This window comes from Schistocerca gregaria, chromosome 7 (assembly GCF_023897955.1).
Source record: "Schistocerca gregaria isolate iqSchGreg1 chromosome 7, iqSchGreg1.2, whole genome shotgun sequence".
Classification (NCBI taxonomy): Eukaryota; Metazoa; Arthropoda; class Insecta; order Orthoptera; family Acrididae; genus Schistocerca; species Schistocerca gregaria.
The window spans coordinates 85,853,241-86,141,598 of record NC_064926.1 but is presented as its reverse complement, the minus strand read 5'-3'; the positions used below and the strand labels follow the sequence as shown (position 1 = coordinate 86,141,598).

Genomic DNA, 288,358 nt, shown 5'->3' with positions numbered 1-288,358 from the left:
ATGCAATGGCTAGGGCACCACAGATATGCTTCGTCAATTGGTGTTTTTTTCGTTGCGGTGATATCTTTTAACGATATTTCAATCGTTCATATATACAGGGAGCGACAACTATAATAATAAGAACAGATATGTTACCGAATTTATAAAGTGATATGTAGTATATTGTTGTTGTTGTTGTTGTTGTTGTTGTCTTCAGTCCTGAGACTGGTTTGATGCAACTCTCCATGCTACTCTATCCTGTGCAAGCTGCTTCATCTCCCAGTACCTACTGCAACCTACATCCTTCTGAATCTGCTTAGTGTACTCATCTCTCGGTCTCCCTCTACGATTTTTACCCTCCACGCTGTCCTCCAATACCAAATTGGTGAAACCCTCGATGTCCTAGAACATGTCCCACCAACCGATCCGTTCTTCTAGTCGTGCCACAAGCTCCTCTTCTCTCCAATTCTATTCAATACCTCACATTATTTATTTGATCTACCCATCTAATCTTCAGCATTCTTCTGTAGTACGACATTACGAAAGCTTGTATTCTCTTCTTGTCTAAATTATTTATCGTCCACGTTTCACTTCCATATATGGCTGCACTCCATACAAATACTTGCAGAAACGACTTCCTGATACATAAATCTATATTCGATGTTAACAAATTTCTCTTCTTCAGAAACGCTTTCCTTGCCATTGCCAGTCTACATTTTATATCCTCTCTACTTCGACCATCATCAGTTATTTTACTTCCTAAATAGCAAAACTCCTTTACTACTTTAAGTGTCTCATTTCCTAATCTAATTCCCTCAGCATCACCCGATTTAATTTGACTACATTCCATTATCCTCGTTTTGCTTTTGTTGATGTTCATCTTATATCCTCCTTTCAAGACACTGTCCATTCCGTTCAACTGCTCTTCCAAGTCCTTTGCCGTCTCTGACAGAAATACAATGTCATCGGCGAACCTCAAAGTTTTTACTTCTTCTCCATGAATTTTAATACCTACTCCAAATTTTTCTTTTGTTTCCTTTACAGCTTGCTCAATATACAGATTGAATAACATCGGGGAGAGGCTACAACCCTGTCTCACTCCTTTCCCAACCACTGCTTCCCTTTCATGTCCCTCGACTCTTATGACTGCCATCTGGTTTCTGTACAAATTGTAAATAGTCTTTCGCTCCCTGTATTTTACCCCTGCCACCTTTAGAATCTGAAAAAGAGTATTCCAGTCAACATTGTCAAAAGCTTTCTCTAAGTCTACAAATGCTAGAAACGTAGGTTTGCCTTTTCTTCTTTCTTCTAAGATAAGTCGTAAGGTCAGTATTGCCTCACGTGTTCCAACATTTCTACGAAATCCAAACTGATCCTCCCCAAGGTCCGCATCAACCAGTTTTTCCATTCGTCTGTAAAGAATTCGCGTTACTATTTTGCAGCTGTGACTTATTAAACTGATAGTTCGGTAATTTTCACATCTGTGAGCACCTGCTTTCTTTGGGATTGGAATTATTATATTCTTCTTGAAGTCTGAGGGTATTTCGCCTGTCTCATACATCTTGCTCACCAGATGGTAGAGTTTTGTCATGACTGGCTCTCCCAAGGCCGTCAGTAGTTCTAATGCAATGTTGTCTACTCCAGGGGCCTTGGTACGACTCAGGTCTTTCAGTGATCTGTCAAACTCTTCACGCAGTATCGTATCTCCCATTTCGTCTTCATCTACATCCTCTTCCATTTCCATAATATTGTCCTCAAGTACATCGCCCTTGTATAAACCTTCTATATACTCCTTCCACTTTTCTGCCTTCCCTTCTTTGCTTAGAACTGGGTTGCCATCTGAGCTCTTGATATTCATACACGTGGTTCTCTTCTCTCCAAAGGTCTCTTTAATTTTCCTGTAGGCAGTATCTATCTTACCCTTAGTGAGATAAGCTTCTACATCCTTACATTTGTTCTCTACCCATCCCTGTTTAGCCATTTTGCACTTCCTGTCGATCTCATTTTTGAGACGTTTGTATTCCTTTTTGCCTGCTTCATTTACTGCATTTTTATATTTTCTCCTTTCATCAATTAAATTCAATATTTCTTCTGTTACCCAAGGATTTCTAGCAGCCCTCGTCTTTTTACCTACTTGATCCTCTGCTGCCTTCACTACTTCATCCCTCAGAGCTACCCATTCTTCTTCTACTGTATTTCTTTCCCCCATTCCTGTCAATTGTTCCCTTATGCTCTCCCTGAAACTCTGTACAAGCACTGGTTCTTTCTGTTTATCCAGGTCCCATCTCCTTAATTTCCCACATTTTTGCAGTTTCTTTGTTTTAATCTACAGGTCATAACCAATAGATTGTGGTCAGAGTCCACATCTGCCCCTGGAAATGTCTTACAACTTAAAACCTGGTTCCTAAATCTCTGTCTTACCATTATATAATCTACCTGATACCTTTTAGTATCTCTAGGGTTCTTCCATGTATACAACCTTCTTTCATGATTCTTAAACCAAGTGTTAGCTATGATTAAGTTGTACTCTGTGCAAAATTCTACTAGGCGGCTTCCTATTTCATTTCATATTTAGTATAAAATTTACATTTAAAACTTCTCTGTACTGTTACCTTAAGAGACTTTGTACGTGGCGAGACATTTGGTTACCTTAAGAGCGAGTTCGAAAGTGCGGGACGTCCTGTGACAGTGGTAGATCTTAGCACTCCGTCATGTGCCAAAAACAAGTTTAATATTCCAGTCCTGTGATGCATGACGTGACAGGTAAGGAAAGATATTTTTCTACTTGATGAAAGAATACTTAGAGGGAATATAGTCTATCCCACGGTCCTGTACAGGATTTTACAAGCAACGACACTTAAGCGACGTGAAAACGAGTGTGTTGTCGATTTCTCTTTTATCTTCGAAAATAACTCGTATAAACGGGGGGAATGTACATCGCAGTGCAATTCGGGGTGTATGGTCAACAGTGTCGTTGCCTCGGATTGGATAAAACTGGTGGGTCGATATGGGGGTGGGATTGTTGAGAACTATTGTATACTTCCAAGCTGCAGCTTTTTGTTTTGCAGTACACCACAGCTGCCTGCAAGGGCAGTCACGAGCAGTCGTCGGCTGAAAGTAATGGATTAACTCAGCCTTTGATGTGTATAAAGAATGCACCTGCCTCATCTTGCCTGTGTTAGTAAGGGCTGGTGAAGTGACCAGCGTGCTGGGTGAGCGACTTAGCGACAGTCCCAGACATTGCAAAAGTCCCCCCCATTCAGCCCCCTCCACATCTATCCATATGCTAAACCCCGCTCATCGTATGCTGCATCTTCTGACATCAAAGATGCTAATATCACAAATATGCCAGTCATATAAACAAAGGAGAAAATCAGTAATTAGTACGAAATGCATTTTTTCTGGTACCATTGTGAAAACAGCGTATTATTAAAGTAATACAAATATGTATATTGAATATGCGACTTAAAAAATCATCAATAAGAAACAAAAATAAAATTGGTATCCATACTGCCTTTTTTATTTCACAGGCTTTCGTCTGCAGTATACAAAAAAGTCTGATATTTGTTAACGACAATGAGCGCCAATTTCCATCAACTCACTTACTATCAGAAATTCTGTTGGGAAATATTTATTGGTAGTAACGACAAGGATACAGTCTATTATCTCGATTGTCTAAAGTCAAAGTTCTGCATAAACAAGCCAAAACCGATGTCTTGATTTGTTTTTGATTACCTCATCAAAATTAAAGAGTATTAGAGTGAGACAATGTTGAATTGAGTAATGCAAGCAGTCAGACATTTAAATATGTATTTGCAAGTGAATTTTTACTTGTGAACTCTTGTGACCGCTTTGTTATTGCAGACACGAGATTACTTTGAGTACTTCTTTAGTGTTTGAGAGATTTAGAGCTGTCTGTTGTTAAACATTTGTATATAATTTCGTCATTGTCATTCCAACCCATCTGTGTGAGCAAGCAAATGTAGCAGGTTGACAAAGATACAGGACGACGGCCAAAGATCATATCGATGCGCTACATGGGACGACGAGCAAAGATCATATCATGCGCTACATGGCCTGTTGATGTGGAGGGGGTAAATGGGTGGGGCATGTGCAATGTCCAGGGCTGTCGCTAACATTCCCTCATGAGCACGGCAGAAGCAGATGTGTGTGTGTGATGTGAGAGAAGGTTCGAAATGATGAACGTTTGCGCTGGAGGTATTGATAACATCCGAATTCCTATCACACTGTGGCCAGGCACAGTGTATCCTTGCATACACGCATGTCCACTACTGTGGCTACGGCGGAAATTTTCACATGTCTCTTCACGTCATTGCTGGCAGTGTAAATGGGGAGAGGTGCGTTGCGTGTGGACCTCGGAATAGGAGCATGCAGTATGAATGAATTTTTTCAGCTCTCTCTGACATCTAACCATTACAGTTTTTTTTCTATGGGCTGGATCGTAGTTTAAGAGTGTCATGTTTAGTGCTTCTCAATACATCGCACCACTGTCATGTATTGAGAAGCACTAAACATGACAGTGGTTTTTGCTGTTATCTCTATTCTATAATGCAGTGGAACCTCGATTCTGTACTTCTGAATGTAGCGGAGGGAACCAATTTAGGAATCCTATAGTACTTTTCAAAACTATCATGTTTCCAATCATTGTATTGTGCTCACACATGTGTGCGGTTATGGGTCTCTCTCTCAGCCGGTGCGGATGGGGGCTATGCTGTAGACAGTGAACGGTGTGCGCCTTGCGATCGCTAATTTGAGTAATCGGTAAGATCTTTTTCTGTTTACTGTATATATTTTGTGGAACATTGTGGTGGAGGTGTGTGTGTGTGACGTCAAACGTTGGCGCACATAAGACTTTTGATATCTTAAGTGCTACGATCTACTTGTGGTTGAAATTACGCTACTTGATTTGCATAATGTTTGTGTGTGATACTCAAATATTGAAAATATGTTTTATTCTGAAGAAAGATCATCCTAAGGTGGAGGTGAGCGTTTTAAGTGATCTATTTGACTGTTGTAAATTGATAAACAATTAATTTGAAGGGTGGTGTAAATGGCTTATTTAACTCTATTTTTGATATAAATTGTGTCAGCTCTCCTTCTGTCTCCAGCATTATCCAATAGGATTTTTGTATTTTGAGAAGAGACGCAAACCTCAGTCTCCATGTGTCGTGACAGAGGTTCATGCAGACAATCAGGGAGTGGCCTCTGGAGAACGACAGAGATGGAAAGCTAGTCTTGAAATTCCCGATCAACAGCATGCCGCCACTTGGTGGTCGGTCGTATTTAGTATTGTGCTCTGTAATTAGGACATTAGGCGGTTTTGACCTTCGTTGCGCTCCATTGCCGATAGAGACACGTATGGGAAACCCCAAACAGTGGCTACTATAATGCACTTCATTCCATTCATGACTGTAGACCACTTTTGCAGAGTTTAACTGTCAGTGCAAATATGACCGCTATATGTTTCTCGGTCTGTACAAAATAGTTTGCTGCTGATATTCTAGTAATTTTCCCGTCTGTGGAGAGTGACTATGGGTTTCGAAATACGTCACTAACTTCTAGATATGTAATTGTTCTGATTTTCCCGTCTGTGCTTAGACACCAATGTGCTTCGAAAAGTGAGGAAAATAAGAGCATTAACATACCTGTCTCCAGCAGCAGACATAAACTAAACGTTTCCAAGAGTGATCAAAATAAAAAAGCGCCACAATTGTTTAAATGTTCCATGCTGTGATCGTTTTCCTGACAAATTCGTTAAATAAACTATATTCCATACACCATCCTGTATCCAGTTAATTGTTTAGATAAATGGTATTTCATAGAGTGCAGTCAATTTCCTGACAAATTCTTTAACTAAATAAATAAACTAATTCCAAAGGTAGCCTTGAATCAAGTAAATTGTTTAAATAAACAATATTCCACCCTCTGTCTAAATTGTTTAAACAATATTCCATACACTGCAATCGACTTCCTGATAAATTCTTTAATTAAATAAATAAGCTACATTCCATACATTGGCATAAAAATAGACAGTATTCCACACATTAAATTGTTTAAACAATATTCCATAAACTACAATCGAATCCTTTCCAAATGACCTATCAACTGAGTATTTTTCCTGCCAAATCCCAGAAGGGGGAGGAGATGGGAGGGCTAGTGGGTTTTCCAGCCTGTGGATTTTAGTAATTGACCGATTTATTTAATTAGTGAATCAATTTAATATCAAAAGTGTGCTTGTATCGGTGATTTCCCTGAGACATTGGGGAGGAGCAGGTGGAGAGGGAGGAGGGGGAATTGGTAGGGGAACAATAGGTTAGGGACCTTTCAGTCAAAATGGTGGATTATCACCGGAGGTCATAACCTTTCAATCAAAGGCTTGGATTATCCCCAGGGGTCTTAATCCTTCTAGCAGAACAAGAGGTTAGGTACCTATCACCCAAAAGAGAACAATAGGTTTGCCTCTGAGTGCATACTTGCCTCTGATGTAGGCAATCATCAATGTGCTCTAATGTTCTTGTTGCCCTACTACTCATCCGTACTTCGAATTCGTGATATATCTAAGGTGCTTCTGTTGGCCACAATGCGACATCTCCGTATGTGGCCTCCAACAAATTTCGTCTTTCCAGTTTTTCAGCGTTACACCTTGGAAATAATTTATGAAAGTAACTAGAAATAATAGCATTTCATACTTTCAACATATGACTCTGTAAAGCTGCCGACACTGTAACATATTGTTTCCATACTGTTCATCATCAACAGTGTTTTTTTCTTTTTCACTTTTCATTCCTTACTTCAAGAAGCAGATTGGACAGTTTGAGATGTGACTCATTACAGACTTGTGGTTCTTTTAAGGCAAATGTCCCAGCAGGCTGAGAGTGGGAAGATGCAGCCTCAATTGGGAATATTTAGGACATGTTTCCAATTCTGGTGTTTGTCGGATAACCATGGGAAACCTCCCCAAAACTTAGGTCGGAACTGAGGGATTGCGTTTAGGTATTTTAATTTATTTCTGGGACAATGTTATCAACTTTCCTACACAAAAATTAGTATATATGTAATATGAAAACAGTTGTTCTTGCAATATTTCCTTTACTTTTGGTGGATTTCCTACCTGGAACTTGAACTTACACATTTCAGCCACATACCTTACATTACTGACTCAGTTACTTTTGACACACCAAATTTTTTCACATGTGCTCCAGTTTCACAATAGAATTTTGCTTTACCCATTTCAGCTGTGACGGCATCTTTGTCAGTTTTAAATTCCTTGTGAATGGCATCCTGAAACTTACCTGATTTCTTTCACATTTCGAGCACATGCTCCATCTCATTTTCAAATGCATGTAGCTTAGTTCTTCTTCAATTTACACATTAATTCTCGTCTTGCAACCTTCATATACTTTCTGAAAATCATCCTGTACTTTTTTGTCTTGCAGCTTTCATCTCTCAAATAATTTTTATCTCGCACTTCATGCTATTCTCTAAATTTGGTGTCAGACGTTTTCATAACCTGCTCCTCTTTGTGCTCTACACATTGTAATTATTCCCCCTAAATCACTGTATTTGTATGGAGTGTAGCCATGTATGGAAGTCAAACATGGACGATAAATAGTTGAGACAAGAAGAGAATAGAAGCATTCGAAATGTGGTGCTACAGAAAACGCTGAAGATTAGATGGGTACATCACATAACTAATGAGGAGGTATTGAATAGAATTGGGGAGAAGAGGGGTTTGTGGCACAACTTGACCAGAAGAAGGGATCAGTTGGTAGGACATGTTCTGAGGCATCAAGGGATCACCAATTTAGTACTGGAGGACAACGTGGAGGGTAAAAATCATAGAGGGAGACCAAGAGATGAATACAGTAAGCAGATTCAGAAGGATGTATGCTGCAGTAGGTACTGGTAGATGAAGAAGAGTGCTCAGGATAGAGTAGCATGGCGAACTGCATCAAAACAGTCTCAGGACTGAAGACCACAACAACAACAAATCACTGTGTGTATACTGTTATTAATTAGGAGACACCTCACTGATTTGTATTGTAAGTTAGGTGATGGACTTAGAGACTATATCCACTAACAACTGAAAAACCTTATAACTGACAGCCTGGTAGTTTTTCAGTTTCAAGCCCAAAATAGTTAATTCATTCAACATAATACTGCGCATTGTTGGTTGTTTTCCAATGTCCATATGCACAATATGTGTTAACTGAAATTACTATCTGATGCTTCAACTAGTAAATAATGAGCAGAAATTTTCCATCCTACAAAAAAAATGTTAAGGATCCCAAATACATTCAATTCTCATGTACTTCGACTTATAGCTCAAATAACTATTGATCATACATCAATATAAGTATATATTCTAACTTCTGTTCTTCTTGGGGTTGGCTCGATTGTAATAATACTCAGAGAATGAAATAGCAGCATTGAGTATACAATCAAATGTTATTTGTTCATTGCTACAATTAGCCTAGTATTAAATTATGTATCTGCAAACTGAGTAATCTCTGGGCATGTTAATTTCTTTTTTACCTACCAAGAAGGTTCAAATATCATCCTTGGTACTTACTAAGAGCCAGCTTTACAAACTCTGGTAAATAGTAAGTTAAGCTCTATTCTGGAAACAGCACAGGAAAGATGTAAAAACTCGGAATAACACATAATCAGAGTATAAACTCAAGGTTGCATTAGCGAGCTTATCTGTAATAAGTTATTACAATGGTATGAATAGTTACACAATCAGATAGTGACGAGAGGTTATGGACTAATTGTTTGTCAGAATGGAAAAGGAGGAGAAGGTAATACATCACATAATCATTTTAAAGAATACAATGGTTTCAAATTTGCTTTTAAATTTCGTCTATTGAAGAAATCCATACCTTCTCTTCAAGATCCTAGAAATGATAAACTGGAGCATATCACTGACAGGTGAGACTACTTATGTATTTTCTAACATTTACTGTTTATTTGTAGTAATGCAATTAATACTTTGAAATTTTGAAGGTAGTAGGAGTAAAATACAGGGAGTGAAAGACTATTTTCAACTTGTACAGAAACCAAATGGCAGTTATAAGAGTCAAGGGGTATGAAAGGGAGGCAGTGGTTGAAAAGGGAGCAAGAAAAGGTTGTAGCCTACACCAGACATTATTCAATATGCATATTGAACAAGCAGTAAAGGAAACCAAAGAAAATTTTGGAGTAGGAATTAAAGTTCAACGAGAAGAAATAAAAACTTTGAATTTTTACAGATGATGTGGTGCTTCTGTCAAGGATTGCAAAGTACTTGGAAGAGTAGTTGAATGGAATGAACAGTGTATAAAAAGGAGGATAGAAGATAAAATTCCACAAAAGCAAAACAAAGATAATGGAATATAGTCGAATTAAATCAGATGTCGCTAAGGGAATCAGATTAGGAAACGAAACACTTAAAGTAGCAGATGAGTTTTGCTCTTTGGGTGGCTAAAAAACTTGTGATGTGTAGTGACCAGCGAGCGGATCAGGATGGGAGACAACGCTATCTGCAGTTCTGAAGTGGTTCATCCAACTTGCAGATCTGGTACCTGAGAAAACAAGCTGGAATATTTTCAGATAAGTTAGACCAGTGGGAAAAAGAGCGAGGAACTCTGAATAATAATTGAGACTGAACAACAAAGTAGGACTGGAAACTACTGTCGAATCCTGTGAGGCACTGACACATTGACAATGTTGTGGAATCCTGCATATACTCTCTGCAGCTAAGTGCAACGAAAAACTAAGTCTTTTCCCAGGGTGAGAGTGACGCAGGTTCAGCGTCTGAGACAGACTGAGATCGGAATTGGAATCTGAATCTCCAGGAGCTCTGGCAGTGTCGCTTATATAGACTTACATGAGGATCCTCCCAGGCTATCACACGCTGTCCTCTTGAACTTAGCTCTTTCCAGAAGCTTCTATGTTGCTGGTCACATAGCCCACACTATCATGACCACAAAAATGCAGTTCATGCTGCTTCCTAGCGTCCCTGCTGATGTTAGGTAATTCCTTTACTGACATACCTTGTGCAACATCTTACCCTTATCTGTAAACTCACAATACTTAATTGCTACTCATTCACGACATGTACAGGTTTATGGTCAAGGTAGAGAGGATGTAAAATATAGACTGTCAATGGCAAGAAAAGCGTTTCTGGAGAACAGAAATTTGGTAACATCGAATATAGATTTAAGTATTAGGAAGCCTTTTCTCAAGGTATTTTTCTGTATTGTAGCCATGTATAGAAGTGAAACATTGGCGATAAACAGTTTAGAGAAAAAGAAAATATAAGGTTTCGAAATGTGGTGCTGGAGAAGAATGCTGAAGAGTAGATGGGGCGACCACATAATTAATGAAGAAGTATTGAACAGAACTGGGGAGAAAAGGAATTTGCTGCACAACTGGACCAAAAGAAAGGATCAGTTGATAGGACTTCATGTGAGACATCAAAGGAACACTAGTTTAGTGTCGGAGGGAAGTGGGGGGGGGGGGAGGGGGTGATAATCGTAGATGGAGACTGAGAGATGGATACAGTAAGCAGATTCAGAAAGATGTGTGTTGCAGAGTTATTCAGAGACGAAGATGCTTGCACAGGATAGAGTAGCATGCAGAGCTGTATCAAACCAGCCTTTGGATTAAAAACCACAACAACAGTAGCATGCAACTAATATCAGTACTTCGTACATGATTTAATACTGTGTTATTTATATATGCTAGGGGCCTAAAAATGACCATTCGTGCCAAAATAGTCTCGTTTATTTGGCATCTGTTATAAGAGGGTGGTTAGGAAAAGTTCTCGGAATCAGTATGAGAAGTCAGCTCTAGCGCAACGATTTGTTCACGTGATATTGATTGGACTGTTGCCAGTAAACACGTACCACATTAGTATTCATGGAAAAGAGCTGTGGCGGTGACGTAGCTCTGTTGTTGTTCACGAGTAGTGATTTGCGAAGAAAAATCAAGATTCAAGCAGTGATTAAGTAGTTCGTAAAGAAATGTATGAAAGCAAAGGACATTCATGCCGATTTCCTGAATACACTGTGGGACACTGCTCCTTGATATTCAACTGTTGCCAAGTGGACAAACGAATTTATATGTGGTCGGGAGAGCTTAGATCATGATCCGCGCAGTGGCCGGCCGAAATGTGTCACTACTCGACGAATTATTGTAAAAGTGTACAAAAGGGCCATGGAGGATCGCTGATTGAAAGTGTGTGAAATTTCTCACGCTTGCCAGATGTCATCTGAAAAGGTATATCACATTTTAACTGAAGAATTAGAATGAAACAATTATATGCAAGATGGATGCCGCGAGTCTTGACAGGGTCAAAAATGCTGGAAATGGATGTATCGGAACAACGTTTGGCCCGTTTTAGGAGAAATTAACAACATTTTTTGCGCTTGTTTGTGACCACAGATGAAACTTGGGTGCACTACTATACCCCAGAGACAAAACAGCAATCACAGCAGTGGAAACATGCTGATTCTCCGCCACCAAATAAAGAACAGACAATTCCTTCGGCGGGAAAGGTCATGACATCAGCGTTCTGGAACGTGAAGGGGATTCTGTTTGTAGGTTATCTCCCCTCTAGGCAAACAATTACTGAAGAATGGTATGGTAACCTCCAGGACAAACTGCAACAAAAGATTCGCGAAAAAAGGCCAGGTTTAGCAAGGAAGAAAGTTATCTTCTATCAAGAAAATGTGTGCTTGCACACATGTGCTGTCGCCATTGCATAATTACATGAACTAAGGTAAGAATTGTTGCCATACCCGCTTTATTCACCTGATATGGCTCCGTCAGACTGCCATCTGTTCTCAAAACTGAAAATTTTCCGTGATGGACGAAGATTCGCTTCAAACGAACAATTGATAGCTGGAGTTGACAACTATTTTTCAGACCTGGAGGAAACACATTTTCGAGATGGGATCAATGCACTAGAACATCGTTGGACTAAGTGCATTAATTTAAAAGGAGACTACATTGAAAAATAAGAAAGTACTTTTTTTCTATTCCATTCTGAGAACTTTTCAAACCACCCTTGTAATTGCTGTAGTACTAGAAATGTAAAAGGACTAATTTATAAACGATACTTGGTGCCATCAGAGGAGATCCATGTCGAGCCATTGCCAGGTAGGTCGGAGCTAGCGAAGGGACTATGAGGTCAGTAGCTTTGCATCACATTTGTGATGACAGACCACTCTTGCTGCAGGCACAAGCTACAGCCTGCACGAGTATTGCAAGCCAGTTATGACAGCCAGGGGTCACCGACACATTCCACGCGATTCGGCGCAGCACACTAGCTGATGTGAACGGTAAAAATAAGCATAGAGATGCAAGCCAGTCCATCATCGGCAAACAGCCGGGCAGTAATGTGATGTCGAGTCTATGCTAGTCTGACCTGTGCTGGTGAGGCTTTTGCCTCAGCTAGGACACAAATAGCTGCCTGTCTACCAAAACAGGAAAGGGAGAATTTGGGGAAACAGGAAAGAAGAGAAGGTTTAGGCAACAAAAGAGAGGCAGTTCTATAGTTAGCCCAATTTAAGCCACATGTAGGAATAATAAGGTAAATACAGAATGGCAAGGTAATTGTATATGCAATGTGTTTATGAATTACATGTGTTTTCTTACTAATTATTTGGTTTGGACTCTTGCTGTCCATCATCCTCTTCTGAGCTGCTCTCATTTTGTTCATCAGGCCTCTACATTACATTACATTGCATTGATACTTGTTCCATGGGTCATGAATAGAACATTTCGTAATGATGTGGAAGTGTCAGTCTAAGGTAAGTTTTCTTTGCAAAATATTATTAATTTTTTTAACAGTTACTAATTCATCTCTAAAAATTCATCTATTCAGTAGAAGGAGTTTTCATTCAGAAATTCTCTTAATTTGTTTTTAAATGTTGGTCTGTTATCTGTCAGACTTTTAATACTACTTGGCAAATGAATAAAGATTTCTGTGGCAGCATTGTTCACCCCTTTCTGTACTGAAGTCAGATTTCACACAGGATAGTGAAGATCATCCTTTCTTCTAGTGTTGCAACTATGGACATCATTATTGTTTTTTACTTAGGATGGGTTATTAATAACAAATTTCATAAGTGAATATATGTGCTGTGACGGTGCTGTGAACATTCCGAGTTCCTTAAATAAGGTGTAAGGTGATCTTGAGTGGATTCCAGATATTACTTTGATTACGCGCTTTTGTGCAATGAAAACTTTTTCCCTTAATGATGAATTACTCCAAAATATGGTGCTGTATGAAAACAGTGAATCATAATAAGCACAGTAGGCTAATTTACTAATATGTTTATCACCAAAATTTGCAAATACCCTAATAGCATAAATAACTGAATCTAACCATATGAGCAGACCATCAATTTTTTTCCAGTTCAATTTCTCTCCAATGCACACACCCAGAAATTTTAAATATGTTGCCTTAGCAAAAGGACTTCTCTTAATTCTAATGAGAGTCCATTTGCAGAGAACCACTTAATAATTTTTTGAAGGACATTATCTACAATTCCCTCAGCTGAATCTTCTTTGCCAGTGTGATTAAAATACTTGTATCATCAGCAGAAAGAACAAGCTCTGCATCTTCATAGATATAGAGTGACAAGTCATACATATATATACTCGATATATATATATATATATATATATATATATATATATATATATATATATATATATATATATATAATGAACAATGAGGGACTCAAGACTGAACCCTGTGGGACACCATTCCTAATACCTCCCCAGTTAGAGGACTCTGCTGATTTTTTGAGACTATCTGCACTGTTAATTTCAATCTCCTGCATTCTTCCAGTTAAATATGAATTAAACAATTCTGCACTGTCCCACTGGTACCACAATACTTAAGCTTTTCTAGAAGAATTTCATGATTCACACAGCCAAAGGCCTTAGAGATATCATAAACTATCCCAATAGATGATGTTCAGTTGTTCAGAGTATTTAATGTTTGATCAGTGAAAGCATATATAGCATTTTCTGTTGAAAAGCCTTTCTGGAAACGAAATTGACGTTTTGCCAGTACTTCATTCTTACAAATTGTGATGATATTCTCGAACACATTGCTTTTTCGTGAATTTTGGAGAAAGCTGTTGGAAGTTGTAACCTCCCAACACATAAAAAAATAATTATGTACAGCATTCATATTCAGTGTAACTTCCCAACAGAAAAAATATGTATAACATTCAGTAACCTCGCAATAATAACGTGACTAATCTCTCAATAAAAATTTGGCTCACATATACCCTATCAATAATTGACTGTGAATTTAAACTGGTAAATTTTGGACATCAGCACTGCTGCGTCATGGCCCTGAAAGATCATACTTACCTCAATAAGGTCGCCGGATAACGCCTATATATCTGCTCCTGTAAGAAATTTTTCTGGCGCAGCCCAGTGCAATGCTTGCCAATAGATTTGCCATGTATAAAAGAAACAACTGATTTTTCTTTACAATAATTGGGATGACCACGGATTGAAGAAATTAGTAAATTCTTTAAATTGAGATGAATGATTGTCAAAAGTTAATTTTTATAAGAAAGATTATTATTAAGAATTTCTAAAAGCATATACATGGGACTTGATATAACAATAGCACATATGCGCCAGGCTGCTTTTACCTTATACTACTCGCTCAGGCACCGACATCGCTCCCCACGACTGGCCCAGCCAACTCGACACACCAGATTGCTAGCTGCTACTTACTCCTACTGCCACACAGTTCCTACTGCAGCCAACACTGCTCTCTGGTCTGAGATTCTCTTATAGCTTACATATCGCAGGTAGTGTGTGAGCAATCCATCGAAATTACATCTGCTGGAGTCTGCTAGCAATAAATTCCTTAGTAATGAACCTCTTACAAAGTGAGATTGGGTGGTAGTTGTTAGCATCAGACGTATTTCCTATTTTATACAATGGTTTAACAATAGTATATTTCAGTCTATATGAAAAAATGTCCTATTTCAGTGAGCTACTACATATGTGGCTAAGAATCTTACTTATCTGCCAGAAAAAAGTTTTTTGTGCTCTGTTGGAAAAGCCATCAATTCCATGTTAGCTTTTACTTTTGGATGAATTTATTATTTTCCTAATTTCAGTAAGAGAAGTGGATTGAATTTCAATTTTATGAAGTTCTGTAGGTATTGCCCCTTCCATATACTGCCTTGGATTTTCTAATGAATAGGTGGATCCTATTTTCACTACAACACTTAAAAACATTATTAAATATGTTTTGTACTTCTGACTTTTTGTTAACAAACTTTTCATTGAGTTTCATAGAAATACTTTCTTCCTGTGGTCTTGGTTGCCCTGTTGCGCTTTTAGCAATATTCCAAATTGTTTTAATTTTATTATCAGATGTGCTGATGTCATGCATAATATACTTACTTCTGGAGTTTCTAATAACTTTTCTTAGTACAGTCCAGTAGTTTTTATAATGTTTCACGGTTTCTGGATCACTACTATTTCTAGCTATAAGAAACTTTTCCCTTTGCTGTTTACAAGATATTTTTGTCGCTTTAGTAAGCCGTGGATTCTTCGATGGTTTCTTACTATTACACTTTTCTGTTTTCATAGGGAAACTATTTTTGCATATACTCGCAAAGGAATCATGAAATACGTTTTATTTTCCCTGTACACCTCTACCCAGTCTAACTGTTGCAAGCTTCCCCTAAAAATTTCAGTGTTAAGTCATTAATTGAATGCACTATTCTGGAAGTGTGCTTTGCATTTCTGTATGGAGCTATGTCATATAACGTAACTAGTTGTGCATCATGACCAGACAGATCACTGATAGCAAAAAAGTTTTTATTTGATTACATTTATTTTGATTTATAAAAACATTTTTATCAGAGTGCTGCTTGCCTGTACCACCATGTAGGAAAATCAATAACTGAGGTCAAATTGAAAGAACTGAGTAATACTTCAAGGTCCAGCTTTCTATCAGGCTCTTTCAGCAAATCTACATTGTAATCCCCACAAGCAATACCTTGCTTCCCTCTATCTGACAGATAGAACAACAAAGTATCCAAGTTTTTCCAAAAAAGCTGAAAATTTCCCAATGGGGATATATACATGGTTGCAGTTATAGAAGTACTATTATTCAGTTTAAGTTCACACACACATGCTTCTGTATGTTGCTCTCCACGAAACTTTTTAGTTCCTAAATTTTTCACACTGTAACAGATTTTAACATGTATGGCAATTCCTTCTCTCTTCACATTGTCTCTATTTACATGTGTTGAAAGCTTATATCCACCTATATTTACCTTCTCCATATATATGATTACAAAAAGTTCACACAGGCATAGTTCATCTATTCCATCCTCAGATTCCAAATCTTCTAAACAAACAAGAAGTTCACCTCCTTTGTTTTTTGAATCCTCTGATATTCTGATGCAATATCCTAACCTTATTTTTCACTGTCATTTTGTGAGACTCTTGTGACATACTAACATTATTTTTCAGTGCACTTTTATGATTATCTTGTCATATTTTCACATCTCTAGCCTCTGGGCTTTTCATTACGCTTAATTTCATTTAATTGCGAATCATTGGCCTAAAACGTTCTCGTAAGTTTGCATGCCCCCCATAAATATTTTGCTGTCATCCCAGCCATTTCTTGTGAAGTCCCACCTACCAATACCATCAACATGAACCAGCTGATCTAGCTCCATATTGACCGTACTGACAGAGCTGTTCAAATGGGGCCGATCATACTGCATGAAAGCAGGAACCAAGTCAACATTGTATGGTTAATTGCAAATGCTACTTGTACCAGTTCACACTCAAAATTGTAGCCCTGATCCCTATCAATACTGCTTGCCACTTCTCCCACTACCACAACATGATCCTCCTTTGTAAAAAAAAAACCTTTGCCCAATGATCCTACATCCTCTATCACTTGGCTAAGACATGCACTGGTCTTGTACAAAATTGTGACCTGTAACAGTCAACTAATTTTGTCTTCCAAGAGCTGGCCCAATCCTCTTCCATGGCTACTACCTAACAACGAAACTTTCCTCCTACTTTGTGCTTTTTTTGAAGCAGTTTCCTGGTGAAAGTCCGTTGAGTTCTGACTATGCTTACATCTACCTGAGCCTCTTCCTTTGTTAATGGAGGTAGCAAGGCAAATCTGTTGTTTGTGACAATGATGGAACTGTCAAATAGCGTTCTCTTCCTGTGGCCCCTGTTCGTTGCTACTATTTCCCACATGTCTTCAACCTTCTCCCCCATTAACCTCATCAATTTGCCCCTAGCACTCTCCAGTTCAGCCTTAAGCATACTATTCTTCCCTTACTGTTCAGTTATTTTTCAATCCCTTGAACATAGTTTGCAATACCATGGAACAGACCCATTTACTCCCTCAATAGTTTGCAATACCATGGAACAGACCCATTTACTTCCTCAATTACCATGCCACTAAATTACCAGCCAATATAACCATTTATCAGAAAAGCTGCATAGATCCACAGAACTAACTTTTCTATGGCAGCTCAAACACTTCTCACTAATGGTTGTTTACAATACTTTTACAAAATTTCTAACAGTAATATTCTACTATCTACAGATCTCAAGAGTCACTAAAGCTGTGTGGAACACTAATATACATATACATTATTAACATAGTAACATAATGCACTTAAATTAACGTTTAAACTCAAAACCGGTATACCTGAAAAATTAGGGCTACGATCAATTGTGTGCAATACGGACTTTATAGATTTTGAAAGGAAATAAAAGATAGAAGTTAAAGCTTTAATTCCCCATGTAGATATAGAATTACTAAATATAAGTGTAATGAAAACAACATAAATTCTTTACTTACATACTACATAAACGTCTTAAATTTGAATATATACTTATGTCCAATGTACGCGGAAATCGGCCCTTACATTAAGCTTTATTTGTTCGATAAATACTTTGAAAGGAGTAAAACCTTCAGTAGATAATATGAAGTAGACCATAATTAACATCCTTACAGTGTAATATTAACTTAATTGACAGTTATTATAGACTTGACTACTTATCTTCTCGAGTCCAATAGTCAAGCATGTACAGTCTGCACCATGGCTGCCGATTTCATTGAGATCATATTTTGAGCAACATTATGTTTAAATGCATAACACTGCATTATATCCTTCTTGCCTATTTGTTTTGGACGGCCTCCTGTCTGTATTATAGCAAAGCAGTAGCTATATCTAAGTCCACAAAGCGGCATCTTATTTTTCTTGCCCATTTTTTCTCATCCACTGGGGGTGTTGCAGCCCGGACAACTTAATCAGCATGGTCTTCTTCTTCAGATCCTTCTGCATCAGAGGTATTTGGATCTGTCACCCTCAAGAGCTCCAAAATCTCATATTCAGACAGGCCTGCATGCAATTAGAGTGTGAATATAATCTCAGTTATGGGCTTCACCATTGTATGAAAAGAGATTCTTTTAAAATTATAATGTCAAAGGCATGATCTTTAGGCTTAAGTAGTTCATAATGTGCTTATAAATCGATATGACCAACAAACATAACTGAGTCATAGAGTCCCGAGAAATCGTGGGTGATACCATGTAGAAAACTGTTTGTTAGTAATAGTAATATCACTTTCGAGCAGTGGATTTTGTCTCTTTTTGTTCGAAAACATTTTAAAAACAAGATACAAAAGCATTCAAGGTAATAGCAGTTGATAAAGCTATTTAATTTACCTTTGTTGTAACACATGTCGTTGCAGTCGAAAATCCGCTACTACTCAACAAGTCTGACACCTCCTTGGATCGTTGAGAATGTGAAACAAGTGACAGATGGTAAATGCATGACCTAAAGCATATGATAACAGTGGCCCAACTCGCAAGCAACAATGCTCAACGAAACGATAAAATAAGAATCTGCAGTATTCTGTGTGGTACCAAAGGACACAGGAGCTAATGTTTTATTTGTGGTTCTTATGTGAGATGTAGTTAGTGGAGTAGAACTGTTCTGTATTCAATAGCTGGTACTCAAAGTTTCCTCAAACGTGTTTCACAAGAAGAACGTTATCTTCCCTCCAAGGATACCCATTTGAGTTCACAGAGCTCTTCCATAACACCTGCATGTTGACTGAACCTGCCAGTAACAAATCTAGACGTATGCTTCTGAACAGTTCCAGTGGTTTCCTTTAACTTGACATCTGAACAACTTCCCAGCCTACTTTATTCAACACTTACATGGTTCCACAAACTATGCATAACTGTGAAAGTACTATTCATTTTTCTGAAGTTACCATTACTTTTATCTGTTCCTCAATAAACCACCATTTCAAGACATATTTAAGATATATATTATGACATGTCCAGCAGAACAGACACCACATATGTAAATATACATGAACAAGGATGGCTCTAGGTGTTGAAAGGTTCGTTTAAACGTTATTTTCGTTTGATCCTGAACTCATTCTGGCTTGATTGGTTTGTTCTAATTTTGCTGGTGTTGAAGTTTGGATGACTTTGTACATTTTCAAATGCAAGAGAAAACAAGTGTATCTGACTCCACGAATACAACACGAATTTGGCCCTGTTTCATAATATTTCTAAAAATGTGCAAAATGATTAAATTCTGACTTTTACTATTAATTTCTTTAATTAAACAAAGTGGTCACTGTGCCTATTAATGCTCTTAACGAAATGGTCCCTACGTATTGATAATTTTCGTAGCAAACTGATCCTGAAATGAAAATATCTTAACTTATAATGTAATTGGCTGGAAGCACATTCACTGCTGCTCTCTGTGCGCCAGCTGCAAATTTCTAACTACATTTGCTGAGAGATTAGTGCAATACTCCAGACAATAAGTAAACTATTTTACACACTCTTTAAATAAAAATGACTTGGATTGAGGATGAGTGCAATGCTCTTAGGTGAAATATTTATTTAAAGAACTGTTTTTAAATTATCTGATATATTACTACTTGTACGAAATTCAGGTCACAACACTATCACTGACAAAGGGCAACTGACACTCTCACAAAGGTTAGACAAATAATTAATAAACATGAAAATCCCTTACAGTTAAAATTATTCAATCTTTGATGAAAAATCTATAGTTCGTCGATGTGGATGTCTCCTTCAACAATGATTCCAAACAATGCATGACTACAATGCAACTAAATAAATAATATTACCTTCCCTCCACTTCATATGCTTTTCTAATCTCATTTCAACATAAATCATTAATCAAATCTTTCTCGTCTGCTTAACAATATTCAGACACAGATCATTTTTTAAAACATAGATGCACTGAACTTTACTTCTATATTGCTGTGAATTCTCTGCTCGACATCTGTCTCACTACTCTCCAATGATAGGACTGCTGTGCTCCTTGCTGCCAAGATGCGATGACAAAACAAGCACCCTTTCTATTGAAACAGTTGGATAATTTCTGGTGTTCAAGTCCACTCTTTGGCTTTGTTCAATGACGTCATACTTAAGGCAAAAACGCTACATAAATGTAATCTATAAGTGCAACAAATCGTACTCCTAAACATATGTATATTACAATAACATTTCTCGCAGTTATTTACTTAGTTATTAATGCTATCGAAACGAATTGATGATAACGAAAATAATTAAGACAAGAATTTTGAAAAAAATTCACATCTGGCAAGAATTAGTCTCGTAATATGAGAGTAGAAAAGCACAAAGAATCTGTAAATTGCGTTAAAGTAAAGCACATGGTGAAGTCATACTATTGTAAAGTAGGGTTAATTTTACTATTAATTATTGAATCTGATGTGAGAAGAGTCCGAAAGTAGGGGTTTTGAACGGGGAGGGACTAAAAAGTAACAGAAAAATGGAAAAATGAAATGAATGACAACAAATACGAAACATTAGCATGAAATGTGGAGAAACCGACACACTAAATTCTAAAAGAAAAGCCAGTAAATATCTAAAATCCACAAGAAAGTAATGAATATTGGAATCGATAACCAGTTTAACCTATATAGGTAAATTCCAGTCACCGATTCTAACCTTTCCATGATTCATATGTAAATTATTTCTGCAAGAGTAGTGTAAACTGAAGCGTAATAGCATAGCGTAATAGCATTTCTACGTTTGTAATTCCTCTCCAGAACTACTGCAGTGAAATAACTTTTTGCTGTAGTTTAGTGAGCACTTAGAAGTTCAAAAATCCTATGAGCCTACATTTTAGTGCACACATCTGCTGTAAAAACGATCTAATTAATGAACCATCGACTGGTTAGAATCGGTAACTAGAACTAAACACTATAAGAGGTCAATTCTAGTTACCAATTCCTGCTATTCTATCTGTCATAATTTTGGATATTCTGTGAACTATGGTTTTTGTAGGATTTCTAGATTTCTTATTAATCTAAGTACTAGCACATGAAAGTAACAAATTTTCTCTGTACAGTTTCCAAATTTTTATCTTTTTCATAGTAGTGAAGAAAGTAATACCAAATGTAGAAATCCTGTAACTCTTTAGCACACACATTTGTTGTTAAAACAGTCTAAATAACGAACAGTGGAATGATTGGAATCGGTAACTAGAATTAACCTATGTAGGTTCCAATATTAGTCTTTTTCCACAGAACTTTAGAGAGCAAATACAAATCCAGAAATCCTATGAAATTTCAGTGCACATATCTGCTCAAAAACCGAGCTAAATTATGTACCATGGAATGGTTGGAATCGGTAACTAGAATTGATCTATTTAGCTTAGTTATGGATTCTGATATTTATTAGACCCTACTACTTGTGATTTTTCGTTATTTGTGTACAACTCCCATTACATTTAATAACTATTAATAAAAATTAAACTGATTTCACCGTTTTACGACTTCGTCATGCCCTATACTGTAATGGATTTGAAGTTTCTCTGCATTTTTCTTACTCGTGTATGTCAGAATAATAATTTATTTCAGACATGTATAATTTTATTTTTCTGTTATTATTAAATTTTCATTACCTTCAGTTCTTTTGATGTAATTTGTGGCTAAGTAATTAATAATGTGAACTGTAGTTGTAATTTTATCTTATGCTAAATACATTTGTTAATGAATATGATCAGCTGCTTTGAAAGATTGTGTAGTGTCTCTGCCTTAGTGTGACATCATTGTTGAAAGTCGATGAATGGAATCAGACACTAGAGTTCACCCCAACAGTTACTTTGACCAAAGACTGTGCACGAATAATAAGCAATTCAAAATTATCACTAAGCGTTTCTGATATCTAAAACATGTACAGATTCCAGAAATGCAAATAACAAATTACCAATAGACCTGTTTCACTATCCCATGACCTCTCGGGCCAGAATTTTGCATGTTGAATTTTGCGTGTCGAAAAAATAACATAGAAAAATTGCACGAAAGTGGTAGTAAGCTAGGAAATAGTACAATATATCAGAGAGAAACATAAAATGATTACAGAATATACAAAACATAGCATATGTGCTATGTAAAGAAGATATGAAAAACTTTTTTTGTTTCACAAGTTGTGGTGCTTAGTCATATATAAATTAATCTTTCGAAACACTTTGCACATTGCATTCTCAGGTGCACTCCAATTGAAATTACGAATGTTGCTTACACTGGCACTTAGGAGCACTTAGAATATGTTACATTTCGTTTGAAAGTTGAAGAACGCTGTCCTTTAGATTATTGTGAACGAATTTTAAAGTAATCAATTGTGGATAAAAATGAAACTCATAGCGTTATTAGTTTTGCAGCTATTCTGCACAAACGCTTGTGAAATTGAATGTGATTATATTATCTTTGAGTCTTATCAAACTTGTATTAAAGCAATGTGATTTCGTGATTGTTGTGCATGAAGCTGTTGATATGAGTGTGCATAGTACATAACCTAGCACATGTTGCATTGTATTTTAGTGCTTATAATGTTGTAATAACTCATCAAATGAAAGGATTGTATCATGGTTGTTTTTGAGGTAGCTATGAGCAGAGTCTATGGATGCAGTACTTGTCCATAACAAATCCAGTGAGAACTCAGAGCCAGACGACTCACAAACGGTACACTAAAATCGTGACACTCGATGGGACATGTTGTGGGGTAAAGGAAATCTTCATAATATGTCGAACTTTCTCACAGTGCAGAGAGTAACTCTAAGTGAACCTATGAATGTGTTGCTTTTACAAAGTATGTATACTGTGCTACAATACAGTGAAAGAAAATAAAGCTAAATGCTTATAAGGATACAGGGTAAAAAGGAAGAAAAGGAAGGAATGACCACAATGTTTTGCTGCTGTAAAAAAAAATTATTACATTTGTCTGTCGTCTGTCAGACGAAAAATATTAAGGGAATCAATATATATAGGAATACAGACCAGGGGAAGATCCAGGATCTGGGTCAGGGGGGAAGGCGCAAATTTTTTTGTATCTGGCTTCCAAAAAATTAATTGCAAATAAAAGCATTAATATATATACATGCGCACACACACACACACACACACACACACACACACACACATATATATATATATATATATATATATTCTGCTTTTAGTTTAATTGTGTATTGCTATGTGTTAAGTGTGTTTAATGAAATAACTTACTGTATTACCTAAAAAATATTCTTCAAATACGGCATGTGCACTTGAAAAACTCCGTGTTTGTCTGCTAATGTAAAATAATCTATAAAAATGCTAATGGTCGTTCCCATTCTTAAATCTTCGAAATTAGTTCACCAACTGCTTTCATATGACAGAATGTTGCCATCGAATTCGCGCATGTGTTTACACACAGCAATGACGATACGACTGCAAAAAGTTATTATAGGGTATTTGACTGTGTTCAGGAAATCATCTTATATTGTTAATTACTACAGTATGTGTTTGAATCTGCTGACCGTAACATTTATATTCTTACTGTATGAGAGAATGGATTGTGAATGAATCCACAGCCGTTATTTTCGTGTACATTTTTACATTTCGCTAATTAATGTTTGTTTACATTCTCCATCAAAGTGAGAAGAAAGCCAAAATGGGGGAGAAGCGTTCATCCAGATCGAAAACGTGCAATTGCAGAATAAAAGGGACTGTCGTAAGGTTCTCACTATTTGCAATTAATGAGAGTATTTTCAAGTATTCCTTCGGTGTTCATCGCTTAATTATCAACACCATCTCTTTGCAAATTGCCACTAGAAACAAAATCTTACATATGCACTGCAGGGAAAGTGTTAAAAAAGGGACACAGATCGCTCATGCCTCAGCAAATATTATCATTTATTTCAATCTGGAACTGCGCGACCGCTACAGCGCAGGTTCGAATCCTGCCTCTGGCATGTACTCGTATGTGTGTGACGTCCTTAGGTTAGTTGGGTATAAGTAGTTCTAAGTTCTATGGAACTGATGACATCAGATGTTAAGTCCCATAGTGCTCAGAGCCATTTTTTTACTAGAGAGAGTTTATAAAAAATCAAAAAACTCTACAAATAACTGAAAGTTTTTCTTTCATTTATCTGCTTCTTACGGCGCATTCGTAATTAACGTCTTTGCTAATGCTTACATTCGATCGGTGTTTCATTTTTTGCTTTTTTTAAATAAATCTTAATTTTACGATATCCTGAGGTCTTTTATCATGTACATACACAACTGCCGCCACACTTCATGTCGACACGGTATGGAGATGAACAGCGTTTTTTTATTTGTTTGTTTGTTTTTACATTTGCCGATATGGGTGGTTGATGCCCTTTACTGTCAGCTTCTTTTTTGTTTAATGGAATGGCTATGTCAGCTTGGCCTATGTATGTTAAATTTGTACAAGAAATTAAAAGATTATATACATAGTATGATTTGAATTTGGCACACTAAAAATAATGTTCAGTTTGCTTCATTCTCGCTGCCAGGTTTCGCGATAGCACACTGGCCGATTTGGTGGCTAAGAACTAGATACTAATGGTCAACATGCTAGATGCTACCGTCGCAAGTGCGTGTACTTGCTTTCTTAGTGTTGATTTCACACTGAGTGTCACGCTTTCACTTGAGTGTCACATATGGAAGAATTGCCGTGGCATTTGTCTTCATTCTGGGTGCAGTGTTCAAAATTCGAAGCTGTAGCAGAAGATCTCCATTATTACTGCCCGTCATTATTACCCATCGTACTCGCATTTTCAGTGGAGAGAACACTGACAACAACATCAGTCGATGAGGTAATTACTGGCTCGAACAACTATAGTTCACTTGTCAATGTGTAAAGCATTGTGGGATACGATACTCAGACGTTATTTCATTGCACACATATGCATGTTCATGTTACCACACTTGTCTGTCCATTTGTTGAAAGACACATATAGCCATCCAAAATATTGTAGAAGTTGCATATCCTTAAAGTTCATTTTTCTTTATATGGAGTTTGGTTTCCAACGAAAATTCATACAAGTACTGAGTTACAAAAACATACTTAACATGATAGCTTATACCTAAGGCTGACATTCCTGCCACTGCTTATACTATGAAAATAAATTACTTAAGTTTTAAAATGCATAAAATTTTTATTAACTGGGTTCTGTTACTACTGTTTGTTTGTTAGTTTCAACTTCTCTTCGTTCACATCACATGTACAAATTAATTACATGCACATTATTATGATGCAACACAATCATATGATAGATTTATGTTTCATTTTATAGATAGGCTTTTATCACTTATGGGGGCTCATGTCTTCCTTAGGTAGAAGAGGGAGAATAACATTGGCAATAGGACTCAGGAATCACATAGTGCTGGCCTAACTACACTCGCCGCTATTCCTTGTTTGGGAAGGAGAAAGGAAATATTCATCTATGGCTTCAAGGATTTGTGTGGAAATGTTACTTGTACAATGATAAACTAGTGGCCATGGAACTTTTGTTTCATTGAAACAATGGGTACTGACTAATCAAGTAGTATCATGTTGTTTCTTCATGTGTTAGTGCTGTTTACTTCAATTCACATGTAGCTTAGTGTGAAACATGATGTTTTAACCATCATAGACTTATTTTCTCAAATACCTGAAAATATCATTATTCAAGCTTTCATGTGACGCGATAACATTAATTGGTTTTTGTAAAATCTCAAACTTGAGTGTTTGTGCGTACTCTGCAGTGAATAGATACTGATAACTGTCACGAAGATACACTGCAATAATGCATATTTCATTTTTCATTTGCCCTATAACCTTTGTATAATTACCCTTATAACTATATTGTTTGCCATGTGGGATTAGCCGAGCGGTCTAAGGCGCTGCAGTCATGGACTCTGCGGCTGTTTTTGATGGAGGTTCGAGTCCTCCCTCGGGCATGGTTGTGTGTGTTTGTCCTTAGGATAATTTAGGTTAAGTAGTGTGTAAACGTAGGGACTGATGACCTTAGCAGTTAAGTCCCATAAGATTTCACACAGATTTTAACATTTTTTGAACTAAATTGTTTACTCGATGAGCAGTTCATTTCTTCATTTGGTACCTGCTACTCTTGGCATAATTCTCTTCTTCTGCGCCATGACGATGCATAGGTCGTTGAAAGAAAAAAACTTAAAACTAACTTAAACTAATTGCATTTTGTAGCTTGGTGGCCACTGATCAGATTAGAATAGATTAGAATAGTTTTTCATTCCACAGATCCATGCTGGGGAGATACTCATGGATGTGGAACATGTCAATGTTTTTTTAAGCTGAAATAACAATACTAATAGTATGAGTATATACAATACATCATTTTTTAAGTTGAAATAACAATACTAATAGTATGAGTATATACAATACATAATTTGTTTCTATTTAAGAAAATCGTCAATAGAGTAGAAGGAGTTGGCCATTAGTGAGTATATCGGGCTCCTTTTAAACTGATCTTTATTTGTAACTATATTTTTATGTTTGCTGGCAAATTATTGAAGATGAGTGTTTCTGAGTAGTGGACTCGTTTTCGAACTAAAGTAAGTACTTTTAAGTCCTTGTGCAGATCATTTGTGTTCCTGGGATTGTATGTATGAACTGAGCTGTTTGTTGGAAAAAGAGATATGTTATTTAGGACAAATTTCATTAAGGAGTAGATATACTGCGAGGCAGTAGTTAGTACACCCAGTTCTTTGAAGAGTTTTCTACAGGACGTTTGTGAATTTACTCCACAAATAATATATACTACACACTTTTGGACTCTGAAAACTTTTGTTTGACTTGAAGAGTTACCGAAAATATTATACCATATGACATTATGGAATGAAAGTAGGCAAAGTATGCAAGCTTTTTCATTTTTATGTCGCCTATGTCTGCTAACACTCGAACTGCAAATACAGATTTGTTAACGCGTTTCTGCAGTTCTGTGGTGTGCTCCTCCCAACTGAATTTATTATCAAGTTGTAATCCCAGGAATTTAAGACTGTCAACCTCTTCTATCTGCTCTTCTTCGTACTTTATGCATATGCTGGGTGGAAACCTCTTACAGGTTCTGAATTGCATATAGTGAGTCTTTTCGAAGTTTAATGTCAGTGAGTTGGCTTTAAACCATTTATTAATATCCATGATAATATCATTAGCAGATTTTTTAGAACTGCACTCGACATACTATTTATTGCAATACTTATGTCATCTGCAAACTAAACGAACTCTGCTTCTGGCAGTGTAACTGATGAGAGATCATTAATGTGCACATGAAAAAGCAATGGCCCTAAGATGGATCCTTGTGGGACACCACATGTAATTTCTTCCCATTCTGATGATGACTGATGACTTAATTCACTAATACCCTGCACTGACACCCTTTGTTTCCTGTTAGTGATGTAAGACTTGAACCATTTTGCAGCACTGTCCATGACGCCATAGAATTCTAATTTATTTAAAACGATGTTGTGGTTCACACAATCAAATGCCTTTGACAAATCACAGAAATTACCTGCTGCTTGTAATTTGCTATTTAATGAATTAAGTACATTTCCACTGCAGGTGAAATAGCCTTCTCGATATCAGAACCCTTTAGAAACCCAAACTGTGTTCTTGATAATATGTTATTCGTGGTCATATGGTTGAGAAGCTGCCTGTAGATTACTTTTTCTAAAATTATTGAGAATGTCGGAAAAAGCTAAATCGGTCTGTAGTTTGATGGTATCTCTTTACCCGCTTTCTGGAACAGAGGCTTAACATCTGAATATTTTTGCCAGTCAGGAAATGTCCCAGTTATAATTGACTGGTTACGCAGGTAATTTAGAATTGTACTAAACTCACAAGATCATCCCTTAATTAACTTTGTTGATATTTCATTGTAACCACTAGAATGCTTTGTTTTTAAAGATTTTATTATGGAAGTTATTTCATTTGGTGAAGTGAGTGACATATTCATGTACCTGAAGCTATTTGTAAAGGCTAGTTTTAGATATTCAAGGGCATTATTTACTGATCCTGACAATCCCATTCTATCAGTAACGGATATAAAGTACTTGTTAAACAGATTTGCCACACTATGCCCATCGGTTAATAATGTGTCATCTACCCTTAGTGCTATTTGCTCCTGTTCCTTACTGGTTCTACCAGTCTCCTCTCTCACTATATCTCATATTGTTTTTATTTTGTTCCCTGACATTGCTATCTTCTTCTCGTAGTGCATTTGTTTAGATGTCTGAATTACTTTTTTTAATATTTTACAACATTCTTGTATTTAGGTAAACCATCAGCATTGGAGCTATTCTTGGTCGAGAGATACATTTTCCTTTTTGTCTTACAGGAAATCTTTATTCCTTGTGTAATCCTTGGTTTTATTATAGACTTTTGTTTAATTTGGGTAACTTTTAGAGAAAAACAGTTTTCAAACATGGTACTGACATTGTTCATGAATGTGTTATATTTTTCATTCATGTCATGAGCACTATAAACATCATTGTAATTCATATCTTTGAGCAGTTTTCTAAAACACGCGATTTTTGGTTGATTTAATACTCTCCTGTATTCAGATTTAGCAGTCTTTATAATCTGCTTAGAATTTACATCTAAAACAAGGAGCTGCATGTCATGATCTGATAGTTCATTTATTACAAATTTTATGAAATGATTTTGTTCCATTGATTTGTATATAAAAATGTTACCAATTGCTGTCCTTGAGGATTTAGCGACCCTATTTGGAATGTTTACAGTGTGAGTTAGATTGAAAGACAACATTACTAACTGCAGTAAATGTTTACTGGAAGATTGCATTAGAAAATCAGTATTAAAGTCACTAGCAATAAAAATTTCTTTGTTTCTTCCTGTTAAATAACCCAAAAGAGCTTCAGATGGTTTATGAATAGATTATAATTTCCTGCAGGTGCTTGGTAAATAGTTATTAGTATATAGGATCGGTTATGGAACTAAATTCTGGTGCACATGCTTCTAGATGCAGCTCTAATTTATTAATGTCAATGTTCTTTAATTTATAGCAGTTTTTAATAAATGTGGCAACTCCTCCTCCATCCATATATACTCTGCAGAAGTAGGAAGCTAGCTTAAATCCTGAAATGTCTAACAGATCTATACCAGTGGTCACTTGATGTTCAGAGAGGCAGATTATGTCAATTTGGTTAGATGAATTGATTTCATCAATACAAATGAGTAGCTTATCAACTTTATTTCTGAATCCCGGAATGTTCTGGTGTAATAAAGATAATTGATACTGCATACTAATGGGATTATAACTGCTTTGGCAAATATGAACTGGCTGTTTCTGATTACTTTCTGTTAAACATTGTTTCTATGGCGGCTGTATGTTAAAATCTGACTCCTGTTCATCTTTTTTCTCAAATGGCTCTGAGCACTATGCGACCTAACGTCTGAGGTCATCAGTCGCCTAGAACCAATTAAACCTAACTAACCTAAGGACATCACACACATCCATGCCCGAGGCAGGATTCGAACCTGCGACCGTAGCAGTCGCTCGGTTCCAGACTGCAACGCCTGGAACCGTCTGTTTTCTCAAACTGAGTGTGTCTGCCAATCTCTCTTAAAACTCGTTTTCTTTCCCCCTTCCCTATCCTAAAAAAGTCATCTCTCTGACACCTGTGACCACTGGTATTTTACCACTTGTGACAGTGTCCCCCTTTAAGTTTTCTGCAATCAACCCAGACAGTTTTTCGTTCCCTTTCCTATTGAGGTGGAGGCCATGTCTAGTGTAGTCCCTATCGATAGCATCCAGAGGAATCAAACCAATATGGGACCCTATATCCGTCTTAAGCAGCCACTCCAACTCCAAGTTCACCCTCCCAACAGAAGAGTTCAAATGAGGCCGATCACGGCGTCTCAACACAGACACAAATCCCACACTCGTATGCTTCGTTGCTGATGGTATCATCGCCAGGTCACTCTCTATGGAATGTTTAGAATCTATGTCTATGCTATTTCCCGGACCACCCACTACAAACACGGCATCCTCCTTTGTATAACCCTTGCATAAAAAAACCTATTCCTCTGTTACCTGACCCAGATCTTCACTAGGCTTGAAAACGTTTGTGACCTGGTACTCTGGATCTAGATTTTCCTGCAGTAGTTGGCCAACACCCCTACCATGGGAACTATCTAACAACAGAACTTTCTTTCTCTTCACAAATTTCCCTACCTTTTACAACTCCTTGAATGCTTGTTGTGCCCTTTCTACAGCTACAGCTACATGAGGCTCATACGATTCTGACTGAGGCAACAGGTCAAATCTATTTTCAAGATTTATGACAAAGCTGTCTGATGCTCTATTTTGCCTGTTCCCCCTATTATCTGTTGCCACTTCCCACCTCTGTTCACCCTTCTCCATCTTTAACCTGTCCTGATCCTCCCTTGCCTTGTCTAAGTCAGATTGAAGAGCTGCAGTTTTCCCTTCCTGTTCCAGTATTTTCCTATCTCTACTGTAGATCCTACAATACCACTAGTGAGCCTCATTTATGTCCCCATTTCCCACGCCACTACATTCGCCCCCAATGAAAGAAACTACAGCACCCATCACACCACACCCCGGAACTAACGATCCTACGGCATGTCACACACTGCTCACTCATGGTAAAAGAGAAATCGTATAAACTGATTTCAGTACTGACTAAAACATAAACAAAGAACGCTAGAAACTGTTCAGGCAGATATAAAGAAATTGAAAGAGTACTGAATAAAAAGACTGATACATTTGGTCATTGCATACGTCGACAGATATTTCCATACCTTGTGTAAATACATAGACATTCATCTATTCTGTTACCCATGATGATCATTTACTCTGCAAAGAAAATGATTTGACATTTCTCACGGCTTAAATGTCTCGTATAGTTCTTCATAATGCTTCATTATTGTTGTAAATATGTTGTATATAACTTAGTATTTAAATAAATATCTGCCCATATATCAATATGTTCCTTAGTTCTTAAATAACAGATGTAATTACGTAGAGTTTGCATTTACCTAAGTACTTGCATATATGAAGGGCTTATTTCAATAATGGTGTAAGTCCATTACCTCCAGTATTCTCCTATAATGCTTCTGAAATTAATGATCCAAAGAAACAGAAAGAAAGGTTCATCTCCAGCAAGAAGCTATATGCTTGAAAATTTCTGTTACCTCAACGGCAGATGTTTCAGCTCTCATTTAACTTTAGGGCTCGGTACCTCAAAATGAACAAAAATGGACTTATACCACTATTGAAATGTGCCCTTCATATTGCATTCCTATTTGGTTGCACCTTCTGTCATCATGTTGTACATGAGGACAGGTCAATGCCTCCTCTCCTAGTACTGATGTCAGCATGTATTGTTGAGCGTGGACAGCTGAGCCATAAGCTAATTTCGTTTATACTTCTGCTTCACATGAATCAGTGTGTTGCTTCTCATTGCTATTAATTTTATGCCTATGTGTACAAATCAGAAGAATTACTTATGTCTATACATGTTACTTTATCTTAAAATACTCTCTAGAAGACTTAGAGTTATGTACACTATGTACAGATATCTTATGGAAGAAGGAAAAAATGACACCTAGCTTCATCATTCTATAAAAGCTTTTATGTCTTTGTCAGACTGGAGGACCTTGTCTCTTCCTGTTTTCTCATAAAATAACTTGAATGTCCCAGGGTGTGGTATTTTGGAAATTACATATGGTCCTGAAAAGAGTAATTGCCACGTCTTATTCAGTTTGCCAATTTTTGTCGATTTAGGATGCATCCGTAAAAGTTGATCTTCAAAAAATTGTCTAACACGTTTCAGTTTCTTATCATAAATTTTCTTTCTATACTCGACCGTGTTTTCTAGTGTAACCATGGTTTGTTTGATTTTGTTTTATAGTGTCATTTCTGTAGTGGTTACCTTTGGTATGGGAAACTCCCAGTCATTCTTTTGTTTTGTCCGCAACATCAATTCATTATGTGTGAATTCTGTTGAAGAATGTGGAAAGTTATTGACAACTTGCATGATGGGAGTTACATACTCTACCCATTTGGTGTGTTTGTGAGGGGTGTACGCCTGCCTTTACAAAAAAGTGACATTTACTATTACCTATGTCAGTCTGTGTTTTGTATGTTCTAAATGTGTTAATGTCAATTAAACAATTAACTTTACGAAAGTTCCACTTCACTGTAAAATGTTAAATTTGTATTGGAAAAAATGACTGATGCTTAACCAATTTAGTCTTACTGCCTGTAGCAGTTTGCACGTTCACAATTTTGTACAGGAAATGTTGTGAATTTGCCTCTCTTTTTCAATTCACCAAAAAAAATGCATTTGACATTAGGTTGGTAGTTGAACCTGTAACTAAAATTAACTGTGTGTCAATATCAAATATTTTCATCTTAATGATTGCTTGTATTTTTTCATCCTGGATTTTATCTACTATTTCTAATTCATGCTGATCAAATCATCCTTGTTGTCACCTTGTTTGTCAATCCTTATGAAACATGTTTGTAGTTTTACTTTGCCTCGACTCCCTGAGAAGTCAATAGCCTGGGTCTTAACAACGACCGGTTAGTGTTTTCCGACTGCATAGTGTGGCTTAGTTCACTACTTGGAGTAATTTCAATGAGTTGCACTGTGTGTTTACCTTGGAAATTTGTGTCATTAGCTGCTGAACAGTTATTCTGCTGTCCAAAGGTCGGCTGTGGTACAGCGTAAGGCATGGAATTGTTGAGAAGCATCGGCCACTGCTGTGGCTAATTGTTTCTGTTCATGTTCAGTATAGGGCTTGGTAATCGTGGATTGTAATTCGCTTGTGCATTGAAATCACTCCTGTTGTTTTGCAAATTTCTTTTACACCGTTTCTTTTTTCCTTCCCATTACTGTACTCGTTACCTCTGAGTATGTAACTTTCCTGTTGCATGTACCATCCTTGCTGTGTGTTTCGATCACCTTTTACTGTCTGATTTACATAAATATGTCCTTGTTGTGCCTGATTTTCTGTTGCTCTATTGGGTACAGGTTTTTCCATATAGATCACGTCGATAGAATCAAGCTCTGACAGAAGATATTCAGTGTCATTCTCTGGCATTGTGACTAATTTTTCTCTAATGTACAATGGTAAACAACTTTTCAAAATTTTTAACACGTTTACCTGTGATATTGGGTTCGTCCAGTAACGTATCTTGTTCAGGTATTTTTCAAAATATCCATGTAGGCTACTGTATTTGCTATTGAACGGTGTGGGATTGAAAACCTTGCGTCTGAGTCTTTCTTGCACCATCTCAGACGAGTATTTGTCGAGGATAGCTCGTTAAAATTGGATACAAGTACTGCAACGTTCGACCACTTCAGTTCCCCATAAGTGCACATCACCTTGCCTATATCCCAAGACAAATCTGATTTCCGTGTTTCCTTCCAGTTGAGTGGAAATACACGACGAAAAGCACTCATAAATACAATGGATTACCGTCGACAGTGAATATAGGAAACTATCGATGTCTCAGCAAACCTTGATCTGCAAAAATAGTTAATAGTAACATGGCATTTTCGGTCGTATTTGTGTGGTTATTGTAGTTACCTGTAATTCCGGTAGGTAATTACTCAGGAAATGGAGTTGTGGGTATGTTTACATTTTCACTCTACAACTTTCACTGGTACCTGCTGTGGGACTCGTGACAATTTGTGGATGAATACCAACAGGTTGCGGTCGGTTCACTGTAGCCTGTGTATTATTTACATGCATATTTCGAGATCCGGTAACATTTTCTTCTAAAAGATTCCAGATCCTATTTTCCACAGCTTGCAGATTACTGTTTACCTTGTTCACTAGTTCATCTTCTTTTTTTCTGAATAGCCTTTTCTACCATATCTGTGTATAACTTGCAGTCGGTTACTAACTTCTCTGCAATGGCATTACCCTTATCTAACATACCTGCTTCAGCTAGACTAATAATATCACTCACATTTTCATTGATCTTCTCTCTCTCCTTCTTGGCACATGCTGAGTCAACTTCAAATGTTGCTACACTTAAAGTAAGATCTTCTACAGTTAGGTATACACCTTCATGGTCTCTATTTAGTTTGTTAACAATAGAGGTTACCTTTTTTCTATCAAAACCAACTGGCTTTGTGTGGCTACAATGATTGTGTTTGCATCTGTGATTTGCCTTCCCTGTTGCTTTACTCGATAATGATGGTCGTTAAAAGAATCTACCTTCTGTTTAACTCCATGATGTTAATGTTAACATCAGAAAGTATTAAATGTTTTACCCGATTTATCATATCATTCAATTTTTAACGATTTCAATGTGAAAATTTTTGGCTAAGTCTTTGAATTTCTGTGAGACCTTGTCTTGCAAATCTTTGAATACTTATTTGTGTTCTTATTTCACTATATTTAGATCTTGTGTGATGGTGTTCAGATTGTCTGTCAAATTATCAACTTTGGTATTCATATCTTGTTTCATATCACTGAAATTGGTGTTCATATTGTTTTTCATATCATTGAGATAGGTGTTCATATTATCAAATTTCATGTTTTTGTTAGACAGCAATTGCCATAGTTGTGCTTCAGTTGTACTACTATGATTGTCATCAACTGTACTTTCGAAGTTAGTATTTGTGTTGTGAATGAGTGGTATTTGTAACGTGTTGTCAAAATTCATACTGCATCACTCTCCAGTGTTTCATCCATGAGTGGTATATTGCTCTGGGAGATGTGTGACATAGTCTCATCAATTGTAAACTTTGTGTCCTACAAAGAAGGGAGATTGGAGTGGACTGTCAGTTAGTGGTTTTCCAAAATACAGCAGTCCCTAGCAACAAGATTATATCTCTGCTTGGTTAAAACTTGGTTGACAAATAAAATTACTTATGCTTCAACTTGGAAATTCAATATTGCATTGAACAAAACTCAAAAAGCACTGTTAAGTACAATAGCGTAATATTATACACTAAAGGCAGGACAAGGTGAATAATGTAGATGATTAATGTGTAAAATATGTCATATTAAGTATAAAAAATCAGCATATGTAATAAGCATGAGTGTACTTCCTGTAAGGTGAGAATATGCAAACATGCATAGGAAAACTACGGTTATATGGTATTATAGGCCATGAAATGAATACTACCAGAGTATGAAAAGTGTATCCAACATACATAAAAACATGCATCTGAATGGAGAATGTGGCTTAAATAATAATTATAACCTAAGTGATTTTGGTTGCAAGTACTCTGTAAAAATGTTGATTTTTTTACATTTTTTTGCAGTTGTCTATCTCTCATAAATTTTAACTTCTATTTCTGCAACCCAAATAAGTAAACGAGAAAATCAACCGTTAACTTTTGGAGAAAACTACAAGAGGAAAAACGATTTCACAACATATACCTTATAATCTTCCACCTTACTGAGAGAACTGTTTCAGTACGATATCAAGGTAGGTAGAGACCTAAAGAAACAAACTGAAAGAGAAAACCGTCCACACAACCTCTCTTGAAGTGTATTACAGAAGATCAGAACTGCTACCAGGAATAGATGAAATCATTAAAAACTGGAGAAGAAATCATCAGGAGAATTTCAATAAGATACCCAAATTGGAAGTTTACTTTGAGAATAAAGTATCACAAATCGAACTTTTAGCAGAGTATACAACACGTTGTGAGAAATGTTGGTATGAAAGTAATTCTTCTGCCCTGTTAATTCTGTGTTGGTTTTTGATAATTGTGATAAGGACTTCTATCCAGACATACGAAATCTTTTGTGTGTACTTGCATCTCTACTAGTATCAACACACAAAGCTGAGAGGCCATTTCCACAACGAAGTGAGTGAAGCCTTGTTTCAGAACACAGTGGATAATGAAAGATCGACCAGACTAGCCTTAATGTTAGAACACTAATCTCTTCCATTTGTGGCAGAAAATGTCTTAAATGTCATGACAAGAGAAGGAGACTAAAACTTTTACTGTGGTTATCAAATCAAATTATGTGGTAGTTATACATGCATAGAAACAAATTTAATGTTATTTCAGAAAATTTGCTACAAATTTCAGCTAGAGCATCAATATTTTTAAGCAATTGAATGTGTACAAAGTACACATTTTATGTAAAATAAATGATTTTTTAGTTGACAGACGTATCTAATCTCTGATTAATACTCTGATTTTAGATAACATGTGTGGTGCACGGAAATGATATTTTCCTTTCGTTGTACAACATTAAAATACACTCCAAGCCAAAAGAAAAGATGAACCATGAAGAAATTGTCTGAATGGGTCGGAAATCGGTAGATGTGATGTACATGTAGAGAAAAAAAATGATTACAATTTCGGAAAAATTGGATAATTTATTCAAGAGAAAGAGCTCCACAAATTGAGCAGGGCAATAATGCATTGTTCCTCTTCTGGCACTTAAACAAGTAGTTATTCAGCATTGATGGATAGAGCTGTTGGATACCTTCTTGAGAGACATGATGCCAAATTCTACCCAACTGCCACATTAGATCGACAAAATCCTAAGATGGTTAGTGTGCCCTAGCCACAACGTTCCAATTGCTCTCAATTGTGGAGAAATCTAGCGACCTTGCTGGCTAAGACAGAGTTCAGCAAGCATGGAGACAAGCAATAGAAATCTCACAGTGTGCAGGTGAGCACTATCTTCTTGAAATATTGTGCCAAGCGGGCCTACAATTAAGGACAGCAAAGCAGAATGTAGAATAGTATCCACGTGCTGCTGTGCCATTACAGGTGTCACAGATGGCAACCAAATTGGAAATGATAACACTTCTAGATGTCTGGCCATATGGTGGGTCACTGTCAGGTTGGTATCCCGGAGGTGTCTCTAGACATGTCTTTGGCCTGGAATCTTGTTTACAGGAGTAAAATTCATCATTGAATTGTGCAGTGATGACAGCAAAGATACGTCTGGAGATGTCTCAGTCAGCGGTGGGATACTAACCTGACTGTCACCCAGAATACAAACCGACAACCAAGGGTAATGGTCAGGGATGCCATTTCTTTTCATAGGAAGACTCCTTTGGTTGTCAACTGTGCATCTTTACATTATAGCGGTACCTCGACGACATTCTTCACCCACATTGTGAGCTTAGATATCACCAAGATAATTCCCACCTGCATGCAGAGAGGGTTTCTACTGCTTGTATTTGTGCTTACCAAACCTTTTCTTGGGCAGCAAGGTGGCAGGATCTCTCCCCAACTGAAAATATCCGGAGTGTTACGGGCAGTGCTTGCCAACCAGCACAGGATTTTGACGATCTAATGCGCCAATTGGACCTGTTGGACCCGTGTGGGGTTTGCTAGTCCTCCACTGGTCGCGTCCGGGCATGGGGTGGGGATATAGAGGGTACCAGTTAAATAAAATATCTGGGGTGGATCCCGGGTATTTTAGCATGGGCAGGAGACGCTCACTGAACTGCAGTGAAGGCAACCCTCCTAGGGTAGAGAACCCCAAAATCAAGACTCCTGGTCCTCCAGGGTGGGGGTTGGTGCATGGAGCTAACAACCCTGCTACTTCAAAACAGTATATTGTTCAGCAAACAATTCACAGAGAGAACCGGACTGTCTCAACCTTACGATTTTAGTATATTGGAACATGAAATTTAAGAAGTATCTTCCAGTTGAGAGTGAGCAGGAAGCTCGAGGAGGAATTACTCAGGCACTGAATTGAAGTTGTAGCATTACAAGAGATAAGCTGGAAACAGACAGAGGTGGTCGATCTTCAGCATTATGCCTTCATCAATAGTGGGGAAGAATAAAATAGATTAGGAGCAGATTTTATGGTAAAGAAGTCCATCAGTCACGCAATGGTGGAATATGAAACAATAAAACCCAGAACGTCGACTGGGCTGAAGGAAAATATTTCTAACTTGCCACTGATTAGCGTGCGTGTACTAACAGATGATGCAGCTGAAGAAGAGAAAGAAGAATTTTATGAAAAATTGGCGCAAGTATATGATAAGCTGCAAAGATACACTGTCAAAATTATCCTGGGGATTGTAATGCTAAAGTAAGTAAAGAGAAAGAGAACCAACTGGTGGCAGGACTTCATAGTAAATACCTGGATTAAAATAACAATGGCTGGAAACTGATTGATTTTGCTTTTAGCAAAGGACTGGTGTTTAAAAATACGTGCTTCCCACACAAGACATTCATCAGATCCATATGGGCTGACAAGAAATCAAATAGATCATGTACTGACAGATGGACGGCATGCCTCAGATATTTTGGATGTGATCAGCCGCCGAGGAGCGGATATTGACTCAGACAATGGATTGGTAAGAACAAAAACCTTAGATAGGATTGCAGTAAAAAATGTTCAAATGTGTGTGAAATCTTATGGGACTTGACTGCTAAGGTCATCAGTCCATAAGCTTACACACTATTTAACCTAAATTATCCTAAGGACAAACACACACACCCATGCCCGAGGGAGGACTCGAACCTCTGCTGGGACCAGCTGCACAGTCCATGACTGCAGCGCCTTAGACCGCTTATCTAATCCTGTGCGGCGATTGCAGTAAAAGCCAGAAGGGCTGGGTTGGAGAGAAATAAGGCGTACAACATGGAGGTGCTTGAAGACCAGAAGAAAGAGGAAGAGTATCGGAACAAAAGGCAAGAGAAGTGGCAAAAGATCAGCAAGATGGAGGGAAAGAATATCAATGTACTGTGGGAGGAAACTAAGTTAGCATTAAATACAGCAGCTCAATAGGCACTTGGAGGAAAATGATACAGGAAAGAACTGGATGATTTGATAAGGAGATGTCAAAGGCGCTGGATGATAGAAATCAAGCTCAACACAAATGTCACAGAAACACACATAAAATATTTTGGTTACGTTTAAAGAGAAACGACGATAAGGATAGCTAAGAATTTAGTGCAGAATAAAAATAGAGTAGAGGAATGGGAAAGGATGGATGAAATACAGAAGAACTTTGAAAATAAGCAGGGGCAGAAATTCTTTGATGGAGAGGTACAAACAAAGAGAGGATATCAGCCAAGGGTGGACATGCTGAGAGATGAGACAAACAGTTTGGTAGTTGGAAAGGAGAAAATATTAGAAACATGGGCACAACATTTTGGAGTGTCACTGTCAAACAGACATATCATAACTGAAGACAGAAATGGAGGGGCTACAGAAGAAACTGAAGAAGAACAAGATGTGGATGGAGATGCTGATGTAGCAGACACAGAACCACCCTTGATAGAAGAGTTAAGAGAAATTATAAAGCAGTTTAGGAATAACAAAGCTCCTGGATATGACCTCATAATGGTGGAAATCGCAAAACACGGAGGTGAAATATTAATATGGAGGATACATACACTCCTGGAAATGGAAAAAAGAACACATTGACACCGGTGTGTCAGACCCACCATACATGCTCCGGACACTGCGAGAGGGCTGTACAGGCAATGATCACACGCACAGCACAGCGGACACACCAGGAACCGCGGTGTTGGCCGTCGAAATCTACTCTGTAGGAATCAGCATGGGTTTCGAAAAAGACGATCGTGTGAAACCCAGCTCGCGCTATTCGTCCACGAGACTCAGAGGGCCTTAGACATGGGTTCACAGGTGGATGCCGTGTTTCTTGACTTCCGCAAGGCGTTTGACACAGTTCCCCACAGTCGTTTAATGAACAAAGTAAGAGCATACGGACTATCAGATCAATTGTGTGATTGGATTGAGGAGTTCCTAGATAACAGAACGCAGCACGTCATTCTCAATGGAGAGAAGTCTTCCGAAGTAAGAGTGATTTCAGGTGTGCCGCAGGGGAGTGTCATAGGACCGTTGCTGTTCACAACATACATAAATGACCTGGTGGATGACATCGGAAGTTCACTGAGGCTTTTTGCAGATGATGCTGTGGTGTATCGAGAGGTTGCAACAATGGAAAATTGTACTGAAATGCAGGAGGATCTGCAGCGAATTGACGCATGGTGCACGGAATGGCAATTGAATCTCAATGTAGCGAAGTGTAATGTGATGCGAATACATAGAAAGATAGGTCCCTTATCATTTAGCTACAAAATAGCAGGTCAGCAACTGGAAGCAGTTAATTCCATAAATTATCTGGGAGTACGCATTAGGAGTGATTTAAAATGGAATGATCATATAAATTTGATCGTCGGTAAAGCAGATGCCAGACTGAGATTCATTGGAAGAATCCTAAGGAAATGCAATCCAACAACAAAGGAAGTAGGTTACAGTACACTTGTTCGCCCAATGCTTGAATACTGCTCAGCAGTGTGGGATCCGCACCAGGTAGGGTTGATAGAAGAGATAGAGAAGATCCAAAGGAGAGCAGCGCGCTTCGTTACAGGATCATTTAGTAATTGCGAAAGCGTTACGGAGATGATAGATAAACTCCAGTGGAAGACCCTGCAGGAGAGACGCTCAGTAGCTCGGTACGGGCTTTTGTTAAAGTTTCGAGAACATACCTTCACCGAAGAGTCAAGCAGTATATTGCTCCCTCCTACGTATATCTCGCGAAGAGACCATGAGGATAAAATCAGAGAGATTAGAGCCCACACAGAAGCATACCGACAATCCTTCTTTCCACGTACAATACGAGACTGGAATAGAAGGGAGAACCGATAGAGGTACTCAGGGTACCCTCCGCCACACACTGTCAGGTGGCTTGCGGAGTACGGATGTAGATGTAGATGTAGATGTAGATGTAGAATGGCGCTAGCTGCGCAGCATTTGTGCACCGCCGCCGTCAGTGTCAGCCAGTTTGCCGTGGCATACGGAGCTCCATCGCAGTCTTTAACACTGGTAGCATGCCGCGACAGCGTGGACGTGAACCGTATGTGCAGTTGACGGACTTTGAGCGAGGGCGTATAGTGGGCATGCGGGAGGCCGGGTGGACGTACCGCCGAATTGCTCAACACGTGGGGCGTGAGGTCTCCACAGTACATCGATGTTGTCGCCAGTGGTCGACGAAAGGTGCACGTGCCCATCGACCTGGGACCGGACCGCAGCGACGCACGGATGCACGCCAAGACCATAGGATCCTATGCAGTGCCGTAGGGGACCGCACCGCCACTTCCCAGCAAATTAGGGACACTGTTGCTCCTGGGGTATCGGCGAGGACCATTCGCAACCGTCTCCATGAAGCTGGGTTACGGTCCCGCTCACCGTTAGGCCGTCTTCCGCTCACGCCCCAACATCGTGCAGCCCGCCTCCAGTGGTGTCGCGACAGGCGTGAATGGAGGGACGAATGGAGACGTGTCGTCTTCAGCGATGAGAGTCGCTTCTGCCTTGGTGCCAATGATGGTCGTATGCGTGTTTGGCGCCGTGCAGGTGAGCGCCACAAACAGGACTGCATACGACCGAGGCACACAGGGCCAACACTGGCATCATGGTGTGGGGAGCGATCTCCTACACTGGCCATACACCTCTCGTGATCGTCGAGGGGACACTGAATAGTTCACGGTACGTCCAAACCGTATTCGAACCCATCGTTCTACCATTCCTAGACCGGCAAGGGAACTCGCTGTTCCAACAGGACAATGCACGTCCGCATGTATCCCGTGCCACCAAACGTGCTCTAGAAGGTGTGAGTCAACTACCCTGGCCAGCAAGATCTCCGGATCTGTCTCCCATTGAGCATGTTTGGGACTGGATGAAGCGTCGTCTCACGCGGTCTGCACGTCCAGCACGAACGCTGGTCCAACTGAGGCGCCAGGTGGAAATGGCATGGAAAGCCGTTCCACAGGACTGCATCCAGCATCTCTACGATCGTCTCCATGGGAGAATAGCAGCCTGCATTGCAGCGAAAGGTGGATATACACTGTACTAGTGCCAACATTGTGCATGCTCTGTTGCCTGTGTCTATGTGCCTGTGGTTCCGTCAGTGTGATCATGTGATGTATCTGACCCCAGGAATGTGTCAATAAAGTTTCCCCTTCCTGGGACAATGAATTCACGGTGTTCTTATTTCAATTTCCAGGAGTGTATAATAATTACAATGGGCTGGGAAACAGAGAAAATGCCAGAGGACTGGACGTTAGCAACCATCTGCCCTATACATAAGAAAGGATCATTGTTGCAGTGTAAGAACAACCGAGGAATATCTCTGCTGAGCATCGTCTACAAAATCCTTTCCACCACTATAACAAAGAGAGTAAGTCGAAGAGCAGAAAGGATTCTAGACGAGTACCAGGCAGGCTTCAGATCTGGGAGATCTATAGCTGACCATATCTTTACAGAATGTATGATGATGAAGAGGACCTACGAATATATTGTACAATTAGAACATCTCTTTATAGATTTTAAACAAGCCTATGACAGAGTTCAAAGATCAGCACTGTAAGAAACAATACAGACACTCAAATTTCCTGAGAAGTTAATAAAATTAACTAAGATGACCCTGTAAACAGCAGAAGCCAGGTTAAATGTCTGTCGAGATCGTTTCCAATGGAAGAAGGCCTTAGACAGGGAGCCCCATTATCCCCAGTACTATTCAACCTGGTATTACAGAATGCAGTAAGATCAATAACCACAAACACAGGAGGCAATATTTACTACAGACATCTTCAATTTTTAGCCTATGCAGACGATGTGGTAATAAGTGCTAGAAGTACAGAAGTGCTTACACCAGTTTTCAAAGAGATTGAAGTCGCTGCCAAGAACCTTGGTTTAGAAATTAGTGAGACAAAATCTGAGTACATGGTAACTGAGAGAGTTTGAAGAAACCTAGATGATCTCCAGTTACAAGGGTACAGCTTCGAAAGAGTAGACAGTTTTATATACCTTTGCTCAGTAATAGCTTCAGAAAACAAAGTGGAGCCAGATATAGCAAACCGAATTAAGCCTGCCAACAGATCATATAGAGCACTTTACTCCCTGCTCAAAAGTAAGAACCTAAGTAGGAAATTAAAGCTGACTCTTACAAAACAATGATCAAACCAGTTTTGTGTATGGGAGTGAGGTCATGGGTATCAACGGAGGCTTTGGAGAAGAAGATAAATATCTGGGAAAGGAAAGCGCTGAGGAAGATTTTTGGTCCTGTAAAAGAAGGAGAGGTATGGAGAATTAGGACTAATGGCAAAATAAGGTCTCTGTACAAAGAACCTGATTTGTTAACCTCAGTTAAAATGGGAAGGCTAAAATGGTTAGGATGTGTCCAGCAGATGACAGAAGAAAGGCTCCCAAAGAAGATGATGATGGGACATTCTGGTGGTAGAGAAAGGAAAGGATGACCACATGTGAGATGGCTGGAAGATGTGGAAGCTGGCCTGAGGGCAGTGGGAATGAGGAGGTTGAGTGGGCATGCTGATGTCCGAGACGACTGGAAGTCTGTGATAGAGGAGGCCAACGACCTCAGAGGACTGTAGTGCCATGGGGTAAGTAAGTAAGTAATGCACCAATTGGACAGAATTTGGCAAGATATTCGTCAGAAGGACACCCAACACCTCTATCAATCAATGCCAACCCTAATAACTGCTTGTTAATGGTCTTAGGTGGATTAACACCTAATTGACTTTCTCAGTTGTGAAGCTCATTCTATTGAATAAATCACACAATTTTTTCTGAAATTGTAATCATTTGTTTTTCTGTACATGTACATCACATCTATTGTTTTCCATCACATTCACATAATTCCTTCATGATGTGTCTTTTTTGTCTTAGAGTGTATTTTTAGCTAAATTGGTTGACTCCATTTATAGTTTTCCTGTTACTGTCATGTAAAGATAATTGATATAAATGACATTCACATAACGATGTGTGTGACTGGCTCTACATTAAATATTTCTCCAATCTATTGAAAAATGTTCAAAATCATAATTTTTACTCATAGTCTTTGGTTTAGTAGTTTTTTTAATATTTTTCAGATGTTATGTTATGTTCAAACTGTAATGGTTTTCATTTGTAGAAACTATGATATAAACATTATTTTTTATTTTTGTAGCAGTGCATACCTTGATTTGGGTAATCAGGCAGACTTTGTTTTATATTAATGTTGCATTATATAAGATTTCGACGAAATACATAGTTCAGGGATGTTTATTGTGGAAGGTTGCAACTAATAGTCATTTTGTACTATATACCTGTGCATAAATATGGCTCACTTGTGGAATGGCAATGTATCATGTCTTCAAGATTTACTATGGTAAAACGTCTAATTCATAATATCCTAGGAACAATGAGTCGAACTGTCAAAATTCTGTTGTACTTGTAAATAAACGTCATAGAAATGGCGACATACATTATAAATCTCAGAAGAGTTTTTTAGCATCGAAGACTTTACTTGAAATTCGTTTGGGAATAGAGTGAAGTTGGCGGATAAATATTTAACTGGGGATTTGGCTATTTATCATGTATATTTAGAAATTATCAAATTTGTTTTCAGAATAAATGAAGAAAATGATCCTTTTTAAGGTCCTCTTTTACAAATCGGACCCCCCTTTGGCAAAATCCTGGCTAGGTCCTTATGGAACACCATAAAAATTAGTATAACTTACCAAGTATTGACTAACATTCTTATCGTTTTCGATCAGCTTCTTTGTTTTTGTAATTATGTTACCAATATCCAACATGTATTGAATTATGGTTCCAAAATCATAGTATATATAAACTGAATTTACTATCGCTATGGTACTATGCGCAAACATTGTACTAAACCAAAATTTACAGGACTGATAAATAAATACAAACAAAATTAATATAGCTACTAATTTACTTTGCTAGGCACAGACCGAACTCAACAACTGATGCAATTATGCAATTATTTGCATATGGATGTAGAGGCATATGAACATCTACTAACATTTGTAACTTTATACATAATACAACAAAGTATTACTGTGAGAAAAGAATTTTTAAACTTTAACAGCTGATGGCAACATTGTATTTCCTGGCAATGGGGAGGAGTTACAGAGGATTAGAAGTTTCGACTGCAGTGTCCTAACACTGAGCGAAATAATAGCTGCCATACGAGCCTGACACAGTATTCTGGAGAACAATTGCGTGAAGGCAGGAGAAAGTACCTCAGTTATTAAATATATCTGTTTCGACAAGTTACATAAAATAGTACATGCATCTGGCACTCCATGCATTCTAATACATTATAGGAGCTGCCACTGAGGTGTCTTTCACCTCTTTTTGACCGTATCGAAATTCTTTGCCTGAACTCTAGCAGGAAACTGTTACAAAAATTTTTAAACTTATAAGCATCTCCCATCTTTACCCTATTGCTGTATTCCTCTCTGCTGATTTTGCACAAATTTATATGGCCACTATGTGTTATGATGGTGCATAACACATACACATAACAGACACTTTAGTCAGCAATAATATTTTCTCCTTGACTGTTTACAACAGTCGGCGAATGTGTGGGTAACTTTTGATTTCGCAGCTGTAGAAATCACATGATTTACAGGTGAAGAGCTCATTGAGTCATGTTTGGACCATATTTTCATCCGGAAAGTATGTTCCTTGTAGATTGTTCGATAGAGAGGGGAAAAGGTGAAAATCTGTGGGCCCAACATCAAATAAATAAGGTGGATGTGTGATGACTTCTCAGCACAGCTACTGTATAGAGTTTGTTGTCAGTTTAGAAATAGTTGGGCAGGTGTTATAGTGGAGTAGCATCACTTCACATGATAGATATTTCAGGTCGTTGTTCCTGGACTGCATCTGCGAGATGGCTCAATTGACGACAATAAATGTCAGCAGTGATGGTTACACCTGGGGGAAGCAATTCGTAATACACCACACAGTCGCTGTCCTACCAAATGCATGACATTATCTCTTGTGGATGTGTACAGGTCTTTGTATGGGGGATGTTGCTTTGTTTGGGCTCAACCATTCCTTTCTTTTTCTTATGTTAGCATTAAAAACACACCATCTCTCGTCACCAGTAGCGATAAGGGACAGCAATGGTCGATGTTGTTCATGAACCAATTGATGGCGAGCAAGCAGAGATGCATATATGTACACCAACTGGTTTTTATGATTTTGGATTAGAGCATGCAGTAACTATATACTTCCCTAATGCTTGCAAATGTTGCATGATCACAGTTGCCAGTTCTCAAGTTCACTTACGCTGATCTTTGTGTATTAATGAGTTTAAACGATCGTCATCAAACTCCGAAGGTCTTCCTGAACATGCAGAGTGACTAATGTCAAAACAATTCTCCTCAAAACAAGAAAATCATTTTCTAGGCATGCTCCGTGCAGTGACATTATCCCCATAGACAACACGAATGTTTCTGCCTGTTTTATCTGTTGTCACCCCTCTGTTGAACTCAAACAGAAGAATATGTAGGAAATGTTGCGTATTCTCCACTGCGCACTCCATTTTCTAGTGTCCACAGCTCCACTCACTACCTTCAAATGACAAACAACAATATGTGAATTCAAATAGCAACACTGAACCACAAAAAAAATGGAAATCGATTAATAAACCCATAGCGGCCAGAATACGAACATGCAAACAAAGAAGCTACGATCGTGTGCTCCGAAACTCCGTCCAAATAGGCCTTGAAGGCCTTATGGTACTGACCGAGCGGCTTATCATCTTCAGCCCACATGCGTCATTGGTTGCAGATATGAAGAAGCATGTGGCCAGCATACCACTCCCTCGGCCGTTGTCAGCTTTCGTGACCAGAGCCGCTACTTATCAATCAAGAAGCTCTTTAGTTGACCTCACAATGCCTGAGTGCACCTCACTTGCCAAGAGCACTCGACAGGATGGTCACCCATACAAGTGTTCGCCAAGGCTGACAGTCCTTAGCGTCGGTGTTCTGATAGGAAGCGGTGTTACTACTGCTGCGATGCCGTTGGAACGAGGTTATGCGCCAACCGAATATATCAACAAATTCAGCAACGAGTCCTCTAGAACAGTGATGCATGTCAGTACTTTTAAATCTCATTGTCTACGAAAAAACGAGGAACACTAGACTCGGTAAACAGCTGCCTCGAACTGCTTTTCGCGTTCGATGTTTGTGACTTATTTGCAGTCCTCAAATGTCACAATTATGTATGCAGAGATGTTTTGCACGACTAATTTTAACATTGTTGCTCAGACCAACAACGCCATCTTCCAGGTTGCTCACATCTTATATCCGTGCAAGTTTCTGGTTGATGAAACGATTTATATGCAAAAATTTGGTGTGTATATTGAGGAAATGTGTGGGCGGGACCCTTGATCCAAATTTGTAATTCGTGTGACAATCCTTGAAAAACAAATGGCGCCAATGAGATGGATGTGTCGTCTTTGATGATCGTCAAACAGAAACTTTGATATAGCGAGTAGCTGTACTTCCGGAGCAGCCATAGTGCTTTCTTTCTAATCGGTTCGTGGCGAGGAGGGAGTTAATGTCGTTGCCATGAAGGTATTTCTTTATGAAGTTATCCTTAATGACCTAAAATATTGTTATACAGCGGAAAATATGTGGTATCTAATATAGAAATTTGATTTATATTTAAAATTTAATTGACGATGATTTACGATGTTGTGGATTATACCCGCAAATCGTGTGTTTGGTACATGTGCTGTAGCTGATGGAAGTATCAATAATTGTTTTCTTTTGCAGCTTAACGTGTCTTACCCTGGCACTGGGTGCCAGAAATTGTTCGAAGTTACCGATGAACACAAGCTTAGAATTTTTTATGAAAAGCGAATGGGAGCAGAAGTTGAAGCAGATGCACTTGGAGATGAGTGGAAAGGTTATATAGTACGTATTTCTGGTGGAAATGACAAGCAAGGTTTCCCAATGAAACAAGGAATCTTAACAAATGGTAATTATCAGTTCATGTTCTGTGTTGTATTTGATTGAATTTGCTGTATATCGTTGTCGACATGCGAGTACACGAAGTGTGAGATGTTTTTTAGAACTATAGAGAATTGTTAGTGATCCGGTACAGCTTAGAGCGGTGGCGCATTATGTTTACAACAGCGTTATGTTTATTTCGTGTGCAGGGGTTTTTAAGAGAAATGTGGTGTATGTAATGTTTACGTGTGGAGAGTAAAACTAGTTTTCTGTGTAACTGTCATTCGTATCGTTCTATCCTTGTGTAATGGGTTACGCAAATTATCGGATGATTATTACTTTGGTGTTCTTAACTCCACATTCAGTTCCAAAATTAGGACATACGTAGACATATGTTAATATAGCTAGTTCCGAAATGCGGTCAATGAAATGCCTATAAATTAAGAGCTCGGATTGATCGCATATAGGAAGTCCTGCAATTAAAATCTCTAAAATACCTTTTTAAATTGGCACCATACAAAGAACATAGAGTATGAGATGGTAGAAAATTGAAACTGCTTTGCTAGCTAGCTGAGCAATTAAGGTAGTTCTCAAATGGAGGTTAACGTAAAATGTGTGGAATGGTTTCAGAAAGGAAATTGTGTAACTGGGTTTAAAGTTACCTAAGCTTTAAATTGTTTTGCTTATGGTAAAAAATGGCTCATCGGGTCTATGAAGAAAGTGCACATTAAATGATTTATCATTGTGATGAAAGGTGCTTAAGGCACCACAGTTTGAACTGCACTATAGTCTAAATTATACAGATTTAAGAATTAGATATTTCAAGGGTCCTGTAAAACATTGTTTATTAACTTCTCCCTTTTCCAAATCAAACACTGAAGATTCCAGTCAGGAATGTCAACAATGTAGGGAAATATGTTCTTGTTGTAAAGACACAGTATATTGTAGACCGGCACAATTCAGGTATTTACATAAGCTGTTGTATTTTATAGTTTATTCTGAGTTTTGGGGAAATAGGTGGTATTATAAGGTTTGGCAGTTTGTGTGTATGGATATGCTTTTGCTAATAATTTTTGTTAGGAAGAACTCTGCTTATAGCTGGAATTTTTTAATTAAAACATCAGTTTTATGGCGTAAACCTGAATCAGGTGAACCTACATGGTAAAAGCAAAGTACAGTGTCATCCCATCATGTGGATATTAAAATTAGTAAAGGAATGTCTAAAATATACTTAATATTAAAAGATGAAAGCCACACCCATTGCTCCTAGTCATAGTTAATTATTCAGAGAATCATAATCAATACTGTGATGCACGAAAGCTAAAATTTGTGTGCATGTAAAAAGAAAATATTTTATAATGAGCAGACACTAAAATGTTAAATTTGACAGCAGGGCAAGGCAAAAGCAGTGCGCATGTCAGACTAGCTGTAAGCTGATGTCATTAGACTAGGAATGCTGGGTTGCTGCCTTCACAAGTGATAGTAGTACAGAATTTTGGTACATAGTAGCACTGAATCTTGTAACCAAGCAAACAATAACACAGAAGCTGTTTGTTATACTTCAAAGTATAGATGTGAACTACTTTTGTGACATTGCTGAAAAAGTTTTCATCGAATATTTGCATTATTTACTGGTTTTGGTTACAATGATTTCATTAAGTTGTTATATTCTGAAAAAAGTACTTACATTGTAATGACTTGGCATGTTACACATCTGACACACTTTCTAAATTCCTGGGTGATGCAGTTAACTTAATTGAGAAATATCAGAAATTGATTTTGGCTAGTTTTCTTTTGTGCTGTTTGACCTATCACTGCTCTCTCCCTGGTGTAATTATTTGTCTTCCACTGAGCGATGTGGCGCAGTGGTTAACACATTGGATTCACATTCGGGAGGACGGCGGTCAAAACCTGTGTCCAGCCATCCTGATTTAGGTTTTCTGTCGTTTCCCTAAATCATTTCAGGCAAATGCCCAGGGTGGTTCCTATGAAAGGATATGGCTGACTTACTTCCCCATCCTTTCCTAATCTGACGGGACTGATGACCTCACTGTTGTCCCCCACCCCAGCTAGTCTTAAACTCCATAATTTAGGCTCCGACTCTGACAACTGCAGTGTTGTTTTAGTTTCCTTCCAGGTCTCACTTCACTGACACCTTCCACAATATCTGCTTTGAGAGATAGTGAATAGTCTGCAGCGTTCTAATTTATTTGTATGCACACCTTCAATGGTGTTAGTGACCGTGATGAAGCTGAACTGTTTCATGCCTATTGCCTGCCTTTCAGCAATCTCTTCAGTGGTGTGTGAGGAAAATTGTTTTCTTGGCACCATAATTCCATGCAATTCAGATTTCTTCAAATTGTCTTAAAGATAATGTTTTTGTGGTTCATGGTGGTGGGTTCCTGTTATGTCCTAGTTCATGAACCACAGCCAATGTATGATTGGTCAAGTAAGTGGTCCTGACAGTCAGGATACCAGTTGCTTTGGAATAAGACTGGGCATCTCGGGCATATTCAGTCGTGGTCACCTTTGTGCTTGGACGGCAAAGACTACCAAATCCACTGGTTAGTCCCTCAACTGTTAGGGGTAAAATCCAATGGGACCCAGGGCAAGTGAGGCTAACAACCTGCTTCCCTGGTGCTTTAAATTTGATGCTGGCAACAGAGCAAAATGCCTCGGACCTTTGGAGGTGACAGAGCCCCACCTCCAATTGACAAACCTGGGACTCCCAAGATAAGACTCGGCAAACAAATGGTAACAAGATGGGAGCTATTACTATCAGTGGGGGCTACTCTGGGAACAAGGTAGAGCCGGCAGTGGCTACAAGTAAGATGAGGTTGGATGTTTTAGCTGTTGGTGACATTCAGGTAAGGGATGAGAAAGTGGGAGAGTACAGGGTCTACCTGTCAGGAGTCGAAGCAGGAATAGCACAATGGGGTGTAGGGCTTTACATCAGGAAAGAAATGGAACCTAGCGTAGTTGCAATAAGGTATGTAAACGAACGACTGATGTGGATAGGTTTGACAGTGCCTAGCAGGAAAATGATTCAGTATATTCGCATTGTGAAGGGACAGATCAAGATAAGATGGATAGTTTTTATGATGCACTCAGTGATGTAGTTGTTAGATTAAAGGACAAGGACAGTGTTCTGCTCATGGGTGAGTTTAATGCCAGGATTGGAAATCGAAAGAAGGGTATGAAAAGGTTATGGGTAAATTTGGAGAGGCTATGGAGGCCAACAGGAATGGGAAACAACTCTGGGGTTTCTGTGCCAGTATGGGCTTAATAATCACAAGCTCCTTTTTTAAACATAAGAACATTCACCAGTATACTTGGGGACTCGGGGAACTAGGTATGTCATTGACTATATAACAGTTCAGGAAGGCTGTGAGGGACACACATGTATTCAGGGGATTCTTTGATGACACTGATTACTATTTAATCTGCAGTGAAATTGGTATTGTGAGGCCGAATGTGCAGGAGGTCAGGTCCATATGTAGGAGGATAAGAGTGGAGAAACTTCAGGGTAAGGAAATAAGGCACTAGTACTTAAGTGATCTCAGAAAGGTACCAGTCAGTTGAATGTAGTCAATTAGTCATTGGAAAAGGAATGGACAAGGTACAGGGACACAGTACTAGAAGTGGCTAAAGAATGTTTTGGAACAGTAGTGTGTAAAGGTAGGATGAAGCAAACAGTTTGGTGGAATGACACAGTCAAGGCAGCCTGTAAAAGGAAAAGGGTGTATCAAAAATGGCTACATACTGGAATTCAGGTAGACAGAAAAAGTTATGTTGGGAAAAAACAGATAATTGCAGCATCCAAGAAGAAATTTTGAAGACTTTGGAAACAGGTTGGAGACTGCTGGGAAGCCATTCTGGAGTGTAATCAGCAATCTTCGAAAGGGATGTAAGAAGGAAATGACAAGTATTTTGGACAGGTCAGGAAAACTGCTGGTGAATCCTGTTGATGCCTTGGACAGATGGGATTATTTTGAAGAGTTGCTCAATGTAGGTGAAAATACAATCAGTAATGTTTCAGATTTTGGTGTGCAATGGGATAGGAATGGTGATGGAAATAGGATCAAATTTGAGGAAGTGGAGAAAATGGCCAATAGACTGCAGTGCAATAAAGTGGTTGTGGTGGATGAAATTGTCTGAACTCGTCAAATACAGTGGAATGTCAGGTCTTAAATGTCTACACAGGATAATTGAAATGGTGTGGGAGTCAGGACAGGTTCCATCAGTAATCACACCAATCTTTAAACATGGAAACAGTAAAGATTGTAACTACAGAGGTATCTCTTTAGTCAGCATTGTGGGTAAAATCTTCTCAGGTATTGTTGAAAAGTGTGAATATTAGTTGAGGACAAATTGGATGAAAATCAGTGTGGGTTTAGGCCTCTTAGAGGTTGTCAGGACCAGATCTTTAGTTTATGACAAATAATGAAGTGTTAAGAGTGGAATAGGGAATTGTATCCATGCTTTATATATCTAGAAAAAGCAAATGACCAGGTTCCAGGAGGAAGTTATTGCGTGTTCTAAGGGATTATGGAATAGGAGGCAAACTTTTGCAAGCAATTAAAGGTCTTTACACAGTCAGGCAGCAGTTAGTTGACAGTAAATTGAGTTCATGATTCAGAGTAGTTTCAGGGGTAAGTAGGCTGCAACCTGTCTCCACTGTTTGTATTATTTATGGATAATTTGTTGAAAACAATAGACTGGCTGGGTGAGATTAAGATATGTGAACACAAAATAAGCGGTCTCGCATATGCGGATAACTTAGTTGTGATGGCAGATTCGATTGAAAGTTTGCAAAGTAATATTTGAGCTAGATCAGAAATAAAAGGACTATGGTATAGCATCTCCAAAATGAAAGTAATGTCAGTGGGAAACAGATATAAATGGATTGAGTGCCAAATAGGAGGAACAAAGTTAGAACAGGTGGGCAGTTTCAGGTACTTAGGATGCATATTCTCACAGGATGGCAACATAGTGAAAGAACTGGAAGTGAGGTGTAGCAAAGCTATTGCAGTTAGTGCTCAGCTACGATCTGCTCTCTTCTGCAAGAAGGAAGTCAGTACCAAGACTGTTACCTGTGCACTGTTCAATCTTTCGACCAACTTTGTTGTATGCGAGTGAATGCTGGGTGGATTCAGGATACCTTGTTAATAAGGTTGAGGTTACTGATATGAAAGTAGCTAGGATGATTGCAGGTACTAGTAGATGGGAACAATTGCAGGAGGATGTCCACAATGAAGAAATCGAAGAAAAACTGGGAATGAACTCTATAGACGTAGCAGTCAGGGCAAACAGGCTTAGATGGTGGGGTTATGTTACATGCATGGGAGAAGCAAGGTTACCCAGGAGACTCTTGGGTTCAGTAGTAGAGGGTAGGAGGAGTCGGGGTAAACCAAGGAGAAGATATCTGGATTTGGTTAAGAATGATTTTGAAGTAATAGGCTTAACATCAGAATTGAGGCACCAATGTTAGCACTGAATTAGGGGATCATGGAGGAATTTAAGTGGGACTATGCTCCAGACTGTATGCTGAAAGGCATAATCAGTCTGTGGTGGTGGTCATCATGATGTTTTTTCAACCACTGAATAATATATTTTCTTTTTGCCAGTGTTACGCCTCCAAATGATTTGGGGCATTATCTAAAATTGCTCATAGTCTTGTTAGATTTTTCATAAGTTTGAAACCACATCTGGGAACTACACAGCTCATAATGATAAATCACTAAATTTATTCCTGTAAAACATAACTAGGCAATTTGACACTATTTGATATACCTGCATGCTAGACTAATTCAGCCTTTCATGACAACCTTTGTGCCTTAGCATTCAGTTGCTCTACATAGTGAGTGGCTAACATGAACACTCGTATTGCCTAGACACACTAAACTTCTGAATTTCACACCTGTGATACTGTGTGGGGAATCTGCACCTCCAGGTGACTACAAATGATATTTCCATTACTTTTTACAAGCATTAGACAATGAGTAACTGAAGCCTTTTTTTTTGTAGCATCTGGTTTTGGCCAAATTAGCATATATTTTTCAAGCAATAATTAGTGAGATAAAATCTGATTACATCCTTGGCAACTGTTTCATTTAATGCTACAGTTTTTGGTACGAAAGATAACTGGTGTTGGCAGAAAAAAAATACTTCCACATTTAAGAACTTCTTAATGCAGTGACATGGTGCACTATCTACAAAAAATGTGATTGTAAGTTTCTGCTCCTTTCTTTGTTATTCAGCCAAGAATGAAAAATATCACATCAATTTCTATTTGCATGTTAAGAGACACCAAAGGAGGAAATGTCATTGTTTTTGAAACCTGTGGATGATTTGCTGTTTGTATTATTAGTGGTTCATTTTCACAGCAGATGTTAACACTTTCTGATCATTAATCTTTGTTTCACCATTTTGTCCTGTGTGTGCTTATCACCCTCCAGTTTAGTTAACATTGTTCTGTTCTGTAACATACCTGGGCAATTTGCAATTGTATTCTGTATTTGACTATTTCCACAATTACTCACACTAACTGATGCTGAGATTTTCCTTTTTCAGTCTGATATTAGCTGTTCTAGTGAAAGAACAATTTTAAGTTTGAAGCAGCCCTGATTGTTCACTATGGAAGAGACATTGTAAGCCACAAACAATAGTAAACGTAGTTGACGAGATCACTTACACTAATACAGTATTGGGATTTCCTCTTCTGTGATTGTTTGTAGTCATTTTAAAGGGAGGACATTGTCATTGCTCAGGAAAAGGGGTGTTCATCTTAAAGGGGATAATGATGCATTGGTGTTACAGAAGTGTCTTTACATTCCTTGAAAATATTTTTGTTTAGGTGGGGGTCTGCTTAAAGAGGCAGTCTTCTTGAGATGTTTCTGAATATGCAGAAAATAGTTATCTTGAAATGCTGCAGATGAATAGTTTATAAATTTTGCATCAAAGTAGCATTTATTAGGCAGTTTTGCATCTTGAGCAAGAATTCCCATCTAAATTTGCATTCTGTCACAAATTCAAATTTTTTGAACATCATGCACAGTGAAGATTTGCTGCTTTCGAAATAAGTCTTTCTGGAATAAGTCATTTCAGTAGTGTAGGATGCTTGCTTTTCTTAAGTGTTGCATATGTATGATTAGCATCTTACTGAAAATTGTCCAAGGTGGTTTTTTCTTTGGGCACTTTTCTATTTACTGAGCAGCAGGAAATGCTTAACTTTTTTCCTTGTCAAAGTATTCCCTCACCAAATGCACTTGCAGATGTGATTGTGCAGCACACTTTTCTTCCCCCAATTACATTCAACATGTAGGGCTTGTGCACTTGTCACTGGGTTTGGTTTGAAGTAGTATATAATGAATTGATACTAAAAACACAAAGTATACTAAGAACTACACTGCATAGTTGGTATGCACCAATCAGTTTTGCAGTGTGGTGTGTGCTACCTATTAAAGTGTAGTCTGTAATTGTTTGACTTCCTGTGCCTGTCAGTGCTAAAGATTTGTCTCCCAGATTTAGTGATCAGTTTTTTAATGGTCATTACATTGGTTTCCTTCATGCCTTTTCTTTTTGGTAACTACTCTAAACTGATGTGACAAATTTAAAAATAATAAAGTGCATTGAGCATGTTTCCAGGTGTTGGGTTGTTTCCATTTTATTCACAGTACTTTGATGACTGGCCCAGCATTCTTTGTGCTGTGGGTTGCTATAATGTGCACCTCAGCCCAAGCAGCAAGTGCACATAACACAATCAAGTGCCTGAAGAAGGCTGTCCATTGTTGAAATATTGTGCATAAAATGGAAATGGCTTGAATGAACAACCACAATAGCACCATTAATCAGTCATGCTGAGAACCAAGAGTCAGATATTTGATGGAATATCAGGTAAAAAACCCTTAATATAATTGTTCCATTTACCAACCATGACCCAAAAAATATTTTTTATTGATGGAAAAGTTCTTGAATGACAGTACGTATCAGATGTTTCTGATGTTACAAACTTTCAGCAATTATGAATGAATGATGAGGGATGAGGGACACTGGTCCAGAAATGAGTTGAAAGTTAGGTGTGGAAATATTCCTGGGCACTTTTACTGCTAGCTCTTTGCTTTGAATAATTTGGGAGGAAGTAGTATGGGCCAAAACAAAAGTGTCTAGTAAACATGGGTTTAAGCATATCTTCAGAGCTATGAGCACTTCAGCAGAAGAGGTTTCAAAGTGCAAATATGGAAAAAGTGATCATAGTTTGTAAATATTCACTCTAAAGCCCATGTTTACTAATTGTTTGCTCCATACTATCTCCTCCCAAAATATGGAAAATAGAGCTTGCAGTGGTGGTGGTTTGTGATCAGAGGTATCAAAGATTGACATTTACCCATCTTCGTCCTTCTGTATCATCACAGAATTGTCCTGTATCAACATAAGTGGCTTTTAAAACTCAAAATGAGTTAAAACTTCTTGAAGGTGTTAGTTGATAAATTTGAATTATACTTGTGCACTGGTAATTAAGTATCCTGGAACCTTACTTCTTACTTTTAGGTGTGAAGCCAGCATATCCCACGTAGTTAATGGAAATCTTCGAGGAGCTGGTTGGAGCACAATAGATAAAGTTCACATACTGCTGGCAAGTGTTTAGACATCTTTCAAACTGGTGTCAGTAGTCTCCAATGTAGTAGTATCACATTCTTCTTCAATTTTGAGCCACTAAACTGTCAGACCCAGGATTACTAAAGTAATCCATTTTGATAGTGATGCCTAAGCGAAGCAGGTCAGACTGAAACCTGTAGGCTACACAATAAATTTATCTAGAACAGCAACCAGTTGAACAAAGCCTGACAGTCTGGCTACAAATGCAGGGCTTGATGCTATCTAGAAGCCAAATGACTGTGCTGAAGCAGATTGAGAGATTTTTTTCAGTGGTCTGCTCTAAAGTTGCAAGATTGTACCCAGGTTTAAAGTTTGTCAAAATAGTAACTTGGCACTTTGTGGCTTAATGAGTGCATTTGGTGAAAATGTTACTTAGTGTGAAATATTTGAGATTTGAACATCTTTGTGCATGTTGTTTAAGTTTGTTGAATAGGTCTTCACTAAAGCTTTGAAAAATTACAGGTAGAGTGCGCCTCTTGTTGTCAAAGGGTCATTCATGTTACCGCCCAAGGCGGGATGGTGAAAGAAAACGTAAATCGGTTCGTGGGTGCATTGTTGATGCAAACCTAAGTGTGTTGGCATTAGTCATCACCCGCAAAGGAGAACAGGTAAGTTGGCCATGTGTTGTTTCTATCAGACACTGAATATTCATGGTGAAGCAGGTCATTTGTAATTCTTAATAAGTAGATTTATTTAGATAACATGGTGGTCTATTTTGTTAGATATGTAATGGTGCACACTGCATTAAACACTACTAGCTCTTTGTGTTAAGTCTGTTACGAAGGAATTAGTAGATTCATAGATTCAAATTTTTCTCTAATCATGTCACCTTAATGGAATGAATGTGAATGGCTTATATCCACAGCACCAGCACTGTACTAAGTGGCCTTTGCTGGTACAGTTCTAGAATCTGTGGTAAAGTAATGCAGGTACTTACCACACTGCTCTGCAACCATTGGTGCAGTGGAATTTATCTGGCAACAATGAGGTTTAAGTTATGCATAAAAGTTTTTACAGAAAAACTGTTTAATAGACATCTCCAGGTTTGTTAAATAAGGGCTGAGCACAAGTGTACATAACTAAAATATGAATAAATTTGGTGTACAGCCTTTTATAGTTGCTTCAGGCCTAACAGTTTACAGGATCTGTGTACAGCATCTGAATGACTGGTGTAGTGAGGCAAAATGTACAGAAATTTTGAGATGTTGCTGTCAGTGGGTTTTGTGTATATCAGTTAAAAATTTAAGCTCACAATTGAACAAAGGCTGTATTTGTCTTAAATTTTATTGTGTGCTTTGAGGGACAGGCATGTTTTTTGTGTGCAGTATACTCATTAAATTGGCGAGATAGAAATGGACTCTGTAGGGATCTCGGGTATGGTGGCTGTTGAAGACTAGATGCCGTACATAAAGATTAAAACTTTAAATGGCAAAAACCCTGCAGAACTTCACAGTTCAGTGGACGGTAGTACAGTTTCACATTGGCTTAATCATTTTTGTGATGGTTGTGTGAGCATAGACAATTCGGGCTCAGAAGGCCAAAAAGTCAACAGATAAATGAATTCTAAAACTTGGGGCAGATGTTCTTGAAGATCACAGGAACACTCTAAAAGTCATGGGATCCTCCTTCTCCCCCCCCCCCCCCCCTTCAAAATTACTGTTCCGTATTCTGACAAGTGATTTGAAGAAGAAACATTTCTAAGATGTCATACACTGACTGCTGAAAAGCTGAAATGTCTGCACATTGAAACCTTGTTCAAATTTGATGATTTGACCATGAAAGATGAGTTCTTTGATTAAATGTGGATTACAGAGATGTTGAACCAGAGCTGATATCAGCCCAGGTGAAGTGCTTCAGATTCTCAGTCCAAAAAAATTGACATGCTCAGTCAAAGCTCAACTATATAATTTTGGCATACAATCACCAAGAATCATCATGACAGATAATCCTGTATGGAATAAGTGTCACAGCAGTGTACTATTGTAACTTCATGCAGAACTTGGGCAGAAAATGCACAAAATCCGACCTCAGTTGCTTGAAGCTGGGCCACGAATTCTCCATGGTAATGCTTGCACGCATGTTGCAAGTGTTGTAGCCAGAAACTGTGAATATGGGCGGAGAGAGTTGCTGCATCCTCCCCATATCCCAGATTTGAGTCAACCTGGCTTCGACTTGTTCCTGAAGCACCTGGCTTCGACTTGTTACTGAAATCAAAAAAAACATACATGCGGGTGTGTTACCTTAGCCATTTGAAAGATGAGCAGAAGTGATGTTGTGGATGAAGTAATAGGGCTTCTGAGTTTGGGATTGTCATAGAGAAGGGAGAGCATATTGAAGGACTGTAAAGAGGTATTGAAAAAATAAATGTGTAAGGAAAAGTGTGCTTTTAAGAAATGTCTAATACATGCACTAATTTGGGTGATGACCTTTAGTATTCATAAGTGTCCTATTGGCTATTCATTTTTGCAGACATCCCCACTGTGTTACTAGACAGTTGGCACAGTTGCACACATACAGCAAAAGCCTTCTCCAATGTTGTTATAGTTTTGCTTGTAGAAGCATATGACAAAGAACTCATGTGTAGTGTGAAATTTGTAGAGTGAGTGCTAATGATGGAACCAACAAAAAGGAAATACAAAGCAAGATTATTGTTCAGTCATAAAAAGGCAAAAGAATCTAACAGTTCTGCTTTAGCAAGGGCTTTCGATGTAATGGAAGATAAGTAATTGGTGAAAGAATCAAGATGCTGCTTAAAAAGTGTATTCTCGGAGGAGTGGCTTGCGGCCAGATTTAGAGAATATTGTTGCAGAACTGGTAAGAGAGGAGGCAGAATTGTTACTGCGAGACATAAGATTAGGGCTTGTGCATTGAAATGGGCACCAGATAACAGCGAAGAATTTAAAGCAACAGTAGATTGTTGCAGTTTTTTCATGAACAGAAAATGATAAAATGGCAGAGAACAAAAACTGAGCAGAAATTTCTGAAAGATTTTGACCGTACAGTTAGAGCTTTCACAAGTTTTATTTGCTTGAGGCAAAAATTAGTTTCTGGGGTCTCATATTGGAAATATGAATGTAACAACGAACTGCAATATGATTAATACTGTGGGAACAAAAGGTGTAAAAACTTAGTCAAATACAGGCCATGAAAAAGCCAGGTTTACAGGAATATTAACATGCATGGTAGATGGCACAAATTAAAAACCTACAATTGTTTTCAAGCAGAAAACCTAGCTTAAAATTTCGACCAGGAATTTTTGTACATTATCATCAAAAGGAATGGAAGAGAAAGGTGTAAAATTGTGGATGGAAAATATGTGGCAGAAGTCAGTAGGTCTACAAAGTTTGTTAATTTGGGATCTTTTGCAGTCATACTGAACTGAAGACCAAAAATCACATAGCACAAAGCAACACTGATTGTTACACTGGGTGGTTAGACTTAGATGCTGCAAGCTTTAGATACCTCTTAATGAACCAGCCAAATCACATCCATGAACAAGGGAATGGTTGGATGGTGAGTGGCAAAAACTCATGTACAAGAGGTGGAGTTACGTAGACTGCAGCACATTTTGTGTGATTTCATGATCAAATCGTGGAAAAGAGAGAAAGTGAAAATAGTGATAAAATCCTTCAAGAAGTGTGGCATTGCCAGTGCTATGAGTGGCACAGAGAATGATTTGTTACTGATGACTTAAGTGGATATTGACGAGATGCCAAATGGACCCATATGATGATCTTTTTAACAACAAAATTGAGGGTGTTCTTCAAGAGCTCCTTTTTTAGATAATTGTATTTTGCATTGTTTTAAAATAATTGAGTGATAATATAAAGGTTTTAATTATTACAAAATATAAATCTGATCTTTTATATCGTATAAGGCAATACTTTTTCATTCTTCAACTATCATGTTATTTGCTTAAATGTATCGTAATTACCAGTCATAACATAATTCTGATGTTTCCACAGCACCAGCGCTGTACAGGCATGTGCTTCTACAGTTCTAGAATCTGTGGTAAATTAATGCAGGTACTTACCACACTGCTCTCAAACTATTGATGCAGTGATATTTATCCAGCAACAAAGACTCTGCAGAAGTATTTGGGGCATCTGATACCTTGAATTTACACGTCAGGATGTTTTTTTTTCTTGTTAGTGCAATGCATATAGCACACTTTTAGTCTTAGTATAGGATACTTGGAGCAGAAGCTTGTGTTGTGAAAAATCTTGTAGCACATTTGCTGCTGAGGCAAGCCCCAGTGCCTCTTCCCAGAACAGTCAGTTTATAGCTCTTAAAAGAAGCTGACATGTAATGGTTTAATGTCACAGAAGTGAAAGGAATGTTGGCGAGTTGTTAGATGAACCAGGTTTAGCCACTTTGCCCAATTTTGTAGATGTTAACAATTACTATGCTCAACTCTGCACACAAATCAGCTCTATAATCACAATGGCACTACAGTTGAAACACTGAGTCTGGCATAAAGTGTAATTATTTTGTAGCTGCATGAAGTCAGCACTTTCACTAATCAGGAGGCACCAAGATAGTGTGCGACCAATATAGTATTTGTGTGCTTGTCATACTTTCTAGATAGGATCTAGATTGGGTGAATAATTTTTACTGCAAGTTCATGTTGGGGCATGTTGAGTGGTAGATTTTAAAGTGCAGTGAAATGTCACAAGTCACGGTTTTTGTGGCCATCTCAGTAAGTCAGACAAGTAAGATTCTAAATTACTGTCTAGTCACATTGTGACCACCACCTGTTGTTAATTTCAAAGTGTAATAACCACTCGCAGGTGGCAGCAGTGGCAGTGGAGGGCATGTGAAGCTTGTTGGGTATGTGAGGAACAGTACAGTCATTCTTGTAATGTGGAAACGGAGTTATGTATCTGACTTGGCTTTTGGGCAAAGAGTGGAAGCATTTCCAAAGCAGCTAAGTTTTAAACTGTTCCTGTGCTGTCATGTTTAACAGTTAAAAGACTAGCCACTTTGAGGAATATTGAGTCTAGAAGGTTGGCCATATATGCCATTATTTAAAGCAATTTCACGTGTTTAATACATATATTTTCAGAGCTAATGCACACTAAAAAAAAGGTCCAAGCCTAAAGATTATTCAATTTACTATAGTTTGCTAGATAACAAATTTTAAAATAAAGGTTGTGTGTAGTTGTCCATCAAAACTGTTCCAAATGAGTTATTGAGCAATGTCCTCATTAGCTTCCAAAATTTCTAACTAATCAGATGTGACCTATTTGTGAAAGTCACTGGAAGTTGTGAAACCTAAAGTGTACATGCATGAAATTCAGTGTTATCACAAACTGGTTCAGCCATTTGTGATGGCAGCTGGTAAATTCACTGTTTCTTTCAAATAATACAGAAATTAGCAAGGGGGCAGCACCTCTGAATGGACAACTTGCAAGGGTCTGTACATCATGTGAAATGAGACCAGTTTTAGTGGTGCCTCACATATTGAGAAAATTGTGGCCAGAGCTATACTGGGGCATGGTCTTTTAAACAGTGATGTTGCTCAAGCTATGCTAGGACTCATTCCCCAGAGTGGTGAAGTAGAGTGTGCATAGCAAAATGTTGCTGCCCAAAACTGGCAACTAGACAACTGTGGTGTGCCTTGGGCCGTTGTCAGTGGGATAAATGACAGCTGCACAGTTGTTTACTGTAGAACAGATGAGTAACTGATGGCTGAGATGAACCAAGGAGCATTGCTACATATGGGTGTCGACAGCATATGCCTGGTACATGCTCCCACATTGACTGCTGTTCATAGGTGATGAAGGCTGGAATTTACAATGGCAATGCAACTAGACATCCACTGTTGACAGGTGGGCATTTCAGGTGAATCTCATTTTGTGCTCTATCAGATGGTAGTTGGCGTGTGCAGTGTGAAATTCTGAAACCAAATGCTCTGCAACACTCATCTGAAGTGTCCAGGCTAGAGGAAGGGATGCTGTGGTGTGTGAAAGTTTTTGTGGCATTCCCTGGGTGATTGTGTCATTCCGAAAGGCACAGTGTATCAACCAGAGTATGGATCTCTTTTGGAGCCCATGCCCACACCCATACATGCAGTTTGAGGTCAGCTGATGGCATCTAACAGCAGGATAGTGCAGTGTCACAGTTTAGATTTGTGTGTGCATGGTCCGAAGTGCACCAGGATGAGTTTACTATACGCCTGGCCATCAAACAGTGAATTTAAACAAAGTTGAGAATCTGGGACCACCTCAATTAGGCTGTTCATACCATGGACCCTCAACTGAGGAACCTATAGCAGCTGGCCATGGCATTGGAGTCAGAATGACTTCGTATCCCTTTTGGAACCTTCCAGAACTGCACTGACACAGTTGCTGCATTTCTGTGCCACAGTCACCCTGGGGGTTTGCAGCTCTTTTGTGAGGTCATGGGTGTCACACAGGCTACCAAGCTGTTACGGCCCATTCTTCCTTCCCGGGCTGCATTTATGTCCTGTCCTCACTTGTCCCTCTCTCTTGGTGTTCTTAATTGTCGACCTGACTGTCCAACTGTTTTCTTATTTTCCTTCGGGTTTTCACATATCTTTTTCAATTTTACTTTTTGGTGTTTTGATTCCCTTTTGGGGGTTTGGCATTCACTTGTAAATTTTCTTTGTAATGTGAGCCATTTGATAAACTCTCAGTAGAGCACCTACAGTGTGGATTCCACTCCACCTCCTTCCTCACTGTTGCCCTGCTAGGTCACCAGCATATGTAGCCATCCTTGGGAGGTGTAGCTGAGCCCCTGACAACACAGGGACCACACTTCTTATAAGTGAACAGTTATCTTCTGGTGCATGCCTAGGAGTGATTGCTTATTGTGGAACATCAGAACTCCCAGCAACACCCTTGCTAGGTGGCCCTGGGTGGTGCTCGTGGGAAGAGCCCGTGTTTCGAGAAGGTGGTATCAGGGCTTTGTGTATGAAATGTAATAAGCTCAAAAAGCTGGCCATTCTTCTATATCTGTCTTTTTGGTTGGTAATGAATCATGCAGTGCTGCTTCATATAATGCTGTGGCCTTCCCTTCCCTGGCTACACACTGGAAGGCCAGGCTTGCCAGCTTGGGATCACTGTTTCCCTTTCTACCTGATCTGCACTAGGACTGGGCAGGTGACTTTCACTGGTGCCAAACATCTCTGATCAATCATCTGCTTAAATTGTAACCTCAGTTTGGCAGGGCTTTTCTCAGTGGTGCCATGTTGTTTTGTTCGATCTCCGTAAGACCTAAGATACAGCTTGGTGCCATTGCATCCTACTTAAGCTTTGAGTGAGGTCTTTGGGGCCTCTCCCAATTTTTGTCAGTACCTACCAAATGTGCCTTTTGTATTTGTTGGTATTGTTTTCAGCTCTCTAGAATGGTGTTCTACAGGGCTCCATGTTAAGTATATTTTTTCTCATTGCTATTAATGGACTGTTGGTTGCCCTTGCTCCGTATGTGGATGATTTCTGTATGTGGACTAGCTCCCACTCAGTGGCGTCTGGAGTGACAGCTCCAGGGTGCCATCCAGTGCACTTCTGCATGGATGCTCTCACGCAGTTTTAAATTCTTAAGTTTGGGTGTGGTGCATTTATTGCCATACTGCAGGTGATTTGCCATACTGCAGGCAGTTGATTGGGAGAGCCACCTAGATGCCCAACACCAGACTATAATCCCCCATTTCCATTTCTTGTCTTCCCTTTGACAACCAGTTTACTTGGTTGCCTTGTATCTGCCTTTTGAAGGTTGGCTTTTTCCATAAACTCAATGTCCTTTGCTTCCTTGCCCACACATGTTCGGGTGCAGATTGTTCAACTCGTCTCTGCCTTTGTCAGACATTAGTTCTGTCTTGTATGGACTGTGGTTAAGTTTATGAATCAGCTGCCCCTCCATGGTGCTTCTTTTGGATCCTGTTCACCTTTGTGGTAACCCTGTAGCCACTGGAACCATTTGCACTAGCCATGGTGTTAGTATTTTGGTTGATGTTGGGATCCCTCCCCTTTTAATTTCGTGATTCCAGCACCTGGTTTCCTATGCCATCACTATCCCCATTTTTTTCTGCTCATATGTCATATTCTTTCTATGGTGTCAGTATGTTGCTTGTCTGCTGCTAATGCTTTGATGAGTTTACCAGTTGGTCATTGCCTTGCTTCTCTCCAGACCACCCCCCACCCTCCCCTGGTTAGTTTCTTGGCCCCAGATTTGGATGGAGCTCTTGGGGTCTGAAAGTCATCACTCCAATGTTGTCCTGTCTGCTTGTAAGCAATCTTTGGTATGCTATTATTTTTCACAACAATGGCTCTAAATCAGTCATGCTTGGGATATGCTTTCACATCTTGTGTTGGCAGGGAACACAATCTCTTGCTTTATTAAATAGACATCCCTCATCTGAGTTTTGTTATCGATGGAGCCAGTGAGTGGCCTTCTGGTTCTTGGTCATTTTTTCCCCCACCACTTAGTTTCTTTGTTCAAAGATTTTCTCACCAGGCTTGGCACTGCTGCTAGTTACGTTGATTTCCTCTGGTTCCCAGCCATGAGTGTCATGAGTAATAAACTTGCCAATCATTTTGCTTGGGGGGGGCGTTATGATAGAGGATAGCCGCCAACCCCCCCCCCCCCCCCCCCTTTTCTGTGACCCCTGGTGGCAGATTTGCAGCTTTGTGTCAAATCTTGCTGTGTTAAATTGTGGGCTGACTCTCGGGTGGTTATCTCCCTGTCTAACAAACTTAATGCAGTAAAGCAGACTCCCACCACATGGAACTCTTCCCTCTGCCTCTACCAGTAGTGATCTATCAGCCTTTGCCATAACTGTATTGGCTATACTAGGTTGACCCTTAGTTATTTTACTCTGTGGTTTCCACCTCCTCCTTTGGTTATTTTACTCTGTAATGTGGTTTCCCCCTCCTCCCTGTTTGTAGTTGTGGGATCCCCTCACAGTGATCCGTATTTTGTGGAACTGTCACTGTCTCTTTCGCCCTTCACACTAAATACACCTGCTCACCTTCCTTGTGCCAGGTATTTGTGGGTGACCCTCACGTTTCCCTTTTGTTTTCTTTTCAGAAGTGATTGTCCACTGAGATTTAAGTACATGAATGTAACTTCAGGGTTTGCATTGATCATGGAGGCCTTGGCCTTCCCTTTACATTGCCCATGGCTTTGTGGTGCCTCTGCTCTCGCTGTGTCTCCACACCCCTTCTTGTTTTTCGATCTTCCTGCTGCTCCAATGTTCCTTTTATCTTTTTGTCAGTCCATTTTCCCTTTCCTTTGACTAGTGTGGGGTTAGTGTAGTTCCTCTTCCAGTTTCTGCAACATCAAATCATGGGATTGATGACTTCTGTTTGGTGACCTCCCCCAATAAACCAACCATCCATAGCCAACCTACACACATTTAGTTTGTTTCCCAACTAAATGGGCAATATAGCAACATGTTGCCAGAGGAGCAGCTAAAATGTGACTTTAGAATAAATTGCCTCACATGTCAGTAATATTACAGTAGTTGGTAATGACTCTGAATGGATTTTATATCAACAGCACCAGTACTGTACTAGTGGCCTTTGCTTTCCAGTTCTAGAGCCTGTGGTAAATTAATGGTAGGTACTTACCATACTGCTTTTTAACCACTGATGCAGTGGAATTTTTTTGGGTGACTGTGACAGTGACTGAATTTGGGCATTTATACCAGGTTGTTCAGTTAAAATTGTATTTAGCATTGACTAGTTTAAAACTTAAGCTCATATTGCAGTTGAAATTTGAATTTGATGCTGAGGCTGTTAATACCATCCAGAAATCAATGGGAGAGATCTTAGATTAAAATTGTGTAGCTAATATTGTATACTAGTTATATTGTTTACATATGTGACCAATATTTCTCACTGATGTTTTGTAAGTTAAGTTTGTGGTTGGGCACATATTTTCAAAAGTTGGATTTTCTGTAGGGGTAGTATTTTAGATGAAAGCTCAAACTTCAGTTTGATAATAGTATATAATAAATGTTACTAGTTGAGAAAACAATCAAATTTGAACTATATGTTAATATTTTAGTAAATTGCATGTGTACAATACTGTTTTTGAAATCTATCATTAGAAAACTGCGTTAGTGAAAAATTTGAGTCTTTACAGAAATGCTGGATCCCTGCATTGGCAGGGCCGAGACAGCATCTGGGGAGGGAGAGAACTTAGTCTATAAATTATCAATTTGCATCTGTGACCGACCTGTTTTAAAAGTAGGTATGAAGATACTCAAAGGCTTGGCCAGACAGAACATGGACTGGCAGTGTGGCTCATGCCACAGCAGATGGCGGAGGCATTCAGCAGCAAGAAACGTCATCAAAGTGAGAGTGGCTGGCTGTAGTGACTGCTGTTGGTGTCAGTCACACTATGGTGGTGGCTGAAACTTTGGTAGAAGCTTGCTTGTGTAGTGCAGTTGATGATACCTTCAGCTGTCAGTGTGAGAACACAGCAGTTAAAGCTGCCAACAGGTGCTGCCAATTATTGCAGTGAATTGTATTTTCTGAGACAACATGGTACTGGTCGGTGTAGCAGGCTAGTTACTGCATTGGTGCTACACTTTGTGTGGACTGCATGATAAAATAACAAGCATTTCAATGATGGTTCTGTGGCTGTAGGTCTCTGTCCTTACTGCCAGGCCACATTCTATCTGGCTAAGCCTTAAGTCTTGAGTGTCATCAGCATGAAAATTTCATAATTCATCTGAATAAGGAAACAGTAAGTTTGAGATATTGGTAAATTACATACCTGCCAAGTTTTATGGTTTACCTGGAAGATTTCTTGATTTCGGGGTAATATCCTGGTTCTCCAGATTTTCAACTCCCAGGCTTGTTCCTGCCCTCTGCATTCATATCGCATTTCAATTTTGACTAGTAACAGCTGCTATTTTGAGATGAGTGTTTGAAACTGGATTGAAAGTCTGCCGATAATATCAATAATACCTTCCTGCACAATATCGCTGCGCTTTTGTCATTCTCTGGTTTGAAACGCTGCTGGAGAAAGTTGATCGAACGTTCTATTGATAATCAAAACTCAGATTATTGCTGCATACTCCTTGTGCTTTGACTCCATGTTAGGGGGAAGGCTTTGTTTATGCTTGGTTTTATGCTGTTTGCTGTAGTTCTGGTATTCGTGCAATTCTGTAACGAATTTTTGTGCAATTTAGTGTTTTTAGTTCTACTAAGAAGCAATATCAGGCTTTCAGGGATGCATAGTCTGCCGAATTTCCATGCATTATGTGAATCATGGAAAGTTGAAACATTTGTGTTCTGTTCTGTGTGTTCATGTGATATAAACATTGCTTATGGAGGAAGAGCTGAATTACTAAATCATGTCAAATCTGTTAAACATGTCTCGAATAAATAAAGGAGGATAGCAGTAGGAAAATTGTTTCTTACAACTCCTTGAGCTGACTGTGATGTGATAAGAGCAGAATGTTTGTTCACTTCATTTTTAATTGAACATAATTCCGTTAGCTGCTGGTGGTCATGCTGGTGCCCTTTTTAAGAAAATGTTCTCTGGTTTGTAAATCGCAAAAGATACTGTTTTGGTCATATGAAGACTTAACATATTTTGAAAGAAATGGCTACAGATTCAAGAAATGAACTCTTCAGTTACTTGCAGTGTGAACTATTTACTTTGGCTACTGATGGGAGAAATGGCAGTGGTGCTAAGTTTCATCCCTTAATTGTTTTGAGGAAAAGATAGTTACTTTGGTGCTGTCTGTCCCAGCCTTGGTGGGTGATTCAGTGGTACATAATGTTGGAAATTGTTTTTCACAGTTGGCGTATTATAAAAAACCAATGGAAAATTGTGTAGTGTTCATTCACAGTGCTCTGGTCATGATTGGAAAGAAAAATGGGAGTTGATGTTTTAAAGGAAGCACAGCCATGTCTTTGTGCTGGGTTACTCATGTCATTTGCTGAACTTGGCTGCTGAGAAATGTGAAAGTGGTTTGCCTGTTAAGATTTAGAAAAGAGTTGCAAGAGGAAGGAAAGTCTTGAAGTTCCAAGAGCTTCATGACAGGGAAACTAAGAAAATATTAAAAGATAACTGCACAAGATGGCTGTCTTTAGGAAAGTGTCTGAAGAGACTGTTGGAGCAGTGGGATCCTTTAGTTGGGTTCTTTAAAGATAATGTGCATATTAGTGCTCGGTGTGCATCAAGTAGCTTAACATTGTTTACAATTTCAAAAGCTGAGCTTGGTAGTTCTAAAGACCATAGAAAGAGGAAGGCTGTCACCAGAATTGGTTGCCCCAAAGAGATTTGCATCTGACACACAATCTTACACCTGTCCTGAAGAACCTTGTGAAGAAAAACTTTCTCTTAATGCTTAAACAAGCCATACTGTGCTTTCCTACTTTCATTCCTGTATCGCAGAATCTGTTCTGCACTTGAGTGTTTCCCATTTAAATTCATAAACAGTTAAAACTAATGATAAACCTCTTACAACAGCTTCTTTCCGGTTTGTTAAACATAAAGTTATACTTTCCCTTTTATAGACAGTTCAGTACCATCTTGTTGAGAATCAGAGACAATGATCTAGTAATTAATGTTCAATGAATTTGATGAAGAAACTTAATGATAAAGATAAATCAACATTCTTTTTGTCTATCATGGCTTGCTTCAGCTCCACATGTGATATCATGAACAAGTATCCCCTCAGTGATGAAGTACTGAAGCATGCAAAGGTTGCAGAAGTTTCTAAAATTGATGATGCAAAGTTTTCTTCTGTAGAATTTTTTGTAGAAAGGTTTCCAGCATTGCTGCTGAGGAAGGGAAGCTAGTCAGCGGAGGATGCAATGAACATGCTTCAGAGCCAATTTGTGGCTTTGCAGGTTGATGATTCTGCTATTGTTGAGTGTGAGAACTTGATAGATGATACCTAAGGGCTTGCCTGATAAGCATTCATGGAGCTGATAGTGTTCCTAAGTAAGAGTTATCCAAGCTAATGCTTTGTTTTGATGGGACCGCACAGCTTTGGTGTGTGTGTGTGTGTGTGTGTGTGTGTGTGTGTGTGTGTGTGTGTGTGTGTGTGTGTGTGTGTGTGCGTGTGTGTTTCAGTTTGGTGAAGAAGAATTGCAATCAGTTTAGGTCCTCCATGTTGAATGAAACTTTAGGATCCAGTTCTGTTTTGAAAACAAGAAGCAGTGATCCATGTTACATGGATAGTTTTCCTTCAGAATTTATGAAGAAATCTAAGAAAGCTACTCACCTTCATGTCTCTTCTGGAACCTGTGATGGGATATAGCCAGTGTTCTATGAACTTGAGAAAATTTTATAAATAAGTGTAAATGTTCAGTTTAGTAATTTTGGCAGTGTTGTCCATACTGCGTCTTGCAAGATAAAGTGCAGAAAAGCTCATTTTCGTGCAGTGTTAACTGTTCCCAATGTTAAGTGACAACAAATGAACTCGCCATGAAGTAACTTGTGTGAGTACATAACTTCAGAGTTCGAAAATAGTGATCTTAAAATGTAGCCTACATTATATGCTTCAACACTTTGAGACGCATGCGTGCATTAAATTTTTGTGATTTGGGATCTTCTGGATTTGTTTTTGGAAGTTGGCTGGTATGAAATTGTCATTTTGGTCACATATTCCAAATTTTAAGTAGGATTTCAAAATTATCAGAGAATGTTTAAGGAAGTATTAGTTTCTTCCATTTTATCAGTGTAATGCCTGCCATTCATGGTCTAGTGGTGAGTTCACTGCCTCTTAGATCGTGGGGTCACAGGTTGATTCCTGGTGAGATTTTCTTTAGTTGTGGGCTGAATATTTTAGTCATCTTAATAATTTCCTCTCAAGACACAAGTCTCCAAAATGGCATCCGGTATATGTGCACTGTGTGGTTTCTCCGCCAGTGGTGCCATACAATAATTAGTCAATATAGTTATAAGTACAGGGGGAGGGTGCTTCACAGATTTGATGTGTTTGTGATAGTTCAATAAGAATGGCAATCGTTGAGCATTTTGTGGTGGACAGCTATAGATTCATAATTGCAAATATGTTGTAGGAAATCCCTGGTCTTACTGACAATACAATTCCACGTCGGTTGGGACCAAAGCGTGCTTCAAAGATTCGGAAGCTCTTTAATTTATCAAAGGAAGATGATGTGCGACAGTACATTGTGAAGAGACCGTTGCCATTGAAAGAAGGTAAAACTAAGCAACGTTTCAAGGCACCAAAAATTCAACGGCTTATCACTCCAGTTACATTACAGGTAAGGGTTCCTGTTTAACATTACTGTGGGATGTTTCTAAAATCCTGTTGTGCAGTCTAGATACTTGTCTAAAACTGTCTGGTGTGCTGGCTGATGTTCTTAATGCCTGATTTTTTATTTTGAATGCTAAAAAAGTTAGTATTTTGGTCTTTGGGTATGACTGCAATACTTTTTCTAATTATTTTAGAGATAAATGAATCACTCCAATTGTGCATCTCTATGTATAGTTAGTGTTATATACTCTAAATACATACACTACTGTCATACACCAGTATAATGCCCACACTCAGGCAGCTGCCAGTGGATTTAACTGTGTGGCGTTCATATGTGTGGAAAAGTAAAAGTCTCTCCATGATTTAAGGGTGCTTCAGAATGTGGTACCCTTAGTGTACAAGTGAGACATTAATAAAAGAGAAGTAATGTATGATATGTGTTCAAAAAGTATTGGTAATTTTCATTTTTTGATCTAATTTTATCTACATAAGTATTCTTCTGGGAGTCCCCATTAGATATTATAAATTTATGCCAGTACTTCTTTCAATCCCCTAAACACTTCTGAAACTAGAGCTTTGGGTAGCATTTAAATCTTTTAGTGATGGCTTTTTAATCTCTCCTAAGCTTGTAAAGCAATTATCCTTTAAGGTTTTCTTCAATTTTGGAAACAGTCACAAGTACCTTCTCTGGCAAATATGGAGACTGGGTCATCATTAATGTTGTTTACAGAAATCCACAAACAAGCAATAAAGTGTGAGCAGGGGCATTATCATGATGCATAAGCTGTGAATTGTTTTCCCACAAATACTGGTCTTTCAGGCTGCTTCCTGAAAATGGCTTTGCACTTCTAGTACTTCTTTGGTCATTCAACATTTTGGCAAGAATCCATGGTGTGCTATGCTTTTACAGTTGAACAGTGAGCAGAACTTACACATTCAACTGCAGTTGCCGAGATTTTGTAGGTCTTGGCAAACCAGAATACATCCACTGGAACAGCTGAGCCTCAGTTTTGGATTTCATACCTGTACACATTTTGTCACCTTGTCAAACATTTCAGTAGTTCTGCATCTTTGCTGTCTTCATTTAGTGACTCAAGAGTAACTTTGACTTGCCACTGTTTCTGCTTTAAATTGACAATGTTTGGCAAAAGTTTTGCTGTTTCATACTCAAAACATCCTAAAAGATTTCATGGCTTGAGCCAGTTCGTATGACATCAGCAACATAAACCTTCTTAACTGGCAACAGGCTAAAAATCTGATACAGTATACACATGTTTGGCATGTTTGCCAACACAATTAAAATTGTGCAAATTGGATTAATGCATGATGTGATGTTCCAAAATTCCCAATACTTCTGGAACACACCACATAATTAGGCATCTAAGCCAGGAATCCAGTAGATCATGTGAACTCTTCCTTACGTAGCAAGAGGAGGCATTATGTGTAAGATAGGTGAGATTAGTTGAGGGGGGGGGAATGTAGTTAGCAGTAAAATATAAGGTTTCTTTGAATATTGTGATAACAAGCTCTCTGAGCATCTTGATGTATTTCTAGTAAAGTTCTAAAATTCCCTCATCAAAATGTTGGGTTGTTGGAAAAAGTGATCAGGGAAAAGTGTATGCACAGTTGATCAGGGAAAGTTGCACCAGTAATGTAGCAGATGGGTAGTAGTAGTAGTAGTAGTAGTAGTAGTAGTAGTAGTAGTAGTAGTAGTAGTCAGCTGCAATACTTACAGGTTATAAAACAACAAATTAAAATTCTGTGGAAAGTATTTGAAGTTAAATGAGCTGGTCAAAGCATTTAAATGACTTTTGGAGGGCAAATAGTAATTAACTCACTGTGGATGCAGTCAAATTTTTTAAATGGTAAATGTGTAATCGTTTGTGACTAGTCATTTATCTCATACTTCCATTGCAATTTTCTACCACAGCGCAAGCGGCATCGCCTGGCATTGAAGAAGCGCCGTGCATTGCGTCGTAAGGAACAAGCTGCAGACTATGCTAAACTTTTGGCTCAAAGACAAAAGGAGGCTAAAGTAAGGCGCCAAGAAGAAATAAAACGAAGACGGTCAGCGTCACTGAGAGATTCAAAGTCATCTAGCCAAGGAGCACCACATAAATGAAGTTAATGATGATGTACTTGTTTGCAAAATAAATTCTGGAAGTGACTCGGCTCTTTGTTTGTGCATCCTAATAAAAGGTTTCAACCATTTGCTAAAAAATTCCTGTCCTAAAGTTTTATCCAAAATCAGATACTTTAGTAGAAAAGCAGAGATGAGTTTTTGATTCATTGTCAAAAAGACCATTAAGAGATTAATTTATTCAGCTATTAATGAGAAACATGATTATTTTTAATTTGCATCTTGTAAATGCATTATTAATTGCAATCAAGTATTGCAATTTGTAATAGAGTAGTGGACAAATCTTAGTTTTCTTGACGTTTAACAAAGTTAGGTTGGAATCTGTAATTTGAGGAGACTATGCCACTGACAAACAGGAGGCAGACATGTGGATCATTGGGCATGAATTTTCCTTCCAAATACATTAAAAATCAGCATATGAATTTGACTACATGAGCTCAGAAGTGTAAGAATCTAAAATGTAACTATACATTTCTTTATTGTATAATATATTAAACTTTAATTTGTGTACTTCTCATAAAGTAATAGAGCATTTCCACTCTGCATTGCACACACCTTATGGGTAGACACTAAACTTCATTCAGATATCTAGGTGAACTGAATACATTCTACACTTAATTTGTGTGAAGGTAGAACAGAGGAATGGAATGTTAGGCATATGAAGTGTACCAAATGTGCATGACCAAATTAGGTAACTGCCAGTCCATCTCAAATAATTGTTGTCCAGTGAACCGTGCAAGATTACTGTACAAGGAGCACTAACTGGTCTGTGCATTTTCCTCCTGCAGTTGTTGACCCTCACAAATCCAGTGTAAGTATACCCTTAGATGCCACACGGCAGTGATACTTGTGTGGTTATCATGGAACAGTTTTTTACATTTTGGTGGATGCATAATTGCAGCCCGGATATTTTCATGGGGGTATTGGTGAACTTAAGAGAGAGAGAGGTTCTAGTTTCTGTAGTTGCCCACTGCCTTATTTCTTCCGGATGTGCTTTGCATCAGATTATCCATGCCTCCAATAATTCAGCCTTGCTTTATGTACTGTAATTGGGCCAACATTTTCTGGTTTGTCAAGATTAGTTTATTATGTCCTCTATTTTTGCTTTCAAATATGCAAAAATAAATAAATATCTGGTAAAATGGACTGTGTTCAGAGTAAATTTTGACATGGTGCATAGTCAATCGTTTGCGAAAAAGTTTTCCTAAATAGTCTAATGCCCCCATTGGTCAACTTTACCCCATTTTTTGTTTTATAGCAGTTGGTCACTGTTGTACACAAGTTATGAAGAAATAATGCAAGTTATGTAACTAATTAAAATGGAACACACATTCATGGGTCTAATACAGAGGAGTATTAGGTTAAGTGTAGAATTCTGTGTACAGATCTTTAAGCTGTGATTTGAGAAACATAGGCTGTAGTCTTTTTCAAGACCTTACTGCAATTGCAAAGTACTCCTGCGGTAGTTGTATCGGTAAATGGCTTTAATTGCTATATTTTTTGGTTGACCTTCCCAGACATGTAAGTTGATGTGGAAGAAAGCTTGAGTAGGAAATGACATACAACTAAACCTAGATTTGGTATTCAGGCACATACGAAGGGGGACCCAAAAGTAACTGGAATCTTAATGCTGCACATTGTGTACTTGTAGTAGCAGGTTGTGCCGCCAGAGGGTTGTAGTAGCAGCTCTGCTGAGTCATTCTGCTATGCGGCATCACCCAACAGGTGAGAAGTATGGTTTCTTTGGCAGTTCTTTGAGTGTACGTACAGTGCAGACGTAACAAGAGGAAATGGCTAGTCTTACGAACAACGTGCGGCAGTGAAGTTTTGTTTCTTGCTTTGCGAGAATGCAGCAGAAACTGTTGTGATGATTAAGACAGCCTACAAATACCTTGCTCTTAGTAAAACACAAGTGTAAGAATGGTTTTCCTGGTTTAAAAAGGGAGAAATGGTGGTTGAAGATTAGCTCCGTTCCAGTCGACCTTAAACTGCTCGAAGTGAAGACATTGACAAAATCCGTGATCTCATCAGTGAATATAAACGCAGGACAACCAACCAACTTGTCCGGGTTGGCCTGGAGCTCAATTCGGCGCATCTCGATCGTTGATTTGGGGATGCGAAGAGCGGCAGCAAAATTTGTGCCGAAACTTCTTACCGGAGATCAAAGGGATCGGTGTTAAAGCCCGTCTCGAAATTGACACGTTCAAAGATCCACATTTTTCAACAATCATTATAGGTGATGAGTCATGGTGCTATGGGTATGATCCAGAAACTAGTCATCACAATGGAAGTCACCTGGCTTACCTCCACCAAAAAGCTTGACAAGTGAAATCGAATGTGAAAAGATGTTGATCTGTTTTTTGACATCAAAGGGATTGAATTTGTCCTTAAAAACCAGACAGTAAACCAACAAATCTATTTGGAGGTTATGAAGTGGCTTCACAGCAGTTTTTCACGAAAATGTGCGGCATTGTGTGATTCTGGCGTGTGGTTCCTGCATCATGACAACGTCCCCGCGCACATGGCTCTCAGCATTCGCCAGGTTTTGGCCTCAACGAAGACGAATACCTTGACCTACATGCCCTATTCTCCGGATTTAGCACCTTCGGACTTCTTTCTATTCCCGAGGATGAAATGAGACTTAAGAGGGAAGTGTTTTGGGGATGTGGAAGACAAAACGTCATGAGTGCTAGCAGGTATCAAAGAGGACAAATTTAAAAGGTGCTCCGAACACCGGGGTGAACGTTTGGACAAATGTATTAGTGCTAATGGAGAGTACTTCGAAGGAGAGCAAGGTTGTATTTGAAAAACAATAAAGTATGTGCTTTTTAAAAAGAATTTGCAGTTATTTTTGGGTCCCCCTTGTAATCCACTTTTGTTTTGTTGTAGGAAAGTTCTTTTTGCATGTAAATAATTCAGGATTAAAGGTGAACATTCACTAGAAAGATCTGCCGATGAGAATTCTCTCTCTCTCTCTCTCTCTCTCTCTCTCTCTCTCTCTCTCTCTCTCTCTCTCTCTCTCTCTCTCTCTCCCCCCCCCTCCCCCCCCTCCCAAAACATCTACTCTAGCTCGACAATGGATGACTTGGAAAGCTAGCAAGTATGTGCCTGTTGACAAATCAAAGCTTCTGGTTTTCGGTAAGTGGTCTCCTTTAATTGTAAAGTATTATTTACACTGAAATATTTGATCTTCCTCTGAATTGGTGTAAGATTTGTCTTTGTGGTAAACTTCAAAATTGGTACTGTTATGTAAGTGACTTATTCTGTGTTCTTTGTCATATGTTTATTACTTACACCACAAAAATACATAACTTCACAGGCCAAAGTCCATTCCGATAGTGTCCCAGTAGTCTGACCAGGTGTGACAGTGAAACAAGATGCACCGACTGTGTGCTCGTGTAAGGTTATCCATGTTTGTCTCTGCCTGAGCGTGATGGTGGCTATGGTCGCAATGGTTTGCCCTCTGTCAGCCATATTGCCCAGCTGTTTGGTCTTGGCATGCTGTGGCTAGTGTTGTAAATTTTTAAGCTTTACACATAGCACATCCATAACAGTAGTCCAAACATGAAAAATAATCTGAGACAATACTGATTTGAGTGTTTATTTGGGGGGGAGGACGGAGGAGATAATTTGGTTGAAATCCGACTTTAGATTCTTTTTCTAAATAAAGATCATAATATAGTGAGGGCACAGATGTGTGTGACAATGGGATTAGATGTTTCTCACTTCTGTGCTATAGTAGTTGAATTGACAAACTATATGGTTCAGTTCATTCAGTCCATTGTGTTACTGAGTTATGATAGTGCTCCTTAGCAGTTGCAGTAATTAATCTTGCAACCACTGTCAACTTGCCTTCATGCCAGAAAGATTTGTGTCCAGAGGCATAACTGACATGCTTATGAACATCAGCCTGCAACACTGCTCTTTATATTTTTATTTTATAAATCAACTTGCAATAAGCCAATTTTGGCATATTGCTCTTGCATGTAATATTGTGGCTGTCATGTCCTGTCTCTTGGAATTACTAGTTACTCATTACAAGGTAAATTCCTGATTGCACCCCTCAGATTTAGTGCAGTGTGTACTGGACTGCAAAAAAATAGCAAAATAGAAACAGTGAACAGTTCACTGTAGCAAAATAGAAACAGTGAACAGTTCACTGTTTCTATTTTGCCTTTTTTCAGTCCAGGACATGTTCTTCCTGTTTTCAAGTTACATCTGTGTTCAGTTTTTTCCACACAGCCATCTTACCTCTAAATCTGAGAGGGGTGCAATGGGGATTTTCCCTTGTTAGCTGTGCCTTAGACATATATATTTCAGGCTTAAGTGATTGTGCTGTTGACACATTTCCATTTATGATTCTGCTTAGTGGCCCATCAATTAAGAGTCTGAGTGTGTACTCAGAGCATTGTGCAATCATGACATAAAGAGCCTGTTTAGTCTGTCTCGGGAGGCATATTTCAAGAGAAGTGCATAAAGTTCATGTGACACTCATTTTACATTCAGGTGTGGGGGTAAGAATAGGCCAGAGATATTCCTGCCTGTTACAAGAGGCCGCTAAAGGAGTTTCACAAGTTTCGGCCTCTATGTGATGGTCCCATCTAGGTTTGACCTTTTTTCAAAATTTTCTCGAAGAGTGAGACAATTGGGGAAGGGCGTCTTGCATTGTGTCCATGGTGCATGGAGATCTTTAGCCCATGTTCTTGTCGTACCATTGCAGTCCTGCCCATTCTCCATCTCCTGGGCGAGGTCACCATGGGTGGATTATAGTGTGTCGCTTTGTGTCGACGATGAACATGGTCTTTGCACCTGATATCCAGCACAGTAACCAGACTGTTGTGGTGTGGCTGCTATGTACATTGTTGGTTGTATCCCGCTGACCACACAGGGATCACACTGCTGATGCCTGCACCATTTTTAACACCCCATGTATGTAGATGCCCTCCCTCCCTGGGGCATCGGGACTCTCGGCAATTTGCTGTGGCTGGGTGGCAACCGTGGGGAGGGCCCCTGGTCAGAGTGGGTGGCATCAGTGTGGATGACATGCAATGAAACAGTCCATAATCTCTGCTGGTGGTTAAACACCAGCAGTCTGTAAGCGTTCACAAGCTCAATTCAATGCACAGAAGTATGACCCGAAATTGTTCCCCTCCCTGGCTACACCACGGGAGGAATGTCAGTCTAAGGTGGCAGTGGATCTTATTTGCCCGGTACATTGTATGTTAGAGAGCTGATGAGGATTCTTTCATGACGATGAAGCCTCAGTTTTTTGTTGAGCATTTAGAGGACAAGTTTGGGGAGGTCGAGGGCTTGTCCAAAATGAGATCTGGGTCAGTCTTCATCAAAATGGCATCTTCTGCCCAGTCAAGGGCATTACTAGCTTGTGACAAGCTGGGGATATTTCTGCTTCTATAATGCCCCATAAGAGCTTAAATATGGTGCAGGGTATCCTATTTCACAGGGACCTTCTTTTGCAGTCTGACGATGAGCTGCGTGCTAATTTAGAGCAATGAGGTGTACATTTCATCTGGCGTGTCCACCGGGGTCTGAGGAATAATCAGGTTGCCACGGGTGCCTTCATCTTGTTCTAGGGTGGTACATTGCCTGAGAACGTCAAGGTGGTGATCTACTACTCTCCCAGTGCGGTGCATAAAGTGCTGGAAGTTCAGCCATATGTCTTTCCATTGTACTCCCTACCCCATCTGTCGAGATTGTGGATGTCCATAACATCCCAATACTTCATGTGCCCAACCTCCTATCTATGTCAACTGCGGAGAGCATGGTTCGCCTTGCTCGCCAGACTGCAGGGTTCTCCAGAAAGAAAGGAAAATCATGGAGTACAAGACTCTGGACTGACTGACCTAAACTGAGGCTAAGAGAATTTGAACACCTGCATTTTATGCTGCTGCTACAACAGTTCTGGCACCATCAGCTCTCGCAAATCGTCACCTCGGAGCTGGAAGACTATACATGCCCCTTGATGTTGAGCGGCATTTCCCTCCCTGAGCCAGTGATGTCCTCTCAGCCAGGGAAACCCAATGAGCAGCAAGAGAAATCCAAAAAGAAATCCCTTAAGGCCAAGGAAATTGCAGTGGCACCCACACCACTGCTACCTATAAGCTCTACGTCTGAGAATGGGGTGGGGATTTTGGCGTCTGCTGAGGACCTAGATCTTGTCAGACCCTCGGACACGATGGATATAGACTGCTCACACAATAAGTTGGTGGCAGCAGGTGACTGTGGTGTAAACTACTCATTGAACATTCCATGCCTTCCCACTCTCACGATGATGTCACTCCAGTGGAATTGCGGGCGGTATTTTCTACTGCCTGACTGAGCTATGACAGCTGTTAAGCTTTACACCTACTATCTGCATTGCCCTCCAGGAAACCTGGTTCCCAGCAATGTGGACCCCTGTCCTCCACAGCTATAAGGGATACTACAGGAACTGTAATGACTTTAATCGAGTATGGTGTGGAGTTTGTGTTTAAATCCTAAACTCAGTCTGTCGTGAACCTGTGCCACTTTAAACCCCTCTTGAAGCTGTGGCTGTCAGAATATGGGTGACACAGGAAATAACTGTCTGCAATGTATATCTTCCTCCAGATGGTGCAGAACCACTGAATGTATTAACTGCACTTTCCTACTTTTGGGAGATTTTAATGCCCATAACCCCTTGTGGCACGGCATTGTGCTTGCTGACTCAGTTTGACCTCTGCCCCCTAAATACTGGGGCTGCCACACATTTCAGTGTGGCTCATGGTAGTTACTCGGCAATTGATTTATCAATTTGCAGCCCAGCACTTCTCCTATCTATTCACTGGAGAGCACACGATGACCTGTGTGGTAGTGACTGCCACCCCATCTTCCTGTCACTACCCTGGTGTCAGGCCCACAGACGCCTGCCAAGATGGGCTTTAAACAAGGGGAACTTTCATCTCTACTGTCCCCGTTGAATCTCCCCCACATGGTAACATCGCTGTGATAGTTGAGCAGGTGAGTACAACAATTGTTTCTGTGGCAGAAAATGCGATCCCTCGCTCTTTAGGGTGCCCGAGTTGTAAGGCAGTCCTTCGGTTGTCGCTGAAGCAATTAAGGAGCTTCGGTGAGTTCTACAGCGGCACCCTTCCCTGGTGCACCTCATAGCCTTTAAACAACTCCGTGCCTGCATTTGCCAACTTAACAAACAACTGAAGCAGGAGTGTTGGGAGAGATACGTGTCGACCATTGGGTGCCATATGTCAACTTCCTAAGTCTGGGCAAAGATCAAATGTCTTTACGGTTATCAGACCCCAACAGGTGTTCCTATAAATGGTGTGTTATCTACCAATGCAAACCCCAGCCTTTAGCACTGTCCAACTGCGGCTGGAAGGGAACATCTCATCCACTACATGCCACAGTAAATCCTGTAATGTCCCATTTACAGAGTGGGAGCTGCTCAGTGCCCTTGCACATTGCCGCGACACAGCTCCTGGGCCCGATCGGATCCACAGGCAGATGATTAAACCTCTCTCGTCTGACAACAAGCAACATATCATCTTCAACCGGATCTGGTGCGGTGGCGTCTTTCCATCGCAGTGGTGGGAGAGCACTATCATTCTGGTGCTCAAACCTGTAAAAACTTGTTTGATGTGGATAACTATCGGCCCATCAGCTTCAACAACGTTCTTTGTAAGCTGCTGGAACGTATGGTATGTAGGCAGTTGGGTTGGGTCCTGGAGTCACATGGCTTGCTGGCTCCATGTCAGGGCAGCTTCCGCCAGGGTCGCTCTACCACTGATAACCTTGTGTCCCTCAAGTCTGCCTTCTGAAAAGCCTTTTCCAGACAACACATGGTTACCATTTTTTTTTTTACTTTCATAAAGCATACGACAGGACCTGGGCGACAACATATCCTTGCTACATTGTGTGAGTGGGGTCTCTGAGGCCTGCTCCCGATTTTTATACGAAACTTCGCTCCATACTTTCCGTGTCAAAGTTCGTGCCTCCATAGTCAGAATAATGGAGTCCTGCAGGGCTCTGTATTGAGTGTGTCTCTATTTTTAGTGGCCATTAAAGGTCTAACAGCAGCTGTTGGGTCCTCTGTCTCACCTTCTCTGTATGCAGACAACTTCTGCATTTCGTACTGCTGCTCCAGGCTGTCTGTGTCGCACCGTTCGTCTGGACCCATAACTTTACCTTCATGATGATCCACTCACTGTAGTAGACACACATTGATTCTTAGGGTTGGTTTTTGACACTCTAATTTGACTTTGCTTCCTCATCTTAGTAAGCTTAAGCAGAAGTGCTGGCAGCACCTCAATGCTCTCTACTGCCTCAGTAACACCAACTGGGGGTGCAGATCGCTCTACTCTGCTTAAGCTCTATAAAGCCCTTGTTCAGTCCCACCTTGATTATGGGAGTGTGGTTAGGATACGTGGCTCTCACCCAGGATGCTCGGGTTCGATTCCCGGTAACAAGTGAGCAAATGGAATACCACAGACTAACACAAGAATGCCTAAATGCATGTCGTACCTTCCCACTATGAGACCGACACAGTTTCGAGGGGAGAAACGAGAACGGAAGCCGAGAGCAGAACCATGTTAAGCTAGAAGGCCATATGATAAGGGACGGACTGGACACCCAGGGCGGCAGCCTACCTCTAAGACTACCACCCGCAAGTTTTGGTGTGAGCCTTTTCGCGTGTCTGTTACATTAGGACCATCCTCCAGCCCATGTTAAAAGATAGAGCCCTCCAGAAGAACAGTATAGATCTTACGATAATGCTAAAAGGACCACACCAGCTGCAGGTTTTAGCGTGAGACTTTTTAGCGTCTCTGTTACGTTGCAAACTTTAAAAAACATTGCCCCACCATGAAAAGTATAACGTTTCTCATTGGATAGACACAATTTTTGTAGGCGGAGCTTAAGGTTAACATTGAGACCCTGATTGGTCAGATGAAAACACAGCCAGATAGTTTTTTTAAAACAACTTCAATACATTTTAGTAAGGAGAAGTTAGGGCAGAGTTGCTTTCGAGATGGTGAGCGGAGCTGTGCTGCCCACCGCTGCCCTGACGCTGCCTAAACACCGACAAGGTAATGAACGCATGGGATGCAGCGTTTTTGAGCCCATAAGGCTTCACTCAGAACTGCAGAAGTCTCATCCGTTACAACCCCCTTTTTGCGTAATACTAGTGTCGATCGTAAATTAAAGCTCATGGTGTTCACATTTGCCACTTGAAGAACAGATCTGAAATGCGGTGATTTTTCTTTTATATAGTTATTGAGAAGCCACATCAGCCACTGTAATTTACGACAAGTTAGATAAGTAATTAGATAATTGAGGGTCACTGTAGGCCATTTTGATAGTTTTCTCTTTTGTGAAACTTAAATTAAACCTAGATTATAGATGTGATAAGGCATAGGTCATCCTTCGATTGATTGTAGAACTTGGAAACCCATTCAGGGAATATTCGTTCACATTTTTGTTGAATGGCAGTTGGTTTTTACCATCCTGTATTAAAACATTTCCTTTTATCAATAGTGCAATTTATAAACGATGTTTTGCGAGTGGAATAAAATTTACAATGGTAAACTTAACTGCTTTTCGACGTTATTTTACCAGCTAACTAAAAATAGGAAAGCCTTGAACACTTTCCACTAAATTTTGTTAGTATTAAGATTCTTTTACAGGGAGTGCAGTGGAGCTGATGCCGAGATCATTAAGTATCTGGTTATATCATCGCTAGTCTCACTGAACTCTTCTGAATTCTACATGTCATGTGTGGTCTGGCGTCTCCTTACCGGCAACAGGTCCCAGGTTCAAACTAGTTAATTCCCTAAAAAACACGCTCAGAGCGTTGTTGCGCGAAAGTGGTAGGGAGACACGATATAGTACAGACACCACCCACAGTGTTGCATTTACTCGACCTTATGTACCACTGCGAGGTTTGACTAGCAACAGGAGCTTTTAAGACGAGTCCGGTGACCAGTGTACCGGTGGAGGTTGGGGTTCCTCCATTGCAAAACAGACATGCACAACTGCTCGCTAGTTACGTAGCACACATTCATAGACTCCTGAGCATCCGAATTTCCGTCTCCTTTTCCCGCCCACAGCAGTCCATCTCCCGCATCGGCAGCCCATGTAGGGACTAACGATTGCGGTTTGCGTGCAGTCCCTTCTGTCCGAACTAGAGTCCTTCCCTTCCCCACCTCTACTTGCGTTCACGTACGCCTCCATGGTGTACGCCTCTGCCACAGCTTCGTCTGGACCTTTCACATGGCCCTAAGGACTCCGTTAACCCTGCAGCTCTCTGCTGTAGCGTCCTCTCGATTCTTGACGTGTCCCGGGGCTCTGAAGTGGTTTACCCTGATGGCTCGATGGCTGATGGTTGTGTTGGCTTTGCCTACATTCACAGCGGCCATATTGAACAGTATTCCTTACCCGATGGATTCAGTGTATTCTCTGCAGAGCTGGTGGCTATTTTTCATGCACTTCAGTATCTCAGTTCATGCCCTGGGGAGTATTTTCTTTAATGTACTGGCTCCTTGAGCAGCCTGAAAACTATCGACCAGTGCTAGACTAGTCATCCTTCGGTAGTGTCCATCCAGGAGTCCATCTATATCCTGGACTGGTCCAGTCGTTCAGTGGTGTTCGTCTGGACCACTGGTCATGTTGGAATCCCAGGAAATGAAGTTGCTGAACAGGCTTTCCAAACTGGCTACACAGAAACCACTTCTGGAGATGGGCATCCTTGCAACTGACCTGCGTTCGTTATTACACCCCCAAGGTTTTTCGGCTTTGGGAGATGGAATGGCAGAATCTCAGTATGCACAACATACTGCGAGCCATTAAGGGGACCACGAATGTGTGGAAGTCTTCGATGAGGGCCTCGGTGGTTCTCTGCTGGCTCCGCGTTGGCCATGCCTGGGCAACCCTCGGCTACCTCCTGCACTCTGAAGGCTCGCCTGACTGTCGGTGTGGGCCTGGTTGACAGTGACCCATATTATTCTGCTCTGTCCTCCTTTGGCTGTCCTGCAACTTCTTTGATTGCCGGACTCATTATCATTGATTTTAGCAGACAATGCCTCATCAGCTGATTTGGTTTTATGTTTCATCCGTGAGGGTGGTTTTATCATTTGATCTGAGTTTTAGCACATGTCCTTTGTCCCTCAGTGTCCTCCACCCTAGCGCTTTTAGAGTGGAGTTTTTAATGTGTTGCAGGGTGGCTGGCTTTTCCTTTCTATTTTCGTGGTCGGCTAGCCATTCTAATCTGCTTTCTTGTTTTACTCTTTTCTGTTTCTTGTGTGTCTCTGTTGTTTTCTTGTCCCTTTTAGTGATCATTGCCTTTCCTTCTGTTTTGTGTTATATGTCTTGTCTGTTTTATTGTCACACTTGTGGCATTGTTTGTTTAGGAACAAGGGACTGATGACCCATTAGTTTGGTCCCTCCCCCCCTCCCCCCCAGACACACACACACATTTTTAAAGCAACCACCCATTTTACATTGCTCTAGTGGTTAAGGCAAGATTCCTATTTTCTGAGACACAATGTTCCTCTAAATTAAATGCAGTCAATAAGATGCAATACTGAAAAACACGCAGCTTCAGAATCCAGTTCCACCCAATTCAGACCAGCCAATAAATGTAGCTTGTCAAATGCTGCATACAACTGTGTATTGTATATCACTAAACACCAGTAACTTTGTTTTTTGACAGTTTGACACGTGAAGATAAGATTTTCATCACATGCTGTAGTATTTCCTTTTCTATGGTAGATGAGAATATTTAAAAATAGACTAAGCAGTTGAACAGAGGCCTTTGGATGTAGAGAAATACATTGCCATCATCTGCAGACAGTAGGTCTCAATTCAGTGAGCAACTATCTCAGGTGAAGTCAACAGTGGGGGGGGGGGGGGGGGGGGTTGGTTGGTTGGTTGGTTCAGAAGTAGTGGGCGAGGAGGTATAGTGGTGTGTCGGGGAAGATGCTTTAGTGGTGCCTGTGGGAGTATGCAGGCATTTGGTAGGGGCAGGATGGTGGGCCACTGGGTGTAGCATCGCAAGGCCATGCGATGGAGGGGTGTGTAAGCAGGTAAAGGGATAGAGAGACAAGTGGGGACAAGGACTAACATGAATTTTGAGGCCAACAAGGTCGCTTGGTCGAAGGATATGTTGTACGTAGTTCCCACACGCACAATTGACAAAAGCTGGCATTGTGAGGCAGCACCCAGATGGCACAGACTGAAGCAGTCATCAAGCACAAAAGGTTGGGCAGCATGCTCAGAACTGGATGGGACAGTCATGTCTTGGCCTCATGTTGGTGGTGGGCAGACAGACAGTTTCTTAGTGAAAATGCGCATGTAGAATTCTGGTTGGTGCAGCTAAGTTGGTATGACTACGTAGCATCTTTCACAAGTGGTCATGCTCCACTCTTCTCAGCACTGTATACATTTTGATGGTGTGCACAAAAAATTGCAGAACGTCAAACAAAATTTCCTGTACACCGACATCAACTCAACCAAGAAATACAAATTAATGCATAGTACAGCGTTATATAATGTGCTAAACATAGTGGAGGGTGTTGCCACTGGTGAACACATGCCATCATTCATGAATCTCTGCTGTGTCCGCATTTGGGCCTAATAGCAATCAACATGTTGTTATGAGGAGGACTTTCCTCTGTGTCCAGTCAGTGGATATGTGGGGAATGGTAAGTGTCTGGGCAGACATGATGGAAAGAGTAATTTCAGTCTGTGAAGGTCTCATTTTCCCTTCTGCGTCTCTCCTCTCCACTTTTCCCCCAGCACTGCTTCTCGTGCATTTAGCATCACCTTCGTGTCCTTTCACATCTCCACAGGCAGCACTCCAGCATCTCCCCCCTTCCATACCCTGCTATCTGTATCCCTTCCACCCCACTATGCATGGCAACTGAGATTGTTGCTCACTGCAGGGGATAAGACTGACACTTACTGACACTTCAAGTATGTAATTACATCTTTTTTCAACTGAGCCAAAGGTTTGCAGTAGTGAGGAAAATTGATAATTTTTTTGTTGTCATTCAGGGCAGCTGTAAAAACACAGGCTACCTTACCAATGACAGTACTTGTTGCCCACAGTTTGATTTTCTGTATAGAAGCTATTCATGCCTTTTGGCACAATATTGCATGACGAGTTACAGTTAAAAACAATATGTGTGGTTTCAGAATGGCCATGCCAGCCCAAGACCGATAATCGCTGTAGCAAAAATTGTATACTCCTGCAACAGAGATGAATAAAATAAAACTTATCCAATTTCAATACAGTGCAGCTGCAGACCTTCCATCCCACAGCAGCACACCTCAAACCCACAAGACATGCAGTAGTCTCATTTAAGTTGTGTGTAGCATTTGTATCTCCTTGTGAGTCAAAACAGTTGCTTAGTAATCATGTGCAGAGATGTTCATAATTCATAACAGACAACTGCTGAGGCACTGAATGAATTTAGTCAAATATGCAAAGATCTGTTTATTCACTTAGTCGTATACACAAGTGTTTCAGAAATTTACAAAAAGCACTCACAATGAACAAGATGAAACAGAAAAATGATTCTGGCTGCTGGTACTGCAAAGAAAGCAATGACATGCCTTTTTCACTGCTGCAATTCCCATAACGCATATCTGGTAGCATCTTCTAGTAATTTGCTATGATGCCTGCAACTGACTGTAAAGTATATCACACACTATATTCTCACAAAAACATTTTTCCAAATGCATATCTAAAGCTCCTAGGCAAGCTGTCCATATATGAAAGAAGCCCTTAGAAGAAACTTCATTTGTAGCTGTAATAAAGAATTACAAATATAGATAGCCATAGGAACAGTATGTCACAACTACATGCTATAAATATTTCTCAACACAATTAAGTGAGATATAATCAGATGAAACTGTCCCAGGGTGTTCCAATATTGGAACAGTATTAGTGCCCCATATACAAACATATCAACTAAGGAAGTTAATGTACAGTATCTATACCTGCCATTACAGAACTGTGATGTATAATGTGAAGTGGGTTGCTCTGAACAATAAATATTCGTTTTGCAATGTTTCTTCATTGTCTACCTTTCCGATTGGCATTATCAAAATATAAATGAAAATTTTACGTACCATCCAAGCATTCTCATTAATGTATATGTTCAAGTATACATCCTTATAAGTAGCTACATTGTTTCATATTAAGAGCACTGATATTATGTAAGCAGTTAGTAATTTAGATTTTTTTACATTTAATTTCACTGCAGGTCATCAATTTCTCTGTAACAAAGAAAGCTAAACTATTTGAGAGGCTCCACAAATTCTTTGGCCGTCATTTAGTATCTCCGCAACTGTCATTCAAACTGCTGAAAAGCAACTGCAGAGGAAAGAGTATGGTGCTTAACACATCAGTTGTATCATCCAGTTTCAGCACCGGCAGTAGCTGCAGCAGTGGCAGCTGATAAAGTACCAAGTCCTTTCTTTTCAATGGCAACAGCCACTGCTGCATCCAGGAAATCACCATGTTCAGCTACCACAGGCTCTGTGGGGGCTGAACACACAGGAACTGTCTGGCGGTGACGCTGCTGCTGAGTCAATGTGGAAGGCCGCTGCAGACCATGACTGTGTATTGCCATCAGTACAGCTTCATCTTCTAGCTCAGTATGTCCACCTCCTCTGCTGTCGACTGAACTTTGCTCTGTGCCATCCTCAAGAAGCGGTGGAGGAGGAACATTTCCAGGAGGCAGTGGTACCAAGCCCATGTCTTCAAGAACACGATTTATAGTGTTGTCCACAAAACAGCGTGCCACTTGCCTTGCTTGCCATCTGAAAGGATAGAAGTAAAGATTCAAATGTATTTGTGATTCATCATGAGACATCCAGAAATGAAAATGATAAATTTACACTGAGAAATAAATAAAAAAAAAAAAAAAAAAAAAAACTAAAGGCGTACTTCCATGAAGGGCATGAGCAGGCAAAATGTAGAACAAAGATGATCTGGGAGAAGGCAAAGGACCAGAAATAAAAATGGGATGATGCTATGGGAAATTCTGCCAATTGAAAAATCACAATATATAGGCAGTCTTTCCAAGCTTGCCATTGGCTAGGATTATAATATTTCTGACATCCATTACATCTACTTCAGACTATTCACTCAATCATTATTCATCAATATCCATAATATTGTGGCAATACTTTTGCTGGAGTTACAGGGATTCTATGTAAAAGAGAATTCTTCCATCTTTTGGCAATTTTAAGGACTGTTCAGCTTGCTCAGGTGTTGTCATTGAATACACTGAGCCAGATTCTAAACCTATGTCATTGATTTTATTGTGGTAAATCTGTCTCCTAACCATAATAAATTCATTTTGATATGGATGTACCATGTGCAGATTCATAATCTGAACACTGGATATTGATTGGTAGACAAAATAACCTGGTGATCCTCAAACTTTATCTCATCTAAGGAGCTCTCCCACTTGTGTATGATGTCCCACTTGTGCCCACAAACCATACACTCTTCATGATGTGCTGTGTGAGAGACTTACTATGTGATGTATTACTCCATAAAGTTACGAAGAAACCATTTCTAGCATCCCGAGGTTAATCCTCTGTACTGCTACACAATTAAACCTGTCTAAATACGGGCTTCAATTGTCACTACTCATACACCACTAATAAAACACCCTGCATCAATTCAACTACTTTAAGAACGATTCTGCAATCTGACCTTTAGACTAGAAAATATACACTATTAACAGTTCAAATACTAACTCCAGCTGACTCCCTTCAACTTCTAATGATTAATCGACAGGAATACAGCTGGAAGTAAATTGTGAGAAGGACACAAGAAATACCACACTTCAAGTTTCCACTAAATCAAATGGAATTTATTGGTTTCAATTAGACCTTGCCAAGCCCTCATCCATTACACATACCTTAGAGTAGCTAATGTCTCCACAATTAATCTGAACCCTCTGGCAAATGAGCATGAGCACGCACTCTGAAAATTGGAAATTACTCTATCAGAATTCCATATCCATGTATGAGAACACACTTCCAAATTCTTGTAGGCTTTCAGTACTTGAAAAATTAACTTGCTCAGTCACTGACTACCAACTTCACAAACACACTTCAAAATTTCACCTCTGCCCCAAGCAGTCCAAAAATTGCTGATACATCTACGAGGGCTGCTGGCTGACTATTCCATTTTGCAAGCTGCAAACCACTCCACAAAAATATTTCAGCATTCAGGCAGTCAGCCTTACGGAGCAATATCTCGGCACTCTCACAGGTCATTTCCTGCTTTCACTAACACCATTACTCTGCACAATTCTGCTTCCCACCAGGGCTTTCAAAAGTTTACTTCCAACATGTGGTGGAAAACACATGTCTTCAAAGGAGACAGTCTTGTCCTTGAGCTTCTATTGTTGGTTCCAACCATAACTGCTGATTCCAACTGCAACTCGTTTATAAGTATTACAGAAAGACTGAGCCGCAGCTGGCTGAAAGCCTTCTGGAAACTGGTCCTGGTGTATAGCTGAAAGGACATGCCAGCTGGCATGGGTACTCTACATAGTCTGGGGGTGGTTCTGATCAGGGATCTGCGTGATTCACTTTAGTGGTTTTGGTCTGAAAGAGATATCCATGTCTGTCCCACAAGCAGCTAGATAAACACATGCAGACTCAGGCAGAGTTATCCATCTATGAGATCTTCCATCTCCAATGACACACTACATTCTGTCACCACTTCACACAATGCTAAAGAGTGTATTGTACAAAGTTGTTGGGTACAAGGACTGATGGCTTTTGCTGGTCTTCATCTTTTGAACCTTGGGTTCACTGAGCTCATTCCGAGTCTAAACTGACAAAGTTCTCTGAGTGCTCACCATTTGGTGGTATTCTAGTGCATTAATGAATGCAATGGGCTTAGCAAGTTTGTAGGTTAGACAGTGTGGTATGCCTGGAGTCAAATTTTATCAAAATGGAGACTTTAATGTAAGGTTTACAGAAAAACAGAACACAAAAGAGTACTTACACTAGCTTTCAACCGCTTGCTCTTTTTCCAGCAAAAGTACACACCACACACACACACACACACACACACACACACACACAAAAAGAGCGGTTACCTGGGCAGATGGAGGCAGGGAGTGTGTAAGGAAGAATGAACGAAGCATTTGGTTGACTGATAAGTGGGGGTTAGGAGACTAAATAGGGAGGTCATCAGTCCCCTTGATTCAAATGTTACTTGCAGAAGATAGAGGGTCCACTGAAGTGGGCAGGTTCAGTCACAGGTGTCACACTACAAAGTGAAGAAGTTAAAACACACACAGGGGAAGACATAAAAGGGCACATCAAATCTACTGACAGATAAAAGAGTGGTCTTTGCATGGGGGAGCAGACATGGGTCCCAGACCTAGAAAACCGGAAGGGAGGTCCTAACCACAAACAAGCTGCCCCTGCTCCAGGTTCAGAGCAAAACCTTATAACTGAAAATAAAAACCACTTTCACATAGGAAACTGAGAGCAAGTTCAACCAACTGTGAATTGTCTGCTAATATTAAAGACAAGGAATCTGGTAGGCTATACTTAGTACAAAGGACTAACATAAGAGGTTTTTCCACCAGTATATGGGAGACCGTTAGTCTGGCTCCACAGCCACAGTGTGGGTGAACCTAGTATGACCAATACTTAGATGGCATAAGACAGTGGACTCCTTCTGAGAGAAGCAGCAGAAGGACAGGTGCCAAACTGCATTAGTCTCCTTGATGGTGCGGAGCTTATTACTGGGAGTGGTAGTGCACCAGGTACCATTCCACTTTCAGGCAAAGAGGGATTTGATGTGTATCTGCATATCTGCACCTGGAATCATCAAAGGAAATGGGGGAGAAGTATCTACCTCTCTAGCCAAACAATCAGCCAGTTCATTCTCTGGAATGCTCACATGACTTCAGACCCAGAGGAAGACAATGGAGCACGTGCCACAGCCAAGAGCAGAGAGGAGGTCATGAATAGCAAAGAACAAAGAGTGACATGAGTAGCAAGTCACTAACCTGCAAGCTACTCATTGAGTTGGTACTTATCAAAAAAAACTGTGGAGAGAGGTCTGAGAAACTCAATGGAGGGCCCTGTTAATGGCCAGCTGCTCTGCTGTGAACACACTACATGATCCCAGCAGTAAATGGTGTGCCATGCCAGTAGGAGATGTAAAAGCGTATTTCGCCATCTATTGTTTTATAATCATCAATGCAGAAGATTGCGCGCCACATCTCACAATGATGAAAATGGTCACAAAGTTTCAGAGTGGAAGGAGCCACTGAGCCGTATACCTGACAACCATAATCTGGTCTGGACAAAACCAGAGTGCAGTAAAGACGGAGAAGAGCACAGGATCTGCACCACAAGATGTATGGATAAGGTGGCAGAGAGCATTAAGCTTCTGCATGCAGGTAGTCTTCAAGTTTTTATCAAAAATAAGGCCCAATAAATGGGTCTGTGGTACAACATCTGTGTGCTGGTTGCATAATAAAGTACTGCATCAGGTGTACTATGGGTCGACAGCAAAAATACATAGCCCGCATTGTGGAGGGAGAGAGATGAAAGCCATGGGAGGGTGCCCATGCAGAGGCCTATCGGTAGAGGTCTGCGCGGATAAGGAAAGTGCAGTCCCCATCCGCAAGGTCCCAATCCGCAACTGCATCCGCAGCAATTAATCCGCATCTGCAAGTTCCTTATCCGCATCCACATATATATTTAAGTTTTGAATGAGTAATTAATACTAACAGACAATAGTACTTAGAATTAAGGTATGTAATGACATAGTTATTGTTAGGGTGCCATTTCTGCGACAACTTAACTACTTTTGACTTCTTAAATCACAGGAAATGCTCTATACCTACTCTAAAGCAGACCATTCCAAACAGGAAAGCATTGGCGCTCCGGAGCACACACAGTAGTGGCTCAGATCTCGTGAGATTGAAAACGCTATTTAAAAAAATAAAATCCAATGTAATAGCATTAAATGATGAAAACAGTTGTATAGAAACTATTATATTTCACTGCTCTTGTGCCAAGGCAACTGAAAATGACAATGGTTTTAAACTGTTACTAGCACGTTGCATCATTTACCGACAGTTTTTTTTTTTTTGTACTCACTGCTTGGATGTGTCAAATTTTGAAGCCATTCATGTCAGCTGATGATTATATTATAGCTTGCGTGTTCAGTCCTCGTCATTTCCAGGTGAAAATGTTTACAGTATTAGGCCTACACTGCAAAGCGCTGGCGCACCTGTGAAAAAGTTAAACTGCCAGCAATAATTGACGTTGTCTGGAAGAAATAACTCGTCTTCCGAAGAGTGACAACAAAACCAGTGGTTATAGAAATTGCGAGTGGTTGGATGAGGTAGCAGTTCCTTAGCACTCACTGCACCGTACTTGGCCCCCACATCAATAAGAAACTGTGGCGTCTCGAGAAACCCAGATCACACGCAACTTCGAATGGTAAAATGTCTTTGCTGAAAAGATTGATAAGTTTGTCTGTCGCAGCTGTCTTCAAATTTGGTGGAACTTCAGGAACTTTCACGTCTCTCTTGGTATTTAAATAAGTAATTATGCTACTTTGCCGAGCCTCACACTAATGTTTTAGCAAATTTGAAGTTCCACTTTTGTGTCCAGTGTAGCAATATACTTTTTTACATGCAAAACAAGCCACTATATCTTTTATCTTTTCGTTTCCATCAAATACGTATGCAAATTTTTTCCAAATCGGCGATTTCCATTTGTGTTCCGTCACTAATGTAAAATCACCTTTTTTCACCTTACACGAAATTGTATCCATCGAAATGGTGTTCATTTGAAGAATGAACTCTTACTGATATTTGCTATGATGCACGTTGTCACTCGGTCACTACAAAGCGCTAACTGAAGTCAGCGGAAAATTGCAATGGGCACCTGTCTGGTAGACAGTGGGCAGGTTTGCCACGCAGAGAGCACTTCACAGGCCACACAAAAGACACAGTCGCGGAAACGGATTAGGCGCAGGTCTCTTGGGTACAGCTACGTTGGTCGTAGCCAGGGGCTGAGGACAACAGACATCCGTTCTACCCGGGCCCTGCAAGATTCCAAGAATGTCAACAGACTTGAAGTTTTCAACTAACATCGCAACATATGTACTGGGCAGATGCCTTGCTCATTATCTGCAGATGACCTGCGGATATCCGCGCCAGTCACGATTTTATCCACCAAGTAACAAATACCACAGATATCCGTGGATATCCACATCCGCGCAGACTTCTACCCATTGAATAGCGCCTTAATGCTGGTGTTCAGCAGATGCTACCAAGTGGGAGATGCACTAGTTGCAAAAATCGTCGACTTGCAAAGCTGGAGTTACCAGAGGCCCAACAGAGGTAACAAATCCCATTGATGGTGATGAGGAAGAATGTGACACTTAACACATAACCCTGCGGGATACCATTCTCTTGGACCTGCAGGGTGTTGAGTGAAGTGACAACCTGAACCCAAAAGAGTTGGAGGGATAAAAACACGCAGATAAAACTCTGAAAGGGGCTGGGAAAGCCCTAGTCATGGACAGTAACTAAAATGTGACAAAGTCAAGCCGTGTTGTCGTTTTATGTAGATCAAAGAACACTGCGAAATCTGCCAGTGGTTTGTAAAAGCCTGTCACGTTGCTCTTTCCAATCTGAGTGAATGGTCAGTTGGAGATCATTCTTCCCAGAAGCCACACTGATACGGAGACGAAAGGCTCCAACATTCAAGCACCCAATGTAATTGGAAGCTAATCATTCTCTTGAGCAATTTACAAAGTACATTCATCAGGCTAACTGGGCAGTAGCTGTCAAGAGATGTTGGGTTCTTCCCGGGCTTAGGAATGGGGATAACTACATTGTCTCGCCATTGCAAGGGGAAGGAACCTGTGAGTCAAATGCAGTTAAGACCCTGAGGAGATGTTGCCTCTAGGTAACATCCAAGTGTTAGATCATCTGTTTGTGGATGGAATCCGGTCTGTGGCTGTATCCTGTGAAGAAATAAGAAGCTGCAAGAATTCTCATTCAGTGATGGGTTAATTACAGGATTTGGCTGTTTGTTCAACTTGGTGTTTGTGCCGGAGAAAGGCAGCAGTATAGGAAGAGGATACTGATGATGTCGCAAAGTGTGTCATGAGGTGTTCTGCAGGGACCAATGTACCAGTACACAGAGCACCCTGTAAGATGAGACCCTTGACAATTGACTGTTACTGGTGGTCCAGAAGGCAATGGAGCTTGGACCAAACCTGTGATGAAAAGATACACCCCCAGGGAGGAAAACAGTGCTCACAGCATTCCATTTTACTCTGCTTAACAAGGTAGCGAGCCTTAGCACAGAGATTATTAAAAGCGATAAGGTTGGTCTATGAAGGGTGTCATTTAAATTGTTGCAGCTCCTGTCAGCAGTCCTGGATAGTAGCTGCTACTCCTTGGTCAACCACGGTACCAGTTAAGGACTAGGGGAACCTGTGGATAGGGGGACAAGCAGTACCAGTGGCAGGAAGAACAGTAGCAGAGACGTCTTGCATGAGCGTAGCAATGTGATCCGAGAGAGAGGTGTCGCACTTCATAGCATATATAAAGGCTCTGCAGAATGGCCAACATGTGGGCCTGTTGGCAGCAAATGATGGAATTACAGGAAAGTGCTTATTGTCACAAAGATCATCATGGGGTGACCAATACAGGGAAGCCACGAGAGCAGGGGAGGAGACAGAGATGGGTAGCAGAAAAGGTACCATGGGCGGTAATGGAGTAGGTAGAGGAACTATCACTGATGAGAGGCAAATCAAAGTCTGTAATAAATTGGTCAATTAGAAGACCCCAACCCATTGGAGTGCATTGAAGTCCCTGAGGAGGAAGTATAGAGGTGGGAGACGCTGTATTGAAGTAGGCAATTCAACATAAGGAAGTGGCCTACATGGAGGGGGCTAGACACTGCAAATAGTGGTTGTTGGGGTCATTTGCACTTTTACTGCTATTGCTTCCTGGTTGGTACGAAGGGGGATCAAGTTACTAATGATATCGGTGTGAACCAAAGTGCACACCCTTCCAGATGCTATCCCAGGGCCATCAAGGTTCTGACAGAGCACCTGATAATCATGAAATGTTGGATAGTTATCACAGGAGTGCATTTCTTGAAGGGCAAGACAAAATGCAGAATACGAGGAAAGAAGTTGTGGAATTTCTGCTAGTTGGCAGTAATACCCATTACAATTCCACTGGATTATCATGTGGCAAGAGCCCAGGTGTGACAAAAAAAAAAAAAAAAAAAAAAAAAAAAAAAAAAAAAAAAAAAAAAAAAAAAAAAAAAAAGAGAGAGAGAGAGAGAGAGAGAGAGAGAGAGAGAGAGAGAGAGAGAGAGAGAGAGAGAGAGAGAGAGAGAGAGAAACAGCCGAGGGGAGGTCATGTCACTGAGTCAGTGGTCATCGGTGATGAGGATGGGCTGACATCTATAAAAACTGTGTCTGATACAGGATGAGGCGGAGGTGGCAAAGCCCCATGGGAAGCCCTATCCTCGACTTCTCTGGCTGAGGAGGAGGCGGCGGGGCAGTTCCTTGAGGGGAAGGGACGGAAGGCGCCAGGGGGGCAAGGAGAGAGGGGAGGTAGGACGGGGTTAAGGAGGAGGGGAGAAGATGAGAAGATGTAACTGTCGCAAAGGTAGAGGGGAGTCGGATTGGAGGATAAGGTCCCTATAGAAAATTAAACACTTTGTGATACTGAGCGAGGAGTGATATTCTCTGGGACATCTCCTAAATGATCACAGGCACAGCGGAAGGCTGACTGAGTGGCAGACTTTGTCTTTATAAGGGGGGAGCCAGATCTCATCTTGCTCAAGGACTCAAACTTCCCTGAATTTATCCTCAATGTGTTAGGAACCATGGAAAGGGTTTCGCCTCAAGCTGGGGGACTTGGCCCTCCTTCGTGGGTGTAGCCAAGAAGGGCAAGGCCAGGAAGGCAGAAACAGGAACTGAGACAAAACTATTCCTAGGAAGAGACGCAGCCACAGATGAGTGGCCAGAGAGCTTAACACATTTCATGTGCCAAACATCCACCCTGGTACCACCCACTCCGTACAGGGGCTCACTTCATTGATGTCAGCCAGCCGCAGCAACAGTTACCTGTCAGGACGGTTGTTGTTGTTGTTGTTGGGAGTTCTGGTGCCCCAAAAAGATGGGGAATCAATCCTAGACTTGCACAGCGTGTTCACGGTGCAGGAACCAGCAGCAGGATCCCTGTGGTGTCATGGGGCTCAGCCAGATGGGTACATAACAGCCCCACCACCAAGCTGTTGACCTACCAAGAAAGCAAAAGGGCTTTGGTGGTTAGGGAGAGGAAGCAGAAAATGAGAGAGGAGAGGATGAGGAGGAAGGGGAGAGGAATCCTGTGAAAGACACTACGGAGGAGCTCTTCCCCATCTGGCTCACAGCATATTTCAGCTTTGTAGATGAAGTTCAAACCCTGTGAGGGGGACCAGAAAAAGAGAGCCAAAAAAGAGGAGGAAAAGCAAACAAACCAAAACCGCAAGACAATGTGAGGTCTGGAGGCTTGCTCGGCCGACATAAATAAGAACACCAACAGAGGGAAAGGAAGGGGCTAAGTGAAATATTAAGGACAGGGAAGGAGAAGGAAGGGGAAAGTAAAGCAGTCCAGTAAAGAAGAAAGACTGCAATAACTTGGAGATCTGAGCATGCCACACACTTATCCAGAAAAGAGCTGTGGGCCCCCTGGGAGGAATGCACAAGGCGAGGGGGGGGGGGGGGGGGGGTAGTTGGATAGTGAGAGCTATATCTTTACACAGATCACTCTGCAGCTGCCCAAGATGAGTTTAGAGAGGAGAGTGTATAAGAGACAGAAAAAGGGAGTGGTTAGGGGGAGGCAGGGGAGGAAATGAGAGGACGGTGAGGATGAATGGGGACTGAAGAGACAGAGGAAGAGGGATGGGAATGGGAGAAGGGAGGAAAGAAAGAAAGGAGGTGGGGTGGAAAACAGGAGGAAGAGGGGTTAGGAAGAGTGGTAGGAGAGGACAGTACACAAACTGGACAGCGAAGAAGATGTGGACAGAAAAAAGAATGAAAAAGGTAAGCTGAGGCAGTGGGAAACAGGTTAGTGGAAGTTTAGGTCAAAAGAACTGGTAGAGATTAAGATATGCTGGAAACAGATTCCTACCTAGTGCTGGATGATGATGAGGATAATTTGGGTTGAGGGGGTGTTCAACATCATGGTCATCAGTGCCCTGACAAGAAGTCAGCACGCAAATCTCACAAGTGAGAACGAAGGCTGTCCCCACATGTGGAGCAGTTTAAAAGTCTTCTGCTCTTTCCCACCAATTTAGGGATGAGGCATGATAGTTCACAAAATTTCACCACCCTTGTAACACTGGAATCGTTACCTGCGAGGATGGTAGGCAGGTCTCCAGCAAGACTAAGGGCTGCCCTAATATCAGTATGTAGGACACGCGTAGCCACAATATGCTGAACTGAAAGCAGCATGCCAAAGACCTCGCAGAGTGGTGGTTCCTCCCACCGGAGGAGGAAGCCACGTGTTAAAGGACTATACCCGATGCACAGTCTGGCATGTAGAACCTCCTTCCAGCGGGGAGGCTGACATTAAGTCTGCCATGCCTTTTTGGTCGATTTGAGTGACCGAAGTTTGTTGTCTGTCACCTGCAACCGTTCAGTCTCCCACCGATGCATCTGTCAGAAAATGAGATGATGGTGTGCAACGGGATGGGACATTTATGGACAGCATTATCCCAATGTGCTTCCTTGGCAGCTTTGTCGGCTATGTCATTGCCCTGTATCCCAATGTGGCCAGGTACCCAGCAATCACCACCTTGCCACGGCGTTGGAGCTGCTGTAAGGAGTCATGGATGAGGTTAATCAGCAGGTCCACTGGATACACTTGGTGAAGTGCTTGCAGTGCACTAAGAGAGTCTGAAAGGACAAGAAACCTGTACGGTAATGTCTGAACAATCTCCAGTGATATAATAATGCCATATAATTCTGCATCATAATTCGTAAATTGTTCTGAAGGATGCGCTTCAAAAACCCGATCAGGGAAAACAGCAGAACAACCAAGAGCATTCTCTTGCTGGGATCCCTTTGTTTAAACAATGATAAAACTGTGGTATGTACTTAAAATGGACGAAAACAAAGTTGTAAAAACAAAATCTGGAGTACAGGTTTTCTTATACTGTGTCAAGCTTAAAATCATTTTGGTCCCCTGAAGACGCCAAGGCGGCAATGCGTTCCATCCCTGGCTGTGTATTTTGATGCCTGAGAGAGCCAGATCACAGAGTGTCTGTAGCATGTATACCAAATGGCTTGGTCACATGGGACCGATTCCTGAACAGTCGTTCAAAGGTGGGTTGGATCACTGAACTAAATGTCCATGACTGAGGTCAAGCTGAGATTTTCAGCATCCGTCAAGACATTACCGAATCCAGAGTGGTAGTTCTCCAGCCTCTGCACATAGACGCATAACTGGGCTGGTCCGAAGGCTCCAGTCAATATCCGAATACCTTCATGGCAGACAACATCTAACATACTGAGGTAGGAAGGATAGGCCAATCCACAGACCATGCTGCCATAATCTAAGTGTCGTGGAACAAATGCCCTATAAAACTGCTGGAGGAGGGACCTGTCAGCTCCCCATGTTTTTCTGCTACTGCATTTCAAAATATTCAATGACTGGAAGCCCCTCATTCATAGGTCTTTCAGGTGTGGAAGCCAAATTAATTTAGAGTCAAATAATAAACTCCAATGAGCATGGTTAAAATTGACACATGTAGTCCTCTCAGGTGAGAATCTAGAACCAGTTGTCTGGGTCCAGGTTTCCAGCCTCCTAATGGTCAGATGTAGCTGCCTCATCAGTGAAAGAGCAGAAGATTGCAAAGTCATCCACAAAAAAAGAGCATTTGACAGGTCTCCTGACTGTGGAAAAAATGCCATTGACAGTGATGGCAAACTATGTGACACCGAGGCCACCGTCTTGGGGCACCCCACTCTCCTGAACATAGCAGTCAGACACGGCATTGCCAGTGTGATAACGAAAATGCTGGTCCTCGAGAAAGGATTGGATCAGAAGTGGCAGGTGTTCACATAGTTCCCATTCATGAAAGTTGGCAAAGGATGTTGTATCCCCATGAAGTGTCATACGCTTTATTGAGGTCGAAACCTAGTCTGGAAGAGAGTATCCAAATGGCTCACATAGTGAAGTAGCTGCAAAAGTCATTTGTGTTACTGTGCATTGCAAGTTCGGCAACTGGATGGTCATGTTTGTGGTTTGCCACAGTTTGGCTGTGGCCATTCATGTGAGTAGGGAGTTGGTTGCTTGTCATGCCCATACAGAATGTTCCACAGAAATCGAGCATAGCTGATACACAACACGGCCGATTTCACATGTGGCCCTGTCTTTTGTAGGGTTGGAAACGCCTGTGACTGGACTGTGGTAGCAGATGAGGGAAAGTGTATGGGACAGATCTTGCAACTGATTTGCTCATAAGGAAATGACCCATAGGTTGCAGGATTGGAATAGGGATGGACAAGGATAGTCTGTAAGTTGGATGGGTGGCGAAACACTACTTTGGGCTATGTGGGTAGGATTTTGGATACGATATCTGTCATCTCAGGGCATGACAAAAGGTAGCCAAAGCCCTGGTGGAGGATGTGGTTGAGCTTTTCAAGGCCAGGGTCTTATGGGGTGATTGAAGGAGTGCTGGCTAGTGGCTGGCATGGGAGATCTGTTTATGGGTGAGATGTATAGGATACATTTTGAAGTTTTTCACCTCAGCTGTTTTTGAGAAGTATTCATTTAATTATATTTTGCACAATTGGCCAATTTTTAACATACAGGCTATTTTAAAGTGCAGCAAGTGTTGCTGTGTTGTACAGTTCGTAGTGGTACATGTTGTTATAAAAGATAGCAACACATCTCACTTTGCTTTGCTAGACTGATGAAAAATGTTACTTTAATTAGCAGAAGAGTAAAGAGCATCTACTGTGCCCCTGTTTGTGGAATTTGTGTGTAGACAGGAGAACGAAAAATGGAGGCACAGCACAGAAAGCGACAGTGGATGCATAATTTGTACTTGCCTATGATGGGTTACTTGCACTTTGCAGTCTTGCTTTGGGGAGTGCTGTGAACTCCAAGGAAGAAAGAGGTCTGTTGACAATGGTCAAGCACTAACGAAAAATGAAGGTTGCCATACAGAGAGTATCCCAGGCTATCTTGAGTTAAGTACAAACTTATGGTTTTGGCGAAGCATTGAAGCATCATCTATGAACATGTCTGAAAAGCTTTGTTAATTATCAGTTGTTGTGAGTTAATAACTTATTTATATATAGAAGAATGATGGAAACAGTGTTTTGTGAGTCAATAGTGAGGTACTTAAGTATAGAATCTCCCTTATAGTCCCTGCCCCTCTGCAAATCGGAAATAAAGTCAATGGTTAAATACGCGGCACTGCATAGCAGAACCACAACATCAAGAAAAAGCAAAAGGGAAATCAGGAAATTTGGAAAAGATGGTAACTGTTATTACATGGGAATGTATAAAAACTTGGCATCTCACAATATATTGATCACTTAAAGTCAACCCACAACAAGAAAAACACCCCATGTGGCATCCAAAGTGAATGATACAGATGAGAGAAAATAAAACAAAAGAGCTATAACAAGAAATTAAAACTAAAATTTTATGAAAAATGGGACAATGTACGTCTTTGCCCACGGCAACATAAGTAAACACGCCAACAAGAACTACAACACAAGCACATACACAGTGACAGTACAAATGATAGCAATAATGTTCAAACTAAAGGTGTTGGGACTTTAATTAAACCCAAATAATTTTGAATGTCACAATCTTTAACAAAAGGAATACCACTTTGTCGTAGCACCCCAGTCAACAATAAATATTATTTATGTGTTGGAGTACATTCTTGGCACACAAATCTTGATCAGCTGACTACAGAGATTTTAACAAGCAGTTTCAATGGTGATGGGTGTTGTGATGGCTTCCGATAGCAACACTCCATCATTTTGCAGCTAGTGGCACTGCAGTTGTTTACATCAGCGGCAAAACAGCGACTGTCAGAGACTGCGCTATACACACAATGGCATCAGAAGGGCGCTACAGCAACTGGTGTGGCAAATTAGGTGACCTGCACAGTGTACTGCCTCCAGAATTGTGTGTGTAGTTATTTTATCTGCAGCAACTGATTGACGTCGTTAACATTGGTGTGGTGTAAATAAATTGATAAACAATAAAGTTTTTTAGTACAATAAACACTTTACACTGTGCATTACTTTACTAGTTGTTTTGTAAAAATAAATGCTTTTTTCTCAAAACCAATTTGTCTCTCTAATTATTGAATGACCCTCATATTATCACTATTTCATAAGACTTAACACTGCACCTATGACAGGAAAATTGATACATACTATCATATATGCTTTGATATTGCATCAAAATGCCTTATTTGAGTTGTAAGCAGTTCCCACAGTGGACCAGAAATTGCTTCATTATTCACTTGACAATACATAGTCCACCTAATTGGTAGCACAGCACAAAAGTAACTATGTCATGGTTACTAAATTGCTGTAGAGCTTACACAGTGTTGTTGTCATTGTCGTTGTTGTTGTTGGTGGTAGTAGTAGTAGTAGTAGTAGTAGTAGTAGTAGTAGTAGTAGTCATAGTAGTCAGACACAATGCACTAGAAGAGTAAGGTCTTCCAATTTCTACCAGTTCAGAAGTAATGAGTCTAGCAATGAAGTAATTAACAAACAGTAAGTGTAGCACACGTTTTAATTCAGTTGCTTTTTAAATGGGGGTGTAGAGTGTGGGTGAAGCAAAAGTTGCTACGGAGGGGAGTGGCATGGAGAAAGCACATTTCGTAACAAGTGTCTATCCTCAATGTGGACAGTTAGCTTTCTTTTCTGAATAGGAGTTGTAGGTAGCACATTCGATGCACTGCTAAGTGTTTCATTATTTTACAAAAAAGGTTGTCAGAAATGAGCAGAATGATTAGTTCATTATATAACAAAACATATACATAAATGATATTTCCTTATTCTAAACATAAAAGTATTCAAATAAAATTCTTTTTCATTCTAAAAGTTAGTTATCCACTAATGTTGATAATGTTGGAGGTGGGGGGAACTAGCTAATATCTGACTGCACTCATGGGCAATGACTTCAGAAAGGCTGGGAAACTAGATGAACTCTCTAAAAACAAGACACAATAGAGAAGCTATCTAATAAAATAAAGCAATTAGATGAACTATATCAAAATAGCAAAAGAAAAGCAGATAAACCACATGAGCTACCTCAAAATAATAAAAAGTTAAATGATTTAGCCACAAAACAGATAAAATTTCCAAATTAGTGAAACCTTAGCTAATTTACCAAAGGAATTCAAAATGCAAATAGTTAAACATTGTAATATAGTTAGAAAAGAAATACAAATGCAGTTTAAAAACGTAAATGACAATACGATACTGTTACAGAAATCATCTTCGAGCAATTACAAAATTATATGCAATCAAATCTCAGAGACTCACATAGGGTAGAAATGTTAAAAATAAATTAAAAAAACTTCTTAAAATTTCTAGCATTCTGAATACTTGAACTAATTTGGAGATGTGTCTAGAAGAAATGGTAAATCAAAAAGTACATGGAAAAGTAGATACCAAAAGTGCTATATCTAATTCTGTGGATGATAATTTAATAATAGGAGTGAGTTACAGAAATTGTGGAAGGAATCAGAAGACACTAAACAGTAACTTAGAAGCAAAATAACTAATGTAGCATTATCAGCAGAATTATTAGAAGGACTACAAACAGGAGGTGGAGTTAGTTGTATTGAGCAGTTTCCAAAGTTAAGCTGGAAGGAGAAATACATCCAATGTATTTCTTATGAGTATTTTCTCAATCTATACCTCAGAAATGGGGTGATAAAAAATTTTAAAAAAATTTGCACTAGCACATTTACTAGCTGATGCAGCGAAATGGAGAACAACTCATTCACAGACATTTAAATTGTTGAAGATTTTCAGGAAAAATTTAGAATAAAATATTCATCTACAAGTTTACAAGAAAAAGTGACGCTAAAGTTATTAGATCCTAAATACTAAAATAGTTCATGGGGTACACATAAGAAATATACTAAGTGGCATCTGCCTAGATCTAAGTATTTAGATAACACATCAGATGAAAAACTTTACATCAAAAATGTTTGAGTCTCAGGATAATCTGCCCTCTTTGTAGAGTAGGTGGTGTTATGACTGCCAAGTTCCAAGGTAACAGCTTCACATTTTCACTTAGTTTTCTATAAACCAATTTCTTTCTCTTTGACTATTCTATTGTCTTTTAACTTATACACTTATATTTCAAATACATAAGTATAACATTATATTAGTAATTTGTTGCAGGAAGGTAAAGACTTACTATAAAAATTGAAGAAAATACTAGAGTACAATAAAACAAGATATTTATTTCCACAATTTTTAGTATTGTGGTAACCCTTCTATTATCTGGACTGCACAGTGACAAGGAAACCCTTTTTACACAGCTACAGCTGGAGATCATGAAAAACATGACATAGTGACATAGACTGAAGTTGTCTTTCTTTCTTTTTATTCTTTCTGCTTTCTCATGAAAATGTTCAGTTTCCTGCAGTAAGTTGAATAGTTGGAGCTTGTATTAATGATGTCATCTGAATGGTGGGTGGGGGGGGGGGGGCGGGTGTTTGGAGATAAGGCAGAAAGTTGTACAAGTTAAGAAACTACAAAGTGACATACTAATATAAGATATGTTATTCAGAAGCACTTATAAACACATAAATAATAACAGAATATGGAGACACAGGAATGGTAAGAGAGAAGAAGGAAGTAAGAAACTAATATTTTATACAGATTTTGGGTAAGACCACTATGCTGAGGAGAAATCAATCTCTCTCTCTCTCTCTCTCTCTCTCTCTCTCTCTCTCTCTCTCTGTGTGTGTGTGTGTGTGTGTGTGTGTGTGTGTACACGAGCACCTACCTCGCAATACAGCATGATCAACGTACCTGTCCAGAGACTTAGATGAGAATGAAGGGAATATCAAAATACAAAACTAGTAAAGTAAAATGAATGAAAACAGGAAAGTTTTTCCAAAACAGTTAAAGCATATGGGCTTACCGGGATTAATTGATTCCTAAGACTTTTTCTTCTTTAAGTAGATGTTGAAAAAGAACAATTCTGAGATTTGTAAAAGTGGAAAGTAAGATAAGATGAAATGCCAACATGTAATTCCTTAAGGTAAATAGCAGACTAAGTTAAGCACCTCATGCTAATTAAACAAACCATGTTATTAGAACAATTACCTTAAACAAGTATGGTGTGGAAGCTGGAGGAAACGAAAGAGAAAAACTGCCTCTACAATATTAATGAAGTTTCTGAAATACAAAGATAGAAATATTTACAGGGTCAGAAAATAGACGGGTTATGCTGTGGTGACAAGTGTAAGAAAACTGATGATGACAGTATGTACTCATTTGATGTTGAAAGGAACACACTGACTTTCGGTCACATGAGACCTCGATATAAAAGTGACATTAATTTATAGATTGTTTATGAGATAAATCATTGTCTCTAGTTGTGTAGGTTATTCCACACAGCACCTTTCATCTTAGTGGGGGAATCTGTAGTGGTACATGTTGCTATAGAGCAAAGCAAAATTTCTCGCTTTACTTTTACTGGATTGATAAAAGATGTGCATGTGAAAAATGTGACTTCAATTAGCAGTAGAGTGAAGACCATCTTCTGTGCCTGGATCTGTTGGAATTTATGTGCAGATATGAGAGAGAAAAATGTGGGCATGGTACAGACGACAGATGCGCAATTTGGACTGGCCAGTGAGGGGTCACTTGCACTTTGCAGTCGTGCTTTGGGGGTGCCGTAGACTCCAAAGAAGAAAGGGATCTGATGACAATGGTCAAGCATTAAACAAAAATGAATGCTGTATAGAGTCTATTCTGGAATATCTCAAGTTAAGTATGAAATTGTGGATTTGGTGAAGCATTGAAGCATCATGTATGAACATGTTGTCTGAGAAGCTTTATTAATTATCAGTTGTTGTGAGCTGATAACAAATTTGAATACAGAAGAATAATGGAAACAGCATTTTGTGATTTCATAGTGAGTTACTTAAATCTACAAGCTGTCTTATAGGCCACACTCCTCTGCATACTGGAAACAAAGTGTGTGGTTAAATATGTGGCACTGCATAGCAGGATCACAACATCAAGAGAAAACAAGATGGTGGCCAGGAAATACAGGAAAGAAGGTAACTTTTATCACATGGGGAACACTTAAAGACTTGGCATCTCACAATACATCGATCACTTACAATCAACCCACAATACAAAAAACACCTCAAGTTAGCCCATCATTGGACAGTGGATGTAGCCAGTCTCCCACATGTCCAACCCCTCATCTGCTTTGTGGGAGGTGGGCAACAGCGTAAAGTAGGGGATTACCTGTAGGGGGCGAAGTACAGTGAGGACAGATATTTAATTTTATTTACACATCAAGTTCCATAGGACCAAATTGAGGAGCAAATGTCCAAAGCCATGGAATGTGTCAGTACACAAAATTACAACATAAAAGTAATAACAGATAAAAATAAAATGTTTATGAGCCTGAAAAAAGTCAATCCTTTCGTACTGTCAAGCTCGTTCCATATATAAATACCTTTGTTAAATGGTAAAGTAACCTTGGGCCAAACAGGTCAACTACAATCAGTAAGTTGGCATACGATGGTGCTATATGAATATCAATGGCAATACTACTCGTCTGTTGATAGATTTGGCTTTCGAAAGGGAAATAATTATGGGCCAGAAAGTCACTGGGTAGGAGGGTTAAGAAAGAGGTTGTGGGTTTTGTAACACAAGGACATTAGGAAGGTTGGTATCCATCAGTTTGGAAGTGTTGGTCAACAAAGGTGACAGCATTGTACCAGTAGGGAGACCTGCAGGGTTGGATTTGTGGAGTTTGGAGAATAGGTATAAGAAGTGTGTGTGTGCACGCCATATCAGAAGGTATGTGTTGGTAGTGTCTGTCCTTATTTAGTGTGTTTGTTGTGTTGTGAGTAAACGCTGCAGTTGAAGGCTGCAGTAATAAAGCGGTGTTAGGAGTTACAGTTACCCATCTTAAAATAAGAACAACAAACAATGCCTCCCTGCGTCGTCCCAGCACACAGAGAAAGTAAGTGTAATTTTTTTTTAGACCTCCAAAAAACAAAGTAGAATTTTCCAATCGATGAGAGCAATACTTTGGAAAGACAGAGATGTGACTCATTGTTATGTGTGAGATTCACATTTCGCTGTGGAACTTATCACATAAACAGACTTGTTTGTCATCAACAGTAAACTGCTAACTGCCCAAGACTTACATTGTAAGCATAACTTCGTAACATGAGTTACCTCGGAATGACACTGTTGAGCTTTTTTATGTTGATGTGTGTACCAGTTTGTTAGCTCAAGACTTCGGAAGAAAGAAAACTGTATTTTTTTGCTTTATCTATTGGTAAGTTGAACACATTTATGGTTTATAAAGTTATTTTATCAGTCCTGAATCAGATTATAATACTGGAATTACTTAATTTCACACACAATAAAAATGATTGCATGTTTAACATTATCCCCTACAAAATTACAAAGTGGGGTAATTGTGTAAAGATACTGAGTGGAGATTGTAAAATGGTATGATGATGATACTCCATATAATATTTTGAAAAATGCCAAGGACCTACATTAAAAAGTGTCTGTATTGCAGTTAGGCCTACACCATAAACAATGTGTCATGGGGTTGTGCATAGTGTTATAATAATATCAGTCATACACCGCAGAGGGTGGAATTTATATTTTTCAGAGAGTCCAGAATTAAATCTGATGTTTCTACAGGACTTGCATAGTTTTGTTCTAATTTCTTCTTTAGGTCAAAGGGTACAACTGAATAAATTAGGCCTTGAGCATCCCCAAGATCTTCCTCCACATGGTATCAGGCATTTATGAAACACAACACGTATATTTCTTTGGAGAAACCTGAGCACCTTCAGAAGTGCCAAAACAATACCAGAGATTCATTTGTAGTTCAGACCTTCTACAATGAACTGAATAATTTGTATTAAATATGTGAGCTAAAATATTAGTGGAAATCATGCTTTGTCTTCAGCAGAACCACTGAAAGTATGTAAGGGTGGGGCAGTTCAGAGTTGATGAATGTCTGAGTAATAGCTGTCCAGGAAAACTATGCTGCTGCTTCAACAAATGGGTTGATGGAGAAGGCTATGGTTCGTCATTGGTTCACTACAGATTTTATGATTTGTATAGAGAAATATTGTATGTATGCAGTCAAAGTGCCATTTTCAACATTTGATGGGCATGCTAGCCATGTTAGTCTACAACCAGTGGAACTCGTTTAGTGTGCTCGCCGTGTCATTCACTTGACAGACTACAACCTCTTGACAAATGTGCGTTTGCCTCTTTTAAAATCAAATGAGGAAAAAAAAAGCTTGGCCATATATTTTTGTGTTCTCTTTACGTGTACTGTCTCAGTTTGAATGTTATTTGATAAATTTCTTTCAAAAATTTGTAACAAACTCCTTTCAAAAATTGCTTGTTTTGGAACTTCCATTACGTATTGGTTGGGGTAATTGAAAAATGGTACAATTATTCAGGGAAATGTTCAAAAGTTGTAGAAAAGTGCTGGCTTCGTTACCCTTGACGGCAAATCAATACTCAGTCCACAATATGATATTGCAGTTTACTTTTACCTCTGACCCAGTGGGAGAAACGTCAGTTAGAAACAACAGATGAACGAACCCAAGAGCAGTGCTTGTATTTCAGGTCTATATTTAAATTTAGCAAGCTAGTAATTACTTCAAATCAAAGTCAGAACTTCTCAAAATCGTTTACAGTTGCTCCAACAGAGCCACAGATGGATAAAGATTTTTCTGTATTTAAAAATACCAATAAATAATCAGTAATACAGACATGCAACTATTGTGCTGAAATCCATTCACAGGACGCCAGATTACATTCATGTCCTAAATTTAACTCTGAAATAAGAATAAGTTTGATTACCTGTGTAGCTGCCATACATTTTGTGTGTGAGGTTGTGGCATCTCCACTGGGTAAATGCCAAAGAATGGATTTACAGATACTGTTGGCTTCCTATCTGGAGGCTGATCAATCACATGTGCATCTTTACTTGTACTTGGAAACTCACTGCATGTGCAACGTACAGGGCCTCCTCGTATAACTGAACGTTCCTCTTCTGACTTTTTTAGGTGATATTTTCCTTTAATCTGCCATACATATCTTGCCTTTTTTAGTGGTCGCAAGTCTTCAAGGCTGTCTGATTCCGATGCATGTGCTGATGTTTCACCTTCTTCGTCACTTGTCCAGCCCATAACAATTTTTATAGGCCCTAAAATATTATGCTAACTACACAGTCACAAATTTCAGACTGTGTGATTTGCTATAGGCTGTACCTGATCATTTACTACCACTAAAGTGTGGTACCATCATCAACTTTATAACGGTGAAGACACTGTAAACAATTAATCCTAAAAGCTTACCTCACAACTGTAATTGCTCCTACAGCTTGCGCAATCTCTACATTACACAAGTAACACTAAACTGAACTTCTTTTTTAGTTTGATCCACATCCCTACTTTCCACTAGGAGCATCAAAAAACTAGTCTTTCATCTACGCAATTCCTTCTTTCATTGATCCAGCCAGTCACCTTTTAAACGGAAAGGTACACACACACGGGCTAAACAGACTACCGAGGTGCTGAAGACTCCTGAGCAAATAACAAAGTTATTTCATTTTGCGCTATTGCATGAATTCACACAATCCATAATACTTCCTCCTCAACGTTCTGGAATCAGCCTACACTCATACTGCCCAATGCCCATTTTCTGTCGCTGGAGGCAAATACATCATCGTTCTTTCAGTCTACGAACAGAGAAGTAGCAATTGCTATTGGAATGTAAGAGTATTGGTGAAATGTTTTCATAAAATGAAACAGGTCTGTATAATTTACATACAAATATTATAAACAAATATCACAACACACCGCTTGCCAATCATTAACTTTAGCGATTTTTCCCACTGCCTCCTATACTGAAATAAGTATCTCTGCTTACAAGACGCGTCGTCCGAAACGATAGGATCTTCCTAAATACAGCTACTATATGCCATCAAAATTTTCTGCGCAACTGCGTTTCGCTTACAAATTTTGACATGCACATCAAAATATGACACGATTTTCGTACATTCCTTTTTATATATTGGCAGAACTGGTACTAATTGTTTTCCATCTCACGTTGTTTTCGTCTTGACCTGTTTGGCCCAAGGTTACTTTACCATTTAACGAAGGTATTAAAGTTGTAATGATTTATATACGGAACGAGCTTGACAGTACGAAAGACTTGAGCAGACGGAAGCGCAAAAACCCAAGGAATACGTCAACAACGTCAGGCTCCCGTGAGTTTGTTTCTAAAAACTTAATTCAATATTGAAGCCGAGGTCGTGAAATGACTGTTGTCAGCTATTTTCGATTTTGAATTAAATTCACCTATTGGTTATGAACCTGTCGTTGAAGTTTGTATCTAAAACTGAATTTTACCAGGTGCTGTTACGCAGTAAAGGATACAAAGCCATCACAGTTCAAAATAGAGGTATATGTAAAACCGTTGCAAAACAATAGTATTTTAAACTGTACTAGGGAGTAAACTTTTGATAGTTTTTTTTATGTCTGCCGATTAATGGGTATACTAGCGCGTGATAAGTGACTCAATTTACAAGTTCTAATAACAAAATGCTTCTGAATAATTTTACCCGTGTGGTCTCACCTCGACACATTCGTTTGTAAAGACCTGTCCCTAAAGACTAAGTTCCGTCCTGTAACTTTGATATTAAATGCGCTTTTGCCCGGTCAGACAGGGTAGTCTTGTACTATTTTAAGCGCCTGTTTATACCACTAGATTGTCTTTCAGATTAAGATAGCCAGTGGAACTCCTTACTGCCGTTTTGAGTCTTTTCTTCATTCCGTTTTTCATAGAGTATGTTTAATTTGAAATCATGTTCTCGTTTGCAGATGGGGAATGGAGTCACAACTAATTTCACAGTTTATGTCAAACACGAGCAGTGATACAGAAACAGCAATAACCTGCTTGCAAGCCAGTGGCTGGGATTTGAAAAATGCTATTGAGCTCTTTCTGGAAAATGGGGGCAATGTTAGAACTACTTGGGAAGAAAATGGCAACATCCGACCAACACTGCGCAAAACTCCTGCTGTTGATTTAGCTGACTGTAAGAGTAATTTTTCATATTCATTCATGTACTGAATTTCTAATAGGCCTACTGTATTTCTTATAACTATTCAGTAAGTGTGTGCTTAAACTGTACATTTGTAACTTCTAACCCCTTCTTAACCAGTTATGGAGTAAAGTTGTTATTGGATTCCCCCCTTTCTTGAAATCTTGGTTGTGTTGACAGATAAATCTGTGGCACAGCCTGAGGTGTAGTAAGTTCGGAAATCTGGTTGTGATAACAAATTGACTGGTAGTGAAGCCTAAGGTTTACATCTGTGCCACATTGAAAAATGTGAGGGGGAGGGGGTCCAATATGTAAATTTATCCACTTCTTTTCATTTTGCTGATATGTCTTGAGTTAAGAGAGAAATCATGTTTTTACCAGTGAGTGAGTGTAGTAGATATTTCATTAATAATTGTTCCATAGATGCTATGCACTTTATTATATTTGAATTAGGATATGTTATTAATAACTAATTTCATGAGTGAATATATGTATTTTGAAGGCACTATGCATATCCCATGTTTCTTCAATAATTGTCTGCAAGGTGATCTTGAGTGTGCTCTATCTATTTTTCTGATTACAAGCTTTTGTGCAATGAATACTTGTTCTCTTTATGATAAATTATCCTAAAGTATATGATTGCTATAGAAAAGCAGTGAATGAAAATGGGCTTAGTAGGCTAATTTACTGATGCGTTTGTCATTAAAATTTGCAATAACTCTAATAGCATAAGTAGCTGAACCTAAATGTTTCGGCAGATCATGAATGTGTTTCTCCCAGTTGAATTTCTCATCAGTGCACACAACCAAAAATTTTGAATATTCTGCCTTAGCAACAGACTTCTTCTGTTCAGTCTCTCCCCAGTTAGAGGACACTGTTAATTTCAACCTTCTGCATTCCTCCAGTTAAATATGAATTTAACTGTTTGTGCACTGTCCCTCTCATATCACAATGCTTACCTGATTTAGAAGAATTTCATGAGTGACACAGCCAAATCTTCTGACAGATCACAAAAATTCCCAATGGGTGATGTTTGGATATTCAGAGCATTTAATATTTTTATCAGTGAAGGCATATATAGCATTTTCTGTTGAAATTACTTTTTCAAGAATTTTGGGTAAAGCTCTCAGAAGTGAGACTGGGTAGTGTGAGCATCAGACCTTACCCCCCCCCCCCCCCTTTTTTTTGGATTTAACAATAGCATATTTCATTCTAGTCAGAAAACCCCACTTCAGTGAGCTACAACATGTGGCTGAGACTCCTACTTATCTGTTGGGAACAATCGTTTAGTGTTCTGTTGTAAATGCCATCAGTTCCTTGCTAGCTTTTACTTTTGAGTGAATTGGTTGTTTTCCTAATTTCACTAGACGAGGTGTGTTGAGTAATTCTGTCAAATTGCGTAGGTATTGCTTCTTCCACGTACAACATTGCATCTTGTAATGAACAGCTGGATCCTATTTCCTCTAGAACTCTTAAAATGATTATTAAAAAGATGTTCTACTTTTGACTTTATGTTGACAAACATTTCATTGAGTTTGATAGAAATGCAGTCTTCTGGCGCTCTGTTGCCCTGTTTATCTTACAACAAGATTCGAAATTGTTTTTAATTAGAAGTATTAAAGTTCACTTTATCTGGTAACTACATGTAAACTATTATTATTTTGTATTTATTTCTTTAACTCTTAGATTATAATAAAAAGAAGTCAGTACTTAGTACCTTATATTCTATGATTTTACGTACCACACCTATTGGTCAGGCAGAAGATATAGATATGAATATCTTTTACGTATTGTGCTTCAATTTCTGTTCCAGTGAAGAAACTTTCAAGAGGAATCTCAAGAGCAACAGATAATGTGAAGTTGGTATCACGTGCCCGCTCAGATATTGCTCACGAGTTTGGAGATACTGCAGTTTTCAACGTTAATCAGTTTTTCATCGAGACACCTGTATGCACTTTCACTTTGCCGGATTTGACAGTGTATCCTGGTATGAAAACACTTCACTGTTTGAAAAGTAGTAATAGCAGGTAAAATGCAACTGATGATAGGAGCTGGCTGATTCCATCAATGCCCTATTGTAGGCTTTCAATTATTGTGTAAGAGGGTAGATTGAAACAAACCTATACTGGACATCTGTTTTGGCCTGTGATGTAATGATGTTCGGGAGTATGCCATCCTGTGTGTGTGTGTGTGCAGACATAACAAACAGTACATTGAATTTTTTGGAATTTTGGCCATGGTGACAAACTGAACATACTGATAATAGATCTCAGCTTCAAAGAGGGTGACAATTATTGAACTATATGAAAAAACATAAATCAGTTACAACCTATGGTATGCACACACTATATTCAACTTGTAAACTTCACTACAGACATTTAGATCTAGGTTGTGACATGTTCTATATGCCTGGCGTCCTTGGCGTCAATATGGTGCATGACCCATTGAAATGTCGGAGCATTGATGCTGTCGATGACTTCCTGAATGGCTGTATTCAGCTCATCAGTGGTTTTGTGGTTATTGCTGTACACCTTGTCTTTAATTTGGCCCCACAAAAGTGAGTCTCATGTGTTCAGATCTGTAGAATATGGTGGCCGATTGAGGCTCATGCCAGTGGCCTCTGGATATCCCAAAGCCAGAATGCAGTCCCTATAATGCTCTTCCAGGACATCAAACACTTTCCTGCTTTGATCTTGTCGTAATCAGGGTCACTTTGGATAATGGGTATGGAATCATCTTGCAAAACATTCACATACTATTGGCTATTCACCATGCCATCATGAAATATTGCGTAGATTAGTCCATCACTGGTTCATTGCACACCACACAATCACCCATTGAGGGTTGAAGAAACTTCTCAATCGCAAATGTGGATTCTCAGTCCCACGAATGTGCCCATTTTGCTTATTGACAAACCCATCCAAATTAAAGTGGGCTTCGTCGCTAAACCAAACCTTATATGCACATACTAATTCCCATCGTGCCCCACGGTCAACTGTGCAATTTAAATGTCCTAATGCAAACCTTTCAGAAGTTATGACTATATTATTTCACATAGTTAAATAATTGTTACCCTGTATCAAAATATAATGTTGTTTCATGTAATAGTGATATATGTGTAGAGAGAGAGAGAGAGAGAGAGAGAGAGAGAATATGTCTTTCATCTAAGTTATATTAGTTTCTGGAGTGTAGTTTGTTGTGACATTGATCTTTAGTGCAGCCCGAGGCCTGTGTTAGGTTGTTGAAAGGCTACAGTTTGGTTGAGAGTGATATTGATTGCTTCAGTTAATCCAGTAGCTTTACTTGTAGAGTAACCTGTGGTTTACATTAAGTTGAAAGGTGACAGTCAGATTGTGATGACACGAGAATATAATTCTTGTTAGGTTATGAATCACTGGGATTCAGTGCGTGATTTATGTTCACCCTTTTTATATTCAGGGCTAAAGCAAACAGGTTGTGCTATAGAGGTCTTTCCTACCCAGATCAGAGTGTGACTTCTTTGCTAGCTGCTTGATCTACCTCTGATCTTGCAACATTCTTCTACAGCACCACATTCCAAAACCTTATCTTCTCTTCTTGTCTGTTCTGTTTATAATCCACATGTCACTTCTAAATAAGGCTACACTCCTGGCAAATACTTTTAGAACAGGCTTCCTGACACTCAGTAGTCAGTGCTTGTTAGTGACTAATTTAGTACTTCGAGTAGAGAAATGTAAAAGTAAATGGCACTGTTCTAACATTTTGAACTAGTCTATTAATTCCTACCTTGGAGCAGAGCGGGTATATGTTCGAAAGGAAGGGAAGGTCACTGCTGTAATGTGTTTATTGATAAACTTCACATAATATTATTGTCTGTAAAAATAATAATAATAATAATTACATCTAAAACTTTTTCATTTTTTTTTTCTACAGAAGACTTCCGTTCATTTTTGGAAAAGGATCTGATTGAAAAGTCAACCCTACAGTCTTTGGAATCTGCTGGTAGACTTAATTGGTGGGTTGAGCTTGGAGCATGTCAGTCTCTGTGGCCACTTGCTACGTCTGGAGATGGAAATTGTTTGTTGCATGCTGCATCACTTGGTGAGTTGATGTAGTACTGTGGTAACACTACTACAGTGCTTTACCACCTAAGATAAAACATTTTCTTAAAAACATTTGTTAAAAACTGGTGCCAAATTTTACTGTTAGCCAACTCTTATGGTGTGGCTCAGACATCTGCTGCTGCAGTTGCAGAAGCAACAGCCGCAGTAATACTGATATAAATAAAAATAAAAAATGACATCTCATTGAATTGAGTGTACTGCAGGTGGTCTGTTTTTCTAACACAATATTTCGACATCGTAGCGCAGCGTCTTCATCAGGTGCTTCCTGTGACTGAAAAACACGCTCACCGTGTCCCATATTAATGTCTGGGTGGTGTCTGATGTTCCCTACGCCATCCACTCCCACTACGACCGTGTTGGTTGGTCGCCAGATGTTCCATCTTCTGTCCGCGCCCAGTTCTGCTGAAGCGGGCATGGATGGAAGATGAAAACCTGGCGACCAACTGACATGGTCGCGCTGGAGAAAGTTGAAACGGTTACCAACAGCCAACGCAGCCTGTCGACAGTGCTAGGAACGTGCCTGGTGGGTGCGGACCTAGTAGGGTACGCTGTGAAACGGCCGCCACCAGGGAAAAGAGTGGAATTGGGCATGAACGGAAGACAGAACATCTGGCGACCAACTGACACGTTCGCAGCAGGAGGGGAAGGCATAGGGAATGCCAGACACTGTCCAGACATAAATACGGGACACGGTCAGCCTGTCGTTCAGTTAAAGGAAGCACCTGATGAAGACGCTGAGGTATGGCGTCAAAATGTAATGTTAGAAAGACACAGACCACCAGCAGTACACCTGATTCAACGAGATGTAATGATGATGACGACAATGATAAATCATAAGATTCAATCAACAACCAGACTCTTTCCCATTGGCGAAGAAAATAACTTGATTTTAAGAAAATGTAACTAAACAAACATACATTCACCAACCCAAATTCTAAAGTAAAATTTATGGGAGGAACATCTGATCCTGTTTCGGTCATTACCAGCTAGCAAGTGCAACATTCTGTCTGCAGTCTTTTATATTGTTCTGGATGCAGTTATCCGAGAGTGAGTTAAGTAATTGAAAATTCAGAGCTATCCAAAACCCATACAACAAGAGCAACAGAAAAATGTTACAGAATGGTATTCCTAGCCTTTACAGATGACCTGGCCATACCAACAAATGAGGAGTCCATTCTAATCGGATAGAAACCCTCAAAAAATAAAGTTAGCTTTCAAATGTCCTTAAAAACAGTTCAGATGCTCAAAACTAAAACATTTTATACAAACTGTGGTCAAACAGAGTCCTTTACTTACAGTACGTAGGTGGGATCCTAGAACCTAATGGGGAAGAAGAAATAGCACAGAGAATTTGTCTAAAGCGACTAAAGATGACCTGCAGAAGAACTCAATACGTATACAGAAAAAAAGTTTCTCCACACATACCAAAATAAAGCAACAAAACAGTTAGCAAACCAAGAGCCATGTATGTTCGTCACTCTCCCGCCATTCATAAAAGGCAATGTGGATAACCTCCTGAAGAAAGAGTAACATAAAATTATGAGGGAGACTCTTGCCCCAATAAAACAGAAAGTGGCTATTGACTGATGATCCAGGAAACAACAGAAAACCTCAACCCAGGTATTGCAAAGAGAAGATTAAAATTTTGTGGGCCCATTCACTCCCTACCAGCAACAATACTTAACTACAAAATTTTAATACAAACAAATTGACAGGACAGAAGACTATACTTTGGATTCCATGAGTCAGAAAAGATCTAGAAAGGACCCATATAAACTCCCTAGAAGTATAGACCAACTTGTATGGACATAAAATTGAGAGACAAGTGCATCCAGGGAGTGGGACTACAAAGGAAATGGGAACAAAGTGGGGTGAAGAAAGAAAGGAAGAAAGAAAAATTCATGAAGGAAAATTTAGAGCTGCAGGGAAACTGTGGAACTCAGAGCATTGAATCATAAATCTCTGCTTTATCCAGTGGTGGCCAAACATACCCAGTATTATTATTGTAGTAGTAGTATCTTTGACATTGATTTGCATTAGGATTTTTGAACATATACTGTGTAGGGTTATTGAGAAGCACTTCAAAGAAAAGTGTATCACATAACCAACTTGGGTTCAGAAAGCATCATTCTTGCGAATCATAACTAGCTCTTTATTCACCCGAAGTAATGGGTGCTATTGATAGGGATCATAAGTTGATTCCATATTTCTAGATTTCCAGGAAGTTCTTGGTACCATTCTTCACAAGCACCTTCTAATCAAATTGTGTGTCTATGGAGTATCATCTCAGTGGTGTGAAGAGATTTGTGATTTCCTGTCAGAAAGTCCACAGTTCGTAGTAATAGAGGGAAGTCGTAGAGTGAAACAGAATTGACTTCTGTGCTTCACCAAGGATGTTCGTAATCTATATAAATGATCTAGGAGAAAACCTGAGCATATAATGCATCATTTACCATTTAGTAAAGTCATCAGAAAATAAAAACTAATTGCAGAATGAGTTACTCAAGATATCTGCATAGTGCAAAAAGTGGCAACTGACCCTAAACTATAAAAATGAGAGGTCCCGTGCATGAACACTGAGAAAATCCATTAAATTTCAGTTACATGGTAAATCATATGAATTCAATGGTTGTAGATGTAATAAAATTCCTAGGAATTACAGTTAAGAACAACTTAAATTGGAACCACCACATAGAAAATCTTGTGAAGAATATTTTGAAGAATCAGCCTCAGTAGGAAAATTTTCTAGTCTTTACCAGAGCCATCTTCACAAGCATAAAATTATTATAACATGCCAGAGTAAGGCACAGTCAACATTAAAATTGAAACCTATAGTACTGTGGTACCATGTCTAATTAAAACTTCTTAACTGAAGTCCAGCCCCAGCATCTCTTCACCACACAGTCGGTTGGCAGTGGCAACTATGTTACTGCAGGGGCTGGACTTCAGTTAAGAAGTTTTAATTAGACATGGTACCACGGTACTATAGCTTTTAATTTTAATGTTGACTGTGCCTTACTCTAGCAGGTTATAGTAATATTATGCTTCTGAAGAAGGCTAGATTAATTTAGCCAAAACCTGGTAAAGACCGGAAAATTTGCGCAACTGAGGCTGATTCTTCAAATTATTAGTCTATCACAGTTGCTGACGGGGCTGCAATATGCTAGAAATTCTTGTGGAGAAGGTGAACCAAAGACTACCTTCTAGTGACAGAAGGCTGAGAAGGTGCAACAGATCTGCCAAAGAGACAGCCTATGCTACTTTTGTCTGTGCTCTTCTGGAGTATTGCTGTGCAGAATATTATTCTTAACCAATAAGAATGACAGAAGGCATTGAAAAAGTTCAAAGAAGAAATGGTAGAGGGTATCATGAATACAATGTGGAATGGCAATAGAAATGTTATAAATGTTCAATGTGACCACCATTGGCTGCACAACAAACATCAATAGGTAACGAAACTCGCCCCACACATGCAAAAGAGTGTCTGCTGTTACTGAGTGCATGGCAGCAGTGATCCGGTTCCGCATATTGATCAGAATGGTAGGTAGAGGCAGGATGTAAACAGCTTCCTTCACATAACCTGATAAGAAATAGTCATAGGGTGTGAGATCAGAAGATATCGGTGGCCAGAAGTGCAGAGCAATGTCCTCAAGTCCCCTGTGACCGATGCAGTCCTGAGGAAGGGAGTCATTCAAAAAGCTTCATACATCATGGTGCCAATGAGGCTGAGCTCAATCTGTTGGAAAATGAAGCCTGGGAATCTTCCATAACTTGAGGGAACAGCCATTGTTCCAACATCATCAGGTATGTAATTCCAGTTACAGTTCTTTCCACAAAGAAAAATGATCCATAAACCTTTGTATGGGATATGGCATAGAATATGTTGATCTCCGTTGAGTCTCTTTTGTGTTGCAATGATGAATGTGGATTTTCCAAACCCCATACACAAACATTGCATCTGTTGAATTTTCCACTAAGGTGGAACGTCACTTCATTGCTAAAAATTACACTGTAGAAATGCATCATCCTCCATCTTTGCTTGCACAAAACCACAAAATGTGAGATGCTTCTCTTTGTCATTGGGGTTGAGAGCCTCCACAGGTTGTAATTGGTAGGGCTTGTACAGCGAATGCCATGTCAGTACTTTCCTTACAGTTGGCTCTATTGGAAGACTTACTGGAATTGCACACACAACTTTCTCAAATCATCCTCTGACAAACGTGGTTGGTCTGTGCTTTCTTCTTTGCACACACTACCAGTCTGTTTTAATTGCTTAAACCAACGGCAAATTTTTTTGCAATTTGTGGTTGAATACCGAATGGGGTATGAAATGCCTGCTGCACTGTAATTTGCATCTCACTTTTCGTGAACTCAAGAACACAGAACCTTGTGATCCACAGTTGTCATCTTACTCACAACTGACAGTGAAATTGAATGTAGGCCCTATTGCCATGCGAACTCTACTGGATGCTACTGAAACCATCACCGCAAGCCTGCTTCCTCTTTTCATTGGTAGAAAGCTTGTTGATTTTGGATTTGTACTTGAATACATACAAATTTTTGAAAATGGGTCCATCATTTAGAATAACCCTGTATAACAAAATAGAAAGGACAGTTGGGCCCTAGTGCGTGGTGACAGCAGCCATGTGTGTGTCGTATTGTGTGACTTTGTGTGTGTTTTCTGTTTCAGAAGAAGGACCTTGTCTGAAGGCTTTATTATTTTAGCAGTCTTTTTCATTGTATCATTCTGTAAATAAGTGCTGCCACTGTGTGTGGGACAAACAGGAAATCCAAGGAAAATGTGAAAATTTTTTATCTGAGAAACCTGTGATTTTTTTAATTTTTTTTTTTAATTTAGAATTCCGGCAATTTTTCATTGTTCTACTTTCAGTTAATTTTTTTGTAATTTTGATTGGTAGTAACTGATACTCTGAGTTTTACTTTAGCCCACTACTATAGAATTGTATTGTACCAATAGAACATAAATGAGAGACTAACACCAAAATAAAACAACAAAACACAATCCACTCACAATGGTCTGCCGACAGCAAAATGTATGAAAGGCTTTAGGATGAAGACCATGGAATACTTAATAACAAAACATTGCTTTTGATGAGTGCTTACATTTCTAACAGGTCACGGGAAAATATTGCGAATGTTGGTGTGAGAGGTGTCATTTTTAAAGTAAATTTCCTTTTACACAAGATGAATTAAGCTATGTCTGATGAATTTCTTAAAACATGGAATGTTTGACTCTCATTCAAAACTTAACACTTTGAGCGCCAAACACTTAGAAAATTTCAGGCCCCGAAGACTAGCCATTTATGCTATTAATTAAAATTTTAATGGCATGTATCTTAAAGTGTAATGCATGAAAAAAAGGTCCGATATTGTATATGAAATCTTAGCTTTTGTTTTAGATGTACTGTATATATACTAATTTAAACCATTAACTTCTCCTGTTTCTGTGTTTGTGCGGCTGTCATTGCTGACGAGATCATCGGGCATGTGCCATAGCTGGCTGACGAAAGCCTATCACTCAGCAAAATCTCGATTTCAGCACTTAGGAAATTACTGTTCTGTATTTGGTGGATTTCGTATTTATACATTTGTAATATGAAAATATGCATTGTACAAGATGCCACGCATCAAAGACCTCTCCCAGGTGTGTTATTTTTTTGCTGAGTTTCATTTCCTAAAATGCTAGTAAGTTCTACACTGGTGTATTAAACCTTCACCATTCAAAGGGTTGAGAAGTTTTACAGTGCTGAGGGAATGAACATTGTCACTTAAATCAGAAAAATGTATTTTCACATGGAAAAAAGTGTGTTTTTAACCAGGAAAAATCTGGGATTTTTTTTTAATTGTGTGCGCGGACACACTGGATTTAGGTGTTCAGTTCCATGTCTTCTCTGTCAAGCACTTTAATTTAAATTACAGATAGATGTAGAGTAGTAGTAGTAGTAGTAGTAGTCAAAGTCAGTAACTGTCTAGTAAAAAGCTGATTATTGATTTGATGTAGCCAACTGTTAATTCATCTCCTGTGCCAACCTTTTCATGATGGAGTAGCAATTGCAACCAACATCCTCAATTATTTGCTAGATCTATTCCAACCTCGGTCTTTCTCTCTAGATTTTACCCTATAGTACCATGGAAGTTATTCACTGATGTCTTAACGGATTTTCTGTCGTGTCTCTTCTTGTTGTGTTTTCCATCCATTCCTTTCCTTGTCAATTCTGTGGCAATCCTGACTTTTGACAGTCTATAACACCACATGTGAAACATTCTCGGTATTCTTGCCATGTCAGTTCAAGATAAAATCTTGAGCTTTCAACGATAGTCTCAATTGTCATTGTCGGGAGCAACTGACTGTTCTCGTATTCTGATTCTATAACACCATATCTCAAATGCTTAGGTTCTCTTCTGTTCCAGCTTTCTAACAGTCTGTGTTTCACTACCAGACAGTGATGTGTTCTAAATGTACATTCTCAGTAATTTCTAGCACAGATTAAGGCCTATGATTGATACGTGTAGGTTTCTCTTGGCCAGCGGTAATCTGCTTTTTATGTCGTCATTGCTCTGTCTGTCATGGGTTATTTTGCTACTTTGTGATCGCCAGTTTTGATGTTAAGCTTATTTTGTTCTCGTTTCTGCTACTTATCATTACTTTGGTCTTTCTTTGATTTACTTTCAATCCAATATGTATTAATTAGACTGTTCACTCCAGTGAACAGGTGCTGTAATTCTTCTTCACTTTCACAGAGGTTAGTAATGCCAGCAGCAAATCTTATCACTGGTATCCTTTCATGTTAAATTTTAATTCTGCTCTTGAAGCTTTCTTTAATTCCTGTCATTGTTCCTCTGATGCGTAGACTGAACAGTAGGGGCAAAAGACACTTTTGCGAGAGGCCACTTGTGAGGATGAGCAGAGTCGGATTTCACACACTAGCACTCGGTTATATGTCCTATGTCATTTTTCATCTGAGCACTTCGTTCTTGGTCTTCCATGAACATAGGGGTTTTGTTACGATTATATTGCTGAATTTTATTTTGACCATATGTGGCTGCATTAATAAAAATACTGGCAGAAGCTAGTTATTCTCAAGTGAGGCTGATAGATAACACAGCCTTTGCATGACATAAGATTGGTGCCACTAACCCAGTCAAACATGTGTACTTTAATGAGCTGTCATTGCTGTAATGGTTAATACGCTATATCAAGACTTATTGTTGTAACATTAATGTTAGAAAGACACTTCTGGAGTAAAAAAGAAAAGGAAAAATCAAATTTACTACCATAATAACATGTAGTATGACTAATTATTCAGTACTACTTTAAGTTGCCAAGGGATTATTGAATGAATTTTGCAACATAATTTGATGCCACACCTGAAAATACATAGATGCTTAGAGTTGCCAGACAGTTCCTGCAATGTATCCAAATCTGATTTTTGCTAGCAGTGGGGAAGACATATTTTTCTAGCCGGAGCCTTAGTTTGTGTTTGCTAAGTTGGGTCTACGTTATGTTACTGTTCATACACACGCTGTGCTGCTGGACGATCGGAGACAATATGCAGTCATCCACTAAGCAGAGGGTATTGTCCACCAGCATAGGTACACCATACGCACTGAATTGAAATCAAGAGTTTTTCTTTATTTCTTGGAAACTACAAGGATGTGCACAAGAGTGTAAATAATTTCTTTCTATAAGTGTTCAGTTTAATCCACTTGGTCTGAAATTGATATTTTGACCTTGATTTTGCACCTTGAATGAGGAATCGTAGGTATCTCCACAAGGAACACACAGTTATTTCATTTATAAGGGAAGAGTAATCTATCCCACAGAAACTTCATTCTGCCTCACATTATTCAGTTTCCAGTTTCAGTAAAGAGAATATGACGTACCAGTTGTTCAGATGTGATTTATTTAATTTAAAAATGTTACAGGAAGAAGTAATGCCATTATCACCTTCTTAAAATTATGCCATTAGGCACAGTCAAAAAATCTGTAAGCAAGGTATGTGCTTATTTTTGACTGTGTGTAATGACGTAATATTTTAAGAACTGATGATGGGATTGTATCTTCATAAAATAATTGTGATTTCAAATTAAATAAATTACACAGCTGATGCATCATATTCTGTCCTCTAGTGGAATTACAACTCTTTTGTGAGTATGTGCTTGTCTACCACATGTCCCCAGCCTTTGCAGCACTACTTCCCTTTCTGTGCTGCAAGCCTGTGCTATCACTATCCCTTTCACTTCTGCCCATCCGATGATCTTTCTGGTGTTCATTATTCAGGACTCTGGTTTTCCATTTCACTTCTGACACTCATTACACCTTTTTGTTAATAAATCCATGGTCCCCATTGTTTAATTTGACCTGCAACCAGTTTTCCAGTAGTAGTCCTCTGACCATGCAGAGATCACACTGTTGGTGTCTGGGCTGATACCTCTCCATGTGTATGCCAAGGAGTGACTGAATGTGTTAACTCTTAAGTAGTCATGGGTCAGCGAATGTTTAGGACGACCTTTGCACGATATGTATTTAGTCAAATTTTCATCAATGCCGCGTTTTTCAGATAAAAAAACTATCTAGCATCACAGAGTGAAGGGCAGACAAACGGAAACCTATCCAGGTAGTTGGACTGATTGTTTAAATGATAGTTTTGCATATACAAAAGCAAGCATAGTGAAGCGAACTATGCTCCTTGCTGAATGGATGGATTGTCTTCACTGATGTCAACTATACACTGACAGTTGTTGGATGCTTGGAATGCGGATTGGTGTGCCATAGTTTCTCTGAAGAAACTGCAAACCATAAGGGAGATAACAACCATGAGCAGTCTTCCCTTAGTGGTTCTTGCAGGAAAGCTACTGTAGCTTCACATTTGCCGTACTTGCTAACCCTTGTCCACATCCACTGAAGTGAGGATCCACCCCACTGTCAGTGTGTTGCTCATCTCTAGGTGTCCCACATCCTACTGGACTGCCCTAGTTTGGACACCTTACAGTGTACCTGAAACTTGCTGATACACTACCTCTGGTGCTAGCAGATGACGTCAAAGTGGCAGATTTTGTTTTACATTTCACCTGTGAAAGTGTTTTTACTCATGTCTGTGATGTAGGGTCAGGGTGTATACGACCCGGGAGATCCGGGAAAAACCCGGGAATTTTTCCATCCGGGAGAAAACCGGGAAAAACCCGGGAATTGTTTAGAATTCCGGGAGTTTTACATTGTTTTAGTTTGCAGTTAAATTTTTGTGATTTTGATTTGTGAGAACCAATACTCTAACAAAGGATATTGTTGTATCCTGCTTCTGTAGAATAATACTGCAGCGACAAAACATGAACGGGAGGGGGAAAAAACAAACAAAAACTTAAGTTGCAAAGGAAATGCGCAATATACAACAACAAAACAGTGCTCATACAAGTGTCTGCCAACAGTAAAGTATGTCAGAGGCTTTAGGAACAGTAAGCAATGCTTTATAACAGGAAATTGCCTCTGTTGAGCGTGACGTGACAACTGTTTAAATTAGATTCGTTTGAGCAGTTGCGGGGCGGGCTATTGCGCAAGCGCAGTTGAGTCGCATATGAGTAGTACCTTCTCCCGCTTCTGTTTACGGAAGTGTGCCTGGGCGCCACTACTTAATATTGCACCGGTTCGGAAATATCGTAGATCTGGGGCTGATGCACAGAGCAGTCAGAGTTGTGGTGGGAGGTGGGTCGTCTCCACGTGACCTGTGTTTACTTTGTGATTTTGTTGTTTCCTCTTCGTTTATTGCTCTCACGTTAAATGATGACAAAACGGATTTTTGTGGCCAGGATCTATCAAATGAATTAAAATACGTTCGCATAAGTACGGCAAGCTAAAATATGTTGATAGTTTCAGATTTTATTTCCACCTTTGACAGTCAAGCATTAATCGCCTTACAGAACAATGAAGTTATTTTTGCTGGTTTGCAAAAGAAATTTGGCTTTTATTAATCCTTTCTTCTGAGGCAATCAATTTATTTGAAACGAAGTGTTTAATTTCACACTATTGGCTAGTCTCAACTGTTCGCTGCATTTCAAGTACACATATGGCATTATGCTATAATAAAGAACCAAACATGAGTATTGGTACTCCATTTACATACGGTTGTGCATTTTGAGCCAAATTGTGCATTTTAGCATGGTTCGCGAAATCCCGGCGCTCTTGAAGTATCCTTTAATGTCTTGTTTCTTTTATGACATAATGTAAGATCTTTTAATGTTTTACACGTACGAACATATTGGCTTCCTTCGTTATCGTAGCTGCGCAAGCGTGGTGACGCCAGTTATCAGGCGCTTTCTTGTAACTGCTAAAAGGTTGCGGGAAAATATTGCGAATGGTGGTTTGAAAAGCGTTACATTCAAAGCATATTTCCTTTTATGCAAGATGAATTATGTGAGAGAATGTACGATGAATTTCTTAAATCACAAAACGCTTGACTCTCATTTAAAAATCAACACTTTGAGGACGACCATTTGGAAGTATTTCGAGCCCAGAAGATGACACATTTGCGTCGTTATTAAAAATTTTACAGGCACATTTGTGTGTGTATCTTAAAGTGCAACACGCACAAAAAAGATCAACATTATATGTGGAAGCTTAGCTTCTCTTCTAGCTTATTAATCTTAGAAACCAATATTATATGTGAATGCTATGTATATTAATTTAAGCCATTAACTTTTCTTATTTGTTTATTCACGCTACTTCAGAGTGATCTTGCTATTGGCTGGCTACATCACGTGTCCTATTGCTGTCATCAGCTGGCGAGATCACGTGAATGAGCTATGACGCTTACAAAAGCACATCGCAATCTCAATTTCAATGCTTTGGAAAGTGACGTGTTATTTGGTGGAATTCAAATTTATACCTTCGTAATATGAAAATATGCGGCGTACATGTTGCTGCACATCAAAGGTCTTCCAAAACGTGTTTTCCCCCCTGAGTTTCATTTCCTAAGTGCCGGGAAATTCTACGTCGGTGTATAAAACCATAAACATTCAAAGGATTGATGACTTTTACAGTGCCGCAGAAGAGTGTATTGTGACTTAACATGGAAAAAGTGTGTTTTTACCTGGGAGAAATTTTATTTTTAACTGGGGAAAGTCCGGGAATTTTTTTTTCCTTGTCTACGTATAGACCCTGAGGGTGCATTAGTCTTATCGGCCAATTGAGAGATTGGAGAGGTACCTCGTTGCCTACTCCAATCCAGGGGAGACAACGGCTGCACTTGCTCAGTGGTTTGGCCTGGCTCCTGCCCTTCCCCCTTTTCAGTTCTTCTTACTCTCGTCCATTTGTTGTTGGTTGACAGACTTGTCATCACCAATCTCTTTCCAAGGTTTAATCTTGTCCATGAAGTTAATGTTCGTGTGATAAGGGAAGATGTGGAAACACTGGTTGGATGTAGAGGTCATGTCTCTGGTCACTTAATTTGTCTGGAGCCCTCCAGCTGCTTTCTGAGTGGAGAATTATCCCACCTTCACCCTTGTACCCCTATTTCACTTCTACTTGCTTCTCTCTCTCTCTTTGTTTTCTTGATTCTCAGATACAGTCAAATCCACTGGGATTTCCCTTCCATGTGCTACCTCTCTGGGGACTATTCACAGCTTGACATGCAGGGAATTAAGGGCCCGATGACCTCGTAGTTTGATTCCTTAAAACCTCCATCCCCTCTCCCTTCCCTCCCCCCTCCTGCAGTACAGATTTCGGACTGTGCATCTAGCAACACTGAAAGCTTGAATGTTTAGCAGTCTTCTCATAGTATATCTGTGTCTAAATACCTCCTTTGTGTGATGAGCAGCATTCTGTCCTTTTCATGATGGTGTTATTCCATCTTGAACCTGAAGTTGCTTGGTTTGACTGATTGTTGCACAAAATTACATAATTTGTCAAGTGATTACTTAATTCATTAACATTTCTTTATTTCACACTGTTGCAATTTCAGCTACAGGTGAAACAGTCATTAAATATTCAAAATGTCTGAAAGACATGTCCTTGTCGGAATATTACTACTCATGTGATCATATACAACAGTTGTTGCGTTATGAGTGCAAATTACAAATAGGCATTTGTGCTGACATCACAAACAACAGAAACACACTCTGATGTGCTTATGATGACTATTTTGGCACTGCATTGGCCAGAATCGGCAACCGAACTGACTGTTACCAGAGTGAGAAAATTATGCAGTACCCTCTTTCATATCTTCTTGTAAGTCTATATTTAAAAAGGGAAAGGGATAGGTTGAAGTTAAATATAATGGGAATTAGTGAAGTTTGGTGGCTGGAGGAACAGGACTTCTGATCCGGTGAATACAGGGTTATAAAAATAACAACAGTTAGGGGTAATGCAGGAGTAAGATTAGAAATGAATAAGAAAATAGGAACACTGTAGTGCCTCAAGAATATCGGGGTAAATTTTCTAGAAACACTCGGCCTTCCACCGTCTCGAACACCTGATATTTTAGGTAGAAGTGCAGGAGAGTGAGAATGTTTCTACTGATCTACCTTTTTATATGTGAAGGTCAGAAGGTTGTTATTAGAAGATTGTAAGAATGGCGAGTCACTAACGGTGACAAGTGTTTGCCACCAGCACCACAGAAGACGTGATGAAAACTCTAGGAATAATTATGTAGTATTCTTTGATGTGTTAGTGTCTGTGGTGATTGTAAAAAAGACTGATGAACAGTTGAATATAGATTGCTATGTACATGCATGTCTTGCACTCGGAGAAGTCAAGTTGCATGTTCATATTTTCATATGGGTTTTAAACCAACTCTTAGGTCTCAATGTACTTAATTATCTGTAAAGCTCGAGATACGAGTGAGACGATGAAGATATTTATGTCTAAAAAGAGAATTTTGTTCTGCATAGCAGTTGTAATATATCGTAAATCAAACCATTCCCTCCTCTCTGCCCCCGTCCCTTCCTACCCTCCTCTCTGCCCCCGTCCCTCCCTACCCTCCTCTCTGCCCCCATGCCTTCCTCCCCCCCCCCTCCCTTGCTATTTAAGGTAAAAACAAATGAGGCATATATACCAGATAAAAATAAACATTGCAGATTTATTGATGCTAAAGAAAAAGGTAAAGTAATTAAATTGGTTGTTTTGTGGAACACAAGACAACCAAAATCTTTTAGAGTTAAATGTTCTGAAAATACGATTGTCTCATCATGCATTGTGTAACATGTTGTTAACATATATCTCTTATACTGTACTAGACTTCAAAAATGGGTAACAGAAACAAATGCCCTAAACCTGGATGAAATGTAGTACACACAGCCTATCAGATGAAGATTCACAACAAAAAAGTTTAATAATCAACTGACAGTTTCAAATAAAATTAAGAGGCCACTCCATCTACTACTGGAAACAACAATCTTGCACAAGACATGCCCCAAGTTGGCCCCTCACAAATCAAGCAGCTGTAATGTCAAGAGGCTCTGTTAAAACCAGCTGACATGGCAGTGTTAAATGCCATTCTTGGTCAATTCATGGATCCATAAAATTTATTTCCACTTTGGCAATTTCATAATTTGTGAATGTTCAGCATTGATTGAGATCTTGAGTAACAGATTTTTATTTGAAACTTCCTTGCCAATTTGTGTGTTAATCCGGCACACAGTTTTGGTCTACCAGAAAGTTTCAAATCAGTATGCACCCTCCTGTAGAGTGGAAGTTCATTCTAGATTTTTATTTATTTATTTACTTATTTGTTTGTTTTATCTTGGAAAAGGTGACACACAGTTTGCTTAATTTAATGATACACTGACAGTGTTTGTCATAGAACTGTTTTATCGCTCTGAATATTCCTGTATTGGCAGTATGGACTGTCTGCAAACTGAAGAGCAAACAGGAGAGTCTCCACAGTCAAAAAGTTATTGAAATCTGCAAAGTTTTTGAGCCAGTTTCCCTTTCTTCAGGCGGAAGGGTTGAACGGGAAGGAAAAGGAGTTAAGGAAAAAGACTGGTGAGGAGGGATGAAAAAGTTGGTCTCCTATGACCTGGGATTCTATACAACGTTTCCAAAATCTTCCAATTTACTAAATCCCACCAGTCCATTTCCTTCATTCCTGTTCCTGCCAGGAGGAGCAGCCTCTGGCTCCAAAAGCTTGCAGATTTCAGTACCTTTCAGTACCTCCTGCCACTGCTTTGTGAGTCAATTTTTTATCTCTCCTATTACAGAATACAGAATTAGTAAGTAATATAGCACATGGGCGAAATACTCACCAATATAATCTACATAAATCAGCAAGTGTTGCATTGTAATGGTTATCAGGAAACTGAGTCTGTCATCCTGAACAACAGCTGTTCGTATTTTTCTGGAAAAGCCACGTCCTCCACCACAAGAACTGCCCACTCTTCATTTATAGACAGACTATAACTGGTCATGCCCCTTGGTGGGATCAGGAAAACTTTTCATAGTTCAAAGAAATTTGAATGTATGCAGTAAACATGTGCTCTTGCAGGAATGTGGGGCTTCCACGATAGACTGCTGACTCTGCGACGTGCTCTTCACGGTTTCCTATCGGGTTCTCCATGCCGTGAAGCTTTGTATCGACGCTGGCGATGGCAACAGACACGTGCTAATCTAGCTGCAGGTCTTGTATATACTGAGGAGGAATGGCAACGTGAATGGGACAGCATAATCAGCATGGCTTCAACTCAGCCACGGAAGTCAATGAATCGCAGACGCAGTTCCATTCTTATGGAGCGTTCCCTGTGAGTATACAGTCTGTTTCATACTGTTGGTTCTTAATTGACATATGGGTCTGAGGAAGCACCTTGGCAGTGAAACTGCTCAACTAAAAGTTTAGATTAGACATCATGAATAATATCAGAACCTCTATAATTATGTGTGTTAGTCAGATGTCTGATAATGTTCTGTAAAGCCAAAGCCTTTACACTTAAAAAAAACTGTATGTAGTGGTTGGTAATTAAAGTTTCACATTGCCAAATACATTAAACATCTCTGCTAAGAGATTTCCCTTTGTTTTATTTTAATTTAAGGGAGGAGATACCAGAAAATGCAACGTATGAGAGCCTTGAAGAAGTTCATGTACTTGCATTAGCACACGTGCTGCGGAGACCTATAGTTGTCATTGCAGATGTGATGCTGAAGGTAATAACATTGAGTAAGAATTTTTCATTATTTTGGTTGACTGTAGCATGGATACTTTATGAAACAATATTAAAAGCTTGAGAGCGGAGTTCATTAGAAGACATCTTTAGATTAAGCATTCTTGTTCTTCTTTCCATATCAGATTACAGTAAAAGAACATAAACCATAATTTTAAGGCTGTTTTCCATGAGACTATTTTTGTTGCATAACAAGAGTTTCAGGTTCTTTGCCCATATTGAAGAGTAACATTAAGAATAATAAATTAACATTTCTGCCTTCAATGTTATGTTGAAAATAGACTGATGACTAAAAAATAATGCATTTGAGTGCAAGTGAGTTAAGACATTCCTATAAACTAGACTACAATTAGTATTGGGTGTCAGCACCCTGGGCTTATTTGTGACAGTGCACACAGCTTACCTTTCTGCATTTGGCAAACTTATGATAGAAGTTACAGCATTTTGTCCCTGTGTGGTATCCATTGTAGTAGGTGCCTGTATATTAATTGTAAGTAAGGAAGTTAGTTGTGTGTTGGCAGCTGCAGTAATTGGTTACAAGCTCAGGAGTGCTCTTCAGTTACTGAAAGTATTAATAAGTTGTTAGTTTATTTAGACAATAAGCGCCACTTGTATTTAGACTGCAACAGGCAGAATACTTGCTTTGTTGGTGCTGGCCATTTTAGCAATTTTGATCTAGGTAAACTTATGCTGCAATGTTCTTCTTCAGCACACCAGTGTAGAAGCATGCACAAAATCAGCTAAGTGAATGATTTGTGCAATACACACATTCATTTATATATAAAAGCTGATTTAGGATTTTTTTCTCTTGTGTGAGACTACTTGTACAACAATGTGCGTTGATTTAAAGTTCTAGATTCACATATTTTACTGTTCTCATCACTTCTTCAGTGTAATCTTTGATTGTATCAATACCTGTTTGCATTGTGATATATTGTGAAACTTCAAACATTTCCTAGCGTCGCAATAAACTAGTACTCTTACTGTCAATTGTAGGCTTAAACTAAATTGTAGTCTCTTAAAATTCTTGAAAGCAGTAGGCCTCTCCTCACTCTAAAGAATCTTTTACTAATTTCATTTTACAGTTGAATGAGAAATAGGTTAGTTTCAGAATTTTGGGACCCTTACAAAACTACATTTTCATACGTTAGCAGTACAAGTGTTTTGGATACATAATTTAATTCGTAGCAAGTCATCGTTTGTGGTTCACAGTTGAGCTAAAGTATACATCAACCCTGAATTTCATTGCATATAAACAGAGATAAACATGTGTTTTTGAGAATTTTTGGAAGCTACCATTGTCCTTTCATAATATATGAGCAATTTGTAACAAATTGGCATTGATTTAGTTACTGTAGCATATTTTCTAAGCAACGTATTGTATTACATCTAGTTTCCCCTTAAAGAGAAGTAGCCATATATATTATCTGCATATATCATAAATTAACTTTATTTTCGAGTTTGCTAACTACTATAATTAACATCTAAATGTTTTAGGAAACTGGTAATTTTTACCACAGGTGTTTGAGTTGCCTCAATAGAAAACTTGTTTTGTGTGTTTGCTTCAGTTCTTATAGGGAATTAGCAGCTTTTTAGCTCAACAGATTAAAAGACAATCAGCAGGTTTAATTTAAAGTTATTTCTTCATTGCCTTGTAATACATTGTACCAGCCAAAAGCAGCCCCATTGTGAATGATGTTCTCAAACGCAGGATGAGGTGATTGATTTTCATAAGCAGCTGGAAATTGCCCTGACTAATGTCAAATTAATGGCACCTACTGTGAATTGGTGTGTTGAAAGATGTCCTGAGAGTTGTGTATCTGTGATACCTGTACCAGAGGTGCCTCAAGTACTATCCTCTCCTGTGGATCCTGTCTCTTCTGCAGAAAGTACAGGATCTGTCATTACCTGTCCATTTGACTGCAAGTGGCATCCTTACAGGGTGATTGGGGACCATGGAGAACTCAGGATGCTGTACCAATACCCCTAACCAGCTAGTCTGAGGTGCTGTCTTTCACTGAAAGTGAGACTGATCCAGTGGGACTCACTTCACCTATTTTGGGGAAACCTGTTTTGTCCATTGTCAGGAAGCAGCTAATGCAAAAGGGTAGGAGTCTATTAATCGTTGACAGTTCAAAGGTATAGTGAATGATGGTACCATTTACGGAAGTGACAGCAAGGGACAGGAAAGGACACCAGGTGCACTCGGTGTGTATGCCTGGGGGCCTCATTCAACATGTGGAAGAGGCTATTCTGGCAGCCATTGAGAAAGCAGGATACAACCAGCTGCAGATTGTGGCTTACATTGGGACAAATGATGATTTTCAACGAAGCTCATAATTTGCAGCATTGTCCACAGAACTGATCATAGCTCTGTGGTTCCAAGTTGAGTGGCAGGACTGAACCAGAGACTTCGAAGTTTCTGTGGCAAGCTAGGCTGCAACTTCCTGAACTTGTGCAATAGGGTTAAAATCCTAAATAGGTCAGGTGTGCAGTAAACATTAGAGGCTGCTTCTGTGGTAGCTGACTGTGTGTGGGGTGCACACAAGGTCCTCTTTTTTTTTTTTTTTTTTTTTTTTTTTTGAGTAGGCAACTTTCCATCCAGTTCAAACAATGATTGCTGTGGGAAACCCAGAAGTATCAGTGTAATGTTGAAAGAAATGCCCCCCACAGGTGAGAGTATTAATATCCTAATGGTAAACTGCCGAAGCATTCGCAACAAAATGCCATAGTTTGAAGCACTCATGAAAAGCAGTGAAACTCACATAATACTAGTTATAGAAAGCTGGTTGAAACCTGAAATTGATAGCAGTGAGATTCCTGGTGAAAATTTAAGTGTATATTGAAAGGATAGGCAAATGGGAAATGGAGATGGTGTATTCATCACAATAGACAAGAAATTCGAATCTGCCGAGATAGAAATTGAAGCTGCATGTGAGATTGTTTGGGCAGGGCTTACTATCAGGGTGGGCATAAAATAACTGGATGTCGCTATCACTCATCAGACACATCTCCTGATGGAACTGAGAATATTGGAGAAAACCTTAGTTCACTTGTACATAATTTCCCCAAGCAATCTGCAATCATTGGTGGAGCCTTTACCCATCCAAAAATTAATTGGGAAAATTACAGTTTTATTAGTGAGGGGCATGGTAAGGCATACTCTGAAACTGCCTAGACCAGGTACTTAGAAATCCCAACTATGATGGAAAAATATTGGATTTGTTGACAACGAATAAACTTGATGTCTTTGGGAACATCCACGTTGACTTTGGTATCGGTGACAATGATGCAGTTGTGGCAACAATGGTTACCAAAGTACGAAGGACAACTAAAACACAAAGGTAGGTATATATGTTCAGCAAACTAGATAAAAGATCAGTAGTGTCCTATCTCAGTGAGGAACTTGAAACATTCAGCTCAGGTCAGGAACAGGTAGAGGAACTCTGATACGGGATTAAAAGAATAGTTGACAATGCACACACAGTGTGTTTTATCTGGTATTAAAAACAATAGTCTTTGACACAGCCAACAAAGGGGCTTACTCCATACCCAGATTCATTGTTTCTACCTTGTTTCACCACTGGAACACTACCTTCACTGTCCACAGGAGGAGTCAGTTTTGGCAAGATTTAGCAAACAATGTTATCACATGAAGATCATGGCCAATTGGACCGCTGAAATATTGTATCAAGATTATTTTATAATGTAGCTGCAACCCAGCAAGAATAAACTCATTGACAGCCAGAGGAAACACACTGTTACTTAATCTCGTGTTGTAAAAACTGGGTTTCAGGCCACTGCTATCAATGAAGTCAGAATGGTAAAACGTGAGAATATCATTTCTAACATTCTCTTTCCTTCTGGGTAGAATGTTATTACATCACTGTGAAATTATGTTGTTAAATGGCTGTGTAAATTCAGTGTTTTAATCTGTCGTAAGTAACTTATACATGGACACTATTTGTAACTTTTATTTTTTAGTCACAGGAAATAAAACCTGCAGGTTTGGTGGTGGTGGTGGTGGTGGTGGTGGTGGTTTGTAGTTGTGCTATTTATGTTCCAAATATACAAGCTCAAAACTTTTAAATTTGCATTTTATGCAGGTGGAAATGTACTATTTTTTGTAATAATAAAACATGCAGTTCCATCAGTATTGAAAGTAAGTGTATTTCTAATGCTAACTGCTTGCAGGATATGAATGGAGAGGATCTTGCCCCAATCCCATTTGGAGGGGTCTACCTACCACTGGAGTGCCCTCCAGCAGATTGCCATCGTTCCCCTCTCGTACTGGCATATGACTCTGCTCATTTTTCAGCTCTAGTTGTGATGGAACGAAATTCAGATGTCGTTCAACCACCAGGTTTGGATGCATGTCTAATTCCATTTAGAAGCAAATGATACAGTGTAACTTCTAATTGCTCTAGTTTGAATATATGTGCATTGTTTTGTGTAAGGAATGAGTACTTATAATAATTAACAGTCTAGCTCTCATGTGAAATTGCAGTCTTGAAGTTTATACTAAAAAGAAACTAAAATTCTTCATAGAATTAAGGAGTCGTAATCGAGCTCATTATGACATTGGCTTACAGCTTACATCATATTTTTCCATCAAAAATCTTTGCCCTATGATAAAAAAAAAGGTGCAGATGTCATCATATTTACATGAAACATGTAAATATGACTGCATGTTCGAAGTCTGAGGAATGCAAGTTCAAACACTCACCTGTATGTTACACACATTGTTCATTTGCATGTCTGTTGCTCAACATATTTTCTACTTGGTGAATATTTGTCTTTCCTCATGCCAACACACGTGATCTGCCGAGAATTTGCCATTATAATGTAGATTTATATGAGCTATAATCAGAAAATGGTTTCCTTGTGATGCATAGTAAATCATAAACGAATCCTATACACATGCATTTTTACAAGACCTATGCCCAATTGTTGCAGAAAATGTGATTTGTCAGAAAAATCTTTGGTGAAATTGTCCATTTATGAAACATTAACAATTTCGGGTTTAATTTGGGATTCCTGTGTTGGCCTTCATAACATTCTTCAGGACCAAGCAGCTCAGTGTTAAGTGTATACGAACCGATTATGTCCAGTCAACTTCTTAATGACATCACAGAAGCAATCTGGGATGAAATCGTGATGCTAGCTATCCAGTTGTAAAACCTTTTATTTTGAGTATTTGTTTATTTTCAGCAAAAAGACTGCCACCTTGTTACATTTGTCATGACAACATCTTAAAAGTCTAGGTTTAGAGCAGACTCGATCCACAAAATAAAAAGTACTTAAATAGTAGAGCTGTTGTAGAGCAAGTGATGTCCAGTGGTTGTGAAGTAGTAAAACACATTGTGTTCCTAGCTGCAAATAAGATGCATAACTTATGTCCTGTAGTAATACACCACTCTAATGGACTGATCATTGCAAAACTGTAGATTTTATGAACATTTTTTGTAAATTCTCGCCGGCCGTTGCAGCCGAGCAGTTCTAGGCGCTACAGTCTGGAACCGCGCAATCGCTACAGTCACTGGTTTGGATCCTGCCTCGGGTATGGATGTGTGTGATGCCCTTAGGTTAGTTAGGTTTAAGTAGTTCTAAGCTCTAGGGGACTGATGACCTTAGAAGTTAAGTCCCATTGTGCTCAGAGCCATTTGAACCATTTTTGTAAATTCTCTTTTTCTGTAGATATGCACAAATTCTGTGGATAGCAACTATCATATTTTGTTCGCAAACTTTTTCCAGTCTTCAGCATTTACACATTAAATTGATGATAACAATGTTAGGCATTGTGACTCATATTTGAATGTGCATTTGAGAATAGAAGACATTATCGTTCATTCATTGCTTTGTTCATTCATTTATTAATTCATGTTCAATAAACATTATCAAGGAGAACCTTCAGGGATGTAGAATGAGTCAAGATGTAAGTTAATAAAGTCCAGCAACCATCAGCAGTACCTGAATTTTTGTAGCACACCTTTCACACCAAAACATCACTCCCATATAGCATTGCTACCTGTGGCTGACACATCTGTAGTGAAATCCCGTGCTTGGTGTTGTTAACGTCTCACTAAGATGTTTACCCTCAAACCTAGTCTGCAGAAAGATTTCCCACGCACCTCTAATCCTCTGACCACTCCGAAGAACCAAGTGGGAATGAGCTCACCATTCAGTGTCATACAGGATTGGAGCTACTGAAAGATACCAATTGCCAGGGCTTCTACTTTTTAGCATCATATCTGGAAACGAGAAACATCCTACCTGCAAGCCTTTGTACCCCTCTCAGTGGTACTCTTCCATGCTCCCAATCTCCATAGTATCCTAGTTCAGCTTATGTACTCATCTTATGCTGCACCTATTCCCTACCTCTTGTCACATTTGTCATTTCCCTGTGAAAAACCAAAGTGCAATACCCGTTGGATACACCAACCCATCACTCCCTGCTTCACTCATGAGTGAGGCTTATCCTGTTGTATCAGAGGCAGAACCACCTGTGAAAGGAGGTCATGTACCACCACTGCTGCAATTTCTGCATATTATCTCTAGTACAGGACCAACAACCAGCTGTCCATGCAAACAAATGGCCACCACTAAATGGTGGCCATGAGCAGATTTGACCGTCCAGTGGCTGCTCACAGTGCGGAACACAATAGGCGCCAATTAAATGGCCACTCCACATCTGGATCTGTATCCCCCCTTCCATTGCTAACTTTTCTAAACTTCGCGGGAGAGATTTTTCTTTGCAATGCACCCTTTATCCTCTAATACTCCTGGGTTGCTAGCCTCCTGTCCTATACCCACCTCTACCTTGCCCCCAGACTATAACTTCTATTATGTCATCCCCTCCCAATCCACTCGTACATGTTATATTTCCTCCCTGTAGGTCCAGGGGTTAGAATAGGCCTGAGGTATTCCTTCCTGTCGTAAGAGGCGACTAAAAGGAGTCTCACACTCTTTGGCCCTATAAGTTCAGGTCCCATTTTATGGTTTGACCTGCCAAATTCTACAGAAATGCGGGCCATTTTGGGAAGGATGCTTTACGTGGTGCACCAGTTATCCATAGTGCCATTAGATTCAATCTCCTGAACCTCTTATTGTCATGGCTTTGCATCTCCACCTGCAATTCAACTATTTGGACAAGGACACTATCCGGGGTACATCTTCTTCCGTTGTCACCTGTGCTCTATTAAGCCCATGACGATATTGAATTTCTCTGTGCCCAACATCCAGCACAGTAGCCACTCCTTTGTGGTGAGGCTGTCATGTACCCTTTTGGTGGTCGCCCCCTGGCAACACAGGGATAGCACTGCAGATGCCCAAGCTGTAAACTCCCCACATATGATAAGGACTAGGTGCCTGTCTTCTTGGAGCATCAGGACTCCTGGCAATGGCCATCATGCCAGGTGGCCTTTTCTGTGGCTGGGTTGTGCCTGTGGGGAGAGCCCCTGATCAGAGTGGGTGGCATCTGGGCAGAGGACCCGCAATGAAGCAGACCAATTCCTCTTGCTGGTGACCAAATGGTGTCAGCAGTCTCCAAGAAGGGAAAGATCAGACACAATGCTGACAAGTATGACCCTAAATCATTTCTCTCCATTGCTACACCATGGGAGGAATGTAGGGCTACAGAAAAAAATGAGCCATAATTGCCTTGGTATTTAGTCTGTAGCAGAACAGATGGGAACTTCTTTCTACTTACGAAGCCTCAATTTTTTGTTGAACATCTTGAGGATACGTTTGCGGAAGTGACAGCACTGTCCAAGATGAGAAATGGGTCAGTCTTGATTCAGACTGCATACCCAGCCCAATCCCAGGCCTTACCTGTGACCAGCTGGTCGATTTTCCTGTTTCCGTCACTCCCCATAAAGCCTCAACATGGTCTATGGGATTATTTTCCATTGCGACCTCCACTTGCAGGCTTAGAATGAGCTCTGTGCCAATTCAGAATGGCTGAGTTTCATTTCATCCGGTGCCTTCATCTCAGCCTTTGAGGACGATTCATTGCCTGAATATGTCAAGGTGATGGTTTACCACTGTGGTGTTAAACCATACATCCCTCCCCCTATGTGGTGCTTTAAGTGCTGGAAATTCAGGCACATGTCTTCTCATTGCAATTCCAGTGCCACATGTCGAGACAGTGGACGTGCACTGCATCCCAATACTCCAGGTGCACCTCCTCCCACTTGTATCAGTTGTAGAGAGCACCACTCCCCCTGCTCGCCAGACTGCACAGTACTCCAAAAGGAGTGAAAAATTATGGAGTAAAACCCTGGACCGGGTGATTTACCAAGAGGCTAAATGTAAATTTGAAAGATTACACCCCATTTGGTTGATGTCCACATATGCTGCAGCTACTTCAACATCACCACCACAAGTGATGGTAGTTCCACACTCTGTGCTGCGAACTGTGGGCCCTCTGGCCCACCAGAATACATCCGTCCCCTTGGTGGTAGGGGGCACATCTGCTTACGTTGCTCCCAAAGCACCTACTTTGGGAGCAGTACCCCCGCCTCCCACCCCCGGTCCCCCTCCCCCAACCGCAGGGGACATCGGTCCCCTCGCCCCTAGCCAGAGAAGCAATAGCCTCTTCCGGCTCCTCTTGTGCAGAAGGGGTTCCTTGGGACTCTCTCTTCCAAGGTCTCCACTAATGCCGCAATGGACACTTGCCAGTGGCTAAAGGAGCCAAAAGCTGCTGGATGAAGAGCTTTGCAGTGTTCCTCCATGCCTGAAGCTACTTCAGAGAAGCTCTCCCAGCAAGCTGCTAAAGAGTAGTGAGAGGGCAAGCAAACCAAGAAGAAGGCTGCTAAGAAACAGGATCCTCTGGTGATCCCTGCACCACCACTCCATACTGGTTGTGCATCTGAAGATGAGGTGGAGATGTTAGCATCCCCTGAGGGCCTGGATCTCACTGATGCTTCATCCACAATGGCAATGGATACAAATACTCAACTTGTGGCAGCAGGTGATGGTAAGGCACAACCTGCCTCTTTGGTCACTACATGATTCCCCAATTCCAGAAAGTGTCATCGTCCAGTGGAACTGCAGCAGCTTCTTATCCCACCAGGCTGAGCTACATCAGCTTTTAAGCATTACTCTTGCTTTTTGCGCTGTCCTTCAAGAAACAGAGTTTCCTGCATTGTGGATCGCTGCAGGGGGTACTACAAAAACTGTCCTGCCCGCGATTGATCATCAGGTGGAGTTTGCTTCTTCATCCTTATCTCTGTCTGTAGTGAACCTGTGCCCCTTGAAACACATCTAGAAGCTGTGGCTGTGAGGGTGGGGGCAACACAGGAAATTACCATCTGTAACATCTACCTCCCTCCAGATGGTGATGCACTGCCCCATGTATTGGCTGCTCTCATTTGACAATTCCCCCCCCCCCCCCCTGCCCTCCCCCCCTACCTTTCTCGTTCTGGGTGATTTTAACACCCATAACTCTGTGTGGGGTGGCACTAAGGTTACTGGTTGTGGCAAAGAAGTTGAGGACCTACTAACTCAACTTCACCTTTACCTCCTAAATACAGGTGCCCCACACATTTCATTGTGGCACATGACACCTATTCAGCCTGTGATCTCTCGGTTTGCAGTGCTGGCATTCTCCCATCTAGCCACTGGAGAGCGTGTGACAACTTGTGTGGTGGTGACCACTTTCCACTCTTCTTGACCCTACCCCAGCATCCCTCATCTTGACACTTGCCCAAGTGGGCTCTTCCCAAGGCTGACTGGGACACTTTCACATCTGCTACCAACGTTTAGTATCCATCGCATGCCGTCATCAGTCACTAATACAATTATTGCTACAGCTAAACGGGCAATCCCTTGTTCCTCCAGTTACCCCCTGTGGAAGTCAGTGCCTAGGTGTTCACCAGGAATTGCTGCAGCCATTAGAGACAGTCAGTGCGGCCTCCAATGTCATAAGCACCACCCCTCCCTGGAGCATCTTATTGCCTTCAAATGGCACCGTGCTCAGGTTCGCCTCCCATCAAACGAAGGAAACAGGAGTGTTGGGAACATTGTCTCCACCATTGGAATATGAACCTCGCCCTTGCAGGTTTGAACCAAGCTCTGCCGACTTTACGGCTACCAGAACCCTGCAGGTGTACCTGTAATTTCCACAAATAGAGCTATATCTACCAATCAGACAAAATTGCAGATTGTCTTGCTGAGCATTATGCTCGCATCTCTGCTTCTGAGAATTACCACCCCATGTTTCATCTCCTCAGAGGTTCAAAAAACAACACCTACTTGTTGTTCCATGCCACCGTGAGCCTTATAATGCTCCCTTCAGTGAATGGGAATTTCTCAGTACCCTTGTTGATTGTCCTGACATATCCCCTGGTCCAGACTGCATCCATTCGCAAATACTGAAACATCTGTCAGCGTATTCCCAACAACGCTTCCTTGCCATCTTCAACCGCATCTGGAGTGATGGTGAATTCCCATCACAATGACGGGAAAGTATCATCATTTCCATGCTAAAGCCCAGGAAGAACCCCACTAGATGTTGATAGCCATTGTCATGTCGGCCTCACCTATTTCCTTCTGCTCCTATTGTTGCAGCTGAACACTGGCTGCAGGGAGCTATGTGGAAAGTGCAGTCCTGGGCCCCCAGTCATGGCTTTTAGTTTTCGGCTGCCAAAACTTGTGTTATGCACTTCTGTCACCATCACACCGTCCATCCCCATCCAGAATTTTACCTAGATGAACAACTACTAGTTGTAGTGGATACTTACCACTTTTTGGGAGTGGCCTTTGATGCCCACTTAACTTGTCTTACCCATCTTTGTCAGCTTAAGGACAAGTGCTGGTGGCACCTTAATCTTATTCAATGCCTGAGCCACACCATCTGATTGTCATATACTGCTGCAGCTGTACAAAGCCCTCGTACAGTCCCATATTGATTATGGGAGCATGGTGTATGGCTCCGCGTCGCTCTCTGCATTGCGTCTGCTGGACCTTGTCCACTACTGTGGAGTTCACCTCGTAACGGGAGCCTTTTGAATGAGCCCCGTGAACAGCCTCCTTGTGGAAGCTGGCATCTTCCATTGTGGCTCCGGCGGCAACTATTGTTTGCAAATTATACTGTCCACATTCGTAGTTCACCTCACTATCCAAATTACCATGTGCTTTTCCCTAACACAGTGATCCATTTTCTGCAACAGCAGCCCAGAACTGGGAATCCCTTCGCTGTCCGTGTCTGGTTGCTTCTTAATGAACTCGACGCTTTCCCCTCGCCACCTTTCCTGCGGGTCCATATCCGGCCACGGCTTTGGCTGGAACTGTTGAAAGGCCCAAAATGTTCAGTTCCACCTGAGCCCCTCTGCCGGCAGTTTCTTTCGTCTCAGTGAATTTGAAGGCTCAGAAATAATCTGCACAGATGGATCAATGGTAGACAGTCTTGTGGGCTTCGCTTATGCTCGTGTTGGCCATAGTGAACGACACTCCTTGCTGAGTGGCTGCAGCGTTTTCACTGCAGAGTTGGTTGCCATCTATTGTGCTCTTGAACATGTCTGCTCCTGCTCCGGTGAGTCCTTCATTATCCGTAGTGACTCCTTAAGCAGCCTAAAAGCTCTCAACAAGTGCTTTTCTAGACATCATTTGGTACTGGCTATCCAGGAGTCTCTTTATGCCCTCTGCAACAGTGGACATCTCATGACCTTCATTTGGACCTCAGGACATGTCGGGATACTGGGCAGTGAACTTGCTGACCGTCTGGCCAAACAGGCTACCACTAAGCCATATCTGGAGATTGGCCTGCTGGAGACTGATTTGCAATTGGCCTTCCGCTGCGAAGTTTTTGCAATCTGGGATACTGAATAGTGCACGCTCAGTACACCAAATATACTCCATGTTATCAAGGAGACAGCAAATGTGTGGTGGTCATCCATGCGAGCCACTCGCAGGGAATCTGTTGTCCTGTGCCAGCTACGCATTGGCCATATGTGGCTAACACATGGTCACCACCTCCATCGCGAGGACCCACCTCAGAGTCACTGTGGCTCCCCTATGACTGTTGTCAACACCTTGTTGGACTGTCCACTTTTAGCCCCTCTGCAGTGGACTTTTACTCTTTCCAGCACCCTACCTACGATGTTGGGTGGCTATACCTCAACAGCAGATTTAATTTTGTGTTTTATTTGTGAGGGTGATTTTTATTGTGCCATCTGAGGGTGGGCATCTGGCCTCCTTTCAGAGGCCTCCACCCTCCCTCCAGCTTAACTCTGTCACCCTTTATTTGCATTTGTTTGTCTTGGTGTTCACCTTCTCTCCATGTGTGTTCATTTTGCTGTGTCTTTTTGGGCTGGGCATTTTAATGTGATGCAGAGTGGCTGGCTCATCCTCTTTTATTCTTCTGGTCAGCCAGCCCAGACAATCTGCTCTCTGGTTTTAATGCCTTCCTCTGCTTTTCCCTGTGTTGTATGTTTTCCCCCTTTCCTTGCTCGTTTCGTTTTCTTTTTCGTTGTGGTTCCCAATTCCTTTTAACCCCTTTTAGTTTCTCAACCTAAATTTGGGTGTTGTCTTGCCTTGTGCCTTGTTTGTCAGGAAAAAGGGACTGATGACCCAGCAGTTTGGTCTCGTTATACCCCCAACCAACCAATATGTTACATTTGTATGCTGCACAAACTCACTGGAGCTAGTGCTCTTGTCATTTTCCTATATGTTGCACGTGCCTCCTCTCCCTCCTGCATTTCTGTCCCGTACACCTGCTACGTCCCTCCTAACCATCAGCTATCCTTCCCCTACCCTTCTTGATGCTCCCTGCCTTCTTTCTCCCCTTGTCTATTCCCTGACACAACCCCTCACACGAAATGAACCTCAGTCCTGGCAGAGTTTATTCAGCCACAGTGTGGGCATACAAGTGTGTGCATGTGCTGAGGAAGGGGGTGGAGGGGGGTGGGTGGTCTGGCCTGCATTTTTGAACAAATTGAGCCTAAACACTTGTCAGTCACTTTTTCCAAACATCCAAAAGATGACAAGAGTGTGGTTTATAACATAAAGAAGAAGCTATTCTAACCAATAAAATTTGATTTCCAAAGAGTCAATGTTGTTGCAAACTGTATGTCATAGCATGAGATCTATTATTCAATAACCTGATTTATTTTTTGTGAGAAGACCATATTTATATATAAATTAATATAGCAGTTATTGGGGTTGTTGGCTCTGATATGTTTAATTTCTAATACTTTGTTTATTATTTTTGTTTCCTGTTTATATCTTCCTCCTCCTCCTCCTCCTCCTCTTTTGTCTGATTTTTTTTTTTTTTGTTACTCAAAACTTATGTTTGTGGTATCATCATCAGTTCACAATGGCAACAGAACAGTTAGCTGTAAAACATTCTTTAAATTTAACAGGAGTGACACATAATACCAAAGGTGTGTGATAAATTAATTTTGTGACAAATACAGTCTTTGTGTTTATTTACATACAAGGGCTGGATACAAAATAGTGGTAACACTGCTGTAATGTCAAGCCAGTGAGCTACCATCTATGTTGACACAACAAAGGCCTGTGAGAAGAGTTTTACAGCGAATGGGGACAATACTCTGCAAATCTACAGCAGTGTGTAGCCTGTTGAACATCATAGCAATAGTGCAACCCCCTAACATCATGTCTACAAAGATAGAGCAACATTCTTGGCTCAAAATTGAAGTGGCATGAGGTTGGAATATGTAAGAATGTTTCCAGGGACTGCCTGAAGCATGTGGTGATGCAGCATTGCCATAGAGCACAGTCGCAAAGAGGGTTAAAGTGTTCAGATTAGGCAGAAATGCTGTAAAGGATCTCTCCCATATAGGACGACCGCACGTGGAGGCTAATACAGTTAAACTCCTTTCTTCCTTGTTGGATGCTGATCGCCACTATACTGCATGTGAGTTAACAGCAAATGTCAGAGTATGCCACAAAACTGTGCTCCACACTCTGCACAACGTTTTGGGGTGCAGCAAAATTGCAGCACATTGTGTTCCCCATGAAGTGGCAGAGATGCAGCAGTAGTGCCACCATGCCATCAAACAGGGTTTTTTGAGCCGGTACCAAACGAATTCCTTTGAAATATTATCACCATCAACGAAACCTGGGCATGTTTGTATGAACCAAACTTGAAACACTGAAGGGATGAAGGCGTCCTCTGCTCTCTCTCTCTCTCTCTCTCTCTCTCTCTCTCTCTCTCTTTCTTTCTCTCTCTCTCCTTGTCCACAGAAAGTGTGCATGCTACTCAAAGTGCTGTGAAAGTGATGTTCATTATGGTGCATTATGACACTGATAGGGTAATACTGCATCACACTGTACTACTAAGGATGATGGTAGATGATCCCTACTACTGCACATATGTGCAACACCACCTTCATCCAGTGCTCAGGTGAAATTTCGACATTTCATAGAACAGCACTCCATCATTCTGCGTGATAATGCATGATGCCATACCACTGCTGCTATCCAGGACCTCTTGCACTGCTGGCAATGGAGGAGCATGGAACATCCACCATACTCATCTTACACGAGTCCCTGCAATTACAATCTCTTTCCCAAAATGAAAAGACCACTGCGAGGGATCTGGTAAAACACCAGAGATGACATTATCCATGCCACAGAGTGGTCAGTATGGGATATCAATGGAAATGTACTGAAATGCAGGAGGATCTGCAGTGAATTGACGCATGGTGCACGGAATGGCAATTGAATCTCAATGTAGACAAGAGTAATGTGATGCGAATACATAGAAAGATAGATCCCTTATCATTTAGCTACAAAGTAGCAGGTCAGCAACTGGAAGCAGTTAATTCCATAAATTATTTGGGAGTACTCATTAGGAGTGATTTAAAAAGGAATGATCATATAAAGTTGATCGTCGGTAAAGCAGATGCCAGACTGAGATTCATTGGAAGAATCCTAAGGAAATGCAATCCAACAACAAAGGAAGTAGGTTACAGTACACTTGTTCGTCCACTGCTTGAATACTGCTCAGCAGTGTGGGATCCGCACAAGGTGGGGTTGATAGAAGAGATAGAGAAGATCCAACGGAGAGCAGCGCGCTTCGTTACAGGATCATTTAGTAATTGCGAAAGCGTTACGGAGATGATAGATAAACTCCAGTGGAAGACTCTGCAGGAGAGACGCTCAGTAGCTCAGTACGGGCTTTTGTTAAAGTTTCGAGAACATACCTTCACCAAAGAGTCAAGCAGTATATTGCTCCCTCCTACGTATATCTCGCAAAGAGACCATGAGGATAAAATCATAGATTAGAGCCCACACAGAAGCATACCGACAATCCTTCTTTCCACGTACAATACGAGACTGGAATAGAAGGGAGAACCGATAGAGGTACTCAGGGTACCCTCCGCCACACACTGTCAGGTGGCTTGCAGAGTATGGATGTAGATGTAGATGTAGATGTAGAAATGGATGCACAGATGGTATGTGACACCTTCCAGACATTTGGTAAAGAATGCCACAAATAACGGGGCTGCTTATATTGAAGGTCTGTTACTATAAGTACGTCTGTAAATAGTCATTTCAGAGAAAAATAATGGTTCTTATAACTTTTTATCCAGTCCTTGTATATTGTATGTGGGGTCTGTGACTGTATTTTGGAATGTTCATATAGACTAACTATACCTTAAGGTTTTGTTTAAAACTCATTGGTTTCTGTTTCCCTTCATTGTAGCTGCTGTGCCTCTGATAAGTTCTGACAGACAGCTTCTTCCTATACAATTTGCTGTGGATCCTGGGGAGCAGCTGGTATGGGGTCGTGATGAGTCCCAACCCCATTTGGTACGAAAACTCAGTCTTGCTCCAAGAGACCAACTCGGTCTTTTGGCAGAATATTTGGATGTGAGAGAACTTCCTCCAGGTCCTGATTCACCACCAGAATCCACCGACGATGGCTGCGACATTGAGAAAAGGTGAAGTTTTCATAAGATTTTGCAGTTATGTTGTTCACCATAATCTTTTTATTTGGAATATTGTGGGGAAATATGTTTATAATTGACATAACCTAATGGTAAAAGCATGGGTGTTTCTTCAGACATGGCAGTAATGCTGTTAATTACTTTGCAGACATCTAGTGACAAAAGTAGGGTAAAATAAGTGTAATAAGAAATTAACACTTGTGATGTGAGAGAATTTGTAATGCTTAGCACTGTAGTTAGCTATGTAATTGTATTAAGCAGTTGGTATCCCTAGCATTGTAGGATTCTCCACATCAGTGGCTAGAAATATTTTCCCATTACCTTCCAGTGCTTATTTGACTAGGTTAAATGAAGATTTGCCTATAACATGATGGTGAACCAGAATCAAAATTGTTGTGGGACATATTTGCTGTTTAAATCATTGTTGTTGTCCTCCACCTCCGCCTCTCCCTCTTCACGATAACTTACCCATTAATGACAACACTGCTTCCATTAAGAGAATAATACATAATATCATTCCAGTTTGCTCAGTACTATTAGAAGTACCTTGAAATTATTCTGGTCAACAGCTGATATCTTCTAGTTTCTTGAGCACAGGATGACACATCAGCAATGGTTTCCTCTTCGTGCTTGGCGTTACAATTTGTAGCATGATAACCAGACCATGTTGGTAATTTCCCATGAATCTCTAGAGGCTTCAAATAATTTCTCCCTTTGGTTATCAGTACTGATTTCATTCTTTTCATCTGTCCAGGAAATAAGCTGAAAGATAGCTGAAATATTCCTTAGTTTTGGAGATCTAGCAATCTTGTTTCTTGTCAGATCAGGCTGCATCTTTGTAGTGTATACTTCTATAGTGCTTTTGAATACTCACATAGCTAAAGTGAATTTACTGTTCAGCTTTATTTTCTATGCAGATGTTGGAGAAACCAAGAAGAAATTTAGAAAGGGGAATAAATTTCAGGGTGAAGAAATTAAGACTTTGAAGCTTGCTGATGATGCTGTAATTCTGGCAGATGATAAAATGTGAAAGAACAGTGTAATGGAATTGATAGTGTCTTCAGAATAAGTTATAAGATGAATACCAACAAAAGTAAAACAATATAATGCAGTAAAAATAAGTCAGGTGTTGCTGAGAGATTTGTTATTAAATGAGACACTGAAGTAGTGGAAGACAGTAAATAACTGAGGGCCAAGACAGAGAAGATATAAATTGCAGACTCACAGCTGCAAGGGTCAGCAGCAGACGATATGAAAATCATAGCATATGCAGATGAGGTAATGATTTGGGAAGAAAATGAGCAGAAGTTGGAAGAACTAAATAGATGACAGAGTGTAATTGAAGAAATGGGCATGGAAATAAGCTTAACAAAGGGTGAAGTAATGAAAATCAGCAGGAAAATTATAAAATGAAGGATATAACTTAGAATGGAAAAATTATTAAAGGAATTGATGCTTTCATATATATAGGAAGTAAATTAATGAAGAATGAAATAATCAAGGATAAAGTTTTCGAGAGAATAGAAAATTATTTGAAATTTTGTTGTTGTTTATAAGATGTAATTATAAATTGGAAAATACCTGCCAACACAAAGATAATGATGTACAAGTCATATTATCTGCCAACTGTGACCTAAGGATCAGAATGTTGGACTTGAACAAAGAAAAATGTGCAGAATACAAGCAACAGAGATGCGCTTTCTATGAGGGATCCTGGCAAAGACGAGAAAGGATGGGATAAGGAATAAACAAACAATATGAAACAACCTGCAGATTAAATCTGTAAAAGAATGTTTGGGGAGTAATAGGCTGAAACGGTTTGGCCCCGTTAAAATAATGGGACCAGAAAGACATCCGAGAAGAGCCCTAGAACGGACAGAATCTGGATGAAGACTAATTGGAAAGTTACAAACAACGTCAAGAGATCAGGTGTAGGATGATGTGAACTTAATAGGACTGCTGTGGGAGGAGATGCTAAATGATAGACAGTGGAAGAAAAGAGAATCTTGGAAGAGGCTCTGTGAATGACCTGCATTAGCAGAAATGTTTCAGAGAGGAGGAGGAGGAGAAGGGGGTGGGGAAGCAAGAGGAGGAGGTTGATAGTATTTTTGTGGCACATGACAGTGAAGGTTATTATAACATTTTGATTAACATGCACCTTCAAATGACACAAAATCCAGATTTCTTTATTTTAGGTTAGTTTGTGGATATTTTTAATCTTGCAAAATGAAACATGCAGTCTGTTCAAGAAACTCGTAGTGATGCTAATTTTCTTCTCTAATTCACAAATTTTTGGCTAAAATTATTAAAATAAAATGTTTCTCCTTGCCAAAGTTCTTACAATTTTTGCAGCTAGTAGTGTTTTTACATGTCGTGGAACATTAAGTAAGTAATTCTCATTTCTTACAATTGAACCCTTTCCTGTTACATGCTGTTATGTTCCTCCTCTAAGGTGAAGCCAGTGAAATGTGTAAGACAGTTATATATTGACACTCTTGCAAAATATTTAGGTAAAAACTTCTGCATACTGAATCACTCTGATAAAAGTCCTTATTCACTCTCCTGTCATCTATAGATTAACATCAATGAAGAGAGAGAACTTAATATAAACACTGTTCATTAAAGTGGCCAGCTGCTTTTAAGAAACTTTTAAAATCTAGTAAAAAATTAAACAACACTTTAATTATATGTTGATAGGAAATACATCATGGCCCTAAGTCACCAGTGTCAAGTAACATCAGCCTGTCCAGACAAACTCTTAAACTTCCTATTTTTCAGTAATATATATATAACTTAATTCCTAAATAGCACATGCCTTTTTGACTCGACGAAAATAATTGAGTGGCATGTTCTCCTGGCCTTATTAGTGTTCATACAATAGACACCCCAGGTTGGAATAACATAACATTAGAAAGAGTTTAGATTGTTGCTTGCCATAAAGATGACCCATGGAGTTGCAGACAGCCACAACAGAAAGACTATTACATATATAGCTATAGGCCAAAGCCTTCCTCAGCAAAAAACCACACATTTGCACAGGAAAGCATACCTCGTGCACACTCTGCTGCCACCACCAGTAGCTCCAAAGCAGTGGTGGCAGCAGTGAGTGAGTGAGTGTGTGAGTGAGTGAGTGTGTGTGAGTGTGTGTGAGTGTGTGTGAGTGTGTGTGAGTGTGTGTGAGTGTGTGTGAGTGTGTGTGAGTGTGTGTGAGTGTGTGTGAGTGTGTGTGAGTGTGTGTGAGTGTGTGTGAGTGTGTGTGAGTGTGTGTGAGTGTGTGTGAGTGTGTGTGAGTGTGTGTGAGTGTGTGTGAGTGTGTGTGTGAGAGAGAGTGTGTGTGAGAGAGAGTGTGAGAGTGTGGTTTGCTTGCCTGTGTGAATGTGTGTGTTTTCTCTGCTGAGGAAAGCTTTGGCTGAGAGCTACATGTGTTTCCATTGTGCCTGTCTGCAACTCAATGGATCATTGTTACAGTTACTGATATTGATGTATTTCATTTACACCACCTTCCTTCGCAGGAGTCTATATGTATTTTCTTTTCAATTCTGTGGATGCTTTCTCCCTTTCAGTCTGTGCGTTTTTGAGCAGGAGATATATCTTCTTCTCAACATTAACCTTCTTCCTGCTATGTAAATTTGTGCCAGTGGGATCAGAACCTTTGTTTATGCACCCAGAATTTGAGTGTTCGTCTGAAACATTTAGTGGAAGTTGTATCTCTACCTCATCTTAGGCTCTTCCAAGTTAAGTGATATGGATTCAACTTCTGTATTGTCTCTGGAGTAAGTCACAGTGTTTGAAACAATACTATCGGTCTTTTCTTCTGACTGCAAGAGTCAAATATTGGAGACAAATTAGCAACAAAATATTTCTTGTTGTTGGTCATCAAATGTGTCAATACAGTACTTGCAGAAAGTTTTGCAACATGTCTAAATTTTGATGAATTCACATGTATCCCTTAAGTTAAAACATTTCAGTCAAAGTTTCACTGGATGTTATTAGAGTTCTGAGTCTGGCTGTAATACTTTGGAGAGTTAATGTTTTTCGGTTTTGTAAACAGAGCTAAAAAATCTTGTTTTTCCAACTAAAATGTCTTCTTTATCTAAAACTGCTAGTTCTACAGCTATGAAATTTTTAATGCCACTTCATTACACCTTGGCAATCACAAAAATAACAACACATTGTCGGAAAAAATTCCTACTGATTTGGCCACCTTTCAAACAAATTTATTTTTCCCCAGTAAATTTGGTGCAATAATGGTCAGTTTAATTACACAATAACTACCAATTGGCAACACTTGCACAAATCCTGACCATGCAGTTGTTTTCTCAATATCTTGTTTGTCATGTATCTGCAGTCAAAATAGGTCTAAATATTGCCAATTGGGCATTATTGTGTAACGAAACTGACCAATCCTGCCACCAAATTTACTGGGGAAAATTTTTGAGGTGGAACAAAATGAGTAGGAACTGTTTTTCCCTTGTTGTATAAGTATCTATATTATTCATATCCTGTAATGAAGTGACAGTAAAATTTCCCTAGCTGTAGGAGTAGCAATTTTTGAAAAAAATAATATTTTAGTCACAAAAACAGGATTTTTTTAATCTATTTACAAAATAGAAAAACCTTACATCTCCCAAGGTATTAAAGCTAAAAACAGTGAAATTTTTACAGAAAACTTATATTTAAGATATATAACATCATGTAAAATATTGACTGAAATACTGTTACTTTAAGGGCACTTGAGGATTCAAGGAAATGTTGATCTGTCCTTAAATTTTCTTCAGAAATGTAACAGGCCACCAAATGTATTATTCCCAAAGGCAAATAAGTGGAAACTATTGGTAGGTAAAAGTAGTATTCTTAAAATCAACAAATTTACTTATTGCCTTCCTCATTGAACTGCATCCAGTTGAATCTAGTGATTGTACAGAATTTATTTATTTGTTCTCTCTTACTTCTCCAACATCAGTCCCTAATGTTTCCCATATGTTCTTAAAAATATTACGTAAAGCACCATGATATGTATATATTAAAAACAAAGATTCCAAGACTTACCAAGCGGGAAAGCGCCGGTAGATAGGCACAATGAATAAAACACACACACATCATATATATATATTTATATGCCTTCGTGGCAAACGAATCTGCTCCAGTCCTGAATCCCTGAACCATTACACCAACAACCTGAAAACAGCTTTCGCATCCCGCAACTACCCTCCTGACCTGGTACAGAAGCAAATAACCAGAGCCACTTCCTCATCCCCTCAAACCCAGAACCTCTCACAGAAGAACCCCAAAAGTGCCCCACTTGTGACAGGATACTTCCCGGGACTGGATCAGACTCTGAATGTGGCTCTCCAGCAGGTATACGACTTCCTAAAATCCTGCCCCGAAATGAGATCCATCCTTCATGAAATCCTACCCACTCCACCAAGAGTGTCTTTCTGCTGTCCACCTAACCTTTGTAACCTCTTGGTTCATCCCTATGAAATCCCCAAACCACCTTCCCTACCATCTGGCTCCTACCCTTGCAACTGCCCCCGGTATAAAACCTGTCCTATGCACCCTCCCACCACCATCTACTCCCGTCCCGTAACCCGGAAGGTGTACACGATCAAAGGCAGAGCCACGTGTGAAAGCACCCACGTGATTTACCAACTGACCTGCCTACACTGTGACGCTTTCTATGTGGGAATGACCAGCAACAAACTGTCCATTCGCATGAATGGACACAGGCAGACAGTGTTTGTTGGTAATGAGGATCACCCTGTGGCTAAACATGCCTTGATGCACGGCCAGCACATCTTGGCACAGTGTTACACCGTCCGAGCTATCTGGATACTCCCCACCAACACCAACCTATCCGAACTCCGGAGATGGGAACTCGCCCTTCAGTATATCCTCTCTTCTCGATATCCGCCAGGCCTCAATCTCCGCTAGTTTCAAGTTGCCGCCACTCATACCTCACCTATCATTCAACATCATCTTTGCCTCTGCACTTCCGCCTCGACTGACATCGCTGCCCAAACTCTTTGCCTGTAAATATGTCTGCTTGTATCTGTATATGTATGGATGGATGGATGTGTGTGTGTGTGTGTGTGTGTGTGTGTGTGTGTGTGTGTGTGTGTAGAACATCTCAGCTGTACTGCTTCCATCACAGTGCAGTGCAATGCCGTGGTGGCATATACACCAGCTGCGCATCACAGACCAAACTAAAACTGTGCATGCTTGATCAGACAGCCTCTGTTGCCGCAGGGGGTCCTATTGCTTTCACAACTGTCCATTGTACCTTGGACTGTGCACCTTAAAAAAACAAAAAGGTGGTCATTTTGACGCCACATAAAATATTTTCATACTTGATTTAAACAAGTGCTTTATTTTAGTGAATGTTAATCTCTACCTTTTTGTAACACGGTTCTTTAATACATTACATGTTTAATCAATAAAGTATCTTAAAGATTTGCATCGAGCACATGTAGTCTCAGATGCCGACAGTCTACCTGGTGAGCTACAACACCTGAGAACGGTATTCCAACAGAATGCCTATTCCAATAGGCAGGTACGCCATGCATTCCGTTCCAACCAAATTCGAAGCAGGGATGTAAATGAAGATGAGGAGGCACCCACTGCAACAGCGTTCTTGCCCTATTTTGGCGGCATGTCTTCGAGAATAGAAAGAATCCTCAAAAAGCACGATATCAAGCAAAATTGAGGAATTTATTGTGCTCGGTCAAAGACGATCTTGGCCTTAGGAAACGTGGCGTGTATAAAATCCCATGCCAATGTGGAAAATCTTACATTGGACAGACATGCCGAACAGTGCAAGAACGTTGCGTCGAACACCATCGTCACACACGCCTGGGGCAACCTGATAAATCAGCGGTAGCGGAGCATTGCCTGGACATGGGACATCATATGCTGTACGAACAGACGGAAATTTTATCCCCAGCGTCATCTTTCTGGGACTGTGTTGTCAAGGAGGCCATACATATCCATACAGCGGACAATCTTATCAACAGGGATGCAGGTTTTCAACTAAGCGCCGCCTGGAATCCATCACTGGCTGCTATTAAATCGAAAAAAAGGGAAACAAGAACTTCCGATCCGTCAAGTGACGAAACGCGCAACTGAGGTTTAGTTCGGACTTTAACCACAGGAGCGTCCAGCAGCACAGTCATTGCCCACAGCGCACGTGCGGATGGCCTTTCTGTGGCCCCCAGCAGGGGCACCAGGAGCGCCGCTTTCCTCCAACTACCAGCGTCTTCCCGCGCACGCGTATTGCCTGCTCCCGGCATGATAAATTCCGTCGCCGCCTTGCGATTATCATCAGTAGCACCTTGCAGCAGTGATAACAGCAGCTACCACCACCTGATGATGTCGAGCAGTTGCATCGACGAAATGTTGTGCGAGTTACACAATACAATCCGGCGGCAAACCCGAGAAGAGTATCTTAAAGATGTATTGTTGTTCATGTTAACAAGTTTCCTGTATTAACTGTTTGTAAGATCTTTTACGTACATTTCGTATATGTGGTCCACATTATATTCACTTCTGTTCTATACAGGGCTTTGTTGTACTTCTTACTTGAGCCAATGGAATCTATTTAGATGCTCTTTGTGCAGGTGATTTCTCCTATACATGAAAATTTTCTGTACATAGGTTTGCGACGTTTTATACAGTTCTGACTGGTGTTGTTGCCTTTGCAGAGGCCAATTTTTGCGCTCTAGATGATTTTAGCCTGATGTCATTGTATTTTGTCTGTTCCCTTGAATTGTTTCACTAGCTGAAATGTGAACTTCTTCCTTTCCATTTTCTTGTTTGCTACTATTTTTTTTTTTTTTTTTTTTTAGATAACCCACGCATTTATTGCTGCCATGTCTCAGATGTTAGAAGACATGCAGCAGCCATCTCCTATGTACAACCTAGCAAGTGTAATTACATCCACCCCATAATTTGTTACATTGAGGAATGCTGTGGTTTCAGATTTCTGTTTTCCTCCTTTGCTTGTTGCTACTTCAGCATACAGTGTACTCGGAAGAATATTTTTATTCTTCTTTCCTTATGACACAGTGCTGCCAGATGCTGGTGTAGTATATTTCACGACATTGGATCTTGTATTTTGCACAAAATAATGGCATTCTCTTTTCTTTGAACTTCTTAGGAAGTTGAAGAGGTTTTAAGTAGTTGTTGGTTGTCATGTTTCATCCTTGGTTCACAAATGGCTCCACGGGACACAGAATGATGTAATCTCTGTGTGATAGTACCTTCCATTTTGTGTCCTCTTTCTCTAATATTTGGGAAAATATTACATACATTTTTTTAAACTTATTTCATTCCACGAGTGCGCGCGCGTGTGAGCGAGCGAGCGCACATGTGTGCATGGAAACTCTCTTTTTGTCACTACATTAGCAGCAATCCAGAATTTGAGATCGTATGTGTAGGGTTTCTTAGGTGTGAACAATGAAGATGTTCTGAATTGTGTTGTCTTCAGTGATGAATTGACATTTCACCTAAGTGAAAATATGAACACACACAATGTGCGCACCTGAGGGTCAGCAGATCTCCATAAGATGGTACAACTGCAGTGAAGGATCTGCTTAATGTAACCTTCAGTGAACATGTCATCTCCAGTGATTTTTCCAGATACATGGCGTGCATAATCACAGTAATCTGAATACGGTTGACTTTTGGTTCTGGTGATGTCTAAAAGAATGTGTTTGCTTGGGACATGTTCTGTCTCTCCTTGTTTTGTAGGCTAGTATACAGGAACAAGTTGCTCAGATTCCACTGGATAGCCGTGGTCAACTATTCATCACGTTGTTTTCCAGATGCAGCAGATTGTCAGTGTCTCCGGTGCTCATATTAAACATATTGTGTGTCAGTTATGACAAAATCAACTTTATGCCTTTCTCATTTGTTTGGTCTTTTCAGCCCACATCCCACTCCTAATCCATTACATATGGAAACATTTCTAGATATGTCTTTGTTGTATTTACACTGCCAGATTTGCACATGGTGGCGAAAATTGGAACTAATTCCCCCTCCCCCTAGCGTAATTAGTTTGCACATTAACGCATTAGAATATCTACCAAATTTCGCTGATGTATCATAATTAAAGCCCACATTGGACCTCTGTGAGTAGCTGCACTGTAATTATAACCAGCCAGTCTGTATGTTACTCATCATCAAGGTTTCTATCAACCACATCTGACCACCACAAGAATCACTGTATCATGCACCAAGCACATTGCACACCTTTCACGTCTTGTGCCTACCATCCAAGAACAAGTAATGAATCCACCACATCATTCAATGTTATCCCACTCCATTGGTCAGAGACTGCCAGACGTCAGGCTAAGGAATTACTGTTCTATATGCTGGTTACTAACAGCACAGCACAAGCAGCTGCATTTGGAGTGGTGCTGTGACTGAGAAAAATGGACTGCTGATGAAAGGTGTCACATTGTGTTCAATGACGAATTGTCATTCTGTGTTACCCCAGTGATGATTGTTGGCGAGTATGACGGTGACATGAGTAGTGGTCCCATTCTTCCAGCATGTTGGTGAGGTGTAGTGATTTAATGGTATGGGGAGCCATTGGATATGCCTTCAGATCACAGCTGTTAGTGATTGAGAGAACTCTGATAGCATGACAGTATGTCACAGGCATCCTGCGTCGTTTTGTTACCTCTCGTGCAACAGTATCGAGGTGCCATTTTGCAACATGACATTGCTTGTGTGCACATGGCACTTGTCTCTAGAAACTGTCTTAAACCATGTTGAAAGGCTCCCATGGCCAGTAAGATGCCCATATTTGTCCCCAGTAGAACATGTGGTACCTGCTTGGACATCAGCTTCATCCCAGTGCTAATATCCAGGATATCAAGGACTAGTAAGAACAGTTGTGGGCCTGTTTGCCTCAAGAGAATGTGCAACACCTTTCCCTACCAAAGCAGTGCATGCATCCAGGCCAGAAGGGGGCCCAACATTGTACAGATAAGTGGGCTCATGCTACCAAGTTCTTTATAAATATGATTAGCTGTCAATCACTGTGATAACATCTCATATACTCTCAACCAGTGAAGTTTAATTTTTTTTCTCTCCTCCACTTCTGGATGCTTCACTTTCTTGTCAGGCAGCGTTGTTTTTTTTAAATTCAGTTTCTGGCAGAATTGTGGTCTCATCATTGTTTACTTGAAACTCTCTCCTTCTCTTCAATTAGTTCTTATCCCTTTTAAGATTTTCTTTTCAAATACTCTGTTTGTACCTGTAACATAATTTTTTTTAGAAGTTCCTTTGTTAAATAATTGCCAATTTTGTCTGTGTCCATATAACATTAATTTTCTTAGGTTCTCATCTTACTTAATTTAATCTAGTATGCCACCTGTTCATAAATAAATTCTCTTGATCTACATTTCTGACTTTTTGCATTATGAGTCTGTCTCTTGCAGCTCTATTTTGATTCTCATACTGTTGCATTCTGTGCCATTTCTTTCATTGCTTAGTAAAATGTAATTATTGTAAACTGTATCTGACACAAAATAATTTTATTAATGTACACTGCATGTATTTTACTATTTACTTAAACTTCAAAATCAGTTATTATTTAATCAGACTTGCTATGTTTTTGGTTTAGATTATCGGTATCAATTTAATTATATTTATGTTACGTAAACAGGTTTTCTGAGATGGCTTCTGACAGTGATCCCAGTGATGAAGGTGTGGCCTTTGGAGGGAAAGCAGCGAGGCAGTTCCAGACAGCAGTAGCAAAACAGTTTGGCAGCCTTAGCCGTCGATTGAGAAAGAACTTTGGATCTCTTACGAGAGCATCTAAAGCCAATGCCCAAAAGAAAGACACCCCACTTAATAATCAGCAACAAGTAAGATTCAAGTGGAAGAATAAACTGTCAATCATTTCATCTACATACCTTCTCTAGCTTTCCTTTCTGGGTCATAAGAAATGTTTACTTGCCGGCAGTGGTGGTCTCGCGGTTCTAGGCGCGCAGTCCGGAACCGTGGGACTGCTACGTTCGCAGGTTCGAATCCTGCTTTGGGCATGGATGTGTGTGATGTCCTTAGGTTGGTTAGGTTTAAGTAGTTCTAAGTTCTAGGGGACTGATGACCACAGCAGTTGAGTCCCATAATGCTCAGAGCCATTTGAAATGTTTACTTACCCCTGACAAATTTTCCTAGCTTCAAGAAGACAATGAGACCAAAATTGTCTTAAGATTCATATCAGTCCAAAGTTGTAAGTGTTATTTTTATTGAACATAAGGCTCTGGAAGAGCCTCCCACTGCCGTAAGAATATGGATAGCCCTCAAGCTTTGTCATCTCCACTTCTGTACCCTGAACAAATGCAATTGCCTGTTAGAGATTGTTTTTTAAGCCACGGCAAACCTTAACCTGTTTTCATTAATATTTACAGCCACTTTTCGTAAGTTATTACTTGAGCTATGCTTTATCAAACAGAGAAGGAAAAAATTCCTTCTTTTGCATGCGAATGTTTAATTTGTGCCTACCAAAGATGTTTTGCCTATTCATGCTAAACATTATCAGTGGTCTATAATATAAAGGAAATTAGTTAATTATACAGATATCTGTGGGATTTCTGTAGTGATCCTTAGCAGCGCATTAAAATTATCTAATATTACATATAAAGATGAACCAATGAGTTGCAGGTAGCCACATTGAAAATGCTGCTATTTTAACCTTTGGCCAAAAGACCTTCTTTAAAAGTAAAAAACAAAACAGTCACACAAGCACAACTCTGGAATACACGACCACTGTCTTGGCTGGTCTCTCTCTCTCTCTCTCTCTCTCTCTCTCTCTCTCTCTCTCTCTCTCTCTCTCTCTCTCTCTCTCCCCACCTCGTCCCTGTATGCTCCCACAAGCAGAACTTCTTTACCGTAGCCCACCCCTACCCTGCTTTCCCTTCACCTTTGTGACCCAGTCCCCATGTTTTATTATTATTATTATTATTATTATTATTATTATTATTATTATTATTATACGTATCTGTGACTCCCCTATAGGGTGAGTAGCAACTATCCTTTTTCATAATATTGTTACCTTCCTTCCGGGATTTTCTGTTGTTTGATTCAGCCATATATTTGTAAATAGGTAAATAATTTAAATGAACTGTGAAGAATGATTTCAGATCTCCTATCGCAATGTGTATAATTAAATACTTTTCTTCGTACTACAGAACACTGATGATGTCTTGCATGACCAGCTGAAACAGGTTCAATAGAAACAAATAAAACATTCACTTGCCCTTTTTTCCCCTCATTTTGAGTATAACTGGTGCTGGTACTTTTCGTACAGTCTTCTCAGATTTAAGTCAGTGGGGGAAGGGGGGAATATCCAAAAATAAAATGTTCGCTATCAAAAGGATAGATTTCTACACACCACAAAGAGGAATTCTACTTGTGAGGAAGAAGTTTGTCTGAATTACAGTTGTAAAGAGAAAAGAAAAAAAAAATGGGAAAAAAATTTAAGCATTCAGACAAACTGCTTCCTCAGAAGTAGAACTTTCACACATTCACATGACAACTTGTACATATGTGACTGTCTCTGGGCGCTAAGGCCCTATTTTGAATGTAATGACACTTTTCTCAAACATGAGTATACTTCTTGTGATCAGGCTTGCTGTAAATTTTTTTCTATCTTAATGAGTATCATTACCAGATAAAAGGCTACATTCATTGACTTTCACTGCGCTTTTTCTTAAAATACCCAAAAAAATTGAGTTCACAAAGAAGTTTCTTAATTTCTCCCTGTCACTGTAATGTGAATTTTCTGTGAATATATATATATTTTTTATTTTTTTTAATTTAAGTATTTGGCTGGCATAGTTCGTAACTGAGCAAACCAACCAGATCCTTTGATTAAATTCATTTTTTTTTACAAATTATTAATGACTTGCATAGTTTTTTATTGTTAGCATTAGCTGAACATTTGTTCATGATATTCAATTGCTATTACAGAAAATATATTGCCCATTGGAGAACAAAGTTTGTCATTTTAGAATATTCTTAAAGTTTCAGTGTAACAAAGTTTCAGTGTAATGACGACATTTATTTTTGTTTTAGGAGCGTGTAATATGTGCCCTTTTGCACACAGAAAAGAGGCATGCCTACCAAGCAGAAATGATACGCAACTACTTGGCTTGTGCTCGTGCCCGATTTGAGCTCCAGCAACAGAAGCAGTTACAACCTCGGCAGTCTTTTCAGTCTGAAGCTCATCCTGGTTCTACGGCAGCTACTTTCACTTCTGCACCAAATACAGGAGTAATGTATGGGGCTGGACGCTCCCGCTTCTATGCAACTGAAATGATGCGTCCCTCAGTTGAGACTCTTCCTCATCAAAAGGCACCTGGTGCTTGTGCGAATGGACGTACTCTGTTCCTTGCCAAATCGACATTTTATGATGATGAGGCGTCACATTCTTATGTTGCACCATCGGTAGGAGAAATAGCACTTCTGACAACTTCCTGAGTTTGTGCAAAACATTTACCCTCGCTTTTTTGATTCCTGCTGTAGAGAGTGGTGTGGCATGGTGATATTTTTTCCTATTGTAAAGTTGAGATTGTTCAAGGGTTACTGTTGAAGCATCTGGTTTTCGTAACTTAGACCATGACCTGACGCTTGTTTTTTTGCATGTTTCTAAGTGTTCTTCTATCCATATGTATGGTGTAAAATGGTGGTGTGTGTTTCTGTAATGAAGAAATGTTTAGAAAAGTTTAAGAAATTACCTTGTATTTATTATATTTAAAAAAAAATAGTGGGGGGGGGGGGGGAGGCTTCTGCTCTTTGACAGCTATTTTGTAACCCAATTGGTACAGAAAGTTCACTGAAGGTGAGTTACTGCGCTGCTGAAGGCAAAAGCAAATCTAAAGGGTACAAACAAGGATTGTGTGTCATACATCATGCACTGAACATAGAAACACTAGGCCTCTTCTCACCCAGTATGTCATTCGGACATAGTTTACTACAGCATTTTAATCACCCCCCTAATAAGAATTCTATTTTATTGGATGTTGAAATAACGATTGTTTAGCATCCACAAATAAACAGAAAGTAAACAACAGCCCTTGAAAATCTTCACTTAGATTAATGTCCCGCCTCAGAATGATATTGCCACCACTAGTGGCAGGTGTATGTAGCTATGTTAATGCTTATTTACACTGTCCCGCATGTTAAGATAAATTTGAGTGGCCATTAAAATGTAACCAAAGATTTGCTTTATGAACTTAACGGAGCTGTAAATAAATGCATTTGTCATATATAGAGTAGTTATTTCCTAAGAATTATAACTGGAAACTGATAGGACTACAAATTAAAAGCAAATTGTCAGTGAAAGTTTTTTTATTTAAAGGGAGAATGTCTACAACATGCTCTTTCCTATGTATTGCGCAGTTAAAAAATAGGTGCAGAATATTAACAATACAAAGAAATAGCCTTATAATCAGGAATAGCCAGCAAGAATAATAAAGAAAACCAGTAAAAGTTTGTGGTCTCATTTAATACAGCAACTTAACAGCCCACATACGTTCTCCAGTCTTCTCCTTCTGCAGATAGCTTTGTCTAACAGGTCTGTGCTAGGATGATTTTTTAATCTAAGACTGTATCTGTTTCATTAAAGTAAATTAAGAATGCACTTAGTGTAAGTGTTTAGCTTCTAGTTTCTATGCACCTTGTTGTCTGTGAAAGGTTGCAATCAATTGGGTGTGTGTGTTTGTTGTCAGCAATAATGAAGAGCTTACCAGCTGGTTTAATTTCTACCAAAGTCTTTATGGTACCAAGCAATTAGAGTTGTATTTAATGTATACTGTGTTAGCTCTCTACCTTTCATTTGTGGATTTGCTGCATGTATTCAAAATATGCTACTTTGGCAGCTATTTATAACATAAGTCAATTCTTGCTTGTTGAAAGAGGTCATTAGTGAGCTGATCAGCTGGAGGTCCTGCAGATTTGTTTTTAAGGACCATTTGCAAGTATATCTACATCTGTTTTACAGAAGCATAGTACAGTTTGTGGGGGAGGGTACACAGGCACCAAAACATTTTTTACCCTTCCTCATTGCAGTTGCAGAAGACCAGCATGAGGAAGGATTGATAATCTTTTGCATAAGCCTAACTTTATCTACTTTTCCTGGAATGGTCAATGTCATAGTCAATTTACGCAACATACATGTTGAAGGAAATAATGAAATTCTGTAGTTGTGTTGGAATGTCGCCTGTTGGAATTTTGAGAAAACAGCTGTCTTCAAAATTGCACCGTCTTTCTGGTCTCTTCCCTATTTGAATCTGCTTGCACATCTTACAAAAGAATGTGCTAAGTCTCAACTTGAAATTTCATTTTTATAAAATTACACCATGCTGCCTTAACATTGCTGTTGATTTCAGTTTTAGAACCTAAATCTTCTGTAGTCACACTTTTTGAAGTACTTATCATTCCAGATTCAGTATGAGCATCTCAGACAATCAGTTTCATATTTACATGTAGATCATACTGAAAATTCATAGGAGTTGTCTTATTGGTATTGAAAGGAAGACCAGATTTTATATCAGCTTTTCTTGTCTTGTCTAACAAAATAAAAAACCATAAATATTATCACTGAATAAGGCAGTATTATTTATATACCTTGAGGATTTTTCAGAGTGATGGAAGTTGTATAGTAGGGGTTAGAGATCTTGGCACTTGATGCTCTTGTTGTTCATAATTTTCCTTCTGTCTACTACCAATAGGACTCGATAGTTTCCTTTCCATCCATTTGCACGTCTTGAGGAATTTTTATCAATTTTGTTTGAACTACGTTATGGGACATTTCATGAAGCATTATCAGAGGCCTTTGTTTGCAATCTATAAATTGGATGAAAACATTGTTATGCTGTTCATAACGATTCAGGACAGCATTTCATGCAAAAGATATTTTTGAATCATGTACAGAAATTATAAATTTTCTGCCTATTCTAGCATGATTGGTACATGTCTAGACCAAAAGCCCCATTATGATATTTAAACAGGAATCACTGCATTTCTTTTGTTATTGTTTGTCAGCTCGAAGTAAAAACTTTACACAAAATTGTTTTCATTCCTGTTCTCCTTTGGTCTAAACTTGATCTTAAAGATCTCTGTGAACCTGTAGCTGAGTTTCTGTATGAATCTCTGTAGTAATTACAGTGAATCTATAGATTTAATGTAGAGATATGATTGAGATTCTTACATAGTTTGTACCAATTTTCGTGTGTTATAATTGCATAACAAGTAAAATAACTGAATCACTACATCTATGTGCACACTGTGGACAGTGACATGTACGAAATTAAAATCCATTGTTGTATATGACTTATATTATTTAAGATACCTTGATATTGAAGACCCTTTTGGAGTACAGTTTTAAAAGACAACATTTTCTGCAGCAATATTTATGTCCATGGTATCACCATTTACAATGATGCATAATTAATGAGGAATGTGGACAAATATTCCTCCGATCTTATTAAAACTGCTTGGATACAACTACTATATGTTTGGAATTTGCTTGGGATGTGCTTCACATGCAGTGGTAACTCCAGAATCTCATTACTAATGGGTCATAAATTGTATTTATTTGTGTGTGTGTGTGTGTGTGTGTGTGTGTGTGTGTGTGTGTCATTCTCATTTGCAAGGTGATTATGCCATTCTTACACTGAGAAATAAAGTGGATTAGGAAAGGAAGATAGATAGTAATATGATGGATAACAAAATTATGCTTTAAATTTTAGATCGTATATGGATTGTAATCATGATGTTGAACAGATGTGTGTACATCTTGCCAGCTGCTGAAACAGGAACAGTAGGAAATGGCCTAATAAATAGATTGACATATACATTTGTGTCTCTGGCTTCTGAATTTTTCTGGTGATTCCTCTGACAGGAGAGAGGATACCATAAGAAATGGATAAATAAACATACAGTTTCTAGACACTTGTCAGTAGGATCACAAGTGTAACAACAGGATGTAAGAGTAGCAATGAGCTATCAGATGATGATCAAATTGCATAATGCTTATAAGCTTAAGGTACCCAAATGGCAAAATGTGATAAGTAAACTCGAAAGACACTACAAGTAAAAAAGAAATTTCTTCTTTGTCCTTAATTATATTCCATTTTGTAGCAATACTTGAAGTAGTTAAACCTCATCATAAGGTATTGATCATTTGATTCTAATAAATTGTGGTTCTGTGAAAGAGGAATGCTTCTCCTTAGAGGGATGGAGCATTATTTAATTTAAACTTACAGACCTTTTTTATTTAGTCTGATCAGATTTCCTTTGAGGCTGATTACCAACCATAAGATAACTGCTCTTATTTGAGTCACACTGTTGGAATAATTTGCTTTCCAGTACCTTGTCTTGATCACAAGCAACTTCCATCTTATGTGTTTCAGAACATTTCCAACATCATATCTGTGGTACAAAAGCAAAACCATGGACCGAGACGAGAGAGATGTAACATCTTTCCCGTCTTGTCTGTCGTGTAAATTTATTTGCTTCTGTACAATAGGTAAGATGGAAACATGCAGTGTGTTGTTTGTTTATGATCAAGGCAAGTGTTTTTTAAGATCTCTGAATCAAATGGTTGCAGGCCTCTTAACCGACTGTATCAAAAGTGATCAAAACAGAAATAAAGGAGAGGACAATATGAGCCTCACACTTGTACTTCATCAACTGACTTGTTAGTTTCGTCTTGAATTTTGTATTTCCATTGCTACTGCAGTCATTAAGAATACAAAACAAATAAACTGTGTATGTTAGCAATGTTGTTATGTTGCTTAGCATGCAATGGCACTAGTAGGAAGGGAGCTGAGTATCTCGTTCAGAGATTGTTTGGGTGATTTTTCTTCTCTTGTCTTCCAAACCTAGAAATGGGATGGCCTTGTTTAGCCAACCATCTAGTTTCATTCAGAATTATAGTCCTTCTTTCATTCTTTGTAGTGTTCATGGCATAAGTACAAAATGAGAGTAAGACTTAAATTCCCTCACAATCTGTTCCCCTTCCCCCCTTTCCCTGCCTTCTCTTGTTTTCTTTCCTTGCCAATACATGCTTTTTTTTTCATTTTGTGCTTGTGATATTTTTCTACTGTAATCTTGATCTATCATGAACTGTTAGCTCATTGTTACTTCCAGTTTTTCTTTGCACCTTGTGCCTCTCAGGACACAGACTTTCGTTTAATTTATTCTTTCTGCCACTACATTTACACCTTATTTTGTATTCCTGTTCCTTGTGTTTACAATGAAGTAACTGCTTTAAAGTTTGAAATATTGCAAATTCAATCACTTTAACTCCAGTTTGGCAGCTGGTAAAACATCATTATTGTTATTATTTTCTACAATTGCTTTGAATTGATGATGTATAGCTAGCACTATAGGTTTTATCTGGTTCTCATTGAGCAAACTATATTTCCTGCAGAGATTTTCATCCAGATGTCGTGATTGTGAAATTTTGTTTCTTTAATGTCATGCTGTGGAATTGAGACAGTTAATACAGAGTTTGAATTGTTCAGAAGGGAAGACTGTTTCAAATTTTTCAATGAACCTTCTCATATTAATTGTAGTATATGGTTTAATTGGAAATGTTGTATAATTAGATGGGGTAATGACATAAAACATTTGTTCTTGTGTAGAATGTAACACCACAATTCTTGCACTATATTGTGTTCACTCTTAATCACTATTTTCATTGTTGTTATCACACTGTGTATGTGAATGTGTTTTCATTTGTGTTGCTTTTCTTTTTGCTTTGTTGTTGTGTTTGAAACTTTTCATGATCATATGCTCTCCTGTGGTGTTGTACCTAAAATTTGTTTGTTAATTAACAGTATCTAAGTTTTAACAAACATATCTGTGTAATATTGAAGAAAAGACATTTATAAGTGTTTAACATCAAAACTGCTATTTATTTATAGCTGACTAGTTGCAGGCTTTTCCCATTTTCACAAATAACAAATTTTGTATTTTAGATATGGTTAGTACGTAGTGTCTTGTGTTATGTAATACTGAGACTGAAGCTGTTTTGTTACCACCTTTGTTATCAATACCTTCATGCCATAAAGACAAATAGGAAGTATGGATGTCACCTAAGCTGATTCAGAAGTTAAAACAGCTCAATTGACAGCACAAAAACATCTTGGAACGAGTACGTGGGGGGGACATACAGAACTTGATGCAAATGCATAAAAATAGTACATATTTCACTTCCTGACATTTGAGCAGGAGCAGTTGTACCTTTCATGTTATCTGTACCACTATCTCCTTTACATAGGTGCAACTCTAGTGCTGTTTTACAGGTGCAATTTCGCATTGCAGTTTATCACAGGTGTTACATGTATCTGCCCTAGATTGACAGAATTTCAGATCAGGGAAGTTTCTCTTAATGAATTTGCTGCAGTGGATGCAGTTGACATTCTGTGGATACTCATGTGTAGCCCTAGAAACTGCGTGTTAGATTTTGACCTTGAGTAATGGCTTTCACCAAATGGAAATGAATTAATGAAGGTTTTTGCTCTGCACTTATACATCTGTATACTTAGATGGTGCGTTAGGTTTCCTGATGTCAATATAACTAGCACTCTGTTTATTTTTTAGAAATTATCACTTGTAATTTTTTTTTCACCCTACATATGCGTGTTCATGAATGTATTTTTTGCAAGCCTGAATGGAGTCACATCTTCCATTTGGGACACTGTACACTGCAATAATCTACCGTCTTGTACTACCTTCACTCTTGTTACTACATTTTCACTGTGTCTTGCCCTCTTCAAGGGAAATAGATTGCATATCTAATCCAGCTTACAGAATTCAATGAAGACCTGCAGTTTTGAATCTCTGAGTTCTGTCCATTAGATTTTGCAGTTACACATATTCTGCAAGAATGAATTACAAAGGTGTAAGATGCCAAATACATAACCATAAACTAACTATTAAATATATTAATTTTAACAAGAATTTAACATACCTCAAGTACTGCTGGTTTCTTCTCTTCAGTTTTTGCACTAGTAGGCTTGATCACAACAATAAAATATAGTCTACTCACTTTAAACAAAGGTAATGTATAGAAGTTTGTCTCATGAATCATGAACTTTATGGAATTCAGAACTGCCAACATTAACAAAGCTAATTTGCATCTCATCAGTGATAATATCAATATGATGCTTGAACTTTTCAAGAGTCCTTGACTGCTAGATTTGTCACCACTGCCATCTATCACCATCAGTTTCAATTCTAAGATGACAAACAGGAATACGTATGCTTTTGAGAGGAAAATGGCATTGGGTTAAAGCATTTTGTGATCAAAAATCTCTGTTATGAACAATTTGGCACTTATCACCTTTGAGAATTCCACTCTGCAGATGTTGATGCAAAGAATTTTACAATAAGACCTTATAAATAGAGCTGTCTACACCAAACACATCCTATATACAAAATATCAAAATATGTGGCTTGTGAAAATAGGTAAGGCCAAAATAGTCAGCCAGTAAAAAAAAAAAGAGACCATTTTTAAATGTCTTACCTTTGTACTGAAAAGTTTATATTTGTGTAAAAGTTACTCATACATTAAAATGTGATTTCAAGAATTATTGAACAGTATTGCATTTAAATTTCAGGGATATACAGTGAGTACATTTGCTTGTACTCTTTCTCATTGTGTTAGCAACATTAACTGAAATTAATATGGAAATTTTTGTGCTGACTGTAGGCAAATGACATATTTATGGAAATAGTTAAAATATGATTGTCTCTTGTTTGAGCATGCTTGGAGTGGTCAACATTTTTGGTAGAATTAACAATTTTATGGAACCTGTAGTGTAAAACTTGCTTATCCAGATGTCCTGGATATTATTGTTGATTCACTTTGCTTAAATGCACAGTTTTGTAGAAGTGTATTGTAGTCTCATCACTAGTAAACACTGCAAAAAGTACACAACCTTGAATGGAGACTGCTTTATTTTTGCTCTCCATAGGGCTATAATCTGAATGGCAGCATGAAATTTGTTTCAAAATTTCGTTTGCACTTATGTAGTTCAGCATTTCACCAATTTAACTGTAATTTGAAAAAAAATTATTTTTTACAAATGTGTTAAAACAGAAATATATATTTTGTAAAGTATTTTCATCTCTTCAATTAATTTTAATAAATACATTTTCTATTTACCCTTTTCTAAAGTTTATTTGCCAGAATACATGAAGTCCAAATTTATCAATTCTGATTTTAAATTTTATATCCTGAATATCCAGTTGTAGCTTTTTACAAATTGAATTAAATGCAGACAATTTGTTGATGCTATTAATTAGACTTGCCTGCAAATGGTTGCAGGAAAGTTATTATTCAATATATTTTCAATCTTTAGTATCTTTCATACATCCGGAATGTAATGGTAACATATGTTAATTTCCTGTGCAATATTTACTTTGCTTGTTCATGATATATTTCCACCCAGATCATCTTCCTGCTATCATATCTCCAGTGAACACATCAATTCTGTATGTTGTTTTTCGGTAGTTCTAAACTCAAATTTTGACTCCATCATGTACACAATCCTGCACAAACATTTATTCATTTTTCCTTCTTCCGTGATAACCCTAGTACATATCCCACGCATTGTAAAGTTTCTGTGATTCATTCAAAGGAGGATTGTTTTTTTTTAATATATATATATATATAAAAAGGCTGCTGTCACCCGTGCTGTATGCATGAAATCTTTGTGTGATGCCATGAAACATGCTTGAATCCTTCTGTTCACTTTTTCATATGATCCACTTTTGGTGTGAAACTATCTGATTCTGTATCCTTCAAAAGCTACTCCATCTTGTTCCCAACAAGAACACAGTAAAGCAGGCATAATGGTGGCAAGATACTGGAATGGTTTCCTTCTCCAAAACATCTTCTAAAAAGTAATTGGATCTCACTGTAAAGAAGCATTTTTCTCTTTTCAGGCATATGTTTTACATAAACATAACATTTTTCTTTGACAGTAAATAGTAAGACTTGTTGGGTTTTGATGTGCAGTGTGCTATTTATAGTAGTGTTGTATCTGTACCATAATTATATCACAGTAGAGTTTCTTAGATGGTACAAAGTGCAAACAGATTGTTTCCATTAATATGTTGGTGACATATTTGTGGTCTGGTCTTGTTATGGAATGGAGTAGTTTAAAAACTATGATCCAGGCCATCATCAAAATGAAGGAAACAGAGGTGGTCAGGCAATTGCTTTCCCTTACTGTTTTAGAAAAGTGTAATATGTGGCTTCTTGTACAGGAAGTGAATCTTATAATTGTAACATCCTCACCTTCAGCTACTGTCATGACTCTGAGAAATACTCTGCTAAGAACATGTACTCCAAGGCAGGGTAGTTTTGCTGAAGAATAGTTCAACCTGTTTGTAATTCTCAATAAAAATTGATATTCTGAAAAATTGAGCAAGTGGTGCAGCAAGCTTTGTTGTTATCGAAATGGAGATAAAAGATCCAAACATTGCATATTTCGCATATGACAGTACAATCGCTTTGAAAATATGTAGACTGTACTAAAAATGTGATCTTATTTCCTTCCACCAGTAATTACATGTACTCCGCAAGGATAGAAACAGAGTAGGCATCTGAACATCAGATGTTTAGCATATACAATAAAAGTGCCATTTCGTATGACATGGCACTCTCTGAAGGGCATAGGAATAAAATGAAAGGCATACCAGAGATTATAGTGACCAATCAGAACATTGATCACTTTCCATGCAGTCACCAGATGATTTACAACTAGGCCAGTTTTTTTTTCCAGATTTCTGGGGCAATGCCATTAACATTTTCTAAAATAAGATATTGCAAAACCTAATAATTCTTATCCCCAGTATAAGCAAAAACCACTATCAGACATTCAGGTTAGTGCTGAATTAATGGAAATAACTCATATGAGTTGTAGAGGTAAGAGGGGAGGGATATAATTTACAGGTTTCAAATATGAACATAGATATAAAATATCAATAAATAAAATAAATACTTGCAACTCTGAGAATTGAATGACACATGGGTTATCTTTACTCATCATCTCATTAGACTTGATACAGTGAGCACAACCAACATTGCTCACGGTTCCCCGAAGAGGACTACCAAGGCAGTAGATTAAATATTTTGTTGGCGAACCCAGCAACCAATTGGAATGCTGAAAGTGTTTTTTTTACCCCTTTTATATTTATGTGAATAAGTCTGTTACACCCAGTTTTACTGAAACATCACTGCATTGATTCCTTTCCTTTGACGACAATAAAACTTTCTCCGTGTAGTGGTTTTGTCCTTTGCATAAAACATAAATTTACGGCATTTATGGTGTTTATTTTGCAAGATTTCTCCTATGGAAGGAAGAGCAGCAAATATCAACAGGATAGGATTTCACTGCCAAGGGAAAGGTATTTACTATCACTTTAAGAGTGAAAAAATGTATTGTGCTCACAGATTGCCCAGTACCCACTTGACTTGTTGTTTGTCTACTGATTGCTCTGTCTGTTTAATAGTGCATGATGTTCCACTGTACCTATGTTTCTGACCATGTTTTACAATTCTTCACCATTCTTTATTGTTGTTGTTTCCATTTCTGTTGTAACCTTTTTATAAACTGTTTCTGTAACAACAGCATCTTGTTGTTCCTTTTCATCTCTCCAACCAGATAGGTGTGTTTAGTAGCAGATGTTAATAATTTATATTGTAGAGAAAAGTGAATTTTCAGGTGGGGAAAGGCATAACCCTGTACAAATACAATATGTATGAAACATGATGAGGGAATTGGAATAGATTTTCATTTCTAGGGCGAAAACTGACAGTAACCAGTTCAATAATATTTAATTACCTGGTAAGTGAGGAGAGGAAGAAATCTGTTAAGTGAATCTGTGAAATTAATTTTTGATTTCCCTCAGAAAGATATATCCAGATGTCACTGTGATCTCTGTTTATAGTGCTCATGCAGAATAAAATGTCATATACATATGTATTTGTGTGCAGGAAATAGTCAGTGGGAGACACACACATGTGGCAACACTGACTTCTCCACAACTTCCGAAAGCCGGCCACGGAGTGGAACTGCCACATGTTGAAAAAGCTGGCACTCCGTGTAGAAATAATCACTGCCATTTCTATGGCTCACCAGACTCTGACCACTATTGCTCACGGTATGTACTACATGCACTTCAGATGTACTGAGCTCTGTAGCATGTCATCATTATACATGAACTTGAGTCCCTGCTTTTAAGCTGCTGTTGTCGTCCATACTTTATTTCTATAGCTGACAGCATGTCACAGTAATGTCTATGGGATAGAACACAAGCAATTTAGTATGTTCACAGGTGCAGGAATCCAAGTCATGCAGTGTTCATGAACATTACGGCTTTTAGATGCACCATATAGCAAGCTCCTATTAAAATTTTTATTAGATATTGTTGTCGAAGAAACAATACAACGTAAGTGACTCTGTATCAATGTGCCGTGTAAATACAAAAGTGCATGCAGCTACCGCACTCTGGTATTACCTGTTAGTTATCTCTGTATATTGGAAAGCAGTTTTGAGTCAAGGCTTCAGTTGACTGAAGTGAGTAGATTTTTTTCTAGACAATCTTTTCATTGCCAGTGAGTTTGTCACTCCCTTCGGAGTAGGGTATGACAGTGCACTTTCATTTTATTTAAGAGTGATTGACTGCTACCAGTCACTACACCAGTCACTAATCCCTGTAAGTCTTCCTATATTTTGCTGCTGTAGCCTTCTAAAACTGAATTCTCTCAACAGATCATGGCATCACCCCAAACAGCCTTATAGGCCTTTTGATGCTTCAGTTAAGTTGTATTTCTTTTTCTTTTTTTTTTTCTTTCTTTTTTTTTTCATTGTAAAAAATTGCAAGTTCATCATTCTATAATAAAAGCAAGTGTGTGTGCACTGACGCAAATCCAGAAAATCAGAAAAGCCAGTTACGTGGTACTGTTCGTTAGATGACAATATTTTGGTACATTCAGTATCAAGTTGTATGTCAGTTAAACATGTGAGAACTAAAGTTACTGGACAGTGGGCATAATATGTTGTCTTGAAGTTTGCTGATGACGCATGAGCCATACACCAGCCTCTTCACTCAGGTCACTAACTTGCTAATACAGAACCTCATGACTCAGCTGAAGCCTGCTATTAAATGAAATTTTAATTCCAAAAATTGGACCAGTTAATGGCAGGCATATATTTCCTGTTACAAATGTATGTACTCACCTGTAAACCCCAAACCTTTTCATAAGATCTTGTAAAGCAGGCTATATAACAGCGAAGTTCGCAATTGCTCTTTTGAGTAGGGACATTTAAGCTTGGTATCTGTTTTGTATAGTACAAAAGGAGTGAGTCATATTTTTGAATAGGCATTCACCACTTTCCGCAGCTGTACAGACTAAAACTGCACTGAACTTTGATGTATATGCAGTCACAGCTATGTATGAATGCCTAACAACTCTGCCTGAGAAGCTATGCATGTACTCCATGGCACAAATGCACCTCCCTCCAATATTTAAACAATTAAGTATTTTGAGTTTAGATTCACCAATGCGGAGACAGGAAATCACAGAAGCAACTGAAATGGCGCATTGCTTCACTGCAATTTGCATTTATTGTAACACTTGATAACAGACCAAGAAAATGTCACGTGTTACACTTTACAGATAATACCACTAGAATAATAATAAACACCTGATTCAGTTTTCTGCACTTTAACTAAAGTTCAACAGGGGAACACACTTTAAGTTCTCCCATAAATATAAATATGTACGTAAATAAAACAGAAAGAAACTTCCACATGGGAAAAATATATTAAAAACAAAGATTCCAAGACTTACCAAGCGGGAAAGCGCCGGCAGACAGGCACATGAACAAAACACACAAACACACACACAGAATTATGAGCTTTCGCAACTGGCAGTTGCTTCGTCACACACACACACATATCCATCCGCACATACACAGACACAAGCAGACATATTTAAAGGCAAAAGGCAATTAGTTAACAGGTTAGGCACTGTTATTAAAGCTTTGCAAATGAGGTAGCAAGCCAAGGTCTGCAATTCTACTTTGTCATTTAAATGTGTCCTAATTAACTGAAAGTCACTACTTGGATCCAGTATTTGATAGTGTGCTCAAAATCAACAGACAAAGGTGAGAGGCAAGTTTACACTTGCAAACAGCTCACACAGAATGTGAGCATAAGGTGGACATTAAATGAACTGCTCCTGGCTCAGTCATTTCCACACTGACGAAACCAATGATCTTCACCAAATTACTGTAGACGCTGGAATGCCCATTTGCTTGAAAATAATGCCAAATAATGGTCAAAATGTCTTATTTTAAGTTCGACAACATCCATAGGCTTTCAATGGACAATCAGCCCACATCCCCTTTGATCCATCTGCGACCAAGACAGTAACATTGGCTGCTATCACGGCCTTAACGATGTATCACACCTGACACAAGTCATGCCAAACATCAACAAAACGGCATGGCCACCTGTGTGCTCCCAGACGTCGTAAATTAGTTCCTCCTCCAGACTGACGCTCTCTCACAAACATGACAGGCAGCTGGTTGCAGCAATGCCAAAGCACCCTCTGGCTAGGGTAAGGAAACAACAGAGTGCGAAGCAGGAATTTCAAAAGGAACACGCTACAGACAAGGAGGAATCACAGAGAACCAACTGTGACATTTTGTCATGGTTCACCCTCCCCCACCAAAACCACACAACAGGTGGTAACAAAAGCTTACCCAACTTTAGGCTTAATCTGATTTACATGAACCTTAAGCACCTTACCAGTACCAGAGTGTTTAAGCAAGAAGTCGACGGGACTTAAAATCTTCTGTATACTAAATGGACTGGTGACGGGTGGTGCGAACTTCCCACCAGCATGGGTGCGGAAGCGCTTTCCAAGATTAAAATTCTTAATGAAAACTGTATCCCCAACCTTTCCCTGAAAGGAGCATCAGCCATGATTGTAACGGAGCACCTTAAGGTGATGAATATGATGGATATTGGCTCTAGCACTTTCCCAATTGTTCTTGATCGAATGGGTGTCTATGACTTCAGACAAGAGATCAGTGATATGCCATAAATTGGTGAATGTACAATTCAAAGGATAGGTTAACATCAATGAGGCAGTAGTAGTCCTAGAAGCCACATGGTGGGTGGAATTAAAACCATGGCAAGGATTGATCCCACTTAGATGGAGAATGGCAATGATAAATAATAAGAGCCACCTCCAAATTATGGTTAACCCGTTCGGCAAAACAAGGCTGTGGGTAATAAGGTGTTGTGGTGAAATGATGAATCCCATTTCTAAAACAAAATTGCTTAAACTGACATGGGATTTTCTTGTCCATGGGATTTTCTTCCCTTTCAGACAGCAAAAACCCTGCCCGTAATGTATTATTAGGTTTATTAATTTTGCAGAGTTGGCAGCTCTTTACCAACTTCCTAATATTCTGACTCATAGAGGGCCAAGTTAACTGTTGACTAACCTTGGCAATAGTTTTAGCTATCCTCAAGTGACCTACCACAAGCGAATCATGAAAATAAGCAAAAACCGGATGTACCAACCATTGAGGGGACCAATCTTAAATAGACCAGTCTTCCCAACCCGCTTACACAAGATGCCTCTATTTATAATGTATCCAGGCATCTGCTTTCCGGAAAGAATAGCTTCCTTAACAGTGCTCCATCTGGGATCCTCTTCCTGCTTCTCCTTGATTTCGTTAAATAATTCCAGGATCTCAGAGAGGACATTGGCTACAATAACTTCCTCAGAATGGAGGTGTTCCTATTCCTCCTCACAAAACATCAACTGAATGCATCAGTGACCTGACTGTCAATGCCACATTTATGGTGAACTTTGAAACGAAAGGCCGATATGTGGACTGCCAACGAGCCACCCTACCAGTTTTGCTGGGTTGGGCCAAAACCCAACTCAATGCCTGGTTATCAGTCACCAGTAAGAATTCCTGATGTCCTAGATAAAATTTGAACTTTTCAAGGGCAAACAAAACAGCTAAGGCTTTACATTCGTAAACTGAATACTTTGCTTCCGCCTCAAACACCTTGAGGCATAAGCAACTGGCCGCCTGTCACCATTGAATTCCTGCATGAGAACGGTAGCAATCCAACCTCTGGATGCATCGATTTAGACAATAAAACTTTGACTAAAGTCAGGAACAACAAGAACTGGAGGATAGGTAAGACCAGTTATAATTACTGTGAAAGCTGTCTGCTGGCTCTCGCCCCATTGGAACACTTGGTTCTTGCCACACAGACAGTTAACGGGAGTGGCAAATTGAGCAAAATTAGGTACAAATTTACGAAAATAATCAGCCGTTCCGACAAATCTAGCAATCTCTTTCTTGTTACATTGTAGGTAAAAACGTCTTAAGCTGACAGTATGCTCGGTTCTTTCCCGAGGGCATGCAGCTTTACTGTATGGGTCATTGATGATGGCATCCTCTTGGGTAAAATATTCCAGAGGTAAAATAGTTCCCCATTCGGATCTCCGGGCGAGGACTACTCAAGAGGACGTTGTTCTCAGGAGAAAGAAAATGTGTTCTACAGATTGGAGCATGGAATGTCAGATCCCTTAATCGGGCAGGTAGGTTAGAAAATTTAAAAAGGGAAATGGATAGGTTAAAGTTAGATATAGTGGGAATTAGTGAAGTTCGGTGGCAGGAGGAACAAGACTTTTGGTCAGGCCAATACAGGGTTATAAATACAAAGTCAAATAGGGGTTATGCAGGATTAGGTTTAATAATGAATAGGAAAATAGCAATGCGGGTAAGCTACTACAAACAGCATAGTGAATGCATTATTGTGGCCAAAATAGACACAAATCCCATGCCTACTACAGTAGTACAAGTTTATATGCCAACTAGCTCTGCAGATGACGAAGAAATTGAAGAAATGTATGATGAGATAAAAGAAATTATTCAGGTAGTGAAGGGAGACGAAAATTTAAGTCATGGGTGACTGGAATTAGAGAGGAGGGAAAGGGAGAGAAGGAAACATAGTAGGTGAATATGGATTGGGGCTAAGAAATGCAAGAGGAAGCCACCTGGTAGAATTTTGCACAGAGCATAATTTAATAATAGCTAACACTTGGTTCAAGAATCATAAAAGAAGGTTGTATACATGGAAGAATCCTGGAGATACTAGAATGTATCAGATAAATTATACAATGGTAAGACAGAGATTTAGGAACCAGGTTTTAAATTGTAAGACATTTCCAGGAGCAGATGTGGACTCTGAGCACAATCTATTGGTTATGAACTGTAGATTAAAACTGAAGAAACTGCAAAAAGGTGGGAATTTAAGGAAGTGGGACCTGGATAAACTGATAAACCAGAGGTTGTACAGAGTTTCAGGGAGAGCATAAGGGAACAATTGACAGGAATGGTGGAAAGAAATACAGTAGAAGAAGAATGGGGTAGCTCTGAGGGATGAAGTAGTGAAGGCAGCAGAGGATCAAGTAGGTAAAAAGACGAGGGCTAGTAGAAATCCTTGGGTAACAGAAGAAGTATTGAATTTAAATGATGAAAGGAGAAAATATGAAAACACAGTAAATGAAGCAGGCAAAAGGGAATACAAACGTCTCAAAAATGAGATCGACAGGAACTGCAAAATAGCTAAGCGGGGATGGCTAGAGGACAAAATGTAAGGATGTTGATGCTTATCTCTGTAGGGGTAAGATAGATACTGCCTACAGGAAAATTAAAGAAACCTTTGGAAAAAAGAGAACCACTTGTATGAATATCAAGAGCTCAGATGGAACCCAGTTCTAAGCAAAGAAGGGAAAGCAGAAAGGTGGAAGGAGTATATAGAGGATCTATACAAGGGCGATGTACTTGAGGACAATATTACAGAAAAGGAAGAGGATGTAGATGAAGATGAAATGGGAGGTATGATACTGTGTGCAGAGTTTGACAGAGCACTGAAGGACCTGAGTCCAAACAAGGCCCTGGGAGTAGACATCATTCCATTGGAACTATTGACGGCCTTGGGAGAGCCAGTCCTGACAAAACTCTACGATCTGGTGAGCAAGATGTATGAGACAGGCGAAATACCCTAAGACTTCAAGAAAAATATAATAACTCCAATCCCAAAGAAGGCAGGTGTTGATAAATGTGAAAATTACTGAACTATCAGTTTAATAAGTCACAGCTGCAAAATACTAATGCGAATTCTTTACAGACGAATAGAAAAACTGGTAGATCCAACCTTGGCGAAGATCAGTTTGGATTCCGCAGAAATGTTGGAACACGTGAGGCAATACTGACCCTACGACTTATCTTAGTAAACTAGATTAAGGAAAGGTAAACCTATGTTTCTAGCATTTGTAGACTTAGAGAAAGCTTTTGACAATGTTGACTGGAATACTCTCTTTCAAATTCCAAAGGTGGCAGGGGTAAAATACAGGGAGCGAAAGGCTATTTACAATTTGTACAGAAACCAGATGGCAGTTATAAGAGTCAAGGGGCATGAAAGGGAAGCAGCGGTTGGGAAGGGAGTAAGACAGGGTTGTAGCCTCTCCCCAATGTTATTCAATCTGTATATTGAGCAAGCAGTAAAGGAAACAAAATAAAAATTCAGAGTAGGTATTAAAATCCATGGAGAAGAAATAAAAACTTTGAAGTACGCCAATGACATTGTGATTCTGTCAGAGACAGCATAGGACTTGGAAGAGCAGTTGAACGGAATGGACAGTGTTTTGAAAGACAAATGCAAAACGAGAATAATGGAATGTAGTCGAATTAAGTCGGGTTATGCAGAGGGAATTAGATTTGGAAATGGGACACTTAAGGTAGTAAAGGAGTGTTGCTATTTGGGGAGCAAAATAACTGATGATGGTCGAAGTAGAGGATATAAAATGTAGACTGACAATGGCAAGGAAGCATTTCTGAAGAAGAGAAATTTGTTAACATCGAGTATAGATTTAAGTGTCAGGAAGTCAATTTCTGAAAGTATTTGTATGGAGTGTAGCCATGTATAGAAGTGAAACATGGATGATAAATAGTTTGGACAAGAAAAGAATAGAAGCTTTCGAAATGTGGTGCTACAGAAGAATGCTGAAGATTAGATGGGTAGATCACATAACTAATGAGGAGGTATTGAATAGAATTGCGGAGAAGGAGTTTGTGGCACAACTTGACAAGAAGAAGGGACCGGTTGGTAGGACATGTTCTGAGGCATCAAGGGATCACAAATTTAGCATTGGAGGGCAGCGTGGAGGGTAAAAATCGTAGAGGGAGACCAAGAGAGGAATAAACTAAGCAGATTCAGAAGGATGTAGGCTGCAGTAAGTACTGGGAGGTGAAGAAGCTTGCACAGTATAGAGTAGCATGGAGAGCTGCATCAAACCAGTCTCGGGACTGAAGAAGTCGTCGTCGTCGTCGTCGTCGTCGTCAACAACAACATGCTCCTGATCAATCCTAATGCCATCACCTGAGACTAAGTGCCCAAGGAAGGAAATCTCTCCACAACATAATTTAATTTTATCAGGTTTGACAATCAATCCTACCTCACTCAAGTGATCTGAAACCAATGCCAGATCTTGTAAGTGTTGACCAAAGCTATGACTTTAGAGTACAATGTCATCTAAATAATTATAAACACAGTTAAGTTTTAAATCAGCCAACACATTATCCAAAAGACGGGGGAGCAAAAACAAAGGGAACGCGATTGAACTCGGAGATTCCAGTCTGTTGCAAATCCTCAGTAAGTGGTATCTGGTAATAGGCCTGATTTAAATCCAGAATGGAAAAAATGGTGCTCCAATGAAACAAGTGAAACAGTTGTGAAGATCAGGCATTGGTACAGACTCCAGTATGACCTTCTGGTTAAGGCAGCGGTAATCAACGACAGGTCGATAGTCCTATCCGTGCTCCTTAGAGACCAAGAATATAGGCGAAGCATATGGGAAAGTAGACGGTCTGAAAACCCTATTATTCAACATCTCATCAATTTTACGACATAATATCCGCATCTTGGGAGGTGACAGGCGGTAAGGGGTCTGCTGGACCGGAACATCATCCATCAAATGAATTTTGTAACAAATGCGATCCGTAACCCCCAATTGAGTAGTCAAGACCTGAGGATAACGTTGTAGTAATTTGAGCAAACAAAATGCCTGCACATCAGGCAGATGACCAACATCAAACTGCGAAATGATATTATTAATGGCCTTAAGTGGAACACATTTATGACAAGAACAGAAACCAAATTTCTGTGCAGGACAAAAGCAAAATCTAGCACCAGACCGACCTTGCGAACCAAGTCACAGCCCAACAACAAACTAACTGAAAGATTCTTAGTTACATGAAAACAAATATGCCAAGAAAAATCGCCTACTACTGTTCCCCTTTAGTTCCCCCACCAGAGGTAATTTCTGCTCATTCACTGCCAGACATCCGTGCATGGAAGGAGACAAAGGATGAAACCTGCATAGGGCACAATATTCAAGATATCAGTCGTAATCAAGCAAGGAAACGGCACTGCCAGAATGCAACAGGGCCAAATGGGCTCATGATTAAGTGCAGCACACAAGTGGGGAAGCCATGACCCCGATACAGCTCTAATATGAGCACAGCCCTTGGATGTACCATCCTTGCAATAGTTGTCCCTTTTCTTCTGACGTCATTTACTGGAACAAGCTGCTTGCTGATGTGAACAGTCACAAACCAAATGACTGGTGACCTCATACCTAAAACATTGACGCTTTGCAGGAAAAGGAATAACTCCTCACCTAGGCTCTGTTACTAAAGATGTTGATCTTTCATCCAATGAGCTTGCACAATGGTGTTCATCGGCAAAACTAAGTGCCTCAATAGAACTAACAAGTTGGCTCAACTTGGTATATGAGAGGCTCATGGTCAAACTGAGTCCATGATCGATCCTCGGGTCTCATCCCTTGGACTACGACTGGGATGGAGTCACGTTCAGTAACCTCCATATCAAGGAGTTTCTCATCGAACTCCTGCAATTGGAAAAAATACGTAGCACAACCACCTGGGGAAATTGCAGGGCACTAGTATGTATTTTGAGGCTAACAGTAAGCCACAAAACCATTTGAACTTGACTTAAGTCATCAATCATGAACACTGAAATCCCTCGCAATAAATAGATAATAGGATTGGGCAATTTGGCAAACACCTCCGATCCCTGAGCCTTAAACACATGACTACTAACACCTTGATTATTGTTACCCGAGGAAGCCAAATTCTTATCATCTTTATCATGAAACACTGGCCTTAACCTGCAGTTCCTTTACTCTTTGGGTAAGCTGGCTAACCGATCCCTGCTGTTCTTCATTCAAAGACAATAATTGTAAGTCCTGTAACGAAAGTACCAGTGGCACAAATGGGCCTGTAACCGTCCCCTCTGTCTCAAGGTAACATGAGTTCCGTGAAGATAAGTAATATTCTGATTTAATTCATCAGCAGCACTACTAATGACTTGTAGGGCATCGCTGACCTGGCTGATGAGTTCACTGGAAACGACTACTGGATTGTTCAATGCACCATGCAATCTAATGACCAAGTATGCCTCCGTACCCTGCGTATGCTGCTGACGAATTAGCAGTTCACACACTAACTGATACTTCTTTAAGGTCAGAACGGGACAATCACGTTGCCCCATCACGACACGTATCAAATTTACAAATGACTCTAAAACAAAATTTCAAGGAAATAGAAAACGAATCAAATTGAAAATATGTACAGTAAATGCAAGACAGTGAAGCAAATCTAAACGCCCCCTCTTAACTAGGAAGGGAAACAACCACACTCTGCTACCATGGGGGACATACACACCTCCCTCCAATATTTAAACAATTAAATATTATGAGTTTAGATTAACCAGTTCGGAGATAGGAAATCACGGGAACAACTGAAATAGCACATAACTTCATTGCAATTTGCATTTATTGTAACACCTGATAACAGACCAAGAAAATGTTGCATGTTACACTTTACAGATAATAGTATTAGAACAATAATAAACACCTAATTCGGTTTTCTACACTTTAGTTAAAGTTCAACAGGGGAACACACTTTGTTCTCCCATAAATATAAATGTGCGCATGGCGCATTAAAGAACTGTTTATGAAACAGTCACTTATAACATCAAGGCAGGCACACTCCATGTAAAGAGAAAATAATTATCAAGTTTACACATTGACTAGAAGATTAAAATGAATAACAGGAGAGTGCACCGTCCACAACACGTTACAGCGACAGTTAACCTCCAATAGGTTCCTTTCTTTATGACATGACATTAAATACAGCTCAGTAGTAATAAAAAAATTTAGATTCCACCCAGTGGAAAAACAATAAATTGGAACTTGACAAATCTGTACTCAAGGGAGCTGCACTCCATCTAAACCCTCAAAAAATGGCAACTTAATGGCTACCTACAGTAACAAATTAAGAGTAGCATGCTTATAGATTGACTAGAATAAAGGAATAAATAACACATACACGGCTTCTGACGGCCAACAAACTATGTTGGGCTATTGAGCAGTGATTAATTTAAAATAGCCACAACATTCATTAACCAGGTTAGCGGCTTATGTAAAGACAAGCATTGAGCAAAGACCCTGGTCAGAAGGTAATCAAAACTAGCAGGATTTCCTTACACAAAAGATGTGCCAACACATCTGTTCATACCCCAGAATTAACTTAAGAACTCTGTCATCAGGGCACGAGTGGCCTACGGGGACCATCCGACCGCCGTGTCATCCTCAGTGGAGGGTGCAGATAGGAGGGGCTTGGGGTCAGCACACTGCTCTCCCGGTCGTTATGATGGTATTCCTGACCAAAGCCGCTACTATCCGGTCAAGTAGATCCTCAGTTGGCATCACGAGGCTGAGTGCACCCCGAAAAATGGCAACAGCACATGGCGGCCTGGATGGTCACCCATCCAAGTGCCGACCACGCCCGACAGCGCTTAACTGCAGTGATCTCAGGGGAACCAGTGTATCCATTGTGGCAAGGCCATTGCCCTCAGAATCAACTAACGCAACATAATCATTGACACATTTCAGATAATATTTTAAAACATTATACTTAAACACCTTGGTTTACCACAAGCCTTAATTAGTAAACATATTAGGCACTGTTATTAAAGCCATGCAAATGAGGTAGCAAGTTAAGGTCTACAATTCTACTCTGCCATTTAAAATGCCCCGTGATGAGGAAAAGGAAGAATCCAGCTAATTAACTGAAAGACACTACTTTGATTCAGTATTTGACGGTGCATTCAAAATCAACAAACAAAGGAGAGAGTCAAGTTTACACTCGAAAAATAGCTCACGCAGAATGTGAGCATAAGGTGGACATTAAAGGAACTGCTCCTGGCTCAGTCATTTCCACACCAATGAAACAAATAATCTTCACCGAATTACGGTAGATGTTGGAATGCCCAGTTGCTTGCAAATAACGCCAAATAATGGTCCAAACGTCTTATTTTAAGTCCGATGACATCCATAGGATAGGAGTTTCAATGGATAACAAGCCCTCATCCCCTTTGATCCATCTGCTTCCAAGACAGTAACATTGGCTGCTATCACGGCCTTAACGATGCATCACACCTGACACAAGTCATGCGAAACATCAACAAAATGGCATGGTTGCGTGTATGCTCCCAGATGTCCTCAATTGGAGTTCCTCCTCCAGACCGATGCTCTCTCGCAAATGTGGCAGGCAGCCGGCCGCAGCAATGCCACAGTGCCCTCTGGCTAGGGTAAGGTGACAACAGAGTGTGAAGTGGGAGTTTCAAAAGGAACACACTACAGACAAGGAGGAAACGCGGACAACCAACCGTGAAATTTTGTCATGGTTCACTCCATAAAATAAACCCAGTCACTGCAATAGAGAAACATTCATAACTGGTTTACTAAACAACTGACAAATCTCTGAACCAAAGGTCCTATTGTGAGGTAAAGGCTACAAAATGTAGTCTGAGCTACATGATTATTCTATGGATACAGTCCAAATAACAGTAGTATTTGTGAAATGAAAAGTGGAAATGTCAAACATTTTAAGTGAAATTTTTTTTTCACAAAACAAGTTTTCAGCAGTAGGGTGTTTTCGGTACTCCATTGCATATCTTTAGACTTATTCCATGTTCCGTAGCATAGAAAAAAATGTTTTAAGAATGCATTACTAGATGCTGTGTGGTCTTTGTGCCCTCTGGAGTTCAAAGCCCTATGTATCAAGGACTCCTCCATTTAGTTTATGCCTAGCATGGAATGCTTTGAAGTGGTAACACACAAGTTTTTGGTGAGTGGGCACAGCTTTTTGAGCTGCAGAGAGATGAAAATGAAATGTCATGTGACTAAAGCCTCCCGTCAGGTAGACCATTCGTCGGGTGCAAGTCTTTCAATTTGACGCCACTTTGGCGACTTGTACATCAATGGGGATGAAATGATGATGATTAAGACAACTCAATATCCAGTCCCTGAGTGGAGAAAATTTCCAATCCAGCTGGGAATCGAACCCAGGCCCTTAGGATTGACATTCTGTCGCGCTGACCTCTCAGCTACTGGGGGTGGACTGCAAAGAGATTTTAGAACTATAGAGAAGCGAAGAAAGGTAAGCAAAGCCTTTGTTCTGCAAGATTTACTCAAGGTTGTTGAATCAGCTAAAATTGTTATACTATTCCCTGTAGTTTCAGTGCATACAGACAATGTCTTTGGGTTGAAGTATGTTGCTGAAATATTGTTGTTTATAAAGGTATGAGAGATCTCTGGATGCAGTTCGATCAAAGTGTCTCAACTCATCCATCTGAAATAGCTATTCAAAATACCTACACTGAAATAGAAGAAAGGAAAAATGTTAATGTATTCAAAAGAGGAAGTGCTATGCGTGGTGCACACTGCAGTGCAGTTGTTTGTAAAACCAGCCATATTTATTAGTTGCAAAACTGAAAGACCTGTTGAAAACATTACCTTTTCTTCCTCAACAACACAAGAAGGTTACAGTAAACTTTACCACAAGAATGGAGCTGCCAAACAGAAGATAATACTAGAGATCTTTACTTAAATCTAGCTTCGTTATTCTTGTTAAAAACAGTTAAGATATGAGAAATGGTTTCGTTGACTAATTCTAGTAGTTAAAACATTACTGCTCTGTCAGTAAGCTTTGGGATTTGTACTCTGAAGACAGTCTAAAATACTCAGTATGTCATTATAGACTGTACCTTGTTTATCTATGTGAAATTGTAACATTGTAATTTATGTTTCTTGTGTAGATACATTATCATAAACTGTCTCATGTCTTTTAAAATCAGTGTAAATACAGCTAGGAGCTCCTGTTAGTGTAGTCTGGACTGTCTGTGCACTTTTGAGTTGTCTGATGATGGCCTAGAAAGGTGAAAGATGGTTTGCAATGAAATATAAAATAAATGTTGTAAATATTGTTGTTGTATAGATACGGTAAAGAAAGTTTGTGTAGAATGTAAATAATTTGGGATAAAGGAGACCACTCGAAGTCTCAAGTAATCTATAGGCACATAAAAAAGAAGAGAAGCCTTCTAGCTTTTGGAAAAAATCCTTTAATGGGTTAGAGTAGTGAGTTCATGTGGGGACTGGTGATGACGAAGACATGGAGTTGTGGAATGGGAAGGGGTGGCAAAACAGAAGGGGTGTGTCTGGGGTGAGGAGTTGGGAGTGGGAATAACAGTAGCATAGGAATGGACCAGGATGTTACATAGACTGAATTTTGCAGCAGAATACACGTTTAGGAGGGATGGGAAGGATTGTGGACAGGATGTTCCTTATTTCCAAGCTCCTTGCTAGTGAAAACCATGGGGAAGGATATGGTTCAGTTTCTCCAGTCTGAAGTGATGGAGGGAGGGGGGGGGGGGGGGGGGGGGGGGGGGGGGAGGGGGCGTCGGTGCGGTGCGGGGCGGTTCTCCTTCACAATGCATTTTTGGGGGTGGTAGGAGGCTTAAGAGAATTTGAGGATACGGCACAAGAAATCAGTTACTGAACTGGGCTTGACGGGAGGGTGGTAGTGCCATTGTGTGCAGGCACGGTAAGGGACTCCTCATTACTGTTGATATGCCACAGACTGTATGGAAGCAGCTTTTCTGGTGTGGAAGGGGTGACAGATGTCACCATCCAGGTACTGCTTGATACGGATGCAGATATACATGGAACCATCAAGGAGGTGGTAAACATCCAGAAAGGAGCGACAATGGACTGAGAGCAGCCAGATGCAGTGGATGGAAAAAGGTAACGGAGCCATTAGAGAGGTGATAAAAGTCCCAAAAGGTGGCAAGTTAGGTTGAGAACAACGTTGTGAAGCATATGGGAGAAATGTAGAGGTTGTGGAGAAAATACTATATGGTGTCTTGGCCCTCGGTGCAAATCATGAAGATAACATCAATAATTCAGAATTAGACAAGGATTTGGGTTACTGGGAGGCTGTAAAGTTCCCTCTTGATGGGCCGTAAAAAGGCTGGCATAAGATTGTGCCATGTAAGTGATTATAGTCACTGATTTGTCTTCCACACAAAGGGTAAGTAGTTGTGTGTAGAGATGTGATTGGTAGAAAGTTTAAGGAAACATTTAATGGATTTGGAGTCGGAATGATGTTCGGAGAGGTAGTGTTCGATAGCAGCAAGGCTGTGGACATGAGGGATGTTGGTGTACAGACAGGTGGCATCGACAGCAATGAATAGGACTCCACATGGTAGTGGGATGGATGGTCGTTAGTTGGTGAAGAGTAGTCCCTCTATCCATCCGTCTCCCCCTCCCTACCGCCTCTGTCCGTCCGTCTCCCCCTCCCCCCCTCGCTGTCCGTCCGTCTCCCCCTCCCCCCCTCGCTGTCCGTCCGTCTCCCCCTCCCCCCCTCGCTGTCCGTCCGTCTCCCCCTCCCCCCCTCGCTGTCCGTCCGTCTCCCCCTCCCCCCCTAGCTGTCCGTCCGTCTCCCCCTCCCCCCCCTAGCTGTCCGTCCGTCTCCCCCTCCCCCCCCCTAGCTGTCCGTCCGTCTCCCCCTCCCCCCCCTAGCTGTCCGTCCGTCTCCCCCTCCCCCCCTAGCTGTCCGTCCGTCTCCCCCTGTCCCCCCTAGCTGTCCGTCCGTCTCCCCCTCCCCCCCTAGCTGTCCGTCCGTCTCCCCCTCCCCCCCTAGCTGTCCGTCCGTCTCCCCCTCCCCCCCTAGCTGTCCGTCCGTCTCCCCCTCCCCCCCTAGCTGTCCGTCTGTCTCCCCCTCCCCCCCTAGCTGTCCGTCCGTCTCCCCCTCCCCCCCCTCGCTGTCCGTCCGTCTCCCCCTCCCCCCCCTCGCTGTCCGTCCGTCTCCCCCTCCCCCCCCTCGCTGTCCGTCCGTCTCCCCCTCCCCCCCTCGCTGTCCGTCCGTCTCCCCCTCCCCCCCTCGCTGTCCGTCCGTCTCCCCCTCCCCCCCTCGCTGTCCGTCCGTCTCCCCCTCCCCCCCCTCGCTGTCCGTCCGTCTCCCCCTCCCCCCCTCGCTGTCCGTCCGTCTCCCCCTCCCCCCTCGCTGTCCGTCCGTCTCCCCCTCCCCCCCTCGCTGTCCGTCCGTCTCCCCCTCCCCCCCTCGCTGTCCGTCCGTCTCCCCCTCCCCCCCCTCGCTGTCCGTCCGTCTCCCCCTCCCCCCCTCGCTGTCCGTCCGTCTCCCCCTCCCCCCCTCGCTGTCCGTCCGTCTCCCCCTCCCCCCCTCGCTGTCCGTCCGTCTCCCCCTCCCCCCCTCGCTGTCCGTCCGTCTCCCCCTCCCCCCCCCTCGCTGTCCGTCCGTCTCCCCCTCCCCCCCCTCGCTGTCCGTCCGTCTCCCCCTCCCCCCCCTCGCTGTCCGTCCGTCTCCCCCTCCCCCCCTCGCTGTCCGTCCGTCTCCCCCTCCCCCCCCTCGCTGTCCGTCCGTCTCCCCCTCCCCCCCCTCGCTGTCCGTCCGTCCCCCCCTCCCCCCCCTCGCTGTCCGTCCGTCTCCCCCTCCCCCCCCTCGCTGTCCGTCCGTCTCCCCCTCCCCCCCCTCGCTGTCCGTCCGTCTCCCCCTCGCTGTCCGTCCGTCTCCCCCTCGCTGTCCGTCCGTCTCCCCCTCGCTGTCCGTCCGTCTCCCCCTCGCTGTCCGTCCGTCTCCCCCTCGCTGTCCGTCCGTCTCCCCCTCACTCCCCCCCCTCTTGTTGGTTTAAATTACTTATATAAATTCTTTTTATATCTGAAATATTATTTGTAACATCTCTGCATTATTCTGGAAGTAGTTATCTGTAGTTTACCCTTATATAGAAGTGAAACATGTATAACAGTATTGATGGCAAGAGAATAGAAACTTTTGAAATTTGGTGGTACAGAAGAAGGTTGAAGATAAGACTAGTAAAGTGAAGTGGGGAGGAAAATGTCAGATACAACTGTGTTTAAAGCAGAAATTAATCAATAAGACATATCCTGAAACTTCATGGCATAATTAATTTTTTAATGATGGGGAGTGGGGAGGAAGGTAGGTATAAATTTTAGGGGGAGATCAAGATTTGTCAGGCTGGTATGAAGAGCTGTATCAACAAAATTTTCGGGCTTAAGAGCACTACAACAGCAACAGTTTTACATAATAAAGAAAATCGTGAGTTCTAGATTTGCATTGTCTGTCATGTGTGAAATTCATTTGGCTTAGTAATTAAACAGCAGTTCCATTTTCTCTTCAGTGTCTTAAGAACATAATAAGTGACAATGGACCAGATGAATATAAAAAAAGACAATAATATGCTAATGATGAATCTGGCACTCTTTTCTTTTTAGTCTATCAATTGTCATAAGTGTTTTTGTAACAAAAGAAATTTTATTTTACAGATGCTATCGTGAGAACACAGTAACTGGTGTGAATACAACAGCAGTGCGCAGTCTGCAAGTACAGGAAGTCAATCGATAGTGCACCATGCTCACTTTTCTGTTCCTTTGCATCCCTAAAAGGGACTAAAACAATGTGTAGCTGTACTGTAAATAATGTTTATGAGCTTTAATGATGGTCAGTATTCCCTGAGAAACTGCTGCATACCATTTCGTAGATAGCATATTTTTAAACATCTATTTTCATATCATCGGAACTATAGGCATGTAGCATTACATTTGCACTTGCATAACTGTGATTATAGCCAAAGTTGTGTGCCAGAAGTTATGTAAGATTAATACATAGTTGTTGTCAGTGGCAGATATGGAGCCTGTCCATGTTACTGAAGCACCTGCAGGTTTCAAATGAGTACTGCAATCTTGTGATTGGTGTGTTTATTCAAGCATCCTCTCAGAAACCAATTTTTGTTATGATGTTGACCGTAACATCACTTTGTAATGGCCTTAGACAGATTTATAGTGGTATCATGTGCTATGCATAATTTGATACTGTGTATTGAAAGTGAATATGAAAGTATTTGTGTGTTCAGATAATTTTCATTTCGTGTATCTGTTGTCGTATGGTATATAAAAGTAACATGTCTTGGTACTCTGAGTCAGAATGGGTAACTCCCTAATCAACTTCTACAGTGCAGTTATTTAGTATCTCTCTTTTGTTTAAGGAGTTTTTGTGAAGTTGCGACTGTAATACACTTCCTTGTAACTTGTAGCAGATGGAAAAACTGTGCAGTGTTGTGCACTCACATGATTTACATATTCATTATGGTTGTTGGAAGAATTGTCCATCACTGGGCAAATATGATATGGATCAATGGTAGTGTGGCAAGTTTAGTGTCCCAGAAAGTACTTCAAAGCTATTTTTAAAAAGAAACTGTTTAAAAAAGCTTGTCTCTTGATTAACCCTTAAGGCATCTACCTACCTTATAGCAACTTAACAGGGTATTGTTATGCTCTTTAACCTAAAATATATTTTAAGAAGACATGTGCCTGGAGAGCTTCTTATTGTGATAAAATAGGTTATTTTGAATATCCATATACACAGTTTTGTTCCATTTAAATCTTGTTTGAATATTAGAACATTAGGATAAATGTTAGCATTTGTACCTGAGTGGTGTTTACACCTGCCACATGTCAGGTGATATAATTTTTTCTTGTTTTTATTGTAAAGGACCATTCAGTCCTTTGTGCTGTTCCAAGCAAGGAAAATTTGAATGTTTTAGTGACTTAGTCTTAATTTTTATTATAAATTTTCATCACTGGTAGTATCAGGCTTTTAAATGTTGATTATAAAGCTTGATTTTGTGTTGTTGAACTTTTTAGTTATTCTGAATAGTAAAGAAATATGCAGTAAGTGGCAATCATACTGCTTTTGTTATCTAAGTAGTGAAGAACATTAGGTTAGCATTAGTACAATGTCAGATGCTCTGGGTATTTTTACAAGTGTTTTAATACTTTTCTACTTAATGTTTAGCTGTAAAAAATTTTTTGATTTTATATTTGTAATGGATGTCATGAAACATGCGAATTTAATCTGTGATAAGACAATGAGCATTCACAATAAGCTTTTAAAATGTTGCATGTAATTATTAATAGGAACCTCAACTTGAGGGTATTGTCCTTGCCATTGGACATTTGCTTGAAAATGAACCAATCTGTTTTGTATTGTGTAACTGTCTTCCAGTTTTAAATATTGAAAACAATTTGTTGTGTTTTACTTGGAGAATGTATTATGATGTGTTTACAACAAGTGTCCTGACAATATAAATTCCAAAACTGACCATAGCCATAGCTGAAGATAAGAGATCTCCTCAGCACACAACTGGAATTAGTATTAAGATGATCTCAAAAGAGAATTACACACAGAGTTTAAGATTTAAGAGACTATTAAAAGTAGTTGCTGTTAATTTTTATAGTGTACCCTGATTATGTATCATGCCAACAGTTTAAGGGCTATATTGAGAAGTGTAATTTCTGGAAGACAACTGCAACAGATACCATTCAATCATGAATGTTTCCAATTGTATGTATAGCACTAATTTATTGGAATGGACAAGGAATTTTGAAGAATGTGGACAGCAGAAATGGGACTGAAATGAGGTGTATCCCATAGCAATAACTGGCTGTGGCAGCTGAGGATGCTAGTCATTTTCTTTTCTTTCCTTTAGAATTCCCTCTGATCAACTTCAAATATCAGATGTTGTGCAATTGTGTACTTTCTACACACCTTAAAGTTTTGGCCTCTCGGTATTAATTTTTCTTACAGGTTTTGATGGAATTTAATTCAAATTTGATCCTGGCTTGTGTATGATTCTACAAATTCCTGAAGTTATTGTGGGCTTTTTCTCCACTCCTTGTGTCATTTATTAAGTGTTCTTTCTTTGTTGTTTAGCTTTCTTCAAAAGGAGATGTCCACCCCTCTTTTCCTATTGTGTATGAAGTGTTTCTTTTTCTTTGGGATTCGGGAGGACGATGGTTCAATCCTGCGTCCGGCCATTCTGATTTAGGTTTTCCGTGATTTAGGGAAATCACTCCAGGCAAATGCCGGGATGGTTCCTTTGAAAGGGCACGGCCGACTTCCTTCCCCGTCCTTCCCGAGATCGATGACCTCGCTGTCTGGTCTCCTCCCCCAAAACAACCCAACCCAACATTTTTCTTTGGGGAAAGCAGAGAAACAGATTCAAAAAGACACACGCGAGACAGATAGTGGCCAGGAGGGGGGGGGGGGGGGATGTTTGTGCTTTCAGTCAATGAATAGAGTGCTGTTTCATGCAGAGGTGATACAATAATCGTAGGTGTTATAGAAACATTTAATGTAACTTCAACATGTGCATATTAATGTAGTTTCAGGATGTTTATATTCATACCAGTAATAGGTGTCTCAGCTGCAATTTATTACCAGTATGTGAGCAAGCTTGATTGACATTGCTTCTAAATCCGTTATCCTTAACAGTAATACAAGTTATATAACTTGAGTGCCTTCATCTATTTTTCTGACAGTCGCTTTTTTTTAAGTTTGAAAAACTTTTGGAAAGTAAGTCATTGTTAATTTATACTATGGATAGTAGATAATTAAGTGGTTGTGAAGCATTGTACAATTTAATGTATCAGCTTCATGCAAGTTCCTGTGAAAGGATGATTTATTTCAGACAGGAAGAAATGTTTCTTTAAGAAATCTGGTCTGTGATTCTTTATATGTATTTCACTGAATGCAGTAATCAGTGAGTTCTCAAAACTAGAAAATGTGTTCTGTATTTGGAATTCCGAGCCACATGTAAGTTTTCTATTTCACTTGCTGATACACAACTTTAATCCTTGTGTGTGTGTGTGTGTGTGTGTGTGTGTGTGTGTGTGTGTGTGTGTGTGTGTGTGTGTGTGTGTGTGTGTTTCCTAGCTCCATCCCATCACTTGTTAACAAACCTCCTTACATGAAACACTCCTACTCATTATCAAGACAATTAATAAATGTATTTTTTGGAATGATATACAGAATTCTCATTGAGTGCTTCCCACATTTGTTTCGCAGTTGATGATAGGAGGATTGTCAGTGTGCATTGTCCAATCTTTTTGATCCATCATGGAACATAAAGCACTCTCAGCAGCTTCTTTATTGTCCATGGTCATCTTTACCTTGAACTAGTATGGCTAGTGACTTGGTTTTCTGAATAAGTATAGGTTTGGTATTAGTTTTATATAGCTGGCCTTCTGAGTCTTTCTTATCCTTGTTACTGAATCTAATAATGTCTACTTATGACATTTTCCCCTCAGCCAACCCAAATAAAATGTTTGTCTATTCTGCATGAATATTTTTACCAACACTACCAGTCTTTGTATGCCACCATCAGGGGGCATAGTTTTAAATCTTTGAAGGACTCTTTCATCTATCAGGGGAATGTGGAGCTCAAACCAGACTCTTTTTTTTTAAGTTTCATGGTTGATGTTCTAGAAACTGTGAGCCACATAAGCTTTCCTTGTGGCCCAGATAACAGTTTGTCTACTGATACCTCTTTTACAAGTCTTAACTTTGTAGAGCATTAGCCGAGACACTGAGATTCTTGCTAGTGTGGCAGAAACTGTGCCGCACAGAACAGCTAGGAATAAAAACCTAAGGGGAATTTCTGCACTACTGACTGAGTTGTAAAAAAGAGCACTTGGCATACTGAAGCTGTTACTCTGTAATGGTTTAGCTCCTGAAGAACTGTTCTGAAAAGTTATCAGTCTGGGTTTGAGTCATATGTGGCACATTGTTTTAATCTGCCAAGATGGTTAACAGTTTGAGACACAATCATTTGCACCTGTAATAAATTTATATTTTCATACCCAAGAAAATTTAAGTTCATGTGCCTTTTATTGCAATAAAGAACTGCATGTTGAAGTCAACAATAAAATGTGTATACTTACTTTCTTACTAGAAACACTAGTTAATTCAGTAGGTGAACCAGAATTAAAATTAAATAGTAACGATTTCTAGATGGTCATTAACCTGAAAACACATTAATTAGCTGAAGTGTTATTGAAAAGAGGAACAAAATGAAAGTATGAATACCCTTGACTATTTTCATCTGTCCTGATTTTCTCTCTTAGGTTACAATAAAGATGAGTGTTCTTCTCAGATCATTTTAAGAAGTCTCACTTCTTTCATACCATTTCCTCTCTTCTTTTATAAACTGAGGAGTGTCTGATATAGAAAAGATGATGGTGGTTGTTTTTTTCTGTGTGAGTGTTTGTTGCCATGTAGTTAGTAGACATTCCTGCCTTTTAAAAGGTATCCTTTATTTCACCAGCTTTGATGGATATTTATTTTTGTGATGATTAATTTCAACCAACATTTGATTATCTTCATACCCATTTTGTTGCATAAGCAACCTGTTGTATCTGTATGGAACTACATAGTTCCGTAGGGAATAGTTAGCTTGCTTTCATAGTTACATAGGTCTGAATATGTCACATATTGGTTGGAATTAGTCATTAAAAACAAATATCCAACTGAGATGGTGAATGTGTCAGCTGTAGTTAGTTACCTGTAAGCTAGGTGATCATGATAGGAAATATGATGACCAAGTGTTTCTTATGCCTAAGAATACAGCAAGATCACTGCACCCCCCCCCCCTCCCCCCCCTCCCCCCCCCCCCCCTCTCTCTCTCTCTCTCTCTCTCTCTCTCTCTCTCTCTCTCTCTCTCTCTCTCTCTCTCTCTCCCCCCCAGTATGATTCTGTTAATAGAGGTGAGAGAGAGAGGCTGACTGCGTGTGGGCTAGATTCTTTTTTGAAGATGGGGTTTGTGGACTGCAGCAGATGCGAATCCTGGTGTAAATACAACAACTCTTTATTAGCTCTTTTCTAATTCATACAGTTTGACATTCTTCTGATTGTGCTCCATTCTCTGGTGCGGTCCGGAGCTCCATCGTAATGTTCTGGCATTGTAGCTGCAGGCATTGACATACGGTAGGTGGTGTGCACGTGCTGCTTGGGTGACAGAGCACTGTGATGGCTTCTCTGGTTTGTATGGTGAGCAGAGATGGGAGGATGCAGCCATGCTGTGTTCATGGGCAGCCACCATCTCTCCTCTAATGCAGAAGGACCCGTCGTTCCAGTGGTACGGGGATGGCGTTGCCCTGAGTCAGAGTCTCAGCCGACAATGAGGACCAGGGGCAGGTGAATGGCATGGTGTTGGCTGCCTGGGGTGGGCAGAGGTTTCTCCTTCACATTCTGGTGGGAGCAGAGTTCACAGCAGGGATACCCAGCAGGCAGCAGGTGTGTTCCTGCCAAGCCCAAATGTGAGTATACCTGTGCCAGTCTTTAAGTATTTGTTTCTGGCACTGAATTTGTGTAAAGGCTGTGTTTGTGGACCAGTGCAAATTGTCTGGAACACAGCAGTGACTGGGATCTGGCATAATCATTGACAATGTGGAAATCAGTTAACGTGGAGTGGTTTCTTGAAGGCTGGCCCCAGGGCATTAACACAGGGGATGGTATCACAGAAGTCTTGCTGCTACTGAGGGGTGCTGATCAAACAGGAGCAATGGCTTGCTGCAGCTGATTTCCATGGCTTGTGGCCTGATTTCAGCACTTACGGTCCAATGACACAGGAGCTGATTGTGCAGTTCAGTGACCAGCATCTGCTGTCTGGCTGCGGCCTCATTGCAATTCTGGGGTCTGCCTTCTGCTCAAAGTTCTCATATAGTTTTGGGCCGATACAATCTCCTCTCCTCTGTGAAAAAAATTTTCCCTTACATTTTACTGAAATAAAACCACTACATAATTTACACTTTGTGTTTGTTCCTCCACTCGTGGTATCACATGGTACGTTGTCTGCCTTCACTGGTAACTACCTACACTTTCAAACAACCACTGTGCCCATGTGATCTTATTTGCACATGGTTACATAGTTCAGTTTCAATTATGTTAGCAGCTATGTCATTCCTCTCGTGTGGGACAAAGGTATCAGGGGCGCATTGTAATCTACTTATTTTCTGCATGCTAATTTCGAATTTCCTACATTCCCCCTGTTAGTTACGTCACGTTCAACGATAACTCAAGGTACACAAACAGTATGATCCACTATCTGACATTAACATAAAAAAGAAACACACACTTCATGGCTTGTACACTTCTCTTTCCATTAAGCTGTACTGTTACTTTATCACTGTTACCTTGCAAACAATGAAGTCTAACTTTGGTGGAGCACAAGTGACCTATGCAAACAGAATGACTTATGCACTGTGCTAGTGTTTAGTGATACTGGCCTGTGTGAACTCTGTGGTTTTCACATTGTGCTATTGCTCCACATTCTTATACCTTAGCAACTCTGAAAGTTTATTTACAACAGTAGGAGATTCATGATAATGTTGCTTTAGTCGCAGCTTCAAGATGTCATGACTTGGGAAGCTATCCAAACTTACTTCCCCACATACATCAATAAACATATGTAATACTCCACGATACTTGTAATGCCAAAGTCTCATTTTTACAGTAAATCTCCAGCACTTCACAATAAACCCTAATAGCTCCATAACAGATACTTCTCTTTCTGAGAGCAAATAAGTAATACAGTGCCATTGCCTCAAGATCTGTCCGATATCACTGCCCAGCTACAGACAGTATAACAGGCGCACCTTTGCTGAAACCAGACTTCACATTTTCTCAGCCACAAGTGCTATATTTTCCCCACATGTGCTGATGTCAGATCTTTTGCTTGGTTGGCTATCGCTGCTGGTTTTACCGATACCATGAACATTGCTTCTCAAGGAACCAGGAGTGGTTTAATTGATGTCATCTTAGTCAATGACCTGTCAGCATCTGTGTGGTATATCAGTACTTTAGTTGTTTTGAGACAATGCCACATGATGTAAAGACAGTGAAACCTAACCAAACAAACTGTTTGGACTCTTTAATCTAGTTCTAATCCATCAGCACTATACCACAGCTTAAACCTATCTTAATGAGCTAAGTAGTACCTGCTACTTGTTTTCCTTGGGTGTCACATTATCCAGATTGTATCTCCTAATATTCCTAGCTTAGCCACGACCTTGAATCCTACATTATGCCTATCTCTGATTACTAGTATACATGGTACTCCTATCGTCATTTCTCATCCTAAAACATTTACTCTGTTCAATTCTTTAGTTACAACAAAAATCCTTATGTCTCTTCTGGCTTAACCTTAAGAAATCACCAAAGTGTATGGGGTACCCAAGGTTTTCCACGTCGCAGCTAGGCAAACTCTTTGCACTGGTTGGCGTAATGCCCATAATGAGGTGGAGTGCCCAGGTAAATTGCACTGAGTGCATGTTATTGGAGGTAATGGTCCGGCCCTCAGTCCCTTACTAAACACAACAGTGGTATCTAACTCGGAAATTAAGCTAAACAGTAGGAAAAGGTCAAACCAAAGGATGCAGGAAATCCCACGAGTGAAAGTATAATTTTTTGTGCTACTTCTTACATATCTTGTTTCCCCATATTCTTGAGATCTGTGTCCCGTCTATCAACTTCCCTTTCCCCTTCGCAAATCTGCTGCTATGGAACCATGGCGCTGACTACTGTCTTCAGAGTTTTCCATCTTGATGCCATCTTCAACAGCCCGTCTGACACCGATGTAAATGTGAGAGAGGGAGGCTGTCTGGGAGTGGGCTGGGTTCTCTGTCAAAAATGAGGGATGTGGACAGCAGCAGATATGGGTCCTGGTGAAGATACAACTCTTTATTAACTTTTTACCAATTCATACAATTCAGACATTCTTCTAATTGTGCGCCACTCTCTGGTGTGGTCTGGAGTTGCCTCATAATATTCTGGCACTGTAGCTGTGGATGTTGACACATGGCAGGCAATGTGCACACGCTACTCGGGAGACAGAGTGTTGTGCTGGCATCTCTTGTATGAGAGGCGAGCTGAGACGGCAGGGTGCGGTCGTACTGTGGTCATGGATGGCCACCACGTCTTCTCTAATGCAGAAGGCCACATCGTTCCATTTTCACAGTGATGGCATTGCCTGGAGTTGAAGTCTGGACCAATCATGAGAAGCAGAGGTAGGTGAATGGCACGGTATTCCCTGCCTAGGCTGAGCAGACAGGCAGATGTCCATCCTTTGTGGTCCGGTGAGGGCAGAGCTCACAGCAGGGATTTCCTGCTCACATACAGCAGTTAATGGGTGTGATCCTGCTGTGCCAGAATGTGATATACTTGGCTGGACCAGCTTTTAAATGCTGGTTTCCACCACTGAATTCGTGTAAAGGCTGTGTTCTTGGGCCACTGCAAACCATCTGGAATGGGGCAGTGATGGGGTCTGGCGTAATCATTGACTATGTAGAAATCAGTCGAGCTGGAATGGCTTGTTGAAGGGTGGCCCCAGGGCATTGACAATTGGGATGTTGTTACAGAAGACTTGCTGCTGCTGCTGCTGCTGAGGGGTGCTGATCAAGCGCTGAGGGGTGCTGATCAAGAAGGAGCGACAGCCAGCTGTGGCCAATGTCCGTGGCTTGTGGCCTGATTCCAGCACTTGTCCAGTGACACAGTAGCCGAATGCGCAGTTCACTGACCAGCATCTTCTGTCTGGCTGCAGCCTCATTGCAGTTCTGGCCTCTGACTTCTGCTCCAAGTTCTCCTATAGTTTTGTCCCATTACAATACCTTTCTCTGAGGTATTAGCTGTTCTGATTTATAAGATCAGCTGTCTTAGCTGTTGTTTCTTAGTGATACAGGTTATGACAGGACTTTATATTTGATACTGATGATCATTATTTAAGTCTCAAAAGCCATAAAACCAAGGAGGGAATTTTCGTTCCCAGCAAACTGTTTTAAATGTATCAAGTACAAGAAACACTCTTTTCTATACTATTATTGAAATAATTATTTCCATTTAATGGGTGCGGTGATGACGAGGCATCTGTCAGTCTAAAAAAAAAAGGGGGGTGGGTGGGTTATGTGGTCTAGAGTCAGCTAGTGTTTCTGCCGACACTGCTTTCACATCTGCCTTTCTCCACTTATGCCAAACATTGTCTGACTGTACTGTGGTTTGGATTTTAATATTAAACTTTAAACTGCACACTATTTGGGGCGAACTTAGTTCTCAGGTCAGAGGAAGGCAAACATGTACCACCCTGCAAAGTCCATTTGTAGAAGACTGTAGTTGTCAAACCAACTTTTGGATTCATTACCACTTTATTTTTTATATGTAAATTAATAAATTATTCTCAAGGAGAGATAGTTTAGACAAATTTGTCGCCTTCAGTGCATGCAACTGTTCTGTAGAAAGTATTGCATTACGTTTCAAGTTTTAATACTGAAAGTTAGTCATATTTAATATTTTTGGTGCTGTGTGTTAGAATGCAACATTGAGAGCACACTCTGAACTTGATAAGTCATTTAAACTGTAGTTTCAGCAACAGCTTTAATAGATGTGTGTTCTGCGACAGAAACAATTCATAGACTTCTGTGTCATTTTAAAAGTGAATATTTCACATCACATATAATATGTTTGTGGCTCAGGAGGTTGAATATGCAGTTTGACTGAAGAAATCTCAAATCTACCAAAGCCTAATTGTCTACTAATGAATGGACAGGAAACCCTTCCACCTATGTAGCAATGTAGTTATTTTGTAAACACTCTACGGCTTTGGGAAAAAAAAAAGAAAGAAAGACACCACAGAAAGCTTAAAATATTAATTTTTCAGTAGTGATAACTGCACCATGCATGTAGTCGTATCTCATAATAAACCTGGGCACTAAGACTAAAATAACAAATATTTGTAACATAAGCCAATAACACCATTTGTCTACATTTGGTTAGGCCAGCATTTAGATTTTCTCAAGGAATCCAGCAATTTGTTCCCTGATGAGTTATTGTTTTCCTGTCTCTTAGTAATTCCTATCATGCATCTGTCCACAGCACTCAAGTCAAAATAAGTAATACACGCTGTCGATAAATGTCATTTTGATTTAATTTCAAATAAAATGATCACATTTGGAAGTGACTTGCCCAACATTAAATATGAAATCTCTGTAATAAGTGCCCTTAGTTATGTCAGCGAAGGTACATAAAAACTAATGTAGGCATAGATTCTCATTCATAGTACTTCCACTAGAACTGATGCCTGTAGCAGCTTCTTATTTTCATTCCAAATTATTTAATCATCTGATGACATCATACTGTTGAAAGTGGCCCATCATAATATCAATGAACATCTGCTCATTTGGATTTTGTTCTATTCTAACTTAAGCTTGAGCCTTCGTTTTCTCTAATAAAACCCTTACATTGTAACTTGTTTTGGATAAATCTATTGCACCTTTGTTACCACATTAAAGTTTAATTGGACCACTTTGAAGAACTGGAAAAGTTTCTTTTTCTAATCTTCACAACATAAATACCTTGTAACAAGCTGAAGTTGAAGCCATATGTTCAGCTCCCTAAGATTTCAACAGAAATCCAGTAGTTCTTTGTCTCCTACCCTGTATGCATCATCATAGCTAGTGATAATGTGATTTTGTTCCCTAGAAAATTATAGTTTCAACTCCTCTCACTTTCAAATATTGAAGGATTCTTTTAATTGCCTACCACTGACACACAATCTGTCATTGCTAGTGCAACTTTAGTCCATGATTGCATACACAAGGTCTTGTACATAACTGTGAATATATCAAGCTGCCTTTGGCTTCTTTGTAGAGAATATTTCCTCTACTGTACTTAAAGTATTTGACCATTTCCTGTTGCAGTGTCCAGCCCAGATTTCTTCAGCCAGCTGAATTATAATTTCTGACTGTAAGACTGGCTGTCACTAATTATTCTGTTCACTCATTTTTCTTCTATTGCCTTTGGATTGGTTTCTGAGGTAAAATATACTTAATGTCTTCCTAATGTAACTTTTCTTAATCTGCCTACTCTGATTATCCTTTCACAGCTCCAAAAAATCTCATTTCAGCTGCATGGATCATACAGCCTTCTCATTTGTATATGATTCACCTCTCAATGTTTCTTATTACTATTGTCTCTCTGTCCTGGGGCTCATATGTCAGTTATGGGGTGCAATGGTCAATGAGACTTTAAACTGAAATCACCATCCCTGTTTTTTAGGTTTTCTAACATATTTATTTTGGCTGACTCCTTAATTACGCTCTATCAGAAAATGCAAACAACAACTCACCTGGTAACCCAGAAACTCACTATTAATCAGTCATGCTGAGAAAACCGGAGAGATCAGTTTCTTAAATGCTGAAGATTAGGTTTCTTCCCACTAACTGTTCATTTTCCCATCATACTTAACATACACAAGTTAGTGATGTACACTGCTGTAATGTGCTCTCTTCCCCAATATGTATTTTTTGTAACACTGCATGAAACAGAATGTACCTGCCATTTGCGCTATAGTCCTGCTGTATCTTTTTGCCACTTTATTTTGTTCACATGTTAAAGGCATGTTCTGAAGTCTCATTCCTTCATTCTTTAAGAAATTTACTATGTTCTGATTTGCATATCCCTTTTCATTATCAGTATTCAAAATATGTTTACCAAATTTTGCTGCCAGCCTGTTTTTCCATTAAATATTTGAAATCCATGATATTTCAAGTACAATAATCACTGAATATGTATAAAATCACATTTGCTGAGTAAAAACTTAACACCTCCGTGACCTTGTCTCCCATCAGTCCACCCAAGTCAGAATGTATTAATTGAAGAATAGATTTATATGTTCAGAAGAACAGAGACCATTTTGATCCAGCAGCTATTTTGAATTAATACACAAAAAAATACAGACATTAGCTGTGAATGAACATTGGTTTATATCAGTGAGGAAAGTTGCAAAATTTGTGCTGGACTGGATTTCGAACACTGGCCTCCTGCTTACTAGACAGATGCTCTGACCACTAAGGCATCTGGGCACAGTGGTCAATGGAACTGCAAGGACCACCTTAGCACACCTCCCATCAGTTCCAAATTCTCAACTTACACACACACACACACACACACACACACACACACACTACTAATGCAGTGCCCCTTGCCCATTAGTCTCATAGTGGCTGCTGGATCAAAATAGTGGTGTCTTTATGGACATGTCTGAAAGAATGGAACAACATATGTATAATTAAGGCGAGGATGGCCAGTGATCATTTCAGTGTGGATGCACACCGAACTCGAACTCTTATGGGTATCACCGAAATGTTAGAGTAATGAGGATAATGGGTAAGGACCACTACATTAGTAGTGTGTGGATAAGTTGAGAAATTGGTTCTGATGGGAGATGTGCTAGGGTAGTCTGCGCAGTTGCAGTGACCGCTGTGCCAAGATGGCTTAGTGGTCAGAGCATCTGCCTAGTAAGCAGGAGAGCTGTGTTCGAATCTCGGTTCAGCACAAACTTTCAACTTTCCCCATTGATTTAAATCGATGGCCATTCACAGCCAATGTCTGTAATTCCTTTGTGTCTTAAGAATACAATTTGTTCTCAATTAGTAGTTTTGGGGCTCAATGTTGTCTGTCTATCTAGCAGGCATGTAATGCAGGAAGAATTATTAGTTTTTTTTATATTAATTCTTGTAAAGTCCCATTGTGTCAGAGCTCAAATGTCCTAATTTTTTTGCCACAAGTTTGCATCATTTGATGGTGATACTAATTAGTTTTCAATTTAAGATGGTCTGGCTGGCCCAATTTGCAATTGCTATTATTGAACCACACTGTTGGAACTATCGTCTGATTAGTCACTTGTTGGTTGGTGTTTGTCACTTAACAAGTGCTGTTAATTATGTGTAATGTGGAGCAATATTGGCAGTGGCCAGCTTTAGGTACAATAAGAATGCGAAATGCTCTGTCGAAAGCTGATTTTAAGTGCCCAGTGACTGAACTGTGGCAGATGGCATGTTTTCTGTGGTGAATTTAAACTCGTGTCCTAATTTAACCACAACTTCATGGTGTGCCATTTATCTAAGAAAATGGCAATTTACAACCTGTGACAGAACCGTTAATTATGTTCAGTTTGTTCAGTGACTAAAGCTAACTTGTACCAGCAAACTCAAGGAGAAAAGATCAGTTCTAATGCTGAAAGCAAACTGTAATTTCTCTCTTTACTTGTAACCTTCCCCACACTGGGTGCATGGCCTGTTACATTATCAATCTACGAACAGTCCCGGTTTTCACTCAGCTACAGGTTATAGGCAACACAGGCACAACAACACATAGAAATGAAGCATAATGTTTAAAAGTGAGGAAACTTTTTCTTGTGTACATATCTCTGATAGATAGGTGGAGGCAGCAGCGTTGTCCAAAAGAGGGAGGATACCACTCATTTCAGAGTCACTGGAACTTGCTGAAGTGCATGAGCAGCTGGAAGTAATAAGAAGTTCCATAAGACTATCTTTGAGAAGACCATTATTTCGCACTTCGTCAACATCCAGTCCATTTCACTGACATTTTCTAGGCCCTGAATAATGAATCACTCAATTTCACTGATAGTAAACATTTTACTTTCACGAGAAACATATCCATAATCTGATGACTCTATGTCCATAATTGTAAGCCCCCTCATTGATGATGCACATTTGGAACTGCAGCTTATGAAGTGTAGAGTTCTAATAATTCTACTTTTTTCGTTGTATAATCCACAGTTACTTTGTGTTGGTGTAATCGCTGTATAATGTCTTCGTTTTGAGAGGACCTAAACTGAATGGTATAGAGAACTGTTGAGAATAATTGCTAATGGAGTTTCTAAACTTGGTAACAAAGTATTTTCAAACCAATTTAAAACATTCTTGCTAGAATTGTGAATTGTTTTTCTTGCTGTGTGGTGGAGTGCATATCCCTATTTCTCACCATGGGGCAGTGGTTGTATTCCAATAGTATTTTAGTATACTTATCTTTAATTTTGAAAACAATAAGAGATCACATAAAATAATTGTACACTAAATTAATCAAAAAATAATTTGATATTTCATTTGTTCTGAAAGCTCTCTTGTTGAAGGGTCCCAAAGAACTGTATTCAGAGGTGTTCATTGCACCTAGCTGACAGGTAATACGTCACACGTAAGTGTACTGCTGGTACCATAATTGGTAGAGGTGAGCATGAGCTACTGGTGGTGCATGCCAGCATGAATGCATTAAGAATGTTCCATGATTCATCGAACTGTGGTGTTTTCTTAGGTCTGAAAAGGAGTTTATAGCTGGGAATAGCCATGGTAGGTACCACAACGCAAAAGAATAATTTTACCAACTTTGCCAGTGAGTGGTGCCACACCTTCTCCATTACGGTCACTCTGACCTTTCATAACAGTAATACCAGTATCCACCCACATTTTGTTAAACCCAACAATTCCCTCTAAATTAGTGTATTTTACTTATCGCAAAAATCTTAATCACTCTCCAGCTAAGTCTGCTCATTTCATCAACAATTTACAGCCTGAAATATTTTTGTATTTAAAACTGTCACTCTACAGAACCAGCCGCAACAATGAATTGCTGCTGTCAAGAAGTTCAGCGTCACACAATGTAGTATGAAGCTTATCTAAACTTAACTGATCTCTTTGATGGTGGTGATTGTATTTGTGATGCCAAATCACATCTTCTGTGAAAGTATCCACATTTGTTATGCTTTTCTGAATACTTCTCTTCTTGCTCAGTATATGAACATGAGAGCCGTGCTTTACTTCCTTCTTGTATTTTTCTTCATCAATATAAAGTAATCGTTTCACTAACCTTAAATGTAGCTGCGGTTCACAGAAATACTCTGGAAACTTGTAAAAGATTACCCAGATTTTCTGACTCCCTTGCAAAGTGTTTCTGTACATTGCACAGAACTCGTCACTGTAATATAATTATTTGTCAGGCTTTCATTTCATAAACAGCATTAACAAAATGATTAAAGTGAAATGGCCATGTGTTGTGACAGTGCCAAACAGTTCAAGTGTGACAATGAGGAACCCAACAGGAGGAAACTAGATCCAGTGCAAGAAGTGCCAATCAGCAATTCATTTTAATATGTTAGATTTTTGTCTGTATCATGACTGTGATAGCATCATTTATCAAATGTGGTCAAATGTCTAAGTATTGTTTCCCATCTGTCTGGATTACAGAAAGTTAATGTTTCAGTAACTGTAGCACAAAATATGTTGCACCCTGGCAAGCGAAGTGAAATAAGTTGAAAGTACAGCAATTTTTGGTTTGTTTCTGAAAATAACATGTCCCATGGTCCAATGTGTAAGAAAAATACAATGGAATTTACTGTCAACAATACTTACTTGAAATTTAAAGAAAACATATTCTATTTCATTATAAGTTTTATAGAATTTATTCTTTAAGTATAGTTTTCTCAGGTATTTCATTTTTGAGTTGTGTTGCTGTTCTTGCCAGGATGTGTTAAGTTCAGTTTTTGTTTCATCTCTGCAAACCATTGCATCAATATATGTGAAACCATATCCTGTAACGAGTTACTTCTCATATTCCACTACTACCTGCGAATATAACACTTATATATATGAAATTATTTCACTCAATGACTTAGACATGTATACTGACACACCAGATGGTATACTAGTACTTACTTATGGCTTTACTAGCTACAGGAGCAGTGTGTAATGTCTTACAATTTTCAGCCCTTTCCAATGACTTTCCATTTGCTTTGATTTTGCTGTAGTTATTGGTATAATGGAGTTATCTGGATGTGTGATGATCTGTGTGTAGCCTTCAGGTGATCCTGGTATTAAATTGCTTCCCACCCATTCATCTTTCATGTCGAAGTTCAGAATGTTTAAAACTTATTAGGAATGGAAATTATTTTGGAGGCATATTTTTCTACTGACATGCAGTTCTTCAGCCATGTTGTGAGGAGTGTTTTCAGCAAGCTAATTTTCAAAAAGTTCTGAGTCTTTACATACCTGTTTTAATTTGTCCCAGAGTTCTTTTGTGATGTTTCAAAGATGCATGTAAATTGCTGCTTTATATAACAGTATTATAGCTGACAAACAGTTATGTATGAAAATCAGTTAAACAGTACATGGACCTTTGTAATAAGTCTAATTCCAAAATAGGAAACTATAGCTAAGTGCAAATTAACATTTCATTTCTGTGTTCCTCCCTAGGAACATTAGGAAAGTTACGTCATAGAATATTAATATGCCACGATTTATTATTTATTTTGCACCAATATCATCTTAGTGTGTTGAGAATTGAAGTTGAGGTAGGACTACAAATGCTTACATTATAAGTTAGTGGATTTTTCACAATGTGTACTCTAGTGTGTATTACAAATTAGTACACCAGAATCAAAGATGTCTTTAACAGTTGTACCTTCAATATGTCAGGGGTCTGATCTGTAATCTCCTTGCCAGTAACATGCCAGTGTTTTAACATCATTATTTGATGCTGGTGCAGTGCAATATTTAAAGAAAAGCTTTGTCACTGGTTGATAGTGTCATATGCAAACTTTAAGTAATCATACTCACACATAACTAGCTTTCTGAGTACTTCTTTTAGAAAACCTGAAAAGGTGAAAGTGGTATCACTTGCTCTTACTTCATTGGGTGAGGGGGAGTACCAGGCTTAATCTGGTTGTTGTTGTAGTACTTTCATATTTACTCGTCTCCATATCCATTTGTATTTCACAGCATACATTGGATCCATTTTCTTGTAATTGTTGGCAGTGACTCGACCAACTCTACCACCAGAAGAGTATATGCAGTTGACAGAGAAAATAATTATCAATGAATGATTTTTTCAACAATATTACTGCAGATTTTTAACTGCATAATTTTAATGAAATATGGTGTACAGAAAATAAGACTATTCTCCAGAAGATATGGGAATTCTTTAGTAGAACAATTATATTTTTGTAACTGCATTTAATTGGGCTAGTGATAAGTATGTGTACATTTGAGGAAACTATTTTGTGTTGGTATGGTAATGCTCTGCAGATATACATTTTTTACCATTTTCGTGTAGCCTTTTAGTTCATTAAAACAGCAATACAGAGTACTCATTCAGAGCTGAAGGTACCCCCAAAAACTATGTAATAAACTGACATTATCATATTGTAGCTGTTGGTAATCAGTCACATTCATTCATAGTAATAATTATTGTTGGAGCTGACATAAACACACAGTTCCAAATACTCAACAAAAAATGGGAAGCACAATGGGAAAGAAAGGATTGGTGGGTGCATATTCAAAAGACACTAACAAGAACAAGAACAAGAGCCGCACGGTTTGAAGTGCCATGTCACAGATAGTGTGGCCCTTCCTGCAGGAGGATTGAGTCCTCCCTTTGGCATTGGTGTGTGTGTGTGTGTGTGTGTGTGTGTGTGTGTGTGTGTGTGTAACATTTGAACATTTTTGAAGAACAAGAGGCACATGGGAAATGAGAAATTAAATGGTGATAAATGTCAGTTACCCTAACTCTGCAATTTTTTGTCAAGAATGCCTTAGGTTCCCTATGTGTTTTCATGGCATGTCCTTTTTGCAGGCTGTTCTAAAGCAGCTTAATAGTTGTTTAGCATTATGTTATCAACAAGCTTGGGTGCCTTATTCAGTGTTGATTAGTTAATTATGTTTCATTGTGTTTAGTTTCCTTTTAAAAGCAAGTTTTGTTTCTACATGTAAGTGATGCAAGTTGATGCTGCTGCACAACTTGTTCAGTTTATTGCAGTATTTAACATGCAATTTTATTTACTGTTCAGCAAGGTAAGCTGGTATACAAACTCACTTGTTGGTAGAGCTACATTTATGTAAGATTTCATAATGACCTCTGACCTCACATCATGTAGAACCCATTTTCACTGACCATGACAGCAACAGGACTTTGAATTATGCACTTAATTCCTTTTTGTTTTAATTAATGTATGTAGAGAAGTGTGTGATCTAATTATCAGTTTTATTGTTGCCATTGCAATGCTACTGAGAGCACAGTTATTGTTCACGGTGAGACACCTAACATGACCTCTGGAAACACCTCCCAAACCACAACACTGAAGAACCAGTTCCACAGACCGAAAGCGAGGAGAGGGACTGTTGTCATTGGTTAATACAAACCACTGAGAAATGCACGGAAGTCTGATTTTCAACACATACTTATGTTTTTACTTAATCATTGCCATTTGTTACATTGTAAAATGTTAAGTAAATCCAAAGTAATATGTAATGTAAAGTTGATGCTTGATACCTTAGATGTTCAATCGTGTGTTGTAACAAACAAGATCTGTAGGGTTTGTTTACAAAGACTACGGTGTTTATGAATTTGGCTGTCTCTATGTCTGCATGTAGCACTTGATGGATTAGTCCTTGTACTCAGAATAACTGTGGTGCACTGTGTTACTGGACATCTGTGATAGTGTACTGTACACTAGTAAGAACAGAAGTATGCACAGTAGGAATCTGAGTAGGTCGGCAAGTACAACAGTGTATACAGTTTTGTAAGAGCTGTGCAAATGGTTTATTCTAACTCTGAAAAGGCAGAGATGATACTCATCTATGGCGAGTGTAGACAAAATGCAGCTGCAGCCTGCAGGTTGCATGCAAAAAGGTACCTGAACAGAGATCATTTGAAAACATCTACAAACAGTTGTATGCCACAGGTATGGTCATAACACACAAACTGGTCCATAACAAACCCATCACAGGAGAAACAGATGCATTTGGCATGTCAGCTGCTGTTTCCGTGAACCCACACATGAGTTCATGTGACATTGAGTGGCAGTGCAAAGAGTCAAAGTGGTGTAACAAGCATACTTAATCGTCATAAAATTCACCCGTATCATGTGTCGCTGCATCAGCTATTACATGGAGGTGACTTTAATAATTGAGTGCATTTCTGTCAATGGGCATCAACAGAGAATGTGTTGCAGTTTTACCAGTTTATCAATGAAGCAGATTTCACAAACCATGGTGCTGTGAATTTACGAAACATACATCCGTGGAAATCCTCGCTGGCTTCAACAGGTAAAGCAACAGTGACCGTGGAATGAAAGGTACGGTGCGGAGTAATTGGCGACCATCTTATTTGTCCTCGCTTCACTGAAGGCACCCAAACAGCTGCAAAATACAGCGAGTTTCCTCAAAATGATCTACAAACATTGCTAGAAAATGTCCTGCTGGATACTTGTAGAAGTATGTGGTATCAATATGATGGTGCTCCTGCATGTTCTGCAATGAAAACTAGGCCGACCCTTGACGGGCATTTCATAGGTCGTGGCTGACGCATAAATTGGTCAGCCTATTCTCCTGATCTTACACCTTTAGACTTCTGTCTCCTACAACCCCAGAGGATATGAGACATCATATTGGGCAGCCTGTGGAAACATTACACCAGATGTACTGCATTGTGTAAGACATTCATTGTACGGCAGATTGCAAATGTGTGCAGGAAATGGTGGGCACCTCTTTGAACATTTATTGGTCTGAAATGTCAGGACACACACTTTTCATTATGTAATTGAAAACAAGAAACAAATCTGTAAATTTAACTAAATTATCATGTTAATGTACATTTTCTTCTAACAAATCAGTGCTATACAGTATTCTTCAGAGAAAAGACTAATAAAAAATGTTAGCATGTGGACATGACATGCTGTTCAAGTCTCTCTTCTCCACCTATGTTACATCATTGTTCTCTTTGTATCACTGATTAATTTGGTTCTCTCTGATACACATGATTGAACTGCTGAGGAGCTCTGGATGTAATTAACATTTTAAAGTGTAAGAAATGGCATTGATTAAGTTTTTTTTCTATTTTCAGTTATGCTAAAAATAATAACAGGTTTCCATTTATAAGAAAACAACATAAGTATGTGTTGAAAAATCATGCTTCTGTGCATTTCTCAATGGTTTGTATTAACCAGTTACACCAGCCCCTCTTCTCACTTTCGGTCCATGGAATTCAGTGTTTGTTGTGGTTTGGGAGGAGTTTCCAGTGGTAATGTTAGGTGAGTCACCCTGTATATGGAAACTATTTGTTGTTGATTTAAATAATAAAAAATCCCTTATTTTTTTATTGCTTAGCATAATTTGTTTTGAGAACTTATTCAGGTTCAAATCTAAATTTTTGTTTATTTAAATCATGATTGACACAGTAACATTCTCCATGACAATCATCATTAAGGGGTTTTAATGATGATGTTCTTAGCTGATTAATTCTTTTGTAGATGAACTTCTTTAAAAAAAAAAAAAAAAAACACACACACACACACACACACACACACACACACACACACACGGTGAGGGAGAGAGCCCCTCTATTAGCTGCCCCCCCCCCCCCCCTTGCCAATAATCTCTCTCTCTCTCTCTCTCTCTCTCTCTCTCTCTCTCTCTCTCTCTCTATTGCCCTCCTTTGCCCTGCAACTCTTTCCCTCCAGTGTGCATGGCATTCATGTTGATCTATACTTCTTAGTTTTGTGGTACTCTTTGCATTTTCGCACCAAAATATTTGTGAACAACATTTGAGAAAGAAAAATGAGTGAAGCTACAACAGGTAAAACTGATGTAAGTCACTCAGTACCTAACATTTTTTTCTCAGTGAATAAATCTATAACTTCCAATCCAGATATTCATTTCTACCAGGAGTATGTAGGAAGAGTAAAAGGACTATGTTAACAAATATGAAGAAAAAGAATGATAATTCAGTTAGTCACTTTTGGCTATAGAGAAATTGGGAACGTGTTCGAACAATCTTAAGTTTGTTGCTGCAGTTCTTAAGCATAGCATAATATGATGTAACACAACCTGTTGGAAAGCCCACGAGTTGTAGCACCACTCATTGCAATCAGAACCATTTGAAAATAAGTGTTGAAAGAGCAGATAGTGTTACTATTCTGATTTTTTCTGTTATGGTCCTCATCTTACAACTCATATTATATTCATATAAATCAAATAGAAAGAAACTTCCACATGGGAAAAATATATTAAAAACAAAGATTCCAAGACTTACCAAGCGGGAAAGCGCCGGTAGATAGGCACAATAAAACACAAACACACACACACACAGAATTTCTAGCTTTCGCAACCGTGTGTGTGTTTGTGTTTTATTGTGCCTATCTACCGGCGCTTTCCCGCTTGGTAAGTCTTGGAATCATATTATATTCATTTTTTATTTAGGTGAATTTACACATTTTTATCTTAATGAGGCATGGAAGTGAATATAGATAACTCAGGAAGTGAAAAGATTGTTGGCACTATATAGACTTTTGAGATAACAAGAGTTTTTCTAATGCAACACATTTATAGGACAATCCAGGAAGTGATTGCAATGTATATTCAGTATAGCTACACCAATCCGAAAATTCATTATGAAACATGACACTTAAAAATGTGATAATATATTAAGTCAGTAGCACTGTAAGACCTATAATTATTTTTATTCATTTGTTGTTGAGCACGTGTTGAAACAATGTATATGCTTCATGGATGTATGTTGACTGCAAAAATTGCATACTTAATTTACACATTCAGTAGTGTTTCATTTGTGAGAGGCTTAGTCACTGGTTTTATAGTGCATAATGGATACTGACAGTACTAGCATGTAAAATTGTCCTATTGGTTCCCCCAGCCCCCTTGTAACCCAAAAATTTAATGTATTTTTGTTACACTGTGTTGACTGCTACAAATCTGTAATATTTTTTGATGGAATTTGTAAAAGAATTTTGTAAGTTGGAGTGTGCTAATGTAGCTCATTGATTTCAATACAATTTACACACATTGGCCTAAAACCAATTCTAGTCTGATTCATATGTGAGAAGTTAATAAAACTATAACACTAATAAAAATGCAGGATAAAAGCACCTTCATAATAAAGCAGCTCAAGACACAAAAGTATAGTGATGCGATAATTGTTTCTGGTCAGCAACTGAGAGATTAAAAAATTCACATAAAAGTATTTCATTGTTTGTTTTCCCCTATGGTTAGAATTTCCTATTTCTTAGTTTCAGCTGTGTGGTTAAAATATTTTTCTCCTTATTGCTAACATACTGGCTTAAGTAAAATAGTTTCATTAAAACTGTTACAATCTGGAACATGAATTTTTGTACTAAATGAAACACACCACATCTTTGGTGGAAACAGATGATATGAGAATAAGTTTGCTATAATGTCCTGTAGTCACCAGTACAGTAAAAAATGAATGGCTGTCTGTGATCACAACTAGGCAACTGGTATAAGATGACTGACCTTGACTCCTGTTTGGCAAAAGCAAAAATGTTTAGTGACATAAGACTATTCTCTTAAAAATTTACAGCTTAAATGGAACTAAATGTGCAGTGAAAAATCATGACCTGGCCATCTGTTGCGTCTCTGAGAAACAGTAGAAAAATGATGAGGGGTCTGACTGATGGAATCTGTTGTACATATAAACTGAAGACAAGATTGTACTTTAACTTCCTGAGAGATCGAAATTGTGTGCCTGATTAGTATTCAAATGTGTGTTCTTGCTTTTCACAGGTAATGTTGATTGAGCTAGTCAGGTCGAATTTGTGACCCTCTTTTAAATTTGATAACTTCAGCACAGAGAAGAAAGATTTATTCACTTCTAATTGGACACACATTTTTAACATTGTGTCTGCATATGGTGCTCTCTTTAAGATGTGAATAGAAAACTGAATTATTGTATTTTTGTGAAGAACTGGAGAAAAGAAGTGTTCCAGAATCAGTGAGGATTAAGCAGACAATTATTATTCATCATGCTTCAATTGAAGGGAGAGTCATTTGAGGCAGAGCACACATTTGAATTAGATAGCGATGGAAATTAATTGCGACGTTTTCCAAGGAAAGATTCTGACATTTGACTAAACAAATTTAGGGAAACCACACAAAACATAAAGCTGTATGACTGAACTGAAATTTGAACCTCACTACTCCTCAATGAGAGTCTTGTGCCTTAATCATTTTGGCACCTTGCTTGGTATTTCAATTTAAACATTCTAATCAGAATAACCAAACTGATTTTTACATCAAGTGAATGGTGCAGTGTTTAAGGCACTAGAGTCATACTGAATAGGAGCAAGATGTCACTTCGAGCTGCCAACCATTTGTGATGGCCACATTGCGTATTGGGAGACATTATTCTTCTCTTGCAACAGGATCTACATCCTCAATAAAATCCTTGAAAGCAACAAGTTTTTCCTGCATTGCCTGTTTTCCATTTCAGTTTTCTTTTTCTTTTGTTTTTCAGCTGTTTAGCCCTTATCAAGTAAAACATTTAATCCATTAATTACACGTGCTTTGCATTAGAGTCATATAATTTCATGGGCGGCCAGTGGTTGGCTGGACATGAGAGCTGTAGCCATGGTATTTGGTTCAGTACAAACGGTTTCACACAGATAGATCATTTGCTATCTCGAGGGAGTGCTGAACTGTTTGTACTACACTGAATATCATGGCTACAGCTCTCAAGCGTGACCAAACACTGGCTGCCCATGAAACTATATGACTGTACCTGGAACATGTGTATGACAGTCATACTGAAAGTCATGAGCAACACGTTGTTGAAATTCATATTCCATCAATGTAACAAAAGCAACTGCAAGTTTGTAATCTACAGACTGCCACCACATATTGCCATATTAGCATCTATCATGTGACCACAGGCAACTTCCAAGATGGTGGACATCAAGATGCCTATAGAGATGTCTGCATGGGTGCTAGCAATGGTAGGAGATGGGTAAAACATTTCAAACATGGGAATACTGGTATCCAAAATAAGCCTCGTAGCAGTCTCCCATAAACTGCATCCATGGAATGCAACAAGGAAAAAGTTGGTGAGCTCATTAAAGACGACAGGTGCATAACAGTGAATCAAATTGCTTCTAAGCTTGCCATAGGACACAGTGCACACAGGGGGGCTGCAACCCCCCTAGCTCTCAGGAAAAAGAAAAATATATAGTCCAGTCAGGTGTTGTTATTTCAAACCAATGAGTGAAAAGTTAGTGTCACACAGGTACTTCAGAGGATCAGAACTAGACCTTTTTAATGGCTATTTGCAAATCACCATTCATCTTCCAAAATATTAAAAATCTTCGTGGCCCCAGGTCTTGACCACCCCCACCCCTCTACAAACTATAATATGGATGTTTTTGGATCCCATGTATTATTGTGGACACCTTCTTTTCTGAGCTGTGAATACTGTGAGTGGTCAGAGTTGCCTAAAAATATGATACCATCAAGAGGAATGATAAGAATAATCACCACTGTGACTGAAAATAAAAGCAAAAGCTTGTGTATTATGTTGGCTTGCGTATGAATTTTAAAAATGTCCCACCTCTGGAAACTGGCAGTTATGACAGGAACTGTCTTACAACCCATTAGTTGCATCTAAATTAGCCTGGTAACAGGAGACTCACAGAAGAGATAAATAAAGCAGTTAGAATGTGGCAGTAATCAACAGTATAGAATAATTGATAAAACACAACCAGAGTCTCTTTAGAATGGGGCAAACATTATTGTACTATTGGATTAAAAGCAGTAATACTTCAGTAGAATGGAGGCATTGTTCCAAATCAAGTGATTCACATTATTTCAACTGAGGGTGAGTGATACTGGATTCATATCTTGTAATAATAAAAGAAATTGATTAAATTACACTAAACATCCACCACCATAATGCCAAGTACCTACACAGCAAAACAGGTTAATTTAATGTATTAATATTTATTGAGTTGTAAGATGTTTCCATATTATGCCTTTCAGAACACTGTATCCCTCCAAACTCAATCAAACCAGTCTCCCTCCAAAACTCTGCTGAGTCCTATTGCAGACCTGACAACTGCTGTGGAATAACAGCACTCTGCTATTGAAAGAATTGGAAGTCATTAGTGTAACAAAACGTCACATCACTTAATCTTGACAAGAACTTTGAGGTTGTAGCAGTCAGTCTAAAAAATAAACTTTATTTACAACTGTGTTAAGTTTTTCTTCATGAAAACTTGGAAATAATCTTGGAAAAATGAAATATCTGTAGACAAAGTAGTTTCATTAATTGTGATGCAGGGATAATTTGTGATGATGTAAATATGGACTTCCTCACTGAAAATAAACACGTGCACATTATTGGACCTAAAGAAAGCATATAACCTAAAATCAAGAGTAGATGTTCTGACAAAAATCACACCTACTACCAAAAGTCAACAGTACCACACTTGCTACAAAAAGATTTTGTAGATATGACAGTACATGCTAATGTTGTATTACATGATATACGGTAGTCAGTAAAATTCTTCTTGGTCTATAACCCCACTGTCAATGTGTAAAACTTCCAACATTTCGGGCACCACTGCAAGTGGCATTCCTCAAAATGTTTTGTTTGCTAACTGACAGTTAGCTAAAGAAGCACAGTGAGGAAGGCCATTTGCAATAGCAGCCAAACGTGTTAGAAGTTTTACACACTGACAGTGTCTGTGACAGTGGATGTAGTAGCCTACACTTACATACATGATACAGTGTTTGTATTAACCTCATGGAGAAATCAAGTGCAAAAGATGATGCCAGTGTAGTAACCCAAAAGACTATTTCAACTAAAAAAGTTCATGAAACAAATATATTTTATCCTGCTATAACAAAGTTAATTACTGTATTATGTATACCATAAAGCCATTATTTAACAACAAAAACAATCAATTACTGAAAAAATTATTTAATTGGATAGATAAAAAAATCTACTTGGCAAGTGGCGGCAGAACACACACATAAAAGACGATTGTAACTGGCAAGTTTTGGAGCCAGTTGCTCCACCTTTAGGCAGAAGGGTTGAAAGAGAAGGGAGAGGAGTGAAGGAAAAAGACTGGAGGGATCTAAGAAAAGAGATAGATTTTGGGAAAGTCATCTAGAATTGTGGGTAAGGGGAGACTTACCGTATGAGATGAGAAGGAAAGTCCTTCCTTCTGCTCCTGTACGGTAGGTCTCCCCTGGCCCATTGTTCTGGTTGACTTTCCCAAAAATCTACCTCTTTTCCTAAATCTCTCCACACCTTTTCCTTCACTCTTCTTCTTTCCTCTTCAGCCCTTCTACCATCACTATCTCTCCACGCCTTTTCCTTCACTCCTCTTCTTTCCTCTTCAGCCCTTCTACCATCACTACTCTATGGTCTCCAGGAAAGCCTTCTAAAAACCTTAGCAAAATTTTACAATAACCACAAGTGAACTTTGTTAATAACGAATAAAAATATGCATGTATGTGTATGTAAATGTGCTATCAATGATGAAATATTATTTTGGAATGAGAAAACTGTATATCTTGATGTGGTCTGAAGGTAAAAATATTAATAACAAATGTATTTCTGTGTAACAAACATTAAGAACAACAAAAGACTTCGAGTATATTGTGGCGTGGAATTTCTGTATGAGTGTGGGACAAAGACTTGGGTGAATAAAATGAGGATAAAGACTTGAGTAAATAAAATGATCACACTTGTGTCAGTTCTTGAACCTATTGGACACTTTTGTATGATCTTGCTTCAGATTGCACAATTTTGTTAATTGTACACAAATTTTTTCACAGTATATGTATCAACAGTATAAGTGCTTTTAATCTCATTTCATATCCCTCCCTTCATGTGAATTTAATTAAAGAGAAACAAATAAGTATTGCTAAAATTCCAATTTTATCATTGGCCATCTGTCATTCTTTTGTTGTAATGGCTCATTGGCAGCTCTTATGTGAAATATAATCAAGCATATGATTTGCAGGCCTCAAACACAAGGTAGCAGAAATATTTAAAGTATTTTTTCTTGTTATCAGAAAAAGAAAATACTTCTGGGAGAAAAGTTTCATTAAATGTTAATGACGTACGCAGAGATAGTAACTAAAAACATGAAGCTCAGGGTTGCTTGTGAGTAAATTGCAGACAAATAAAAATCTTGTCTTCACTGCCATAAATATGATTCATATCATAATTAACAGTATATAAGGCCAGTGTTTAACAAAGAATTTATGTAACATTGAGAATGCTAGAGCAGCTACATAAGTGATTATATCTTGTCTCTCTCTGCAACAATATTTCTTTATCGAGCGTTAACTACTACAGTTTTAAACAAATCACATGTATTTTGAGTGAGCTATATGTGTTGGCAGTATAAGTAAATTGTTACAACCCAACCAGTACCTCTACTCAGAATTATTTGCCTACATAGCAGCACTGATAATTGTTAGCATATGTTTTAGCTGCAACTCTGAATGTGGAAAATATACACGACTTCACAATTTATAAATACACTCCTGGAAATTGAAATAAGAACACCGTGAATTCATTGTCCCAGGAAGGGGAAACTTTATTGACACATTCCTGGGGTCAGATACATCACATGATCACACTGACAGAACCACAGGCACATAGACACAGGCAACAGAGCATGCACAATGTCGGCACTAGTACAGTGTGTATCCACCTTTCGCAGCAATGCAGGCTGCTATTCTCCCATGGAGACGATCGTAGCTGGATGTAGTCCTGTGGAACGGCTTGCCATGCCATTTCCACCTGGCGCCTCAGTTGGACCAGCGTTCCTGCTGGACGTGCAGACCGCGTGAGACGACGCTTCATCCAGTCCCAAACATGCTCAATGGGGGACAGATCCGGAGATCTTGCTGGCCAGGGTAGTTGACTTACACCTTCTAGAGCACGTTGGGTGGCACGGGATACATGCGGACGTGCATTGTCCTGTTGGAACAGCAAGTTCCCTTGCCGGTCTAGGAATGGTAGAACGATGGGTTCGATGACGGTTTGGATGTACCGTGCACTATTCAGTGTCCCCTCGACGATCACCAGAGGTGTACGGCCAGTGTAGGAGATCGCTCCCCACACCATGATGCCGGGTGTTGGCCCTGTGTGCCTTGGTCGTATGCAGTCCTGATTTTGGCGCTCACCTGCACGTCGCCAAACACTCATACGACCATCATTGGCACCAAGGCAGAAGCGACTCTCATCGCTGAAGATGACACGTCTCCATTCGTCCCTCCATTCACACCTGTTGCGACACCACTGGAGGCGGGCTGCACGATGTTGGGACGTGAGCGGAAGACGGCCTAACGGTGTGCGGGACCGTAGTCCAGCTTCATGGAGACGGTTGTGAATGGTCCTCGCCGATACCCCAGGAGCAACAGTGTCCCTAATTTGCTGGGAAGTGGCGGTGAGGTCCCCTACGGCACTGCGTAGGATCCTACGGTCTTGGCGTGCATCCGAGCGTCGCTGCGGTCCGGTCCCAGGTCGACGGGCACATGCACCTTCCACTGACCACTGGCGACAACATCGATGTACTGTGGAGACCTCACGCCCCACGTGTTGAGCAATTTGGCAGTACGTCCATCCGGCCTCCCGCATGCCCACTATACGCCCTCGCTCAAAGTCCGTCAACTGCACATACGGTTCACGTCCACGCTGTCGTGGCATGCTACCAGTGTTAAAGACTGCGATGGAGCTCCGTATGCTACGGCAAACTGGCTGACACTGACGGCGGCGGTGCACAAATGCTGTGCAGCTAGCGCCATTCGACGGCCAACACCGCGGTTCCTGGTGTGTCCGCTGTGCTGTGCGTGTGATCATTGCTTGTACAGCCCTCTCGCAGTGTCCGGAGCAAGTATGGTGGGTCTGACACACCGGTGTCAATGTGTTCTTTTTCCATTTCCAGGAGTGTATTTTCATTCACGATTCCATATGTAACAAACCAATACCTTTCATTAAAAAAAAAGAAGACGAGAAGAAGAGCTGTCTCATTATTGGTTCACCTAAGGAGTTAAAGTCTTTACAAGGAAATAGAAAGCTCATGGCTTGAAATGTAAATAAAATGTACCTGAACATAACAGTTTCTTGCTGATAAGAAAAAGAGCAACACAAGAACACACATAAAAACACTCTGACAGCTTGGACTAATTCACCATCAATACCAGTGCCGCTGGCGGCAAACTCAGAAAACCTATTGACAGCTGCTTGCTAACAGTATTTATGCATATACATTTGTGCACACACAACACAATTTGACACTGCACTGCACTCTGCACTGCGCTGCAAGAGAACTGAAATTGAAACTGATGCTTGGTCAAAAAATCAGCCCCCTCATCTGGGGGGGGGGGGGAGGGGAGGGGGAGTGGGAGAGAGAGAGGGGGGGGCGAATGGGAGTAGAGTGCCATCCTGACAGCATCCTGAGAAGTGTACTTGCCATCAGATCTTGTTGTGATGATGCAGATTGTGATGCTGGTACTGATGCTACTCGAAAGTGCATTCCCCTCATTGCAAACCCTGTAGGGATTGTTATATGGTGGTTACAAGAAAGTCTTGAGGATGTCCATGCAGATCATAGCATGGGTGAAAGTCAAAGATCCTAATACACATAGGGAGTAAAGGTGTGATGTCATAAGCTTGCTGTGGATGAAACTGGGTGACAGGTTCCCTCAGTCAGTATATCAAGTTGCTGTGATTAAGGCCAGGTAACTATGATGGCTGCATATCTACAAACATTCCAGGTGGGCCCAGGTCTTGCCGCAAACAAGTTCTGATGGTCACATATCTAGATTGGGTTTGTATGTCATCTGGAGGCCTAGTAATATCATTAGTAATGTTGTAGTCCAGTCTGATTCTTGGCTCGTGATTGCTGCTTTGAGTGAGTGATTCTAGTCCTCAATCATACCATTACTGGCTGGATGGTAACTGGTGATCTTATGGTGCATTGTGCTGCAGAACTTTGTTAGCCACAAGAAGAGGTCCAACTCATACTAGCAGCCAGGATTTGTTATTATGTGCAGCAGATGACCAAAGCAAGAAATCCAGTTTAATGTGAAAGTGGATGCCAATGTTTCTGCATATGTGATATGCACTGGGGTGGCTTGAGGCCAGTGTGTAAGATGATAAATTGTGGTACTGATATGTTGTTATGTATTGGAAGACTGTAGTGGGCTCATGATGTGAGCGTGTGCAACTCGCACATTAATAACCAGTAAGTTCCGAACCAGTGCACATATGGGACACTTGATGTAGCCCATTGGCATCTGACATGTGTGGGTCCATTCATGGCAGTCTCTTTGTATTCTCGGCCACACAAAGTGGACAAATAAGCAAACTGTTGACCTCACACCGGATGACTTAAGTTGTGTATGTTATCAAAGACAGGCCTGTGAAATGGTACTGGAAAGAACTGACTTGGTTTTTCAGTCACAGTATATTTTGGCATCGGCACTTGGCACATTGACTAACCTCTCTGTCAACAGATTGTTCAGGCAGTTCTGATTCTCTTGGTCAGATTTCTGTGCTTCTGCAAGTTGGATGAAATCCATAATGCTTGAGTTGTTCAAAATGTCATAGATGTCAGACAGGCAATTGGCCACCATGTTGTTAATTCGTGATACATGCGTGATATCTGTACTGAATTACACAATGAAAATGAATTGGTTGTGCCGGCAAGGTGAGCAGTTGTTGCTGTTCTGTGACTTGTGGTATGTAAAAAATCGTGAACTCCCTTACTTCCAGTTGTGGGTGGAAGTATTTTATTGCCACTCATATTGCCAATTGCCAGCAGTTCCCAGTTGTAAGTGCTCTACTTCTTTTGAGATGATGTCTTATGAGAGTATAAGGACAAAGGTTGCCACACATCCTCATGGAACTGTTGTAAAGTGGGCCTGAGTCCTCCAGAACCTCAACGACGCCTCTCCCATTTCATTCACCTGGTTCTACTCAACCTGACAAGCCATCTTCCTAGATGTTGACCTTCACCTCAAAGATGGCTACATCAGTACCTCTGTCCATATCAAACCTACTAACCATTAACAATACCTCCTCTTTGAAAGCTGCCACCCGTTCCATACCAAGAAGTCCCTTCCATACAGCCTGGCCACCCACGGTCGTCACACCTGCAGTGGCAAACAGTTCCTCTCAAAATATACCAAGGATCTCACTGAAGCTTTCATGACTGTAATTATCCTCCCAACCTTATCTTTCCAGATTCCCACCACCTCCCAAAGTCCTGCCATCTGGCCACAGAGGAGTGTTCCTCTCGTAACTCAGTACCACCCAGGACTGGAGCAACTGAATTACATTCTCCACCAGGGTCTTTTCATGCCCCTCAAATGAGAAATGTCCTACCCACTATCCGTCCCATCCCTCCCACAGTGGTATTACACCATACACCAAACATACACAGTATACTCGTCCATCATTCCACAACCCTTGCTCCCAGTCCTTTACCTTATGGCTCATACCCCTGTAATAGACCTAGATGAAAGACCTGACCCATACATCTATTCCAGTCTGGTCACTGACATCACCTATCCCATCAAAGGCAGGGCTATCTGCGAAACCAGTCAAGTGGTCTACAATCTAAGCTGCAATCACTGTGCTGCATTCTATGTAGGCATGATAATTAATGGGCTATCTGTCTGCATTAATGGCCACCGACAAACTGTGGCCAAGAAACAAGTGGACCACCCTGTTGCTGAAAACGATGCCAAACATGATATCCTTTATTTCAATTACTGCTCCACAGCTTGTGCCATGTGGATCCTTTCCATCAACACCAGATTTTCTGGATTGCTCAATGGAAACTTTCCCTGCAATCCATCCTACATTTCCATAACCCTTCTGGCCTCCACCTTCATTAGTCACTGTCCTCACCCATCCAGCCCCTTCCCTGTTCCCATTCCAGCTTTACTTAGTGCTCATTCCACAGCATTCATTTATCGCTCCCAGTATTTTTTACTTCTCTCCTTTTCCATTACCCCACCTCCAACTCAACTCTCCCCCACCCTCCATCTAACCTGCAGCACTTCACTGTCCGCCACCCCACCATGCTCGCTCTCCCCCTCCACACCCCAACCTCCTCCTTACACTCACCCAGTCACCACTCCCATCATGCATTGATGCTGCTGCTCACAGTGTGGTTTCAGTTGCCTGAGACTGCAGTCATGTGGGTGATTGTTGATGAAGGCCTTAATGGCCAAAAGCTTTGAGTCTTTTTGTTGTGCCTATCTGTGACTCAGCATCTCTGCTTTGGTGAGTAGCAACTTTCCCTCTAATAATAATGTATGATATGCATATGACCTGTTATATAGGCTACTTCAAAAAACTCATAAAGTAACACTGACATATCTATGATGGTTGAATGTATGGAAAGAGAATGAAAGGAGAATGTTATGGTCTTTTGAGAATTTTTAATTTTATTTTCCTTATGACAATAGGTACAATCTTGGATTTGTTTTCTTTCAAATGAATGTATTGTGGTGTTGATTTTAAAAAGAAATACAAGCTCTTCACTCCATTCCCACATGATGGAAGCAAGTTATCAATTTAACGTCTATTTCATGTCCCCAATTTGACATTTGAGTGCTCTGGCTGATTTCTAACAAACATTTATTTTCAATATTTTTCCATAGGAACACATACAGTAAGTGTACTTATGATATCAGACAACTAATACTTATGGCTATACAGTATTTACTTACATTTACACATTCTGTTTCAAAAAATTGTAAAGCTCTTAATATTTCTTAAAAGCATTCAATCTCATAGGTATAGTGGTGTATCAAGTGAGGTTTCAAGTCATGTGCAGACTTAATCAGACACATATTGTAATCTGTGTGTGACTGACTGATGGACTACTGGGGTATTTTCTGACAGACTATGACATATGATAGTGATAGCAGTCTACAAAAATAATGAAATGCAGAAATTATTTCTCAGCCCATCTCTGTGTTTCTAGTGTTTTCAAAGGTACTTGACAGAACAGCGAATGACGAACTTTGTAGGCACACTACACAACATAGCCTACTCATTAATGATCTACCAGTTACAATTTACAACGGTGCAAAGATAGTGACGTTGCTGCTGATAGTACATGCATTTTAGTCAAAGGGTCCAACTGCACTACGCAGTGTGCAGCCCACAGAGTGAATACCCAAGTATACAAGTGGATCATATACAGCAAATAGCCAACTCATGTTGTTGTTGTTGTTGTTGTTGTTGTTGTTGTTGTTGTCTTCAGTCCAGAGACTGGTCTGATGCAGATCTCCATGTTATTCTATCCTGCGCAAGCTTCTTCGTCTCCCAGTACCTACTGCAACCTACATCCTTCTGAATCTGCTTTGTGTATTCAACTCTTGGTCTCCCTCTACAATTTTTACCCTCCATGCTGCCCACCAATACTAAACTGGTAATCCCTTGATGCCTCAGAACATGTGCTACCAACCGATCCCTTCTTCTAGTCAAGTTGCGCCACAAATATCTCTCCTCTCCAATTCTATTCAATACCTCCTCATTTGTTATGTGATCTACCCATCTAATCTTCAGCATTCTTCTGTAGCACCACACTTTGAAAGCTTCTATTCTATTCTTGTCCAAACTGTTTATCATTCATGTTTCACTTCCATACATGGCTGCACTCCATATGAATACTTTCAGAAACGACTTCCTGACACTTAAATCTATACATGATATTAACAAATTTCTCTTCTTCAGAAACGCTATCCTTGCCATTGCCAGTCTACATTTTATATCCTCTGTACTTCAACCATCATCAGTTATTTTGCTCCCCAAATAGCAACACTCCTTTACTACTTTAAGTGTTTCATTTCCTAACCTAATTCCCTCAGCATCACCCGACTTAATTAGACTACATTCCATTATCCTCGTTTTGCTTTTGTTGATGTTCATCTTATATCCTCCCTACAAGACACTGTCAATTCCATTCAACTGTCTTCCAAGTCCTTTGCTGTGTTTAACAGAATTACAAAATTGTTAAGGCTTTCATGGCCACTTGTTGACAAACTGCCTATTGGCTTCTGTCTCGGGTTCTTCGGCCGACGTTCATCTAAGGATTTTTCTGACGTTTCGCCAGCACGAGTGGCTGGCATTGTCAAAGCATCACCCTCCATTGTCGGTGGTGAACTGGAGCCGAGCTCGCGGGCGCAGACTATATGTACCTGGCGCGCCAACGTTCAAGGGCTTCTCCGCGGTCATTTCCGCGAACAGTTTGAACAAGAAAGAGGAAAGCCTTTAGGTAAACGGATCCTGGCTTCCCATACTGCAGCGAACGACTGTCACAGGTATCAAGAGGAGAACCGCACTGAAAATGACCACGGAGAAGCCCTCGGACGTTGGCGCGCCAGGTACATATAGTCTGCGCCCGCGAGCTCGGCTCCAGTTCACCACCGATAATGGAGTGTGAAGCTAAGCTTTGACAATGCCAGCCACTCGTGCTGGCGAAACGTCAGAAAAATCATTAGATGAACGTCGGCCACAAAACCCAAGACAGAAGCCAATAGGCAGTTTGTCTAACAGAATTACAATGTCATCGGCGAACCTTAAAGTTTTTATTTCTTCTCCATGGATTTTAATACCTACTCTGAATTTTCCTTTTGTTTCCTTTACTGCTTGCTCGATATACAGTTTGAATGACATCAGGGAGAGGCTACAACCCTGTCTCACTCCCTTCCCAACAACTGCTTCCCTTTCATATCCCTCGACTCTTATAACTGCCATCTGGTTTCTGAACAAACTGTAAATAGCCTTTTGCTCCCTGTATTTTACCCCTGCTACCTTCAGAATTTGAAAGAGTATTCCAGTCAACATTGTAGAAGCTTTTTCTAAGTCTACAAATGCTAGAAATGTAGGTTTTCCTTTCCTTAATCTATCTTCTAAGATAAGTCGTAGGGTCAATATTGCCTCACGTGTTCCAACATTTCTACGGAATCCAAACCGATCTTCCTCGAGGTCGGCTTCTACCAGTTTTTCCATTTGTCTGTAAAGAATTCACGTTAGTAATTTGCGGCAGTGACTTATTAAATTGATAGTTCCATAATTTTCACACCTGTCAGCACTGCTTTCTTTGGTATTGGAATTATTCTATTCTTCTTGAAGTCTGAGGGTATTTTGCCTGTTTCATATATCTTGTTTACCACATGGTAGAGTTTTTCATGACTGGCTCTCCCAAAGCTATCATAAGTCCTAATTGAGTGTTGTCTACTCCCAGGGCCCTGTTTTGACTTAGGTCTTTCAATGCTCTGTCAAACTCTTCACGCAGTATCTATCTCCGATTTCATCTTCATCTACATCCTCTTCCATTTCCATAATATTGTCCTCAAGTACATCGCCCTTGTATAGACCTTCTATATACTCCTTCCACCTTTCTGCTTTCACTTCTTTGCTTAGAACTGGGTTTCCATCTGAGCTCTTGATATTCATACAAGTGTTTCTCTTATCTCCAAAGGTCTCTCTAATTTTCCTGTAGGCAGTATCTATCTTACCCCTAGTGAGATAAGCCTCTATATCCTTACATTTGTCTTCTAGCCATCCCTGCATAGCACTTCCTGTTGATCTCATTTTTGAGACTTTGCATTCCTTTTTGTCTGCTTCATTTACTGCATTCTTATATTTTCTCCTTTCATCAATTAAATTCAGTACATCTTCTGTTACCCAAGGATTTCTACTAGCCCTTGTCTTGTTACCTACTTGATCCTCTGTTGCCTTCACTATTTCATCCCTCAAAGCTACCCGTTCTTCTTCTACTGTATTTCTTTCCCGCATTCCTGTCAATTGTTTCCTAATGCTCTCCCTGAAACTCTCTACAACCTCTTGTTCTTTCAGTTTATCCAAGTCCCATCTCCTTAAATTTCCGCCTTTTTGTAGTTTCTTCAATTTTAATCAACAGTTCATAACCAATAGATTGTTGTCAGAGTCCACATCTGCCCCTGGAAATGTCTTAAAATTTGAAACCTGTATCCTAAATCTCTGCCTTACTATTATATAATCTATCTGAAGCCTTCCACCATCTCCAGGCCTCTTCCATTTATACAACCTTCTTTCGTGATTCTTGAACCAAGTGTTAGCTATGATTAAGTTATGCTCTGTGCAAAATTCTACCAGATGGCTTCCTTTTTCATTTATTACCCCCGTTCCACATTCACCTGCTATGTTTTCTTCTCCTTCTTTTCCTACTATTGAATTCCAGTCACCCACGACTATTAAATTTTCATCTCCCTCTGGTATCTGAATAATTTCTTTTATCTCACCATACATTTCATCAATCTCTTTGTCTCCTGCGGAGCTAGTTGGCATATAAACTTGTACTACTGTGGTAGGCGTGGGCTTCACATCTATCGTGGCCACAATAATGCATTCACTATGCTGTTTGTAGTAGCTTACATGCACTCCTATTTTTTTAATATATTATTAAACCTACTCCTGCATTACCCCTATTTGATTTTGTATTTGTAACCCTGTATTCACCTAACCAGAAGTCTTGTTCCACCTGCCACTGAACTTCACCAATTCCCACTATATCTAACTTTAACCTATCCATTTTCCTTTTTAGGTTTTCTAACCTACCTGCCTGATTAAGGGATCTGACATTCCACGCTCCGATCTGTAAAACACCAGTTTTCTTTCTCCTGATAACGACGTCCTCCTGAATAGTCCCTGCCCGGAGATCCAAATGGAGGACTATTTTACCTCTGGAATATTTTACCCAAGAGGATGCCATCATCATTTAACCATACTGTAAAGCTCCATGCCATCGGGAAAAATTACACCTGTAGTTTCCCCTTGCTTTCAGCCACTTGCAGTACCAGCACAGCAAAGACCGTTTTGGTTAGTATTATAAGGCCAGATCAGTCAATCATGCAGACTGTTGTCCCTGAAACTACTGAAAAGGCTGCTGCCCCTCTTCTGGAACCACATGTTCGTCTAACCTCTCAACAAATACCCCTCTATTGTGGTTGCACTTACAGTATGGCTATATGTATTGCTGAGGCACGCAAGCCTCTCCATCATCGGCAAGGTCCATGGTTCATGGGGGTAGCCAACTCATAAATGATACAAAAACTAAAATTATGCAGTTTCAGACAGTTAATTAAATAAATCCAAAATACAAAATTTTTAGGCATCAAGATGGACAATCAGTCAACACAGACTGAGCAATTTTATCAGGTACTCAAAAACTGTATCTCAGAGCTTCTCAAAAACCTTATCTCAGCACGTTTTGAATTGAGAACCATTTATCACCTGGTTGACTGAAAAATAATGCTACTGTCATATTTTGTAAATTTCCATTTTATAATCTACTAAGGTATATTCTTCTAGAGAAATGCTGTAAGAGTTGAATGAAGTTTTCAAACTTCAAAAACAAGTAGGGGGATTAAGTTATGGGGCTACTAAAAGAACATTCTACAGGGGCCTCTTCAAGTCACTCAGGATATTTACAGTTACAGGCAAAATTAAATAAGTATATGTACTCTGATAATGTTTGTTGCCAACAATATGGAATACTTTCATACAAATTGAGAAATTCACAACCATGGGACAAGACAGATGAAAAATTTTCACTAAAGTTTTGAAACTCTCACAAAAATACACAAATGTGTTTCTGAGTCATACAAGCTTGCCAGCAACATAAAAAAGGGAGTTAATTATATACAGATATTTGAAAGGAAACCAAACACTCGTCACACACCCAGTTTTTATTAAAAGAATTATTATTTAATAGTTACAAGACATTCCTTACTGTAAGAACAGAGGAACTCGCTTTGGTTAAAAAATATGTGGTGTTCGCTGCCACAAAGCTTGACTAATGAAAAACATATACAACTGTACAAAAAGTCTTTCAGATAAAAATGTGGTGCTTTAATTTGTAATGAAGATAAAAATATTACACTCGAATTCAAACAAAATAAAAATTTACTTTCAAACAAGTCAAATATTGGGATGGGGCAACAAGAATATGAATTATGACAGATTGTTACTCATCATAAGTGGTAAAATACCAGTGGTCACAGGTGTCAGAGGGATGCCTTTTTTAGGGTATGGAAGGGGGATAGAAAACGAGTTTTAAGAGAGATTGGCAGACAGACTCAGTTTGAGAAAATAGATGAACAGGAGTAAGATTTTAGCATACAGCCTCCATTTAAACAATGTTTAACAGAAAGTAATCAGAAACTGCCATTTCATCTTCACCAAAGCAGTTATAATCCCATTAGTACGCTGTATCAGTTATCTTTATTACACCAGAACATTCCGGGACTCAGAAATAAAGTTGATGAACTACTCATTTGTATAGATGAAATGAATTCATCTAACGAAATTGACATAATCTGCCTCTCTGAACATCAAGTGACCACTGTTATAGACATGTTAGATATTTCAGGATTTAAGCTAGCTTCTTACTTCTGCAGAGTAGATATGGAGGGAGGAGGAGTTGCCACATTTATTAAAAACTGTCATAAATTGACATTAATAACTTCTGTTTAGAGCAGCATCTAGAAGCATGTGCAACAGAAGTAGAGTTCCATAACAGATCCTATATAATAGTAACTATTTACTGACCATCTGCAGGAAATTATAATCTATTCATAAATCATCTAGAAGCTCTTTTGGGTTATTTAACAGTAAGAAACAAAGAAATTTTGATTGCTGGTGACTTTAATACAGATTTTCTAATTCAATCTTCCAGTAAACATTTACTGCAGTTAGTAATGTTGTCTTTCAATCTAACTCACACTGTAAACTTTCCAACTAGGATCACTAAATCCTCAAGGACAGCCATTGATAACATTTTTATAGACAAATCAAAGGAACAAAATCATATCATAAAACCTGTAATAAATGGGCTATCAGATCATGACATGCAGCTCCTTGTTTTAGATGTAAATTCTAAGCAGATTATCAAGACTGCTAAATCTGAGTACAGGAGAGTATTAAATCAACCAAAAAACGCGTGTTTTAGAAAACTGCTCAAAGATATGAACTGGAAAGATGTTTATAGTGCTCATGACATGAATGAAAAATATAACACATTCATGAACAATGTCAGTACCATGTTTGAAAACTGTTTTCCTCTAAAAGTTACTCAAATTAAACAGAAGCCTATAGTAAAACCATGGATCACACAAGAAATAAAGATTTTCTGTAAGACAAAAAGGAAAATGTATCTGTCGACCAAGAATAGCTCCAATGCTGATGATTTAACGAAATACAAGGAATACTGTAAAATATTAAAAAAAGTAATTCAGACATCTAAACAAATAAACTACGAGAAGAAGATAGCAATGTCAGGGAACAAAATAAAAACAATATGGGATATAGTGAAAGAGGAGACTGGTAGAACCAGTAAGGAACAGGAGCAAATAGCACTAACAGTAGATGACACATTAGTAACCGATTGGCATAGTGTGGCAAATCTATTTAATAAGTTCTTTATATCCGTTACTGATAGAATGGGATTGTCAGGATCACTAAATAATGCCCTTGAATATCTGAAACTAGCCTTTACAAATAGCTTCAGGTACATGAATATGTCACTCACTTCACCAAAAGAAATAACTTCCATAATGAAATCTTAAAAAACAAAGCATTCTAGTGGTTACGATGAAATACCAACAAAGTTAATTAAGGCATGTTCTTGTGAGTTTAGTACAATTCTAAGTTACTTGTGTAACCAGTCAATTATAACTGGGACATTTCCTGACTGGCTGAAACATGCAGATGTTAAGTCTCTATTCATGAAAGGGGATAAAGAGATGCCATCAAACTACAGGCCAATTTCACTTTTGCCAGCATTCTCAAAAATTTTAGAAAAAGTAATCTACAGTCAGCTTCTCAACCATCTGACCACAAATAACATATTATCAAGAACACAGTTTGGATTTCTGAAGGGTTCTGATATCGAAAAGGCTATTTACACCTACAGTGAAAATGTACTTAATTCATTAAATTACAAGTTACAAGCAGCAGATATTTTCTGTGATTTGTCAAAGGCATTCGATTGTGTAAACCACAACATCCTTTTAAATAAATTAGAATTCTATGGTGTCACGGGAAGTGCTGCAAAATGGTTCAAGTCATACCTCTCTAACAGGAAACAAAGGGTGTCAGTGCAAGGGACTAGTGAATTAAGTCATCAGTCATCATCAGAATGGGAAGAAATTACATGTGGTGTCCCACAAGGATCCATTTTAGGGCCATTGCTTTTTCTTGTGTACATTAATGATCTCTTATCAGTTACACTGCCAGAAGCAGAGTTCGTTTTGTTTGCAGATGACACAACTATTGCAATAAATAGTATGTCGAGTGTAGTTCTAGAAAGATCTGCTAATGATATTTTCATGGATATTAATAAATGGTTTAAAGCAATCTCACTGACATTAAACTTCGAAAAGACTCACTGTATGCAATTCAGAGCTTCCCACCCAGCATATGCATAAAGTACGAAGAAGAGCAGATAGAAGAGGTTGACAGTCTTAAATTCCTGGGATTACAACTTGATAATAAATTCAGTTGGGAGGAGCACACCACAGAACTGCAGAAACGCCTTAACAAATCTGTATTTGCAATTCGAGTGTTAGCAGATATAGGCGACATAAAAGTGAAAAAGCTTGCATACTTTGCCTTCTTTCATTCCATAATGTCATATGGTATAATATTTTGGAGTAACTCTTCAAGTCAAACAAAAGTTTTCAGAGTCCAGAAGCGTGTAATACGTATTATTTGTGGAGTAAACTCGCGGACATCTTGTAGAAACCTCTTCAAAGAACTGGGTATACTAACTACAGCCTCTCAGTATATTTACTCCTTAATGAAATTTGTCCTAAATAATATATCTCTTTTTCCAACAAACAGCTCAGTTCATAAATACAATACCAGGAACAAAAATGATCTGCACAAGGACTTAAAAGCACTTACTTTAGTTCAAAAAGGGGTACACTACTCAGGAACACTCATCTTCAATAATCCACGAGGATCTCCTCAACACGGATCTATGGAATGAAAAACTAATCTGATCTAATCTAAAAAAAAGGGCATATTGAGTAGAGGCCAGACCAATTTAAAAGCAGATTGTTGGAGCTAGTGAACGAAGTCCTCTATCAACAAAGGACTTCATCTAAAGCCTTCATAACATCCAAGAGTCTACTTTTAAATGTGCCTGTATGCCTCTCAACACTTCGTCCATGTGGTGACTAGCAATATATCCCAATTCAATATGTACCGGGTGATTATAATTAAGCTGACTATATTCCAAGTGCTGCAGTGTAAGCTGTATACATTGCAGGATGCTGTAACACTGTAGGTATATTCATTAATTGGTGTGCTCATGGAGTACACTGCAAAAAATTAAAAGTTCCTCTCTCTGCACCAGGTGAGGATTAGGCCCAGTAAGCAGCCAGAATGTGGTGTAGGTGCAAGGAAAAGTGGACGTTCTGGAACATTTATTAGGATATGCTCACAAGTAGCAACATGTGTACAATATCATCTCTTGCCTGAGTAACACGTTTCATCTGTAACATGGCATGGTCAACAGTTGCTTGCAGCATATCCAGTGTAATCAGAGTGATATTTCATTGTATGCTATCCTTCTGAACAGGAAGAGAGTGGATATGACCCTATAGACACAATTTTTCAGGTATCCACACAAGCAGAAGTCACATGGATTTAGGTCATGAGATCTGGAAGGTGATACATGAAAGTGACACGTGATGTTACCTCATCTTGCCTTTAAATATTGGTGTGGAACAGTTGCGTTCTTTCAAACCTGGAATCACACATTGCACAAGGAGGTCCTTGTAACTTGCCGATGTCACTGTGCACCTAGCAGATATGAGAAGTGTCATCTTGAAGAAAAATGGACCAAGAATGAAGGAGCTTGTAATGGTTGGTTGGTTGGCTGGGGAGGGGACCAAACAGTGAGGTCATCGATGCCATGATCTAAGATGGCAAAAGTCAAGGGAGGAACAACACAAACGAATCAATTTGCAAACAAAGAGGGAAAAGGGACTCTAGGGCAGTAGGATGAGGAAAGAACAGGAAGGGGGTGGGTGGAAACAGAAAGAGCAGGGGTGCCCCAGAAATAATACATGTGGTAGGGCACCAGCATCACCACAGAACCATCTTAATACCCACACCTTACAATTATCACAATACTATGAGGAAACACCAGAGGTAAGAGACACAAGTAAAGGGGAAACAAAACAGCACAAGAGACAAGACAAAATGTACAAAAAGGCAAGGAGAACCTGGCTGGTGTGGAGTCAAGGTAAAGGCCTCCATAAGCAATGCATATGCTAACTGAGGGACCCTAACTCCAGAGGAAAATTCAAGGGTTTATACCTGAGAGGAGAAACCACTTTCACAAAGACAACTGACAGATATAACCATGCGAGGGTCACCCATTAACACCTCAGACAAGGAAGGTGGGAGGACATATTTAGTGCAAAGGGCCAAAAGGCGGGGGGCAGTCCACAAAATATGGATCACTGGGAGCAGAGCCCCGCAACTACAATGGGGGGTGGCTCACTGAGGAATGAAAGCCCATTGGTTGACCTAGTATGGCCAATACAAAGATGGCAGAGGATAGTAGATTCCCAATGGGGGAGGTAGAGGGAAGAACATCAAATGGTGACAGTCTCCTTGATGGCATGAAGTTTATTAGACAGAGGAGTAGCCTCCCAAGAGTCAGCCCATGTCTGAACAACAATTGATTTGATTTAAAGCCGTAAATCTGGCCCTGGAGGGGACAAGGACAATGAGTGGTAGGTGGCTGCCCCGCCAGCTAGATGATCATTAAGTTCATTACCATGATATCTATGTGGCCAGCAACTGAGGAAGTTGACTGAGCAAACAGCATCACCAATATCAACGAAAAGGTAGAGACCAAGGGATGGTGGGAAAAACTCCGAGTGGTAACCTGACAACCAGTTCTTGAGTCATGTACATAACAAAACTTTGGTGAGTGAGGACTATTTAATAAAACAGAGGGTCCAATAGATGGCCATCAGCTCTGCAGTAAACATCCCAAATGTGGCAAGCAAGAGATGGTGTTCCATGCCAACAGAAGAAGTGAAGGGATCCCTCTTAATTGGTGGCTAAGTAACTAACCAAGGGGAGGGTGGGTGGTCACGAGTGAATGTGGGGAAGAGGACAAGGAGAAGAGATCAAACTCACGGTGGAGAGAAGAAAGGCAGAGAACAACTGGTAAACCCACCAGAGGGAGGGCAATGAGCATGCGATGGCTTGAAGCCACAAGAAGAATATAATATGAGAGGTGACGAGGGGAAAAAGAAAATTGTCATGGCATATGAAACCAGGAAGGCTAGGGATCTCAGCATCAAGCAGAAGATTGTCAACAGTGTGTGAAAAGCACACTGGTGGCTGGACGGATACCAAGATGGAGAACTGGGTCCAAGAAGAGCAGCATGGAAGAGGCAGCTGATCCATAAACTTGATGAGCATAGTCCAGATGAGACAGAACTAATGCCCCGTAAAGGCAGAGGAAGGTTGAATGCTCTGCTCTCCAAGAGATTTGGGCAAAGAGGTGAAGCACATTCTGATTACGTAAACAGCCAACCTTCAAGTGACAGATATGGGGCAACTAAGTGAGCTTGTTGTCAAAAGGAGACACAAGAAATGGAACTGGGGGATCACAGTCATGTGTTTGGCATTGAGGTAGAGCTCTGGATCAAGATAGGCCCTAGTACAGTACAGAAATGCACCACCCTTGACTTAAGGGGAGAGATCTGAAACCTGTATGAGAGGTCCACATGGAAGCGAGCTGGTTGGCACCCTGGAGCTGTCATTCTGCAGAGGCCACAGAGTGGGAGCTAGCCCAAATACAGGAATCATCCACAAACAGAGCAGGGGTGACCAGCGGTCCAGCACATGCCACCAGTCCATTAATAGTAATGAGAAAACAAAGGACACTAAATACGGAGCTCTGTGGAATGCGGTTGTCACGGGTCTGCGGAAAGCTGTGAACAGTGCAAGTCCGGACTCTGAACAACTGGTGGGACAGAAACTGGTCAATAAAAATGTGGAGGGGACCGAATACCCCACTCATGGAACCTAAGAAGAGTGTGATGGAGCCAAACTGTGTAGTAGGCCTTTTGAAGATCAAAGAAAACTGCAGTGTCCAGTTGAAGCGGATGAAGGCTATATTTGTAAGGAGATAAAAGGTCCCAAGATTCAAGGACCCAACTGAGCCACTGAGCCACCATCCATTCAATAACTTGCATAGGAAATTGGTAAGGTTGACTGACCAGTAACAACCAAGGGAAAAAGTATTCTTGGCAGGCTTAAGGAGAGAAACCACAAAACTGTCCTTGCATTGAGGGGGAAAATGCCTTGGATATAAATACCATTAAACACTTGGGGGAGATGTTGTCGCTGTCGAGGATTGAGATGTTGAAGCAGTTGCTTATGGATGGAATCAGGACCAGGAGGTGAATTGTGGGAAGAAGAAAGGGCCAGAAGCAGTTGCCATTCTGTAAAAGATTCATTGTAGGATTCCACCTGACATGGGGTAAAACACAAGCAGAAAGCCCACTGTTTCTGGAGAAGTAAGGCAGCTGGATTGGAGGCTGACACTGATGCAAACGCAAAATGGGTCTTCAGAGGCCGCCCGGAGGGCAAGGCCCAGACGGGAAGACTACCACTGACAACCTTGGAGGATGCAGAGCATAGCCCATACTCATGACTAAGGGATAAAAGGAGCTAGAGAGCAGACAAAGCATTCCCAACACAACTGTTTGTTCTGTTTAATTACGTAACAGTCTTTGGCATTAAGAAGTTTAAAGGCAAGAAGACCACCAAGGCAAGAAGACCAGTGCTCGACAGGTGCCAGGCCCAACAACAATCATGGATAATAGTGGCAATGGCCTTGCTTCACCATGGAACTGGCTGATGGTGAATGGGGCCCATCAAGCAGGAAACGGCAGTGCCAGAAGTGCAGGTTATCTTATTGGACATAACACAGACAACTTCATCAATGCAGCCTGACAACAAAGGTGAAAACATAACCAGGGGGGAGGGGGGGGGGGGGGGGGTAATAGAGGCGAAGCAGCATGACAGAAAGCCCAGAAGGGTAAACTGGTTAGCAGGGACCAGAAAGGGAAAGAGAGAATTAACGGGAATAGGTCACCATCACAGAGGTTATCATGTGGCAAACAGTGTAAGGAGGGAAGAAAGGGAAGGGGACAAGAATGAAAGATCAAATACAGAAACAGTGGAATATGCGGGACTAAAATGAGTAGGGGAAACCATCATTACAAAGGCACAGGTCATAGTCCACAAGAAATTGGTCAATGAGAAGCCCCCAACAAGATGAAGGAGCACTGCCCCAGAAAGGGTGATGGTCATTAAAATCTCCAAGGAGAAAGAAGGGAGGAGGGAGTTGCTGAAGGCAGGCAGTTAGAGGAGCAGGGGTAAGTGTCCTGTCAGGAGGGAAATAGAGACTGCAAATCATGATGCAGAGTCCATGTGGAACTAAACGGCAACCACTTCAAATGGGGTGCAAAGTGGGATTTATGTACAAACGATATCCGTACAAACCAACATGCAGTTGCCACCGGAAGCTCTGAAAGGACCATCTGGGTTCCAACAGCAAACATAGAATCCATGGAGAATTGGTGAATGAGCATCAGTAAAATAAAGATACCTGGAGAACAACAAAAGATGCCGACTAAAAGGCAATAAGGGATTGCAACTAAGGGAGGTGATGGTAGTATCCATTACAGTTACACTGAATAATCATAGCATGGGTATCCAAATGAGAAGTGAATGGGTGTAAGCCAGTCATGCCACCATGTAACAAATTTCATCAACAGTGACAGGGTGACAGCCGCAAATAAAATGTCAGACTCAGGTTGTGAGGGGGGGATATGGCACCATTGTGGGCACTGAGGGAGCCTTGTCCTGGGACTTAATGTTTCTTCTTCTCATCTTTCACAGGTTGAGGAGGGAAGAGCACACAGGGAGAGCAGGATTCCACAAGATACGAACAGAAAGCAGCTGACCTTCGTGCTCACAGACTGTGTTCTCTGGCTGAGTTGTGGCAGTAGGCCTCTGACTGGGGGTGGGGTCCTGGGAAGGAGCCCTATCACTAGCAGGCACCAAAGAAGGGGGGCACCTCTGTGGCCATGGAGGAAAGTGGTATCTGGAGGGGAGGGTGCAGAAGTCATCAACACAGGATGAGTCAGTCATATTTCTGGCGAGCCACAGTGTAAGATAAATGATCCAGAGTGTTACTCTCTCGTATCTTTCTTTCTTCTTTATAAATCTGTTGAGCATGGAGAGTGATTGTTGTGATAATTTACACAAATAGGAGGTGGAATGCAGGGGCTCCCCTCATGGAGTGGGTGTTCACAATCTCCACGTAGAGAGTCCTCTGTACAGTGGGAAGACATGCCCAAAATGCAAGCATCAAAAGCACCTCATGGGTGTGGGAAGTAAGACTTCGTGTCACACTGACGACACATAACATAGACCTTCTCTGGGAGGTTAACTCCCTCAAAAGCCAGAATAAAGGTGCTGGTATCAGTGGAGTTGTGCTTGTGAGCTTTCTGCACGTCCAAAACAAAATAAAAGACCCGTTGTTTCTGACTGGCCCAGAGTTCATCAGTTTGAAGGATGAAACCCCATGAAAAATGAGTCCCTGGACAATATATGAAGACTGGTGAAATGTTATGATCAGCAGGATGCAGCCAAAATTATCATCAGCACAAAGAGATGCAGACTGAGCAGCAGAATAAGTTTTGATCAACAGGAAACTCAACTGCGTTTTACGTGATCGACTCCCTTCCTCAACCTTTCCTAGATATATTCCACAAAAAATAATGGCTTTGTGGCGGTGGATGGGTTCCCATCCACCCTAGTACAGACCATGTAGCAGGGAAAGTATGGTGCCAGTGAGCCTGGCCTTCCTCCCAGGGTGTAGCCAGGAAAGGGAGGACTACAGGGTCAGAAGATGCAGCATTCAGTGATCCATTACCACTCAAAGAGGCAACTGCAGAAGAATGCCCAGGTTTTTGGAGATTGATACACTTTATGCACAAAGCATCCATCCACTCCAGTCAGGGGTTCTCGCCATGAGCACCACTCAGCCACAGCAAGGCCTGTCTGGCACAGCGACCACTGCTGTGAGCTCCAATGCTCTGGAATGACATGCAACTACCCCTAGGCATACATGGGGAGGCAACAACTCATGTATGAGATTGTTATCCTTGTGTTTTCATGGGGCTCAGTCAGATGTGTACGTAACATCCATACCACATGTGCTGGCTAACTTGCTTGTGACCTAGCTAAGTGTACGGAGGCTACAGCGGTGAAAGATGAGGGGAAGGAAGGGGGAGTGGAGTACGTGCTGAAAATGTTAGGAAACGTGTTCTTCCCCGAATGGTTCACAGTACAAACAGAAAATTTAGGTGTCTATGTCAAACCCCAAAGGGGACCAAAAACGCCAGAGAGGAAGAATGAAGGAGAAAATGCAAGGGGAATAAAATTGCAAGGAAGGCAAGAAACCAGGTGGATAGAAACATCGACATAAATAAGAACACCAAGGGAGGGGAAGGAGGAGGCAGCAAGGAAGGAATGTGGATGGGGAGGGAGTGGCATGGGGAAGAAAATGCAGAACAGGAACGAAGAAATGCCTGTAATAGATCAGGGCTCCATGAGGGCAATGCAGGAACCCATGAAAGAACCATGGACCACCTTGGGGGAAAATCTCAGGGCAGCAGAAAGAAGAAAGAAGAGGAGTGGGATGGGTAGCAACTGGGAGAACACTACACACATTGGGGCACCAGCACTGCTATGGACTGATCCTGACACCCACTCAATACCATTATCATGTTACAATGGGGGTAACACCAGGGCAAGAAGACACGAGAAAAGGTGGAACAAAACAGCACACCTGCTGGTGTGGGGGCAAGACGAAGGCCTCCATAACGAATGCATATATAGGAAAATTCAAGGAATTAAACCTGAGAAGACAAACTATTTTCATAAAAAAACCAAGGACATACGTAACCATGCAAGGTAGTCTCCTAACACCCCAAGACTAGGGAGATGGAAGGCTGTATTTAGTGCAGAGGCCCAAAAGGCGGGGGCAGTCCAGCAAAATATGGATCACCATTAGTAGAGTGTAGCAACTACAAAAGGGTGGTGGTTCATTGCAGAGTAAAGGCCCATGGATCAACCTAGTATAGCTAATAGGAAGATGGCAGAGGATGGTAGATTCCTACTGTGACAGCCAGAGGGAAGAACAGCATGTGGTGGGAGTCTTATTGATTGAGTGAAGTTTACTAGACAGGGAGGTAGCCTCCCATAAGTTAAACCTCATCTCCCTGCCCCCAAACACATGATCAGCAAGTTCATTACACAGGATAGCTATATGGCCAGGAAACCAAAGGAAAATGAACTGAAAAATATGCATGCACCAAGATCAGCAAGAAGGTTGTTGATGGCAGAGAACAATGTGTGGCTGGAAAAGCTCCAAGCAATGGCCTGAAGGCCAGTCATTAAATTTATACATATCAAAACTCAGGTGAGTGAGGGCTGTTTAATGAAGCAGAGGGCCTGATAGACAGCCATTAATTCCACAGTAAACACCCCACACATTGCAGGCAAGGGGCCATGTTCCATGCCAACAGAAGATGTGAAGCCATATCTCGCATGATTGGTGGATTTTGAGCAATAGGTGTAAAAAGCAATGGCATCATGAAAACTCTCATAAGAGCATTTGGGACAAACAATGGAATGATGGAGGCTTTTAGACTCTGGAAGAGAGCCATCTGAATCCATGGCTGGGGTACTAACCAAGGTGTAGGGGTGGAGGTGGCTGGGGGGGGGGGGGGGGGGGTGGAGGTCAGGAGAAAGTGGGGAAGAGGAAAAGGAGTAGAAGTAGAACCCATGACAGAGAAAAGCGAGGTGGAGCCCAACCAGAAAACCCACAAGAAGGGGAACAGGCAATGGCCCAAAGCCACGAAGAGAACAGAATGTGAGGGGTGAGCAGAGGAATAGCAGATAGTGATGGCATAGCAAACCAAGAGCTGGAACCACTGAATCAAAAGGGGGAGGGGGGGGGGATCCCAACATCAATCAGAAGTCTGTCGACAGCACTAGTGTGAAAGGCATACTGGTGGCTTGGTGGATACCTCGGTGGTGAACTGGGTTCAAGAGGAGCAGTGTGGAAGAGGCAGCTGAAACATAAACTTGACAACATTGGTCCAGTCATGAGAGAAGTAATGCCCAGTAGATGCACAGAAGTGCTGCACCCCAAGAGGTGTGGGCCAGCAAGCAAAGGACATTGAGTTTACGAAAACAGCCAACCTTGAGATCATGGATATGGGGCAACCAAGTAAGTGTGTTGTCAAAAAGGAGACCCAAGAAATGGAATTGGGGGACCATGGCAGTCAGTTGTTGGGCATCGAGATAGAGTTCTAGATCAGGATTGACCATAGAAAAGCAACAGAAATGCATCATCCTTGACTTAAGGGAGAGAATTGAAAACTGTGTGAGAGGGCTCACGAGAATGTGCACTGGATGGAACCCTGCAGCTGTCTTTCTGCAGAGGCAACCAAGTGAGAACTTACCCAAATACAGAAATCATCTACATACAAAGCAGGGGTGATCAATGGTCCAGCACAGGCCATAAGTCCATTAATAGCAATGAGAAAAAGTAGGACACTCAGCATGAAGCCCTGTGGAACACCATTCTTCTGGGTCCATGGAGATCTGAGAACAGTGTCAAACTGGAATATGAACAACCGGTGAGACAGAAACTGGCAAATAAAAATTAGGAGGGGGCCTGAAGATCTCACTTGTGAAGCATAAGGAGTATGTGAATGCGCCAAGTTGTGTCACTGGTTTTATAAAGATCAAAGAAAACTGCAACAGGATCACAGCACTGAGAAAAGGCCTGGTGAACTGCAGTCTCCAATCAGAGCAGATGACCAATCAGAGACCATCCCTTCAGAAAGCCACACTGGTAAGGAGATAAATGGTCCTGAGATTCAAGAACATATTTGAATCTACAAGCCACCATCTGTTCTAGTAACTGCAGGGGCACTGGTCATGCTGACTGGCTGGTAACTACCACAGGATGACTGATCATTGCCAGGCTTAAGGACAGGAATAACAGTACTGCCTCTAGATTGAGAGGGGAAAATGCCTTGGAGCCAAATACAGTTAAACACCTGGAGGACATATTGTTGTTCCAGAGGGTCGAGGTGTCTAAGAAATTGCTTACGAATGATTTCAGAGCTACCAGCTGAATCGTGGGAAGAAGACAGGGCCAGAAGAAGCCCCAATCCTGTAAAAGGTTCATTGTAGGATTCTGCCTGACAATGGGTAAAACATAAGTGGAAGGCTTCAGCCTGGTGTTTCCAGAGGAGGAAGGAACCTGGATAGCAGGCCGACACTGATGCTGTCACAAAATGGGTGCAAGGAGATCCTCAAAAACTGATGGATCTGTAGAAAGGTGACCCTTGAGGGCAAGGCCCAGAATGGAAGACTGCCATGACAACCTTTGAAGGTGCAGAGTGTAGCCCATCTGTGTGACAAAAGACAGAGGAGACAAAATACGCCCACTTGCTCCACTTGATTGATTAACAGTTTTGGCACAAAGACGTTTAAAGGTATGAAGACTGGTGGATGGGTGATGCATACAACGGTGCACGGCATGATGACGGTCATGGATGGTGGTGGCAATGGCCATGTTCCATGATGGAACTAGCAGATGGTGAATGGCAATGCTGGCAGCACAGATTATCTTATTGGACAGATCATGGAGGACTTCATCAATACAACCTGACAAAGTAGCTGGAAAAACAACCTGGGAGGTGTATAGATGCCAATCAGCATGATGGTAAGCCCAGCGGGCTAACCTGGTCAGTGAGGGTGGGAAGGGAATGAGAAAATCAATGAGAAGTGTTCACTATCAGAGAGATGATGGTGTGAGAATCAGCGTAAGGAAGGAAGGAAGGGAGGGGAAGAAAGTGAAAGATAAATGGCAGAGAGAATGCCATGTGACACTAAAATGAGTAGGGGAACCATCACTAAGAAGGCACAGGTCATGGTCTGTAACAAATAGGTCAATGAGGAGCCCCCAGTTAGACGGGGGGGTGGGGGGAAGAAAACTGCCCACAAAGGGAGATGGGCATTAAAATTCCCAAGAAGGAGGAAGGGAGAGAGGAGTAACTGAAGGCAGACAGGTGTCCTGTCAGGAGGGAGATATAGATTGCGAACTGTGATCGCAGATTCCAAGTGGGCCCAGATGGCAACTGCTTCCAATATGGCATGAAGTGGGATCCATGTACTAACGATATCCACATGGACCACAGTGCAAATGCCACCAGAAGCACTCAACGTGCCGACCCAGTTTCAACAGCAAGCATGGAACCCAAGAATAATGGGTGAGAGAGCATCAGTAAGTTGCGATTCCTGAGAAAAAGACAATAATGGATTGCAAATCTGGGAGGTGATGGTAGTATCCATTACAGTTCCATTGAATAAACACACAGTGGGTGTACAGATGGGAGGTGAACAGGCTGGAGCCAGTCATGTCATCAGGTCACCATCCATCACCAGTGATGGCAGGGTGACATCCATAAATAAGAGATTCGACTCAGATTGTGAGGGTGGCACTGACACTTCTGGGGGCATCAGGGGAGCCTTGTCCTGGGACTTCTCTTTCTTCTTATTTTCTTCTTCTTCTCCCTTATTCTTCTTCTTCTTCCTCCTCTTCTTCTCTTTCATAGGGTGAGGAGGGCAGGGCATGGAGGAAGAGCAGGCTTTTGCAAGATCTGGAACCAAAAGAAAGTGGGCAACCTTGAGGTGCACAGACTGTGTGTCCCGTGGTCAAATTGTGGGAGCAGACCTCTGGCCTGAGAGACACTGGGAGGGAGGTGTTCTGGAAAGAAGCCCCATCGCCAGTGGGTGCTAATGAACGGAAATGCTTCTTTGGCCATAAGGAGCAGCAGTACCCAGAGGGAAGGGCACATAAACTACAGGGCAGAAGGAGAGGAGAGGGGGATGGGACTGGGGTAAGGAAGAGGGAGGGGGGTCAAAAGGACATAACAGAGGCAAAAATAGAAGCCAACAACACAGAATGAAGTCACTCATATTTCTGATGAGCCTCAGTGTAAGATAAACAATCCAGGGACTCATACTCTCATATTTTCTTTTGTTTCTTGTAAGCCGGGCAATCTGGTGAGTGTGGAGAGCAATGGTTGTGACAATTAACACACACAGGTGGCAGAACACAGGAGCTCCCCTCATGGAGTGGGTGTCCACATTCACTACATAGTGGGTTCGCGGTACATTGGGAAAGCAGGTGCCCAAAATGCAAGCACCAAAGGTACCTCAGGGTTGGTGGAACTTACAGCTTCACACTGATGCCACATAATTTTGACCTTCTCTGAGAGAGTATCTCCATCAAATCATTTTGAATCTTGTAGGGATATCAACATAAAATGTGGCACAAAATATTTTAAACCATTGAGTAGGGGAGAGAGAAATCCTGTGATACAACCTTAGTGCTGGCTGCAGAATTTGGGGCATATGCTGCATGGTTAGCTATAGCTGCAGCAACTTCATCAGCAGCTTCCTTGGGAACGGTCCATCTACCTCCCCCTGCTGCACCACCTAATTCACCATTTCTTAAATGATGTCATATAGATTTTGGCTGTTAGAATTTTATTTTACAAATTTAGTTTCAGAATTAAGCAATTTTCTAGCTTCTACAAAACATAGTACAACATAATGAGAATGCTGTAAAGTGGGATTTACAACAGGTACAACCAATCTTGTAGTATGTTGGCATTCATACACCATACTTACACGATTTTGACATATAGGTTTATGTTAGGCAGAGATAACTAAGTAAAATGCCCACCAAAGAATAATGGGTGAGCAATACTAATCAATATTTCATTTTATGTATTGTAATTTTGAGTAGAGTGTATGTATCCCACAACCAAAAGTGTTCACTTACAATACAGTAGAGCAAATGTGTAAAACAATCAAGAAAATTTTTATTTCTCAGGTGTGTTTGTTCACCGAGTATGAATTGTGGTTGTCCCTTGAAGGAAATTTCTTCTAGAGTGTCCATTAATCTGCCATTCTCTACCTTATTTAGTGCCTTTATAGATTCCTCAGTGCTGTTTGTGTTATGAATCTGGTTTTGTAGATGTTAACTAAATCAAGATTTACAGTTCTCTGAATCTGTTGGGGAAACATCTACCAGTTTGTCTACATAGAAATCTCATTTCATAAATCCCTGATTACGTAAATGTTTTTGTTTTGTGTGTGTTGCTGTGTTGCATACCTAATGGTCATCCCTACTTTGTTGTGCATGCAGAATCTGATTTGTACAATCAGCTATTCCATCTGATGTGGCACCATAATAAGGTAAAGCAGTGTAATTAGGTTTTTATGGTTCTGTTTCTCTTGTTAGTGTTATTTCTTTATCTATATTGTTGCTATTGTTATTTAATTTTCTAATATACATTTTTTCTACCGCATCAGCACTGATTATTATTTGTTGCTACACGTTTTAGTATACACAACTCTTTCATAATTTCCTTCTGATCTAATGAGAGGTTCATGGATCTTTTAGTCATGCAGTGAAAAAAGGCTTTCTGATGCATTTCTGAGTGGCACAAACTATTGTCAATTATGCTGTCAATGCAGGTTGATTTCTTAAATATTCAAAATTTGTAGACACTACTGCCGTCATTTACCATCAAATATAAAAAATTAATGAACTGTTGTTTATCTAGTTCAATAGTAAAAATTGTTTTTGGATGTACACTGTTAAATTGTGCCACTGAAGAGAACAGGAGTATCGTCTACATACCATCTGCATTTACATCTACATCTACTCTATTCTCTGCAAGCCGCTGTGGTGAGTGTGGCAGAGGGTACGTCCCATCATACAAATTATTAGGGTTTCTTCCTGTTCCATTTACATATGGAGCACAGGAAGAATGATTGTTTGAATAACTCATGTGCATGATCCCTATGTGAGTGATACATAAGAGGGTTGTAGTATATTCCTAGAGTAATCATTTAAACCAGTTCTTGAATCTTTGTTAATAGACTTTCTCAGGTTGGTTCACACCTATCTTCAAGGTCTGCCAGTTCAGTTCAGTATCTCTGTGACACCCTCCCATGGGTTAAACAAACCTGTGACCATACATGCTGCCCTTCTCTTTATACATTCAGTATCCCCCTCATTAGTCATCTGGTACAGGTCCCACGCACTTTAGCAATATTCTAGAATCGGTCCCATGAGTGATTTGTAAGCAATCTCCTTTGTAGATTGATTGCACTTCTCCAGTATTCTACCAATAAACCACTTGCTTTACCTATGGCTGAACCCATGTGATATTTCCATTTCATATCCCTTCAGAGTGTTACTACAAAATATTTGTACGAATTGGGCAATTCAGACAGTGACTTGTTGATATTATAGTCAGATGATACCATCTTTTTTCGTTTTGTGAAGTGCAAAATTCTATATTTCTGAATGTTTAAAACAAGTTAACTATCTCTGCACCACTTAAAAATCTTATCATCTCTGCATCACTTTGAAATCTTATCCAGATCTGACTGAACATTTATGTAGCTTCTTTCAGATAGAACTTCATTATAGATAACTGCATCATCTTCAAAAAGCCTATTTTACTATTAATATCAAGGTCATCAATATACAAAACAAACGGCAAGGGTCCCAACACATTTCCGTGGGGTACACCCAAAGTTACCTCTACATCTTGACGATGACTTTCCATCAAAGATAACATATTGCGCCCTCCCTACCAGACAGTGTTCAATCTAGTCACAAATTTCACTTGATACCCCATATGATCATACTTTTCACAATAAGCATATGTGTGGTACTGATTCAAATGCTTTTTTGGAATCCAAGAAATATAGCATCTGTCTGATTGCCTTGATCCACAGATTTCAGTATGTGATGTGGGAAAAGTGTACATTCGGTTTCTGAAATCTTTGCTGGTTGACATTGAGGAGGTCATTCTGTTCAATATACCTCATTGTGTGTGATCTCAAAATGTGTTCTAAGATTCTACAACAAATTGATGTTAAGGATATTGGAAAGTCGTTTTGTGGATCACTTTTACTGGGTATGGCCTGTGACTTTCTCCAAGAACTGGGCACAGCTTTTTATTTGAGAGATCTGTGATGGATTATAGTTAGAAAAGGGCTACTTCTGCTGCAAATTCAATACAGAATCTGACAGGGATTACATTGGGTCCTGGAGCTTTGTCCAACTTTAATGATTTCAGCTGTTTCTCAACACCACCAACACTATTACTTACTTCACTCATCTTTTCAGTGGTACGAGGATTAAATTGGGGCAATTCACCTGGGTTTTCCTTTATAAAGGAACATTCAAAAATGGAGTTAAGCATTTCAGCTTTATCTTTACTATCCTTGATTTCAGTTCCTGTCTCATTCACTAGGGACTGGAGACTGACTTTGGTGAAACTAGCAGCCTTTACATACAACCAGAATTTCTTTGGGTTCTGTGAAAGATCATTCGACAGTGTTCTGTTACAATGGTCACTGGAGGCATCATGCATTCATCTCTCGACAGTCAAACATGTTTCATTCAGCATCTGTCTATCTGCAGCCCTATGCTTTGTTTTACAACTGTTTTTCAGTAATCTTTGTTTCTTTAGAAATTTACTTACTGTGACTGTATGTCAAGGAGGTTCTCTCCTATTATGAGTTGTTCTACTGGGTACCTAACAATCCAGTGCATGGTCAACTATTCTTTTCAACTTGAGCGATAGGTCCTCTATATGCTGCTGCCCTATGCTGAAAGTTTAATGTTCCTCATTGAGGAATTGGAATATAAAATCATATTAGTCATATCAGTAAATTTCTCAAATAACTGGTTTCTGCATGATTTATAAAAAATCTTTGCCAGTGTGCTAGCAGTACAACTGCCCATTGCAGCACCATCTGGTTGTGAATACATCTCATCTTGGAATTTAAAATGATTGTAGCAAATCAATAATTTCTTCAGTACTGGCTATTCCAATTTTTTTTATGTTGAGTAGGTTTGTTTTTACAATGTCAGTGGTTTCTATTAATAATGTCAACAGCTTCTATTATTGGCGAGTTAGCATATAGATTTACTATATCAAAAGGGACAAATTTTTATTCTATAGGTATGGTGCGGTGGCCCGGTGTAATGTTAAACTCCCTATATACAGCTTAAGCATTTTCATGGACTTGTTGAAGAATGCTGGTTCTGCTTTCTTGCAGCGCTGATGTCTTCTGCTAGCACCGGATGCTTCTCCGAAGATTACACTGCTAGGAAGGGGAAATTTTCACTCTCTCACTCTCTCTCCTCTTATTTAAAAATACGCTACTCATGGAATATCATTCAATGCACCAGAACATATTTATTTCCACTTTGTACAAAAAAACAACTAAACTTTATGATGTAAGCCCACACCTTGCTGGGCACCCAAGATCAGTTAATTACACATTTTTGAACACAGTTAATAAATAAGCTTTTATCGTGGCTGACTATCCACGTCCAGTCCACGTACTCTCAACAGCAGTTCAATTTCTACTAAAACAGTAACTATCTCAAGTCACTCCATTTGTTTTTCAACAATACAAAGCTACATTACTCTTTGCAGCCAACCACTGAGCTTCCGGGCCATATGTGTTTATTCTTCGCAGGTAGAGCTGAACACTTGCCAGCACTGATGAACTATCTCCCTACCAGTTTCACCTGCACAAACAATAAATGGGTGCAGTATCCCATGCTCATCCTTATGCCCTTCTTTAAAATAACGCAAGTTCGAAACGGCTGGAACACAAGTATCTCCAGACTTTCGTAAAATTCTGGGGGTACTACAATGGTATGTCTTTAATCTGGGTGGCTATGACAATGGCATTTATAACTTGTAGGCAGTTTCAAAATGTGTAATTTTTTTGTTAAAGTATTAAGCTTCATAATAATTCTGCATGCAGGACTACCAATACAATACGCTATAGGGTGTATGGGATATTTGGTGTTAGGCTGAATGCAGATTGTGGGTGTTGGTGGGTTCATGACCAAACATTCATTGTCGTCCCTCTCTGTTAGCATGAAATTACACTTTTTAAAGCCTTGCTGATTAAAGCATTAAGTCTAACAATTTTCATTTATAATAACTATAGCAGCACCTTTACTTGCTTTCAGAGGGATAGCTTTGCTTAATTTTTCATTTCTTTTAATTTCACACACAAAACTGGTTTGTATGAACAAAAAAGTAATCAGACACACAACCCACAAAACAAAACCATTTACACACACTGTAATATACAAAATCAGATTTTGTTAACGTGAAAATTTGTATGTGGAGCAAATAGCTAGACATTTCTATGCCAGTTTCCAAAGAGCACACAAACATAAGTGAGAACTGTAAAAGTCATTATTTGGTGCACATCCAAGAAACTGCAATAATAATGCCAATAGCATCGAGGAATCTTTAAGATACTACATACGGTAGAGACAGGCACTGCTATATCTACAGAGCAAGAACCAGCTCATTTTGCCAACCCTTTTTTTTATGAAGGAAACTACCACCAACAGTAAAACACACTTCAAAACTAAAAAGCAATAAGGATCCCTTCTGCGGATCAAGTAAATAACAACTAATTCCTATAATCAGAGTTCTCTTTGACTCTATACCCATACAACTGTTCCCATCAGAGTGGCTGTTAGCAGCTGGTAGATGGTCTAATACAACAGAAGCAACTTATCACAATCATTGCGGAAGAGAGGATGGTCGAGGCGGCACACCACTGGACCGGCCAATCTACTCCACACTCAGCGAATCGAGAACTGCCTGCTGAATGGCTGGGCGCCGGATTATCTAGCCCTGGGCAGAAGGGTATTTACAGGACTACTTGAACACATATGATCGCAAGGAAACAGTTCGCTGATTATCACATCCCCTTTCTTTGCTGCTGGTTGATGCCCTCTTACGGATGTTGGCCACACCTATGTGCTTGTTGTCAACTGTGCTACTTGCTTGTAAACACTCTTGCGTCGGCCAGACCTTGCAGTGGATTTGGCAACTCGCATTGCTGATCTCTCTGCAGTACACATCTGTGGTGACTGCAGCAGGCACATTGATGGATACTCTGGAAGAAATTGAAATGTATAGCACCTTCAAAGACCAACCACAATTCATTATCAATGAAAAAAAAACAGACTTCAGAAATAAAAATTTCGATGACTATTTTAGACACTTAATCTAATATTCTGTAAGTGCACAATTTTTTGATGTATGATATATACAATCCGCTTGAAAATGCCAGTACATAAAATGGAATATTAGCCAATATCACTGACTAGCTCTCCCATGTTTATTACCTTGTTATCTCTGCCTAATATAAATCTCTATGTCAAAATCTAGTAAGTATGGTATACGAATGTCAACAAACTACAAAACTAGTTGTACCTACTGTTAATTCTATCACCTGTTTCTTGAAATTTCTTGATTATATTTGCTAGCCCATTTCTCGAGATGGGGCCTCTTCACAGCTGTTTCTGTCAGCAATATTACCACAGTGCAGTGCTGCTATTGATGTCTTTCTGTTACAAACCAACTTTAACAGCAATGTATTGTCTTACTTCTCAGTAGTTGCTATGTTTCAAATGGAAAATTTCAACAGTGTAGGGGAAGGTAAGATTGCTGCTTACCGTAAAGATGCGACATTAAGTTGCAGACAGGCACAATTAAAAGACACTTACGCATAAGCTTTCAGCCACAGCCTTTGGCAGAAAAAAAGAAACACACATCATCATTCATTCACACAAACAAGCAAACCTCATGCACTCATGGCCACCAATTCTGACAGCTCAGACCTCTGCATTGACAAAAGATTCTGAAATAATCCCCCATTTGGATCTCCGGGATGGGACTGCCAAGGGAGAGGTGACCATAAGAAGAAAACTGAATAATCAACAAAAAGATAATGTGCTACGTCTCAGGGTGTGGAATGTCAGAAGCTTTAATGTGGCAGGGAAGCTAGAAAATCTGAAAAGGGAAATGCAAAGGCTCAATCTAGATATAGTATGAGTCAGTGAAGTGAAATGGAAAGAAGATGAGGATTTCTGAACAAATAAGTATAGGATAATATCAACAGCATTGGAAAATGGTATAACGGGAGTAGGATTTGTTATGAATAGGATGGGCAGAGAGTGAATTACTGTGAACAGTTCAGTGATACAGTTGTTTTGATCAGAATCAACAGCAAACCAACACTGACAATGATAGTACAGGCATGTGTGCCGACATCGCAAGCTGAAGATGAAGAGATAGGGAAAGTATATGAGGATACTGAAAACATAATACAGTATGTAAAAGGAGATGAAAATCTAATAGTCATGGGCGATTAGAATGCAATTCTAGGGGAAGAAGTAGAATAAAAAGTAACAGGAGAATATGGGCTGTGGACAAGGGATGATAGTGGAGAAAGGTTAACTGACTTCTGTAATAAATTTCAGCTAGTAACAGTGGATACCCTGTTCAAGAATCACAAGAGAAGGAGGTATACATGGAGGAGGCCAGCAGATATGGGAAGATTTCAGTTAGATTACATCATGGTCAGGCAGAGATTCTGAAATCAGATACTGGTTTGTAATGCTTACCCAGGATCAGATATAGACTCAGATCACAATTTCATTGGGATAAAGAGTAAGCTAAAGTTTAAGAGATTAGTCAGCAAGAATCAATATACAAAGAAGTGGAATTCGGAAGTACTACAGAATAACGAGACATGTCTGAAGTTCTCTAAGGCAATGAGGAATAGCTCAGTAGGCAGTACAGTTAAAGAGGAATGGACATATGTAAAAAAGGGCAATAACAGAAGTTGAAAAGAAAAACAGGTATGAAGAAGGTAAATACTTCAGTTGATTGATGAAAGAAGGAAGTACAAAAATGTTCACGGAAATTCAGGGATACAGAAATACAAGTCACTGAGGAATGAAATAAATAGGAAGTGCAGGGAAATGACTGCATCAAAAATGTGAAGAAATCAAAAAAGAAATGATTGTTGGGAGGACCGACTCAGCATATCGGAAAGTCAAAATAACTTTCGCTGAAATTAAAAGCAAGGGTAGTAACATTAAGAGTGCAATGGGAATTCCATTGTTAAACGCAGAGGAGAGAGCAGATAGGTGGAAAGAGTACACTGAAGGCCTCTATGAGAAGGAAGATTTGTATAATGTGATAGAAGAAGAAGAAGAAGAAACAGGAGTGGATTTAGAAGACATAGGGGACCCACTGTTAAAATCAGAATTTAAGAGAGCTTTGAAGGATTTGAGATCAAATAAAGCAAAAGGGATAGACAACATTCCATCACAATTTCTAAAATCATTGGGGGAAGCGACAACAAAATGACTAATTATGTTGGTATGTAGAATGTATGAGTCTAGCGACATATCATCTGACTTTCGGAAAAACATCGTTCACACAATTCTGAAGAGCTGGCAAGTGTGAGAATTATTGCACAATCAGCTTAACAGTTCATGCATCCAAGTTGCTGACAATCAGTTTGGCTTCAGGAAAGACTAAAGAAAAATCAAGACACATTCACAGGATTTGTCAACCTAGAAAAAGCTTTCAAAAAATGTAAAATGGTGCAAGATATTCAAAATCCTGAGAAAAATAGGGGTAAGCTGTAGGGAGAGATGGGTCATATACAATATGTACAAGAGTCAAGAGGGAATAATTAGAGTGGATGACCAAGAACATAGTGCTCATATTAAAAAGGGTGTAAGATAAGGATGTAGCCTTTCACCCCTGGTGTTCAATCTGTACATTGAAGAAGCAATGACGAAAATAAAAGAAAGGTTCAGGAGTGGGATTAAAATTCAAGGTAAAAGGATATCAATGATAAGATTCACTGATGACATTGCTGTGCTGAGTGAAAGTGAAGAAGAACTGCATGATCTGTTCAATGGAATGAACAGTATAATGAGTACAGAATATGGACTGGAGTAAATCGAAGAAAAATGAAAGTAATGAGAAGTAGCAGAAATGAGAACAGTGAGAAACTTAACATCACAATTGATGGTCCCAAAGTAGATGAAGTTAAGGAATTCTATCATCTAGGCAGCAAAATAATCAATAACAGACAGGGCAAGGAGGACATCAAAAGCAGACTAGCACTGGCAAAAAGGGAATTCCTAATCAAGAGAAGTCTACTAGTGTCAAACATAGGCCTTTATTTGAGGAAAAGTTCTGAGAATGTACTTTTGGAGCACAGCATTGTATGGTAGTCAATCATGGAATGTGGGAAAACTGGAACAGAAGAAAATTGAAGCATTTGAGATGTGGGACTACAGACGAATGTTGAAAATTGAGTGGATTGATAAGGTAACAAATGAGAAGGTTCTGCACAGAATTGGTGAGGAAAGGAATATGTGGAAAAAGCTGACAAGGAGAAAGTTACAGGATGATAGGACATCTGTTAAGAGATCAGGGAATGACTTCCATGGTATTAGAGGGAGCTGTAAGAGCAAAAACTGTAGAAGAAGATAGGGACTGAAATACATCCAGCAAATAATTGAGGACATTGGTTGCAAGTGCTACACTGCGATGAAAATATTGGTGCAGGAGAGGAATTTGTGCTGCATTGCATCAAGCCAGTCAGAAGGATGATGACTCAAAAAAGAAAAAGTCTAGAACATTCCTCCACAGCTTTCTCTCCATGTGAAATAATGTTTGACAGGAAGCCTGCAAACTTTTTGAATGAGTTCATTGACTTCCCTGCATGTAAACCAATCTCCATTCAAGAAAAAGAAGTGGTAGTCATGTAAGTTATGAAAAAAAGGGTAGACTAGAAAGAAGAAACATGAGAGAGTAAAAGTTACTACAACAAAAGTGTAAAATCTAGAGTCTGTAAGAATACATGAGACGTAGAAGTTAATCACTTTAGAATTGAAGAAATTTTTTTCTTATCTGTATTGGACCTTTTGAAGTTGTAGAAAACCCTCACCAAAATGCATATCGGTCTGGCTGCTCAAGATCTAGAAAGCTGCTTTGTTTGAGCAATATAACAGCTTTAAAACCTTATATAGAAAAAGACAAACTTGTTCTTTGAAATTTAGTGTCTTACATGGAAGAATGAAGTTTTTTCACTGACATATTATCTCAGGGGGACACTCACTCTTTGAATATCCTGTGCCTGGCAAGCACAAGGACCCTAGCTGTGCAGTGTTGTCTTTTTATCGTGCAATGTAGTCTTTTTATCATCAGTTATTGGAGTTATACTGAATTTTTGTCTTCTGATTTTATTAGTACCTTTTCCCTGCCACACGTTGCTGTGGCTCAGTCCAGTTAAATGGGAAAGAAACAAAAGAGAAAGCACATACTCCTAATATGTATGGGAACTGGGCATAATTCTGAATCTCCCCCTCCCCCTCTCTTTGTCCATGTCCTCCTCCCTCACCCCCTCTCCCTGTCAATCACCTCATCCCCCCCCCCCTTTCATTGTCCATCTTTTCCTTCCCCCTCTCTCACCATCTCTTCCTGCCACCTCTATCATTCCATTACCACCTTCTGCCTTTCTATGTCCATCTTCTCTTCCCCCTCTCTCTACTACCTCCTGTCCACTCTTGATTCATTTTCTCCCCCACCCCTTTCTCTGAACTTAAGCCTTGTTTATTGTTATTGCAAATTCAGATTCTGTAGTAGTATTCTAATCACAGTCAAATACACCATAAATATAACTTTCTCCCCATGCCATTTGAGATGTGATGATAGCAGGTCTGCAGCACAACATTTTCATTGTATTTGTGGCATCAAGGTAAATGAGAATTTGGGGTGAGGATTTATCACTTTTATTTGAAAACAATTACAAAAAGTGCTTGAAATACTGCCCTCCTACTTGAATGCACACTGCGCAACAGCACGTGAGTGACTGTCACACTCTTCCAAATACACCTGGCAAAGTGAAAATTCCATCAGAGGCTGCCATAATGTGCACTATCGGCTCTTCATCAGTCTCAATGGATGATCCATAGACAACAGATTTCAGGTGGTCCCAGCAGAAAAAAAACCAATGGGCATCAAATAAGGGTAATGTGCAGGCCATGCACTTGCCCACCATGCCCTATCCAGTTCTCACCAAAGGTTTCAACCAAATGCATTCACACTCCATATGTGAAGTGTACAGGTGCACCATCATGTTGGCACCACAATCGCTGTCACACATTGATTTGAGCATGTTTAATCAACTCTGGCAGAGTTTCTCGTAAAAAGATTAAATATCTGTTTGTGTTCAGTCACTAGGGGAACATGTATAGACAGACCAGATTATCACCTACCTAGCCAGCCCAAATGTTGACAGCAAAGCCATCTTGGTGACCACAAACAAAGGTGGTGTGTAGATTTTCCTGGGCCTACATATGTTGATCACAGCTGTTGAACACACCCTCTCGTGTAAGGGATGCCTCATCCGTGAAATGTAAACAGTTCAAAAAGTCTGGTCAAATGTCACACCTTTGCAAAAACCATGGACAGAATTCAATTCAACATTGAAAATCATCTGGGTTAAGGGCTTGAACCTTCCAAAGACAGCAGAGGTGCAAACCATCTTCATGCCGCGTATGCCAAATGGTAGAATGGCTTACACCCATTTCCCATGCAACACACTGTGAGCTTATTGAGGGTGTGTTTTCCAGCAGTGCTAGCGCTCCTCTGCGAGCTCTGGTGTATGCACTGTACACTGATGACTGCATCTGCCAGGCCTTCACACCTGTAACACAAAATGTTTACACTTTTTTTTTATTTTTTTTAAGTAGGCTTTAAATGCACATGTTCCACTTGGAGAGCATGCCAGAGGAAAACTTACCTCAAATGAATGTGTCTCTCTTAGGAACCTGTGGGTGGCAGTAGATGTACATATATCTTGCACTCGATGATTTGGAAACCACCAAACGTACAAATGTTGGGCAGTATGAGCATTTCCATCCACCACTCCATAAATGCAGTGTATGTCTGTCCTTTCCTCCAAAGCATAGTGCTCCATTTCCTGTCTGCTCCACACAGTAACAAACACAAGAGTATCCCCGTTCGAAGACAAACTGACACGGGGTGAACCAGATTCCACAGTGTGCACAGGCACTGCTCACTGTGCAGCACAAATGAAACAGGCATTTGTACAGCCAAAAGCAACACGTCCATGTCCCAGTGCGAGGCAGAAAACCCATTGTGTTATCCCACCTGGAATATCCACAACTATGTCAACTACAGCATTTGCAAAAAAATGTAATAAAATTTCAACAAGATGTCTCTTTTACCTTGATGTCACAAATACATTAAAATCATTGTCCTGTGGACCTCCTGCCGTAAGAGCTCAGATGGTGTGTTGTGTGCCTACCCTCCTGCTGGTGCATGACTGTTCCACGACACCTAGTGCTGTATGCTAATGGATGCAGACATGGGTTGCTGTATGAAATATGCTTGCTATGACCCACTCTACCAGCCCTCTCATTTTCTACATTCATTTCAGACATATCCTGTATATTAAAAAATTTATAGCTACATGTGTCCAAACCTTTATTACAGTAAAGTGTAAAAATCTGAAGTAAATTGGTTGAGTACTTTGAGATTTTTTGTAACAATGTTTCCCCTGTATATATTACACATATATTTGCATATTAAAAATATATAGCCTATGACCATCTGAATATTAACTGCAGTGTCGTATAAAAATTTGAAGAAAATTGCTCAAGAACTTTGAGATTTTTGATGACAGCATTTCCCATTTGTATACTACATATATATTTATATATTACATATATTTAAAAATTAAGTATACAAAAACAAATGTATTCAAATGCAACATTGTACCAAATTTTCAAAGCAGTTGGTGAGGAACTTTCGAAAATTTAAGATTTTGAATAAACGAACTTTTACTTTTTTATATAGATTTGTCATATAATTAATTTGTTGTGATAGTGCCACGACATTTAACAGTGCCGCCACGACAGTACGCACAAACGGCGATAGAGGCGCTCCGCAAATCGGATGAGCGCGGGAGCGCCACCTAGCTACGAACGGCACCGGCCGCATGTCACGGCACAGCAGTCGAATACGAGAGACTGAGTTGTAATCATGTGATCAGCTATTGTTTCTAAGAGAGAGTGTGAAAATCCACGCAATTATTGTGATTAAAGGTTATAACACTTTTTGGCGACGAGGTCGGGATATTTTCACCGCATTGTGGATTTGCGTGTTCGTGACGGGGCAGACATGGAACAGCTTATGCAAGCGCTCATTGAACAACAAACACAGCTGACGGCAGCGATTCAGGCGTTGTCGACGTCGCTTACTCATCGTCTGTCTTCCTCTTCTCCGCCTCCATTCCCTCCTTACGACGAGGCCGCTGAAGACTGGGAGAATTATGAGAAGCGTTTGCGGCAACACTTCTTGGCTTTCGGCATTGTCGACGCTCCTATGTGTAAGTCGTTATTTCTATCTTGGATTTCCCCTCAAGTCTATCAGCTGCTATCTCAGTTAGCCCCTCTGCGGGAACCAGCCTCCCTGTCCTTCCAAGAAATGTGTGACTTATTGTCTGCCTATTATCGAAAAAACACCCATGTCGTTGCCGCCCGCGTGGCGTTCTACCAGTGTCGTAAACAGCCCCATCAATCTTACCGGGCTTGGGCGGCGGAACTACACGGCCTGAGTAGGAAATGTCAGTTTGTCACGGACACTCATCACGAGTCTTATGCTGATTCAATGGTTAGGGATGCTATTCTACGGCTTGCTCCTGATAAAGAAGTTCGGCAACGTGCCCTACAACTGCCAAACCCGTCGTTGTCGGAAGTTCTAAGCATCGCTCAATCCTTTGAAGTGTCTCACGCTGCTGGCGCGCAAATAGACGCGTGGTGTGACGTAGGCGCTGTACAGTCAACTCTCGACAAGGACAATTTGCCTGTTGCACAGGAGAACGAAGATGTGGCGGCGGTTCACTCGCGTGAACAACGTCGCGTTGGGCCGCAATGCTCGCAGCGAAACCAGCAACCACAGAAGCCGGTTCGTTCCGCGCTTCCTTCTTGCCCCCGTTGTTTCGTACAGCACGACAGGGCAGCGTGTCCAAAACGTTGGGCCACGTGTAATTCATGTAGGAAAAAAGGCCACATTGCTTCTGTGTGTCAGTCCCATAAAGTTCCTGTCGACGAGGACGAGGCGTCGGACATGGATGTTCACTGTGTGCTTTCTCAAACAAATAAGTTGTTTGTTACTGTTCGTGTTCTGAATAAAGACATCCGCATGCAAGTGGACACTGGCTCTGCAGTAACTCTCATTAATTCTCGCACGTATTTGGCGTTGGGCTCCCCTCCTTTGTCTCCAGTTACGCGCAATCTGAGGACTTATAATCAGCAGAAAATTCCTATCATGGGCCAGTTTGATGCTTCCACTGCCTACAAGTCTGTTGTTCAGCCCCTCACGTTTTATGTGGTGGATCATGCGGGCACTGAAAACCTGTTCGGTTATGATGCTTTCCAGTTGTTCGGGTTCTCCATTGATGATGATGTGCACCTCATATCTGAGGACATTCCGTATCAACAGTTGGATGGATTGTGTTGTGAATTTTCGTCCGTGTTCTCTGCTGGTCTGGGTTGTGCCAAGGATTTTGCAGCCCACATTACTCTTAAACCTACGGCTCGCCCTAAGTTTTTCCGGGCACGCCCTATTCCGGTGGCGTTGCGTGCACCTGTCAAGGCTGAGCTAGACAGGTTAACAGCTTCAGGGATTCTCCTTCCGGTTACCTCCAGCGAATGGGCATCGCCGATCGTGGTGGTTTCTAAACCAAACAGGAGTCTGCGATTGTGTGGTGACTTTAAAGCCACTGTCAACGCTCAGAGCCTCATTGACACTTATCCTCTTCCTCGTCCTGAGGAGTTGTTTACCAAGCTCGCTGGGGGCCAGTTCTTTTCCAAACTCGACTTATCGGAGGCGTACCATCAGTTGCTGTTGGACGCTCCTTCCAAGGAATTTCTCGTTATCAACACTCCTTGTGGGTTGTATCAGTACCAGCGATTACCATTTGGCGTCGCTAGCGCACCGGCCATTTTTCAGCGGTTTTTGGAAGAGCTCACGGCTTCCGTTCCCGGCTGCATAAACTATCTGGATGACATTGTTGTCACGGGAGCCTCCACTGCGGAGCACCTTCGTAATTTACGTTCACTGTTTCGGGTTTTGCATTCGGCTGGGTTGAGGTGCAATCTGGACAAGTCACAGTTCTTCCAACCCTCCATTGAGTATCTTGGTTTCCACTTGTCCCGTGAGGGCATACGCCCTCTCCGTGAGCACGTTGCGGCCATTAACGCTCTACCCTGGCCGTCTACGGTCAAAGAACTTCAGGCGTTTCTAGGCAAGATTGCTTATTATCACAAATTCATTCCATCCGCAGCAGCGGTAGCTTATCCTCTGCATCAGCTGTTACGCAAAAACGTCCCCTTCTGTTGGTCCGACGAGTGTGAGCAGGCTTTTGTCCGCCTGAAGGCTCATTTGCAGTCGGTGCCTTGTCTTGCCACATTCCGTCCGGGTCAGCACTTGGTTCTGGCGACTGACGCGTCACAGTATGGCCTAGGGGCTGTTCTCGCCCATCGGTATGAGGATGGGTTGGAACGACCCATTGCCTATGCTTCCAAGACCCTCAACGAGGCGCAACGGCGTTACTCTCAAATCGAAAAGGAGGCGCTCGCTATCATTTATGCTCTGAAAAAGTTCAGCGTTTTTTTGTATGGTTCTAAGTTTCACCTCATCACCGACCACAAACCGCTGGTCTCTCTGTTCAGCCCCTCGGCGTCACTTCCGGATAAGGCAGCTCACCGCTTGCAACGTTGGGCCTTATACTTGTCTCGTTTTCATTATGAGATTCACTATCGCCCCACGGCCCAGCACGCCAACGCTGATGCATTGTCGCGATTGCCGATGGGCCCCGACCCTGTTTTCGATCGTGATGAACTCCTCTGTTTCCACATTGATGAGGAAGAACGTCGTGCAGTCGAGGGCTTTCCACTTACAGGTTCGCAGGTCGCGTCAGCTACTGCGCGGGACCCGGTCCTGCGTCGGGTGATCGGTTTTGTTTAACGAGGTTGGCCGGACAGGACCGGGGGCCGGGCATCGGATCCCCTTCGCAACTACCATGCCTTGCGCCTTCGTCTGTCTGTTCGTGATGGTGTTGTTCTTCTGGCCACGGATGGCGCATCTCCACGGGTCGTGGTGCCAGCCTCTCTTCGCAAAGATGTTCTCAAGCTGTTGCACGGAGGCCATTGGGGTATTTCTCGGACTAAGTCCCTGGCCCGCAGGCACGTTTATTGGCCCGGCATTGATTCGGACATCGCCCATATGGTTGCTGCATGTGGCCAGTGTGCTCAGCAACTGGCGGCAACTCGTACAATGCCCTCTCCGTGGCCTGATACAGCTCAGCCATGGGAACGGGTGCACGCCGACTTTGCTGGCCCCTTCCTTGGTACTTATTGGCTACTGTTGATTGACGCCTTCTCGAAGTTTCCATTTGTTGTTAGATGTCCGTCGCCCACCACTGCGGCGACGACGCTGGCTTTGTCCAAAATCTTTGCGCTAGAAGGTCTTCCATCCACGATCGTCACGGACAATAGCCCTCAGTTCTCTTCGCAGGCCTTCCGTGATTTTTGTACTGGACAAGGGATTCATCATGTTCCCGCACCTCCCTTCCATCCGCAATCGAATGGGGAGGTCGAGCGCCTTGTCCGCACTTTCAAATGCCAGATGAAAAAATTCCTTAGTGATTTTTCCACAAATGACGCCCTGCTGCAATTTCTGAGTTCTTATCGCTTCATGCCTCTGGGTGATCGCAGCCCTGCTGAACTCTTGCATGGCCGCCAACCGCGCACTCTGCTGCACCTGCTTCACCCTGTCAGGCCTTGTACTGTGTCCCCTAGTGCGGGAAAATACTCGGTGGGCGCCGACGTGTGGGCACGAGGGTATGGATCTCGCACTAAATGGATTCCAGGGGTGGTCAAGGCGCTTCGCGGCCGCCGGCTTTGTGAAATCCGTACGGGCGACGGCACGGTTGTTCGCCATTACGACCAGATGCGCCCACGAGTGGTGGCCACGCCTGTGCCACCGCCCCATCCTTCGCCTCCACCAGCCCGAGACGCCAGTCCTGTCGCTGCTGCCGATCTACTGTCCGTGTTGATGCAGCCGCCGCCGCTGCCGCTTCCGAGTATGCCGGAACCGGCCCCAGTCGGGACGCCGCCTTCTCCGGTACCCATCTCGCTGGAGCACACTCCCAGGTCTATAACACCTATGGATGCTGCTCCGGAGTTTTCACCCATCATCTCATCCAGGAGGCACGTTCCACGCACGAGCTTCTGTCCTGGACATTTTCGACCATACTCTCGTGTCTCTGCGCGGGATCTCCTCGGGGCCTCACAAGAGGCCATGGATGTCTCTGCGCTGTCCATGTCTCCAAGGAAGTGAGTGTTTATTTTTTTCAAGGGGGGAAAAGTGTTGTGATAGTGCCACGACATTTAACAGTGCCGCCACGACAGTACGCACAAACGGCGATAGAGGCGCTCCGCAAATCGGATGAGCGCGGGAGCGCCACCTAGCTACGAACGGCACCGGCCGCATGTCACGGCACAGCAGTCGAATACGAGAGACTGAGTTGTAATCATGTGATCAGCTATTGTTTCTAAGAGAGAGTGTGAAAATCCACGCAATTATTGTGATTAAAGTTTATAACATAATTATGTATGTATTTATACACCACATAGTGATGCACTAGGTATATAAAAACATGTGTGTATTCAAATGTAATGTTACGTAAAAATGTCAAAGAAATCCAAAAAGAACTTTCAAAGATTTACAGCCTTGAACAAACATATACATTTTTAATTACAAGGACTATTCAAAAAGTAACATGTTTTGGTCTATTGTGGCAGTGGACAGGGCTACAGCCACCACCTAGGTGCCATAACATTCCTACACCAAGTATGCATGCAGTAGTGGTGGTAGCATATGGTCTGTGTCTTTGCTACTTTGCTTTCTGTGACATGTTACAATGTACACTGCAATAGAAAATCACACAACCAGTGAGGTGCATTCTTGATTAGATTTTTATTGGCAAAAAATTGCAAACCAATTGAAATTTATTGTGACCTTTAAAAACCTGTATCAATGTTTATGATGAAGACTGCAGTGATAAGTCTAGCCTTGTGACTGATCAATGACACAATTTGTGAAAAATCTTTGTTTCATGATAATGGAAATGTTGCAACATTTACTCAAATTTCACAGAGTTTGGTGCACGAAATTGTGGTGGGGAAGTTCAGTTCCCACAAATTTTGTGCAAAATTGGTTCCCAAAATCCTAACAGAACACTTAAAAAAACAGAGATTGACAGCAGCATTGACCTTCCTCAAAGGTTACAAGAAAAAAGATAACAAAGTTATTGATTATATTGTAACTGAGGAATAGACTTGGGTGAAGCATGTCAGCTGTTTTTCATGGAAACCCATGCCCAGACATGGCCATTCATACCCAAGAACTCCTATGGGGTTTTGTATGCGACATGTTTAGTCATACACCATACAGTCCAGATTTGGTGCCAAGTTACTATCATCTCTTCCCAGCAATGAATACATGGCTCCCTACATGACACATTGATACTGACATCAAACTGCATGCTGGTATAAACCAATGGTCGCAATCACAGGACTATATTTCTACAGAGACGGTATTGAAAAACTTGTAGCATGACATCATAAGTGCCTAGTTTGAATTCTGATTATGCAGAAAAATAGCATTAGAGTTCATCTTTAAAATATATATAATAAAATTTGATTTTTGCATATTGTTAATTTTTTATTTCAAAATGTCTATTACTTTCTGGACAGTCCTCACATGTGGATGTGCGCATATGTGTAGTTTCTCAAAAGTGTCTTGCACTTAGTTTGCAGAAGTGAGAATTCAAGTAAACAACTTTACTTATGCTATGTTGCACAAGTAGTACACTTTAATTTAAGAATAATTATTTTTTCTCGTGAGCATGTGGCAACTAATTAACATGACATTTATTAAAAACAAAGATTCCAAGACTTACCAAGCGGGAAAGCGCCGGCAGGCAGGCACATGAACAAAACACACAAACACACACACAGAATTACGAGCTTTCGCAACTGGCAGTTGCTTCGTCAGGAAAGAGGGAAGGAGAGGGAAAAATGAAAGGATGTGGATTTTAAGGGAGAGGGTAAGGAGTCATTCCAATCCCGGGAGCGGAAAGACTTCCCTTAGGGGAAAAAAAGGACAGGTGTACAATCGCACACACACACCCACACACATATCCATCCGCACATACACAGACACAAGCAGACATATTTAAAGGCAAAAGCCTTTTGCCTTTAAATATGTCTGCTTGTGTCTGTGTATGTGCGGATGGATATGTGTGTGGGTGTGTGTGTGCGAGTGTACACCTGTCCTTTTTTTCCCCTAAGGGAAGTCTTTCCGCTCCCGGGATTGGAATGACTCCTTACCCTCTCCCTTAAAATCCACATCCTTTCATTTTTCCCTCTCCTTCCCTCTTTCCTGACGAAGCAACTGCCAGTTGCGAAAGCTCGTAATTCTGTGTGTGTGTTTGTGTGTTTTGTTCATGTGCCTGCCTGCCGGCGCTTTCCCGCTTGGTAAGTCTTGGAATCTTTGTTTTTAATATATTTTTCCGATGTGGAAGTTTCTTTCTATTTTATTAACATGACATTTACTTATACATCCTGATTTATCTCATGTAAATATTACTAATTTCTTATGAAAGTTGTTTAACACATTTTTAACTTAAGTATTCATGCTTAAATAAATCCCTGTCTGAGTTAACTGGACAATCTTCAGTTTTTTAGTTTACAAAAATAAAACGTGTGCTTCATTTAGATTTCAACTCAACTCCTACATTTAAGAGAAATTGAAAACCAAATGACTGCAGCCTACATCTTTATGAAAGACTGCCCACTTTTGAAAAAATTAGCCTTTGATACATCTACTCATCACTTAAATTTGATTTTTTTTTTTCATACTTCTTGTGTGTAACATTCTTTTGTAATATTTACAGTTCTGACCAATTGGGGTTGTATTACCCAACTAAATGTTAGTTCATTTTCTGAAGAATTTTGTCTCAGTATTTCTTTCTGTTTTTGTTCATGGATGCCTCCCCAGTTTTCTAGTACTCAGAAGATTACAATTTTATGTATATAGATAGAATAATCTCGGTTCTATCATTGACAAAATAGCATCTGGAAAATCCAAACCAAAGATGAAAGGTCTGCTGCAGCCATAAAAGCAAGAGAGAAAAGGATGGAAATTGACAGGATCACTTTGTAAAATTTCTTACATTCTTTACAGTTAAATGAAAATTATGAACCTACTATCAAGATCCTTGTACAGGCTCAAATCTTGAATACCACTTTAAAATTTTAAATACTATATTATATTCATTTTCACACATTGATATCTTCATTATATCTAATTATTCACACATGTACCAATATGTGGAAACGTATGAAATTTTAGCATTTTTATACTGACATAAAAAATTTCTAACGGACATGTGTGCAAAAATTATGGAAATTCATCCATTCACGAAGAGTGTGTGTGACATGGGGTGGGGGAGGTTTATAACATTTTCAACAAGAGTTTCGGTTTATGCAGTTTGGAAATGAAAAGGGTTTTGATCACTGCATTAACTGAGGTGGGCACTTAGCTCATCATTAACATATTCCACATACAGTTTCTGGTATATAAAATTACTAATTTAATTAACAAAAATTTCAGGATTATCTTTGAAGCTTATATTTGTACAATGTTACAATATACAACTTATATTCTTTCTGTTAGCAAAGGAAAGAAATGTTTTTAACAGACATTAATTACGACCTTGCTTGAAACATACCAGTGCTTTAAACTAAAAAATTGCAAAGGGATTTGAATATGAACAGCACTCAATGTATTCTAATAACAACCACATCTTCTGAATGAGACCCAAAAGCCATTTAACTGTTACAGGATATTTATGGAACATCATTTAGCAAAATACAAAATACAAATTTACTTATTCAGTAAAAGTAGTTACTTTTTTTGAAGCAACGGAAAAAATCAGAGTAGAATGTAACAATATTATAAAGAGGATAGTTGCTACTCACCATATAGTGCAGATGCCAAGCCCCAGATAGACACAACAAAATGACTGTCAGAACGTGAGCTTTCAGCCAACAAAGCCTTTGCTGAAATAGTCAATGCATACGTGCACACACACACACACACACACACACGACCACAGTCTCTAGCAGCTGAAGCCAGACTGCTAATAGCAGTGCATGATGGGACAGACAGCCAGTTGGTGGAGGTAAGGAGGAGGTTGGGGTGGGGAAAGGAGGGGGGGGGATAGCAGGGTAGGGGTGAAGGCAGTAAAGTACTTCTTATGGGAGAAAGCAGCAATGAGGTGGAGACAGAGTAGAGCAGCTAGCTGCAGTTAGGAGGTTGGATCGAGGGAGAATCCTTGCTCCCTCTATCTGCATCAACACAGAAAAGTTTCCATATCCCTAGCCAAAACCCAGTCACACATACTGTTCTTGTGTTGCTGCTTGGCTCATGGAATCCCCCTAAATGGTCTTACCATCAAATTACTAATCTCTGACTGCCACCATTCCTTCCAAAATGATCTCCATCTGTACAGACCCACCAATTCTTAACTCTCACCAACATAGTCCTGCAACACTGTATCAATCAGGCCATAACCTCCTTGCAGCACCTTCTCTCCACCCATAAAATTCTCCTGCTATGCAATCGCAAGTTCCTGGATGCCATAACACACAAGTAAACCCTTGACCTCCACAAACTAGAGCAACATTCACAACAGTACCTCAAAAAACTTTCCCTCCTGTTCACTTCCTACTCCCGCCTTGGACTACCACTATCCACCACCTCTAAACAACCTCCAAACTTCCTCAGTGTCTCCATATACATTTACTCCAGCCTCCCCCCCAAACAAAAAGCTCCCTCCCTCCACCACACAGAATCCAGAATCCTAACAGACCCAAAACACAGTCAGGAACCTTTCCTACAAAACTCTTAGCCCCACAGAAGTGTCAGTCCTTTCCAAAGACCTCACCTTTTGCTCCACTCCCAAATTCAATCATGCAGGACTTGTTTAAGACTGTCTCTCATTTTCCCAGTTCCTAAAGTGGAAACACCAATCAGACTCAACCAAAGACCAATGTTGAACTCAGCCTGACTCATTTCACTCCTTGATCCAAAAGTGATCTATCCCTCACTGTCCATAAAACTCCCCTGTTAACTTTCCAGAATTTCTTAACCTCGAACCTTACCTCACCATCATTTCCCAAATCCCTCAACATGCAAACTAACCTTACATCCCCAGAAAGAACTGCAGCCCAACATCTCCAGTCACTCATAAAATCTTTAGGCTCATCCCAGAACCTCTGCCTGGAGTCCATCTTCCTCCTCACACCTACCACTCCCAACACTCCTACCTCCTACATGCTTCCCAAAATCCATGAACTCAACCACCCAGGATGCCACATTGTGATTGATTACCCTGCCCTCATTGAGAGAATCTTTGCTCTCATAGACCAACACCTTCAGCCTAATACCCGCAGCTTACACTCCTACACAAAAGATATGAATTATTTTCCTGACTGACTCTCCACAGTTCCTGTTCCTTTACAATATGCTGCCCTGCTCATCACTATTGATGCCACCTCCCAATAACAACCAGCCTTAATGCCCACGGCCTTAACCAATGCCTGATGGATTCCAAATCAACAACCTTCTTCCCTGTCACTATGACCAACTATATCCTCACCCATAATTACTTCCCTTTGAAGGCACTGTATACAAACAAGTCCAGGGTAAGCTGTAGGCACTACATGGCACCATACTACGTCAATCTACTCATGGGCCATCCAGAGGAATCCTTCCAGAACACCCAGAATCCCTAACCCCTCACCTGGTTCAGGTTCATTCATGACATCTTTGTGACAGTACTGAGGGTGAGGATACCCTATCTACATTCCTCCAGAATGCCAACATCTTCTCCACCATTTTGCTTCAGCTGTTCCTACTCAACCCAAAAAGACACCTACCTTGATGTTGACCTGCACCTCAAAGATGGCTACTGCCACCACCCATTGCCTCTCCCATCATGTGCATATCAAACCTACCAAGGGTTGAAATATACCAAGGGTCTCACTAAGGCCTTCACAGACTGTGATTATCCTCTTGACCATATACAAAAACAGATCTCCTGTGCCTTACCTTTCCAGTCACCCACCACCTCCCAAAGTACAGAGGAGCATTCCGCTTGTGACTAAGTACCACCCAGGACTGGAACACCTGAATTACATTCTCCGCCAAGGTTCTGACTACTTCTTATCATGCCCTGAAATGAGAAATGTCCTACCCATTATCCTTCCGATCCCTCGCACTGTTGTATTCTGCTGCCCACCAAACCTACATAATATCTTCATCCATCCCTACACAACCCCTGCTCCCAACCCCTTGCCTCATGGCTCATATCCAGATGCGAGAACTGTTTCATACATCATCCCACCATCACCTACTCCAGTCTGGTCACAAACATCACCTATCCCATCAAAGGCAGGGCTACCTGTGAAACCAGTCATGCAATCTACAAGTTAAGCTGCAACCACTGTGTTGCATTCTACATGGGCATGACAACCAATCAGCTGTCTGTCCACGTAAGTTGCCACCGACAAACTGTAGTCAAGAAACAGCTGGATCGCCCTTTTGCTAAGCATGCCGACCAACACAACATTCTTCATTTCAGTGACTGCTTCACAGTCTGTGCCATTTGCAAACTTCCCACCAACACCAGCTTTTTCAAATTGTGCGGGTGGGAACTCTCCCTGCAATATATCCTACATTGCTGTAACCCTCCTGGCCTCAACCTTTGTTAGTCATTGTCTTTACCTATCTAGCACTCCCCTGTTCCTATTCCAGCATTACACAGCCCTCTATTCCACCAACATACCCAGTTTTTTTATTTCTCTCATTTTCTGCTACCTCCTCCACTCCATCCCCCCCCCCCCCCCCCCCCTGACTGTACCTAGCTGTGCTACCCTCTCTCCACCTCATCCCTCCTTACTCCCATGGACAGTACATTAACATCCCCCACTCCTGCCCTGGTATCCATCGCCATCACCACTCCAGCCTCCTCCTTAAACCCACCATTCAGTTTCCTCCCCCATCATTCACTGCTACTTGCAGTGTGTGTGTGTGTGTGTGTGTGTGTGTGTGTGTGTGTGTGTGTGTGTGTTTTGTCTATTTTTGACAAAGGACTTGTTGTCTGAAAGCTCAATTTCCAACAGTCTTTTTGTTGTGCCTATCTGCGACTCAGCATCTCCACTATATGGTGAGTAGCAACTATCCTCTTCATAATATTTTATATTCCATCCTGGATTTTCCATGGTTTGATTTTGTGTGATAGCTTTTTCTCCATCCAACCCAGTGATGTTTTCCTTTGTTATTATTTCCTAATGCTATACTATACTCAGTGTCAACCCGTCCTCTCTCTTCTTTCCTGTTTTTCCCTGTCACCTTAAAAACTGCACTGCATGCTCTACTTATGAGCCACATTATATGAACAATCTTGGCCATGCACAAAAGACAGCTACAAGATCATGCTGACTGTTGGTGCAGTACTTCATGTCCCACATTACTCCCACCTATATCATTAATCCTTTATATTGAAATCGATCACTCTCCCTGCACCACTCTCATGTAATTTCATGTGTTATTTCCTGAACCTTTCCTGTGCCACACGAACTTGTATCTCATTTAAACCTTTCACAAGCACTGACATCGTCGCATCGTCAAACGATTTCTCCGTAAGGTTCACCACGGATCGTCCAGAGATAACTTCTTGGGGCTTTCATGTTACGAGTTGGCTAAACTTCGCACTTTGCCTGTTCGTACTGTTCCGGTGAGCCCAGTCTGCCTTGGCCCAGGATACACTGTCAAGGTTATCTTCCGTCCACCAGCAAATAACCGGGCCCTGGTTGGATCCATTAAAGACGATTTACAACTGAAGAAAGCAGGCGTCTACAAAATTCCCTGTGAATGTGGCTCTGCATATATTGGTCAGACGGCAAGAACTGTCCATGAACGATGTACAGAACATGAAAGATACACCCGTCTGTGGCAACTGTCAAAATCGGCAGTAGCAGAGCACTGTATTTCATTGGGACAGTCAATGGAATACAATGGAACCAAAATTTTAGCTCTGGTTTCCGGATTTTGGGATTCCGTAATCAAGGAATCAGTGGAAATACGTCTTCCCAATAATCTTATAAATCATGACAACAGCTTTCAACTGGATAAAAATTGGAATCCTGTTATTAAAATTATACAATCACAGCAGAATAGACAGTGTCATTCGATACTCAATGACTATATGATCTTTTACTTTCACCACAGAGGGCAGCACGTACAACTCAGCTATGCCGCGCATGTCAACACGTGACGCATGCGCTGTAGGATGCCAGTACATTTCGCATGCGTGAGATTCGGCATAAATACCGCGACTGCACCTGGGCTCTTCAGTAGTTATGTACTCACCTGATGATGGCCGGACGTCTCTGGGCCGAAATATCGTGGCAGAATGTCGACGGGATCCGGCTGCATACCTGGAAATTATTAGAAGAACAAATACGCCAGGAAAATTTCAGAAGTCACATCAAATACCTTTACGGGGAGGAGATGGTTCAGGATATCCACGTACTGGATAAATTACATGAGAAAAGAGCCAGGTTGCTGTGTTCACTAAATTTTTTACTGAAATGTAGAGACAATAACTTTATTCCAACTTTCGCCAGAGTTGTTCATTTTATTAATAGTGTAGCCGCCAACAATATAAAAAGCAAGGCGAGTCTGGCTTTAGTAAGAGAACGAATTCGTTTTAAGCGTCGCGAGTTAGACACTGTTGCCAGGAATTTATATTATTTACATCTGAAGATTGCAGCAAGATGTTCTTCCCTTAGCTGGGACTGGATTGACGGTGTATCCTGGGCCAAGGCAGACTGGGCTCACAGGAACAGTATGAACAGGCAAAGTGCGAAGTTTAGCCAACTCGTAACATGAAAGCCGCAAGAAGCTATCTCTGGACAATCCTTGGTGAACCTTACGGAGAAATCGTTTGACGATGCGACATTGTATCTCATTCTTCCAAACCCTCCTCCCATCTCCTCACTATTGCACTCCGTACCTATTTCACCTAATCTAGTTACATCTGCTGTCCCCCCCCCCCCCACCCTTTTTGTTTGTTTTGTTTTCACCTTTCACTATTGGCCTACTTCCTCAGACCTCAGATTTCATCTTGTTTCCCCTTACTTAATCCAGTTCATACTATTTATTATTTTTTCCATGTGTCTGAACGCATTTTAGTGAATTTTTTCTGTCAAAATTCTATGTTATTAACATATTTTTATGCGATTTTATCATTCACAATGGATTCTTGCTGCTTCCATCGACATCAATACAGAAAAGCCTCTGTATCCATAGCCAGAACTCAGTCCCACATACTGTCCCTGGATTGTTGCTTGACTCATGGAATCCCAACATATGGCCTTACCATCAAATAACATATCTGCCACCCTTCCTTCCACAATGACCTCCACCTGTTCACATTCCATCAATCCTTAACCCTCACAAACAAGGTCCTGCAAATCAATATCATTCATGCCCAAACCATCCTGCAATACCTTCTCTCCATCCACAAAATTCTTCAGTTATGGAATCCCAAATTGTGGGATCCCATAACACACACTGAAACTCTTGCCCTCCAAGAACTAGAGCAAAATGCACAACGCCACCTCAAAAAGCTCTCCATCCTGATCACTTCCGACTACCACCTTTACAAAAACCTCCATACCACTTCCATATTCCCTTATAGCTGAAAAATCCTGTCACACATGCCTATTACATTTATCCCTCCCTCACAAATTATCTCCCACCCCTACACAGAATCCAGAACCTAAACAGACATGGAAAAACAGTCATGATCCTTTCCTCCAAAATCTGCAGTCCTGCAAAAGTATCAGCCCTTTCCAAAGGCATCACCTTTGGCGCACTCCCAAATTCAGTCATGCAGGACATGTTTAAGACCTTCCCTCCTTCTCCTGGTCCCTACAGTGAAAACACTTTTTTGCCATCAATCCTACCAACTACCAATCAGAATCAACCAAAGACCAATGTTGAACCTTGACTGACTCAGTTCACTCCTCCAGCCAGCCGTGATCCACATCCACTGCCCCCATCCTATCCCCTGTAAAGTTTCTAGAATTACTTAACCTAAAACCTTGCCTCACTATCATTCCCTAAATCCTTTAACATGCAAAATGACCTTATATCTGCAGAAAGAGCTGCAATCCACCACCTAAATACAGAACTCATCTTATAATACTACCTGCTGTTAAAGTCTCCACCAGTGTTGTTTGAACTGCCAGGATTACTTGGCAAAAGGAATCTGCCAGCTGTCTGCTTTGTCCACCTACAAACACTGCTATGGTGAACCCATTCCAGAAATCCCTCAGGATCTCCAGCCTTTTCTCAATTCCTTACGCCCATCCCAGAACCTCTCCCTGAAGTCCGTCTCTCTGCTCACCCCTACCACTCCCCATACTCCTACCTTTTACAGGCTTCCTAAAATTCATAAACTCAGCCACCCAGGATGCCCTATGGTGGCCAGTTACCGCAGCCCCACTGAGAGAATCTCTGGTCTCATAGACCAACATCTTCAACCTATTAGCAGCAACCTGTCCTCCTACATAAAGATACCAACCATTTCCTTCACCAACTCTCCACACTTCCTGTTCCTTTACAACATTCTGCCCTGCTCACCACTATTGATGCCACCCCCCCTTATGCTAACATCCCTAATGCTCATAGCCTTTCCAAATGCCTTAATGATTCCAGACCAACAACCTCCTTTCTAGTCTCCATGACCAACTATATCCTCACCCACAATTTTTTCTCCTTTGAAGGCAATGCCTACAAACAAATCTAGGGTATGGCTATGGGCACTGCATGACGCCTTCATGGGCCATCTAGAGGAATTCTTCCTGAACACAGAGAATCCCAAACCCCTCACTTGGTTCAGATTCATTGGTGACATATTTGTGATATGGATCTAGTGTGGGAACACCCTATCCTCATTCCTCCAGAACCTCAACTCCTTCTACCCCATTCACTTCAGCTGGACCTGCTAAACCCAACAAGCCACCTTCCTCAATGTTAACTCCACCTCAAACATGGCTATGTCAATACCTCTGTCCATATCAGTCCTATCAACCACCTCCATTTTGACAGCTGCTACTAATTCCACACCAAGTCCCTTCTATACAGTCTGCCTAGCCACCAATGGCCATCACATCTGTAATTCCAAGTAGTCTCTCTTCAAATATACTAACGGTCTCGCTGAAGCCTTCACAGACTGTAATTATCCTCGTGACCCTATACAAAAACAGATCTCCTGTGCCTTACCTTTCCAGTCACCCACCACCTCCAAAATTCCCACTGTCCAGCCACAAAGGAGCATTCCCCTTGTGACTCAGTACCACCCAGGACTGGAACAACTGAATTACGTTCTTAGCCAGGGTTTCAACTACTTCTTGTCATGCCCTGAAATGAGAAATGTCCTACTCACTACGCTTCCAACCTCTCATAAAGTGGTATTCCGCCACCCACCAAACCTACACAATATCGTCATTCGTCCCAAACAACCCCTGCTCCCAACCTCTTGCCTCATGGCTCATGGCTCATATCTCTATAACAGATCTAGATACAAGACCAGTTCCATACATGCTCCCACCACTACCTACTCCAGTCCGATCACAAGCATCACCTATCCCATCAAAGGCAGGGCTACCTCTGAAACCAGTTAAGCTGTAACCACTGTGCTGCATTCTATGTGGGCATGACAACCAACAAGCTGTCTGTCCATCCACATGAATGGCCGCCAATAAACTGTGGCCAAGTAACAGCTGAACCACCCTGTTGCTGAGTACACTGTCCAACATGACATTGTTCATTTCAATGGCTGCTTCACAGCCAGTGCCATCTGGATCTTTCCCACCAACACAATCTTTTCTGAGTTGCTCCGATGGGAACTCTTCCTAAAATACACCCAATGTTCCCTTAACCCTCCTGGTCTCAACCTTCATTAGTCATTGTCCTTATCCAGCTAGCTCCTTCACTGTTGCCATTCCAGCACTACACAGCCCTCTGTTCCAGCAATGCTCCCAGACTTTTCACTTCTCTCCTTTTTCGATGGCCCCCTGCCCTCCCCCCTCTCCGCACCTTCTGTCTAACCTCCACACTGTACTCAGCTGCCCTACCCTCTCTCCGCCTCATCCCTGCTTGCTCCCACAAGCAGCACTTGGCCATCCCCCACCCCTATCTTGCTATCCCGACCCCTCCCCACCCCAGTCTCCTCGTTACCCCTACTACCTGGCTGTGTCTCACATCATGCTGCTACTTGCAATCTAGCTTCAGCTGCAAGAGAGTGTAGTCATTTGCAAGTGAGTTGTGTGTGTGTGTTTTTTGACAAATGCCTTGTTTGCCAAAAGCTCACTTTCTGACAGTCTTTTTGTTGTGCCTATCTGAGACTCAGCATCTTTCCATATGGTGAGTGGCCACTATACTTTTCATAATATTGTTACCTTTTTAAAAAAGCTCATCTGAAAGCTTGAGAAACTGATAACATGGAATGAATTTTACTCCTTTTCAAACTGGCAGAAGTGAATTATTGAAATACGAAACATTTAATTTGTGACATAATTAAGAACACATGTGATTTGTAATTTTGTTGACATCACAATTCTGTTTAGAGTTTTACACTGTTAATTTAATCCGCTGACAGGTGTAATAATGAATAAAAAAATTGGAGTGCGGGTAAGCTACAACAAACAGCATAGTGAACACATTATTGTCGCCAAGATAGACATGAAGCCCACGGCTACTACAGTAGTACAAGTTTATATGCCACCTAGCTCTGCAGGTGATGAAGAAATTGAAGAAATATATGATGAAATCAAAGAAATTATTCAGATAGTAAAGGGAGACGAAAATTTAATAGTCGTGGGTGACTGGAATTCGGTAGTAGGAAAAGGAAGAGAAGGAAACGTAGGAGGAGAATATGGATTCGGGCTAAGAAATGAAAGAGGAAGCCGCCTGGTAGAATTTTGCACAGAGCACAACTTAATCATAGCTCACACTTGGTTCAAGAATCATAAAAGAAGGCTGTATACATGGAAGAAGCCCGGAGAAACTGACAGGTTTCAGATAGATTATGTAATGGTAAGACAGAGATTTAGGAACCGGGTTTTAAATTGTAAGACATTTCCAGGGGCAGATGTGGACTCTGAGCACAATCTATTGGTTATGAACTGTAGATTAAAACTGAAGAAACTGCAAAAAGGTGGGAATTTAAGGAGATGGGACCTGGGTAAACTGACTAAACCACAGGATGTACAGAGTTTCAGGGAGAAAATAAGGGAACAATTGACAGGAATTGGGGAAAGAAATAAAGTAGAAGAAGAATGGGTAGCTTTGAGGGATGAAGTAGTGAAGGCAGCAGAGGATAAAGTAGGTAAAAAAACAAAGGCTAGTAGAACTCCTTGGGTAACAAAAGAAATATTGAATTTAATTGATGAAAGGAGAAGATATAAAAATGCAGTAAATGATGGAGGCAAAAAGGTAAACAAACGTCTCAAAAATGAGATCAACAGGAAGTGCAAAATGGTTAAGCAAGGATGGCTAGAGGACAAATGTAAAGATGTAGAGGCTTATATCACTAGGGGTAAGATAGATACTGCCTACAGGAAAATGAAAGAGACCTTTGGAGAAAAGAGAACCACTTATATAAATATCAAGAGCCCAGATGGAAACCCAGTTCTAAGCAAAGAAGGGAAAGCACAAAGGTGGAAGGAGTATATAGAGGGTCTATACAAGGGCGATGTACTTGAGGACAATATTATGGAAATCGAAGAGGATGTAGATGTAGATGAAATGGGAGATATGATACTGCATGAAGAGTTTGACAGAGCACTGAAAGACCTGAGTCGAAACAAGGCTCCGGGAGTAGACAACATTCCATTAGAACTACTGACAGCCTTGGGAGAGCCAGTCATGACAAAACTCTACCATCGAGTGAGCAAGATATATGAAACAGGCGAAATACCCTCAGACTTCAAAAAGAATGTAATAATGCCAATCCCAAAAAAAGCAGGTGTTGACAGATGTGAAAATTACCAAACTATCAGTTTAATAAGCCACAGCTGCAAAATACTAACACAAAATCTTTACAGACAAATGGTAAAACGAGTAGAAGCCAACCACGGGGAAGATCAGTTTGGATTCCGTAGAAATGTTGGAACACAGGCAATACTGAACCTACGACTTACCTTGGAAGCTAGATTAAGGAAAGACAAACCTACGTTTCTAGCATTTGTAGAGTTAGAGAAAGCTTTTGACAATGTTGACTGGAATACTCTCTTTCAAATTATGAAGGTGGCAGGAGTAAAATACAGGAAGCGAAAGGCTATTTACAATTTGTACAGAAACCAGATGGCAGTTCTAAGAGTCGAGCGACATGAAAGGGAAGCATTGGTTGGGAAGGGAGTGAGACAGGGTTGTAGCCTTTCCCCGATGTTATTCAATCTTTATATTGAGCAAGCAGTGAAGGAAACAAAAGAAAAATTCGGAGTAGGTATTAAAATCCATGGAGAAGTAATAAAAACTTTGAGGTTTGCCGATGACATTGTAATTCTGTCAGAGACAGCAAAGGACTTGGAAGAGCAGTTGAACGGAATGGATAGTGTCTTGAAAGAAGGATATAAGATGAACATCAACAAAAGCAAAACGAGAATAATGGAATGCAGTCGAATTAAGTCAGGTGATGCTGAGGGAATTAGATTAGGAAATGAGACACTTAAAGTAGTAAAGGAGTTTTGCTATTTGGGGAGCAAAATAACTGATGATGGTCAAAGTAGAGAGGATATAAAATGTAGACTGGCAATGGCAAGGAAAGCGTTTCTGAAGAAGAGAAATTTGTTAACATCAAGTATAGATTTAAGTGTCAGGAAGTCATTTCTGAAAGTATTTGTATGGAGTGTAGCCATGTATAGAAGTAAAACATGGACGATAAATAGTTTGGACAAGAAGAGAATAGAAGCTATCGAAATGTGGTGCTACAGAAGTATGCTGAAGATTAGATGGGTAGATCACATAACTAATGAGGAAGTATTGAATAGGATTGGGGAGAAGAGAAGTTTGTGGCACAACTTGACTAGAAGAAGGGATCAGTTGGTAGGACACGTTGTGAGGCCTCAAGGGATCACCAATTTAGTATTGGAGGGCAGTGCAGAGGGTAAAAATCGTAGAGGGAGACCAAGAGTTGAATACACTAAGCAGATTCAAAAGGATGTAGGTTGCAGTAGGAAATGGGAGATGAAGAGCTTACACAGGATAGAGTAGCATGGAGAGCTGTATTAAACCAGTCTCAGGTCTGAAGACCACAACAACAACAACATGTGTAACAGCTTGACAAGTACAGCAGATGTGTTTTGTCCCACTCTACAATTTAGGCATTGTGGGATTTCCCCGAGACAAGTACATTCCTATAATTAGGTGCTGTTTATAACCCACTCAGTTACTTTTCACATCAGATTCGTGGAGAGCAGGGGTGTCATTGGTGGCCTCTCTAGGTCATTGCACCTGACTATGTTTCACTTACAGAGGTTCATAATTTTTTATCCCTTGTCATCAAAGTTGCCACTTCGCTCATTCAGTGGATGAATAATGTGAATTTTGTGAATAATTTGTGAAAACACACAGCATTTTGAGCTCAACATTTCAGGCACATCGCCACTCAGCTTCCTGGAATCATAGAAAATGCTAAGAATGCTAAAACTGCAGATGAATGATGGAATAATTTATTCACTAATGACATCCTCCACAGTATCATCAGATACAAAAACCAATACATGGATATTAATGAGGATCATTTCTCCAAAGAGAAGGGAATTATTTCTACAGATGTAGTTGAACTAAGGGATTTTACTGGCTTGGAGCACACAGAGGAAATCCCAAGAGTCTGGACGAACTTGAGGGGACTGAAGATGACATATTGAAAATTCAACCTCATGATTAATCCCAAATGGTTTAACAGCCTGATATATTGCCTTCGTTTAGATGACTGAACTACCAAAACCCAATGGAAAGAATTTAAGTGACTAGCTCCGATTTGTGAAGTTTTTGAAAAATTCATGTGAAATTGTCAAAAGAGCTATCATACTGGAGATAACAACACAATAAATGAAATGCTCCTAAGTTTTGCCAACAGATATGTTTTTCATCAGTACATGTCTTAAAAACCAGACAAAAATGAAATAAAACACTTTTCTTTTGTTGCTAATATGACAAGCAGTCAACTTAAAAATTTAAGTTGGACTACAGTCAGTGGGTCCTTTCTTTTTCAGTAAAAAAAATCTCAATACCACCACTGGTAACCAGTTTTGACCTCGTTATCTGTTTGATCACAAAGGAGCTGTCGTATGTTCGAACTGTGCCAGGAAAAATAAAAGACAACTGCCATCTGATTTTGTTGATGCAAAATGGAAGAAAGGATATAGCATTATGTTTGCTAATACGGAACAACAATTAAGCAGACAGACACTTTCTACAAATCAACAAATTATTTAATTTATTAATTTTCCCCCATTTTCAATTTAATACTTTCCTTGGCTATATGGGTGATTTTTTTTCTTATTTAACTTACATGTGTTCTTTTTCTTATAGTTTTCTATGGTTTTATGTTGTACTAGATTAAGTTTACATACTGTAATAATTGCTGGATGATCATCAAATTCAAATTATTTGTTACTAGGCGCTTCGCGCTCTGTTACTAAAACTATTTCATACGAAGCTAGATTAGCTTTAATTTTATTATCTTTAATTAATTTAATTCATAGTTTTAATATATTTGACTTTAGAAGTTATCAGCATTATTTTTTTATTATTATTTTGAGCTTTTCCTCATTACAGAGACTTATCTCCAACATAATAATTTACTTGGACATTACAATACAAAGAATAACTGTTCTTAAACTCTATTCTCAAAATATTTCTCCAGGTGTTTCGATCTTGTGTGTCTTCTTCCTCTGCGCCCATTCTCCTCATTGTGTGCTGTACATTTTGGAGTCAGGTGGTCATAGGGCGGCGTCTTCTTCTTCTCCCCTCTGGTTCCCACTCCAGTATCAATTTTGGTATTCTGGTTTTCTCCATTCGTCGTACATGCCCGCACCACTGTAATTTCTTCCTATCCATTACGTCATATATTCTTTCTTTTATTTCCATTCTCCTTATTACTTCGGTGTTCCTTATCTTTTCTATCCTGGACATTCTTGCCGATCTTCTCCAAAAGTCCATCTCTAGAGCTTGTAATTTTTTAATGTGCTTCATGTTAATTGTCCAGGTCTCTGTTCCATACAGAACCACACTCTCTAATATTGATTTGTATATTAATTTTTTAGTTCTGCTCATTACATTCCTGCTCCATAAGAGCATCCCAATGACCCTCCGTCTGCTACTAATTGTTGATTTATTGTTACTCCTTTCCCTTTGGCCTTAGCTTGTTTTGTTTCATGTTTGGCTGAAACTAACCGAACCCCTTTTGATTTTGCTGAAGGCGAGAGTGAATTAGTTTCAGGGTTTAATACTGAATATGGTGCAGGTGGTTTTACTTTAATTTTTCTGGCAGACTTTACTAGAATTGTATTTGTAAGTATTTTATTAGATGGTGGTGGCTTTTACTCTTACATTTTTTATTAAGCTTACTGTTGTTTCTGTTGGATTTGTTGGGGTCTGGCAAACTTTACCACATTTTCATTATGATAAATTGACGTATTTAGTTTGAAACAATTTTTTACATTTATCTTTAAATTTTTTTACTTTCACTATTGGCCTAGCCGTGTGTGTGTGTGTGTGTGTGTGTGTGTGTGTGTGTGTGTGTGTGTGTGTGTTTTAATAAAAGAGTTAAACTTCAGTTTTACATTTTCAGAACATATGTTTTTCTTAATCTAATTAACCTATTTGATGTTTATTCCTTAATTAGGTTATATTGTGTGTTTACTACATGGGTATAAATTAGGAAATAGGGAGGACATGTTCTGAGGCATCAAGGGATCACCAATTTAGTAATGGAGGGCAGCGTGGGGGGTAAAAATCATAGAGGGAGACCAAGAAATGAATACACTAAGAAGATTCAGAAGGATGTAGGCTGCAGTACATACCGGGAGATGAAGCAGCTTGCTCAGGATAGAGTAGCATGGAGAGCTGTATCAAACCAGTCTCAGGACTGGAGACCACCACAACAGCAGCAACAACAACAACAACAACAACAACAACAACAGATGTGCCAAATCAGATGATTCTTTTTCATACACCCTATATAATAATCCAACATTCATTATTACAATAATAATAATTTATTTATTCTTAGCATTATTATCAGTAGTCTAGCAGTAATCAAGGACCTATTTGTAAAATATGATAATTATACTAATGAATAAACCATTGCAATTAACACACCCCTTAATTAAAAGTATTAATAACTCCTTAATTGGCTTACCAGCACCAACAGTTATTTCATTTTGATGGAACTTTGGATCTCTCTTATGGTTAGGCTTAGAAATTCAAATTGTAACTGAATTATTTTTAGTTATACGTTATAACTCAAATATCGAAATAGCATTCGGTAGTGTAGTACATATCTGTCGAGACGTAAATAATGGTCGAATCATTCGAAAATTACATGCAATTAGAGCCTCTATATTTCTCATTTGTATTTATCTTCATGTAGGGCAGGGAATTTATTATGGAGGTCAAACACCATTTTGAAGTACAACAGTAATTACAGACCAATGATCAGAAATTCTACATTAAGGAACAGATTTATGTTCAGTGAGTATTAGCAGGATTTACTGTAGATTAAGCAACTTTAAATCAATTTTTTACATTTCATTTTGTATTACCATTTATTATTACAGCTATAGCTGCAATTCATTTATTTTTTTTCTTCACTAAAGAGGGTTTAATAACGTTTTAGGGTTAAATGGGGACATTGAAAAACTCAATTCCACTCTTGTTTTATGTTCAAGGGTTCTATTATGTTTATATTAATAACTTAAGTACTAATTACTTAATTATAACTTACCTTCTAGGAAACCCAGAGAACTTTGTGGCCACATATTCAACTAGAATTATGTTTCTTATTTGCTTATACAATTTTATGATCCATTCCAAATAAGTTAGGAGATGGTATTGCACTATTGTTTACCAATTAGAATCTTAATGATCTTACCATTTTATAATAATACACAGTTTCGAGGTATTCAGTTCTAACCAATTAATCAAATCTTATTTATAGTTATAGTGGTTGTTGTATCTTTATTAACATGAACTGGTAAATTACTATTTGAAGAACATTACATTACAACAGGACAATCATTTACTTAAACTATTTCCTAATTAATATCCATGTAGTAAATACACAGTATAACCTAATTAAGAAATAAACATCAAATAGGTTAATTAGATTAAGAAACACATATGTTCTGAAAATGTAAAACTGTAGTTTAACCCTTTTATTAACTTTTCTTAAAAAATTGCACCAAAAAAAAATTTAACAGTATTATGAAAAGGATAGTTGCTGCTCACTATGAAGCGGAGATGCCGAATCACAGATAGGCACAACAAGTGAACTTTTGGCCAACAAGGCCTTTGTCAGAAATACACATGCGCGTGATGTTAGGATGACCAGGGATTCAAGATCCACACTCATAGCAGTGCAAGTTCAAAAATATAACAATTTTTTTTACATGTGAAATTTCATCTTTTTCACTTACTATTGGCTGCATTTGTTGCTATAGGTACACTTTTCTTCATAAGTGAGAGAGATTCTTTGATGAATTTTGCACAGCACACAAACCATACTTACAGGTGTATGAAACTCTACAATTTTCCAAATCTATTAAAAACTGTAGTAAAAATGGACATAATTAAACATAAAATTTGAGTTTTTTCTAAACATGAAGTTTAAAATGTAACAACTCATTCATTTTTTCATAAATTAAATAAAATCTTCCTGGTCATGCTGACAAAGTTTTATGATTTTATTTGTGAAAGTATAGTCAGTGGAAATTAAAATGTCCTGTGGTGCCTCTCCTGCTCCAAGTCGGCCCACTTAACGTCCTACCCCCCCCCCCCCCCCCCCCCTTTGGGTGTTATTATTTACATGTGCAAGTTCAATAGTCCATAATTTAATGGAATCTCAGAATATTAGCTTTATAGGTTCTATTGTGAATTTTTTGTCTTTAACTTCTATTTTTCTTTACGTTTCTAGTTTGTCTTTATGTGGTACACCTTTTTTGGCTACATTTTATTCAAAGGATTCAAATCTTGAGATGGTTTGTTTACGATGAATGAATTGTTCAACTTTTTTCCTTTATTTTTTCTCTACTGTTGTAACAGCTTGTTATTGTTTTCATTTATTTTATTACTTCATTTCTCGAGATGATAACTTTTCTTTGAGAACTTGGAAGTGCAAAATAGGCAAAGGTCCCGAGTTCGAGTCTCGGTCGGGCACATAGTTTTAATCTGCCAGGAAGTTTCATATCAGCGCACACTCCGCTGCAGAGTGAAAATCTCATTCTGGAAAGTGCAAAATTGTTGAGCAGGAATGGCTAGAGGACAAGTGTAGGGATTTAGAAGCACATATCACTAGGGGAAAGACAGATGCCGCCTACAGGAAAACTGAAGAGGCCTTTGGGGAAAAGAGAACAACCTGTATGAATATCAAGAGCTCAAATGGGAAACAAGCCCAAAGGAAGGAAAGAAGGAAGGAAGGAAACACACAAAATTGAATTGGAAGGAGTATCCTCCTGAGGCCCAAACTCCAGTGCACTGGACTTCACATTTAATATTTTTTCTGCTAGATGTCACAACTCTATTGTGAATTGCCTGCTGTGGCAAGGCAGACCTGACATCTGACAGACAAAGTAGAGTTTTTGGAACTCTGAAGTCATACTCTGGATTGCTATGATTATTCTAGGGAAATGGAGTCTTAAACAAGGAGGTTGATGAGCAAACACATCAGATGTAAGTAAAATCCAAGTTATTTCGAGTCGAAATTATTACGTTACTGTAATGTATATGCATCTACATATATATACTCTGCTAGCCACCAAGCGGTGTGTGGCAGAGGTCACAATCCGCGCCAAAGTCATATTCCTCTCCCCCACCTCCCCCTCCAACTGTGTTCCACTCACGCATCATGCGAGGCAAAAATGACTTTTTGAACTGAAGAGCGAGTTCCCATCTCCGGAGTTCGGATAGGTTGGTGTTGGTGGGAAGTATCCAGATAGCTCGGACGGTGTAACACTGTGCCAAGATGTGCTGGCCGTGCATCAAGGCATGTTTAGCCACAGGGTGATCCTCATTACCAACAAACACTGTCTGCCTTTGTCCATTCATGCGAATGGACAGTTTGTTGCTGGTCATTCCCACATAGAAAGCGTCACAGTGCAGGCAGGTCAGTTGGTAAATCACGTGGGTGCTTTCACACGTGGCTCTCCCTTTGATCGTGTACACCTTCCGGGTTACAGGACTGGAGTAGGTGGTGGTGGGAGGGTGCATAGGACAGGTTTTACACCGGGGGCGGTTGCAAGGGTAGGAGCCAGAGGGTAGGGAAGGTGGTTTGGGGATTTCATAGGGATGAACCAAGAGGTTACGAAGGTTAGGTGGACGGCGGAAAGACACTCTTGGTGGAGTGGGGAGGATTTCATGAAGGATTGATCTCATTTCGGGGCAGGATTTTAGGAAGTCGTATCCCTGCTGGAGAGCCACATTCAGTCCCGGGAAGTATTCATTCACAAGTGGGGCACTTTTGGGGGTCTTCTGTGAGAGGTTCTGGGTTTGAGAGGATGAGAATGTGGCTCTGGTTATCTGCTTCTGTACCAGGTTGGGAGGGTAGTTGCGGGATGCGAAAGCTGTTTTCAGGTTGTTGGTGTAATGGTCGAGGGATTCAGGACTGGAGCAGATTCGTTTGCCACGAAGGCCTAGGCTGTAGGGAAAGGACCGTTTGATATGGAATGGGTGGCAGCTGTCATAATGGAGGTACTGTTGCTTGTTGGTGGGTTTGATGTGGACGGATGTGTGCAGCTGGCCATTGGACAGATGGAGGTCAACGTCTAGGAAAGTGGCATGGGATTTGGAGTAGGACCAGGTGAATCTGATGGAACCAAAGGAGTTGAGGTTGGAGAGGAAATTCTGGAGTTGTTCTTCACTGTGAGTCCAGATCATGAAGATGTCATCAATAAATCTGTACCAAACTTTGGGTTGGCAGGCTTGGGTAACCAAGAAGGCTTCCTCTAAGCAACCCATAAATAGGTTGGCATATGAGGGGGCCATCCTGGTACCCATGGCTGTTCCCTTTAATTGTTGGTATGTCTGGCCTTCAAAAGTGAAGAAGTTGTGGGTCAGGATGAAGATGGCTAAGGTGACGAGGAAAGAGGTTTTAGGTAGGGTGGCAGGTGATCGGCGTGAAAGGAAGTGCTCCATTGCAGCGAGGCCCTGGACGTGCGGGATATTTGTGTATAGGGAAGTGGCATCAATGGTTACAAGGATGGTTTCCGGGGGTAACAGACTGGGTACGGATTCCAGGCGTTCGAGAAAGTGGTTGGTGTCTTTGATGAAGGATGGGAGACTGCATGTAATGGGTTGAAGGTGTTGATCTACGTAGGCAGAGATACGTTCTGTGGGGGCTTGGTAACCAGCTACAATGGGGCGGCCAGGATGTTTGGGTTTGTGAATTTTAGGAAGTAGGTAGAAGGTAGGAGTGCGAGGTGTCGGTGGGGTGAGGAGTTTGATGGAGTCAGGTGAAAGGTTTTGTAGGGGGCCTAAGGTTCTGAGGATTCCTTGAAGCTCCGCCTGGACATCAGGAATGGGATTACCTCGGCAAACTTTGTATGCAGAGTTGTCTGAAAGCTGACGCAGTCCCTCAGCCACATACTCCCGACGATCAAGTACCACGGTCGTGGAACCCTTGTCAGCCGGAAGAATGATGATGGATCGGTCAGCTTTCAGATCACGGATAGCCTGGGCTTCGGCTGTGGTGATGTTGGGAGTAGGATTAAGGTTTTTCAAGAATGATTGAGAGGCAAGGCTGGAAGTGAGAAATTCCTGGGAGGTTTGGAGAGGGTGATTTTGAGGAAGAGGAGGTGGGTCCCGCTGTGATGGATGACGGAACTGTTGCAGGCAGGGTTCAATTTGGATAGTGTCTTGGGGAGTTGGATCATTAGGAGTGGGATCAGGATTGTTTTTCTTCGTGGCAAAGTGGTATTTCCAGCAGAGACTATGAGTGTAGGACAGTAAATCTTTGACAAGGGCAGTTTGGTTGAACCTGGGAGTGGGGCTGAAGGTGAGGCCTTTGGATAGGACAGAGGTTTCGGATTGGGAGAAGGGTTTGGAGGATAGGTTAACTACTGAATTGGGGTGTTGTGGTTCCAGATTGTGTTGACTAGAATTTTGAGGTGTTGGGGGGAGTGGAGCTGGAAGTGGGAGATTGAGTAGATGGGAGAGACTGGGTCTGTGTGCAATGAGAGGAGGTTGAGGTTTGTTGGAAAGGTTGTGGAGGGTGAGTGAGTTGCCTTTCCGGAGGTGGGAAACCAGGAGATTGGATAGTTTTTTGAGGTGGAGGGTGGCATGTTGTTCTAATTTGCGGTTGGCCTGTAGGAGGATGCTATGCACAGCCGGTGTGGATGTGGGAGAGGAAAGATGGAGGACTTTGATTTGGGATAGGAGTTGACGGGTGTGTTCATTGGCCGAGTCGATGTATAGGTGAAGGATTAGGCGGGTGACGGCTATGGATTGTGCTGTTTGGAACTGGTATAAGGACTGATGGAAAGAAGGATTGCAGCCAGAGATGGGAACTTTAAGTGTGAGGCCTTTGGGAGTAATGCCAAATGTCAGACAAGCCTGAGTAAATAAAATATGGGAGCGTAATCTGGCTAGGGTGAAGGCATGTTTGCGGAGGGAATGTAAATAAACTTTAATGGGGTCGTTGTAGGGATGTTGTGAGGTTGACATGGTATTAGTAGGTGGAAAGGGTAATAGGTTAAAGTGAAAGTAAATAGAGATTTATATAGGGAAAGATAAAGGTGTGAAAAAAGTCGAAAAAGTGTTGGTTTGAGATGAGCTATGTCTTACTGTCTCTTTTCGTTTGTACAAGAAGTTTCACTTTGTATTCATCTTCCATTTTTCCGTAATCTACCATACATTTTATCCTGCCTAATTATACTCAATAATACGTAATTTACTTCCAAACCATAACCTAAAATTTTCAACGCTTTCAACATAACCGCTGCTATAAAATCCATTGTTCCAAGTTTACAAACATTTCGTGTAAACTCGTGAATACTATTTCACAGTTTCAGTTCCTTTCACCCATTACACAACCATCTCAGTTTCTTCCAACAACTTTCGTTTTATTTCCATTCCCGTTTTTCCCACATAACCGATCATTTTTTAGCAGCTTCCCACAGGTTTACACGTTATTATTTCTTCATCAAACAATTGTTAGCCTCATTCTCATAACCTGCCAGTACATAACCAGTCCTTTGAATACATTTACACACATATTCGAGATTTTATTCGAAATTTTTTTTCGAATTTTATTTTTTCGGAAATTATTTTTTCGAAACTTAATTCGAATTTTTTTTTTTCGAAATTTTCTTGAATTTCCCCACCCTTTAACGTGATCTGGAGACAACATAACTACCCAACCTTTGCACCCATTGTTGTTCACCAACCTAAGTTCTGCAAATGATCAACATAGCTCATCTCAAACCAACACTTTTTCGACTTTTTTCACACCTTTATCTCTCCCTATATAAATCTCTATTTACTTTCACTTTAACCTCATATTACCCTTTCCACCTACTAATACCATGTCAACCTCACAACATCCCTACAACGACCCCATTAAATTTTATTTACATTCCCTCCGCAAACATGCCTTCACCCTAGCCAGATTACGCTCCCATATTTTATTTACTCAGGCTTGTCTGACATTTGGCATTACTCCCAAAGGCCTCACACTTAAAGTTCCCATCTCTGGCTGCAATCCTTCTTTCCATCAGTCCTTATACCAGTTCCAAACAGCACAATCCATAGCCGTCACCCGCCTAATCCTTCACCTATACATCGACTCGGCCAATGAACACACCCGTCAACTCCTATCCCAAATCAAAGTCCTCCATCTTTCCTCTCCCACATCCACACCGGCTGTACATAGCATCCTCCTACAGGCCAACCGCAAATTAGAACAACATGCCACCCTCCACCTCAAAAAACTATCCAATCTCCTGGTTTCCCACCTCCGGAAAGGCAACTCACTCACCCTCCACAGCCTTTCCAACAAACCTCAACCTCCTCTCATTGCACACAGACCCAGTCTCTCCCATCTACTCAATCTCCCACTTCCAGCTCCACTCCCCCCAACACCTCAAAATTCTAGTCAACACAATCTGGAACCACAACACCCCAATTCAGTAGTTAACCTATCCTCCAAACCCCTCTCCCAATCCGAAACCTCTGTCCTATCCAAAGGCCTCACCTTCAGCCCCACTCCCAGGTTCAACCAAACTGCCCTTGTCAAAGATTTACTGTCCTACACTCATAGTCTCTGCTGGAAATACCACTTTGCCACGAAGAAAAACAATCCTGATCCCACTCCTAATGATCCAACTCCCCAAGACACTATCCAAATTGAACCCTGCCTGCAACAGTTCCGTCCTCCATCACAGCGGGACCCACCTCCTCTTCCTCAAAATCACCCTCTCCAAACCTTCCAGGAATTTCTCACTTCCAGCCTTGCCTCTCAATCATTCTTGAAAAACCTTAATCCTACTCCCAACATCACCACAGCCGAAGCCCAGGCTATCCGTGATCTGAAAGCTGACCGATCCATCATCATTCTTCCGGCTGACAAGGGTTCCACGACCGTGGTACTTGATCGTCGGGACTATGTGGCTGAGGGACTGCGTCAGCTTTCCGACAACTCTACATACAAAGTTTGCCAAGGTAATCCCATTCCTGATGTCCAGGCGGAGCTTCAAGGAATCCTCATAACCTTAGGCCCCCTACAAAACCTTTCACCTGACTCCATCAAACTCCTCACCCCACCGACACCTCGCACTCCTACCTTCTACCTACTTCCTAAAATTCACAAACCCAAACATCCTGGCCGCCCCATTGTAGCTGGTTACCAAGCCCCCACAGAACGTATCTCTGCCTACGTAGATCAACACCTTCAACCAATTACATGCAGTCTCCCATCCTTCATCAAAGACACCAACCACTTTCTCGAACGCCTGGAATCCGTACCCAGTCTGTTACCCCCGGAAACCATCCTTGTAACCATTGATGCCACTTCCCTATACACAAATATCCCGCACGTCCAGGGCCTTGCTGCAATGGAGCACTTCCTTTCACGCCGATCACCTGCCACCCTACCTAAAACCTCTTTCCTCGTCACCTTAGCCATCTTCATCCTGACCCACAACTTCTTCACTTTTGAAGGCCAGACATACCAACAATTAAAGGGAACAGCCATGGGTACCAGGATGGCCCCCTCATATGCCAACCTATTTATGGGTTGCTTAGAGGAAGCCTTCTTGGTTACCCAAGCCTGCCAACCCAAAGTTTGGTACAGATTTATTGATGACATCTTCATGATCTGGACTCACAGTGAAGAACAACTCCAGAATTTCCTCTCCAACCTCAACTCCTTTGGTTCCATCAGATTCACCTGGTCCTACTCCAAATCCCATGCCACTTTCCTAGACGTTGACCTCCATCTGTCCAATGGCCAGCTGCACACATCCGTCCACATCAAACCCACCAACAAGCAACAGTACCTCCATTATGACAGCTGCCACCCATTCCATATCAAACGGTCCCTTCCCTACAGCCTAGGCCTTCGTGGCAAACGAATCTGCTCCAGTCCTGAATCCCTCGACCATTACACCAACAACCTGAAAACAGCTTTCGCATCCCGCAACTACCCTCCCAACCTGGTACAGAAGCAGATAACCAGAGCCACTTCCTCATCCCCTCAAACCCAGAACCTCTCACAGAAGAACCCCAAAAGTGCCCCACTTGTGACAGAATACTTCCCGGGACTGGATCAGACCTTGAATGTGGCTCTCCAGCAGGGATACGACTTCCTAAAATCCTGCCCCGAAATGAGATCCATCCTTCATGAAATCCTCCCCACTCCACCAAGAGTGTCTTTCCGCCGTCCACCTAACCTTCGTAACCTCTTGGTTCATCCCTATGAAATCCCCAAACCACCTCCCCTACCCTCTGGCTCCTACCCTTGCAACCGCCCCCGGTGTAAAACCTGTCCTATGCACCCTCCCACCACCACCTACTCCAGTCCTGCAACCCGGAAGGTGTACACGATCAAAGGGAGAGCCACATGTGAAAGCACCAACGTGATTTACAAACTGACCTGCCTGCACTGTGATGCTTTCTATGTGGGAATGACCAGCAACAAACTGTCCATTCGCATGAATGGACACAGGCAGACAGTGTTTGTTGGTAATGAGGATCACCCTGTGGCTAAACATGCCTTGATGCACGGCCAGCACATCTTGGCACAGTGTTACACCGTCCGAGCTATCTGGATACTCCCCACCAACACCAACCTATCCGAACTCCGGAGATGGGAACTCACCCTTCAGTATATCCTCTCTTCTCGATATCCGCCAGGCCTCAACCTCCGCTAATTTCAAGTTGCCGCCGCTCATACCTCACCTGTCTTTCAATAACTTCTTTGCCTCTGTACTTCCGCCTCGAATGACATCTCTGCCCTTACTCTTTGCCTTTAAATATGTCTGCTTGTGTCTGTGTATGTGCGGATGGATATGTGTGTGTGTGTGTGCGCGAGTGTACACCTGTCCTTTTTTTCCCCCTAAGGGAAGTCTTTCCGCTTCCAGGATTGGAATGACTCCTTACCCTCTCCCTTAAAACCCACATCCTTTCGTCTTTCCCTCTCCTTCCTGAAGAAGCAACCATCGGTTGCGAAAGCTAGTAATTCTGTGTGTGTGTTTGTGTGTTTTGTTCATGTGCCTGTCTGCCGGCGCTTTCCCGCTTGGTAAGTCTTGGAATCTTTGTTTTTAATATATTTTTCCCATGTGGAAGTTTCTTTCTATTTTATTTACATCATCGTAAGTTACACTTACTAATATTGAGAAATAACTGCCAGCCATTACACCATGCATTTATTTTCTGCAAATCCTCATTGATTTGTTCATAACTTTCGTGTGATACTACTTTCCTGCAGACTACAGCACCATCAGCAAACAGTCTAATGCCGCTGTTGATACCATCAACCAGATCTTTTATGTAAATCATAAAAAGCAGCAGACCTATTACGCTGCCCTGCGGCACACCTGAAGTTATGCTTGTTTTCTGTTGAAGTTACCTTGTTCAGAACGACATACTGCTCCCTGTCTGTTAGAAAACTTTCTATCCAACCGTATATGTCATTGGATAGACCATAAGTACACACTTTTTGGAGCAAGCAACAGTGCGGAACTGAGTCGAACGCCTTTCGAAAGTTGAGAAATATGGCATCAACCTGGGAGCCAGTATCTAGAGCCTGTTGTATATCATGCACAAAGAGGGCCAGCTATGTCCTGCATGACCGCTGTTTCCTAAAACCGTGCTGGTGTCTGTAGATGAGCTTCTTAGAGTCTAGGAAGGTCATTATGTCTGAAAATAAAATATGTTCCATGATTCTACAACAATCTATGACCCATTGTCCCTGGTAAAAGGCTACACATCAAAGTCCATTATATTGGACTTTAGGTTTCTAGGAGTTGAAAGCTACTCGTAATTTTTAGTGTGTCATTTTATGGAGGTTTTAATTTTAAAAAACTTAAGTGTTTAGTGTTACATCACTATTAATTCCAGCTTCTTATAAAATACACTAATGGTGGTGATGACAATGATAATGGTGTGTGACGAGGGCCTTCCGTTGAGTAGACCGCTCGCCTGGTGCAAGTATTTTGATTTGGTGCCCCTTCGGCGACTTGAGCGTCGATGGGGATGAAATGATGATTAGGACAACACAACACCCAGTCCCGCAGTGGAGAAAATCTCCGACCCAGCCAGGAATCGAACCCGGGCCCTTAGGATTGACAGTCCGTCACACTGGCCACTCAGCTACTGGGGGCGGACATCATGATGATGATGACAATATTCATCATCATCATCATCATCATGTTATTCTTCAGTGTTGTAGGTTATTAGTAATTTATTTGGGGACTGTTCTAAACAGATTCCTATGTTTGGTATACCATCAGTTGATAATGTTGGAAAAAATACCCAGCATTCTCAATGAATCCGTTTCAGTCTCTGATGGAGAAGAATAATTGATCCAGATAAACTACAATATAATGCATCCATTATTGGTGACACTCCAGTTCCTGCAGACAAAAGTGGTGATGAAGATGATAATACACCTCTCACTGCATTAACAATAACAACACCTATCAAACAGCCAACACCATCAACATCAGCAGCTTCCTGATTACGATGGAGGCGAAAGAGATGCTTCTCACCTGAACATACACATGTTTCCCGGCCAATTTAACCTCCACACAAGTGAATTCAGCTATTTGCAAATTTTGAACAGGACAGTGATGAAAATTTTGGAGTTAATTACTGAAAAATTGAATCAAACATACATATTAAAGAATGGCCACAGTCTTCACTTAAACATAACAGAACCTAAAGTTTTTATTGGCGTTAGTATGGTAATGAGTTGCTTACACTATCCCCACAGCAGAACATATTGGGAGAACATATGGTGTGTTTCAGTAATTAGTGACAACATGTCATGCACAAGATTTTTTGCACTACGAACACATTTGAAAGTGGTGTTTGATGAAACTGTTCCAGATAATAAACTTACACTAGATCATCTTTAGAAACTATGACTACTTATTGACAGAATCAGGAATGGATGTCTGATGCAAACCACGGACAAATATGTATGTATAGATGAGATGATAGTGCCATTTTCTGGCATGTGCAGTCTCGAAAATGTTTTTTGAACAAACCCAATCCAGCTGGTGTGAAAGTACTTTTATCACCCAGTCGAAATGAGATTGTCTTAGATTTCCTTTTCTACCAAGATGAAAGTACTTTCCCAGAATTAATAACTTCTGGGTTTTCATTGGGAGAGTCTTCTGTACTCAAATTTACTGAAAGTCGTACACCTGGTCACAGTATTTATCATTATTGGTACTTCACAAATGAGAAACTAGTCAATGAGCTTCTGAATGAAGGACTCCTATCTAGCATTCCAAAAGAAGCATGGTTAAAAAGTGATACAGAAATGAGAAAAGGAGGAAGAGGTTCCTGTAATATGTTGGTTCAACAAGATGAGAAACTCTGCAGTTTGAAGTGGGTGGATATAAAAAGCATGACCATGATCTCATCAGTTCATGGCATTGAACCCATGGATTCTTCACAAGATAAAGTAACAAAGAAGAAAATATAATTTAAAAGACCAGTTGTTGTCAAAGATTATAACAGAAACATGGGCGGAGTGGACCTTGCTGACAGAATAATGTTTTATTGTCCAGTGTGAGCAAGAACTAAAAAAAATGGACAATTAGGTTCATTTTATATCTTCTTAGTCTAAGAGTTGCCCATTCATGGCTGCAACTTTGGCAGGATAAATGGCCCCAAGGAGTTCCTAGGGAGAAGATTCCTCAAATGAGAAAATACAAGCTTTCTTTGGGAGAAATGCTTACCTACAGTAATGAAGGAAGCTCCCTCGAAACAAATGAAGATCGAGAAAATGAAAATGGACTTCAAGAACCACCAGCCAAAAAAAGATGTAATCTAATTTCCATGCCATGTGATGAAAAAGAGAAAAAGCAATGTGGATCTTATGCCAGAAATAGCTGACATAAATAACTAGACAAAATGCAGGAAACAAGACTGCAAAGGAAAAGCCAGAACTTCATACCAAAGGTGCCAAGTTTTCCTGTGACTGGTTCTGAATCAAATCTGTTCCAACCAAGTATGATCGGAACTGTAACTGTAGTTCCCATAGTTTACACTACAATCATATTTTTCTATGAAAACATTTGTTCATGTAATATCTGTGTAGTTGTGATTAATTTGGATTTTAATGCTGAATGTGTTCAGAAAAAAATGTGATCTTTATGTGTATGTGTATCAAAATGTAACTGTCACCATTTCTGATCATAAACAATCAATTTAGTACATAAAGTTCAAAATAATTTAATATCTTACTGGCAGAGACCCAAAGTCCAATATATTGTATCACTTACTCAGGAAAAATAATCAAAATTTTTTTTCTAGTATAATATGTACTTTCTTTATAATATGTACTTTTGTTATAATATGTTCTTTTGTTACACAGAACAAGTATCTGGAATAAAATTAGAGAAAAACACATCTGGGTCTCAGGAGGGTATAATGAGGTTCTATACAAGGGAGATGTACTTGAAGGCAATGTTATGGGAATGCGCGCAATTGGCACTTGGCGGTAACATCCAATGGGAGCTCCATTCTCAGCAGCTGCCAAGCCAAGACTGCACCTCAGTGCGGCATGTGCATGTTTACACACAGTGCGTGAAGCACTCTTCATAACAGTGCGACCAACTGCCACACAAACAGAGTTCTGTACTTATAAAACAATAGTAGACCTTACTTTTGGGATTACCCACTTAGTAGATGAGTTTTGTTACTCAAGCAGCAAAATAACTAATGATGGTTGAACTAGAGAGGATATAAAATGTAGACTGGCAATGGCAAGAAAAGTGTTTCTGAAGATGAGAAATTTGTTAACAATGAATAGAGATTTAAATGTGAGGGTACTTTTTCTGAAAGTATTTGTATTGAATGCAGCCACATATGGAAGTGAAACATTGGAAAAAAAAAAAAAACCAATTAGACAAGAAGAGAGTAGAAGTTTTTGAAACGTGGTGTTACGGGAAAATGAAGAAGATTACCCCCACCCAGTCACCACTTCCATCATGCAACGGTGCTGCTGCTTGCAGTGTGGCCTCAGCTGTCTGAGACTGCAGTCATGTGTGTGAGTTGTGTTTGTGGCACAACCTGACTAGAAGAAGGGATCACTTGGTAGGACACATTCTGGGACATCAAGGGATGTACCGGAGGGAAGTGCGGGGGGAGTAAAAATCGTAGAGGGAGACTGACAGATCAACACAATAAGCAGATTCAGAAGGCTGTAGGTTGCAGTAGTTATTTAGAGATGAGAGGCTTGCATAGG

General features: G+C 40.3%; 3 protein-coding genes and 1 long non-coding RNA gene across 8 annotated transcripts; 2 read left to right on the top strand and 2 right to left on the bottom strand.

The window, feature by feature from the left end:
- Positions 1-47,645: 47,645 nt before the first annotated feature.
- Positions 47,646-73,169, top strand: LOC126281546 (40S ribosomal protein S6). Its single transcript, XM_049980607.1, has 5 exons — positions 47,646-47,754; positions 47,956-48,160; positions 57,253-57,398; positions 70,803-71,009; positions 72,933-73,169. The coding sequence occupies exons 1-5, from the start codon at positions 47,749-47,751 to the stop codon at positions 73,122-73,124; spliced, it is 756 nt and encodes a 251-aa protein (XP_049836564.1). The 5' UTR covers positions 47,646-47,748; the 3' UTR covers positions 73,125-73,169.
- A 13,441-nt stretch (positions 73,170-86,610) lies between these two features.
- LOC126281545 (uncharacterized) lies at positions 86,611-109,322 on the bottom strand. 2 transcript variants are annotated; one of them, XM_049980604.1, is made up of 2 exons: positions 108,307-109,322; positions 86,611-87,956 (listed from the first exon to the last, which is right to left on the bottom strand). In XM_049980604.1, exons 1-2 carry the CDS (start codon positions 108,633-108,635, stop codon positions 87,548-87,550), a joined length of 738 nt encoding a protein of 245 aa, XP_049836561.1. In that variant the 5' UTR covers positions 108,636-109,322; the 3' UTR covers positions 86,611-87,547. The 2 variants fall into 2 exon arrangements, with proteins under 2 accessions (XP_049836561.1, XP_049836562.1); XM_049980605.1 differs by lacking the exon at positions 108,307-109,322 and adding an exon at positions 92,289-92,418.
- A 234-nt stretch (positions 109,323-109,556) lies between these two features.
- LOC126281544 (OTU domain-containing protein 7B-like) lies at positions 109,557-188,374 on the top strand. Of its 4 annotated transcripts, none has more exons than XM_049980601.1 (12): positions 109,557-109,609; positions 110,331-110,545; positions 112,365-112,538; positions 114,464-114,631; positions 129,150-129,402; positions 129,691-129,802; positions 134,014-134,182; positions 145,493-145,730; positions 156,409-156,610; positions 158,823-159,194; positions 169,765-169,931; positions 186,604-188,374. In XM_049980601.1, the coding sequence occupies exons 2-12, from the start codon at positions 110,338-110,340 to the stop codon at positions 186,680-186,682; spliced, it is 2,142 nt and encodes a 713-aa protein (XP_049836558.1). In that variant the 5' UTR covers positions 109,557-109,609; positions 110,331-110,337; the 3' UTR covers positions 186,683-188,374. The 4 variants fall into 4 exon arrangements, with proteins under 4 accessions (XP_049836558.1, XP_049836560.1, XP_049836557.1 ...); XM_049980600.1 differs by having other exon boundaries at positions 109,603-109,717; XM_049980603.1 differs by lacking the exon at positions 169,765-169,931.
- Positions 188,375-244,408: 56,034 nt separating this feature from the next.
- On the bottom strand, positions 244,409-251,138 carry LOC126281543 (uncharacterized). The gene is made up of 3 exons (XR_007551284.1): positions 250,730-251,138; positions 250,203-250,633; positions 244,409-245,008 (listed from the first exon to the last, which is right to left on the bottom strand). It is a non-coding gene; the product is annotated as an uncharacterized LOC126281543 (long non-coding RNA).
- Between the last annotated feature and the right edge of the window lie 37,220 nt (positions 251,139-288,358).

What these genes read in the sequence shown, in the direction of transcription:
- LOC126281546 (XM_049980607.1), top strand. An exon ending in ACAAGGAATCTTAACAAATG is followed by an intron (nt 48,161 to 57,252) that starts GTAATTATCAGT and finishes GAAAAATTACAG; the next exon opens with GTAGAGTGCGCCTCTTGTTG. An exon ending in TCACTCCAGTTACATTACAG is followed by an intron (nt 71,010 to 72,932) that starts GTAAGGGTTCCT and finishes TTTCTACCACAG; the next exon opens with CGCAAGCGGCATCGCCTGGC.
- LOC126281545 (XM_049980604.1), bottom strand. Translation starts at nt 108,635, where the DNA reads ATGGGCTGGACAAGTGACGAAGAAGGTGAAACATCAGCACATGCATCG. An exon ending in AATGTATGGCAGCTACACAG is followed by an intron (nt 87,957 to 108,306) that starts GTAATCAAACTT and finishes CTATCCTTTCAG; the next exon opens with ATGGCAAGCAAGGCAAGTGG.
- LOC126281544 (XM_049980601.1), top strand. Translation starts at nt 110,338, where the DNA reads ATGGAGTCACAACTAATTTCACAGTTTATGTCAAACACGAGCAGTGAT. An exon ending in AGATGTCGTTCAACCACCAG is followed by an intron (nt 134,183 to 145,492) that starts GTTTGGATGCAT and finishes CCTTCATTGTAG; the next exon opens with CTGCTGTGCCTCTGATAAGT. An exon ending in GGCTGCGACATTGAGAAAAG is followed by an intron (nt 145,731 to 156,408) that starts GTGAAGTTTTCA and finishes TTACGTAAACAG; the next exon opens with GTTTTCTGAGATGGCTTCTG.